Here is a 288,358-nt window from a genome sequence, read left to right on the forward strand (position 1 = left end):
ATATGTGGAGTAATAAAGAATCTAATTGGAGTTTTCCACTCAAATTCCCTCTACCTTTTAGAACTAGTTGATGTTTGTTGTGTGGTATACATTGAGAGCCAATCACACTCTGACAGTCCAATTTTCAACTTGTTGTTGCCATTTTGTTGTTATAGTCCTTTGTAGAGTTAGACACGGTTTTGGTGGGCAGACATTTGTAGGCATTTGTAAAATGCCTACAAATTTCTGGGGAGGAGGCGCCCTTTATTTCTGTATTGTAAAAATGATGTCCAGATCCATATTTTCCAGATTAAATTCTGTTTTAAATTTTTTAAATGATTTAAGAGAGCAAGGTTCATCACAGTTCACTGTTAAATCCAAAGCTTAAAAGTTCACTTCACATTGATCCACTGTCTCAGAATGTCAGCTGTAGTGCAGTTTGGCCAGCTGTAGACCTGACTCGTCATTAGCATGCAATTTTGAACACTTTCCTTTGCAAAACGTGCCGAAATAGCTCAGCTGGGAGAGCGTTAGACTGAAGATCTAAAGGACCCTAGTTCGATCCTGGGTTTCGGCAAAGCTCTTTTGGTCACCATCTAGGGCTTGGTAGGTTTGTTGGTAGGACTTCATTATACGGCCTACAACTATGTGGATCATTGCCATCAAATGAGAAAACAAACACAGATGGTGCAGCTTACAAACGTCCATCAAGTGGAGGTGGAATTTGAATAAGGTCCTTCTCCAGAAGCTTCCAGGCCTCACCTATTATACCATTGACTTACCTAGTGCTTGGTAGGTTGGGTGATTACGTGTCATAATACAGCTTAGCGATCTTTCCCTTAGAATTAAATCTTTGCGTTGGCTGTTTTCTGAAATGATGATTCAACAGCATCACGGCAGGTTCGAATATATTTCCATGCATTTTAGCATAATCTTTATTAACTCACACTCGGTTGCTGTTCACAGTCACACGGCTGCAGCTTTCCAGCTCAGCCACACATATCACCAACAACAAGAACAGACACAGGCAATCACAGATCTCCTTGCTCAGCGTGTTTACGAGAAAGGTTTTTTCAGAGTGACACCTCAAATGTCGGGCGCTGTGTGTTGTACTTGAGCGTCACATCGCAGATTCAACAGGAATCTCAACGTTCTTCTGGCATTCTGCCTGGTGATGATCTCTCCATGTTGTTTTCGGAGTCCTTTTTGGAAACATTTATGGATGAACAAGAAGATTTCCCGAATGGGAAAATGTGGTATTTTGGATCTTCCTCATTTTTGTCGTATTAAAGCTATTCTTTTTTTGCTTCTGTTTTTCTGGGGTTTTTTTACATTTTCCAGGTAAAACAACCTGTTGCCTACTAATCAGACTGAAGTGTTTGCTTCACTTTGCAAATGAAGTGCGAGCCTCTTCCTGCAGAGCTGCTTTAATTTCATTCATGTTTGCCATCAGTTCTATTTGCATTTTTTTCATGATGAGACATATTTTGCTGGCTAAAACAAAGATGTGTGAAGATAACACCTTTCACTCTTAATCCCACAGATTGACCTTTATGCTGTTTCACTAGTGGGATACAGTGAGTTTGAAGTCAGATACGTTTGTATTGTTGGACAAATTGCAGGGATTAATTCAGAGTCTGGAGTCAGATTAGAAAAAGCCCACCAAGACTCACTGGCTGAACTCTGAGTCAGTGATGAACACTTTCATTATTCCATTCACTTTTTGCAATACAGTATACCAACACCACTGGCATCAAATCAGCAACAGAGCATAATGCTACCACCACTATGTTTGACAAACATACCTCTTTTTGTCAGATAGCTTAATCTTTCTCTCATGTCACCATAAAACATTTTTTCCAAATGGTATTTGAGTTGTCCATGTGGACAACTACAAGTTTCAGACAAGGTTAAAGGTGTCAGTTTTGGTTAGCATCCTCTCAGTTCACGGAGATGTAAAACTCACTTCACTGTGGACAGTAACGCTCGTGTTCAAGCAGTTTCCAGTTCATCGCAGGGTTGAGCCTTCATGATTCCTGGGTTCTTCAAAACATCCTAACCAATTTCCTTTCAACTGAGCGTGTGTCATGGCTCACCGGCCCAGGAAGAGAGATGGACACAGGCGCAGAACTGCAGGGCAAGACAATCATGAGCACTATGAAGTCGCTGTGACAGCGGGGTGCGTGAACTGAGCCAGGGGAGACTATGGCTGACTATGGGCACTGGAATAAAAGGAGAATACAGTCAGAGTGGTTCAGAGGAAATCTGAATGAATTCCAAGAGTCAAAGTAAGACGCCTTACTTGCTTGCAGGTGGAGAAAGGCAGGAGGGGGCAGGGGCGAGCACGGAGCATGACGCTGGAACGCAGGGAGGCAGGCAGGTGAGAATGGCAATTAGACTGAGAGGTTTTACCAGCAGCTGGAGACCTGGATCCAGGTAAGCAAATATGGCAACGGGTGAAAAGTGAGCTCTGGGAACAGGCTATGAAACAGGTGAGGAAGGTAAGTACAGACACTACAGTTTAATTGAAAGAATGTGAGGCCACAGACTAACATTGGTTAGCAGATAATCTGGCGAGGACTAATTGAGTGCGTCAATCCTATATACTGCTGGAATAATTGCCCAAAGGTGGGCAGCCAGGGAGGAGCAACAAGTCTCTACCCAGAGGAGGAGAGCTGCTGCTGGAGAAAATACTGTGACTCACCCAGACCGTGACAGTTTGGGTCATCTTCCAGACATCTTCCAGCCTGCATGCATACGTTTAACCCTGTGTAGATTAGAGAAAAAAAACAAATCAAACATATGCACCCAGTTATAGTTGTCTTAAAGTCAATAAAGATGTATTCCGTACAATCATTTCACCCTGGAGAAAGAACAAAATTACCAAGACATTTATGCCCATGATGAGTGTATGTAAACTTCTGAACACAACTGTAATGGGATCATTTCTGTTGCTAAGTAAGTTACAGGCTATTGTTTCCTTCCTGTGGCCTTTGATTACCCCAAAACACATATCATTATGCGTTTTGATCACTTTGTAATGTAAATTTGTAATGCTGTTATCCTTCAAAAGTAAACTCAGTAAACTCTGTCATAAACTTAACTCGTGTAGGCCAATGTTGTGTTGTTGCAGAATTGTTTTTGCATTAGTTTTGTATGATATGAATCCATTAATAAAGCATTTAGGGAATTAGCACCTGCTCTCTTAAACCACATACTACAACTCAGTGACTGACACAAAAACTCAGTTCATTCACTGTTGTCTTCAGACTGCATTCAGTTTTTACAGTTTAAGGAAGCACTTAAAGATTGATTTGTTCTAAATGTTTCATATAAATCTACTATACTTGCATACACACACATATATACTCTCTTTAACAGTTTGAATGAATAAAGTTTCGCTACTCCTATTTTTTCAGTTGTTGGTGGTTAGTATTTGTTAATGACGTGTGGATAGGGATGAGTTTTTGTTCTCATAAGCCACATGCTGATCACGGGCTTGGGTGGTCCCCTGCTCCTTGCATGTCTACTGTAGCTTGCAAATAGAAATGAAATAAATAAAAGGTGAATAAGACTGATTTGAGGAGTTAACTCTTTAATGATTATTGACTAAGGTGTGCGAAGTGTGCGTTGCTTTTAATTGCTTTTAATAATGGTAGGCATGCGGCAGCTATAAGCCACGACCTCTTTAATGTTGCCTTCACGTGCTCACCGCAAACTCATACTTTCACCAAATAAAGTAGTTACCAGATAGTATGATCCGATTTTGTAATTTATTTCTTTAAAATAATTTAGTACTGTAAAAGTTTCTGTATTTACTGTAAGTTTGCAGGGAAAATTCTTTTATTTATTTATTTTATTTAAATGCTAAATGTAGTTAACTAAAGGTTAGTCACCAGGCTAAATGGGTTATTATAATTTATTGTCACATATTATCGTATCGATATCGATATGAAAAGAAATTTCTATGATTTCTGGTTTTATTAAAGTGCGCATTTTCCTTGTGAAATGTAAATACGTGTGATAGTTCCTAATTCCGGCAACCTTGAAAGCGGCACAAAAACCGCTGGTACGGCTGGGACTGTTACGGCTTGACAGTGAGCTCCCAAGCAAAAATCAGCAGCGGTGTGGTTTGAGGAAATTTCGTTTTGCAATGTAAGTCTATCCTATACCACACACTTTTATTTGTCAGTCAGATGTTGACGATTTCGCTTCCGTTTTTTTTCTGGTAATACTTCAAGACGCGGGCGCAAAAACAACGCCCAGAACTTTTGTTACTAGCCTGCAACAAGTGCTAGTGCCCGTCTTCGAGATGTGAGCTAGCTAAACTTAGCTTAGCCACAGCAGCAACGCTGCATTAAAGTTGTCTAACGTTGCTCACTCCTCATCATATCAACTTATCTTTGCTAGTTATGTAGGTAGTCAAGAAAGAGTGTACACAATCGGTTTGTATACAGGCCACAGCCGTTGCTGTTACTGTTACACGAATCTTACTGTTAGACAACGATATGTGCTAGCGTTTTAGTCTATGCTTAGAAACTACCGTTTCCTGTGTCGTTGGCCTATCTACAAACTACTGCTGTATACTTTTATTTAACAATCTTAAAATGTTTGTGTATGTCCGTCCCTTTGTGATTTCTAATTATTGTAGCTCTAATTTGGATATGACTAAAATAATATCAAGACACAATCAAAGGCAACGCAAAGTTGTAAACAGGAAATATATTTATGGCCGAAGTGTTTCTGTTTTAATAGGTCGTAATCATGTTGATGACTGGGTAATTAAAATAAGTTTTAAACTATATCTAAGCTGAATACTTTCCACTCCAGTAATAACTTACACCCCGTTGTCGGTAATGCCGTTATCTAACGTTATTTCCATCCCATCAGCATCTACCGTTTTTTTTTTCTTTGTTGACACAGTTAGGAACTGTACTCTGATATGTTTCTCGGTCAATATGTGTATTAGTAGGCGCTTTGAAGCTTAGGGGTAATGAAAGAACAAGGTAAAAGACGTGTTTCGTGAGTGTTTACTTTCTGGGAAGGTGTATTGCCTTACAACATCAAGAGAGGAAACTTTTTTTTTCCTTTTAAACTAATAAATATAAATAAATAAATAAAAAGATATATATATATATATATATATATATATATATATATATATATATATATATATATATATATATATATACATACACATACATACAGTGCACATAGAGGCACTGTACTCAGCGTTTTCGTAATGAATCACAGACAGATTTCTACAACTATTTTTGTCCATATTAAAAAATCCTTGACAGAGAATTTGCATGTCTTTCTGAAATTGAGTGATGATTTGATTAAACCATAAAAGTCATTCTTTCATGATGTTATAGTCATTTCTGTTCATTGTAGTGATGGTAGTGGATCAGTAGTATAGATACAACAGTGACGATAATGTAAAATTAGGTCCCGGAATGTATGGATAGTAGATTTAGATTTGAAATAAAATAAATCTATTAATGCAAGAGGGTTAACAAGAATATTCAATTAACCACGATCACAGTTTCTGGACTAAGTCCTTTATTTGAAGTGGTCCAAATGTAACTGGACAATTTACTCCAAAGTTGTTTTACCGTATTTACCGCACTATAAGGCGCACGTAAAATCCTTAAATCTTCATAAAAATCGACAGTGCGCCTTATAATCTGGTGCGCCTTATGTATGAATTTTGGTTTGTGCTTACTGACCTCGAACCGGTTTTATGTGGCACACTATGCTCAAAAATCTGTCAAAAAAATTTTTAGTGCCACTTTTTGGAGCATTACGGTTACCATTGCCAGGAGCCTCGCGGAGTAATACGTACTGTGCTTCAACACAACATTACCGTGTTGTGTGTGTATAACGACTCCAAAATGGCACCCGCGAAGAGACACGCTTACGAAGCTGATTTTAAACTTCGAGCAATTAGTTATGCAGAAGAGAATGGAAATAGAGCAGCTGCGAGACAATTCGGCATTAATGAGTCCATGGTGCGCAAGTGGAGGAAGCAAAAAGATGACCTAAAACAAGTAAAGAAGACCAAAAGGAGTTTCCGAGGGAACAAGGCGCGATGGCCGCAGTTAGAGGACAAAATTGAACAGTGGGTTATTGAACAGAGAACAGCAGGTAGAAGTGTCTCTACAGTCTCTATTCGACTCAAGGCAACAGCGGTAGCACGTGACATGCAGATCAACGACTTTCGAGGGGGACCTTCTTGGTGCTTCCGTTTTATGAAAAGGCATAATCTCTCAATCCGCACAAGAACTACTGTCTCACAGCAACTGCCAAACGATTACAAAGAAAAGTTGGCCATTTTCCGCACCTACTGCCAGAATAAGATCACTGAAAAGAAGATCCGGCCAGAACACATCACTAACATGGATGAGGTCCCCCTCACCTTTGACATCCCCGTGAACCGTACTGTCGAGAAAACAGGGACCAGTACGGTATCTATACGCACCACAGGGAACGAGAAGTCATCCTTCACTGTAGTTCTGGGCTGCCAAGCTAATGGCCAGAAACTACCACCCATGGTCATTTTCAAGAGGAAGACTTTGCCAAAAGAAAAGTTTCCGGCCGGCGTCATCGTCAAGGCTAACTCAAAGGGCTGGATGGACGAAGAGAAAATGAGCGAGTGGCTGAGGGAAGTTTATGTCAAGAGACCGGATGGCTTTTTCCACAAATCTCCGTCTCTTTTGATCTACGACTCCATGCGCGCCCATCTCACCGAGGCTGTCAAAACCCAAGTGAAGCAAACTAATTCGGAGCTTGCCGTCATTCCGGGTGGATTAACCAAAGAACTCCAACCACTAGATATTGGTATCAACAGGTCGTTCAAAGTTAAATTACGAGCTGCGTGGGAGCATTGGATGACAGAAGGCGAACACACATTCACCAAGACAGGGAGGCAACGCCGAGCGAGTTACGCCACTATCTGCCAATGGATCGTGGATGCTTGGGCTAAGGTATCAGTCTCAAGTGTCGTCCGAGCTTTCACGAAGGCTGGAATAATCACTGAACAGCTAAGTAACAGCAACGAGACTGATTCAGATAATGATGAGAGGGATCCGGGCATGCTTGATGCCGAAATTGCCCAGCTGTTTACCGTAACTCAGACACGGAAGGTGAAGAGTTTGATGGATTTGTGGAAGTTGAATGTACTGGAAATGTAAGTGTATTGTTAAATATTTGATGTTTAACAGCTTAACAATGTTAATAGTTACTGTGAATGAGTTGGTTAAATTTTAACTCATCTGATTGTTTTATTCTGCTGAATGCACTTTAAGCGCCTTTTAATCTGGCGTGAGAAGGATCCGGGCATGCTTGATGCCGAAATTGCCCAGCTGTTTACCGTAACTTAGACACGGAAGGTGAAGAGTTTGAGGGAATTGTGGAAGTTGAATGTACCGTACTGGAAAAAGTGTATTTTTCAATATTTAATGTGTTACAGCTTAACAGTGTTAAGAGTTACTGTGAATGAGCTTAATAAAGGTCGAGTTATCTTTTGTTTGTCTTAATGCGCCTTATAATATGATGCGCCTTATGTATGAAAACAGAGCCAGTCTTCAACAGTGCGCCTTATAATCTGATGAGCCTTATAGTGCGGTAAATACGGTAAATTTGTCTCCATCACTTAATTAGCAGTAAGGTTGGTAGTTGATTGCTTGCAACTGTAGCCTTTGCATTAGGGCTGCCACAAACGATTATTTTGATAGTCGACTAGTCACCGATTATTTTTGTGATTAGTCGACTAATCAGATCATGCATCCATTGGACGTAAAACGTACAGCTTATTGCACCAGCATGCATCTGCTCTTATATAACTATCATTAGCTTATAGCTTTAAGTGTTTAAGGTATGTGCTAACTAAAAATAAAGACAAGATGATAGTTTGTTAAATTTTAATGAAATTTGCAGATTGTTTCGGTGAAGTTTAATAAACTCCTTGCTATCTAAAATATAACGGGACACCGGAGTATATTCTCGAGCATCTCATGCTTCTGATAATCAGCTGTCTGCTTGACGTTTATTCAGCTGTGTAAAAACTATAACTTTAATCTCAGCCAAACCGATTTACTCAGGAACAAATAAAATACTAAAAAAAAAGCCAAACAATAACATTTTTAAGTTATCTAAGTGACTTATATATCATGTTTAACCTGAGTAGCGAAAGACGGCGGTGGGTTTGAAAACGATTTGCCGGAAGTCCGGTGTGCTCACCGGCTCTAGTGAGTCTTGCCCCCGGCTAGCTATCGAGCTAGAGGGTAACAGACGTCTCCGAAAACGTCGGAGCACTTTTGAAAGTATGTGGTGTCTTGATAAATTGAGCAGATATTTGAGGTTTACGCAGTTACATTCTCGCCTGAAAATATGTTAAACGTTTATTTTGTGACCCAGAAAGAATAATAAGAGTAATATTAAAACTAACTAGCTGCCGCCATTGTTGGAAAATGAGCTGGGCTGCGCTGGGCCGCGCTATGAATTCTGGGACAGAGCTACTTCTTCTTCTTCGGGGTTTAACGGCAGCTGGCATCCTTGTACATGCAGTGCTGCCATCTTCTGTTTCAGTCCGTTATTACACTCTTAAATCCTACTACTTATTCCTGCGTCTTTTGTGATCTTACAAAGCTTCAAATGACGCGTCGACTATTAAATCAGTCGTCGACGATTTTGATAGTCGACGTAATCGTGACTAGTCGACTAATCGTGGCAGCCCTACTTTGCATTTGGAAACTGTGGCTGTGAGTCCATAACATATGGTCAAATGGAAACTTAATTAAAATGAAGCAATAAAGCAAAAATAAAATTTATCTGCAATTTTTGTTCAGTGAGTTAAATTGAGGCTGAAAGGCGGGACTTAAATTGCATCTTGATGCCTTTCTTTTTATTTTAATGCAGTGGTGAGCCAGCTCTTCCTTGGTGCCTTATGAGAACCATTGCACATTACAACAGAACTGAGAACTTGTAGCTAGGGCTGCCACAAACTATTATTTTGATAGTCGACTAGTCACCAATTATTTTTGCCATTAGTCAACTAATCAGATCATGCGTCCATTGGATGTAAAACGTACAGCTTATTGCACCAGCATGCATGTGCTCTTATATAACTATCATTAGCTTACAGCTTTAAATGTTTAAGGTATGTGCTAACTAAAAATAAAGACAAGATGATAGTTTATTAAATTTTAATGAAATTTACAGATTGTTTCGGTGGAGTTTAATAAACTCAGCCGCTATCTAAAATACCTAATTTCCCGGAGGAACCCACCCTAGGGATTAATAAAGTTTTATCTAATCTAATATAATATAACAGGACACCGGAGTATATTCTTGAGCATCTCACACTTCTGATAATCGGTTGTCTGCTTGACGTTTATTCAGCGGTGTAAAAACTATAACTTTAATCTCAGCCAAACCGATTTACTCAGGAACAAATAAAATACTGAAAAAAGCCAAACAATAACATTTTTAAGTTATCTAAGTGATTTATATACAGTGTTGGGGAGTAACGGAATACATGTACCGCCGTTACGTATTTAAAATACAAAATATGAGTAACTGTATTCCGTTACAGTTACCGTTTAAAAAGGTGGTATTTAGAATACAGTTACTTTGTTGAAATAAATGGATTACACGGTGGTACTTTCCTGTTTCATATTGTGGTGGGTCAGGACTGTTTGGGTTTTGTTTGACAGCTGTTCTGTTGTTCCAGGTGGCAGCGTTACGGTTGCTATGGTTACAGGGTGACGCTCTCTCTCTGCGTGTTTCCTGGGTGAGAGAGCGCCTTTTTGTTGTTGTTATGCTAAGCTAATAGGCAGAATGCTACAGGTACATGCTCTAAAGAATGTAGCCTCATAGGCAGTGTAGTCCGTGCTGCTGGGAGAATGGACTGCCATACTCGTTATGTGTCTGTGAGCGCGAGGAGGGAGAAAAAGGCGAGTGGAAAAGTACCAGTTGTCATCGAGCAAAAACGGGAGCTGGAAGCATGTAAATATAATAATAACCACTGCAGCCAAGAAGAGTGCCTGACGAGCCCAGTTGTAAGTAAGCTATTAAGACTCGACTGTACGCTGTGTTCGTGTTTTCCTCCGAAACAATAAGTTCCGTTGGAGCAGCCTTTCAACGCCTCTCTCTGTCTCTCGTAAGCAAAGTTGACCCAGACAACAAAGTAAAGCTATTTTTCGGCTATGAGCCCGATACAGAACCCGCCATATTAGTCAGAGGTCCCTTTACTACGGGTTCGGAGCTGCGGACCTTCAGTAACAGTAATAAATCACAGCAATAGTACATTCACGTAGTTGTAAAAAGCATGATAATATATTAAGTAATCCAAAGTATTCAGAATATGTTACTCTCATTGAGTAACCTAACGGAATACGTTACAGAATACATTTTGGGGCATGTATTCTGTAATCTGTAATGGAATACATTTTAAAAGTAACCTTCCCAACACTGCTTATATATCATGTTTAACCTGAGTAGCGAAAGACTGCGGTGGGTTTGAAAATGATTTGCCGGGAGTCCGGTATTCTCACCGGAACTAGTGAGCCTAGCTATCGAGCTGGTGGGTAACAGATGTCTCCGAAAACGTCGGAGCGCTTTTGAAAATATGTGGTGTCTTGATAAACTGAACAGATATTTGAAGTTTACACAGCTACGTTCTCGCCTGAAAATATGTTAAACGTTTATTTTGTGACCAGAAAGGATAATAAGAGTAACATTAAAACTAACTAGCTGCCCCCATTGTTGGAAACTGAGCAGGGCCACGCTATGAATTCTGGGATAGGTTGGACCACAAAGTATACACCCAACCCATCCTTCATATCTGGGGAAATGAAGGCCGCGTTTGTTGAATGCATTTGTCGGAGTCTTTGAATTTGGACAGTCTTTGTCGTGTCGCTGTAACGTAATCGGCCTACAAATGCGGGCACAAGAGGATGCGGTTCCTGAATTTGGACACAGCTACGATACCGGACACTGCTTCTTCTTCTTCGAGGTTTAAAGGCAGCTGGCATCCTTGTACATGCAGTGCTGCCATCTTCTGTTTCAGTCCGTTATTACACTCTTAAATCCTACTACTTATTCCTGCATCTTTTGGGATCTTACAAAGCTTCAAACGACGCGTCGACTATTAAATTAGTCGTCAACAATTTTAATAGTCGACGTAATCGTGACTAGTCGACTAATCGTGGCAGCCCCACTTGTAGCCTTATTTATCTTAAATTGGTTTCACTGAAATGGAAAGGAAAATCATAATGGACAAAAGATCCTAGGCTGCATCTGGTTAATTTTTTAGGTACACCTTCAAAAGCCACTGTCATCACTTGTTCCCAATTTGGGACCAGCAAAGTGGTGACATTCGAGTGTCAGCTTTTTGGCCCTGCACCTATATTTATTTCTGTGGTTGTAGATTAGGCACATGCACAGCATTAGTAGAAAAGAGGTGTGTGTGTAGACATGGTATCAGACCTACATAGTTCAACTAAAGAGTCTTCATGTGAACTCTGGCGCAATGGCAAAGGTTGCTATCTTTGCACAAGTAATGCCTAAACACAAATGTGAAACTACATAAACCTACACATAGACACACCAATGCACATTGCTAAACTAATTAATGAATAAAAATCGATTATTGTTATTTACAGCTTTTCCAAAAAAGTCAAAGATAGAAACTCATAGAATTGAATACATAAAAATGAGTTTGATTAAAAGTATTGACCAAATTCTTTTTCTTTTTTTAACCTAACACATATTTAGTAATCCACTCTTTACCCACTTGCTCTTCACTAATACAAAGACCAAACAAAACAAAAGAGAAAAAGCGTTTACTGCATTTGTTTATTAAACCTACCTTCATTGTATCCTAGTTAGACATCAATTTGTTTTTAACCGAGCCACACATTCCCCAAGGGATCCAGCATTTTTATTTTATTTTGTTTTTTTTTCCAGTTGCATAAATTAGATGCTCATTTAAAAAAAAAAAAAAAAAAAAAAAAAAAAATGGCAATCACAGCTCTTGCCATGACCCTCGTTGAGAAAAATGTGTTTTCATTTAAAGGAAAGTGGGCTGTATGTATATGGCAACCATCAATTTAAAATTATTATGAAACAGTCATATGCACAATGGTACAAACACAATTGGTTACGGTGAATATTACATGAATCTGAGGCTAATTTTATGTGTGTACTTGTGGTAAGTTCCAGCCATTTTACATATTAGAGAATGAAGCCCACCACTGATGCTGTAGTGTAGTTTTGATACTAGCAGCAGCTGCAGGAAATGTATATCTACAGTTTGTTTGTAATAGTTTGCTTGTTTTTTGTGTTTATTTGTATCAAATTCATGCAATCAAAATTCAAAATAGTTTATCTTTTTAAATATACGTGAATTAGACGTGGCTGTAAAGTTGTTATCTTGGGGGCATAGAGGAGAAGCACTTAATCCACCCATTTCACATAGACTTCCTTTTGGAATAACTTGCATCATTGATTGTTTTTCTTCAGGAAACTGGGTACCTTTGGCTTCCAGACAGATGCTGTTTCTGTTGAGTTAACTGTGGCTTGTTCCTGTGTTTTGTTTTGGGGATTGTTTGTTTTTTAAATATAAACACATGTAGTTTTAGCAAGCTCTTGGCATCAACTATATTTTAGCAAACATGGGTGTGCCTGCTTATTAGGGCCAGACAGATGTTTAAGATATTTAAGACTGATATTGATATTTGTTGATTTAAAAAAACAAATATCAATACCAACATGCCCTTGCGTTGACAAATCCTGTAACATTAACACTTATAACATATTTTAAGGGTGTTTCTCCCATCTATTCTTTACTTTTATTTTTAAAGACTGCTACAATGCATTGGCAAATCAGTAATATCAGCCAGCAGACTGCTTATATCTGCCTAAACTGTTTTACATTTAAACTAATATTGTAATTTGGCCTGAGTCAGAATTTATGTAATTAATGGCCACATTTGACTTAGACTGAATCGTAATAATCTTTGTATAGCCCTGGTGTAAATAACAACCCAACTTTCAAGTTTCAGTGTTACGAGAAGTCATTGCAAAGCAATGCTCTTTCAGGTCAGGTGGTGGCAGTAAATAACTACTGTTAAAAAGCTGTTGGGACAATGAATGCATATCATATTTAGGAATCTAAATAAATAATTACTTAAATTAAATTAATGGGAACCAGAAGGAAACAACCTTTTGCTTTGTCACCGGTTTATATTTTTGTTATTGTTTTTAACAGTTTCTTCGAGTTAAAAAAAAAAAAAAATGCATCAGATAATAATAAATGTGATGCTTGCTATTTTAGCAGGATTGTGTGGGACATCATCTTATTTGAATAGCTTTTCATGCTATCTGATGTCAGCTTTTTAACTGTTAAGAATATACTTAAACCATTATTTTGGGCAAGCATTTACTTAAGCCACATCACTGTCAAGTCTATTGTTGTATGAAAAATAATCTCCTGCCACTTATTGTCTATCCTCAGTTGATACAATGGAGCATGAGTTGAGGAACATCAGTGAGGTGTTTTTAATTAATTGTATTAATTTTTTTTGTGCGTGCATGGCTGGCTGTTGTGTACAATCAGAGACACTGAATTGTTCTGTTTTAGCTCACTATGAACTGTTACTCCTGTTGACCTTTAGCTATCCCACAGATTGGGTGCTATATCAAGCAATTTCCTCTGAGAGGACTGTTTTTCTTTTTCTTTTTTCTTGTACCTAAAACTGACTGGTTTCCTTTAAGGTTTTAGTGGGAGATTGTGCTGTTATGTAACAGACGTTTCTAAGAGATTTCACAGGGGGCTAAGATTTACACTGTTTTTTTTGTTTTGGTTTTTTTTTTTGTAAATTTCTTCAGGTCAGCAGTTGGTCCAGAAGGTTCTGCCGCAGCGGCCGGCAATAAGCGCTTGCAGCAGACGCAGGCCCAGGTGGATGAGGTATGAAATATGTGAAAACTGGCTTCTATTTAATTTCAGAATTTAATTTGAGGCCAACAGTTCTATTCTCTTATGGCTTATTGATAGGGATCCCTCAAATATGTTAAAATCTTAATTCATGAGTGCTTTAGTGTTACAAATGCACCAGATCTTTTCCTCTCAAGCTAAGAAATTTGAAACCACCTCTCCAAAGATGACTGCCCTTAATGCTGCTTCATCTCCAACTTTAGGTTCATTTCTCAGTTATATGGTTAATTAAATGCTTATGTACCAGTCCAGCTGTACACAAATAAAGGAGAAGATACAAGTAGAGAAAGATTCAATCAACAATTTGTATTTATTTATTTTTTAATAATGGCATAGCAGCACAGCCGTAATCCAGGAGTGAATAGTTAAATAATGAAAAGATAGTGGGTGGACTCACAGTGTCAAATAATAAAAAATCTTTTCAAGCATTAAAAATCCTTAAATAACCTCATCTTGTTCACTTTGCATCATTTTTCTCACCTAGCCCATGGCCTCGAACTCCACCCCTGTCTGTCTTCACTTGCTTTGTGTCACTCCCTCTTTTCCTTGATGTTGGTCTCACACAGAACCTTGCATAACTCTTGGCAGCAGTGTTACAATTCACCATAATGTGGAATAATTTGCTCTCTAATACTCCAAAAGACTGCCAAAGGACATTCAGTGAAAGGCAGTCCTCATCCAGTTTTGAGAAATAGCATTCAGAACCATGTCAGTGAGGCCACTAAGAAAATAGGCTGCCAAGTCTCACTCTTAATTCCCTTTACATCTTGCTCTCTCTCGCTCTCTCGGTTGTAGCCCCTCTCGGGATAAGCCACTCCCTCATAGATCTTTAACCTCAGCACGTCACAGAAAGTGTCCAATTGGCTGCCAAACGTTTACATAATCACTGTCTCCATGGTTATGTAAGGCATGCACGGGCCTACACCCTCCCCTCCAACCTGCAGCTCTGTCTGAGAGGAGGGGCAGTAGTTGGGTTTGTGGATCAGTGGAACATATGGGTTACGTGTAATCTGTGTTTATGCACATGCATGTGTGTCTGACTAAAAGTGGAGTCTGTAGGAGTTATTTTACCCTGTTGATTTATTTATTTGGCATTTTTCTTCTTCCTCTTATGATTCTTTCCTATGCCCTCCAGAGAAAAACAAATTAGGGCAGATTTATTTACAGTGAGGGCTCAAGATTGCCTAACACCCATGTACATCAAGAAACAGATTGCAAAAAATGTATATTATGTTTATGTTTTGAGTAGGTGGTGGACATTATGCGTGTTAATGTGGACAAAGTGCTGGAACGTGATCAGAAGCTGTCTGAACTGGATGACCGAGCCGATGCACTCCAGGCTGGAGCCTCCCAGTTTGAGACCAGTGCAGCTAAGCTGAAAAGGAAGTACTGGTGGAAGAACTGCAAGGTGCTTAAACAAAGTTTGGTTCAAAAGTCACACACTTTCCACCACTTTAAATAACAATTACTCTAACTGATATGATGCACTCTATTTTTTTTAAGTCTTCAAAGACTGAGGTTTACTAAATTAATTGTTTTTATTTAACTACACAACTTACGTATATATTTGCATGGCTTATGGTGAAGACTTCCTGTTTTTATTCAACAAAATGAGGCGGTATTACAGATATAGTTCTTGTGTAATAGCGTAGAAATTATCTTTAATTGTTTCAGATGTGGGCGATCCTGATAGCTGTCATTGTGATCATCATCGTCATCATTATTAGTGAGTATTAAGGATGTGCTCATCAACAGTGTTGTTACAGTTTGTGTTACTTCAAACATAAAACCAAGCATTAAGAACTCTCTACAGTGTTGTAGTTTCGCAAACTGTGTTAGGTGTACTACTACATTGGTGCTCTTTTAAGAGGCAAACACACATCAACTGTTCAAGATCATGTGATGTGTCATTTGATGACTTATCTGATAGAAAAGAGTTTTAAAGTTTACGGACTTTGCCCCCAAACATTCAAAAAGCTTTATTTACTTAAATTTTTACATCTACTATCCATACTATTCCCCCATCATTATTCATGCTAGTTCATGTTATGGATGCAGTAAGCCAAGAAGAAGTACACCCAATTACATAATGCAGCCTCTGTCTTTTGCCTTTATGGAATCCCCCCACAGTTCCTTTAGTGTCATATCTCTCTTTTATGTCTTATATAAAACATTTGGTTTAAACAAACTTGTTAATTCATTCACAGTCTGGAATTACTCGTAAGTAAGCAACAGGAGGAGGAGGGGTAGAAGACACGATAAAGAAGAGAAGTGGAGCTATGTGACTCGTGTCTCAGAGTAGCTCCACATTTTCCACCTCTACAGGGGTCTTCATTCTTTGTCCTGGATTGCCCTGTGTGTGCGTGTGTGATTGCTTATGTGCCTTAGTCACAGTTTTAACCTATAACATTACAAAATTCCAGACATTACTAGGATATACACATACCAAAGAAAATAAACATATGTACAGAAATGGGTTTATAACTTGACTAAAGCCCAGTTATAAATATGAGTCTAAACAGACTTTGGCAGAACACACACACACACACACACACACATACTCAAACCTTAAGACTAGAATTGAAGAACATTGTAAACTCTCCTCAACTTGTATTTTTATATTTTATTAACAATTGTTTGATTGCGTGTGCCAGGCTAAGAGAAGTGCCTTTAAGGATTAGCTGTTCAGTGGTATAGTTTAGATTGTAACAGTAATCCTGCGTATGGTGGAAGAGATGCCCCTTCCCAGATTTAAAATATTTCTGCTCTTGATAGTGTAACACCAGTATTTTTTTTCCTCTCTCATGCTTTTTCTTACTTAATTGGTCAGCTTTGCAAATATTAGTGAAATCTAATTACTCATTTTATTTCTGCACATGGTTAAGTGCTGATCAGGTCCAATGTTTAAGATGTTAATGTTAGATCTGAATGAAGAGGAAAGTCATTCTGACAACACAAAGCTTACTGGTAATGGGTAACGTACTGTTGAACCACCTCACTGTGTCCATTCCTGTTCATGTCATTTTCAGGCAGTAATTGGGATGCAGTAAAAGTTTGCATGAGCTTGTGTTTAGATTAAGTGCTGGTCATGTTTACTATAAGTAGCATCCACATTGCCTGACAGATTTGCCATAAAATGTAAAAGGAACAAAAAATTACACACACAGAAGTGCCATCATGAGGTATCAAGAGATTAATTATCTCAATTAGTTGCTCTTAAATGTGGCAGAAAAATGGCCTTTATGTAATAATAGTGATCAACAATTAAGAGGAAAGAAAATCTGCAGTTTAGCTTTAGACTTTGATAGGCGTCTCCAATGGAGAACAGCCAAAAATGCAGCCATACCTTCTGAACACATGTACCAGCCAGCCAGAGAACGAGTAGTGCCTTGTGAGCTCCCTGTCCAGCAGATACTGTGCAGCTAACCTTTAATAAAGACCTTTGGATCAGCGCCAGTGTGAAGAAACATTCTTGTTGATGCACAATGCTTCTAACACAAAACAATTAAAAATTCTAACATGCCATATTTGTCATACAGTTATTTGCATTCTGTTAAATGTAGAGTTGATCATAGTTAGGCTATAGTATGTTTTTTTGTGATGTTCAGGTCAGTACTGCTGAGCATCATGGGTGATATAGAGTGGAAATATTTTGTTGGTCCATGGCATTGTGATACATGTGACACTAACACTGGATTTGGGATTGCTTTGTATATTATTTTCACTCTGTTTGGTATTTAAAGCTCCTGTTTTAGGTTACAGTTTCAGGATTTTTTTTTTTTTCTTGACTTCTAGCAATCATTAGCTTTTTTTCCCTCATACTTCTTGCGTGTTTCTGATAGAGAAATAAACACTAACACAAATATGTACTCACCCGCACCCCTTTTTTTTTTTTTTTTTTTTTTTTTTTTTTTGTTAAGCATGTAGATTTAATCAGACTGCAGCCACAACTAAAATTTGTAGGCATGGAAATGCTTTTATGGGCCAGCTTTTTATTAACCATACATGGAATTGTCAACCTCATCCTTTTTTTTTTTTTTTTTTTTTTTTTTTTTTTTTCTTTTTTTCCACAGAATTTAAGATCTTATAACTTCCAAGCCTTGCTTCACTTTTGGGAATGTACGTGGAAATATGTGCAATTCTGCTCTGTGGGCCCTAAATTTATTTTTGCTTGAATAAAACTGATGTTAAATCAAAGTGTCCTCTGATTTTTCTCGTCTGTGACGTAACAAACGCCAGCTATTGCTTTTTCCAAAAGGAGCCATGATGGCAAAATCATTTTTATTGGAGTGATTTAAAGATAAATTCCTTCAGTGTGACATACAATGGTGTACAGTCCAGCAGCTTTTACACCAGCACTGTTGAGTTCTTTTTTTTTTTTTTTTTTTTTTTTTTCCCCCCATGTTTCCTTCCTCTTTTTTCCATCTCAATTCCACTCACTTGTAGGTCTTTAGGATAACCCCATCAGTTCTAATGATTATATATTTTATTATTATTTTGTTTTGGTTTTACAGAATTGGGAAATTTTCAGTTCAGGTTTAATTTAAATGCAAATTAAATTGCAATAAAGATGTGGTAAAAGAATATATAACGGCTGCTCAAGTGTTGTTTGTGCTTTCAAACAAATGTCATTGTATCATAAAGAAAATCAACATGACAACTGAGGATAATTAGATTGCATATTATTGTTGCAAAATTTTAAAATATAATGTAAAATAATATTATTTAAAATTAATGAATAAGGATATACAAGTATGTGGCATTCTTTGCCTTCCTTTTCATTTGCTTAATGACAAAATCTATTAAAATTACTGATAGCTCCCATTTTCTTGTAATTTTTATGTTTTATTTTTTTACGTAAGAGACTTAATTAAGATGATGTTCAATAACTGACAATTTAACCAAACAAAAATAAGTCAAATGTCCAAACTCCCTGCTACGTGCACTGCAGCAGCTGGACCATGCAACGACTCTGTTCATTCATTTAGCGGTAGGGGCGAGGACGCAGCGGGCTGGTGTTGTCAGTGCTCGCTCAGTCTGCTTCAGGCTTGTTGTTTCTCGGTTGTGTAACATGGGAATCCACGTGAATCGCCAGCAAGCCAAACAACAGACATGCCGCGGCAGACACGCCTACATCTGGTTTGCTATCCAATCCAATAATACATGTAAAACCCACCTGCCCAATCATCGCTTAATGGGCGTGGTTATGCTATGCCGGGCTCACGTTGCACAAATGTGTCCACCGCTCTGGGATGGATGACGACGTAGCTACGTGACTGAGATATAACTGAAACAAAATACTTTCTGATGCGGTCCGGTGATCAATTAAGGAGACTCGTAACTTTTTAATCTTGAGCCAAGACACGCGTGGAGCGGGAAAGGTAAATATTCCACCAAAAGACGAAAAATTGGGGGCGTCATTGGTGAGTTAGCTTTCTCGATAAACTAGCTAACCACCTGACGCACGGCTTCAGCTAGACACAACAGTGGATGTAAACATGTGAAATTGAATCATTGCCTTTTTTGTGTGCTCTAAAGTCGTTGCGAATGTGTATTATTGTGGTTTGGGCTTTTTGCTTCTCCAAGGAGTGAATGCTGACTTGACTGTAAGCAGTGGTGTAAGCAGTGTGTGTTGCTCATGTTAGCTGTATAACGTCTGCCGTAAGTCAGGGGGCTGGAGCTCACGGGTTGTGCTGTGTTGGCTGGCAAGTTGGTAACAAACTAAAGCTTTTGTTGCTCAGATTTGCATACGGTGCATTACTTAAAAAGCAACCTATTATACTTGCTAATACAGTAGCTAACAGGCTATCAGTTTATTACGTTATTGCGACCTTCGTATCCAGTTACTGTAGGGGGCGCTGTTTTCACCAAGCAACCCGAACTCTCACGGCGGTTAAAAGGTCTTAACACTAAACTACATTAAGTTTTAGCTTTTTCGCTTTGTCCAGATGTGCTTACACAGCAGGCATGATGAGGCATGGGTGCATATGATTATTGAGATTGGCATGATTACATGAGTGGGAGTTAATTGCCCTCACTAAATGCTGTGTTTGTATTTTACTGTCTGAACCTTTCTGATACTTCCATAGACAGTGCAGGTTTTATACACACTGCGGATATTGCCCCTGATAAATACCCAGTATATTACAGCAACCCAGCTAAACCTGGCACACAAAAAAACCCCAAACAAACTGAAAATAAACTAATGGGAAATTATTGAAAAAGAACTAAATAAAAATAAAATAGAAATTTTAAAAATGTACATGAGAGGTCTTGATAGATAAAGCGCTATGTAATAACTCTGGGTAGGGGACTTCACTGAAACTAGAAGCTGCCCAGTGGCAAGTCAGGTGTGGTGCTATAGCTTCCACCGGAGTGGAGTTGCTGTCACTCCTTCAAGCATTGTGAGGTGGCCTCTGGACTTACTTGGGTCACTGGGTTCATATGGTGAGGGGGAGTAAGTTGTAGGCTTCTGCTGAACGTTAACAATAAATTAAAAAAAAAAAAAGCCTGTAAAACAGGTAATAATGTTGACTTTCAGTTTTGCTTGTGCAATAGCTTATCTTAGCTTTTTAGGTGACTTCTGGAAGCAGTCTGTGATGGTGTTGAGCTGTGTTGCAGTGTGCATGCAGGTTCAAGTACAGAGCAACAGCCTAGGTCAAGTGTGTTGTTGTGCTGCATAAGTGAGAAAGGACCACAGCATCCTATGTATGCAACTACAATCACGCATTGTGTGTTGTGCACGTCAGTACATGTATAATATCTCAATAGCATAATGTTTTATGCATTCTGAATTGAGCAAATCAGTTATGTAATCCTCCTATGAAGACCTGATGAACGATGCAGGGTATTTTCACTCCCTCCTGCTTTTGCTTCTCAGTTTCTGTCCCTCTGTCTTTATTCTCAGTGTCTGGTCTCAGTGCCATATGGATGTGGTGGCAGCTGGAGTTTGTTTAATTATACCAATACCATAGAGAAAAAAACTCGCCCAAGATGGCTGGAAGACAAGCGATTTCCTCTGATGACTCTGATGAAAATATTGGATAAAACAGCCTATAGAATCACAGGGTTTGATTTTTTTTAAAAACCTGCGTTTGCAGGGATTGCAAAAAATGTAAATGCATAATTAGTAACAGCTATTATGTAACCCAGTATCACATTATTATATCTGGCAGAGCCTTACCTGGTCTTGGCAGTATTGATGGATGAGATGTGCATAAATCGCAGATGCTGGGAGAGAGTCAGAAAGCAGTGAGTCAGTTTTATGGCCAGACAGCTGAGTAGTATTAAATAACATGGCAGATTGTGTTTGTTCACATTTGCACAGAACATTTTTTACTTGTTTATGTTTGGCAATAACATGCTCGTACTTTCAAAAGAAGACAAGTGTTTGCTTCCAATTTTAAAGCCTTTGGCACATCACCCATGCCCCAAGTTTAAAGTGGACATGTGAATATATTTCTAGCTCTATATTTTTATTCTAGGACTGTAGGCTAGTAGTAGCTTTCTAAAATTTGTAATTCACCATAATCCTCAGGCCCTCAGTTTATTCTCCTTGACTCATGCTGTTTTACCTCTCATTGGAGGAAACCCTCCCTTTAAAGCAACTTGCTTATGATTGGATGATCCTACAAGCAGAGGAATTGAATGTGAGGTGGATGGGGATTCCAACTGGGGATGATTCTCTGCATATGCTGTTAATATCTTTGGAAATACATTTTGCCACTTATTTGAGAAAAAGTTCACTGGCAAGATTCCCAACTTTCATGATTGCCAACCGTGAATTTTGCCATGCTGAAGATTATCTGTTTCCAGGTCGCATTGGCCTTTAAGGTGTCATGCATGATCTGTCTGTAGGAGTATGAGCAGTTGCTTATTAGGTAGGTTGACTTAATGATTACCTACAGAAGTGTTAAAGTTTTTCCAAAAAGTCACACTTTAACAAGAAGTGCTGTTGAAAAATGTAAGAGAAAAGATCTGTCACTGCACAACACTTTATTAAAAAATATGTTTTCACTGGCTAAATCTGAAATGAAATACTAACACAAGGATGTGTTTGTGGGAGTAATGCAAGAACAGGATCCTCAGTGTCATTGGTGGTCAGAGACCAAGCCAGCTGAGATCTGCAACAATAACGCTTTAGTTTCGCTGTTTAAACATGAATGTTTTCAATTTGTAAGGTGTAAGATACAGTTTTAGAGTTGGCTCCTCATAAATGAGATTAAGTTTACTACAGTTTACTTAAACTAAGCTACAAACTGAAACTAGATGTGGAAAAAAACATGTACCAAAAAGAAAATAACAACAAGACTTTTGAAAATAAAAAACTAAGTGAACTTGGAAAACTTATATATATATATTTGGCGTTTATTTTAGTTTGGTAAAAATGTTATCACGTCTTGCCTGATGAGACATTGATGGACGTGTTTATTGAGAGTCTACACGACTGAGAGTAGAGCAGGGCGATATGACCAAAAATATTTATCACGATATATATTTGAAAATTTGTGATAACGATATAACTGACGATATAATTGACACTAGACAAAATGCTTTACAACTCCTCAACTTTATTAGTGCAAAAAACCCCATCAATGTATTTTCACTTAAACAAGCAGCTTTTTTAAGTGCATTAAAGTTATATAAAAAATTAACAGTGCAAATGCAAATTCCTTGCTGACAGTTTAACCAAAAGGCATTTCCAGGGGAAATTGGCTGACATATCCTGAGCATAACCATGTATAATATCCACAAAACTTAAAAAGAGGTTATACACACACAGTACGGTAATATTGTGCTGAAGCACAGTACGTATCACTCCGCGAGGCACCTGCCTACGATAGCCGTAATGCTCCGACAATCCATCAAGCGGTGCGGGTTCGTAGCTTAGCAAAGTCGTACTGAAACATTTGTACCACATAAAATCAATTAGAGGTCAGTAAACACAACCAGAATTCATACATAAGGCCCACGGGATTATAAGGGACACTGTCGATTTTCAGAAAAATCAAAGGATTGATTTTAAGTGTGCCGTGTTTTCCAAAAAACACGGTAATAACGACGGCCCGCTAGCATGCGCTACCAAAAATAGTGCTTTGTTGTGTATCTGACGGATGAAAGCCAAACCAGTTCCACACCACTGAAGTTGCAGCATTTTTACAAACCAATTCTGGTTCATCCGTTTCAGTTAACGATCCGCTTTCACTCTTCTCATTCTGCGTCACCGCCATGTGCGTATGTAAACAAAGGCACTGCGCATGCGCGTTTTACCCATATTCTATCGCGATATTTCATTTTCTTATCGTTGCTCAACATTACACCGGTATTACCGTGAACGGTATGATATAGCCCAGCCCTAACTGAGAGACAGCTGCTTTGATATAGTTCAGTGTTTCTGTTGTACTACCTGTTAGGGCTGTTCGATATAACGATATATATCGGATGACAATATAAAAACGTCTATCGTTTCATTTTACGCTATTGTTTGTTTCGTGGTGTCGCAAAATAAACTGTTTATGGCAATATTTTTTTCATCGTTTTGATGGTCACTGTAGTGGCTATATTAATTTCGTAAAGTTCTCTCTTTCTCTTATATTTTATATAACCACACTACGGACGGACAAGAGCCTGTTTTTATGCGTTGTGGTTAGCAACAATGACGGTAACAGCATCGCGTGTCCGCTTGTTTATGTTCCACATAAACCTTTCACAATAAAGCTCAAGATCCTGTTGAGACTTTTCAAAATAAACTGAATCACGTGAAAGAGTATGCAGAGTATTTACGGATGAGAAGTAAAAAAGAGCCGCCAGGTGCTAAAAAATAGACCTTAGACTCAAACGTTAGAACAGGCTTTTCCCGGCAGCACGCCGTGTAATAAATACTCACAAAGAAAACGGCGGCCTTTACAACTTATGTCTAAAAATGTATAGTTTCATGCATCGGTTAAAACACTCGACTCCAGCTACATGACGCGCAGCTGGAAACACTTCCCGCAAGACGAGCTGCCCGAGATTCACAGAATTTACAGAAAATGTTAAATTTTTGTGATTTATATCGTTATCGGGACGATAGAATTCTTATATCGGGATATGAGATTTTGGTCATATCGCAGAGCCCTACTACCTGTACTGATTTTCCTAAATCTTGCCTCTGGCATAACATAAAACTTGATTAGTCCCACACGTGGGAAATTTGTTCCATATGCCTTCTATGCAATAATAACTAAACTCAGGCTTTTTGTTTATTTTCTTCTGTTTGCAGTGGAAAAAACAGACCACTTCATCCAACATTCAGCACTGACTGAATGAAAGTCAATTCATTGTTACCACATGGAACCCATTCCCTTTGGTTGAACATATGAAGACCCTTACCGACTATTGTAACTGGAAAGAAAAATAATTGATGTGTGACCAAAGTGTGGTGATGCCAGGAGGTGACAGCGGACTACATGGGGAGGAGCCTGCATTGCCGTCAGCCACAGCGAACGGTGGAGAGGTGGAGCAGGAGTTGTCCGGGAAGCAGAACGGCAGGGAAACGTCCAAGCACCTCGGGGGTGAAGAAAGTGGAGTTTCAGGTGGAGAGGTGGGACAGGAAGATGAAGAAATGGCGAGTGGTTCACACGACCTGTGTTCATCAACCAATCACAGCCCTGGGAGCGCTTCGGGATCCACCTCAGTTTCAGCTAAGAGGTATTTAACTCCATGTGCTCTCACCATTTAGCCTTTTTTGGGGACTTTCTATGGTGCCTTTCTGACCCTAATTTCTGCAAAGATCCACAACAGCACGTGAGAGCTTTTTATCTATTACTATTGCTACACTGTTAGCATGTGGCTCTGACAAGTGGAGTACAGCACACTGTGACAACAGCCAGGGTTTTAACTTTCTTGCAGCATTGCAAGAATTTTGGCATAGAAGAAAACAAGCCAGAGTTTCCCAAAATAAACTGGAAAGATGCTTTTTACCAACTGATCCTGAAGTTCTGCGTCTGTGCTATGATCTATTCATGGTATAATGGTGACAAAAATGCTAACTATGTCCGACAGAGTGAATCTTAACTACTTAAGTAACTGTGAGAAATACTTATCTTTTTATGCTGTTTCTGTGCGTATGTAGCAGCGAGCATGCAGAGGCTGGCAAAGGGCAGGACCACAGAGAGGTGATGAATGCAGTGGCTGAGATGAAAAAGAGGCTTCCATCAGACAAACGCAGCCGCAGCAAAGCCAGCACTGTGGAGGCCTTACATTACGCGCTCAACTGTGTCAAACAAGTGCAAGGTAACCTGACTAAATGCAGAAGAGTCCATGTAGAATCTTAAGAAAACACTATTTATTTTTCTCCAAATACTGATACTGTTTGTGTGCCTTGGTTTGTCACCTGTAGCTAATAGTGAATACTATAAACTGCTCATGCAAAATGGGCAGGACGAGCGGAGAAATGCCACTGTTTGCACCCTGGAAGAGCTGGAGAGAGTCACCTCAGAACACACCCTTAAAAATACGGTATGCACATCAAACTTAGATGCACAGGTCACAGGTTCTGATGGTATTGTCCCTTTTTTAATGCATCACTGAAGATGTCTTAGGACCCACTAAGCATTTGTTTAGAGCTGTTTTGAAATCCTGTTTTGAGGCAGTCTTAAAGATGCAAATACACATGCATATGTACATTTATTTTGCCTCACTCCTGAGCGGGTGTGTGAGTGTATGTGTGTTTATTGCTTTTGTGTGTGTCTGTGACTTTGCTTGCTTGTGCATGTTTTTCTGGGTGCGTACATCTCTTTACCTGTTTGTAGGATTCCTTCGTGGTGGTTTTCTCCCTGGCCAGCGGCCGCGTCCTCTACGCGTCTGAGCAGGCTCCCAGCATCCTGTGCTGCAAGAGGAAGTTTCTGGAGTCCGCCAAATTTGTGGAGCTGCTCTTCCACCAAGATGTCAACGTCTTCTATTCACACACTGCGCAACCCCATTTGCCACCTTGGAGCAACTCGCACACAGGTGCTGTATTTTATTTATTTATTTAGATTAAATAAATAAAATACGGCACAGGGACGGCACAGTTTTGTTTTTGTTTTTTAAGTTAGTTTGCACATGCTAGTGTCTCAGTGGGTATTTAACAGAAATAATGAAAGAGAATATGGCTAACTGACTTCTCTCACTTCTTTTTCTCTGTAGCCGGCGTTTTGTTTGATTGTGCCCAGGTCAAGTCCTTCTTCTGCCGAATCAGGTCAGTACTTTTTTTTTTCTTCATATCCCTTAATTCCTTAAACAATAATTATTTTTTTTAAATGCACATTTAATAAAATATATGAGCTAAATTCCATTAAACCCTACATCTGATGTTGCCCTTGTGTATCCAGACTATAAACTGCAGTAATTTCAGGGTTTTTAAATTATGATTGTTGTTTTTTTATTATTAGAATTGTGTAACTTCTACAAGCTTATGCAACTGTTACAAAATTTCCTGCAGGGTGTAATGAAGTTTCGTTCTGATTGTAAACTCTTCCTCTATAAGGAATTCCATCAATACATGCTTTTTAATGAATGTGTCTGTAGAAACTGTGCTCGGTCCACGGTGTAGTGGTTAACACATTCATTTTATGTGCAAAAGATTCCCAGTCTGAGACCAGGAGGAGACACGCCTGGATAAATATGAGGGTTGTGTTAGGAGGGGCTTCTGGTGTAAAATGTGTGCCAAATCAAACATGATTATCCATCAGCTCTTGTGACTGAAAGTACCTCCATAGCCATAGAAAATATTCATTTCACACATTCTTACAAGAATTAAATTAGCTGTCATCAACTTGTACCAATAGATATTGAAATTTGAAGTAATTGTTTTCATTTTTCATTAGATCTTTATTTTAGGGTTTGAAACTGGTGCAGGTAACATTTCCTGTTTTCATCTTTGATCACAATAAATTTGGATATGATTTTTGTGTTTTGTGTGTTTTAGGGGTGGGAAGGATCGTGAGGGCGAGATGCGTTACAACCCATTTCGGATAACACCCTACCAGCTGAAGGTGCAGGGATCTGGGAGCAGTGGGGAGGAGGAGGAGCCGTGCTGCCTGGCACTGGCTGAACGCATCATCTCTGGATATGAAGGTATGATACCATGTTTGTCTTTTAACATGCAGCTTTGATGCTCTGATAGGTCAATGCAGTTTTATCTATAATAACCCCAAACACTTTCTGAGAAACTCTTCTGGTTATAACTTATAACCACTGTTTATTCATGTTTTGCACTGGTGTTTATATGATTTGTGTATGCAGCACCTCGGATTCCCATGGACAAGCGCATTTTTACCACAACACACTCCCCTGGTTGTGTGTTTCTGGAAGTTGATGACAGGTCAATACACACAAATTTCCAGTCCCAAGCTTTGAAAATTAATGGCAGTGTATGAAAAGAGCTGATTTTTATGGTGACTGTTCACAGGGCCGTGCCTTTGCTTGGATACCTTCCTCAGGATCTGATAGGCACGTCGTTGCTGACTTGCATTCACCCAGAGGACCGCCCCCTCATGCTAGCCATGCACCGGAAAGGTGAGTTTGTGGGGAGGATGAGTGCAAAAGTTTAGTCTGCTGATAAGAAAACTCTGCATTTCAATGAGCTGACTCAAATTGTATATTTAAATGGATAGATATTCTCTTTTTCATTATACTGTACAACATGCCAGACAAATAATAAAATAGCTTGTAGTAGTAAATTAATCAACCAAAGCAAGGTGTTTATCCTAAGCATTTACACACGCTTTGAAATTATAAGATTTTACCTTTCATCACATAATAAAAATTAATTAATTAATTAGACAAAGATCAACCTGAGGTGATCAACAGCAAGTTAAATAATACACTATGTCATAATTAACAAAAATTAGGGAAAAATGCAAAAGCAGTGTTTGAAAAACTAAGTGCTCTTACTTCTTCCATAGTACTGTAGTTGAGAGAATAAGTAGAAACCAGGGTGCTGCTCTTGATCAAGTGATCATCAGCAAATGTGAGCACCTCTATGGAAGCAGATATTTGGGCAGTTTGGTGGTCTGGATTGTTAACATATCTGTTAACATAATGCAGAGGAGAAATGACATCAGCAGTGATCTTAAAGAAGGATTATTAGCCTTTTTCCAAGCAATTGGAATTCCATCATTCTGCAGTGTGAAATACTATTCACATTCAAGTGGAAAACATTCCAAACATTTGCCAGTCTTTCCAGGAGTGAACTTCCCAGACTCCACAGGCCTCAGTTAGCATTTTAAATGTTAAAGTTCATGACAGGACAATTAGAAAAAGACTGAACAAGTATGGCTTTTTTAGTTGGGTTGCCAGGAGAATGCTTCTTCCCTCTAAAAAGAACAACGTAGCACAGTTTAGGTTTGAAGAATAGAACAAACCACAGGACTCCTTGGGACAAATGAGACCAAAAATTGAGGTGTTTGGCCATAATGCACAACGCCATGTTTGGATGGCATGAACAGAGCATATCAGCACAAACGCCTCATACAAACTGTAAAGCACGGTAATGGGGCCGGGTGGGGGTGATCACTTAAGCTTGTGTTGCAGCCACAGGACCTGGACACTTCGGTATGCAGAGGAGTTAATGGACTGCAATGTATTCTACAGTCATTTGTGAGGGCACGTGTAAGCAGAATAACTACAACAGCCTGTCTGAAAAAGAAAAGAATCAGTGTGTTGCAATTGTCCAGACCTCAACCTGACTGAAATGCTTTCCCTTGGTTAAGAGTTATACATAAACAAATACCACAAACCTCAACGAAGTGAAGCAACACTGGAAAGAGGAGTGGGTCAGAATTCCTCCACAATGATTTGAGAGACTGATAAAGTTTCTCACATCATACAGAAAATTATTACTTCAAGTTATTGTTGCTAAAGGTGGCTCTAAAAGCTATTGAATCATGGGATATATTTAGTTTTTAACACACTGCTTCAGCGTTTTTGGCTTATTTTAGTACTAAATAAATAATGAAACAGTTTAAATATTATAATATTTTTATTATTATGTCCTAATACAAATCTTTAGAATTGACAGTAATTTCTTTTTACCGTGACTGTATTTTTGTCATACATTTTATTTATTTATTTATTTATTTATTCTTCATGCCTTGCTTAGTCTTGAAGCATGCGGGCCAGCCTCCATTTGAACATTCTCCCGTGCGTCTGCACTGTCAGAATGGAGACTACATCACCTTGGACACCAGCTGGTCCAGCTTCATCAACCCATGGAGCCGGAAGGTGGCCTTCATCATCGGGCGCCACAAAGTCAGGACGTAAGTTCCATAAGCATAAAATCTAAACCCCAAGACGACAAAAATGTGTGCTGAGGTGTAGAGTTTGGTGTCTGTTGTGTAATCCCCCTGGGTTTCTGTGAAAACAGTGTGCGATTACATGAATGACGCAGTAACAAAGATAACATCACTCTGTTTACTGCCTTTGCCTACAGGAGTCCTCTGAATGAGGATGTGTTTGCTGCTAAAGCAAAGGAGTTTGTTCCAGTAACTCACGAGGAAATAAAAGATCTTCAGGCAAAGATCTATAAGCTTTTCCTACAGGTGAATATGTCATTGCTGAATAAATGAATTCCAGAAAGCACTCACTTTAAATCCTTTGTTGCTGTAATGCAACAAAGGTGCTGGTATCATGCTGGTATCAGCGTAATAACATATAAAAGCTGATCATGTTTCAGTCCTGTCAGAAAAAGGAAAAAATAAAAAATGATTCATACTAAATGGGTTGGAGTTGTAGTATGTGTGGTTTTTGCTTTTTGGTTGCTGTACACAGGCTGAAAAAAGAAGCATTTATATCTGTTTAATCTGTTAAAGAGCAGCATTAATCTGTTCTTCCTTGTGTCTCTTCTTTACAGCCCGTTCACAACAATGGCTCCAGTGGTTACGGTAGTTTAGGCAGCAACGGCTCTCACGAGCACTACATCAGCATTGCATCTTCAAGTGACAGCAATGGTAACGTATGGGAGGACTCACACCGGGAACCGGTAAGACATCACAGTGAGGTCATCATCCAGGAATTCACATGTCACCCAGTTGCCTAACTATCTATTGCCATGGTTACTCATGCACTTTTTTTGGGGGGTGCTGTGTTCGTCTGTTTGTGTTTTCCAGATGACTTTACAGCAGATCTGTGCTGATGTAAACAGAGTGAAGAGTTGGGGCCAGCAGGCTTATCTGGATTCCAACCACAAAATTGCTTTCCTTGGAAAACGTGTCACAGGTATCGCAGTTTCACATCCACTGAGTACAAAACAGTTAAAATGTGTTTTTTAAAATTGGCAGATATTTTAAATGTTGGCTGTTTATTTTGCCAGCTCCTCTACCCCCTGCAGCCTCCAATGCCGAGGTCAGAGAGCACAAAGCGAGCAGGAAGCAAACACACATTCCCTCCTATCAGCAAATCAACTGTGTGGATAACATCATCAGGTGTGTGGCGATAAACATGACTTTTTTTTTTCTGCAGCACTCAGTCCTTGTCATAATATTGACTCCTGCTTTCCCTATTGGTTTGCGCACGTTTCTTGTGTGTAACCAGATATTTAGAGAGCTGTACAGGTCCAGCCCTCAAGCGGAAGAGTGAATCTCATTCCTTGGTTACCTCTTCTTCCTCATCCTCTACCTCAGAAGATGACAAGCCTGCAGGAGCCACTGACACAGCTCAGGAGAGTTCAGATGGTATAAACCCACACACAGCACATGGCTTAGCATTCTGTTACTTTTAGGGTGAAAGTCTGTAATGTTTCTGTCATATAAACTCGTTTTGCTCCTGGCATTTGTTTTTTCTCACTTTTCAGCAGTCGTGGTGGAGACTGAGGTGTCAGTGAGCCCTCCAACTCCAGCTGTAGTCGGGGCACCTCTTACAGACATCACCATGTCTACTAAAGCCATGAGTGTTGTCTCGGTCACCAGCCAGTGTTCATACAGCAGTACCATAGTGCACGTGCCACAGCCTGAGTCAGGTATATAAACATAGTCTTATATCATGAGTGAGACCTGCTCAGATGCTTCTTCTTTTTTTTCTCTTAATGGTAAAATTTCAAAATTCTCTCAGGAGTTTTGCACACAGAGAAACATTTAGTGCTTTCTTTTGACACTGCCCCCCCCATGTTTTTCTGTTAGAAGCCACAGCACTGGAGGATGCCCCGATGGGCAGTGAGCCTGCTGATCCTGCCCCAACCCCTGTCCGTCCAGCTCCAAGCCCTGCCGCAGAGGAAAGAAGGTTTGTTGGTCTCACCAAGGAGGTGCTGTCAGCTCACACCCAGAAGGAGGAGCAAGAATATGTGGATCGATTCCGCCATCGCATCCTTCAGAGCCCTTACAGCTCATATCTGCAGCTGGACAACAGCTCTTTGGCTCACTCCCACCACCCAGGTTTGTTGAATATTTCTTTAGCAATGCAGCTGATGTTTTGAAATCTGACAAAGTGTTGGTGCAAATTTTTGTGCAACTTTAATTAGATTCTATGATCTCTATACATTCACTGCAGGAGACTACCTGCGTCCACTGAGTGCCGGAGGTTGGAATCGTTCTCGAAAAGGGAAGCCAAGACACAAGCGTCCCAAACCCCAGGGTTCGTCAGACAGCTATGCCTCCCCTCCTGAACCCGCTCGCCGTGTCCCTGACTCCTCATGGCCCTCCTCAGAGTCCTCCCAGCCCCAGGTGGGAGCACCCTACAGCCAAACATCTCCAGTCCAGGTGCCATTCTTTCCTGTAATGGGGAAGCCTGGCCCGGAGCAATCACCCAGGACACAACAGCTCCCTGGAGCAGCTCCTACGGGGCTCCAGCCTCCTGACCAGCTCAGCTACAACTTCAACATAATGCAACCTACTCAGAGCCTGCCAGGCATGCAGCAAATCCAAATGGAGACCATTCAGAATGTTCAGAATACCCAAAACTTTCACAACCTGCAACCCATAGCTCCAACACAGACCTTCAACCCTTCTTTCATGGCTCCAGTCATGGCTGTCATCCTGCCCAACTACCCCACTTTTACCCCAGGTTACCCATCCATTTATCCACAGTCAGCTCAGTCTATACTTCCCCAAATACCCATCACTATGACAGGGTATGCCCCTGTCAGTGCACCTTTCCCTCAGCCTCAGTTCCAGGCCCAGCCTGGTCCCCATTCTCAAACATCCCCAGGCCTTTTACTTTGCTCACCCAGAGCGAGTTCATCTGTCGGCGAAGAAGAGGAAGCGGCTGGGCCTACAGCTTTGTTCTCTAGTTCTCGCTCAAGTTCTCCACTGCAGCTCAATCTGCTGCAGGAAGAACTGCCCAAACCGAGTGAAGGGCAGAGCAGCACCGGGCACAACCACGCCGAGAAACTCCATGAACAACATGCCAATGAGGTGAGTCAGTCTACCACCTTTTATAACAGGTATGGGTTGAGTATAGGTCTGATAGTTTTCTCACTCTAAATTGCTGACTGATTTCTGACCATCTTTTTTATGATTAGCGTGATGTCGCAGGAGAGTCTGGCAACCATGATGCCCAGTCAACATCCAGCGAGCTCCTTGACTTACTGCTTCAGGAGGACGCCAGGTCAGGGACTGGCTCCAATGCCTCAGGGTCTGGATCAGGGGAGTCTGGAGGCTCACTGGGGTCTGGATCTGGCTCCAATGGAACCTCTACTTCACACACTGGTAAGAAAGGCAATATGCATGCATGCAATTCATGCAAAAACTGCCTTTTTTGCACCATATTTGTAAAGCATAAGTCTAGTTGTTATAGTTTTGACTTTCAGTTTCCAATGTCCGTGTACACCAAGCTTCTAAATGTTGCTGCATGATGCAAACAAGTAAAAGAATGCCATGCAAATGCAAAACAGAGTAACAACATTTTCAGTTAAGAGTAGGATGGAAGGATGTGAATGAATTTTTCCCTGAGTTACAGGCAGCAGCAACAGCAGTAAATACTTTGCCAGCAACGATTCATCGGACACGTCACGCAAAGCTCGTAAGAGTCAGGAGGCCCTGGCAGAGCACAAACACACCTTCGAGAATCAGTCGGAAAACTCCCTGTGGAGCATGATCCAGCACACGCCCGAGCATGTCATGATGACATACCAGATCCACACCAGGTACACCAATACACTTAATTAATAATGGATAAAAGGGAAACGCATTCTTGAGAAAAGCTATTTTGGCATTACAGATTTGTGTGTGGAATTACTTTTGTGTCTTTCTTGTCATTTTCAGAGCGAACTCTGAACACCGCGCTCTTTTTTTTTTTTAAACAATTTTTAATGCAAGATGACTTTCTGATGAAAATGTAAATCCAGTTCCAGTTAAAGATTAACAGACACGTGTATTTGTTTAACCCATCACCCATCTCGTTTATAAACTGTAGATATTTCCAAGCTGTCCCTCCAATCGAGTCTGGCCAACAGAGAGTACATCTTTCAGCGTGGGTCCCGCCTACTTTTCAAACAAGTTTCTAAGCTTTAGGATTCACAAATCACATTTTAGAGCCAGATTTGAAGTCAGTGTAATCCACTTGCGATCGAGCTCTCAAGTTTGATTTACAATTGCAAATGCGTTCTGTTTTATAGTAACAGAGGCACAAAAGTAACTAATGCAAGCATGGCCAGAAATAATGTCAGCCTGTTCAGTGCTTTTTTTCCCCCTGTGACACTTTCACAGTGGCCTTTGAAACCTGGTGCTTTGTACTAGAAATCATTTATCTTCAATATAAAGTGAGGATTATACTCACTAGTTGACTGAGTAAGCGCAGTAAGGTTAAAGGTGAGGCTTTTATGAGGCTCATAAAGTAAAAACATGTGCAAGTGTTGTTTCTTTTGTTCTTTTTAGCAGTCATTTTCATGATTCTCAAACACTGTCATCTTATCTAAATGTCTCACCTTGTTTAATGTGGCAAGGTATTTAGTCTTTTTGTCTGATGGCTTTGCTTATTCAAAGCCAAATGGTACAGCAAAAGGGCTACCTGCTGATTTGATTATGTAATGATATTATCTAATCCGGGAGTACAATAAACACCAAAGCCGTCTTCACAGTACTGTGCTTATTTATATTTATACCAGTTAGATGCACTTCTTATGCCTTATACATGTTTTCTTTTTTATTATTTAACTTTTTTACAAAAGCACAAACAAGAAGACAAGCAATGGGTGAAAAGATGTAAACCAAAAGCATACCACAGAGCAGCATGAATCAGCCTCAGAGACTATGAACCGCCTTTTCTACACTGAATCCCTTCAGTTTAGCAGGAAGTGGTATCTCTTTAATCCACCTTTAAAAGCAGAAAGATCATGTTGGTTTCCATTCTGATAAACTTAGGTCACTTCTTTGCATTCCCTCAAAGCCCATTTTGATTGGACAGGAGCAGCCAAATTATGTCCAGGTTACATTTCAGGTGTGTCGACGTGCCATACTGTTTAGAAACCCAAACAAATATGCCCCTCACAGGTGTGAGAATCACCCCTGTGCAATACCACTTTTGTCACACATGGGGGAGACGGTTCATCTTCATGCCCTTTACCTTTTCTTCATCATCCTATATCATCTCATGCTTTCTCTCCCCGCAGGGACCAGAACAAGGTTTTGGCGGAGGACAGGGAGAAGCTTCGAGTGCTTCAGCCCCTCCAGCCCTGGTTCAGCCAAGAGCAGAGAGAGGAGCTGGCTGAAGTCCATCCATGGATCAAACAGCACGCCATCCCACAGGAAATAGACACACAGGTATCGCCAGGAATCACTCACTGTGAACATTTTTGTTTTCGTTTCCTGTGACCGTGTGTTTAATGCGTTGCTGTCTCTCTCAGGGTTGTGTGAGCTGCAGCTCAGGTGCAGGCATGTCCCACCCCACTCACCCGACTGCACCTGACAGTTCCTCACCTCTGGAGAGCCCTCAGCACGACCCGATCGGACTCGTGGTTGACACTTGAGAACTCTGACCAGAAATCACCCACCATCAGGTTTACAGTGTGCCAGCCCTGTCAGGAACCTCAACAACTCTCACCGTGCATCTCTTTTGACCAGTCTGAAGGAGTGGATCCCTGTGCTTTAGTGTAAAATCTAATATGTTTAATAAAGGTAGCAGAGGCTGGACCAGGCCCTAGGGAACAGAGGAGGCGAGAGATGGGCATTTTCTTTCACTCTGCTTAATGTGGCTGTTCTTATTGGACCATGAATATTACATTTTTCTTTTTATGTGTTAATAGAGCCCCTAATGAGGGGGGGTTTAGGCTGTATTTAAGACTGTTCAGATCTATGAACCATATATGGAAAGTGCCCTGGGATAAACATGAGCACTGTGTGTACACCTGGTCTGTAGAACAGGAGTGACTGGCTGGGAAGATGAAGACGGTGCTGGCCCAGAGTATCAGAACATACGTCAAACTCTTCTCCAGTAACACTGAGTCCAGGATGTACAGTATGTGTACTACATCAGCTCCTTCGGTGACATAATTAAGACGTGATTTTTTTTTTTTTTTTTTTTTTTTTTATTAATTCCCCCCCCCACCGAGGGACACTAAGATAAAAACACATTTGCTGCTTTTCTGTTTTAGGACACCCAGATTTGAATATGGTGTTGTTACTGGAATTTACACTCTTGTTCCGTAGGCTTGTTTCCTTCAAAGCGTTCTCATCCCAGGGTATCATATACTGTTGTTCTGGCAATACGGACATAAACACAAGATGTTCTTTGTGTAACTTGTACAGAGTAATAATATCTGCTTTAGAAGGCTGTGGTTTGTGTCCTATTTGAAAGCTTTGGAAACCAAAAGGTTCTTGGTGAAGTTTAGGTAAAGATTGTGCTTTTGGGTTCTCAGCGTTAGCCCTACATTGCCATCAAGCATGTATGATGTCCTGGGAATAAGAATGGGCCGTTTTCCGCATTTTGATCATTTCAAATTGAACTTGGTGCTAGAAGACACATCTAGCCCGTTACTCAAAACTTCCTGTAGCAAGTCCTTTCTCCACCGACCTATCCTGCCCGGTCATCGCCCTGTAATACCTGTAGCTTACCTCTTAATTGTAAACAAACAGTGTGGCCCCAAATTTCCGCTCATCTTGTGTTTACTAAGTAAATGAATTTCCTTCTATACCCTGCAGCTGTCTGCCTGATTGGATGTATGTTTGTATGAAAGGGAGACCGGGAAGAACTAACTAGCCTGTTGTAGTTCTGTGAATGTTTCTTTTCTTCTTCCTGTACTGAATTTAAATCACAGGTGAGCTTGTGGATGTGTAAAAGTGTGCGTGCCGGCCGACTGCGAGCTGCTTCTTTCGATACACTTGTCCAACAGTGCAAGACAACGTGGTTTTCTACCGTTTTTAGATTGAAAGTATATAACAGTATCATGTATTTTATAGGAAATGTACACAAAATGAACTTCACAAAGTGTATAAAAAGCCATTTGTCTTGAATTCAGGGACTGTTTGTGACACAAAGGAATGAATAAATGAGATAAAACCTAAATTGCAGTTCGACATGAGTGTCAGTCAAGTTTTTACGTAACATTAAACTCATGCTTCTGGATTTTATTTTATTTATTTTTTTGACTAAAGAAGACCTTCCTCCTAAATTTCATGTTTGAATTTTTAAAGTTGAATTTGATATTTTGTCATTTGAGGAGACTCCTGGGCAGAGCAGGAAATGCTGGAGAGATCATATCTACTGGCTTAGAAATGCCGCCTCCCCCCCCCACTGGACCTGGAAATTATGTTATAGGTAAAACAAACTAATGAAACTACACAGCAACACACAGTCTGTCTTTTGTTTTTCATTTTTACTGGATTAGCAGTACAGTACAACACAACAATGGGTAGTTAAATTAGTATCAAGCATGGCAAACTGAGTAACTGAGAAAAGCAAAAGCCACAGCAGATGTAACAGCAATCTTTTTTTCTTTAAGAGTGGAGTGTTATTCACACCCAGTACTGCAAGTAGGATGGTGTCCTCCTTTATGTCTTAGACACTGTAATGCTGGGATTTTACTTTGTAGTAGTTAATGCAGACTAAGCTAGGGGGCGCACAACACACGAGAGAAATCAAGTTGATGCCGTCAAATACAAATACAGCAAGCAACATCAGAATATTACAATAATAATAATAAAACCGGGGTACAAGATCTGCTCAGACGAGTGAAAGCAGAAACCCAGGAGTTTTTAAATGGCTAAGAACTTCTGCTCTCTAACTTCCTTTTCCATAATGGGCACTACTTGTGGGATGAACGAAGATGAAGCCCAAAAATAGAAAGTGAGGTAAACATCTATTCTCACACAGAGTGGAAACAATAAAATTTCACCTTCCAGATTTTTTTGTGGTTTTAACTGTAATAAAAACGCCTGCCTGTAAGTACCAGGAGCCACTTGGCTGAATGCAATATTTTGATTTCACACAGTAACAGAGCAGCAGTGACAGCAGAGAATTTACAACAGCGTTGTTTAAGCAGCTGGTTTGTATTTTGATTTAACTGCGTTGTTTGAAGTTGTGTGAGACGGTTGCTATACTAGTTATAACATGACTAAATCTTCATTAACTAGTCCAACAAAGGGTAAGAGAAACTGCTGTGAAACACGCCTCCTACATTCACAGAGGAAAAAAGCAGGGTGATGTCCACTAAGCAAGTGTACAATAAAAAATATCTGCATCAGAGCGTGGATACAAAACAGAACGTTTCACATATTCTGCTTGGTGGTGAGTGAGCATACAGTTAGTCAGCAGCTACTGGACGCAGTGCAGAGTTATGGTAACACTTCAGTGGTGCTTTTGGGAGGAAAAGAAAAAGAGCAAAATCAGCATAAAAACTTTCTAACTAAAGGAATAATGATTCAGGCTGGAACTTTATCTTCACCAACTCAGAAGTGAGTCAGTTCTGTGCGATCTGTGCACACATTTCTCCTTCCTTTCGCAGTCAGGTCAATCTTAGTGCAGTGAAAAAGAATTTGCCCTCTTCCTCATTTCTTAGGGTTTTTTTGCATATTTGTCACAGCTATATGTTTCAGATCATCAAACAAAGATAACCTGAATTTTTAAATGATGATTTTATTTATTAAGGGGAAAAAAGTGATCCAAACCAAGCCGGCCCTGTGTGAAAAAGTATTCACCCTCAATGTGGCACAACCAGTTATTAGGCAATCAAGTTTCACAATCAAGTGTTTGTGATCATTGTCGATGAGTCTTTGACACCAGTGTGGAGGAATTTTGGCCCACGCATCTCAATCCGATTCAAGTCCCGACTTTGACTAGGCCACTCCAAAACACTTTTTTAAACATTTCAGAGGTGGCCTTGCTGGTGTGTTTTGGACCATTGTCCTGTTGCGAAAACATGAACTGACGATCAGACGGGATTTTTAGGTAGAGAGCAGAATTAATGGTTCCATTGATTAGCCAACACTGCCACCACCATGTTCTCTTTATGAAATGCTGTTTTAGATTTACACAACATGTAACGGGACTGAAACCTTCCAAAAAGTTCAGCCTTTGTCCACAGAATATTTTCCAAATGTGAGATGAGACTTTTTGTTGTGTTCAGTCAGCTGTGGTTTTCTCCTTGGAGCTCTCCCATGGATGCCATTTTTGCTCAGTCTTATTATTTTTTTTCCCAACTGTTGAATCATGAACTCTGACCTTAACTAAGAAAAGTGAGGTCTGCAGCTCTTTAAATGTTGTTCTGGGTTCTTTTGTGAACTCCTGGAGTTGCCCTGAGTTGTCGATGCGCTCTTGGAGCAATTTTAGTGGGCCAGCCACTCCTAGTAAGGTTCAGCACTGGTCCAAGTTTTCTCCGTTTGTGGATAATGGCTCTCACTCTGGCTCACTGGAATCCCAGAGCATTTTTGGATATTTCTTTTTTAAACCAATTAATAAATGAAATCACCATGTGAAAACTGGATTTTGTATTTACTCTGATTATCTTTGTCTAATAGTAAAATTTGTTTGATGATCTAAAACATGTAAGTGTGACAAATACACAAACAAACTAAGAAATGAGGAAGGGGGCATATACTTTTTCACAGTCCTGTTTGTATCTAATATCTACAATTTGGCAACACAAAACCTCAGTGTTCTTTTTCTGAATGTCACAACACAGATTTTTGCAACACTGCGTTTCTCTCTGCGGCATCTCTCCTGACAGGACAGAAGACGGTATGGAGGTGTTTAGCTTGGAGAGCAGCCTCTGGACCAGCCAGTGACTCCAGTTCCATTTCTTTTATTTCACTTAGAGAACTTCTGCATCTCTGCAAGAAAGAAAGATGGATTGAGTTTGAGGAAGAGAGTGTCAGGTGATTCATGATAGATGTTCGCATGTGTCTGCGTACCTTTGTCGAGATCAATGAATTTTGGCTGAGTTTTCACGTGGGCTTTTTCTTTCAGCAGGTTGTTCTTGTAGTCTAAACACAGAAAGACCACATATAATCCCATCTGAGAGATGAACCAATATTTTTTCACACTCCACTCTTTTCTTTCTCTTAACTCACCGAATCTTCTTTCCTCCGGGCTGCACACATTCACCTCAGTAACGTCCATCTCAAACTCATCTGAGCAGCTCTGACTTCTGCTGGACCTATCACAGTGAGGAGGACACACGTGGGTGAAGAAAGCGGTTATATGTGTGTGTGTGTCTGTGTGTATTGTCAGCACTCACCCCATATACGACTGAGGATACATTTCTGCAAACACAAGAACATTTAATGAGATTCAAAAGAAGGGGGGGGGAAGCAGATTTTGAGTGATTTATCTGAAATCAGCCATCAGCTTCACACCTTTGGTCGTGCGTCGTCGTACGATGACGACGATGATGAGGACAACAAATGCCAGGAGCAGGAAGGAGGTGAGGACGTAGCCCAAAGGCAGGAGAAAGTGGTGCCTTTGTTCAGGCAGGATGACGGTGATGACTCGCGGTGATTCAGCCTTAGCTGTCTCTGAGCAATAGAAGAGTGACAGCAGTCAGCATTTCTTTTTCATCTGTTCTTCATCTTTTCCCTCACAAACAAACCGGTGTGTCATTACGTGGTTTACAGATGTAGTAAACAAGACCGGAGCTTCCATTAGAACAGACATTACTCCTGTCGTGAGTGTCACATTGTTTTTTGTTTTGGACAGTGTACCGGCTAAAGACTTGGAGGAAAAAGAAAAAAAACCCCACAGATTTCTGCTGAGACTCGTCTTGTTGTTAGTATTTTGTGTTTACACCATAAAGACACGCGGAGAGCAAGGAGATTGCTGGTACATCTGGTGGCATGGCTCACATGAGACCTGCTTTTTTTTTTTTTTTCTTCCTACACATGTTGTACTAGATTTCCTGCTGTACGACATGCAAAACACGTTATGGAAGTGAGAAATAATTAGTCGTCTTTTTTCTATCTCAGCACGGTTCTGCTGAGTGTTCACAAAGACAGGATCAAGGCGAGTCTGGTTTCATTTAGCTTCATAAGGAAAAAAAAAAAAAAAGAGTTAAAAAAGTGCAAGGCAGGAGGCAGCTGCGGACCTCAGACTCAACATATTAAAGCCAAAATGAGATCCAGACTGTCATGCTCTGATTTACTTTTCCTGGCAGTAAAACACAGAAAAGCGACAAGCGCGAGAGAAGTGAAGGAAGCAGTGAGAGCCGAGGGAGAGGAAGGAGACGATGAGATGTTTCTCCAGAGGTATGCCTCACAGAATAAAGCTAGAAATGATTTCTAGCAGACATCCCAAACACAGCGCATGGCCACAAAAAAGAAAACATAAAAACAAAACACATCGACGTTAGAAATCCTCTGATTGTTTTATAAAGACTTTTTTCCTCCCCTGACATGAGAACATGTGTGTTTGTATTCAAACTGGCTGCAATGACGGTGCTAAAACTCCACGGATAAATAACTCTAATGGGAGGGAGGGAGGGAGGGAAAGGGTGACCTACATCTCATCGACCCCATTTCATCAACAAATTCCTCGCTCCCTTCTTGTTCTTCTTTCCTCTCTTTCTCCCTCTGTCTACCTTTCAGTTTGACTTTCTTCTTGTGTGACCAGCTGTTTTGCAGATGAGGCACGCTTCCTGTTCTTGTCCAAAAGCTGCAGAAAATGGCTCCTTTCTTTATATGTGAAGGGAAAAAGTCAGGCAAGCTCATCAAAGCAGAAAAATAAGAATGACCCGGCAGAAGGCAAACAAAAGTGGGGTAATGAGTGAGACAAATTCTTGCTGAATGCGTGGAGAGAGCCAAAGTCAACACGGCAGCAGACAGCCAGAGGGGGCGAAACGAGAGAGATAAGAAGACATAATAATGCAGTAGACTACTGTAATGTCTGAGAGTGCAGAGGAGCAGGCAACAAAACAGATAAACCAGCACCATTCCCGTGGATAAAATCCTACTTTATTATTACAGCTCTGGGAGCGAAGGATTAATTGAGTGGGCAGATCTGGACTTCAGTCCTGTGACTGTATGCAAGAGATTCCACTGAAATGAGATCAGTCTTCTTGGCATGAACTTTAGGCACACACACATACTTACACACACAGATGGACTCAGCCACAGGCATTTCTAAAGCCGTCTCAATGATTTTCCCACATTGATACATGTGCCATTAGCAACTTTGCTTCAGTTACCTTCTGGAAAAACAAACCCATGCACCAGAAACTCTCTCATTTTCGAAGAATTTGAGGTAGGCTGCTGGCAAGCCATCATGCCAAACACCCCTCCTCCTCCTCTCCACTGTGTCTTTTCTCTTTTACTGATGTCCACCCAACGAAAGAACTTTTCAGACCAGGCAAAGAGTTGAGAAATTTGTGTGGACAAAGCAATCCCTACAAACCTTAAATGTGCAACTACACACATACGTGAAATTTAGACAAAGGTGAAAAGTGGCGAGGGTGAGGCTTAGAGGGTTTTGGCGGAGGTTAAAAGGCCTGGCATCAAAGAAGCTGACAGTGCAAGAAAGAAGAGGGTCTCTTCACCCACACCCTTTCTTTTTTTCTTCCTCTGCTGCTACTTCTTTTGTAGAGTGTGAGTCAGTGAATGAGGACAAAACAAGACGGGATGAGTGAAGGAAAGAGCAGATGTGTATGTTTCCCCTTCTCCTAATCGTACACATGATAGTTCAAATCCACCAGGTCATAAAACATTCTCTCTGCTAAGATACTCATGCTGACAAGAGCAGGAAGAAAGAGACTGTGTGTTTGTGCGTTACCCTTGTCTTCGCTGGGCAGTGATTTAGCCGGCATTGTTGGCTTAACCAGCGAAGGCTCCACTGTGACCTGAAATACTCTTCTCTCGTGGAGACCGCAGTAATGATGGTGGAGGTGGCAGGAATACAGCCCCTGGTCTGCTGGCTGTCAGAACACAAATACACATTAAACTATATGTATATAAAGTCAAAACCCTAAAATGGGTTGTTGTTAGCAGACAGACAAATGGAAGAAAATATCAAAGAAGAGTGAAAAATAGGACAGAGATTGTACAAAGGGCATCAGTACAAACTGTATTAATATTAACAATATGAACTATACAAATATAATGAATTTAATAGAAATTAAATCCAAGTTTATTAAAAGATTGAATTCTCTTTAAAGATTTTTTTCACATCAATATTTTATTTTCACTGTGTAATGAATCGTGGCTAGAAAATAAGCCCGGAATCAAATGTAGCTAGATTGTTTGATAACAGCCACCCCACCTAAGCCCATCCCAGTGGCTGATCTGATCTAAAAAAAAGATTTTGGTCTTAGATTGTGAGATTAAATGTGTTTTAGCTATCCTCTGTATTCAACAAGGGATCGATACAGGCTCAAAACTGCTGGAAAAAAATATTACATGACTTACAAGCTGCAAATCCTCAATCTGGCAGTAAAATTTTGCGTGGCATCATTAACACTAGTAAAATTACAGTAGAAAAGAAATCAGCTGGTTCTGAGAAGATTAGATTGGAGGTCCTCACTCATTTTTCATGGAATGACCCTTTAGATTTTTTTTACAACAAGACTTTCTTGAATAAGAGTAAAGCTCTGTGATTATACAGTACTGTGCAAAAGTCTTAAGCAATTCCTCATTTCTTCATATTTTGCTAGGAAAAGAGCTGAACTCTGAAAGCTCAAGAGTTGGGAGTTCGCCTTATAATCCGAAGGTTGCCGGTTCGAGCCCCGGCTTGGACAGTCTCGGTCGTTGTGTCCTTGGGCAAGACACTTCACCCGTTGCCTACTGGTGGTGGTCAAAGGGCCCGGTGGCGCCAGTGTCCGGCAGCCTCGCCTTCGTCAGTGCGCCCCAGGGAGGCTGTGGCTACAATGTAGCTTGCCATCACCAGTGAATGTGTGTGTGGGTGGATGACTGGTTGTGTAAAGTGCTTTGGGGTCCTTAGGGACTAGTAAAGCGCTATACAAATACAGGCCATTTACCATAAGACAAAAACAGTTTGTACATAATAATAAGCTTGAAAGTTAATACTTAGTATGACCACCATTAATCTTCGACACAGCCTGAACTCTCTAAAGAAAGCTTTTTTTTTGGGTCATTTTTTAAAGTAGTTCTCAGGAATAGCTCTCCAGAATTTTGTTCTATTCTCGGCCACAATGATCCAACACTGCTTCAATAATGTTGAGGTCTGGGCCATGACTGATAGTGTTGCATTGGGCATTTTTCTATCCAGGTATGTTTTTACTGCATCGTCAGTGTGTTTAGGATAATTGTCATGCTTTCCAGATGTATTGCATCATGGATCCGTCCAATAACATCTGTGGGTCTTTGACAAGATTCCCAACACCACTGGCTGAAATGCAGCAGGAAACCATGACAGAGGCTGTACCATGTTTTACAGATGGCTGTAGATACTCACTGTTGTGCCCCTCTCCTGACCCTGTTCTTTTATAATTTGGAATACCTTAGCCTTTTCTCCCTGCGCCACCTCCTTAAAAATTGTTTCCTGACACAAATTTGGCCATGAATTAAAAGCGTTACCTGACAATGATCATGACGGTCATTACATCAGATCCAAAGTGCAATCGAAACACTGGGGTAGTCAGCTAATGATCTTTGGGCTTTATAATGGTGAGAATAACAGCTGAACCATGCTACTAACTACAAATCACCAGAAAGGGAAAAAAATGTATGACATAATCATAACTTATTAATATCCATCAATTCCTTGGGTCCTACATGTGCAAGACTAAAAAAAAACAATATTGCTCAATAGACTAACAGGCAAACCTGTTTACTTTCACCACAGAGTTGAACAGCAGAATTTAGCAACATCTGGGATTTGTCAAAAATACATTTGTGCAAGAGTCAGCAGTGAATTGTTGATACTAATTTTTTCAAACACCCCCTCAGTTCATGCTCTGTATGAAACAAGCTGTTTTAGCTCCTTTAAGGGCACTCTGTGAATTCAAGAAAATCCGAAATAAATTTAAACTTGTGCATCAAAATCTTATTTTTTTAAAAGTTATTGAAGATTTTACATGTTGCACAGTCATTAAATGCTGGAAACACAGGACAGTTTAAAGAAAGCATTAAAAGCATTCATGAGTGCATGTAAACGCCTGACCACAGCTGTATGTAAGACAGAGAAAAGAAAGAAATTAGGCCCATGTTAAACACATCTGTTTTCATGCATCAGAGAAGTTGTGCCGTTACACAACAACTGATATCTGAGAAAAAAAATTGTGTTAATTTTGAAAATATCTGCCTATTGTTTTTTGTAGCTGACCAGAAAACGGCTCCCTAAAGTTTCCCGAGCCTGTATATAAATGAAATGTTATGATTTATGAGATCTGCTTGCTATTATAACAAATGGCAATAACTGTTGCTGTTGGGGTTTTTTTAAAACTGCATTGGTTGCCCAACATATTGTGGTTTAAAACCTCATTTTCCCCAATGGAGCAATAAAGTTTGACTTGAAAAGAGATGCATTACTAATGAAAGTTTCATCTGTTCTGGAAACACTGCTTACATGTATACACACAAATACACGCTTTTGCAGACGCTTTTATGCCAAGAGCATTGGACCACAGATTTGTTAAAGCACAGATGAACCTCATGAGAAGTGAGCCTATACCACTTTTGTTTAAGTAGCTCTCTTTTAAAAAGCTCACACATACGCACCTGCAGGTCAGATATGGTGAGTGAGAAGTCTCCTTCGGAGAAGGCGTGATTGCTGATATTCATTTTCCTCTGAAGGAACAGAGGTCCATAGCTCCGCTGCTCCCCAGAGGCGTACAGGTCCACAAGCCGGTCAGCTCGGTCATGGGAAATTCCTGGAGCCTGACGGTCCCAGTGAACCACCTAAAGAGCCAGATATATCAGTTAATGTACAGTTGTAGTCAAACATTTACACATTAATTATGAGCATGAATGCAATCATAATTTTGGACTTTTAATGATTTCTTTTCCAGGGTGGAATGATTGTACAGCATACATCTTTAAGGATTAAAACAAAAAACAAAAAACAAAAAACAAAACAAAACAACAAGAACAGGGTGCACAAGTTCTGAATTTATTTAGGATTTTCTCAAATCCTCGAGTCAACACACACTTAATTCAATCTTTTAATAAGTAGTGCTGAAAGTTCTACAATGTCTTTTAACAATGCCAAGGCCTATTAACCCCTTGCTTAACTTTTTGTTTGTGATCATGATTGATGACAACTGATAGTTTATCTTTGGCAACATAAAAAGGATTTGTTTGGCAGCATCCATTGGACTGACCAATACTCAGAACAACAGGAAACTCCAAGGAACTCAGTGAAAATCTAACAAGGAGAACTGTAGATTCACACAAGTAAGGTCTCTTGGAGCCATTTCTAAAACAACTGCTTAATCCAAAATCATCACTTAAAACAACTTTATGTATGTACAAGTTATTTGGATGCATTATTAATTTGCCAAGATGTGGGCAAAGACCCAAACTGTCTTGACAAAGGCAATTTGGGTCAGTTTGGGCAAAGACAGTTTCCCTCTGATGAGAGGAAATTGGTGAAGATGTTCTGGAACAACCCAGGAATCACCAAGCATCAAGCCTGACATTAACTGGAAACTGCTGGAAGACCAGCATCACTGTCCATGGTGAAGTGAGTTTTAAATCACCATGTACAGAGAGGGTGCCGACCAAGAAGGAAGCTCCTGCTCCAAAATAAACTCTTTTTTGCAGCTGTCCATATGGACCAGTCAAATGCCTTCTGGAGAAAAATAAGACAGTCAGATGAGACAAACATTAAACTCTTTGGATATAATGAGAAGCGGGATGGTTGAAGAGTTAAAGGTAAGGCTTTCAAACCTAAGAACATTGTACCAACTGTCAAGCACGGTGGTGGCCATCATGCTCTGGGGCTGTGTTGCTGCTAGTGGTACTGGTACATTGTACAAAGTAGATGGAATAAGAAAGAAGGAGGATTGCCTCCAAATTCTTCAAATTCACCTCAAATCATCAGCTAAATGGTTGAAACTTGGACACAGTTCGGTGTTTCAACAGGAAAATGATCCCAAACACGTCAAAACTGGTTTTGGAATAAATAAAGTAGATTAACATTAAGCAACTGGAATGGCCTTCCCAAATTCCCGAACTCACCTCATTGAAATTTGAGGACTATGCTTAAAAGATGTCTCAATCAACCAATTAAATAACCTCTACCATTTCTGCCAAAAAGAGTGATTTGCACTCAGTTCTTGTTTTTTGTTTTTTTAAAAAGTCATTAAACATGTATGCTGTACAATTGTTACACCCTGGAAAAACAGTTCAAAGAAATAATCCAAAGCAGATTAACCAGGACATGTACATGTCAATTGTAATATTACAAACAAATGTTAGCTCTTGATCTGTCTCGGGAAACAAGTAGAAACACCTGCTGATCCTCCTCCTCGTCGCTCCAGTCTGTCCACACACTACGTCGGTTGATGCACGGCAGCACCGCAGTGCTCCCAAGCAGCACCACGTACACAGCCTTATGCCCATCCCAGTATCGCTGTTCTTTACGGCCTTTGTGGCAAAAACAAGTCAAAGGGGTTTGTGGATTAATACTAATGTACTTCAGCTCACATGCTGATAGCTGATAGAGTGTGATACATACGTGATTTAGTGACATTGAGCTGGACTCTGACTGTCTCGTAGAGATTGCAGTAGAGATGGTGGAGGTTGCAGGAGTACAGACCTCGGTCATTCATCGTCACATCTGTCATCACATGTAGAAGTACAGCAAATCAAGCATGGCCACTTAGGAAACAGAAGTGCAAACTTCATATTAAAGCAAACCTTTTTCCAAAACCTTTTAGATTTAATGGCATTTTTTTTTCATTATCAAGTAATGTAGTTTATAGAGGCTTCATATTTATTCCTTTGTGTGGCATTTAGGTATCTGTGAAACCCTTGTTGACTCTGTGTTTGAGATTTGGTATTGGATGGTAATCTATGTAAACTGGGCATTTTAGTTTTTGGTAATGGGGTGGCAATGGGGACCAGTTGCGCACTGACGGGAAATCAGAGACAAATACCGAACTAAATCACTTGAAAAAATTCCACACAGAGCTTTAATGATTTTAATCATAGCCAGACCGACTGCCTCTATTAGAAGACATGGTTGCCCTGTAACAGTATAGTGGTCACACTGATGCAATTTAGGCATACCTCTGCATGGAAGAGAGGTGATAAGGGGATGATATCTGATTGTGAGGGGAGTGTTTCAGGATGCATTTGGCTTTCTACCCTAACAAATATCTAGATGGTCTTTGATTTTAACTGCATTTCAGTGGCAATGATTCACCTTTCTTTTAAAATATTTGTCTACATACTTAATATGTGATCTGAAATATTTGTTATAAGAACATAACAAGCAAAGCCACAGTGAGACACACCAACAAAGTAATGTTGGCCAGTTACAGTTACACATGAAAGACAAAAACAGAATGTGTCTGTATGTGTGTGTGACCTTTGATAACCAGGGAGAAGTTTCCATCTTTGAAGGCTGTCGGGTTGAGACCAACCCTGCCCAGATTGTAGGAGTTGTACATCCTTTGTTCTCCTGCCGAGAACATGTCCACTACCCTTTCCATGGCGTAGTCCGGATAAGCCCGGTACATATCCCAGTGGATCACCCTCTGCCTATCTCTCACCCTGTCCCTGGTCCACACCATCCGGCTGCTCACACACTGCAGCACCAGCTTTGAACCAGCGCGGGAGCTCACATTATAACCTGCCACAACCACGCTGCTGCTCTCAGCCTGACATGACACTGACAAAGGACAGACAGGGTGTAAGATTTTTAGTACTCATGGACACATAGATCACATGTGCACACACACAAGGAGAAACCTACCTGCAGTGAAGAAGCAGGCCACAGGGACTGAAAAAACAAAACAAAACAAACAAACAAACAAAAAACAGTAGAAATAAGCAAATGGGTTAATCACTTAAACAGGTATTCAGACCAAATCTGTAGGTCCCTGCATCTGAAAATGCATGTATGTGTGTGCGTGTGTGTGTAGGCAATTTACTGCCGGTGTAAACTAATATATATTGCTATCTGGAAACCCTTTTGGGCTTTGTTTTTGTACTGTGCAGTTAGGCCTGATTGAAATTAACCCTCCCTCAGTAGTTCTCATCTCCGAAGAATGTATCTGCGTTGTAAGTGTGGACGGAAGTCTGGTTTTAAAATCAGCCCAGAAAGGTCAAATACATCAATATACCTTAACGACACTAGAAACAAACAAACAAGTCTTTAACAAATCTTTCAAACTTTCTTTCACCTCAGGAAAAAAAGGAAAAACGAGGAAAAGTTACTTAGTAAAATATATTTTTAATTTCTTTAGAGTGTTCTCCACTGCTGAGTCCAACTTCTAAAATACTTTAACTCACGAATGCAAAGTCTATCCACGCTTGCAACAAAAGCAAAACAGTGCTTCACTCCAGCCTACTTACTGTGGATCAAGAGGAGAGTCTGAAAAATGATGTCGTCCCTCTTGGTTTTCATCTTTTCAGTTTTAAGCCGATAAGTCAGTGTTCTGCACCTGGCAGTCCGCCCTGAGAATGAGAAAATATGTCCAGCCTGTCTGTTCGCAACAACAACCCGTCAAGGTTAGTCACATTTCAGAGTTTGGAGAGACCTTCGCTGCCACAGCATTAAGTTAGAGCTTCACCACAGAACCAAAACAGAACCGAGCGGAACTGAAATCAGCCGGGAAATGAAACCCGACACCGCCAAGTAAACCTCCTCTCACAAAACCCCCGACTAATTAGCCTACAATAAAAAATCTCAAGAGAGACATTTGTTTTTACACTTAAAGATTTCATTCTCTTACTTTTCCACTAAGTTGTGTTAATAGCTGTACATCATTACTTTTGCATTGGTGGCATATTGGTATTCGTATTAGAGCACATTTCAAAAGCCATACTATTTTTCCAGTAGCACTCAGCATAGTAAGCCAAACAATCATTTCCAAGAGCATAGCAGATAACTTAACGACGACTAATCTCGATAGGCGCAAAATATTTTATATTTTGGGGTATTTAACCTGATGAAGAAATCAGACACATCAACAGGTCATCGTCTCTTCTAATTCAGCTCAATGACGACATCCAGCGGTTGGTTCCGCTCACAAGCGGCCACAATAATTTGGTAAATTATACCGTGTCTTGGAGCCCATTGTGCCTTTTTGTCACTACGAAGGCCAAGTTCGACATTCACGTGAAAGACATTAAAATCCCATCGTCACAAAAGAGCCGTTCCCATACCGGGAGTCGAACCCGGGCCGCCTGGGTGAAAACCAGGAATCCTAACCGCTAGACCATATGGGACACTGTACATGCCAGCCGTATAATGTTGCATAATACATGTACGCAAACGCATGGCCCCCAACGATCATTACCTTTGTCTGTTTTTGTTAAGTTGTATTCTTGTTATTCTGATTTGCACGAATTGGAACAATTATTTGTCTTCAGTAAATTTCATTAACAATTTGTCTTCAGACAAAAAGAAAAATTATGATTGTAGGAAACAACATCGTGTTTTCAGGCAACATTACCCAGCTATATTTTTCCTAATTTTTCACAAATACCAGTATTACAATGTGCTTTCTTGTTTTTGAATTTTACAAGTAAAAACACATAATAACAACCACAAAATCAAAAGCTTTTAAATTCAGAGTACATAAATAAAGTTAATTTAATGAAGTATATTTTGACTTGGAGACGCGGAACGTTAGTTAGGGAATTGCTAACAACCGGCGCGTTTGGATGTAACACACCAAACGCTTCCTCTGAAACAAGCGAACTCATTGAAGGGTTTTTGGCTGAAGGTAAACGAGCCGAGCAAGTGAAGTTATTTTGAATAATACTGGGAAATTGTACACATATATTTCCCCGGACATTGTTAAACTGATGGAATTTTGATGTTTGATGTATATTTGTGTCTAATATGCAGTTAATTGTGTAATTGGTTGCGCTGTTAGCTAGCACGCCTGCTCGGTATCACCGCTAACTGCAGCTAGCAGATAACCCGGTGTCACAGCAAACTTGAAACCAAAAACTAGAATCAGCTCTCAATATTTGCTTTAACTTGTTGGTACTGTACAGAAATCTTACACAAATAACGCATCTATCTTTTTCTAGATCCTGCGTTTAACGTTATAAGATGTTTTTGACCAGATCGGAATATGACAGGTAGGTGCAGCACAAACTGCTTTGTCATTTATTGAGCGCTTAACAGAGGGAAATGAACAAACGAACGAGAGCACACAGGTGTTTTATTGTCTACCCGAGAAAGAAAGCCCGGTTAAACGCCGAAAGAAAATACAGAAAATACTGATTTCGTTAAACCCTTATTGTAACAGTGTCTCTACAGCTTGTATCAGCTAGCAGCTAATAATCAATGTTAGGAAAAAGTTGGTTTGCTTTCACTTTCGGTGTGCCATCTTTTTCAAGCTGAGCGTTTATTTACTTTACTGTTATGAGGGAATAGACGTGCAAATAATAATAGTGAAAAATAACGTTTACAGCTATCTTTAATATATTAATCGTTGTTAAAATTTCTAAACATTAATTTCTGTTTTCCAGAGGTGTGAACACATTTTCTCCTGAGGGAAGATTGTTCCAGGTTGAATATGCCATAGAGGCAATAAAAGTGAGTACTTCACAGGAATCTTTAACCATTTCTGCACGGTTATTAAACAAAGTGATTATATTCAAGCTCATCTATTTTCTTTGGCCTGGCTTTGCTCTTCTAGTTGGGCTCCACAGCCATCGGTATCCAGACATCAGAAGGGGTATGTCTGGCTGTGGAGAAGAGGATCACCTCTCCTCTGATGGAGCCCAACAGCATTGAGAAGATTGTGGAGATTGATAGTCACATTGGTAAGTGGAAATGGACCATGACAAAGGATTAAGGCTTTTATTGACATAATATTACTGGCTGTTTTTTGTAATGAGAAAAGATATCCAGTCAGCTAAACCAGTTAATTGATTCTTTGATTAAAATTGGACTTGAAATGCATGTTATTGTTTTTGTTTTTTACACAGAAATCCAGTGCAATATTGTTAAAGAAAAAGAAAAGCAAAAATATTTATTATTTTCTTTTTAGCCCAGAAAATATTATTATTAATTGAATGTACACTTCAATTTTCAAAAACTTTTATTCCCTTACAAAAAGAGAAATGTGGACAAAAGCAACTGAAACCATCTAGATCAATAGATTGAAACAACCTAAAGAGTCATTCCATGTGAATTCATTAAATCTTAAAAAAGATTCCAGCCAGACCCTCTCTGATTTACTTCAGAGCACTGATTTTAAATATTTTTGCAATTAAATCAGAGCCATTTAAACCAAGCATTGCTTAAACCAAATATTATTAGATTTAGTTTTTTGGCTGATATAGTTTGTGTGACAATATAGACCAAATTAAAGCTGTTAATGAAATTATTTTTGAAAGCATCATCTCTTTATTATTTGGTCCTTTTGCAAGACTGTAAAGCAGAAAATAGATAAATAAACATTTTAAGTAAACAAATTGCCATTAATAGTACTTTAAACCAGAGAATATCACTGGGCTACTCCATGTAAAGATTGGTGAAAATATCTTAAAGTTCTCTTTTCTTTTTTTCCCCCAAATATTTTGTGATTGTCAGTGTGTTGTTTTTTTGTTTTGTTTTGTTTTGGGGTTTGTTTGTTTTTTGCAGCCCTCTGTTTAAGGGAGAGTATTCATCTTTAAAAAAAACACCTCGAGAAGTGATTCTCTTTCCTTTGCTTCAGCAAAAACTCTTTGGTATAAGTGGCTTAAATTAGTCAGAACATTGTCTCGCAAAGCTAAGCAAATCAAGTCCTCAACTTTAATTTTCACACTGTTGTTGTAGCTGTTTCAGACAAATTTTAATCAGTGCATTGGTCACATCCACATTCTTGCACAGTAAAGCTTTCCTTCGGATTACACGAAATTTCATCTCGTTTGTCTCACTTTGATGGTGAAGAGTCTTGCTTTAGGCCACAGCTTGTGAAAGATAAATGCAGGTTTTTAGTTTTCTTTCTTTTCACGTCTTAGGCTGTGCCATGAGCGGCTTGATAGCTGATGCCAAGACTCTTATCGACAAAGCAAGAGTGGAAACACAGGTATGATTTCAGAGCACAGCGCTGTATAAGGCATATTTAGAGTGCTGTGTTTATCTGCGGTTAACCTGTATGTGCTCTGTTTCAGAACCACTGGTTCACTTACAATGAGACGATGACAGTGGAGAGTGTGACTCAGGCTGTGTCCAACCTGGCGCTGCAGTTTGGTGAGGAAGATGCAGACCCTGGTGCCATGGTGAGTCACTCAGCCAGTGTTTGTGTTTTAATTTTGAGATGCACACCTAAAAAGTTTGATGTTTAACTTCTATTTGTGTCTTTGCTTTGTTTTAAACAGAGTCGACCTTTCGGTGTAGCGCTTCTGTTTGGGGGAGTTGATGAAAAAGGACCTCAGCTGTATGTCAAGATAATTGTTTATTATTTTAAAATTTAAGGGATATTTGCTTGCTTTGCTTAAACACACGTATTGTTTTTTGTGTGTGTGTAATACAGGTATCACATGGACCCATCAGGAACTTTTGTGCAGTGTGATGCTCGGGCCATCGGTTCTGCATCTGAGGGAGCACAGAGCTCTCTGCAAGAGGTCTACCACAAGGTAATAACAGCCATGATACCATAGCATTGTACCAACCATATGCCTGCATTACACACTGTGTAATTCACTCATGTTATCCAGTTAAGTACGGTACTCCTGTGCTTTCCTCACACTCCCATGTCATGCTGGAACACAGCCTGCTTCAGCGGTCAGATTGAGTCCACTTAGCTGGTACAAGACAAGTTACAGCTGATGAGGATATTTCAATATCAGTGTCTCAACTTCCATCACTCTGTTGCTACAAACATACAAATAGTTTTCTTGGACATTTGTCCAAGATGGGAAACCAGAAGTTCTTAAAAAAAAAAAAAAAGGTAAAAAAAAAAGCACACTCTTAAGCTACTTTGGCCACAGCACCCAAGAAATGTAGAAAAAAAACCTGTCTCAGCTTCCCAAAGCTTCAGCTGAAATATTTAAAACAAAATTTCTGGAGATGCCACATCTGTCTGTCTGCGCTCATCCACTAAACAGTGATGCAGTTCCTGGTTTGTGGAATAACCATAAACTTGTGGCTGGGATGAATGATCGCTGTGCTGACTAATTTAGGTTTTGGTTAAGCGACGTTTAAGGAACATGAAATAAATCAGTCAGCACAGAGAAATATTGAAAAACGTTGACAGACATATTTTAGACATTTATGTCTGGTATTAAATGGTCATAAATGGCGAGAACATACATTTTGTGTGTTCTACTTTTGTATACTACACTCACAGGCATTTATAATTTAATATATGGCTTAGCTGGCAAGGGACAATTTAAAATATGTCCCACGCCTTAAAGAGTTACAGGGAAGGTTTGACTCAGATCATTTAACATTTTGAATATAGTAGGGCTGCCACGATTAGTCGACTAGTCACGATTACGTCGACTATCAAAATTGTCGACGACTGATTTAATAGTCGACGCGTCGTTTGAAGCTTTGTAAGATCACAAAAGACGCAGGAATAAGTAGTAGGATTTAAGAGTGTAATAACTGAAACAGAAGATGGCAGCACTGCATGTACAAGGATGCCAGCTGCCGTTAAACCCTGAAGAAGAAGTAGTAGCTCTGTCCCAGAATTCATAGCACAGTTTCCAACAATAGACCCTGTGCACAAGAAAATGCTAACTTCCTGGTTTGAGACTGGATGTGGGGTTGTACATTTCCGGTAGCTTTACTTTGCGGTAAATCGCTACTGCGAAGATATACTCCAAAATCAAGTCCAAAACTCGAAAACGGAAAGATCGCGTTAAGTTACAAAGAGCAGAAGGTGGGAACATTCACCACTGTTGTGTCATAAAAAATCTAATGATCAATTTTGACGTTTAAAGAGTTTAGATCGATCAGTTGTTTACATCACTCAACACAAGCAGAACTGCATCACTGCAGCAGAAGACACATCGTCCACATTCAGAAGCACATCTCTGTATAGTGACAGTTATTATGATTTAAACAGGCAAATGTTCAGCATTCAAACTACAGGTGAAGAATAGTCAAGCCAGATGTTTCCCGTTATGTCGATATCAGCTAGTGAAGTACACACCTACACAGCATGTTAACAAACCGTGAAAAAAAGCAAAAAATGAAAAATTGCTGAACGATTGCTGGTAACGGTTTCTATACATTAGTATTTACGAAGGGTATGTTGTGACTTACCTTCAAAATTACAGCGGTCCCTCGCTATAACGCGGTTCACCTTTCACCTCGCTGTTTTGCGGATTTTTTAGTGCAAGTTTGCATGCTTTTTTTTACGTCACATTGTGTCCTGCGTCCTGATCGCTGCAGACGATCTCCTCCGTGACGTCTCTCCTGTACAGTACAGAATCGCTGCATCGATCGCTAGCAGTGTGACTCTGAAGTGCAGTACTGTATGTCCACGAAACGTTTTGCACCGTCAAAAAATAAAATTGGCTACTTGATTTCACCTATCGCTGGTTATTTTTAGAACATAACACCCGCGATAAACGAGGGACAGCTGAGAAATATAACATTTGAATCCCTTTTCTCTTTTGCTCTGAGGCACGGGGAAAAAATATCGACAAGTCGATGAACATCATTTACAGATATATTGGGTAAATGCCCAAGACATCTATAGAAATGTAAATCGCCGCTTGATTCATTCATTTGCTTAACTTGTTTTGGACCGTAAACAGGGCACGAATAGGACACCGGAAACAAAGCTCCCCACAGGAGTTTCCGCACCGGAAGTAGCATATGCTAACGTGCACGTAGTCTATGGCGGCAGCTAGTTAGTTTTAATATTACTCTTATTATTCTTTCTGGGTCACAAAATTAAACGTTTAACATATTTTCAGGCGAGAATGTAACTGTATAAACCTCAAATATCTGCTCAGTTTTTCAAGACACCACATATTTTCAAAAGCGCTCCGACGTTTTCGGAGACGTCTGTTACCCACTAGCTCGATAGCTAGCCGGGGGCGAGGCTCACTAGAGCCCATGAGAACACCGGACTCCCAGCAAATCGTTTTCAAACCCACCGCCGTCTTTCGCTACTCAGGTTAAACATGATATATAAGTCACTTAGATAACTTAAAAATGTTATTGTTTGGCTTTTTTTTAGTATTTTATTTGTTCCTGAGTAAATTGGTTTGGCTGAGGTTAAAGTTATAGTTTTTACACAGCTGAATAAACGTCAAGCAGACAACTGGTTATCACAAGTGTGAGATGCTCGAGAATATACTCCAGTGTCCCGTTATATTTTAGATAGCAAGGAGCAGATGCTGCTGGTGCAATAATCTATATGTTTTACGTCCAATGGATGCATGATCTGATTAGTCGACTAATCGCAAAAATAATCGGTGACTAGTCGACTATCAAAATAATCGTGGCAGCCCTAGAATATAGGCAGAATTTCTCCATGATGGACGGGTGTATGTTGTCAAAACTATGGACACGCAAATTTGCAGATTTGAATAGTTTTGTCTTTTTGTCTTTCCCTGTCTCTGGAAATCTGACAGTCCATGACATTAAAAGAAGCCATCAAGTCATCTCTCACCATTCTGAAGCAGGTGATGGAGGAGAAGCTCAACGCCACCAACATTGAGGTTTGTCCCACTCTGATACTTGATGCCAGAAGGTTGTATCTGTCCATTTCCAACCAAATCAGCTGTGTTATTTGGACTTAAGTTGCAAAGACCTGCTGGTGTCTAAATGGTTGTTTTTCACACATACTTTCTTAATCTGTCTCCTCTACAGCTGGCAACAGTAGAGCCTGGTAAGACCTTCCACATGTATTCCAAAGAGGAGCTGGAGGAGGTAATCAAGGACATCTAGAGCAGGAAAGACTTGGTCTCGGTTTCAGTTCTGGGCACGAGGGAAGAGGGTGTGAAAGCACACCTGGGCCGAATGTCACAAAGCAGCCACAACTTTCTATCCGTACATTCTCATTATTTGCTGCATTCAAAATTGCAGTGCAGAAGCAGTTTCTATATACGATCCAATAATTTTTCTTTACGTCTCTCAGTATCTGTACGTGTCTGTACAGGAGTCTGACCGGGACTTCTAACTGAGTGGCAAGGGGGAAAAATGTGGGGGAGGAGTGGGAGGGGTATTTTTGTTACGAATCAGTACAATTAAACTGTTGTATTCAGAAAGTTGCCGACTCTTTGCAGTTTTTGTTTTTCTTGTCTTTCAACTATGGTATTTCAATAATATCTAATTAGTATTAGTAAACTGTATTGCAAACGCAGCGTAACTGGTTTAGTTTTGTGCTCATGATACCATACACATGTTAGCAAAAACTAAATTGAAGGCGTCATCCTTTGTCAAAAAGGCCTGTTTATATACACAGTCTCCCATTTTCAGAGGCTCAGAATTAACTAAACAATTGACAAGTGCTTTCATGACCAGGTTAGGCCTGCTCCCTTATTTGATGAGAAGTAATGCAGATGTAATGTCTTAAATTTATTCAATGTATTGAGTTTGTGTTTCATAACTTTTCACTAATATAAGTGAGGGATTCCATGACTAGGCTGAAAATCTAAAATAAACTGATCAGAGAGAGCAAAAAACCTTCGGAGCAGCCAAATTGGCAATCTGTTTCATTATTTAGAAGAAGGAATCCACTGATCAGTTCAGCAGGAACAGAAGGATTGAAAGACCACAGGAGACAGCTAAAGTGGATAATTATAGAATTATTTCCATTGTTTAAGAAAAATAACTTTACGAGTCAAGGACAGGCACATCACTGTCAAGATCTGCAATCATGTCTTTATGATTGGAGAAAGAGTTTACAACAAGATGCAAAATGCTGATTATAAAAACAGGAAGGCTGGAGAAGACTTTTCTAGAAAGAGCCTGCACAGTTCTGGAAAAAAGTCTTTGGACAGATGACTTTACCAGAATAATGGAAAGAGAAAAGTATGGAGGACAGAAACGGGTCATTATTTGAAGCATACTACATTATCTGACAAACATGGTGGAGGCAGTATTATGGCTTGGGTATATGTGGCTGCTGATGGAAGCAGCAGGATGAATTCTCAAGTATACAGGCCTATACACTCTGCTTATACTCCACCAAATGTTGAAAAACTGATTGGACGGTGCTTCACAACTGAATCGAAGAATAATGCAAAAGAAAGGTGGCTGATGTAAAAGCCTGCAGAGCATCTCGACCAGGAAGATACATGATACATGATGTCCATGGTTTCAAGACTTTACACCACGGGTGTCGAACTCCAGGCCTTGAGGGCCGGTGTCCTGCAGGTTTTAGATCTCACCCTGGGTCAACACACCTGAATCAAATGATTAGTTCATTACCAGGCCTGTGGAGAACTTCAAGACATGTTGAGGAGGTCATTTAGATATTTAAATCAGCTGTGTTGGATCAAGGACACATCTAAAACCTGCAGGACACTGGCCCTCGAGGCCTGGAGTTCGACACCTGTGCTTTACACAGTCACTGACTGCAAAAGTTTGGCTAATTAATTTTAAACCTCAGAAACAGGGTCTAAGTATAAAATGGCTGTAATTCCTCAACTGTTGATGCATTTTTTTTGTCAACTAATACAAAAAAGAAACCAAACAAATTTAAAGTATATTTTTTTATTAAAAAAACATAAGTTTTATTTTCAGGGATCTGTATGTAAGAACCTTCACTAGCTGTTTCACAATAAAAAGTGAAACTACCGCTGCTGTGCAAAAAAAAAAAGAGAGAGGGAGAGAGAAGGAAGCCGTGCTGTAGATTATTTGTTCTGCTTTTCTATTTGCTTCTTGGAATCCCAAACAAATTCAGAGAAAATAATTCAACAACACTTAAAAGCGCTAGTAAGTTTTGCGCGGTCCTTCCACCAGGGGGCAGTTCAACCCCAGAAAAGGTGTGACACTCAGTCGAGAAAGATCGACGCCGTCCAATTATATCACAGGTTATTCTGGTCCCGACCAATCCGGTGCCGCGGTGGATGGGCCGCTGTGGAAGATGCTTTGGGTGATGAGGGGGGCATGTGCGGCCAACTGGTGGTGGGACAGTGAAGTTTCTCGCAGGAGTCTCGAGTTGGACACCGCTGGTTTCATAATGATCTCCGCATCTTGCATTTTGGCGCTCGGGCTGTTTTCGTCTGCGCTGGGCAAACATCAGTACGAAGGGGGAAAGTTTTCACATTTGAGGAGGCTGCAGGGGGAGTTGGGTGGTGATGAGGAGCGACTTATTCCAGAGAGGAAGGAGCTGCCGAAGCGCAGCGCAGGACTGAATGAACAGACATGTACAGCTTTGCCCGGAGTAGAGTCAGCCCTGCTGAACGACACCAGCACTGTAAGTGACTTCACACCCACAGTGACAGGATTACACGTGAGCTTATTCCTCACATGATGGAGTTGCTCGTAACATTTCCAAACATTTTCCTAACAGATGCAAACAAGGAAAGATGTGAATCCTGCATATTAAACTGCTTCTAATTACTGAAGGGGTTTGTAGATTAGTCGATCAACCGATGGAAAGAAATTTTGATAGTCATTCAATCAAATAAAATTAACTCAATACGTTTAACTAACTCAAATGCTCATTAATTAATGTTGAGTATGTGAGTTCAGGACAGTTTGGGATAAAAAGAAAAAAAAAGACTAATACGATTATGTCAAAGATTTATTTAATAGAAAAACAAATAAAAATAGAGGACTATTAAATTTTTCTGTTATTAGTTAATCTGATATTGTTTAATCAATTATTATTTGATTTATAAATGTTTTTACAGGGATCTCCAGTTTGTTTGCTTTGAGCACCTGTATAAAACTTTAAGATGTACTTTTTACTGGCACACGGGACAATCAGTCCTTAAAAAGATTCCAAAGACTTACTGAATATCAAAATATTTGATATTTTGTATAATATTTATTTGTAACTAGTCAATAAACAAACAAAGAAAACGTGGAGAAGGTGAAAGTGGTTTAGTTAAGTAATCTGCCAGTTTCAGCCAGTTCTCCTATTTTTCTAGTTCTTTCTGTTGCAACCTTTTTTTTAATTGATCTGGATTAATGTAGGTCAGCGCTCCACATGTGTGGTGCTTGCTGACTCTGTGTTTTCATGCTCTGATGGACTAATGGTGCTGGGTGAATGGAGAATGTAACAGCATACAGTCATACGCATTTGACTGTGTTCCTCGTGTCTGGTGGGATCTTGGAAGAGCCAGCTGATAACATACCTTTACTACCTCTTTGGGATCGCCATGAGATAGTGGAATGGTGGTAGGCATGAAGTACAGTTTTTTTCTTTTTTTTTTATTCTCAGACAAACAACAACTGAGCATCCAACCAGAAGCACAATAAAAACAAACTCATAAGAAGTTACAACAAAGCTCCACAGGATCATTTTCATGTTGTGTGTGTGTGTCTTAGTTGTGCATGTATTACTAATGCTGTGGGGTCTTGAATCTCTTTATACATTGCGGGGACTTATCTTCCTTATGGGGACAAAAACACATCCATAATGTCAGCCACATGTTTTAAAGTTAGGGGTAGATTGTAAACCAGTGTATTGTCCTCTGAAATCATGGATACACCACTTTGGTGTGTGTAAAGGTAATAGGTGGTGTTACATCATTTCACTGAATGAAACACCTGGTCTTCTATCGACCGTGAAAATAATTCAGCGTGTTTTCAGAGAGCAGACTCCTCCCTTCTCCTCCGGGCCTTTCTCCCTGACAAACATTCCCCACGTTCTTCTGCTAAACTTCATCTGATCTCCACTGTGGGCTGATGTCTGAGTTCTCAGACCTGCATGCTAGATCAGGAGCGGAAAAAGGATTTAGATCCGTATTATGCGCTCCTTATTTTCCAGATGGCTGTGTAAATTATCAGATCAGACACAGCTGACCTCCTTCTCTCTGTGCTCCTTTTTGTGGTTTTTGTAGACCTGGTAGACTACACAGGATGTGTTCTGTCAGCCAGCCCAAGCCTTAACGTATTTTCCCCGTTTGTGCGAGGTTCATTTAGCTGACTCAGGTTAACAAACTAGCTTGTTTTGTTTTTCTTTTCTTCCCCCCCCCTTCTTCAGACTCTATCCTGTCTCCCGTTCCCTCAGGCCAAAAAGAACAAAACAAACAGGAAAAAAGTGCTCTGTCCTCAGGGTAGCTGGGGTGCAGCCAGCTGCTGGAGCACCAAGGAAAGCAGCAGAGCTGGTGTACCACATGGTGTGTGTCAGAAAGAAATCTGGCCTTGTTGATACACAGGGAACATACAAGAACGACAAAGTATAAATGAAGGAGGCACTGGTAGAACCCATGATCAACTTTCCCGTGTTTACCATCCTCTCTGCACAGCCTGCAGCACATGTGGCAGAGTCCAGCTGTGTCTTCACATTAATCCGTTATTCAGTGAACTACGTTGTTAATGTAACAATGAAACTGATGCTACTTTATGTATATACTATATACAGTAAGCCCTTATTTAAAGACAGATATGTCAATATCTTATAGTTTTTACTTCCTTTGTTTCTACCAGCAAAAATGTGAAGGTTTAGCTGGATTTGGGCAGTTGATTAGTTTTTCATTATTCAGTTTATTATGGATACATAAATTATCAGAAGATCTAACAGTCTAGTCCACTGCTATCTATTTCATAGATCAGGCTGCCGTATCCATTTAAAGCCCAAATGATGAAATAATTGCCAGAAAATTGTAATTTCTTTTGAAAAAACAAAAGACTCTTTGAAGCTTTTGACAGAAAAAAAAACACATTAATTTGACTATATGAACTTCAGTTTGCATTTTATTTGCCACATCCAGCATTTTTTATTTTATTTTTATTTTGTTTTAATTCTGCAGTTTAGGTTTTTTGGTGAGGAAAACAAACACTGGTGATGCAGAAGTCTCAAAAACTCAAGTATCAAATATGATATGATAGGTCTTCCATTTTTTTTAGCATGCTAACATTTAGCGTTGGAGCCAACAGATGACAGATTGGCATTGCCATCTGACGAGCCATGCTGCTAGCCTGGAAAGAAAAACATGAAAAAGACCAAACAAAAAGATTTTGCTGTGCTGCCCAAGCAGCTAATTATTTGAGAGATTAAAATTTTGCTCATAGACTTAAAACGGGCAATAATCATGATTTTTTTAATCACTTTGTAAATGTATTAATTAAAAATTAATTAGCATTAATTTTTTCTTCTTTTCTGGTATTCCTGGAGAATAAGAATCTCAAATCGTAGTCGAACAGCAGAGGCTTGCATTGCTGCTTCATGTGTGAGATCAGAGCCTCAGCATTTGACCTCCTTCTGAAGTTTTATGCGTGTAAACATTGCTGAAGCAGAGAGAATAAGGAGCTCATTGTGTTGCCTTTTCTGTGAGAGGACTTTACTGTGCTCCCACCCACAGACTGTGTGTTATTGAGTCTGCTTGTATAGATGTTTGTATGTGTCTATTTGTGATGCACACTCCAGAAGTTTTGTTGTTTATGACTGAACTAAATGCCAGATTCGGGAGGTTAGAGAAGCCTTTACAGAGCAGCTCTGGACCCTTAAATCCAACATGAGACACAGCATGAGGTCATGTCTGGTATGTGAGGCCATGTCCAACTGGGTCAGGCTTATCTTCATTTTTACATACATGATGTTAATTTACATTCCTACATTTAGATGTCTATCTTGGCCCGTGATAATCTTATAGAGGAGATTATAAATCTGAGGAGTTTTCACTTCCTGGTTAAATACTAGGTAAAAAACAAAAAAAGACAACCTATGATATAAATGCAATGTTTGATCGTTTAGGTGTGTGTCCTGCAGCTGGGCAAGTCAGCTTTAGTCCATATAGAGTTTCAGAGAAACCGATGTGGAAAGTGTCCCACTGGTTTAAATTTAACACAGGTGTGATAGCAACTGGTAGAAACATTTGCAAAGACTTAGTATTAGGACAAGACATGACTTAAATTTCATATTGTTTAGTTTGAAATTATCATAATATTTTACATTTTATGATATGACTCCTCTGCTTACCTTGTATTCTCATGCTCTGCTGTGATTGTACAGTCATTTATGTCCTCCTCAGGATGAATTATATTAACTTTGTTGATTTTAGCATTGGTAGTCATCCCGCATTTCAGTTTCTACAATTATGTTGATTTTGAGCAAGATACCAGCATAGCTAATGACATTCCCATCAGCCTCAGCTCTACTTGTATTTGCATGGTTTGAAAACTCTGCTTGTTATTAGTGCCATTGCTGGCATTTTTAGCATGTTCACACAAGCATTTATCTCAAAGCATTACTTTGCTATAAGCTCCTGTAGCCTCTTCAGTAGTTTTTACATGACTCAGTGCAGTGATAAGTCCAACCTTACTGCTTCCACAGGAATTAAGAGGGTAAGTAGCAGTAGCCAGGTGCTGCTAATCCAATGCCCTTGATTAGATGATCATCAGCAAGTGTGAACACCTTGATAAAAACACAAGTTTTTGCAGCTGGTCTGGAGCATGCAAGTGTGTATTAAAGCAACCCCACAGTCTTCACAGGAGTGGACTTCCAAGTAAATTTAGACTCTCCATGTTATGATCCATGAACTACTCTTTATACCAGAGTATTCTAGAGTGAAACGTGAGGCCATCTGTCCAACAGCTTGGCCAAAACTGGGTCATGCAACAGGACAATTATCCAAGGCACAGGGGCGAATGTACAACCAAATGGCTGAAAAAGAAAAGAATCAAGGTGTTGCAATGGTCCAGTCAAAGTCCTTAAGAGAGCTGTGCTTCAGTTCAAACCTCAATAAACTGAAGCAACACTATAACGAAGACTGGGAAGTGGGAGGAGTACTTTTCATAGAGTCCTCTGAAAAGTTTGCCTTGGTTGTCTGGGAAAGTTTAAGTATGTGTGTGTACTCTATATGTACATATTTATATTCATATCTGCTTATTTAATCCTTATTCACATTATCTAATAGTATCATAAATTGTGTTAAGGTGATTAAAAAACTAAAGATATACTTAGAATGCTAATACTTGTAGCTGTGTAGTCTCATTAAAACATGTCTAGTGGAGCATATGCTAATAGTTTTGCTTTCTTATATCTTGTAAAAATCTTTAAAGTCTTGACATTTAACCTGTATGTTCAAGCTAGAGAGTGAGTTTTGGGGAGGACAACACATATGACTTTTTTAAAAAAAACTGACCAATAGGATGAAAAGAGGATTGCAAACGGGGTTGAAGTTGTAAAATAGTTATACGATCAAAATAGGAACAGATGGATGCAGGAGGCATACGGTAGACGTGACCATCTTCTGTGGCTTTATGGACACAGACGCTTTTGGGCTGTACTCACCTTGAAAACATCTTTGTCCCTCCAGCTAAAGAGAGGAGGGGAGTAACCTGCTCCCTCAGACTCCAAACATTGTGGGCTGTGGCTAGAGACCAAACACTTGAGCTTCAGTCGGGATGAATGAAGAGGAATGTTGTTTTTCTGTCAGAGTTGGGAAATAGTAGTTCTGCTCCCTCCGTGCCTCTAATATTATGTCACACCTGTTCCTTTTATTTTGAACTTTGAGGCTTGAGGAATGTATTAGTAAGTGTCTGTTAAGGTAAACACCGGAAAAATTGGCTACATTCAGCCTTAATGTCTGTCATGTGTTTGAGAGAGTGTTCTTGCTGCGTTCGAGACATTAGCAAAGTGTGTTGTTCTCTGGCTTCGTCTTTGTGATTTACACAGGAATGTAGGTCACACAGGCAGAGTGCATCCAAATGACCGAGCTGCTTTGGACAGTATGGAAAATTCAAGCTGTGCTCTCCGTTCATGTGTCTAGTTTTTAGTAAACGGCAGTGTTTTCTGTATTTTCACTAAAATGTCTTCTTTCTTTCCCTCCCTTTCAGTTCACGTTCAAGGTGCAGACATTGGGTTCACTGTCTTTAGCCTGGGTGGGCGATGGATCAGGGGTGAGTTCATGTGTATGACAATATATAACTCCAAGATGATGTTTGATTTCTGTGTAACTCCATTCATCTCTCACCCCAGGTGCTGCTGGTGTTGACAACCTTTCAGGTGCCTTTGTTCATGATCCGCTTCGGCCAGTCTAACCTCTACAGGAGGTGAGAAGTGCCTCGCTGCTGGTTTGGTTTAGTGGCTTTATTAAACTTTTACTAATTACAGTGGTCTGAGGGTCTAACTGCAACCTTGTCTGTGTGTCAGTGAAGACTATGGGAAGACGTTCAAAGACGTGACTCATCTGATTAACCACACCTTCATCCAGACAGAGTTCGGCATCGCTATCAGTCCAGACCACTCAGGGAAGGTGAGTGATTCTTTAAAAGAGTCAGTACATGCAGTGCAATACGATGAAATATCCTCAAAGGTTTTTGCAGTTGTGGATCATTTCTCATCTACTTGTGATTTCAGTAAAAGGGCACAATTTCCTCAGTTCTTCTGTTGTTTACATCTAAAGAAAACAGTAAATAAATGTCAGTTGTAATCCTCTGATTCACAGGTGGCATCTCCAAAATGTTTATTTGATCTGATAATCCACTGACATAAAATTAAGAAAAGTAACGAATCCCCACCTGAATAATGTTCAGTGTTTTGGTTTGATTTAAATGTGTTTTCTCTCTCATCAGCTACGTGACCGATTGATTTAACTCTGGCTCTTTTGTTTGGCTTCAGGTGATCCTGAGCGGTGATGTGTCCGACGTCGGGGGTTTTCGGCTGTTTCGCTCACAGGACTTTGGACTGACCTTTGTTTCCACCGACCTGCCATTTGAGCCCCTCATTCAGATCCTGTACAACCCCGGGGACTGCAACAAACTTCTGACACTCAGTATCATGGTATATAGTCAGGGATTTGGAGTTTCAATAAAAGAAAACCTCTCTTCTCCTGAAGTGAACGATTTCCTAATTTCCCAATTAGGAATGGGTAAATACTAAAAATAAACATGTACTCCCTTTTTACTGACAAAGCTTTTTTCTTTTAAGATGGACCTGTGGTTGTCTGAGGACTTTGGCGCCACCTGGAGGAAGATCCACGACAGTGTGTGTTTGGTCAGATGGTAAGAACTGACCTCCCCATCAGATTGATGTTAAAGTATAATTAAGGACAGGGGAGACAATCAGGACAGGTGAGGGGTGTGAACCTTACCTTTGGCCTTTTTTTTTTCTTAGAGACTTTCCCTCAACTTTAATGAAAGTGACATATAAACATAAAGCAGTGCGCGCTTCCTTTAGACAGGATTCCTGCTCTCTGTTTCTGAGCCAGGAGTGAATTTCGGGCCCAGGTTAAAGGCCACTGGTGCTTACACAGAAAATAAATGTTTCTCATAAAACACAAGTTTCCATCACTGACAGGCACATTTGTCCGTGTGGGTTTACAAACAGTCAACATGTACGTCTTTGCTTTTGGTAAAAATAGAAGTGTGTGTGTTCTTTGTCCATTGTTGTTTTTCCAGCTGCTTTCCTCACCACAGTCTGTATCCCCCATCCTGACTCTGGTTTTATTTGAACACCAGAGTTCACATGAGGTTGCGGTGTCAGCCTGCGGTTGTTAGCGCTGCATTGTGGGAACATTGTGATAGCTCTGTGCGACCACAGCTGTCATTTAGGCCTCAACCCAAATTGACTGCAGAGCCAGGGAGCTGAGGTTGCTGTCAGACTGAATCATGAGTCAGCAGTGGCATTCTTATTCAGCCCGCAGTCCTTGAACCAGAATCTGTGCAGTGTGAAAACCTTCATCTTGTTTGGCAGCGAACAAAACCCGACAGAACTTGTGGGGTGTGTGTGTGTGTGTGTGTGTGTGTGTGTGTGGGGGGTAACCAAGGTAACCAGGGTTGATGTCTGCCTTGCTCACACCAGCACTTTAAAACCATAACCATAATCTGCAATTTATACAAATTCCAAAAGTGGATCTACATTTGATTTACAGATGTTAAACAATGTTAGTGCAATTAGATCTTTCCCTCCGCCGTCTGATTCTACCCAATTATGGTTTGTTTTTCTCACACACAGGGGTCCAAAGAATAGCATCTACTTTACCACAAACAACAACGGATCATGCAGTAAGTGAAGATAACACCATCCCTCCACAGAAGCCCTTTCAGACATGCACTCCTTTTATGAATCCACACCACCTGAATGTGTCGTATCCGAACGCGGACCCAGGTTTATCGTTCCTTAAAAGTTGTGCCTTGTTGTTGACAGTCATGAGTTACTTTCAACTTGGCAGTCTAAACCAAATGGATTCTTACACACGAATAGATCCACACAGTATTAAAAGTTTCTCGTGCGCCTTGGCCCGTGGCTGAGCTGACTAGGGAGCGCATTAAACAGCCGGAATGTATTTTGTCTTAACTCTGCTGCTGATTTTCAGTATTTATTTCATGATTTATTTCCAATCAAGAAATTCCATCTATGTGCAACTCAATCCATTCCTTTAACAGACTTATTAAAGCAGCAGAGATATGTATCCCCACTTTATGTGGGTAAAGTGCTATATTAACACGTTCAATGATACTTCCACTAACTTCACCTTTTTTTTTTCTGTCAGACGACAAAGGCATGTTACATCTACGAAAGACATTCGACTACGGTAAAAGTTTCCACACCATTGCAACGAGAGTTTACTCATTTGTACTTGGAGGAAGATTTGTTTTCGCTTCCATCATGACTGGCACGGTACGTCTGTGTGTGTGTGTGCGCGCGCCTTTGTACCTTTATTCTTTAAGAGCAGAGTGTGTTTGTTTTGTGAACAGACATTGCATTTTTGCAGTCTGTGTATTTAGTGGCATTGGGTGTAGTTGTTTATTTGTACACCCATTTTCTTCTTCTTCTTCTTCTTCTTCTTTCTATGCTTTCTTTACTCAGTTTGCAAAACAAAAATATATCTTCTCACTTAAAGCGTTCAAATAGTTTGTGACATCTGGCATTAATGTTCAGTCTGTATCTGGATATCCTATCTGGGTAACTAAACACAGATACAGGAAATCTTTCATACCTCATGCAATAACTATTTGTTATACAATACATCTGTCTGGCAAAGAGTCATCTGCTCTTTAATTTTATAGCATAGCATAGCATCTTTATTTATAACGCACTTTACATTATGACTTTATTGTCTTTTAAAACTATCTTTTTTCTGCATGGATATTAAAATATTTGATTTTACTTGCTATATATTATTATTATTAGTTGTCTTATAAATATTATTTATAGCTTGTCTCTACTCAAAATCGCATGCTTGTAGTGTAAATGCTTGCATTGTGACTGGAATGCAGTTTGTTTTGTGTGACTGTATCTGGAGTTGGCCTGGCCCACATTCATAAGATGATAATCTGCTCACACAAAGTTGAAAGGCCATCTACATCTTCCTCTTGGCTTAGCTTACAAGATAAAAGCATAGTTTTATAAACGTATTACCAACAATGCTTTCCTTGACTGGGAATACAGTATAAGCCATGCATGCAGAGGAATTTACTCACACTCCTTGAACTCACATATTTCATGTAGAATTTAATGTTTTAATGTCTGGTGTAAAGGCAAATAAAAGAGACAGACTGGGTGTCTTTAATAATACGGGGTGTAGGCGATGAGCATATACTGTATAACCAACAGTGTCATACAGGTGCCTGGATTTTGGTGTAATGATTCCCACTAAAAGTAGCATAAATACACCTTCTGTGCAGTAATTGTGTCTGTGAATGTGTGTGTGACAGAGTACAGAACGTATGATCCACGTCTCAGTAGATGGCGGCGAGACGTGGAACATGGCTCAGCTTCCTACAGTCACCCACGAGCAGTTTTATTCCATCCTGGCAGCCAATCAGGACGTGATCTTCATGCACGTGGATGACCCCGGTGGTAAGAACTGGTGCTGATGATGATTTCTCTTCTGCTATCAGTTAACATATCCAAGTGTATAATCCAGACGTGTGTTCTGTGCGGAGCAGACTCTGGTGTTGGAACCATCTATGTGTCAGATGACAGAGGAACTGTGTTCTCCAAGTCTCTGGAGCGCCACCTCTACACAACCACAGGAAGTGACACTGACTTCACTGTCATCCATTCACTCAGGGGCGTCTACATGACCAGTGTGCTCGCAGACGGTCAGTTAACACACTAGTTAAATGTAGTAAATGTGAAAATTATCTTCTGCTAGGAATTTAAGTGAATTTTGAATCCGTCATGTTTGTTTTGCAGATGGCACAGTGGAGACTGTAATCACCTATGACCAAGGAGCAAAGTGGCAGAGGCTGCGCAGACCAGAGAACAGCCACTGTAACACTGACACCTCTACCAACAGACCTAACAGAGTGAGACACACAGACACAAGTATTGGAGTATATTTTTATTAGGATGTGGTCGCATGTGACCTCTTGTAACACACCAAAATGAACTATTTCAAACAGATTTAATTTCTCAGTACGAGCCAGTGTGTAAACATTGTTTTCATCACTGTGTCTTTACAGTGCAGGCTACACATCCACGCCTCCTACAGCACCACCATGAAGATGAACGTCCCCATGCTTCCTCTCTCACAGCCCAGTGCAGTGGGCCTCATTCTGGCCCACGGTAAGACACACAAAGCCACCAAATTCTTTCAGTGCAATCAGTTTTACTGAATGTTTCTTGATAGTCTCCCTCCCTTTTCTCCAGGCAGTGTTGAAGATGCAGAGTCAGTTCTCTTCCCTGATGTGTATGTGTCTGATGATGGGGGCTACTCATGGATGTTGGCCCTCAAGGGACCCCATCATTATGCTATACTGGACTCAGGAGGCCTGCTGGTGGCTGTGGAGCACACTAATTTACCTGTCAGCCAGATAAAGTGCGAACAACTGTTAAACTCTGTCTAGCATTTTGTGACATATATGTAAGTGTTTGTGTGTGTCACTTTTGCAGCTAATGTTTTTTTTAAACACCCGTCAGGTTTTCCACAGATGAAGGACAGTGCTGGCATACATATAACTTCACCAATGACCCACTTCACTTCAGTGGCATGGACAGTGAGCCTGGCTCTCGCTCCATGAACGTCAGCCTGTGGGGCTACAGGAAGGACTTCAGTAAATGGGTGGTGATCACTATAGACTTCAGGAAGCTCCTCACCAGAGACTGTGAGTAAGGCACAGAGGATGGCGATGTTTGTGCAGCATTACAGCAAGTGTGTTTTCACTATGATAATGTGCGTGTTTGCTTTTGCAGGCACAGAAGGAGACTACGTGCAGTGGCTGGCTCACTCTTCAGACACCACTGGTTCTAATGATGGCTGTTTGCTGGGCTATAAAGAGACCTTCTTACGCCTGAGGAAAGGCTCTGTTTGCTGGAACGGGAGGGACTATGCAGTCACCAAGAGGCTGTCCCCCTGTCCATGTACACTGGATGATTATCACTGGTATCTCCTTGTTCACTTCATCTCCTTTTGTACAAGTGATTGGTGTAATAGATGAACTTGTGACTTTATTATGGTATTCTTGAAAGTGGGTTTTGATTTTTACATAAGAAGATTGTGGGGTATACATTATATTTGTAGAAATGCTCTTTATGCATGACTTTTTCTTTCAACATATTATTTATTCTGCTATTCCGTCTCTCTACTAGTTCAAAATACACTATGTGGGCAAAAGTATTGGAACACGTACACATCAAACCCACAGGAACCTTTATGACATCCATTTCTAATTCCAAAGGCATTAATATGAAGTTGGGCTATAGCTATAACAGCTTCAACTCTTCTGGGAAGGCTTTCTACAGCATTTTTGGAATGTGTGTGGGAATTTTTGCCCATTCATCCAGAATGGCATTTATAAGCTCAGATGTTGGTAAAGAGGACCTGGCTTTTAATCTCTTTTCTAGTTCAACCCAAAGGTGGTGTTCAATGGGTTTGAGGTCAGGGCTCTGTCTGGACCAGTCAAATTCTTCCACACCAAACTCATCCAGCCATGTCTTTATGGACCTTGCTTTGTGCACAGGCGCGCAGTCATCCTGGAAAGAAGGGGGTTTTCCATAACTGTTCCCACAAAGCTGTAAGGAGAGAATTTTCAAAAATATCTTGGTAAGCTGAAGCATTTAGATTTATCTTCACTGAACATGTTTCTACTGATCCAGAGTCCAGTGACAACGTGCTCCATCCAATGCTTTGAATTGCTCCTGGGGATGTAAAGCTTGCATGTAGCTGCTGATCAGCTGCCATGAAGCTCCCAGCGCACAGCTTTTGTGCTGATGTTAATGACAGAAGAGGTTTGGACCTGTGCAGTTATTTAGTCAGTAGAACACTGGTGACTTTTACACCTCAACATCCAGTCTGTAACTGTACCTGTGACTTGCTGTGGTTCCTAATTGCTTCCACTTTGCAATAATATCACTTACATGTGATCGTGGAATGTCCTGACTGACTATTACAGTACCACTCTCAAATACAGTGAGATCACTTTTCCACAAATGTGTAAAGGCAGACTGCATGGCTAGGTGTTTGATTTTCTACACCAGAGGGACTGAATAAAATACTGGAATACAGTGATAAACAAGTGTGACCCAATATTTTTGTCCATATAGTCTAAATTTGATCTATCTTATCTTATTTGCATATTTGACAGTTCAATGAATCTTCAGCTTTTTGCATTCAACAGTGCATTAGTGTAGAAATGACACAGCTTTGTGTTGCAGTGATTTTGGGTATTACCGACCAGAGAACAGCTCAGAGTGTGTGGAGCAGGAAGAGTTGAAGGACCGTCCTTTGGAGTTCTGTTTAAATGGGACCACTGAACAGCTGCAGACCAGTGGGTGAGGACATTTGACATTTTTACCAAACCCCCCCAAAAAAACAAAACCTCTTACTAACTAGAGGTGGGAATCATACATCCCACGATACGATATTATCACAATACTTAACACACGATACGATATTATTGCAATTTTTTAAAATATTTTGCGATATTCAGATTCTGTACATAAAGGTAAACTTTATCAATATTCATTTTATCTAATATCAAAGTCTCACACTCAGTCTTTCTCTCATTTCAGTCAGTTTTATTGTTGACAAACTGAACGGTTTGTATTACAGTCTAGTCCAACTTAACTGAATGCAACCATCTGGTACAATTATAGCTATTCTGAACTATGCAATTTATGAAAACTATGCAGCCCATTCAGCAACTGAAGAATTTGAAAGTAAATTAAAACAAAATATAATTTTACATTAAATAAAAAGTTTTAAACTTAATTAAAATAAAATGTCTTAAATTAAAATAAGTAAACTGTCATGTTTATTTCTGCCAAAAAAAAAAGTTAAACACATTTGGACAGTGAAGGGATGTCAGGATTCTTGCTCAGAAAAAGGATCAACATGCTCTGAAGTCAGAGCATGTTCCAGTCCACAAAAACTTTTTTTGTAACAAAATATCGATTTCTGCTGTCCCTGTATCGATACATTATTAGCAAACAAAATATCACGATACTACACAGTATCGATTTTTTCCCCCACCCCTATTACTAACCAAGATACATTATGCATTATAATTATAATACACATTTTGCATATTACACATACTATCCCTGTGCCTGAGATGCACAAACCATTTTTACACATCCACAACACCCCTGAACTCTTCTTGGACTCACCTGGCATGTGTGAAATGCAATGTCCAAGGCAATCAGATCATTTTTTGGGGGGTTAGGCTATGTACTGATATTTTTGTTTTTGTGGTACAGCTTGTGATCTTTGCTCAATCCAGCATGAAAGTTAAAAGAAAATAGCATTTTCTTCATTTCTGTGATTATGAATTTAACGTTAAAAAGTATTGTGTTTTATTTTAGCAATGGGGAGGAATATAATTATATACCGTATTTACTAATCAGAAACACACACTCTCGATTATATACTCCCTTGGTTCTGCTTGTTTGTCTGTCTGTGAGCAGTCTAGCATCCACTTTTCAAGATATCATGTTTTTTGTGATCCTAGATAGAAATAAGAGCTTGAGCTTATTTAATTTAAATAATTTAACATTTAAAATTAAAATAAAAGTCAAAGCTTAACTGGTGAGAAAAATGTCAGGAAACCATATCAAGTGATATATCAGATGAAAGGGCATGGAGAGAGCTGTACAACACACTAATAAAAACATCATAAAACATCAGTTTTTAGAATAGCCAACTGTCTCTGATTTCAGTCTGCTAGAAAAATGGCATGAAAGTGGGTCAATGGGCCTGCAAATCTTAGATGGAGAAGCAGAAAATATTCTAAAAATTTGATGATTTGAGTTGTTGAAAACACATATTTAACTAAATTATTTTCGGAGTTATTAGTTGTGTTTTTTTAGACAGGACAATCTATCTATCTAATATCTTAAAGCAGCATGAAAACTGAATGAAAACGCAATTTTCTTCATTTCTGTGTTCAGATATCGTCACTAGGTGTCATTTGCACCTTGAAGTTTTTTTATTAATGTGTCAGAAAGGACAGCTGGGAAAAAAAATCCAGACCTCGTTCTTCCAGAATTGTAACAAAGTTCTTGTGCAAAAGCAGGTACATTTACAAACAGACACTTCAGGAACTGTTGGTGTCCATGCTTCAAGACAGGATTTTCTAAATGGCCATTCTTTTTCCCATTTTTTTTCTGTTTGTTAATCTCCCTCCACTGTTGTCAGGAATAATATTTTGAGTTGTTCTGCTGTAACTGATGTCCTTTTCTTTGAATTTTGTCTTGCCTTACATATATCTCTCCCTCCTTTTCAAGCTACCGGAAGATTCCCAGCAGCCAGTGCGAGGGAGGTTTCCAACCAGTTAGGAAGGAGACGGACTTGAGGAGGATGTGCACCAGCAACGCTCTTCTTCCTTATTCCCTAGTGAGTTCTGCTTATTCTGAAATACAGGCTGTGCAGGTTAGTATATAGACTTATTGGGACAAAATGAAAGTTAAGGAAGGGTCTGATCTTCAGCATGGTCAGCACTGGAGGTGTGAAATGGCTAATCACGTAGCAGCTTGAGTCGAGCTTTTGAAATGTAGTAATGTAGTAAAAATGTGAAAATTTTAACATCTGTTAACAGAAAGTGTAAATTGATGTTTGTCTTCACTATTGAAACACACATATTTAGAGTTTAGAGGTAAATGGAGATACAGACTGATGAAGAGCAGAACATTTTTTGATGAGACGTAACAGCCATAAACTTTACCACTTCCCCCAAAAGTCTGTTTAATCTTTTATTAGTACATGCAAGCATTCTAAAGTGATTCCTCTGCCAGTTTGACCTACAAGAGTCACTTTTTCATGCTTTCTTTTGGTGACTCTTATCGAATGAATGGCATTAAACTGCAGGCTTGTTAACTAACTGAAAAGGAAAGAAGGGGAAAAACAGCACAGGGGAAAAAAAGTTAAGTCTTGTGGTATCACAGAATCATTTTTGCAAACAGTGCAGCATGATGGCATTGTAAAAGGACTTACTCAGTGATTTCAGACTCCAGTGTTGGTGTCATTTCCAAAGCAAGATGTCGTCAAGCCAGTGTAACAGAAAATGAGGCGGTGCAGTGGGCAAAATCATTTGTGTTTGCTTTTTGAATGAGTATAAGGAGCATTATTGCTCATCATTGTTCTACACAGATCTAATTGAGTTTCATGCTTTGTGAATGTTTTGAATCTATAAAACGGATGTGTGTATTTTCCTTTTTTGTTTTGATCCCTTACCTTTTCCTTACTAAAAAGTTACAGTTTTTTCTTTTTTGTTTGTTTTTGTTTACTTTTTAAAATTTCATTTAGATATATTTAATGCATAAATTGCAAATTAAAATGCATGAAAAGACACTTCGGAAGCCCAAATAACATATAAACTGTAGGCCGAGGAACCTAGTGCACTGCGTTGCATATTTAAACTTTTCCCGTCTCTTGAACAGATTGAAAACAGTTCAACGAATACTGCTCTCATAGTCTTGGTCGTCATAGCGATCCTCCTGACAAGCGCTGTCGCAGGTGTTTGGCTGGTTAAGAAATATGTCTGTGGAGGACGGTGGGTTACTTTCTTTTCTTTTTTCACCCTTTGCAGCCGCAGTAATAAATGATGCACTCACATCTCTTCAGTTTCTTCCTAATATGGACTTTTGTCCTCATCAGGTTCCTTGTGCACCGTTACTCTGTTATGAGGGAACATGCTGAAGCTAACAAAATAGAAGGAGTGGATGATGTGGACCCCCACTACATGGAGACAGGAAAAGCACAGTACAATGAGGACTCAGATCAGGTAGATGTTGTGTAAAGGGCCCCTTATATTTATTAGTTTTACCTAAAACGCTGTGATTATCTATAAACACTGTTATACTGTTTGTGTCTCCCCATAGGACCTTTTAGAATAAGATTTCTTCCCACTCAAAGGCTCTTCAGACTAAATCTAAAGCAGTCTTTCATGATGCCTGGGCATTCCTGTTGCTCCCACATGCTGATTAACATCTGCTTCTCACTTCTCGCTATCCCCTGGAGGCCGGAGGACTCAGCAGCGGGGCGACTTCCTATATTGCTTCCTTGTACCGGCTGAGACTCCCAGCAAATAGGCGCACTGGTGATTTTGGGAGGGGACAGAAGAAAGCCTCTGGGATCCCCGGAGAGCTTTTGTTCTCTCTGTCACAGAAAATTCTGTAAAGACCTTTGAGTGTGAAAATGTGCTCCATTGTGCTCTGTATGTTTCCTTTCATGATGACCTGAGAAGAGACTGCGTTGCACTGCACAAGCACCATGCAGCTGCTACAGCTTGCACATGTGGGTGCACAGAATGTTTTATTAAGTGCTGGGAAACATGGGAGAAACAGGACACAGAAAATAATCAGTATTTTAGCTCAGAGTTTTCATCTGCTGTCAGTTAAGTAGTTTTTGTACTCTGTACATTTAAAACTTTAGGATCCAGTCCTTGTGTTCATGGTGGGCCACTTTATATGTTTCGCTAATCGCTAAAATGAAGCAACAACATCATTTTTTTGTTCCTCATTTTGTCACAGGTTTTGGGAAATTGAGGTTTTGTATTTGATACTAACTCCTGTGAACAGTGGTACCTCTTTTTAATAGTCTTCTTCTTTCAACCATACTGTCTGGATCTTTGAAAGTAAAAACTGGCCAGAATCGCTTAATGCACTAGAAATTGTAAGACTCAAATTGGTGATTGGAATTGGCTTTTTTTAAGGAGAACCTTTCATCTTTTGTTAGGTACCAGATAATGTGTCGAAGTTAATGTAGTTCTTGCTTTCAAAACATGTTCTCCTAGTTCAGTGTGCAAATAATGGATATTAAAAATCAGAAGCTGCTGTGCTACTGGGATTTTCCTGCACAACCATCCCTTCACAGAGAATGGTCTGAAAAAGAGAAAATATGCAGTTAGTAAGTTTTCTGGGTGGAGATTTCTTGTTGATGTCAGAGGAGCTTTGAGCTGACAGGATTCCAACAGTAACTCAAATAACCATTCGTTACAACCAAGGTATGCGGAAGAGCATCTCTGAAAGTACCACCCACCACACAGCAGATGGGCTACAGCAGCGGAAGACCAGACTGCTGTCAGCTAAGAACAGGAAGTGGAGGGTATATCTGCATAGGATCACAGGTATTAGACAACAGCAGATTGTTGCAGACCAGGTATCAACAATCTGCTGTTGCCTGGACTGATGAGTCTCAGTTTCTGTTGTGACAATCAGATAGGGTCAGAAACAACAGGAAACCATGGATCCATCCTGCCTTTTATCACCAGTTTGGGATGGTGGTGGTGTAATGGTGTGGTGGATATTTTTCTTGGCACACTTGTTGACCACACCCTAGTGCATTCTTCCCATAGCTGCTTCCAGCTCGATAACATCACTTACAAAGCTCAAATCTTCCCAAACTGGTTTCTTGAACACGAGAGAGAGTCCACTGTACTCAAATGGCCTCCACAGACGCTAGATTACAATCCAATAGAGCACCTCTTACACAATTTAAACAATCTATTACGTATATAAACTGTAGTAAACAAGAGTAAACGATTTTAGTCCTTCATTTTTAGTGCCTAGTGAAACCCAGCCCAACACAGTCATTATTTTTCACTCTCCTGCGAGTGTGGTGAAAATGAAAGACTTGAATTATTGCCAAAGCACTTTTAATGGTTATTTTTCAAACGTTAGCCCAGCATTATAAAAACTTATGCTCATCCAAACCCTTTACTTGAACTTCTATGATATTTTTGTTTAACAGGATGCGCCAGTACATTGCTGTTTGTTTGTTTGTTTATTTGTTTGTTTGTATTTCACTGACATTTCAGCCAGGCATAATCAGCAAATAAATAACAATAGTGGTTTTAAAAAGAAGTGCAAACATTTCTATAATCATCTGATATCAGCGCAACACAAAACATAACCTCACTTTTTGTTCACAATAACAGTGTATTAAGATTAATGGTGCCTGGTGACCGTAAAGAGCGCTTGCTTTATAAAATTAACTACACCTGTGTCCCAGTACGCATGTCTGTGTAATATCAATTGTTTTAGCTGGTATGTTGGCTGGCTGCCGTTTTTATTATCTGCGGTGTAAGAAGTATAACATTTGACACACATGTAGGGCTTATGGCTAATGCTTGTATTCTCCAGCAGATGCAATACCACCCCAGCAAATAAGCTATTGCAATAAGCTGGCCTAATACTGAGGCATAACTCAAGGATCGTTAGGTGGACTTTGTCAGATATGAAAGCAGGTTTTTAATGCTTGATCCTTCTTGATTTACTTAACTGTCAGTAAGAACAAGCCCAGCTGTCTCCTGTATTTAATGATTTATTATTGCACTACGTCTACAGATGTGTGATGTTGCGTGTGTTCTAGTCCTTGTGTGTTTTGTAAAATATCAGGGGCCAAGATGGGTGACATTCTTTCCATCTCGTTTTCTCCGCTGTCTGTTTGCTGGGATGAGTAACTCTGGATTCAATATTCTGTCGAGCAGATGTTTTTATAACAATGTTTGCATTTATAGACTGAAATAATACTCTCTTTTACATCTGTGCTCTTGTGCTGGAGTTTTCTTCAACACAACACAAAGTACATAGAAAAAATTACAGTACTTTAGCAGCAATTATTTTAATAGTATTTTTGTGTCAAAATACACCCTAAAAGGAACATAAAGTCAGTTTTTTTCCTTTTTGAGGAGATTAGTTTTTTTTACTGTTATCTATATCAGTTTACTTTACTGCTCAGTATACAACAAAATATATTGTAATATTGAAGGGGACATATCAACGACCTCTATCAACTGTTCTTGTAAGTTACTGAAAGCACTTAAAATAAGGTGCTGTTTTATAAGTGGTTCATTCATAAAGTTAATATTTTATGAATAGGTAACGCCATATAGAAACAAACCAGTTAAAGTGGTGTTTTTAATGCAAAGTGGTCTAAACTGAGTTTCAAATTTCATGATATGACATGTAGCATTACTCACGCAGACAGATATTTAAAATAAAAACTATAGGAGAAAAGGTAATATCTCCACTGGAGTTTATTAAGAAGAAATGCTGGATTTTATAATGTGTAGGTAAATGAAAGCTACACTTACTTAGCTGCGCTTTTTGTTGAGTGCCAGCTGCCTGCTAAAGAAGGACAGCGCTCAAAAAGAATTAAGGGGTTGCTCAGTCATCACAGCATAACACAAAGTCCTTTTAACTTCAGAGCTATGAGCCTGTGCAGTTAGGAGGCAGAAAACACTCTGTGTCCAATTCATCTGTGTTGGTGCAAATGAAAGTGACAACAGACGCACTGGAGAGGCAACAACAAGACAATTCTCATGAAGTGAATGGCTTTGCAGGTGCTGACTCCTTGTTAGTCACTGCTTGTAGCACGGGATGATTCCTGTAGTCCAGGATTGTCCAGCTCCAGGCCTCAAGGGCCGGTGTCCTGCAGGTTTTAGATATCACCCTGGGTCAGCACACCTGAATCAAATGAATAGTTCATTACCAGAAGACCACAAATGTATGTGTCATCACCATGGAGCTGGACCTATGCAGGCTGAATGGGCTACAGCAAGGGCGTCCAACTTCAGGCCTCAAGGGCTGGTGTCCTACAGGTTTTTAGATGTGTCCTCGATCCAACACAGCTGATTTAAATAGCTAAATGGCTCGATATGCCTTGAAGTTCTCCAGAGGCCTGGTATTGAACTAATTGTTTGATTCACCACTCCTGCACTACAGCCTCCTACTTGAGGGGAGTGCAATAAATGTGTGCAGGGTGAGTAGCGTCTTCCAAGCATCTGCTGGTGTAGTGCAGTGATGATGCTGCCAACAGTCGTCTTTGCAGATTTCAATACACTCAACAGAGCCTTCTTCTTCTAAGGCAGGGGTGAGGGGGAACTCCAGGTTTAAGGGCCAGTGTCATGCAGGTTTTGTGTCCTTGATCCAACACAGCTGATTTAAATGGCTAAATGACCTCCTCAATAGTTAGCTATATGGCTCCATATGTCTTGAAGCTCTCCAGAGGTCTAATAATGAATTAATCATTTGATTCAGGTGTGTTGACCCAGGGTGATATTTAAAACCTGCGGCCTGGAGAGGTCTGTGGCCACAACCAGCAAAACCATTCCTTTCTTGGGATGGCGTGTTGTCACCGTTCGAAGTGGACTCCGTGGTTTATGCTTCATAAACGCTTCCTAAACTGAACAGGGTATTTTCGCTGAAGGTTTTTTTTTTTTTTTTTTTTTTAATCACTGTATTTTATAACATGCTTTTAATCTGAAAAGACTGTTTTAAAAAGGGCAAAATGCTTCTGTAAGTAATATTTTTAAAAAGTAGGGGGAGCCATATTCTGGCTTCTCATGCGGAAGTTGAGTAGCCACAGTCATCATTTTGAATCTGTAGTTCAGCTAACTGTCTCCTGGTTGCTAGCGTTAGCTAGTGTTAAAAAGACAGCATTTCAGTTTTCCATACGTCTTTACGATGCGGACCAGCTGTTAAGCCAATACTGCGCCCGGAGCAATGTACTGGCTGTGAAGTAATGTCAGCTCCTCACGGTGAGTTAATATTAGGAGCGAATTGTTGAGTAACTGGCTAGCTTCCAAAGTTAGCCATCGTTAGCGCTGCTGCTATGTTAGCTAACACGTTTGCCTGTAGCGATAGCAGCCTTGCCACCTGCTAGAGATGTCTAGAGAGGCTGCAGCTCACGTGTGTGTGTGTGTGTGTGTGTGTGTGTGTGTGTGTGTGTGTGTGTGTGTGCACAGCAATACCTATACTTTTACATTTTTGTGCCATATGTTCGGCGTTGGCTCGCCTGGTTTAGTTTTGCTGTGTGAGGGCGCCAAAGGGAAAGTAATAGTGTGAGAAGTGACAGGCCATGACGGTTTCAGATTGGGAAGTTAACTCGGCCTAGTTGGCACTGACTATAAACGTTGTCAGAATTTTTTAGTCTGTCAATAACTTGACATTGTTAAGCTGCGTTTGGCGCCGTAGGCGCTGGTGTTGCGTGGGATGTGCAAAGTCAGTGACTATAGCAAGCTGTGGAATGCTGCTGAATGGGTGAGTGTGGTGAGTCGTTTATAATGCGTGTTGTAATTTTTGCTTTGCAGCTTTCGTTCGTTTACTATGAGCTCCCTACCAGCCCAGACTCCGGCATCAAGCTCGTCATGCAGGACGCTACCGGGAGAAGGGAATCAGGTGCAGTTAAGACGCAACTACAAGCATTCAGTTACCTCATATATAACATGTGATGCTAAGCGGCGGTGCTGTTGTCCATTTAGGTGCAACCAAAAGCCCCTCTCCTGCAAATACTGCGTGTGGCTGGAGCCCAGGAGGATGTCTTTACGCTCAAAGAGGTGAGCTGTCTAGTATGACTTTGAAAAAGACCTGTGACAAAGAGCTATCGGTCACGTGGTCATTCCAAAGGTACAAATGTAGCCTGTACATATGAAATTTTCTGCTTTGTGTAGGTGATGCACTACTTGGGCCAATACATCATGGGGAAGCAACTGTATGACAAACAGAGGCAGCACATAGTCCACTGCCAGGATGATCCTTTGGGAGAGCTGCTGGAAGTGGAGAGCTTCTCTGTTAAAAACCCGAGGTAATTACCTTAACCAAAACCTGTGCTCACTGTTGGTTCTGCTTTGTGTATCTGGACTATACATTTTTAAAAAAGAAGAAAAATCTTAATTTTAAATGCTTGTATTCCCATTTTACAGCCCAGTGTATGAAATGCTGAAGAAGTATTTGGTTGTTATTGACTGTGCTGGTAAGTGATTCTTTCATTTATTGATTTAAGTCCTTTGCACATTTTTTTTTTTTTTCCGTGAAATTATATTTTTGTTAGGTGGAATCAACAAAAAACAAAACAATCTGTGGATTCATTTGTGGGTGTCTGAAGTCAAAGTATGTCTCTTCCTGTGCTCCTTGTTGAATTCACTGTTATTTGCATCATATTATGGCTTTTTTAAATTGCATGAGAAGATCTGTGGGTATACCAACATTACATGTATATTCAAAGACCATCTTGTTGACTATATTATGAGTGATTGTGAAAGGCTGTCCATCGCTTGGAGGATGTGGGGATCCTGCACAGTCCCAGATGGACCCCTTTCCCCTGCTTAAACTTCATATCTGAAGGGCCTTAGTGAGAGTGTGCAATGCTATAATTAAAGGGGGGGATGTCCTTTTTCTGTTACTGTGTCTCATTTGAAATGCAGACGCTGCAGAGAATCTTTCTGTGGGCCGTGAATGTGTAGATGGCGGAGTGGAGGATCGTGGTCAGGTAAAGCTGAAGCATGGTGCTCAGAAGAAACAGAGACCCTTACCTGCTTTCGCTTCACTACACACAACTTTTTGTAACAATGTCACAAACTAAGTGCACAGCCACTCAGATAATGCCTTTAAATGGAGCCCGACTGATATATCAGACAATTTTAGCTACTTATACATATATTGATATTGGCATTTATAACTGCAGATGAATTAAAAAGTAAAGAGGAGACGGAGAAGTGTGCTTCAACCATGTCTTGAGTGTTGATGTTCCATAGTTTGTCCACCAGAGGGCACTCTGCAACTTCCCTGCTGGCAGCAAACATACCTAGATGGTCAGAGCAGTTATGCAGAGCATGAACTGGTACTTCATGACTTATTGTCATAATAAAACAAGATCATTTTTCAACAGTTTGCTTTTTCACAAATAACTACACATAACAAGTTGTCTTTTTTTCTGACAATAATTTATTTAGAGGTTAAATCCCCAAGTATCAGTCTTAAAAATCTTATTTTGGCTGGGCTCTGTTTTAAAGTGCTTTGCCTAAAGTATAAGTTTAGTTTCTACTGGGTTGTGTGTTCTGGGGAAGGTGGTGTAAGGGCTGCTGTCTTCGTTGGTGTGCAGTTGTACAGAGTGGCACCGTCTCTGTACAACCCCATTCTTGGTTTGGTCTGGTGGCTTTTCATCACTGTTTTATGACCCACCAGTTCCACCCATTGGATGGGGGGGCAGAGTCACTGTCTCTGTCTGTATCAGAGTTCTCTTCTCTGCTCCGAACTGGAGGATCACAGCTCCTGATCACCCACAGGTCTGACTGCCCTAAACCTTTTCACCTAATCCCACGTTCCTGCACCCTTCTTTCCAATCCCTCCCCAAATCCTCTTTGATCTTACTTCGTGGCTTGTATATAATTTGGTTTGCCGCAACATTGAGCTATAGTAAGATATTTGTCCTTTTTATGAAATTAAAGGTTGCTGCATGTGCCACAACAATCTCAGAATGCTATTGAATCAAATTTCAGATGATAATTTAAGTGTTGAATTTGCATATTTCCTAGTTACATTTTAGTGATTAAAATAGATCTGTCTGGTAGGGGTGCAACGATACACAAAATTCACGGTTCGGTTCGATACTTTGGTGTCACGGTTCGATATTTTTTTCGATACAAAAAATGTTCATGCCTTTGTCATTTATTAAAATTATAAATATATATTTTAACTCAAAAGTACAGTTTTTAAATTTAATGTTGCTGAAACAACAAAGTAAGAAAAAAAATAAATCTATCTGATCGAGAAATCACTCATCTTTAGAAAAGAGAGTTTATTACAGAGAAATGGCTCTTTCCAAAATAAAAGCTATACTATACGCTTCTTCTGGGCTATATTCTCAGCAGCATATTAAACATATCAGGTCCCCATAAGGAGACTCACGTGCTAACGGCTGTCTAAATGACTCGGGTAAAGTTTGTAGCATGCGTGCTTGTTGTTTTTGTCTGCTTCCACTTGTCTTTGCACTAGGATGATGTCGGCGTAAATGTGCAGTCATAATCATTGTGTTCCCACTAGTGCTGTCAGCGTTAATCTCGTTGAAATGACGTTAACGCCACAACACGGCAAATCTCCGTTAACGAGCTACCGCGGATCGCCCCGTGCGTGGGGCTGGACGGCCAACACGTTAACGAGCTAACTGCGCTAACGCACTAGTTCCCACCAATGTAATTGAGCATTGCGTGGCACATCCAACATACTGTTTTACTTTTGTCCATGACGCGCTTACCTTCAGGGTCATACGTCACATGAAAACCAAAATAGTTTCAAAGGCCAGATCTGAATGAGGGTGGGGGAGGTTCAATTTGCCATGTTGCAAGGAGAGCTTAACATCTGTCTCGCTAGCTTGCCCTGCGGTCAGTGAATCTGCGTTCGACTACTCTGCCTAGGCTGCACTGTCGAGCGCAGATCCACTGAGCACTCAACACAGACAGCATCGTCAGAAGGAAAGTTGATAAAATAAATTAAAAAATTTGTATTGTTCGATACATATGCGTACCGAACCGAAAGCACTATATCGAACGGTTCAATATCGATACGAGTATTGTTGCACCCCTACTGTCTGGTAGATGTTACTTTAGACTTAAATTCTGTGTGCGTCTGTTTCTTTGCTTTGACAAATGTGCCAAATTGTTCATTTAAGCAAAAAAAATGAGACAACAGTACATACCTTGGAATAAATGTATTAAATCCAACGAATTTAGAGTTGCGGTGGATTGTGTGATCATGCTCTTGTTTGTTCACCTGTCTGTTAGTATACTGGCTTTCCTTGCCTTTGCTTTCTGCTTTGTTTACCCAGCACTCAACATTTCAGTTTGCATTTATATCCTAAATTATTTTGAACTCCCTCCCCACTGGCCCTTACCCAAATTGCCCAGCCCTTTGTCCCTTGTGCCGTCCCACCCCACCTGTAAACAGAGGCCATGTTGAAAAGGAGCTGCGAGTCCTCCAAGTACCCAGTCACGGCTCTGTGTTCTAATTTCTTGCATTTGCATTTTCTTCCTTTACAGATGTGTGGAGGTGTGGTCAAAGCAGGTTTGGAGGCTGGTAGTGATGGGCCTCTCCTGCAGACTCCCTCCCAGAGACGACCTCGGGAACCAGATGATGGTAATCAAATAGTCCATTGCACACTTAACAGCCTCGTTACAAGACACTGTTTAAATGTTCAAAACCTCCTTAGACTCTCTTGAAGGTTTGCAACGCTCAGCCTGCAAGCGACCCAAGCTGGATGTTACTCTGGATGAGTGGGACCTCTCTGGCTTGCCCTGGTGGTTTCTGGGTAATCTCCGTAATAACTACAGCCGCAGGAGCAATGGCTCCACTGACATCCACACAAACCAAGTAAGACACCTCACGTGCTGCTAGAAAGTCCACCCAGTATCGTTAAAATGGGCAATAAGGTTCATTTTAGAGGTTTCAAGCTTAGGAAAACTAACAGACATTATTTGTTGACAAATGGCAAAAATCGGATCATAACAGTGGTGGTCTGACTGATGTGTCAGCTGTCTCTTGCACAGGAAGAGGATACGGCCATTGTGTCGGACACCACTGACGATCTCTGGTTCCTCACCGAGGGCGAGAGTGAACAGGTGAGTGTGGAGATGAAAGAGGCTGCTCTGGAAGAAGGCAGCAGAGAAGGAGAGCCTCCACTGGAGGATGATGATGGGGGAATGAAGGAGGACAAAGCAGACAGAGAAGTATGTCCTTTTTCTTTTCTTTTTTTTAAATTTTGTAATATATTTCTTTCCTGCCAATAAAATGTTTTTCACTAAGAAATGTGGAGAGGTGATGTGATCTGATGTGTATTTATTAGATGCAGGAGGAGCCAGATGAAGACTCTCAGTGTCTGAGTGATGATACTGATACAGAGATCTCCACACAGGTCAGTATCTCCTGAGCCTCAGTTTATTCATTTACAGCCATTGTTTAAAACTATATCAGCCTTGTGAATGCTGTGTTTATATCTTAGGATGCATGGCAGTGCACAGAGTGCCGAAAATACAACATACCTCTCCAGAGGTACTGTGTTCGGTGCTGGGCTCTAAGGAAGAACTGGTATAAAGATGTCCCTCGGCTTGCCCATTCCCTTTCTGTTCCTGACATCCCAGCATGCAGCTCACTCATTACCCACGATGAGGAAGATGACAGCGACACGGGCATTGATGTCCCAGATTGCAGCAGGACGGTTTCTGATCCTGTCATCCTCCCTTCACATTCCACTGCCGATCGACCGTTGCCAACAATGGTAAAGGGAAAAGGCAAAGGTCCGAGGCCCTCTGTCTTCCACAAAGATGAGCAGCTCTCTGAAGGAGACAGTCAAGAGAATCTGGGCATGGAGGTTGAGGACGTTAGGCCTGAGGCGCTGCTGGAGCCTTGCAAGCTCTGTCGAGTGCGGCCACGTAATGGAAATATTATACACGGACGCACTGCTCACCTGCTTACCTGTTTTCCATGTGCAAGGAGGCTACATAAGTTCCAGGCTCCTTGTCCAGGATGTGGGAAGATAATCCAGAAGGTTATTAAAATATTCATCCTGTGAAGGGCACACAACCCATCTGTAAAGTCCTGGGGACCTGACCAAAAAAATCACAATACAAACTTTTCAACAACATTCAACCATACAGCTGCATAGCTCCTAGTACCAGTCTTTGCTTGTGGACTCATAAAATCTCTGCACCTTACTGTCAAATTTATAAAGAGACAAAATATAGCACTTGGTGAATCTTGCTCTGTTGCATGGTTTATTTGAGTCACACTGCCTCTGAAGTATTGTTAGACGAAACCTCAGTCTTAACAGTTCACTATACGAAATGCTTGTTTTGGTGCCACATTTAAATAAGGGACATACAAATCCAGAAGTATGTATTTATTTATTTATTAAAACTATCACATAGGCACACACAGTTTGAGTTTTTATTTTATGTTATGAAGGGTTTTTTTTGTTTGTTTTTTGTGTGTTGTTGTTGTTGTTTTTTTCCCTCTAAAAGTTTATGGCTTTTTTTTTTTTTCTTCATTATTTCTTAAAATTCATAGTGCTGATTTTTATTTCTGGAAATTTTAGGATGTGCTTCCTTAAGTTTTTCATTAATTTACTTTGTCCATCTGGACAGAAACCGAATAGAATAATAAATGCAGGTATGCAAGTACAGGTCTCTTTGAGCTGTCCCTTTATTTGTGGGTTTTGTTTTTTTTGTCTTAAGCCCTCCTGCATCTCTTTACATAACAGCTTTAAAATGTAAGTTTTAAAGCAGCTGAAGGAAGAAACAAAGTCTAAATCTGTTTTTAGATGTTTCAGGCTTGAAAGTTTCCTCCCAAAATCAATGTACTCTCAGCACATGTGAATGTATTGTGAAATACAATGGTGACTTAAGTCTAGTTTCTTGCAGCCAGAAATGTAAACGTAGACCGTAATGCACAGCTGAAGTATTAACCGTAATTGTTGAACCTTGGTAATTTGATGTTAACGTGTTCAGTATGTACAATTGTCAAACCTCTGACAGCTATGCCTGCAGTAAGTTATGTCATAATGTTGTTGGTTCATGTTTAAATATTATAATTCGGAGTACTTTAGATTCTTATCTGGAACCTGTTTAAAATGTAGGTATTGTATTTAATTTATTTATTCAGTTTTACTTGTGGTCAGCTCCTAGCAAACAGAAAATGGTGCACTTGTTAAAAAAAAAAAAAAAAAATCTAATTTGCATTTGTAATTTAAGAATAGAGAGAAGAAACCGGCTGAGTTACCAGGTGTACCCTCAGTGAAAATGGCTGCACAGGGGTTATTTTAAGCGTTACACTGCCATGTAATGACTTTATACAGAAATGTGTATTATAGATTTTATTTGGATTGTTCAGCTTTATTTGAAGATGGTGGACCACATAGATGCTACTTTTTGAGTGTGTGTGAACGGTCTTGAATAAATACATTGTTCATTATTATTCAGTGACTTTTAGGCATTTAACTTTGGCTCTGCGTAACACAGTGTGTATATTAAGTGTTTGAGCTGATGTTTACTTGTGCTTAGTCTTTCCGCCAGGAGGTGGAGAGAGGTTTCAGTCTTGTAACCGTTGCCTACAGAAACTGTACAGTCCCTGTAATAACATGTAATGGATATATAGAGCATGCCTCTTAATCAGATCCAGCGCCAAGCTGGTGTCAGAGCTATATTAGTAATGTAAATGCAATAAAAGATGAATTATAGATTGTAACAAGTATTAGCATTGTACATCAAGGGGAAAAAGGCTCCCATTAAATACAGACCTCATGTAAATGAAACACTTAATACCAGTGATACTGGTTGATTAACACATCCCAATTTGTCACATTAAGACCATAATGTTCTAAAACATGGTGCAGTTATAGGGTTTTGTTTTTTTTTTTTTTTTTCCTATCTGTTATGGAATAAACATGTTTTGTTAAGCGAGAAAGAGTTGGGAATTGTCTGCTTTGTTCACTACTTCACCAGAGAGACAGTTGGTGTACAGTACCCACTGGTGAACTGTGTGTGTGTGTGTGTTTTAGTTGAATAAGTCATTGTGTGTGACAGGCCAGCTGTCATGTATCCTCTCCTCCTTGACTGGGCTCCAGCACCTGCGACTCTCCTCTGCTTACTCACTGTTCATCTCCTGCTTACTCGTGCTTGCCTTATTTTTGTCCTGTTCTTGAGAATTGGGGCATACGCCCTGCCTTCGACTGTGTATGCCTCTGTAACACCACTGCTATCCAACTTCTGTATAAACACTGCAGCTACTTTACACCTGGGTTATTTACCAATTACTCATTGGGGTGTATTTCCTGTTCATGGAAAGTCCCCTGTTAAACTGTTCTCCAGTCCCAAATATGCAGTCATAACGCAACAGCTTGTTATTCAAATTATAAGTTATTTGTTAACTTTCAGATTCTTCATTATTACATTATTGTTTATCTATGTAAGCAACCTTTAATTCTTATATTGAACAAACTGTTGGTAATAATTATCAAAGTATTTCCACTTGGAATGGCTATGTTTCTTTTTTTTCTTTTTTTTAATCCACATTTTTTTTATTCACATAATTGTAAAAAAAATTTAACTAAAAGGTGGCTTACGTCTCTCTTCTGGTGCCTTATCCTCGGAATATTTCTGAATCTCGGTAGCAGCAGTTTACATGGATGTGCAGTACTTGGGAAAAGTCTTTATATAAGACTATATAAGTTATTAGGAAAATGGAAAATAGGTGCAGCAATATATTGAAACATACATAAAGCAAAAACAATTTGTAGAATTGCAATGAGCTTGAAAATCAGTATTTGGTATCACCACCTTTATTCTGCAACGACTCTGAACTCTCTTAGGGAAAATCTCTTGTCATTTTTAAAGCAGTCTTCAGGAATAGTTCTCCGGGCTTTTTGGAAAGCATTCAAAGCTCCCACACTGCCTCAATAATGTTGAGGTCCAGGCTCTGGGGAGGCCAATCCATGACTGTCCAGGTCTTGTGTAATTTGGTATTCCTCAGTCTTTTCTCCCTGTTTCCCTTCATTAAGAATGTCTTCTTGGCTTGGCAGCCATCCACAGTAGATGGATCAACTGAAGATCCAAATATGTTTCTCAGATCTTTGCTGTAATTTTTTCTGTTTCTTACGAATATTGAGATACTGCTGTAGATAGTTTTTAGGAATGTCACTTCTTCTTTGGTCCTCCACTTGTCCAGTTTCCTAAAATGTTTTAAGGACACACTGCACACCATACTGAGATGTCACCTCATTGGTGCAAAAATGCTATTTGATGCCTGTTAAACTATTTTCTTTGGCATTTTTGTAAATTTAGCTAACAAAAACTGTCTAAAGATACAATTAAAATGTTCTTCCTTGCTTGTTTGTCTCTTATATATAGATCCAACACTGATTCATCCCTTTAGTTACTCATAAATGGCTTCTTGGATAGCAAAGGTTACCAACCTCTGGTCAAAACTGTAGTGGGGTAAAACAAAAAAGAAAGACAACAATACTGATGGACATTTTTTTTTCTCCAATTTCCACTCATGCGCTTTATTTAAAGAATTTCTTTTCCAGTGGTTTACCACTGAAGACCTCACATGCGAGTTGGTAGGTAGGTGTTGATGTTTTGTGAAATGCTTCCCTTTACTCTGTAGCTAATTCAAGAACGGTCTAGGCCTGCTGCTTTGTATGTGGCATCTGGTGCGTCACCGAGAGTAGAGACGAAGAATGGCATAACACCCCTGGTGACATGGCACCCGGAGCTTGGCAGCTCTAGAATGACAAGACCCAGGGAGTGGTGAAGGATCTGCATGTTTCCATGGCGACAGTGCTCCCATCTCAACATCCCAGAATAACTTAACACATTCTTTCTTTATCCTCGGTGGCGTATGCAATAATTCCTGAAGGGAAAATAGTTATTGCTTCCATTCTTATGCCTATTTTTATTGTTTTATTGCAGTCACTGCCATTAATCGGTTTATTTGTTGATGTCATAAATGCAAAACTCATTTTAAGATATAGATTTTTGTGATACCTTCCTCTGGTGTCCTTTGTCTCATACCCCGAGGATAGTACATGTCTGGATATCTATAACTGTATCTGTGGGGCTAGGGCCTTTCTTTCCTTTCTAATTTCCATGCAGATATACAAACACACACACAAATACACACATTCCCTCTGTTGTGTCCGACTATTTGGTCGCTCCAGAAACTAGGCCGCTAAATTTGTCCCTCTGATGACATGGGAGAAGGTCACTGGAACCAGAGAAAAACAAAGACAGGAATACGGAAGAAGGCCTGAAGATAGTGTAGATTAAAAATAAGGATATTGATGGGTAGCGAGGAGCATGATTGAAATGTAGCAGAGTAAGATAACAGAGCTGGACTGAAAAACTGGAAATAGTTTAAAACATAGCCATCCAACAGTATATACTATATACATACCTGGCTTCAGAGGGATTCAGAATTTCCCAGAGGAACTATGCTAATGGTGCTTTATACTTGGAAAGTGTCAGGGTGTAAATGTCACTTTGTTTTCCTGCCTGTGATACCTGCTTTGATTATCATAAGTCCTCTGAATATATGTCATTGAAATAATCTGGTTGTTTGTAGCAATGGGGCACAAGTTATTTACAGGGAATAACTTTTGGGCTGCCATGTGCTGCAAAGTATGTTAGTGGGAAGTGGGTTATGCACATAGGCATGAGTATGTATGTGTATTTGTCTCTGTGTGCTGGAGCCTTTCAGTAAGTGGGATGCCAGCGAAGGGAAGGGCAGCGGATGGTGCAGGGGCTCAGTCCATTCCTGTGATTTAACATGACACCACTTGCACTAAGACTGCGACAGCTGCGTATGCACATGCCGGCCATTCTGTTTGTTGTAGGGGATTACTCTGCAATAAAAGCCCCAGTGACCAGCAGCACGGCTGGGCTACAGAACTACTGTTCCCCCTACCCTGACTTAGAAGGCTTTCTCCAGGCCTCCAGAGCCCTGTGCAAACACAGGTGGGGCACTTCATTCTGAGTATAAATGAATGGGAGTATTCTCCTGATGATTAGCCAGGCCATAGTAGTGTCACATCACCTTTGGGGGGGTCGTCAAACTGTATCGCTTATGTAAGGGTCATTACTCAACAGAAATAGTGGGACACAGCAGGGTAGTAATCAGATCTGACCGTGAATATTTTAATTTGCTCTCATTGTGTTTTATGCACTGATGATTGTCGAGGAGGAGTCGGCTGCCTTGTCACATCTCCATATAATGATCCTATACAACATTAATGTTCTATAGTAAGTATAACCTCATCGTAATCTGGAAGAGAAGCTCTGATATCAAAGCGTTTAGGAATGGATGTGCAGTTTTCATGGCGACAGTCTCTGAGACGACAGACTTGGACATGTGTTGCTGTCACTATGGTGACAATGCTCTCTCCCAAAGGCATGAAACTAGTACATAATAATGCTGCATGAGTCTGGATTTCAGACTGAATATTGCTTTCCAGGAGTACAGAAAGGCCAGGAATGAGACTTTATTTTTTGCATGTGGAAAACAATAATTAATAATTTCCTGTGTCTTTTTCCTTTAAAATGTTAAACTTTCTGACTCGTTCTGAATGATCTAAATAAATATTTAGACATCCGAGCAGGTCACCAGATTTTTTACACAAATCCTAAAAGTGTAAAACACAGAACTCAGTTATTCAAGCAGAACATAACTGTTATTTATAGAGTGAGAAAAATACACCAGCAAGTCTATGAACATATTGAGGATTAGAAGTTAATTAAAAAAAAAAAAGAAGTCATCTGTCTTCAGTCCTTTTTATTTAAAGAAAAAAAAAAATCCATTGTCATGTTTGAGGGACTGTATCTTACCATGCACAAATGAGATTTCTAAGGTCCTTTAGAAAAAAGGCTTATTGAAGCCCACCAGGCTGGAAAAGGTTACAGAACTATTGCTACACTTTCTACTCCAACAATAGAAAGTCAGACAGATAGCGTAAATTGAGAAAAATTGAAGATCATTGTTACACTGCCCAGGAGTGCTTGATCAAAAAAAAAAAAAAAAGATCTCTCCAGTAGCAAGAGGGGTCATAGCCTGGCAGGTAACAAAGAAGCCAAAAAAGGTCGTTTCTAAAGTGTTCACAAAATTTCAAGCAAAAGTCAAAATTGAGTGATTCTGCTTCCTTCCGATTCTCAGTATCTACTAGTCAAAATAATAGGTTAGCGCTCATGCTGGACACTAAAGCACATAAAGCTGTTAGAATACAAATAAACTCATGGGAATTATTATGAGTTTTATGAGTTTAACATCCAAATAAAGTAGAAACAAAAGCATGTATTTTATTTGTTTAAACAACTTGTGTATCCTGTTTTGCGTCTTATATCGTAATGTATCTCACTGGATGGAAGACCTGGTTTAGCCACCTCTAATAAACAGTTCCTTGCTGTTGTTATGTTATTCTCCTCTTACATATCTGAGATTTCCCGACTGCACTCAGATGACAGCTCTCCAGGTCACTGGAAAACTTGAGGCTAACCTGGGGTGAGGAGGACTGATCCCTCCCTCCTCCCCCAGAGCTCAGCTGTCCCACAATGTGCTGTTGCTTGTCACTGAGGAGAAGTGGAACAGTGTTGCCAGTGACAGGGCAACCCCCCCCCCCCCCCCCCCCCCCCACCCCCCGCGCTGCACACAAGGGGACCCTTACACACTATGGACAAGAAATACATTATTATATTATATTATATTATTCATATTTATTTAGTAATTTAATCAATAGCTCTGATACTTAGAATAAATCCAAATGTCACAATAGGTATTAATTTGTATATTTTTTGCATTATTTCTTACATGGGGCCAATCAATCATAATTAAATTAGAGCCAGCCTATTTTTCACTGGTTTGGCCTATTTTAAGATGGAAAATAAAGTACAGTATTAGCAAACCACAGGTAAACAAACTGTTCTGTATCTTAAGTGTTCACTTCAAATACTGAGGGACACGGACACACACACACACACACACACACACACACACACACACACACACACACACACACACACACACACACACACACACATCTAGTTCTGCTGACAATGGGTTAAGATGACAGAGGGTTATGAGTGATTCTGACACACTGCAAACCCCCTCCTTGCTGTACCCCTGAGTCCAACACAGGCTTCTTTGTACTCACTCCACCATCAGTGACGATCCATCACAGACTAACCTGACAGCCGACCCAGCCCCGTGCCAAGCTAAGACTGTGCACTCTGCCTCAAACCCAAGCCCAAACCCCAGGAGGATACCACAAGCCACCAGACGGGCCTGCCAAACCTCTGCCTGGCACCTAATCCCAGGACTGAAATCTCCCTGTAGATAATTCACTGACTTGTAAGATTTTTTTGTTTTGATTGTGTCTAACTGAAACTTTGTGTTTGTTACCTTCAAAAGGATATAAAACACAGGTAAAGAGTAATAAACAGTAAGAAATTAGAGGCTCTGTTCCATTGTGTGTCATTAACCCTTTGAAAACAAAACAACCCTGGAACGCTTAAATGGAAATTATTGGTTGCACCTGTGCTTTCTCTTACACGAAATATCAAAATATCTGCCACAAGCCAGGCCTATAAATATGTTCTTTTAAACAAGCTGCTGTTTAGGCAACGCTGATCCACAATAAAAATAAATACATAGAGGCTTTAAGGGGCAGTTATAATGAGGAAATTGCAACATCCTGAGTTCTCTCATCCGAAATCCAGTCTGTGTGAGATTGTCACTGCTTGTGGAAAAAAGTCAGAAATAAAAAATTAATCTGAGCAATAAAAATATGTATTTTTTAAGGCCTTTTCACCCAGATTTTCATCTGGGTGAAAAGGCCTTGTTGACACCAGACATTAGAGGAGAATAGACAGACTGGTTTGAGCTGATAGGAACACAACAGAAACTTAAACAACTACTTGTTGCAACCAAGGTATGCAGGAGAGCATCTCATCAAACCTTATAATATGCAAGGGCTCACCAACATTGGACAATAGAAAACTGGATGGTAGAGGTCTAGAGAGAGAACTAAATTCCATAATAGTGTTAACTTGCAAGCTAACATGTAAGAAGGTTTTACAATGCTGTAGTTGAAATATTAAAAGCAGCTTCAGGGAGCTAGCTGGAAAGGCTCCCTGGTATGTCGAACTTTCAAAATTTTCACATAAGACCGGAATTAATAATGCGTTCTTTAATTTTATAAGCAGGGACTCCAGCAACACTTAAAAGTAAAGAGGAACAACTTTATTAAATGACCAACGCGTTTCGGCTTGTGGCCTTCATCAGGGTCATACTCTTAAGTGTTGCTCGAGTCCCTGCATTGTGAGTTTCTCATCCTCTCCATGCACCTTGGAAGTAGGTGAAGTTGTGCCAGAATTTTTGCTGTTCTTTGATTTTATAAGCAGGAAAAGTATAAAACCTAGCTTTTCACGTCTTATCGTAACACTATAAAGTCCTTAGTTCTTCTTTATTTTCTCTATTTTAAATATTGAACTCATGGTATCCGCTGATATAGTATTGTTTACTTTTGTTTCAAAAAACTTGTATTTACTCTTTCATTGGTTGGAGAATAACTTAAAGGGTCATTGGCAGTGGTATTCACCAGACCTTGCAACCCTCTAAGTTTAATGAACTGTGGTTATTAGGAAACTGCTAGCAATTTGTCTCTTCCAAACATCTCATGAGAGGTAGTGTATTACTGTGATAAACTTATTGTAAAGAAATTGAATACAGACTCATGTAACACTCCTCATGATTTGCCTGTCACTCCAGGCCACTTCTCTGCTGACAGAAGTGTGTGTTTTGGCTGTGCTGCAATGTTAGCGGAAGCTAGTCAGAATTAGCTGATGAGCTATGAGGTGAGACATGTCCTGGAAGGATTAACACCCAGTGGCTAGGCTAATGCTATGACTTGCTGGAAGAGGTCAGGACAACCAAGGCCATTCCCTCTGTGTGGCTGACTCATTACTGTCCCTTAAATTCTGGGGGTAATGTGAGCCAGTGTCAGCCTAGCAGCTCACTCTGCTGATGGTTCCTGCACAGACCTGCCTGGTTCTGAGGCTAGTATAACTCAGAAGGTCACTTGCATCACATAGTGCAATCATCTCAGGATGAAAGTCAGTGGATATGAATGCAGTTACATAAACCACAGGAACAATGTCACCTAAGCTTTTTTTGGTATTGACCAAGTTGATCGCATTATGAGTCTGACAGTGCTTCACAGCAGTCCAGAGTAAGCAACAGTCTCTTGCCTCATTGACTTCCCATCAAAAACCTGAAGTCAAACAATGTATTGTCACTGTGTGCCACTGGCTCCCAGCAGAAGTGACAGCTGTTTCCAGAATGTCCCTTCTGCCTCCCCACTTAATGATGGAACTCTTCATGTTCGGAAGGGGACGCAAGTCTGGGATTAACTTACTAAGATGGACACCTTTGATCTGAGGCTGTCTCTCCCATTTCAACCTGATCATGTCCTGGCCTCTTAAGAAATACATGAGCACACAAACCCACAGAAAAACACGCACGCGTACAACTGGGCCTTAAAGCCCTAGAGAGCAGGGCCAAACAGAGATGTGATGTGTAGATGTGCAGCAACAGCTAAACGTCGTGTCAGGTTTCTGGGGGCTCGTGCTAAATTTAACCCTGTGATCCAGCAGAAGGCAGAGGGGTTTAAATGCCAGTCTACAGTTGCTCCACACCAGTTGCTCTCCACACGTCTTCCACTCATCACAAACTCAGGCCGGGAAGAAGATAGGTGCACACACGTACACTCCAACACAAACTCCAGACACAGGACAGAAGAGCGCATACTGAAGACTAGTTCCTAGGAAAGCTGGGATCTTTGTTCCCTTGTATCCAGACCACAACTGTCCAGTATGGAGCTTTTTGAGACCAACCCTTATTTTTTCCCTGACCAGCGCTTCTATGAAGGAGGGGACAGCTACTTCCCCTCTCGCCTGCCCGGGGCGTATGACCAAGCTGGCTACCAGGACAGGAACTCCATGATGGGCTTGTGTGGGAACCTGTCTGGGGGTGTCGGAGTTGGAGTGACAGGTACCGAGGACAAAGCCTCTCCATCCAGCATGTCGCCTCACTCCGAGCCCCACTGCCCAGGTCAGTGTCTTCCCTGGGCCTGTAAGCTGTGTAAAAGGAAGACGGTGACCATGGACCGCCGGCGAGCAGCCACACTGAGGGAGAAGAGACGCCTAAAGAAGGTGAACGAGGCCTTCGATGCTTTGAAGAGGAGCACGCTGATGAACCCCAACCAGAGGCTGCCCAAGGTTGAGATCTTGCGGAGCGCCATCCAGTATATTGAAAGGCTCCAAGCCCTGGTGTCCTCCCTCAACCAGCAGGACACTGAGACAGGACAGCAGGGTTTGCTCTACCGGCCCAGTCCAACTCAACCCAGAGTAAGTAGGACAGAGACAGGACGAGGGAAGGGAGAAATTCAAAATAACAGAGAAATCAGCCAAGAGGGAAACAGAGTTGGGAACAGCACTAGTTGGAAAGTGGCAGAAGATATGGGAGAAAAATGAGCGGTACAGTAAAGAGAAAGATAAATACTACATTAAAAAATGACTGGGGTAAAATGTCAAATCAAAAATGTGTAAATTTGATTATCTGTTCATGTTCCTTTTGATTTATTCATTCTGGATAAGGTTTGAGGTTATTGTGAGGGAAATATGTCAGCATATGTATTCAGCCATATAATGAGCAAAAATGTTGTGTTTTAAAAGGTTTTTAAAAACATGATCCAGTGTAGCTCATTAGTGTTTTTAAAGACACTGACAAGAACTCCTGTGACAGGCGTCATAGTAATGGAAAGTCTTTTTCACCGTGTACATTTGCCTCTGAGTGGGGTCACGGGATGCATTAACTATATGTGCATTCGTGGTAGTACACTGCACTTTAGTGTGTGTTGTTTTTCTGTGTGGGGTGGTATGGCGTGCTGTATCATAACAGAGTGACTGACAGCAACTTGTGTGTGTGCATCGCCATGGCAACAGGTGTCGTCGTCAAGCGAGCCCAGTTCAGGCAGCACCTGCTGCAGCAGCCCGGAGTGGAGCAGCACTCCAGAGCAGTGCACGCAGAGCTACAGCAGCGAGGGTAAGCACAGTTCACTTAGTCCCATTAAACTAGGTAGACTAGGTAGCACCTTCACAGGTACTCAGTGTGTAACTGGGTCTTTTTGCAGATCTCCTGAGCGTTGCAGACTCTCCAGAGCAGGGGAACATGCGGGCCTTGACCTCCATTGTGGACAGCATCTCTGCAGCAGATGGACCTGTGGCCTTTCCTGTGGACATTCCCAAATAGACCCTTAGACCAGCCGGCCAGTAGGTGCACAGCGAGCAAACAAAAAGCAGTGACCTTTAATCCTAAATTATGTCTATTTTGTGCTTCTGCTGATTAAATTATTTTGTCTTATGCCAAATTAAAAAATGTTTCCATTTGACGAGTATTGCAGCTCTGTTGATCCACGGGCCAGCTAGCCAAACTGACTTTTCCTGTTCACATTGAGGCTTTGTTCCCTTTTTTTCCTGCCTTATGCGATGTTCCAGACCTGTTTGTCAAAGCTACAGGAGATTCAAAGACTTTGCTGCATGAACCCAACACATATTTACTACACGTGATCCCTGTTAGGCTTGCCTCCAGATTTATAGAGCCACAGAGGAATGACAGATCCAGTTTTCTTTCCTTACTTAATTTAAGATTTCCTCTTCAAAAGCTTTCCCTAATCTTTCATTCATTTTTTTGTGTGTGTGAGTTTTAATGCTTAAAAAACAAGAGTTTATTCATGGGGCCAATATGTACCATGGCAGTTTTGACCAAGATCTGCTTAATTTAAACTGATTATGAATGCTAGTGATGTAAATACGTTCCCTTTTTCTACAGAGTGGATTTGCCATTTTTATTTTTTTTTGCTAACTTATTTTGGACTTTTATAACTAAGATTGTTGTGTATTTGTAGATGTTCTGAAAAGTGATATTTTCTGTTTAATTCTTACAATAAAGACCATTTTCAATACGCTGTCCAGTGTTGTTTTTAGCCTATAATACAATACGCTGGCACATATAACTTAACAAGGAACACAGGATACCAAATCTTTAAAAAACAGCTTTACTTATGTCTATATAGTGTCATAAATACATTACACTTCTTTTTAAATAGCCAAATAATAAAATCTTGATTTGTCAGCATTGTTTCACACCTGGAATAAAGACACAGTACTCATAGCTGCCACATAGCACGTTACACCTTTTAGACACCTTGGAAAAACTTTAAAAAAAAAAAAAGAAAAAGAAAAAGATTGTACACCCATCCAGCACTTCACTGGTTCATTTGCTGTGTTCTTATTGGATGAGGAGTTGGTGAGCCAAGAGTACTGACTGCTCAATCAGAGCAACATTAGACAAGTCTGTCACGTGGAGCAGTTTCATGTGGATTTCATTGGCTGATGTTGAGCAGCAGTTTACAGTTTGATTTTGAGAGAATGTAAGGAATCAACAGAGAAGAGCTACAGTGGTCACACTACCATCCACAGAGAAAGTCATGGTCGCATGGCTGGGGCCGGCCTTTTCACACGAAATCTACTAGTCTCAAGCACAGAGACTCATTTAGTCATACACTCTCTCTCTCACACACACTTCATATTAAAGGATTCTCTCTATTCTAGGCTACATAGTGTCATACAGAAGGCGAGAGAGGCAGAGAAAGGAGAGGCAACAGCTACATTGTGTTAAAAGAGAAGGAAGAGAAGGAAAAAAGAAGGAATGGGAGAAGAGGCAAAGAGAGAAGTCTGATATTGGACCCATGAACCTGTGAAGAGTCCTTGTGGAAACACACACCTCCCTTAGTGAGTCCCTCCCACCAACGATTCACACACGTACAGCATACAGCAAAAGACACACGAAGGTCCGACACAGAGAGAAAGAGAAAGAAAGAGAAAGAGAGAGAGAACAGTCACTATTGAATACAGGGCATTGGGTTTCATACAGCAATATTATATTGTTTTCCATATATATTCCCAATATATATATATTTATATATATATATTTATATATAATATTTCTATAAAAAACATAAGTCATCCATTTTATGTACAGAGATAAATGAGTAATACCTTGCATAACCGGTAGAGGGGTAACGTGTGGTGGGATCTGCCATTTATACAAGTATTCATCATTCTCAAATCCAAACCAACACCTGCTCACCATCTCCTTTAATCTTTTTGACGCTGTTTTCTTGTAAAGGACATGATGACGCAGGAAGATTGGTTTGGGCTTGGCCATGTTGAGACTATTACAACCAGGAAAAAATTCCACAGCTGAGATCAGAGGAGCAGGAGCACAACAACCACAACAACAAGGCTACTGGGAGCACGGGGGTAAACTGGGAGAGACCAGGATGAGCCTCCATTACAGCAGCGAGCGCAGCCAATGTGCACTCTCAAGAGTTCAAAGGTCAGAGTTGGCCTCTGTATTGCACGTGTCCGAAGAAGAGGTGAGAGGTGAAAGTTGGAAGGTGAGGCTGGGCAACAAAGGGACGAAGCCTTCCCTGTGAGGTACCCAGGTCTCCCTCTCCAGATTTGGCATATCACTCTCAAAAGGCCGCAAGCATATGTCCATATAGGTAATGAGAATGCACTAGAAGAGAGAAAAGAAGATGAGGAAAGTGGAATAGAAAAAAAAAGAAAAATTAAGTTGCACCTGCTTCTTGATTCATCAAAGTTATTAAAAATAAGTTATTAAAAATACTGGCGGTTGCCAGAGCTACCTCTCAGTCTCCTAGCAGATCCAACTATGGCATCAATTTCAAAATCCCAAATGACATCTTACTTGATTTATTGTGTTCAAAGATTTTCAGAAAACTTGACTTCTGACCTTGACCTTGAGTTCAAGGTCACCAAGATTCAAACTCATCCAAGATTTTTGGTAACTGCAACTATGGTATGAATTAGAAAATCCTACTTTCTCGAGCCGTCGTATTTCTCTACTTGGGTGTTAACGCCACCCACCAGCTCAGGTAGGTGATGACAACATGCTGCCAGTCTTTAGCTCTCTTCCACAGTGTCTCTTTTGTCCTGTCTCCCTGAGCCTGGTTCTGCAGGAGGGTTCTTCCTGTTAAAAGGGAGTTTTTCCTTCCCACTATCACCAAGTGCTTGCTCATAGAAGGCATCTTTACCTTAGAATATACAGCGCCTTCAGGCAACTCTTATTGTGATTGAGCTCTCTCTCTATATAAAAAAGAACAGAATTGAATGATGATGATTAAAATTTTGGATACAGCTTCTGCTTTGATTGATCTATTGTATATGCAGTAGTAAACTCTCAGGCTTAGCCTGCACACCTTTTGTTAATTGCCTCTTGAAAGTTAGAGTCACAGTCCTACAATGCTAGCTGTGACCACAGTATCCTGTCCAGCTTCTGTTCGCTTACCTGTCAGCATTAACGCTCCTGTTAGTAAGTAGAGAGTAGTTAACATGAATAGGTCCGCACAGCCGAGGGATCAAGTCTCGGGGTTGCTGGGGGAGGAGCTTGAGAGCATTGCACGCAATTGATTTTGAGCACAGCAAGACAGAGAGGACACGACATGCAGTTAGTCAAGGCAACCACAGTGAGGCTCATAGCTATATACAGAAAATGAACTAGGTATTGCTTAGTATTGTAACATACCTTCAGGTTGAAGCTGTTTCTTGGATGCCAAATTCATAGAAGGCGGCATGGACATGGACGGCATGCGGAAGCCAGCTGGCAGCGTTTCCATGGAGCCTGCCATCATCCCCAGCCCAGTCCCTCCTTCACGTGCCCGAAACCTCTTGCGCCATGATGGAGAGCGTCGAAAGGACTTGTCATCTCCACTCTTCAAAGACAGAAAAGCAAGGTGAGGAAATTTGCCTTCTTCAAACAACACTGTATTTGATTTATATAGCAGCTTGAGAGGTACCTCCTCGAGTCTGCGGTCAGTCCCTAAAGCTAACAGGTTGTTGAATTCCCTCTCCAGAACCTGTCGTGCCTGAAAAACAAAAACCCGTTGAATACAGTAAAACAACCTCTAAATAAAGAAACATTTTTTGGTTGAACATCCATCAATCAGTACATCCCTTTTCTTCTGCATATCCAATTCAGGGTCGCAGGCAGGCTGGAGCCTATGACTTTTAAATATAGACAACTGGGCCAGATTGCTAATGTGTACTGAAACCTGGCCAGAAAATAGTTGAATTCTGGGTAATGATACCTGTTCACTATACAAAAATCGAATGGGTGAAATGTGTGAGATATTGCAATTTGAAATTAAACACAACTTACTGGTTTATTTTAGGTTTAAGTCAATATTCTGCACAGAGACTTTGTACTTTTTTCATAATTCCTTCTAAAATGGACAAAACTAAACTTTAAATTTTGTTATACAAAAATCCAACTTTTCTTCCGCTAAAAATCAGTTCAGTCATTCCATGTCGAGTGTCAGGAGTCATTAAATCTATTTTCTTTTATAACTACCTGTGTGTTCTGCATAGGAATCTGCAGGATGAGTGCTAGGCTGCTGTAGTCGAAAGTTTCATCCAGAGCGACGAGCGCTCCATGAACGCCACTCTCCAGCAAGTTGCCGCTATACTCCCTTAGACCAATGGACTGGACCCAGTGGATCACCTGCTCATTGGTCCACACCAAAACATCTACAATAAAGGAAGAATAAATCCGATACATGGTACATACCAATGCTGACAGACTGTCAACATTAATCTCCCAAAAAAGCTGTGACACTGTGTAAAATTTTATGTATTATTAACATTATTATATATACCAGAAAATTGCACAAAAATTGTGAAATATTGAGACTGACAAATGTTATTACTTTTTAATATACTGTATATGATTACTGTGAATGATTAATATATCCAAACATTTTTTTAAACAGACCACCCTGAAGTAAAATAAATGTCATTTGTAGAAAAGTTCAGAGAAAGCAATAGAGAGATAATGTGCAGGTCCACATAGTGTCAACTCACGGGCACACTCCCTTTGTTCATTTAAAGCACAGCTGTCAGCCAGCTTTCGAAGTTGGAACAGGCGGGGTGTGTGCATGTGTGTGTGTGTTTATGCGTGTGTAAACAGGGCAGGATTCTGATCTGACACGACAGCTGAGTCAAGTTCATGTGCTGAACTCAAGGTCAGAAGAGCGAGAGGTCTGGCTAGGTCTAAGTGTGTGCATGTGTCTGTGTGTGGAGCACTTTTGGCAAGTGAGGTTTTAGATCATAAGATTGGCTTTTTGACAGTTGAAGGAGCAGCTGTTTGAATGCTCAGTCCAACCTGACGCTATCAGATAAAACCACTAGGTGGTACTCTGGCCTGACGAGACTCTCGATGTGTCGATGCGTGCTTGCTTATGAATCTGTGTTATGTTTTTTTTTTTTTTATCACTATGTGTGTATCAGGGTGTGTGTAAACTCTACCTTTCATGTCATGTTGGCTATCCTCTCTCCGCCGCTCTAGGTCTTTCCTGTCATAATTGAGTCTTTTCAAGCACATAATCCCATACTGCAGACTAGCCCTAATACACAGACCGACACAAACACAGAGCAGCACATATACACCATTAGCCTTCTCATCACCCAGTTAGCAGATGAAAGAGAAAGCGGATCAAACAGAAGCTAAGCTAATGGCCACAGCTACAGACCTGTGGAAGCTGTCCACCATTTTGAGGTGGCTCCTTAGGTCCTTCTTGGTCAGATGGTCCAGCATTCTTGCGTCCACCAGACACTCCATGAAGTAGGAGCGGTACTGAGGCAGACCAAGGCTGGGCAGCCATTCATTTCCTATCCACTCATGATTCATGTCTCCATATGCCAAAGTCTGTAAGGGAGAACAGCATCCAATGATGAGTGTAACAGAAAGATGAAAGACTAGAAAAACTGCCTGAGATATTTTTCACAGGGAATAATTTGGACTGAACAATGTTTATGGCTTCTATTACTTCTATATATCACGTGTATATATTATCGCTTCCACTGCATTTTATGTACATATATTTAAAAAAATCTGTCTTCTAGTGTATTTTACTTTATACGGTACCACTTTTACATAGTACAAATCTATCTTTCTCTATCTTTCTCTATCTATCTATCCCTGAGGCAGTCTGGTTTATGCTAATATCTTAGTGGTACACTGAGACAAATAAGTAGCACTCATGTTTTTCTTAGCCAGAAATGTTTTCAGTGCTTTTTATACCCCTGTTAACAGACGCAAGAATGCTAACAACAGACTTAATATTTTGTTTACATTCAACAACAGCTGCTGGTTAAGCTATATAACCCACCTATTAATAGGTAGAAAATAATTATCACTTCATATCATTGTTATATATTTACGTCATACGCTATTATTATTTATATATAATCTGAAAACAAAGTTGACGTAAAGGTACAGTCATTCATTTTTGAGTGTTTATTTTATTTATATATACACACTGATAATTACATCTTCCAACAAACTGATGGCTCCTCATAAACTTCGAATTACTCCATTAACAAATACATAGAAATAACTGCTGGTTTGTGTTACCCCTCCATCTTGTATACAGTGGTGGAGATGGAGATCGCCATTTTTCCTAATCGAGTTTTATGCATGAGGCCAGAGACCGGCCACAGACGTAGAACGCCAGTTTTATATCCTCCATCAGAATGAATAGATATGGACACCTGGCATATCGACAGCTACAGATCGCCCACAGATGATCGGCAGCCAGAGTTTTTTGTCCTATAGCAGCCACCGTAACTGAAGCGGAAGGGTGAGTGCAATTTTCTATCTACTGTTATCTATTGGTTTTATCTATTTTACACACTGTAACTTGAATTGTAACTTTATTTAAGTGTGTACCTGTCCAGCTATCTACATGGGGACCACTTTGAGTTTTTGATCATCAAAGTGAGGACATATCAAACAGTGAGGACCCGAATGCTAGTCCTTAGAGTCCTCACACCCTTTCACACCAAGGCCTGTTTGAGGTTTATAACCTTTTTAGGTTTAATATCAGATAACAGATAACAATAGCACTGAGAAAGTGATAAGGAAGGGGCAAAAGAATGCATTATGTTGTCGCATGTCCTCACAAGAGTAGCCACACAATTGTGGCAATATCTATGTGTGAGCCTTTGTACACTTTCACTCTGTATGTAGACAGATTTTTGCAGATCAGCAGCCTCACCTGTGCCCAGCTGCCTTCCTCATTCTCCTGAGTAGCAGCATGGTAAAGATAATGTTTGAGTTAGAGAGACAGGAGTTAATCAAGCACACACATACTAAACATTCAGAAACATACGCACGCAAGATCTTTGCAGTAATTACATATCAGCACTCATAGTATTAATTGACCTTTGCATGAAGACGCAGATCACATGACCACAGTTTACATCAGTTAGCATCCAATCCACATACAAATACCAGCAGAAGCATTAATGCATATTAGTGTATGGTTTAGTCGACATTTGAAAGGGGTCTTCCAGGAGAGGACATATGTGTGTCACGGTGGGGACAGTGTGAGCGTGAGAGGGTGTCAGGTGGGGGTAATGGGGAAGGGAGCACCCAGATGGTACTAACCGCTTTAGTGGAGGAAGCCAGGTTCTCCATCTCTTCATGAGTCACCCACACATTTCCGGAGGACTGCTCAGAGGACGAGAACACACCCAAACACACACACACAGACATGAAAAAAAAAAAATCATGCATACACGCAGGCGCACACAAACACACCCAAGAATGCACTCATGTATATTTTCACACATTTCAACCCCCACGCACCCACACACACAGACAAAAAGACACACACACACAGAGACAAACATTGTGTTGAGTGATGCCAAGGGAGGGAGTGTATTTCAGGCAGGTAGCTTGTAGCTTTATCTGGCACTAGTTGTGTGTTGTTTCCCCACGGTAACCCATGCAATTTATGGCAGCTGAAAAGGACAAGTCAGCCTAGTTGAAGGCATGAATCAAGCCTCTACTGCAGTCTGAACAGAAGCACAAAAAAAGTGTGAGGAGGCATCACTTGAGAGTGCAGAGTGAAGCTTAAGACGAAAAGTGGATCAGCTTTTGAAAAACTGTTCATGTCACATTCCTGGATTTTTTTTTCTTTGCTCGAGGAGCTTATTTACTCATGTATTAAGTATTTATGTTTGCATAATTACGTGCCTGTAAGAAACATTTAGTTGTGTTATCTGAGGTGCAGTGGGTGTTTTTGTTTACCGTTCTGGAAGTGAGCGGCGCAGAGGGGCTGGTGAGAGAGACCATCTCCTGGATGGCCAAGCGGAGTTTGAGCCTGTGCAGAGGGTTGCTGATGCCAATCTCCCGCTGGATCTCTGTGTCTGACAGAGCTGACATGATGGCTCCGCTCTTCACGTTGGCACGACAAGCTGCCACATACCAGGCTGGCATACCCACCCACAGCTGGTGAGAGTGATCAAGACATTCAACGTCATTACCACTCTCCCCATAAATGGTCATAATTATAGAAGAAGTTAGTGCAGATCAGGCCACGTGTCAGCTCGGTAACTGATAATACTGCATTCCCCTCCTACAGATGGCAGCCTGGCATAAATAGAGGTCACTTTTATGGAAACTGGGGAGGGTTTGCAGATTAGTGGAATACCTCTAGCCATGAGACAACAGTAGGCCCATCCCACTGAGCAAATGGCAGGCCTTTTTTTCTTGCATCTTCCAGAAGTTCATGCCTAAGGAGGGTATTAAAAGTAAAGGCAGACGTGTAAGTAAGTAATAAAAAAAGATGGCTCTCTAAATCATTTTAGCAACAACTGAAAAACAAATTGATCATTACTTTTTCTTCAGTCTTCGGTCCCTCTCAGCCTGCGTGCCCAGTTTTCCCAGAGTCATAGTGTCACCGATCCCCATCTCAAAGTCTGAAATATGACACCCTCAAAATATTGATTCTTCATACTTGATAAACATAAAGCACAGATTTTGAGTAAAATGCAACTGAAACATATAAAATCAAAGATTTATTTATCAGTCAAATAATTAATCATTCATGTAACATTTTATATGGTACTTGTGTAACAAAATGACATGGAAGATTTACATGTAATTAAATTAGTTTAAATAAGTATATGTGTCTCTTTCTCTGTAAATGCACAATCACTCATACAGTGTGGATGAACGTGGGCAGTTATGTGGTTTGTAGTCTGCAATGTACCTGATAAAGCTGGTAGAGGCTGTCCTTCCCTGCTAACAGTTTGGTCCATTCGTCCCTTCTCTTTTTTTCCAAACAATCGCCCAATGGATGATTTGATTCCTTTCTTCTGTTTGCTGCAGCAAAGAGTAGCCAAAATAGTATTAATATGGCATTTACATTACCATCAACAATAATTTGGTGCCCACAGAGGACATAGTAGTATGTTTTTGTGAAATCTGGTACTTAGACCTTTGCCTTTGTCCTCTCTAGTGAGACACAGTTTGTCTTCATTTACTCGCTGTGTGTTACTGCTAGTGTGAGCGTGTGAATGTGTGTATTTACCCTCGTCCATCCTCCAAACTGCCAGTGAACTGGGCAAAATTGGTTTCCAGCCGTAAACTGCGGGGGGAAGAAGGAGGTGATGTCTCACACTTGATAGTTGCTTTGTCCACTTCCACTGGGGACTGAAAAAAACAAAGGTAACTCAGCTTAGATGGAAAAGTAGACAGTGAGACAAACAGTCAAAAAACCCAGACTGTTGGATATAAGATACATTTGCAAACTTACTGCTACTTTCCTTCTGTGTTTTCTCAAGTCGCTTGGCTAAAAGAAACAAAACAGCACATGGTAAGATCACTTTTGTTTAACTTCCACATACTGCTGTCTGTGTGTATATGACAGGCTTAGCGCGTGTGTGCTTTCTGACCAGAGTCATTATGCCTAGATGGTGGCTGGTATTGCGCCCGTGATGTTTGGGTGTAGAGTGGCCGCTGGTGGGTGGGGAGGAGGATGATGCCAGGGACTGAGCAGTGGCGGAAGTGGGCAGGGCCCGTGGTCGTAGCGTCACATTGAGTCCGTCCATGCTGCCGCTGTTCACGCGAGACTCAATCTCGTCGGAGCGCAGGTCTGCAGACTCCCTCTCTACCTGAATCATCCTGGACACACGAACACGCACAGATACCCGGTAAAGTCGAGCACTTGGCCTGCTGTCTCTAAACTAACTCGTACGTTACAGATAATATATTTGCAGTGATCGATAAAGTAATTTAAAATCCATAATAATTACTTTCCTATTTACTTTGAATTTTTTTTTCATCTTTAGTTCTTGTTCTGCACGCAGTGATAAAATGTTTCTTGTTTTCAGTAAATCTAGGAAACGGTAATATATGATATTAAATAAACTGGTTAAAGTGTGATGAAAAAGAGCAATAATCCCAAAATAATGGATATAAAATACCATTAGTGTAACTACGATTTTATTGCTTTGAGGGAGTGTGGCTCTTTTGCAGCATAATCAGCAGCTACTTTGCAATTTCTTTCCTGCAGCATATTGTGAGGTGTCAAAAAGAGGACCTTGTTTAGTATAAACTGTTAAAAAAAGAAAAAGAAAATAGCATCCTGTTTCAGCAGGAAAAATAAGTGAAAGGTTCTATCAACCTGAAATCATCTCTGTGTCTATTTTTTGTATACAGTAATTGGATTTTGTTTCTGCCTTCCACTTGATGATTTACTCACAACTATGCTTCTCACTTTTTTCTTTTTTGCATTTATCCGTTGACTCTTTAAAAGCTCTTTTAATCAGGAAGTTGAATTCACAAAGTCCTGAATGATCAGGTTTCATCGCATCTTAAAAGCCTCACAGTACCATATTATTACAATAGAGCAGCCTTACTTGTGGTTCATAGAGGTTCCAAAAGTAGAGGCCGAGCCTTCAGCTATCCTCTTGCATGGAACCAGTGTCCAGACCTTTTTTTTTTCAGAGCTAAACCTTCCCCAATGCTTTTAATATTAAGATTAAAAGACGTCTTTTTGATCAAACTTTCCATTATGTGTGTATTAGATGACCTTGAAACACCAGTCAGTTATGCTGCTATAGAGTCAGCCTTCTGGAGACCTCCCATGATACACTGAGCACCTCCTCTCCTCTGCTTTCCTCTCTTTCACTGTCAATGCATTTATTATATGCCAGTAGCTTTGTGCCTTCTCTCTGGTGTAGTTTGTGCTTTGTCCTTTATGCTTTTTGTTATCTTTTTGTGCCCTCCTTTCTCTCTTTGGTTACTCGTCTACACAACTGGTTACAGCAGACGGCCTCTATTCCTGAGCCTGGAGGTGTCTTTTTGTTATAATGAAGTTTTTTTGTTTCCACTACTGCTTGCCCATAGGGGATCAGTGGATCATTAGTTTTCTATCTGTATTATTATAGGGTCTTTACGTTACAGTATGGGGACCTTGAGATGACTCTAAATAAAATGTCTCTATCGGTCATGGTGCATTCTGTCTGACTCCGGGCCTTTTTTTTCAGCACCTTTATTTAGTTGCACAGTCGTCATCATGTTCCTTTTCATGTACCTGGTTTGGTATTGTATTTGGTATTGTGAACTTTTCCTATCTGTATCTTTTTTCTTGGTGTTGCACTGATCCCAACTTCCCCACGGGGACTGAAGCTGCAATGTAATGTGCCTGTAATACGCCACCTTATCTCTTCATTGATAGCATCAAGCTGCTCCTGCAGCATGAGGGCCAGAGTCTGAGCATCTGATTGACCGCTGGGGGAAAGCATGGCTGAGCTAACATCATCATCCAGGTCTGACTCTGCTTCGATGTCGCTGCCAAGGAGGTGGCTGACGCTCCCACGCAGAGATGGGTAGTCCTGTTCAAACACCGCACACACCTAAAGAGAGCATATACACATTGGCATACGCACACCAACAATGGTTATTTTTTAATACAACACAAATACAACACATCCTTGAAAAAAACACATATAAATATACATAAAGAACGTGTTGCATGGATGAGTCCTGATTAAATGCAATACACTTAAAAATCACTATATGACACTTGTGGCCAGCTATGAGAATAAATGGATGAACAGGAAACTTACATCACACAGCATGTCCATGGCAGCAAGTGAGAGAGACAGGAAGACACAGAGGTTAGTAGAAAATGGGAAGTTAGGCATGAGGATCATCACACATCAGCCAAGCACTGACACTTACTAGCAAAGCAGATATGAACCTGGATTAAGCACCCGTAAGCAGCTGCATGTGGTTAGAAGAGCAGTTGAAATGAGATCTCGATCTCTGCAATCATGTTTGTGTGTGTACGCAAGGAGCTGTGGGGTTTCTTTGGGGATATGAAAAAAAAACAAAAAACACAATAACCACCTTGTTTGGGTCGTCTCGCAGCGCTGAAAGTCTGCCCTTTTGTGCCCGCCTGATCACAGTTGTGCTGTAGTGGCCATCCTGGCCCTCAACCACGGAGAAGCGAAGATCGCTGGAGCTACCCAAGTGAGATCTGCAATTTTATACGTGGAACAGATCAGAAAAAATGACAGATAGTACGGTAAAGTATAAATGGTGGTATGAGGGAGGACAGAGGAACGAGGAGGAACGCAGAGGAACAGCTATATGTACCGAGGGTGAGTTCCATCTCCAAAAGCCCCACTGCGGCGTTTCAAATGGTCAATCTCATTTCTTAGCTTGTCAATCTCTCCAATCAGACGTTCCTAAAGGAAAAATGGAGGCATTATGGACAATAGATTTTTTTTCTTAAGCAAAAAATAGCAAGACTAAGGCTAAGTAAAAGTCCAAGTAAAAAGTCTAGCTTACAAAAATATTTTATTAAGGATGAATATTCTATTAAGTATTAAAGAAAAATGTGTGCTCAGCCTTAGAACAACTAAAGTACTAAATGGATATTGGTTGTTTGTGCACTAAGTATAAGAAAAATAGAGACATATTGACCTGACTCTGTGTGAAAGTAACAAAATCTTCCAGGTCACTGTGCCATGCCAAAATTAGCCTTGCTTATAGCAAATATTCCCAATAGGTTTGACTAACTCTTGAAGGTGGTTAGCTAGTTTTTAAAGTGGAGGTCATTTCAGCTACTTTTTGAATGGTTGTGGGAAATTTAATCCATAACGTGACTTGATTCATATCACCTCCTAAAATTTGTATGAAATTAAAAGAGTCAAGACACATGGACAAGAAAACTGTATTTTTGTAAAAAGTCACCAGTTATTATGAGGCAGGAACGTTGAAAGCAAGAAGACAATTGTGTTTTTTTAATGGTTTTTAGGTGATTCACCAAAGCCATACTAACCCTGGTGTGGTGAAATTCTTCAAGTTGTTTCTGGCAGTTCTCGAGGTCCTGAATGAGAGCGTTCTGAGAAAAAACAAAACAAAACAAAAGAAACCAGACATGACCCTGCATCTGAACAAATCTGTCCTCTAAGAAGAACATGTCTTGTACTGCGCATTAATTTGGTTTGTGAACCATAAACAACAACAATATGAGATGATGCTGTTGCTTTGATGAGCGCGTGTGCACAGGCCTTGCCTTGTCCTCCAGGGCAGCCATGCGTTCTTTCAAATGTAGCTGCAGCCTTTCATTGGACTCGGTGAGCAGACGATCCACAGTGTCAGATAAACGCTTGTTGTGCTCCTCGTTCATTTTCTCCCTCTGACGAGCCTGATGAGCAGAGACGGGGAAACCAGATGAGGGAATGACATCATCAAATTTTCTCTTTGATACAGACTCAACGTGGGTGTATTTATGCAGCTAATCAAGCATCTCTACACGGATTAAAGGATGAAGTGTGTATTTAGCCCTAGATCACCAGCTGCCAGATATAGGTCTTCTTGGCCAACAATGGATCTAACAGTCTGAATGATTTAATTACAGTCATTTACATCATGATAAAAAAGGGGGGTTAAATGGCTTCTCTTAAACGTGAAGCGCTCTGCTTAATATGTACTCTGCAGTAATTTAATTCACCTAAATTGACATGGGGAAACACAAACACCCATCTGCATCCTCAGAAAGCTCTTTTTACTAAATATAGTCATGAGATCGCATGGAGAGAGAGAGAAATTAGCCTTGCGTGAATTATTCAGAGTCTAAAGATAGCAGCCAATCAGTCTTATAGGGGAGAGGGGTGTGTGTGCATGTGTTGCAGCAAGATATGTGAATTTGGTTTGAATTCATGCAACAGTGCACCGGGAAAATAAAGAACTCTTCTTGAATGTGTGTTTCCTGTGTGTTTGCGTATGTACACGTATGCATGAGGGAGCACACAGCCAAGAGTCAAGGCATCCAGCTAATGTGGGGCATCAGTCCGCACGTGCACGCATTATCGTGAGAGGTCAGAGAGAACCTGCAGGGCTGCTGCACACATACACACAGGCACACACACCCTTCCAAGCTCCTGGTTCTTCTCCTCCAGTTGTGACTCCAGCTGTCTGAGCCGCTCCTCCACGTTGCCATGGCGCTCCTCGGCCTGCAGGGGGAGACACGCACATGTCTGTACAACTGCCTCAAGAAGAACACTGCTCTCCTGCAATCTTATCTATGTTTTTTATTTGTAAGCCATGTGAATCTTGTTATATCAGTAACATTTGCAAAAGCTTCTACAGCTTTGTGTGTGTGTGTGTGTGTGTGTGTTACCTTGGAGAGCGCTGCCACTCTCTGTGCCAGTTCAGCCTCTACCTCTGGCAGTGTCTCAGCCTTCCTCATGGTCTGAGCCAGCCTCTGCTCTGCCATCTCCAGCATCTCCTGCAGCTGGCGCACCTTCTCCTCACTCTGACAGACAGACAGACACACACACGCACACACACACACGCACACACACGAGTGATATTATTGCAATCACAAGAGAGGTGTAATCAGTCTACTGCAGCCAGCGAGTGGCAAGGACATAACATATGGTCATTCACAGAGGATGTTGCTGGTGTTTCCCATGTGGAGCTGAACTTAGATTCACCCTGAACTACACATGAACCTTGGAGCAGCGTGTTTCAATTGCTCACTAACTGATGATAATACTCTCCTAAACTTTAAATGTATTTTTGCAGATGGTCGAGGCATGAAATATTAAAAAGAAATAAAAACAGCACACATAAGCCTGGATGCACAATTAATACACTTATGTCACAGTGTATCAAAATAAATGTGATATTTCTGGTATCCCTTAACAACACATTAACATTATAAAACAGTCAAGGATGCCTGAATACAGCAGAGGAATGAAAACATTCTTAAAAACGGACTGAATGGCTGTTTATGACAGAAATGCCTACCTTGTTTGTTTCGGAAGGTGACATTAAGCAGGTCAACCATCATCTATTTCCACTTAACTTTTGTTTTAAAAACAATTATCTACAAATGCATGTTTCTGAATGACAATTATGCACTCAGCCTGTAATAAAGCTCATTATGCAGACTGTTGGGTTTTTAACTGTGTGTGCCTAATGCTGCCGAGTGTTACCTGTCGGTGCAGAGAGTCCTTGGTGGCCAGTTCGTTTTCCAACTTGTCGTTGAGGTCGTGGATGTGTGTCGTCTCTCGCTGAGCAGCCAGATAGCGTTTCTCCAATGTCGTTATCCTCTCCTCCATATCTTCTCTCTGCAGGTGGAGAAACACAACATTAACAATCAAGTCATATAGTAACAGTCGATCATGTCTACTACACTTGCAGGGAGCAAATGTTTTTAGCTAAGCTTTAGTTTTTATCCATCTCCAGGTTTTCATCAGTGCGTTTTTAAACATTCAAGCAAATTTAAACTGTACACTGATCAAAATGCCTACGCTGCTACGGTGGACCAAGATGGAAGCGACTGCTAAGTGATCCTTGTTTACTGCTTATACTGTACTTCTCCCCTGTGTATAACCAGATAGATAGTATACCGATTTATTTTTCAGTATTCAGTTAATGTTTGCCACGGTTCCTAAATTAAAGGAACACACTTTATCCAGGAGATGTTTGGGAACTCTGTCAGTCATTTTAAAGAAAAAAGACTCCATCGCTGGATTCATCATCTCTGGGAATGAGGAAAACTCATTCATGTATGTCCAACACTTAGTTGGAATATGGGCTGACAACAAACGCTACCTTTTCTCCTGAATCACAGACGGGAAGTAAGCAACTGCTCCATCCTCATGTCACAGCCCTGCCCTGAGCAAAGCTTGTGGCAAACTGTGTGCTAAAACTGCCTGTTGTGTCTGATTAGCTTTAAGTTGTTTCCAGTTGTTTCTGGTCCCTGTACAGCTGCAGCGAGAGCTTGGGTCGCATTGCCAGCGGTAAGTCACACTGAGCAGGCAGGCCTGCACTTTGTCACCAATTCTGTTCATAATATTTATGGACAGAATTTCTATGGGCAGCCGGAGGTGGAGGGTAGAGGGTTTGGTGGTCTTTGAATATTGTCTCTGCTTTTTGCAGATGATGTGGTTCTGGTAGCTTCATCAGACAGTGACCTCCGGCTTGCACTGTGGCTGTTTTCAGCTGAGTGTGAAACACTGGATGAGAAGTAACACTTCTGACTATTAGGTCATGACTCTCAGATGGATAAGGGCGGTGTGAACACTCCAGGTCTAGCATGAGTTGCTACACCATATGGAAGAATTTAAGCATCTTAGGGTCCTGTTCACGTGATGGTGGAGTGGAAGACCAACAGGCAGGTTGGTGCTGATGTCAATTTATAGGTCAATTGTGTTTACATTCCACCTTCACCTATGGTCATGGGTGACTAAAATAATAAGACCAGGGATACAAGTGGGAGAAATGAAGGCTGAGGAGGTTGGTTATTTCAGCAGGACTCAGACTAAAGCCACTACTCCACACTAATAGGAGACAATTTAGTTGGTTTGGCATCTTATCAGGATGCCTCCGGGATGTGTCTCGGTGAGTGGTTGTGGTACAGGACATGCTGAAGAGGACTGGCTGGTTATTGGTTTCAATATGACCCAGACCCAGAGTTTTTTCATTTAATACAAATACAACAAAAACAATGTTTACTCAAAATTACTGAAAATGAACGGATACTAGAGTCAAAGGAAGCTTTAAAATAATAGTATGGATTACACTTGGAATAAAAGTTTTTTGTTTTGCATAATATGCTAACTAATAGTAACTTTGCAATAATTATAATATTTCTTTCTTGATATTAATATTAATTGCATAACTAATGTTGCTTTGAAAAGAAATCTATTAAATATTAAAGAAGTATATTAAATATATTGGTGGAATAAGGGTCACTAATATTATATATATTATATATACATATTTTATATATATTTTCCCAAAATGTAATGAACTTTAAAAAGTTCCTTCTAATTAAATAGCTACATCCACAGTACACAAATCTATCTGCCTTTATGCAATGTGGTCTTTTTGAAGGACTGAGACCTCAATGGCATAAGAAAAATCTTGTTACTTTGTGAAATAACAAGATAGGGAGTAATAGAGGTCCACGACATTTCCTCATAAATCAGCAAAATGTTATTTAAATTTTTCTTCCTTGCAAAGTTGAACATTTTTGCTGCCCACTGCTTGCTCCCAGAACCAAAGCACATTTTTTGACTCCATCCTTTACTGTCACCTCTCTCTGTTCCCTCTGTTGTTTGATTGACAGCTCCTCGCTGCGGCTCAGTTCTCTGCGTGCATTCGCAAGCTCTGCCTCGAGCTCAGTGACGCGGTGGTTAAGAGTGGCACAGTGCTCGCGGCTTTGAGCCAGCTCTTTATTGGTCCGATCCAGCAGCTCCTGAAGCTCAGACGCCCTGCTGCCGTCATCGTGGGCATCTATAGAGCCATTGGGAAGTCTCTGTAAGGCAGACACATACAATTAGCAGATCCATCATTATATACACTTTTCACATAAAATGCATCTCATGTGATACACAGATGCAAATCTACATGCTGTGTTTGTAGGGTATCTGATAAAGCTCTTGTTTTAGAGTTTTAGAGCTGATAAAGTTCTTGAGTGACCTAGATAAGAGTGGTGGGTTTTATGCATACAGGGTTGGGTTATGTGAGGGTAGGCTGCTATGTTGTTGTTTTGATGTTGTTTCTCTTCTTTCCCAAGCTCAGAGTGCAGTTAATTCCAGGCTCTTAATTAAACAAATCTTCAGGGACACATTCAGACAGCAACGCAGTGGGCAGCCAAAGTTAGTAGGACCCCCTCTGCTCCGTTGTGTTTCCATTTTGCCTGTGCATGACTTCCTTACAGAAACGTAAAGATTCACACAAATGCCCGGGGAGATAGGGCTAAATAGTGTGAAACTGTGTAATATGGCACACCTGGGAATCCATGAGTGGCTCCCTGTGACTGTAAAACAGCGTGGTACGAGCTCACGAACTGAGAGTGTGTCACTATCACTGTGTAGGACCCTGTAATGTTCTTGGATAGAGTAAATGCTGACAACAGCATTTTAATTTTGCGCTTTCTTGAATAAAAATATTCCTCACTGAGGGCTGGTTGCAACATCAGTCCGTTCTCACTCTCAACTTGTCAGGACTCGTCGGCTTTAGCGGCGTTTTTCACAGTGCAGGGTGGGCTAGCAGAGGTCACACAGAAGTCCCAGATGTGATAAGGCCAAAGGCATGTGGTGATGTTGTCATTGTCGGGGGACATGCAGTGATGACACTAGGAGCAGGTAACTGCTGTAGCCAAGAAAATGTCAGAGGTGCTTGACAGAAAAAGAGATTTTTGCCTTATATTGAATCTTTTATGTTGTGAAATGGCATATTTTAAAGCTAAAATAAACCTAGCTGCGCAATCTAATGCCTAAACCTAACCAAAAAAAAGGCATAAAAATGAAAAAAACTGTACCAGGCAGACAAACTTTTCTGGTTTGGCTTTTGTTCTTCCTCATGTGGAAAATTGACACTATAGGTGGTCCTGTGCAATGGAAAACGCTCTCATGGGGGTACCCCTTGTGTAGCAAGAAATGGTTCCTGACAAAGCATCTGCATGTAATGAGTTGGGAGTGAGAACTTGTGGCAAAACACTGCAGGGCAGTGGCTGTCAGCAGTGCAGCGGGTGTCATCGATAAATGTCCTAACAGAGTGTGTGTTTGCACACTTCACACTTTGTGACATCTAAACGGCACTCACCCCACTAATGGCCACACTCTAGCCAGTTCTCTCTTCTTTTCTCCCCCACTGCCTATCCTCCATGCTTTTGTTTTTTCTTAATAAAAAGTTGATACATTTCTTTTTAGATGTAAATCTTTGGTTTTTCTATCTGATCCACTCACAGTCACACGTGTTTGTTTCAGCCCCAGCCTCAAACCAGGCTTGAATGAAGGGCAAGAGTTAGTAATCCTTTTTCGCGATCAGAAAGGTAAAGGAAGATTTATGCTACCTTAGGCTCCTTTGTGTATAGATATGTGTGGGTCACTGTGTAGGAGGAAGACAGAAAGGAGATACAAAAGCAGACGGGCAGACAAATACTATCAGCAGGCACAAAATAAAACACATAGCACAAAAACAATCACACAGCCAGGAAGACCTTCCATGTAGGTTTGGATCCATCTGTTCGCTCCACTGAGTCACCATCCTTCCTCTGTCTCACCATGTTCAACTGCAATGTAGATTAAAAAGACCAAAAAAAGAACACTGAATAAACGTACTTACTTTTCTTGTCACTTAGTCGATCCAAGAACAGAACCCAGCCTCCCAAAGGGAAGCATGGCTGCCAGACAACAAGATCTCTCATGTTTTACATATCTGCAAATATGAATAATGCTCAAAAAAAAAAGAAAAGAGGTGCGAAGGAGGATTCGCTTTAGTCAAATAAGACTCTTTGATCAGTGCAATTTACAGTAACAAGGTTTGATTTTGAATCAAATTAAGAATTTGTTCTTTGTTTACCTTTTAATGTATAAATCAGGAATGTCAAACCCATTTTACATCGGTGTAAAGACATTTAGCTACACATTTAATCCCCGATAAGTATTAATTTCAACGACATGTCTCAGTTTGTCTACATGATAAATGTGTAAAATTACATTAAAAGATCTGTTTGCTGAAGACAAATTTTTCGGTAGATATTTGTATAGTAGGTAGTGAAAAACAACGGGGGAGGTCTTTATCAATAGAAAAGGCTGGAAACGTATTAAAATAGAGTTAAAAGTTCTAAATCTATGCGCTCCTTCACCTTTCCCAAAGCCTAATTGGGCCGAATTGGAGTCTTTGCGAGGACAAGTCTTGCCCCTGAGCCCTATGTTTCACACATCTATACATAGATGTTTTATGTATATGAACAGAGGATTGAGAAGACAGAGACTCTCACACAGCGTGATACGCAAATTGTATATCCGATCACACTCGAGGCATTACCAGATGTCAACTAGGGATTGAGCAGATGTTTTACTTACCATCAACGACACACACACACACACACACACACACACACACACACACACACACACACACACACACACACACACACACACACACACACACACACAAAAACTCTGCACATAGATATGCATTACTCACCTCTTGCGTGGTAGTTGCTAGCTGCCCCTCCAGGGTGGCAACCCTCTCCAGAGCCACCCGAAGCCTCTCTCGCACCTGCCAAACACACCGTCCACACGTTTAATCAGTTATTTTTAGCTTTCAAGGCAAAGCAATCTAAACTACATGATTTTTAGTTTTCACTTTTATATTAATATAGAGTCAGATTATTTTTTCATCTGCATCCATTTGCTGTCCAATTCTGCTGCCAATGCTGTTTTCTCTTAATAAAGTCTCATGACTTCAGCCACTGTCTGTTTTTGTCCTAAACAGAGGTTCATCAATAACAAAGAAACAGTGAAAAAGGGCAAAAATTCTGTTAAAAGACACATTTGAAGCAAGAAACTGTTAAGATATTGTGTCCTCAAGTTTCTAGATTTGTCATTTACTTGTCAGAACTAACCTCAATCATGCACTATGTGTATGTGTGTGTGTGTGTGTGTGTGTGTGTGTGTGTGTGTGAGAACGAGCGAGAGAGTCCACCTTTTCATCCAGAGCCTTGTGGTGTTCAAAGAGCGACTTCAGAGCTTTGAGGACCTCCACCTCGCTGGAGACTCCAGATGGTGGGGGTGCCTGTCTTTTCACCACTGTCATTCTCAGACTACGTTCGTGACGAGACACCAGACACTCCAGGTGCTCCAACAGCAGCTACAGCACGAACAGACACACACCAATGTATGCATGACCAAAGAGAATTCTAATTCCAGAAACATTTTTGTTTTCATCAGCGTCAAACACACGCACGCCCTCAAAGACACACACGCACACACATAGACACACATACCCTGGTGTTGTTCCTTTCTGCTTTCAGCTCAGATATTTCCTCCTCTTTCTCCAGCAGCTGCTCGCGGCATATGTTCAGCTCCTTTGTGAGGGTGGCAAACTCCTACACAACAAATACACACACAACACCCATACAGAGGTTAATACTGTATCACTGATCGAGGTAATGGCTGAGTGCGTTTGTTTAACTGAGCACGAATCCAGCTGCAGTCTCGTAGTTAAAGAGTGTATGCATGTGGCCGAGCTGTTTGGTGGCCAGACACAAGCACAAACAAGAGGAACACATTATCAGCAGGGGATGTCAGGGCACACTTAAATAATGGGCAGTCTAGGGTGGCTTCTCCAAAAAGAAAAGTGTTCTTGTGTGAGAGATGATGTCTGGGAAAATTTTTTCTGTGCATCTGCGATAAGAGGTTGTCTAAGAGGCTGGAAATTCCATGACTCACTAGGTACAAAAACAGCACTATCTGAGCTGAATAAACAAAATGTGAGCTGTGCCACTCTGCCTACCTCAGTGTCTGGGTAATTTTCTGGCCCTTACATTGCTGTATTGTTGGTGGGGTCACGTCAGTGCTACTACAGATAAGATTACGAACTTCTCATGAAACAACAAGTTTGTTCCACGGTGAAAAAGTCTCTCAGTTCTTGCAAGTGTCATTTCTATAAATTATAGAACTGACAATGATGAGAACACCGCCAGGTGTCATTTATAATACACCAACCTCAGTTACTGACAGAAGGCTATACACTTCACTGAAGCTTTTACGTACTTGCAAGTAGGGCTGGGCTATATCATACCGTTCACGGTAATACCGGTGTAATGTTGGGCAACGATAAGAAAATAAAATATCGCGATAGATATGGGTAAAACATGCGCAGTGCCTTTGTTTACATACGCACATGGCAGCGACACAGAATGAGAAGAGCGAAAGCGGGTCATTGAATGAAACAGATGAACCAGAATTGGTTTGTAAAAATGCTGCAACTTCAGTGGTGTGGAACTGGTTTGGCTTTCATCCGTCAGATACACAACAAAGCACTATTTTTGGTAGCGGGCCGTCGTTATTACGCACACTTAAAATCAATCCTTTGATTTTTCTGAAAATTGACAGTGCCCCTTATAATCCCGTGTGCCTTATTTATGAATTCTGGTTGTGTTTACTGACCTCGAAACGATTTTATGTCGTACACGAAAATCTGTCAAATGTTTCAGTACGACACGTCTCGCGGAGTGATACGTACTGTGCTTCAACATAATATTTGCGTATTGTGTGTGTATAACCTCTTTTTAAGTTTTGTGGATATTATACATGGTTATGCTGAGGATATGTCGGCCAATTTCCACTGGAAATGCCTTTTGGTTAAACTGTCAGCAAGGATTTGCATTTGCACTGTTAATTTTTTATATAACTTTAATGCACTTAAAAAAGCTGCTTGTTTAAGTGAAAATACATCGATGTGTTTTTTTTGCACTAATAAAGTTGTGGAGTTGTAAAGTATTTTGTCTAGTGTCAATTATATCGTCAGTTATATCGTTATCGCAAATTTTCAAATGTATATCGTGATAAATATTTTTGGTCATATCGCCCTGCTCTACTTGCAAGCACTGAATGTCCTTTAATGCTGCATTTGAAAACCTTGAACAATGAGTGCCTTGATGCTTGGTTTCTGGGCGATCCACTCAGTTTCTTTAAGACTTCTTATATTCAGCCATTTTGTACATTTAGGCCGCTTGTACTATGTGTAACATAGTACAGACAATAACACAGTTGCTATGAGGAGGAGTGATGCATAAAATAGGCTGAAACATAGTTTCGAACAATCATTAGGAATTTTGGGAAACATGCTTTTCATTTCTTGTCAAGCAAAGCCTGATATGATAGCTTTAAAAAGTTACACCTAACAGTCATAGAGGAAGAAAGCCGTAGCGATAGATGTAGCTTCTTCCTGTATCAGGAAGAAGGAACACAAGAAGCTCAAGAATGACCAAGGGCTGGGAGTGGCTCCAGCAGATCCCAGGACTGACATCTGAAATCTCCAGAAGAGCGGAGTCCAAGGAACAGCAAAGATACTATACAGGACCCTCAGGCTAGCAGGCCACTGGTAGAGGACCCGAGCTTAAAGGATAAAGATTTAAATTTTTAAAAAATGTTTTATTGCTCTTAATTTTGGATAGAGCATGGCTTTTTAAAACAATTTTCAGTCTTTATTGTTTAGCTAAGCTAACTGGCTAAGCTTACTGGCTTGTTAACATGTTAGCGTGTGTATGCACATTTGAAAGTTAAAATTTTAATACAAAAAGTGTTCTTCTCTGTTCCTACTGCCACAGAAGTCTCCAAATCTACTAGAGATATCAGCGCTCCCTTTCTAAGCAACCGCAAATGTCCCACACATTATAAATTTGATGGACATTTTATGCTCTTTTGGCGCCGTAAATAGATGGCTCCATTACCTTTAATAGTTTGGGAGATGGCTGTCATAGAACTGCGGTTTTCTGCCGTAAGTTTGATTCTTTTATAGTACATAAACTTTAATGGAGTTTCACCTGACCATACAATGCTTCATTTTGGGGGCAAACTAGTGCTTTAAATGACAGCAGTAAAAAGGTTTGTGTAGACGTTACACAAAAGTAGTTGTTGGCCTATCTGTACCTCACAATGTACTTTACGAGTATATGAATCTGAATATGAGTTAACACAATGCAGCTCATCCTACCTCCTTACAACCATAATACATAATAATAACATATACATAATACATACAACATCCATGCTAATTCTGATACTGTCACGTCTTCACATGCACTGGTTTGAGAGATAATGGTCCACATCCTGTTAAACTCAGATAAATCAAGAAAGGCTTTAACAGGTTCTCACTGTAATCTTTTGATCAGTGGAAGGAAAGGTGATGTGTCACCACATGGCTTTTTATGCACTAGTGGTGAATGGTAATGGACTGGTTCTTATATAATGCTTTTCTACTCTAACTGGGCACTCAAAGCACTTTACACAACTTGCCTCATTCACACAAGCATTTATTTCTATGCTCTATGTAAATGCTTCTATCTACCATTCACAGACATTTCATTCACACAGACCAATCTTCCGATTAGTAGCTGACCTGCTCTACCACTTGAGCTATAGCCACCCACCCCACTAGTGTTATTAATGGTTAATGTAACCTATGTGAAGTCAATCCTTATGTCAGAGGGTGCTTCCTGGTCTCACAGCCCCACATCTAATCCACTTTCCTATGTGATTTTCTGTTATTCTGTCTGCAATCGATTAGATGTACTCGATTAGATGAGGTACTAAAAGTGCTGCTGCTACACTCTACATCAGAGACCCAGTCGGTGGCACACACATCTCCTGCTGGAAGTTGATTTTTAATATTTTTCCCCAATCGATCACACTGGAACAAAAATTGGATAGCTGTTTGTTCACCGAAGTCTGTGCATCTGTGTGTGCTCGAGTGTGTGTGCGTTTGTTTTGTCCATGTTGTCTGAATGTCACTTGGTGCTTTGTTGGCATTTCCTGTGAGCTCGGCTGTAGTCCAAACCAATACCCAGCGGCTTACGGTCTCTCTGCTTGTCCAACACACACACACATCCACTTACAAACATATGCTTTTTCCTGAAGCTTGCTGCAGCTACGACACCGCACTCCTGATCTCACGTTTTGCACAGATGACCTAAACACCAGCCCTGACTAGGAGATGTGTTTTTTAAAGTTAGAATGGAAATGTTCCACAACTGCAGCCCTACATGAAACTGGCACCACAGTGGCAATACACTGACAGGTGTGAAAATATGTTCCAAGACATGCCCCATTTGCACTGGCCTTCACCAGCAAAGCAGATGTGCTGATAAATTATCACTACTGAAGAATCTCTAGAGACCCTCTGCAATATTATACTAGCATTATAAGATAAAAACGCACATTTATATGAGAGAGGATGAACTACTAAATATAAATAAAGATATCATGCATTGCATTTGTAAGTTTGATTTAAATTTTAATCAAGAGGTTAATGCATCTTAGTGGGGAAATGAAATTTTATCCGAGTTCTGTTACTGTAAACTTTGAAGAGGCTAATGATGTCAGTAGCTGATGTAGGGGGATGACCCACACTGCTCTCAGTACTTTTAATTAGCCCCACATTTCAGTCTTACCTTTAGCTTTACACTAATGATGCTGCTCTTTCTGCCAGTGTCTACCACTGTGCCACACGTTTGTGATATTTAACACGTCTGCATGGATTAGTAATTTGAATGTCATGAGAAAAAAAAGATATGCGTCTCTTAATTTTGCTTGGTGCTTTTAATATTTATTCTGTCATCTGACTCCAGCATACAGATGAGATATAAAAACTTTTTTTTAATAAAAAAACAACATTACATCCAGCAGGAAAGGCAGATTCTCTTCTATAATGACCCAGCTGCAACTCAGCTGGGTCATTATTATCTAAATAATACATTAAAACAAACCCACACACCATATATAAATAAACATATTGATCTCTGCATTTCTATTTATCCTCTCTGGTGTGCTGCAAGCAAAAAAAATATATATATAAAAAAATTATAATAATAATAAAAAAAATGACTTTGGAGCAGAGGGGAGGAATGAATAGGATCGAGAGAGGAAACGAGTGACAAGAGGAAAGGGGAAAATGGGTCAGCTTGTTCATTTTACTTTCCCTTATTCCACAGGGTCCACAGGGGTGCATCAATAGACGTGCTCGGCCCAAATCCGCCAACAGATGTTAGAACTCGCTCTCTCTTTCAATCATGACAAAAAAGGCTCAACAGGCAACCTCTTGCGTTTTCTAGTTCATCTCTTCATCCCTTCATCTCTCTCCCAATCGCAACATGTAAAAAAGACAACAGCAAACACACACAGAGAAAATGCAAATGGGGGAAACATGCACCGTCATGAAGGAAAGATACGGATGCATGATTTGGAGTATTTATAAAGTATATAAAAAACACCTGTAACATATAACACATTATCTGCTGAATGACTTCCTTTTAACTGCCGTTACTGCCTTTGACTTTGTGCTCTTTTTCAAAACCAAACGCACTATATAACCTTCACCACTCAAAACACAAAGAAAAAAGAAAAGGTTAACGTTTCCGAAACAACGGCACAATACATGCTGACGAAAACTTTGACATCTGTCAGGGTGCATATTGTACAGAGCCGAGAGAGAAGACTCCGGGTGTCTGGAGGAACACGGCTGCCTCCAACCACAATGTAAGATAGCAAGTGGTTACCAAACACTGCTGAGCCCAGACATTGTAAAGGGATTTCTCCCTTTCCCTTCCTTAAGCAGTTTGGGATTAAAGGATGAAAAAAATGCTGTGTGTATATGTGTGTGTGTGTGTGTGTGTGTGTGTGTATGTGTGTGTGTGTGTGCAGAGAAGGAGAAGGCAAAAGATTGGAGTGGAGTCAGATAAAAAAAAAGGGCTAAAAGAGCCCCCACCACACACACACACACACACACACATGCAATTCAAAAAAGCTGTATAAGATTTATTGTGGCTGCGGTTATCCTTTTCTACTTGTGTGTGAGTGTATTTTTGTGTTTTCGTTGTATGTGTGCAGCGTGCATAGAGGTCGGTACTATGGGGACTCGACCTACACCACACACCTGAACCATATCTGAGGCCGCCCCCTCAGCTGCTCATTCACATCTCTCGCATCCATGATAACAGATATGGAGGATACAGTCAATGTCAAAATAACAGTAGAGCTCACTTTGCTGGATGGTCATTGTCTCAGCATCAAAGGTAAAGCGTTGTGAGATTGTGGAATTTATTGGTGAATTATGTGTGTGTGTGTGTGTGTGTGTGTGTGTGTGTGTGTGTGTGTGTGTGTGTATGGGAGAGGGGTTAGGAGGTGGTCATCAGAACTGACGTGGTTATATTTCACCTTGCCAGTTATTTTCTGTTGTGTGAGAAAACTGACTGAGTTCAGAGGACCTGATCATGACAGATACTGGCCCTTCGCACCTTAACACCTTGTCAACACTACATCACACTACTCTTCATTCCAGATGCAGCAGTAGAAAGAGCCCTTCCTTCTTCTTTTGTTATTTAATTCCTCTAAATGTATCCCAGTGAACTATGCAGTATTTCATTTCTGCTCTTAAAGTTAAAAGTACTGCTCATCAGACCAAATCCCAGCACTGACTATAACTCTTTATACACTCAACACCAGGGGAATACTGCTTTCTAGTATTCTGCACCACATAAAGGGAATCCAAGACTTTCTCCACTGGCTGATCTTTGGCTTTTAAATTTCCCAGTTACTTGTATAAGAGATTGGAAAGTAATGAAATAGACCTTTTAATTTCTATTCTTATTGATGTAATCACTGTGAAAATACCCAGCGTGGCACCTTCTCTGACTGTGATCCTTAATAAATTAATACATCAATCATATTCAATCCATCCATCTGTCCATTTTCTTATGCTTATCCAATTAAGGGTCGCAGAGGGCCTGGAGCAAATCCCAGCTGTCAAAGGGAAAGAGGCAGGGTACAGCCTGTCACAGGGCTAACACAGAAAACCACTCACACCTACGGCCAATTCAGAATCAGCAATTAAGTTAACATGCATGTCTTTGGACTTTGGGAGGAAGCCAGAGTGTCTAAAGGGAACCCAAGAAGAGACAGGGAAAACATGCAAACACCACACAGAGAGGCTCCAGTCAGACAGTGGATTCAGACCTCGGACCTTTTTGCTGTGAGATGACAGTGCACCATCATGTACCACACTATCATACTGCCACAGTCAATCATAGTCAAAGAAAACACAGAATTTCCTCTTAATCTGCTTTGACAGTGTTATGTCCTTATATAACTTCATTCAAGATTTAAGAGATTTAAATTGAATTTATACATCTTAGAATCTACTGAAACAGTATCAACATGTCCTGGACTACAGTAGGAGTAATTCATTTATCTTCTGGTAATATCACTTAACAGTATGCTTGTTGATATAGGAGCACACAAACATAAATGGACCACGATGATGCTAACAGTGAAAATCTGGCAATTTGGCACTAACCCACTACACTGTGACTTTTCCAACTCTTTTTTTACGTGCAGAAATTCTCATCAGTGTCTCCACAGCTCGTTGGCAAACTGGGATTTGTTAACGAGAGTCAAAAATTCACAGAAATGTAAACTATCTCACTTGATACTCCTGGACGTTGTGTCCTTAGAATGAATTTATAAACTGATCAGTTGTACTTCTAAAATGTGTGACAGGATTTACAAGACAGAGAGTGAAGCCAAAGCAAACATGAATGGACGCTTGCCAGAGCTTGAACGCGCTGAGGTCAAGCAGTTCCTCTCTGAGCATCAGCAGGTGGAAGGAAAGGAAACAAGGGACACTTGTGACTAAGCAAGACAGGAAAGCGAGTGAAGCTGTAAACATTCGCACATCACATCATATTCACATGATTCACAGGACAGGGTTGTGTTACATGATATCATTTATGCTAATTTATGATCTCGCACATCAGCAGCTTGAATATATTTTACATCTCTACAAAACAGATACACATTCTAAACATCAATTTGGACACTGTTTATCATTATGTCATTAGGTTTATTCTATGGTGATGTTTATTGTACTCATCACGGCATCTTATATGAAAAAGTTGCATGGTCTCTGTGGCCAAGGGATTTGACAGACACATGCTACGGTTTCTATATAAGGCCATCATTGGCGAACTGCCAATGTACATCACTTCTATGCTACACTAGTGCTATGGGTAATATTAAACTTGGTCCAGTGCGTTTTACTGCACGTTCATACTGCACTTAGATGACTGGTGGTTAGTTTTTCTTTTTCTCCAACCACCCCGATTTCTACACAGTGCACCCTAACAATGAATTCCTCGATAAATTCGTTTTTGCAAATTATTTAGCTTCTGTTTTCAGTTGCTTTAATTAATTTGCTTCTTGTATCTTCTATAATCTTGAATCCTAAATTAATTGTATTTTTATGTTGTTTTTCATATTTTCTTTTATTTTATTGTTTGCAATCTTTTAAATGGTATGATGTAAGCTGACCAGCTATATCAAGAAGAGTTGTTAAAGCTAGGGTAAAGACAAAAGCGACAATAAGTGAGCAGCAGTATTCAGCTCTCTGTCACAATTATGACTATAAATAGTTTTGGTTTACCCACTTTTCTGTCTGTGGATGAGCAATAGCAGTGAAAAAGTTCAGTTCTGCCTATAGAGTTCACTAAAGTCTAGCTGAACAGCTGTTGCAAATACACCAAGATATCAAGTGTTTTTTCTGCATAAAGTTATACAATGCACACTCATGATAATGCACTGGTGAGGCTAAATCTTTTCAGATTTAAACCACAGAACTGTTCATTTGCTGTGGAGAGGCAAAGAAAAGCAAGCTACAATACAATATCAGAGATTATGTCTACTGACTAAATTCCTTTCACATGCACACATCAAAAGACAACTGTCTACACCAACTGTGATGTAAATCTTGGTAATTCACCAAGGGATGCCACAGCAAAGATGAATGCAGGGTCAGAGACTGGAGAATGAGTGAGTCCCTGGAGAGATTCAGATATCACAGCTCTGTAACTCTTCACCACTGCAGAGAGAGGAAGAGCGAGGTGGCAAACAGCCGAAAGGTGGACTCGACCTTCCTCTGGCAAATCTTAATCAGCACGCACACACACAGACACACACACAGACACACATATAGACACAAAAGCGCGAACCTACACAAGAGCCATGACGAAACAACACCTAGCTGGGGTGTTGGCCCTAAAGTAGCCAGTGAGTAATCTGTTGCCATGACGCCACCTCTCACACTGCTGCCAACGCCATGGCAACAGCTCATTAGGAAAGTGTTTGAGCAGCAGACAAACTTTGCATAAAACATTTCATCAAATGAATGCAGATACATTCTGTTGCACACACTACAACACAAACATGCACAAAGCCGCTGAGAGGTTTTCCTTCTGTATGATGGCGTGACAGCACTTGAGACTGGGGAAGGATGCAGCAGCAGCAGCTGACTGCAGCACTTGACAGATCCCAGCTCAGACTGATGCTCTGGAGGCACGAGTATAACCAAAAACTTTTCCGAAAGTTTTCCTACAGAAGGCACAGTGTGGAAACTAAACAACAATACGAACCCTGATGGCTGGGACAGATGTGTTTTAATACATCTGTCCCAGCCATGTATTAAAATACATCTGTCCCACTGCACCAGCGTAGGCTGAATTGCTCATAATTCAGCCTACGCTGTTTTCCCTGTTAAAGTACTGGCGAATAAGTTTGACAAAGTTAAATTGTTGTTTTACAGTTTCTAACTCTAAGAAATGAATGAATTAATGTCTGGCTCTCTTCCACATTGTGTCTTTGGTCCTGTCTTCCTCTGAACACCCCCAACCAGTCACGGCAGATGGCTGCTCCTCCCTGAGCCTGGTTCTGAGCCGGAGGTTTCTTCCTGTTAAAAGGGAGTTTTTTCTCTCATTATCGGCAAGTGCTTGGTCAAAGGGGGTCTTTTGACTGTTGGGGTTTTCTCTCTATTATTGTAGAATACAAGCTTTGAAGCTTAATACTGTTAACTGTTTGGCTGCCATCACACTATTTTAATGCTCTGATGGTGATCTAGATAATGAGCTTATTAGTTTATGCTCCTGTCCATGTATTTGTAGTTGAATTGTACAATTACAGAAATGTTGTAGTTTTTTTCCCACCATATTAAATCTAGCCAGAGGTCTACAGGAGTCTTGGTCCTTTTCGTTGACCAGTATTAAACCTTAGTATAAGTTGCCAGATTCCATATTACACGTCCACTCCAATCAAAGTTTAATGAACTGAAATAACAAAAACTTCTAAATTAACATTTTGATCTTAAACATTTACATTCCCATACGTCCTTGCACCTACCTAGCTTTCTGTTGATATTATTGTCTTCAAAGGCATCACCACTTACACCATTTATAGTATTCAGGACTACTCTTAAAGAATTCATGTACAAGCTTACCTGGATTTTTACAGAAATATGTTAAAGTGCAGGCAAAGCACCTTAGAAATAAAAGGACAAAACTTCCCCAGATATGTAGTTTTCTAAAACACTGATAAAAATCAAAGTGAAAATAGTTTAAATTATTTTTTGAGGGTTTTAAATAAAACCTAGGAGAAAGTCTGCTGTAAAAATATGCATATCAAAAGTTTTAAAACAGCGAGATTTCAGAGCACAAAAATGGCACGGTGTATTGTATTGCACAAGATGGCATAGCTGGCACATCGGGCATGTCTCCGTGTTTCAGAATATCACATTCAGCGTGCAAATAGGTGTCAAATCCCTCCAAGTTTCCCAACTTTCTTTCCTCCTCCTCCGTGCCATTGAAGGCCTAAACCCAGAATAGCATCCATTCGTGTATCAGAGTTTTCTTCATCAAAGCAAAACAAAACCTGTGCCAGAAAAGGGGACAAAAGAAAGAGAGGAAGGATGAGAGGGGAATACTTCCTCTGCTCGGTTGAAAGGAGAAGCACAAAGAGTTTTTGTTGCGCATCAGTAGAGTCTGTCTCTTGCACGCGTGCCGTAACAAGCATAAGGCAAGTCAAGCATGCACAGCAGTCACAGAAAAAGAGAGAGTTCATAATCAGTGTATGACAGATATCTATCTCTATTATATTCACAAACAATGGAAGTTGAAAACGTGCTACTAACCACATGAACCAGTGAAAAGCTCTGTTGGTGACGGTGTACCCACATTTCTAAATGAATATGCAATTTGCTTTACTGCGAGGCATTAATCATTCTTTGCAGAGTGATTGAGGCATAGTGGTGAAAAGGAAGGAGGAGGAGGGAGGAAGAGGAGGTGGAGAGAAGGCCATATCTCAGACCTAGAAAAGAGCCATCAGCACTGAAATCAATACTCAGGCAAGGACATGTGGAGACCGCAGAGTGAGCTATTTGAGCTGAAGGCAATCCTTCACTGGAAATATCCAAACACTGCATGAATGCCGAGTCCCTACCTGGTACATGTAGGTGTTAAAGTGGGTCCCATTCTGAAGGTGGATCTTGACTGTAGGGTTCATGGTGAATGCTAAACATATCAGAGCCTTCAAATGGACCCCCCTTAAAATGAGAGACAGGAAGAGGATGAGGAGTAGTAGGTAAAGGGGGTGAGGATGGTGGAACGGAGGGATAATTCCTCAGAATCCTGGTCCACAAAGAGTGCAGCAGGGCTAGATAAAACTCCTGTACTGCTCCCTCTGCCAGTCGCTCGGACAACAGCACTCCACTAGTCAGTCTGATATTATTACAGCCTGGGATGAGACACGGCAGGAAAGAAGAATACAAAAACAGGGAGCGGGAGAGCAATAGAAAAAGTGAGGGTAGAGAGATGGATAAACAGGGGCAGGCTGAGGAAAAGAAAGTATGATATTTGGTCAGCGATAAAGACAGAATGAGACAAGAAAGATGAGGATGAAGGAGGGAGGAGAGAGAGCAGCTCGTAGCGCATCAGCTGACAGAGGAAGGAAGGGGCAGGGTTTAGACGAGGACTTGGGGCTCTGGCCACCTGTTCTGTGTTGCTTACTCACACACATATACACTTGCTCGCAGACATGAAAGTTCTGGCACTTAGTGCAGAGGGAGTTTTTAAATCACATTTGGCTGTAATGCTGAGAATTAGCATGAAATTAAACGCTCTATTTCCTCCTAATAAAAAAAAAAAAACTCCAGTCACTGCTTACTCAACATAAATTCAACAGACCCATTTTCCTCCAGCGTGACATTGCGTGTGCCGAATCTTTCTACTTATAAATGATAGCCTGCTTTGTCCCTTCTCTCCCGGTATAATAGCACAGTGCATGCACTTGGCTGGTCTGAAAGCCCCTCTGGTGATTTATACAGATTGTTAAATCTGCTTTATGATCACAAAGCTAGTTTGTTTTTATTTTTCTGTGGATAAACTGAGTCGTGATAATAATTTTACAATTCCAATAATCACTAAAACTTACCAAATTAAACAGATCACGTGACCCCTAATTAGTGGAGCCACATGATTCTTGGCAGTTGAACACAGCTAACAGCTTGGGACGCTATGGTTACGACTATACCACTATTACTGGAAATGTTCGCAGTGCCAATATGAAGATGTCACGTCAAAACACAATTCACTGTGTAGAAAACATAGACATAACCAGCATCAATTGGTTTCTAAAAAGACCAGTTTTGAAGCATAGCTGCCGCAAGGTTAGGAAATACTATTATGTAATTTATTTATACGCAATTCCTAAACTCATTTCCCTCCTTTATTACTGCTTGAGGGTCTCTCTGCCTTCAGTTTTGTATTTAATAGATGAAACGCACGCTGTAATGGCTTGAGATCAGGGGACTGACCTTGACACTGAGGATTTAAAAGCTACAGTACAACTGATCTCCAGTCAGTTTTGCAGCATTTTGAGGGATCTGTCATTCACACTTTCTGCCATGTTATCAATAACAGTGCCACTGCCATGTTTGACAGATGATGTGAGTGTAACCGGTGGTTTGTGCCTTTTTTTAAAAAAAAAAGTCCTCTGTATTTCCATTCATGAACACATGACGATAGCATACAATAGTATGGCTACCTCCTCAAGAGTATTCTTGACTTGGTCTGATATTGTGAAGATTTTCTTATGCATGGAAATAATTCATGCACTCTTCTGTGGTCTTTCAGGGCTTTTGTTGTGAATTTCTTCTTCTTAAGAATGAACCAGTCTGTTGATTGGGCAATGTTGGTGGTTTTAAGTGTAATGGTCTTACTCATTTGCACTGACATCTAACCCTGAAATGTTATAAAAAAACATATTCAAGGCTTTGAATCAACTTATTACATCTGCTTCATTTGTCATTAAATACCAAGGAAACAGGCCTCACCTGGCCATGAAACTGCTTGTTAGTCAACTCTCCGATTATCTTTTGAGCCTCTGGAAATGGTGGATTGTGTATGAAAGTAGATGTAATTCTTACAAAACTTATTCAAAACTTGTGTAAAACTCACTGAATTAAAGCTAAAGACAAATCAAGTATTGATTTGAAATCCCTGTGGAGGTGTACTGGAGAAGAAGAGAAATCCCTTTTGTTGCATCAGGAGGGGCATCCAGTGTAAAACTCTGACAAAGCAAACATACAGAGCAACACACTGTGGTAAGTCCTAGTGACAAGGGAGCAGGCAAAAGCAGCTTCTTTTTTACCTAAATGTTGGATATTTAAGACTTTATGTGTTAGGAAAAGTTGTGTCACAGACTGTACAACCAAAGAAATACAAACTTGTATTTTACAGTTTACACTGTGCAAAATTGTACAGTGTAAACTGACAGGAGAGTGCCACACGATGATCGCTGACACAGCTGATAGCTGCTAGCTGTCTGCTAACTGCCACCTGGGCTAGTTTGAGTCATTCTATAATGACTATTTTTGTGCCTTTTGAAGATTTTTTTTTTATGATATTTTTAGACAAATGATATAGCTTACTATACTAAGACTGTCCCCATTGTCTCCTTAGTTTTATTTTAGGGGTGAGTGAAATCTTAGTATTGTTTCAGTGCTAGCAGTGTGTTTGTAATGCAAACCTTCGGTTCTTGGCTTCACCTCGCTAACCAAGGTAGTTCAGGTTAGCTGATAGCACTCCACACTCTTCTGACCGTCACTTCTGACTCCACAAAACAAACCTAGAGCCATAACTCCAAACTTAGGCCTTCAGTACAGATGTCCATAAGCCAACAGGTGACATCACAGCAGCTACCTCCAAATTCTTTCTTTATCTCTTGTAAGTTATACAACTTTGCTAAAGTTGCTTAGAATTAACTGACTAGCATAAAACCTAGCAGGCAAGGTTTTATAAAACTCAGTCTTACATTTTATCTACAGTGTTCTCAGATAACACATAACGTGTCAGTTCTCCCCAAATGCTTGATTGCAGTTCTCGCTACAAAGTGCAGCCCAACCAGTTTTTAGGTTTAGGGGGTAAATACTTTTTCACTTAGAGCTAGCTAGAGTTTTCAGGATAGTTTTTTTTCCATTGATAAATGAAATTATCATTTAAAAACTGCATTTCTGTATTTACTTGGGTTGTCTGATGATTTAAAAAAAAGAAGAAATCAGGAACTGGGTAAATACTTTTTTCACAGAACTGTATGTACATTAAGCATCTGTGAATAATGTTTTTGTTTTGTTTTTTTTCTTCTTTAGCTTTTATTATGACAGTTAATTCTGGAGAGGAAAGGTGGGAGAGTGAGCAAGAGGAAGGCATGCAGCAAATGGCCCTGAGCTGTAATAACCCTGCAGCGCATGGGTTGCCTGCTCAACCCAGCGAGCTATAACAGCGCCCCAGAGTAACATGTTTAAGCTTATCGAACCATTAAATTCATATCTTAACCTTTATGTATGTATCTGTATTGCTTTGTAAACAGGTAAGCTACAAGCATATTCACTGCTACTGTGGACTGGAGTCAGTTTCTTTGTATATAGAAAAATAAACTGTCCACTTAAGGTAATTCTGTTTCAAATTATACAGTCATTCACAGTTGCTAAAACTGGTTCACACAAGCATTGCAGCTGAGTGGTACTATGGTTACGTTGTATGTAATGACTATTTAGTTACAACTCCTGTTGCTATTTTCATTTAAATTTCATTACACTTTGTGTGCTCATTAATTCTCATCTTCTCCTCTTGTTCTTCATCTCTCACATTCATGTTTAGTCACTAAAAATGTATAATAAAACTCATTTAAAATCCCAATCCCTGGGAGTGGCATCGCATAAATGTAGAAGAAGATGTGAAAATGGTTCCTGTCTACAGGTCTACTTGCTTGCACCTGGTTGTCAAGGAAACAGGGGTTTGCAGAAGAGAAAGAGAGAACAGAAGATGACTCAGTGAGACAGACAAGTCTCCACACATCAAAACATCCTTTAATGATTTTTGGTGACTTCCGACGGTAACTGACAAGAGCTTACTGCAGGCTTGTGCCTCAGCCTCTTTGAGTAGCCAAACGCAGCGGACGCCACTGGTGGCCGGGTGAGTGACGTGGAGAGGCAGAGACCCCTACTGGCATCACAAGGTATTCAGACAAACTAGTAGCAAACCAAACACGTACAAACTTTCACACAGAAACAGGTCAAATGGGTATTTCAGGATTCCATAAACAGCTTTGGAGCAGCCAAAAGTTTTCAAAGAGGGAAAAAAAAGTTACCATGTGCACATGTAGTTCTTTTGCAGAAGTGAGAAGAAGGAGATGCAGGAAAACAAGAGTTCCAACAACCAGTAAAATCTGCTGCATGTTGATAACTACTCCTTGACATCAGTGGGAGCCAGTATTGGCAGAACCTGGGATTTATTGTCAGAGACAAAAACACAGAAACAACTCGACACACAAACATCAGCAAGCAGCACAGTCAAAAACACTCGAAACCCAACACATTTGAAAGCATATTTTCTGCAGCAGAATCCACAGAAGTGCTAGACCTCTGACTTTTTTTTTTTATCTGACAGCCTCTCACAGCTTTTTCTCTCCTTCGTTTCTTCTCCTTCACCCTTTCTTGTTTTGCGGCTGTCTAACTGCACCTGATTGCTTCTTTCACACTCAATCCACTCTAGCTTCTCTCTGCACAGGATCTCATCCTCTTTTTTTTCTTCTGCACTTCTCTCTTTCTCTCCTCTTTCCAGTCTTCCCTGTTTTTTCCCCCCTCAACCGTAGCTAATCTCAGCTGAAACTTCCCTCGATGGAGAGCGGCCATTTTACACCCTAACATTCAGTAACATGGAGCAGAAGGCACCACCTCTATGCACAATCATGAATAACAAATGAACACATGTATTATCTATACAAAGGTTATGGGTTTGGTGTGTAGGGTGGATTTAAGCCTTCCCAGTGTATACAGACACCAAAAAAAGAACATTACAATGATAGTTGTCGTTTCGTCCACAAGTCTAACAAAACAATGGTAAATGCAGACTTAGCCTTTATTTTGTTACTGCAATCAATTCCAATTAAAATTTCAATTTATACCACTAATAAAGCACATGATAACAAAGCATTAACAAACACATGGAAAGACTTGTGCAAACCAAACAAAGCATTAAACATAAAATAATACAACTGCGTTCTGGTGCCTAGCAAAATATACTTGTTTGTTGACAGTTAAATGACATGATCAGTACCACTCTCATACTGGTTTATGCCAGCAGCTGGCACATTTAGCTTGCCCTAAAAACAGGAAAACAACAAAGCTTCCTGGGCAATGCTCAAAACAATTAAAGGAACACTTTTTAATCAGAGTATTGCATCAAGTCAGTTCAACTTCTGCAATATTGCTCTGGTTAGTTAAGTAGCAGATGGGGTTGTTTATCAGTTTTAGCTGCTTTGGTGTTAATTAAATTAACTAGAGGGGCAACAATGAGAAAACCACCAAAACAGGAAGGGTTTTACAAGTGGAGGCCACTGACATTTTCCCCCCATCATCTTTTCTGACTGTTTATTTTCTCTAGTTTTGCATTTGGTTATGCAAAGTGTCACTACTGATAGCAAAAGTGTCAGGATCCTGGGCCATGTTGGCCCAGCATTCTTAGTTTTCGTGTGTTTTGTATTTTGTTCTTTATTTATGCCGTGGTTCCTAGGTTGTTCTGTTAAGATGTTCCTTATTTGATTACCCCCTGTGTGCCCCTCTGTGTATCTGTGAGCCCCCTCCTTGTGTTTCATTCAATGTTTTCCCCAGCCCGTTATGTCTGTTCTCTCTCTCTCCTCCTGTCTGCACCTCTGTGTACTTCCTGTTTTACTTTGACAGTCTCCCGTCAGTGTTGTGTTACTCCTGCCGTGTCTCGTTATGATATCTGTATCAGCTGTGTTCCCCGTGTGCTCCCACTTCCCTCGTTAACCCTCCGTGTATTTATGTGCATGTCTCCTCCCCAAACCTGTGTGCCTTTCTGTGTTCCCTCGGACCTCAGTTAGCATTCCCAGTTTAGTTCTGTTTCTTTGTGAAGCCTGCAATAAAGCAGTGATTTTGAGTTCAGCTTTTTGTCTCCGTGAGTTTTGCGTTTGGGTCCTCATCTGCCTCCACACAGCCCGTTTATGACAAAAAGGCAATACCTGGACCCTACAGAGGTTGCACAGGTAGTCCAAGTCCTCCAGGATGGCACATCAGTACATGCCATTGCCAGAAGATTTGCTGATTCTCCCAGCACAATCTCAAGCACATGGAGGAGATTCCAGAAAACAGGCAGTTACTGTAGCAGAGCTGGACAGGGCCGTGGAAGTTCCTTAATCCATCAGTAGGACCTTTGTGCAAGGACAAACAGGATGAGCTTTGCCAGAGCACTGCAAAATGACCTCCAGCAGGTCACTGACGTGAATGTCTCTAACAGAACAATCAAAAACAGGGCTCCTGGGCACTGTGGAGCCCAACTGGAATTTGCCATAGAATACCAAATTTGTCATGTCCAACACTAGCTCTCTGTGATTTTCACAGATGAGAGCAGGTTCACCCTGAGCACATGTGAAAAGGGTCTGGAGAAGCCGTGGACAACGTTCAGTTGCCTATTACATTGTGCAGCCCGATCAGTTTGGTGATGGGTCATCTCTTCAACAGGCTATGCAACGACACCCTGACTGCCATTAGTTATTAGTATCCTTGGACTCATTGTCAGACCCTATGCTGGTCCTGTGAGAGCATGCAGGCATTTCCTGGAGGATGAAGGAATTGATACCATTGATTGGCCCCCACGATCATCTGACTGATTATATTTTGGTCCATTTGACGCCACCAAGTTGGACCTCAGACTGTTCAGGAGCTGGTCCCACAGAACACCATCCATCATCTGTTTGGTACAAACTACACAGTACCATTTTGTGTTGCTGCAATGAAATCTTGGCAAAATGAACTAGGCTGCTGCATCATTGTTTTTTGAGTTGTTTTTGAATTCAGCCTTCTGCAGGGTGATTGTTTTAATTTCCACCAAATGATGCAGTGCCCTTTTGTTCCTAACACATCACCCGGTCCACATCAGTACAGATATCCAGCATGATGTGTTTTTCCCATTGAGAGCTGATGTGTTTTCTAAGTGTTCCTTTACATTTTTGAGCAATATGTAAAAATGTGAGCTTTCTGTTTTTAACCACAAAAGCACCAATCCAGTATGATCAGTTGTATATCTGTCCAACAAACTGAAACAATCAGATGGAGTAACCCTGTCTGTCGCCTAGAGAAAATACATTTGTACACAGTAAACTTGAATCAGCAAACATTTTTCTGGGTTATAACAGCTTAATGCAGGATGCTGTTATATCATTTCACGCAGAAATTAAGCACTTGTATTCACATTGCTCTTCCCCATTTGTTATACAGATATCAGGCACAAACTCACTCTGGGAAGATTCATCCATCCTTTTTCATCACCACCTTCCTCATCACTATTCTCTTCCTCCTCCTCCTCCTATCCTCATTTTTTCTGCCACCTCCTCTCTTCTGCCTCTGTTTAAAGCACTTGTGTCAGCTCTGTCTCGCTCTCCTGCTGTCCTCATCATTCAGTCATAGTGCGTGGCTTGAGTCTTTCCATCTTCACCTTCACCCTGCCCCCCTTAAGCTCTTGGCTTGCCCAGAAGGAAGCCTCTTACTTACACAATGCACAATATCACTGCAAACAACGGACACGGGTTGTAAATACATCTACACAGATTCTGCATAGAGTACATTACTTACCAGTCTGTCCCGCAAAGGGAAAGGACAATTTACATCACAATTTTATCACATTTATAAAACAAAAATTAACATTAACCCTATTTTTTAAATTCAAATTCTAAAGAAAGTAATTCCTAACCAGCCAGTGCGTTACACTAAGACTGACTGATTATTTTTATTTATGCACTCCTACTATACACTGAGTCTTTTCCTGAAAAACACACAAACTAGCACACTGATACTCCAGAGACCACACACACACACACACACACACACACACACACACACACACACACACACACACACACACACAATCTGTCCCAGCTGCTCTGTTTTTGCAGATGAAAGTGTATAACGGTTCTAGAGGAAAGCATCAAACACAGCTGTATTAATATTAATCTTCATACTCAGAGTAAATAAACTGCTCCAGAGGAGTGTCCGGCATAATTTTAAATAATCTGTGCTCTTCCCAGTGGTTCATGTAGTTAAAAATCTCAAGGAGTAATGAGTAGTGTGTGTGTTTGTGCATGTTTGTGGAGTTCACGAAGGCTGCTCTTGCCCTTCACAGAGTGCAAACTGCAGTGGCAGGATGTAACTCTACACCGGTGAGAGAATGTGTGTGTGTGTGCGTGTGTGTGTGTGTAAGTTTACGATAACTGTAACTATAATGACAGAGCCACAACAAGCACCTCTCATGGTGCCTGAAAGTGAGGCATCACACTGCTGTCCCGTCCTTCTCACACAGCCTCTGTCCTTGAAAGCACATGGATGGGAGCATAGACTGTGGGGCTCGTGTTGGCAACGAGCCGGCATTATGGCTGTAAAATCACACTGCAACATTTTTCATGTTCTTTCGAATTTTAGTGACATTTATGCAAACTAGCTTGTTGCTTTGTTTGCATATTTCAAATGTAACAATTTCAAGCAGCTCGTAATCCACACAATAATTGCTTTAATGTCAAGCGGAATTTCATGGTGACAGCTCTATCCCGAAAATTGTGTTTTACACTGAGAGAGTTTGCAGTTTTACAACACAGTATATTTAAGGGCAGTTTGGCTTACAGCAGTTTGTCTGCTATAAGGCTTCAACCAGCATTTCCACATTATAATATGTATCTATATTATCTGTATTTATACTTTATTTACAGTATATTTTTACTGTGAGTTTTGTTCATTCATCAGAACATAGTAATTCAAACATTTTATTCCAAAAGACATGGTGAAAAGAAAATCTCTTTCTGAGTGTCGTCAGAATTTTATGATTTATGGTTTGATGACAAGATCATGTTAAGTGAGGGCTTAAAATGAAGAAGTATTGTCCAACAATGGCTCTAGTGTAATCCACTAATGACATGTAGGAATAAAGAGACACATAGCTGCAAGATAGGTGGAACTATACTATATCTGGCCATTTATTTCTTCATTTTGTGCATTTTGCCTGACTGATAAATCGATCTGTCAGACCGATACCGATATTTAGTGATTTAAGAATCAGACATTCTGATATCTCGGTACTTTCTCTTTCACACACGTGAAACATAAATAATTTTTGCTAACATTTGTTAAAGTTGTTGTCTTTGTTCCAAACACCTTGAGGGAAGCTGCAGTGTGCCCTCTGGAGGATAAACTATGCAACATCAACACGCATAACATTGCTTCATCGTTTTTAACTGTCATTGTCTTCTGTTATGAATGCTGATAAATCAGAAAATAGCTCATATCCAAGGATAATATTAGCCTGCTAACAAATTGGTAGGGCTTGAGTTTGCAAATATCTGAGTGGGTATCTTATAAGCATCCAGTATAACACTGTTTGATATTAAAGTGCTCCGGCTAAATTGTATGTTAGAGACTGAATTCCTCAGAGGTTGTTATTCCTGGTTCACAGAGCTCTGGACTGCAGGACATGAAAGGCTCTGCCACCAGCTTAGGAATGTGAACACACACACACACACACACACACACACACACACACACACACACACACACACACACACACACACACAGACAGCTCTTTAAAAAATGATTCGTCTCTAATCTGGTCTGTATTATGATGGCCATGGTATGAAGCATTACAGAATTGTGCACATGTGTGTGTTTGTGCGCACATCTATCACAAGGCTCTGGATGATTTATTTATGAAATGTGATTTTTCTTTCTGGAGCTCTTCAGCCTTGTAACGCAAGCTCACGCACTCATTCACTCAGTCACTTACTCAAACACACACGCATGCATGGACACACACACAGAGTGGTCACTCTCAATCATACTTTACTGTTACATTGATCTACAGTATTTGCTCTACCAAAAAATGATTGTTTATTTTGGGATATGAGGATTTAAATCCTGTGCGTGTGTGTGTGTGTGTGTGTGTGTGTGTGTGTGTAATATTTAGTGTGTTTCTTCCTGCATTTGTGCCTATATTGTGTTTATGTCTGAAGTTACTATAACAGTTTCTTTTTCGCCCGCTGGTTTAATCCCACACAAAGTACCATTCCCTTTCCTTATGACTCACACTGTGACAGCTCATTCCCACTGAACAGCCGGATGCTTTTTATGTCACAGTGTGTGTGTGTGTGTGTGTGCATTCAGATATTTTAAATTAACAGTTATACTGAGTCCTTAAAACTTTAGTTGAATAATCTTTTTAATTATGTATTGCGATGCCTTTTTTGTTGTAGCTCTATGAAACAGAGTCTTCAAAAGTGGTGGGTGGAAAAATGGAGGAGAAAGAAGAAAATATTCATGGGAGTGGGTGTGGCACAGATTGCGTGAGTAACTTCTCTGCGACTTCTTTGCTCTCTGTGTGTGTATGTGTGTGAAGTGAAGCCAGTCACACTGAGTGACTGAGTGAGCTCATCTGTTCTGGGGGCCTATAAATATTGTAGATGCCATGCGCCTGCAGTAGACCTTCTCAGCAAGCTACTGTATGATGTCATCCTGGCACACCTCTAACTAATACACACACACACACACGCACACACACACACAGCTGTGCTGCCAAGTCCTAACATCCATGGCAAAGCTAGGGTGTGGTACGTAGGTAGACAGGGATGCAGAGCCCATGGATGTTGACTAAATCAAAGAAAGCTTAAACTATAGCCTTTCTTTGCTCGTTTTTCATCTTTCATCTTCAGTTAAAGTTAATATTAGTTTTATTTATATATCACCATTTCAGAACCACTCATCTGCAGAGACTCTACAGCAGCGGTCCCCAACCACCGGGCCTCGGATCGGTACCGGTCCGTGAGTCGTTTGGTACCGGGCCGCGAGAGTTGAGGCTCAGGTGTGAAATATATGGTTTTCAGGGTTTTTATCGGTTTTCAGTGTTATTTTGTTATCGTTTTTATCGTTAACTCGGTTTTCCTGGGTCTTTTCACGTGTGTTATGAATAAATCTTCTTTTTTTCGGTACCGGTACTAGTTTTATTTCGTTGTATTTATCCGCGACACCTTAAAGGCTGGTCCGTGAAAATATTGTTGGGCATAAACCGGTCCGTGGCGCAAAAAAGGTTGGGGACCGCTGCTCTACAGTATTAAAGAGAAAGAGTCCCAGTGATCACGTGAAGCTCCAATGAGCAATCACTTGGCAATGGTGAGAGGGATGAATTCTCTTTAAAAAAAGAAGACACCTCCAGCAGTATCAGGCTAATCAGTTAACTTGTGTACCCACCATCACTTTCTGATCTGTACTAACTAATCCAGCCAGTGTTGATTTCTTTTGAAATTACCCCATGCACAGAAGGCAATAATTGTTTGTGTAAGCTGTGCATGAGTATGATGTCACTAGACACCTAAAGTACTGGCAAGTGCAGACTCTGTGAGGGCAGTTCATCACTAACACCATCTTCTTATACAAGCTTCCAATATTTGTAGTTGTATACACTCACTTAACATCTGACTGAGTACTTCTACACAAAGAACTGGCCACATTTTAAAGGTACAGTGTTTAAAATCTCACCACTAGATATCAGACTGCAGTCAACTGAGCTCTTTTTTTATTAATCCAAATGAGTGGGTGTAAAACTTTGTGAAAGGAGTCCAATATGAGTCGATGAGTCAGTGAAGCTCACTTCTGTTCGACGACAGCGATACAGAGGTGAGTTCATGAGGATATCCTGAACTTCTCTGTCAGTAAGTGCTGCTGTTGGCTAGTGTTAGCTGCTGTTAGCTGCTGTTAGCTGCTGTTAATGAAGTGTTTGAAATGGACCTAGCATTGCTGGACTCAGACACTTAGCAAACAAACTCATACAATGTGAGAATGTCCAAACATAAGCTGTCATAATGTTAGCTTATAACCAACTGTACTTGTTGTTAGCCTTCTCATTGTCAGCTGTCTGGCAACGGGAAGATGGCATGTCTAATCTGCTGACTATAAGTAATTGCGACAATATCGAGAATAAATAAATAAGTATGTTTATGCACATTTGCATGTGTTAGAGCCCTGACTTCAGTTCAGGAGATGAAGCTTGAGGTGAGGAGGAAGAGGATGACATTTTATCCAGATGCCAGTCGTGTTGTCTCCTTAGCGTTTTTGCTTCTTTGTGAAGAGAAATCCTTCTATACAGGTATGATCCTTTATATCTTGAGTCTGAATGTGCAGACATTAATTAAAATTTGCCTTGAGCACAGTCTGAGTGAATACCCATTAGGTGATTACTGTGTGCAAGTTTGAGTCTGACCAATCCTGTGTCAAGTTTGGCGATTCTTAGAGCTTCATTGCATCTCTTTCCATACTGTATATGAGATAAAGTATCTACAATCGGTTCTTCCCGGTTGTTCTTCCCTGGCCAAGCATTTACCTTCCTTTCCCAGTGAACAGAGGATTCCCCCACACAGTCCTTCAGCCAAACCCACTAACACACTGAGCTACTCTGCTTTGGCAGTCGATCATCGGCAGCAATCAAGGTTTAGGCTACACACGCCAGAGAATAAACATGCACACACACACATACACACAAAAAACCTTCACACATTAAAGACACAGACACAACAGATTGTTGATCTTGTGCAGGAGGAATTCTGTTTGTACATCATACCAATCAGATGAGAAAATATGCATGCATACACATACAGTGCAGCTGATAGCTCATGCCCTATGGGATAGAGGGTGTGAGGAAGTAAACACCATAGCCCCTCCTCCGTATTTCCCCGGAGATTGAATTTGCAGGGCTTTGAGAGATGAGGAGGAAAAAGAAAAACCCTGAGCCTGCACGTGAACATAAGCACCCAAAGTACTGCATGTAGAGTCCAACTGACCTGACGACTGACAGATAGAGATGTTCATGGGGCACAAGGACAGAAAGCAAGACTGAAGCCTCTATATCAGGAATGCTATATTGTACGTGTAGCAGTATGTGGGTGACTGTGGGACTCTTTGGCGCCGTGTCGTTAGGGTGAGGGGAAAACTGGAGGGACGGACGTATATTCTGTTGGGTCAGCATTAAACAAGTGCCAGCTAGATGTGGTGTATTCCCACTGGGTAGTTGTGCGGAGTCTATATGTTTGCGTATGTGTGTAAAAGTGCATATGTGAACATATGTGTGTGATAACAGTGATGCACTGCAGGGGTGATCAGGAAGGGGAGGAGAAGGGATTTTTTTCACTGCCAAAAATGACAGGAATAAAAATAACTTGAACAAGATGACTAGGATAAAATAAACATGCTGACCTGGAGCACACACACTCACACACATTTAGCTGATCCTGCAGTTTTAACAAATGCCCGGCTACAGTATCAGTCAACTCAAAAGGTTTTTCCACTTGTATTATTTGCAAATTCCTGGCTACAAGTAGTAATGATTAGCTATAAATAAAGAATAATGCCACAGCCTTAAAAAGAATTCCCTAGAGTGTGCTGGGTCAAATTCTCTAAATCTAACAGCCTGGAAGGATTAACAAATTAATAAATAAATAAAAGTGGGAATATTACATAAATTGAAAAGATGAATTAAAATGGTAAAAATGCCTTGAACTCTTATAGAGTAACTTTAAGAGTAGGAACTATAGAAGCTATGGAAATGGTATAAAGAGATAGAAGAACAGCAGCCAACACGAAAAAATGTTTCTGAAGACATACAGCAGGGAAAAAAAGTACTGCAAAAGAGAATGTTTTCTTTTTCTTTTTCCTTACGCTGTGTGGGAATGCTACGATGCACCCACTGCCCTGGCAGAAAGTCTACAGTCAATCTGGACCAATTAGAGCACAGATATGTGGGTGCAAGAGTGTGTGTTTGTGTGTGTGTTTGAGTGTGTTCACCCTCCAGGGTGCTCCAACCCCCCATAACACAGCTCACGCAAGATAACAGGGAGAAGAGAAGAGAAGAGAAGAGAAGAGAAGAGAAGAGAAGAGAAGAGAAGATTTTGTCATTTGGGACACAAGATGCTGGCTGAGAGCGAGCTGAGAGAATAAGATACAGAGAGAGGAAACACAGGATCAGATGGAGAAGGCAAAAAATGAACCGGTCACAATGACAAAAGGATGTGACTGAAACTGGAGAAGTAGAAGGGTGGAGAGGAATATCCAAGGATAGCAGCAGAAGTGGGGGGGGGGGGGGGGGGGGGGGGGGGCATTGCCTAATGCAGGCTACAGAGCTTTACATGATCTTTATGTAACTCAGCTACAGGCACTTCCTCTCTGTCTCAGTGTTTCTCCACCTCTCATTCACACTTGCCCTCATTGCCATGCTCTCTGTCTCATTTACAAGAGGACTGCTTCAAAATTTAAACGCCTTTCTGTGGAGTGATTTTAGTCACCTTCACTAAACTTGAGCTGAGCAGATGAGTGTGTACGCCTACTCCACTCACTACAGCACCATTTTACACAGGGCTTGCAATTAAAATTGGAAATTATATTCTTATGGTACCCCTGCGATGATGTAAGGGGTATTAGCTCACCCTTTACACCTGACCTGGAAATTGCAAGATTATAAAGTCACAATGTTTTTCTAAGGTAATGCAATCAGTGTTTGTTATGCTGCACTTGTCCACCTAATTCCAGAAATAACATGCTGTTCTGGTGTCATATTACGGATGGAAACTGTCCCCATTACATACTGTAGACTGCAAGCTAACAGTGAACATATGAATCATTCTAAACTGCTAAAAGTGTAGGGGGATAACGATTAATGGTAGGTGACTGTTTTAGGAGTGACTTATAGGTTTGTGAAGTAGGAGGATTTACCACTGATGTTAACTAAGGACAGCACAGTTCTACTCAAATAAGAGTTCAGTTTTGCATACATTTGGAAAAATGTGACTGGGATTTTTTGTTTTTAAAACAACAAAGCATTCTGAATCTGCTAAAGCTCTGACTGACTTCTTATCCTCGAGAAACAGCAGCTAGGGCTTAGAGGTATCAGAAGCATCCAACTGCACCAAAGTGACAGGAAGAAAAACAAAGAAAGTTGAAATAAACAAACTAAACAGACCACTTGACACGTTGAATTAATCAGGAACTTCTGTGTTTCTCTGTTAAGGAACGGTGATGACAACACGCATACCAGAATAATCAAGGAAAGCTCCTCCTACCTTAAAAACCTTTTGGAAAATTGGACAGTAGCAACTTGTAGTGGACACTTTCTCTTCTAATACTGTTACTGTGCGTCGAGCCTATCCTTGATCAATTTAAGTCTGATTGTGTTAGGGACAGACTGAGAGTCAGTGTGAGTGAATGAAAAGTGCTACTGACATGTGGAATTTAGGGCAAGAAGAGACGTTGTGAGGCATATGGCGGAGAAAAGAGAGGAAGGCAGCTAAGTGTGAATGATGCTTTTCTTGCACTGGGGCAGACCACGTCACAGGCCTCATTATTATAATGGGCCACCACAATGCTTACTGACCTTCATCATCAACAGATAAAGTTGGCCATGGAGAAAAAGTGTGTGTGTGTTCTTCTGTCAGTTATTCAGGCAATTACAATATGAGGGGGAAGATGGTCTAGGCTATTAGCATTGTAATTAAATGTACCACAGGGGCTTTACAATGCATTTAGCAAACAAAAGATACCATACAGGCAATCTTAACAAATGGACACACACATACACCCATAATGTAATGATTTCAGGCTACTACAAAGGCTCACTGGACTTCCTGGTTTGGGTCAAGTCAGTGCACACATGCACTTCAACTTGCATGTTAATAAAACCCTCATAAAAAAAGCAAAATTGTGACTTTTATCTAGTTTTGCTTTATCACGGTAACACGAGATGGTAAAATCAATCGCACGCTCGGTCCAGAAACACTGTGCGAGGAGAGTGTGGAGGTTTGTGCCGAAGTACAACATCCTAGCAGCAGTGCTCCCATCTAGTGCTCTCAGAGCAAAGCTGTAAGTACAGTGAGCTAGCTGAGAGATATGAAGAATTATGTGGCAGAACGATAGCTAACTAATAGACCTCTCAGCGCACACACTTAAAGCCATCACAACTGATAAGACAGAAGAGTGAGGGAGCGAAGGAGAACCATTCCTTGAAGAGAGAACAGATCAGTCTTTTACCAATGTGTTAATACGGGTATTGAATCTTCACTGACTCATAAGTATTCATAGATTTCTGGTTTCATACAATGTGTGCATTATGGAAAACAAGCAGACACAAAAAACAATTTAACCAAAGATGATGACGAGAGGTGCTGGAACAAGTTCGGCTCAAAGAAACAGCGACAGAACTTGTATTTGTGCATGCACGTGCGCGTGTTCGTGTGTGTGTGCACATAAAACTCCGCACAGTGTCTGAGTTGAGTGTCTACACCAACCCACGTGTCTGTGAATGGAGCTGGAAGTAAATGAATAAGAGACTGCAGCTGAGAACTGAGGCATGTTGTAGGTGGTGCTGAATAACTGGCTCTTGATTTAATACAGAGACTAGATGATCTAAAGAGCTATCTGTGAATGTACATGCACCAAAAATATCTTATTAGTTCCTCCAGTATGTACTCCGTGAACTCCTGCTGTTTAAATCAGCCTTGCTCTGTGTCTGTTCTGCACGGAAAAGTCAATGTACTGTGGGTGTCATCATGTGTACTTTGATGTCTGGCCAGACATGATGGTGCTCTGAGCTGTTTAACATCTCACATCAGTAGATACATCTTTGTGTGAAACACTGTAACTGTTTATACATTGATGTGTGCGTAGCTGTGCATGAGTGTGATGTATCAGCCCAGTTGGACACTTACGTACTAGGAACTGCTGACTGTGTACAGGCAATTCATCACTGGAACTGTTTTCTTATGCAAGATTTCAGTACGTAGTTATATGTTCGTGGCCACTTTATAGAATAGAATAGAATAGAACAGCCCTTTACTGTCACTGTGCATGTACAACAAAATTGTAGAAGGATCATGCCAATTAAATACACCATTCAACTGCTTGTTAATGCAAATGTCATATAAGTCAATCGCATGCATTAGCTATTTAGATCTGGTCATGATGCCCTGCTGAACTTAACAGCGAGCTTAAAAATGTGGAAGAAAGACAATTTAAGGGACTTTGAATGTGGCATGGTTGTTGGTGCCAGATGGGCTAGCATTTCATAAACTGCTGATCTGCTGGGATTCTCCCACACAAACATCTCTAGAGTTTACAGAGAATGTTTTGAATAAGAGAAAAAAGAGAAATCCAGTGAGCTGCAGTTCTCTGATAGAAAATGAGTCTTCGATGCCAGAAGTCAGAGAAGAGCGGTTAGACTGCTTCGAGCTGATGGGAAAGAAACAGTAACTGAAATAATCGGTTATTATAAACAAGGTATGAGGAAGAGCATATCTGAACACACAACACATCAAACCTTAAAGCAGATGGTTATGAAGCAGCAGAAACCCACGCTGAGTGCCACTCCTGTCAACTAAGAACAGGAAAATCGAGACTACAATTCCTACTGGCTTAACAAAATTGGCTAACAGAGGATTTGAAAAACATTGCATTTTCGGATCAGTCTTGGTATCTGCTGCAAAATTCGAATGGTAGGGTCAGAATTTGGTCTAAACAACATGAAAGCACAGATTTGTTCTGCCTTGTAGCAGTAATTCAAGTTGTGATGGTGGTGTGATGATGTGGGAGATATTTTCTTGGAACATTATGAGTCTCTTAGTGCCAAATTGTTTCTGACCATGTTTACAGTGTACCCATCTTCTGATGACTGTTTCCAGCAGGATAATGTGCTCACAAAGCTCAAATCATCACATCAAGTGGGTTTTTTGAAAATAACAATACATTGACTGTACTCAAATAGCCTCCAAAGTCAGGAGATTTCAATCTAATAGAGCACCTTTGTGATCTAGTAGAACCAGAGAGTTACATCATGGACGTGCAGCCAACAAGTCTGCAGCAACTGTGTGATGCTATCACATCAATATGGACTAAATCCTCTGAGAAATGTTTCCAGCACCTTGTTGGATCTGTACAAAAAGGGGTGTCCAGCCCAGTACTAGGAAGATCTATCCTGTTAGGTTGACTAATTTTGTAAAATACAAATAAAAACTCATATTTTATTTTTCACAGCTCTTGCCCCTTTTTAGGCATGAAGTAAATAAATGGATGCAAAAAACAAAGCAGAGAAGCTTTTGTGTACATATACATTTAAAAACTTCCAGTATTACTTAAACAAGCTTATGGTTTTATGTTTGTTAAGCATTTTACTCCCTTACAAATATTTTTTTTAAACTGTTAACGAGCTAGTTCATTAGTGCTGGGACATTAGGTAGTGCAGCGCCCATTTCATTTCAAGCAATCAAGATAAAAGATGGAGACACAAGATCTAAAATTTACAGACTAATGGATCTTACTCTCGACAAAATCATGTTTAGCTAAATCTGAAGAAGATAGAACAGACTAATTTAACTTCAAGCGCATTAAAGCCATGTTTTCAAAAATAATTTTCTAGATTCAGCATTTACACATTTATATATTAACAACTGGTCAATTAAATGAGTAATTCTAGAAAATTTAGCAAGTTGTTTTAGCTTTATGCTAAGCAACAGTCAAATCAGTTGATTATCTATTCACTTGACTATGCCTTTTGCACTGTCTATAATGTTCGACCAATATGATTACAAGTAGAAAAAAAAGTCTAGTATCCAGTATTTGTCTTGGCCTGTTTATACTATATCAATGTTTTCCACAGAAAGGCCTATTTAGAGTGAAGTTTGTCCTAGCAGTGTCAGAGAGTGGGCGTCTAATGCCAGAAGCATTAGAGCCGGCAATCGCTTGTACCTGTCCAGGAACAGGACGGAAATACAATCAATTAATGCTAATGCTGATCTGATAAATGTGCAAAGAGGCAAAGGTTTGCAGAGATGTTAGCCATAGCAACTTTGATGTTATCACGAGTGTCACTAAGCTAAACTTCGCTCTGTTACTCAGCAGTTTCCATGTCACTCAAATTACTTAATAACTCCAGTTCATGAAGTCCAATGATATTTTCATTTTTCGGGGGTAAATATCACTAATACGTGCTCATTTATGATCCTGAAATTGATGCAACATAAATAATTAAACAAGTACAAATAAACACATGTTAATGTATGCCTGTGGCCAGTTCATTTCATACGAATGCATGAAATACTTCAAATAAGCCATTAGCTATTTACAGCAACATTTGCCTTACTGTGTCCTCATCCCAAATCCTGCTTTTCACTTGCACTGCTATGCTCTTGCAGATCTGTGTGTGTGTGTGTGTGTGTGTGTATGTGTGTGTTGGTGAGTGTGCGTGGTATTGACAGTCAACAGTGGGGGGTGGGTGCTATGTTGTGAGACACTGACAAGCTCTATTTCATGGAGGCAAAGATGCATTTTGAAGTTCTTTAAATCCTTTTAAGGGTCCAGCAGGAGACTTAGCTTCTGAAGCTGCTGCCGCCTTTGCTGCTGTTTATGTCTCTTGCTGGGGAAAAGAAGATGTCCCGAACCCAATATGTGTGTATGTGCCCATACAAACACATTTTCAGAAAAGTTTTTATGTACATTTGGGAAATGTACATAAAAACTAACCACAATATTGAAACCATTTTAGCCCTATATCTTACCTATATTAGCCCTATATCTTACCTACATTATGTATTATTTAGAAATTTTTTTTTTTGGAAATTAAAACATGCCAGTAACCAAGTAGGTTTTAGTGCCTTAATGTATCCAGCAGGTAAAAAGTGAGAGTAAACTGCAACAACTTATCAAAAAAGTACAAAATAAAAATGTTCCAATCGGATGTAAACTGAACCAATGCCACCAGCACCAATCCAACCTCCTCATGAAGCCTTTGTAGGACTCTAAAATAGGACTTTTGAGAAAAATGCATTATATATTGTCCTGGGATAACAAATCCACAGAGTCTTCCTGATACGATGGAGGTGTCCACCACTCTATGTGGTCTAGACCATAGGTGTCAAACTCTGGCCCGCAGCCTACTTACATTTGGCCCACGAAGCCATACAAAATTACTATTAGAGCTGGCCTGCCAGTATTATACAGTGCATGTACTGCTAATACTACAATTCCCAGAATGCTCTGTTGGTGTTTTGGCATGTCAGTCATGACAGGACCCATTAGCACCATAGTCATAGCAACCATGCAAATACTGCCATGCTACCTATCCCAAAATGGAAAAAGAAAGGCAGAAAACAGGAGTTTTCTGAACAGGTGGGAGAATATGATGAAAATTTGATAAATGATAAAATGATAAAATTTAATTCAGAAGGCTGCAAATACATTTTTTATTTAAGAAATGAATTCCACTGATGTGTTATTTAATTGGAATTTTGATTTTGCATGTGTGCAATATTAAGTTATATATAAGTTTATATAAGTTATATATATTGTTTATGTGACAGGTGAGACCTGGAGACTTGGGACCGCCCCTGGTGGGCGGAGCTGGTCTTTGCTCCTTTCATAAGCGCAGGTGTGGGCAATTGGGTATTCCTCTGCAAACCTGAAGCTGCGAGTGCTTGGCACAAGTTGGGCAAGTTGGTGTTTCTTAACTTCTGTCTATGGAAGTCTGATACGGGTCCTCCCCTAAACTTCTGTTAGAACGGTAGGTTACACAAAAATGTACCACTTGAGCTCTGGCTGTTGGCAGAGGTTTACAGTTATTTTCACCCTTGTAGGTGGGAAACATTGCTCCCGTGAGAACGGTATAGTGGACTTCATCGCCACTGACCCACATTTGTTAGGGTGTGACACGAACTTGTGGACAGGTAACAAAACCAATTCAGTTGAGGAATATTCCTGTGTTTTACTGTCCAGCTAAGTGATCTCCTGCCTTTTATTCACAGAGTACAGAGCTGCTGCTTTGCCAGGTGGATTTCTGGCTGCGGGCAAAGGACCCGACACATCAGTGTGTTTTAATTTGTTTTAAACTGGTGTAAGTCGACAGACTGACTGCTGCGGCTGTCGATTGTTTTGTTTTTTGTTTTAATTTTTTCTGTATCAGTAGGCACCACAGATTGATTCTTTTAGTATTTTAACCCCTTTTTTATATATCTATATTGTCGCGGACGGTGAAGGCGCTGCAGGGAAAACAAATCCTTTTTTTGTCTTGCCGCTTTTGCATGCACAGCGGTGGGCCTGAGTGAAGACGGCACTGAAGATTGTGTGGTGTGTGTGTTGTTGTTGTTGTTTTTTTTTTCTCTATAGTGTTTTGCCCATTTGGGGTCATGTGTGAGTTGCCGTCCCCTTTTTAACCTGTGTGCTATGTCGATTTGTTCTTAAACGGTTCCCCGCAGCGCTTGTCCTGTCTCACGGGCAATTATACGGTTTTATCGTTTTTAATAAGGTAAAGCTTTTTAATTGTTTTTAGGTGCCGCTGTTACACTGTTACTTTTATTTTGTATTAAAGATTAAACTCTTAACTGACTGTGCGCCTACGGCTCTGTCCTATTTTAAATAGGTACCTACCACGGGTCACAAACTGGCGTTGTCGGACAGGACGAGCCTCTAGGTGTGCACAGCGATTAGTCAGTTGGTTTGTGTAAAATTCTTTTTTTATTTTTATGGGTGTGTGTTTTAAACTGTTTTATATTTGTATTTATTTATTTTTTTTAGGCAAAGCAGCAGCTGGTAATTCCTGGTGGTAACAAAGTGTAATCTGCATTTAAACACAGTAGGCACACTTACTGTTGAGGGTTTTTATTTTATTATTATGGAGTCCCAATCAGGCATTTCTAGCCCCTGTAGACCTCATGACTCCACCCCTATGGAGGGCTCTCCCCGAGAGAGGTTGGTTTATATCCCTAGAGAGAGGTCGTGCCCCCTGTTTAGTGGAACTGGGGAAATTAGTGTCCAAAGTTGGGTGGAGGAAATAAAATCTGCGATGCGCACTCGTAGACTTGCCCTGTTGATAGAGCCCATTATATTGATGATCATTTGACTGGTGATGCTCGTGAGGAAATAAAATATAGGTCCCAGCAAGTAAGAGAAGATCCAGACCGCATTTTTGATATTCTCCTTAGCCAGTATGGTTGCCCCATGTCCTTTATTGCTGTTAAGGAAGCTTTTTATGCAAGAAGGCAGCAAGAAGGAGAGTCACTGAGGGAATTCTCCCATGCATTGTTTTCTCTCATGGACAAAATGATTCAAAGTTGTCCAGAGAGGCGAATTCCTGAGGCTGCTAGACTGCTTTCTGATCAGTTTGTAGAGGGTGTCCGGGATGGAAATTTGAGCCGTGAGCTTAAAAGGATTGTTCGTGAACATCCAGATTATGACCTCCATACTTTAAGAGATGAAGCCCTCAGGTGGGAGCGGGAAGGCAGAGTAGGAGTAGAACCTGGCCGGTTCAGGACTTATTCTGTCCCAGCAGTCTACAGCATACAGGACAAACAAGGGTGCCAAGGGATACTATTGGGTCAGAATTAGCAGAGGTTAAGGAAATGTTAAAACGGCAGCAGGCCCAGATTGATCAGCTTACACATGAGTTGAGAGTTGGCCATACATCAAGTAAACCTAGGTTCACGCAGAGAGGAAGGCAGGTTATTTGCAGACGGTGTCAGAAACCTGGCCATTTTGCTAAAGACTGTGATAATGAGAGGGTAGTAGCCTTTGAATCTACAGCCCCTAGCAGGAGCTCATCTGGTCAGGGCACGTTTTCCATGCAGACGGAAAACTAGCACCCTCTGTTATGCTGAGCCACATATCAGATGGGGACATAACTGGCTCCAACAGTTGTAATGCTCAAATGTCTGGTCCCCCACCCAAGTTGGTAGGCTCCTGTCCAAAGGTTACCATTAATATGGGAGGGGTAGATGTCTCCTGTTTATTAGACACTGGGTCCATGGTCACTACAATCACGGAGAGGTTTTTTTGCCAAACATTTTAAGAACTGGGGTCCAGAGAAACTGAAAGCATGCCATTGGCTGCGGTTACGGGCAGCTAATGGGCTAGATATTCCCCATGTTGGTTACCTGGAGCTTGATTGCCAGGTGTTAGGGAGGCAAATACCGAAACGTGGTGTGTTAGTTGTTAGAGATCCTTTGGAGCCCAGCCCCAACTCAGAAATATGTGGAGTACTCGGCATGAATGTGATCCGTGAGTGCTATAGGGAGCTGTTTTTGGAACATGGCTCTGCTCTTTTTGACCTTCCTTTAGTGCAGGAGGATCCTTGGCAGCAGGCTTTGCAGCGTTGCCATACAGCGCAGCTACAGCCCGAAGCACAGGTTAGTGGCCCAGTGAGAGTTAAGGGTAGAAGGAAAATTTGCATCCCCGCAGGCACAATGAAGTTTGTACCAACTACATGTCGGAAAGCCCCTTCAGCACACACTGGAACCGCGCTTTTTGAACCATTAGATGCCGGTTTGCCTCATGGTCTCCTTTCTTCTCCAGCTTTGGTCCAAGTGGTCAGTGGCACTGCATTTATCCCAGTTACCAATGTGGGATTAACTGAGGCCATTTTGCCACCTCGCAGTCAGCTTGGCACCTTGTGCCAAGTTGAAATTGTCAGCCAATCGGATGGCTTGACCAGGCTCTTGGAAGATTTGGGAGAGGAAAAATGTGTTACCATGGCAACTCAGAGTGTGGAACCCAACCCTCTGAAAACTGCAATTGATGCAATTGATCTCTCAGCCCTCACTGTACAGGATCAGGACAGGGTAAGAGCCCTTTTGCGTGACTACCAATCTGTTTTTTCTTCTCATGATGGTGATTTAGGGTGTACCAATTTAATGACTCATGAGATCCCACTTTTAGATGAGACTCCGGTCCGCCAGCGGTATCGACGGATTCCACCTTCAGAGTATGAGAGCGTTAAGGCCTATATTCAACACCTGTTGGAAAGTCAGGTGATCAGAGAAAGTTGTAGCCCTTTTGCATCCCCAATCGTGGTAGTACGAAAGAAGGACTCCAGTATCAGGCTTTGTGTGGATTACCGTCTGCTGAACTCAAGGACTAGGAAGGATGCTTTTCCCTTGCCCCGAATTGAGGAGTCCTTGGACGTGTTGTCAGGTGCATGTTGGTTCTCTACCTTGGACTTGGCTAGTGGCTACAATCAGGTCCCTGTTGCTGAGCCAGACAAAAAGAAAACTGCTTCCTGCACTCCTTTTGGGTTATTTGAGTTCAACCGCATGCCATTTGGCCTCTGTAATGCACCAAGCACCTTTCAGAGATTGATGGAGCGAATGTTTGGTTCCCAGAATCACCAGTCTTTGTTGTTGTATCTGGATGATGTGATTGTCTTCTCTACTACAGTAGACGAGCATATTCAGCGCCTAGGAGCAGTACTGGAGACCTTGCGGGTACAAAACTTGAAGGCCAAGTTGGAAAAATGCTGTTTTCTGCAGACAGAGGTAAAGTACCTTGGGCATGTGATCTCCAAGGATGGGGTAGCCACAGACCCAGATAAAATATCTGCTGTGTCTAATTGGCAAACTCCTAGCTCTGTTGCTGAATTGAGGTCATTTTTAGGGTTTGCTAGTTACTATCGCCGCTTTGTTCCAGGTTTTGCATCCCTAGCCGCTCCGCTTCACCAGTTGGTGGCCAAGCTGGCTGGGACTAAGCACAAACGCCCCTCCAAGCGTACACTGCAGGACGTTTGGACAGAGCAGTGTGAAAATAGCTTTCAAGAGTTGAAAGCTCGGTTGGTGCATTCCCCCGTATTGGCTTATGCTAATTTTTCACAACCTTTTATCTTGGAGGTTGATGCCAGCCACTGGGGTCTGGGGGCAGTGCTTTCGCAACAGCAAGCTGATGGCAAGGTGCGTCCTATAGCTTATGCTAGTCGAGGGCTAAAGCCCACAGAACGTAACATGTCCAATTACAGCTCCATGAAACTTGAATTCCTAGCCTTGAAATGGGCTATGACTGAAAAATTTAGAGAATATTTGCTGGGTAACAAGTGTGTTGTCTATACAGACAACAACCCCTTGAGCCATCTGACTACAGCAAAGCTTGGAGCTTTGGAACAGCGCTGGGCTGCACAGCTCTGTTCTTTTGATTTTTCGATTAAGTATCGTCCGGGTCGTACAAATGGCAATGCAGATGCTTTGTCCCGACAGTGTCAGCCATCCGATCAAACTGTCTTTAGAAACACTGCTTCCTGGTACTTCCCTTCCAGACTCTTTAGTCCAAACAGTTTTACCACCCCAGCAAGTAATCCAATCTATGATTTCGGTTTTACCCTCTCATTCACTTGCAGACCTTGCTACTTTGCAGAGGGAGGACCCCACGATTAGTGGCTTTTTGAAGTTTTGGCGCAGAGGAACTGGCCCTACTCGCCAGGAGAGAAGAGATTTGCCAGCAGCAGTGCGGGAAATGTTGCGCCAGTGGAGGAAACTGGTAGAAAAGGAGGGCGTCCTTTATCGGCAGATTTTTCAGCCAGATGGGGGGGGGAACCAGTGTGCCAATTAGTGGTCCCTCAGAGTCTCAAGAATGAGGTTTTACATGGCTTGCATAATGACCATGGTCACCAGGGAATAGACAGGACTGCAGACTTGATACGCAAGAGGTGTTATTGGCCAGGTATGTTTAAGGAGGTTCAGGATTACTGTCAGCAATGTGAACGTTGTGCACAGGCTAAAGCAGTTTACCCGAAACCTAAAACAACCATGGGTCACCTCATGGCTGCGAGGCCCAATCAGATTCTGGCAATTGATTTCTCATGCCTTGAACCCTCCGTTGATGGCCGTGAAAATGTATTGATTCTAACTGATGTGTTTTCAAAGTTCACTCAGGCCATTTGTACTAAGGATCAAAAGGCAACTACTGTGGCCAGTGTTTTGGTTTATGAGTGGTTTTATCGCTTTGGTGTTCCCTCTAGGATCCACTCTGATCAGGGGAGGAGTTTTGAAGGAGCAGTAGTTCAGCAGCTGTGCCAGTTATATGGTGTGGAAAAGACTCGCACCACTCCTTACCACCCACAAGGTAATGGCCAGTGTGAGCATTTTAATCGGACTCTGCATGACCTGTTGAGAACCCTGCCCCCTGAGCAAAAGCGTCATTGGCCCATGTATTTGCAGCAGCTCACCTTTGATGGATTGTGGTATTGTAAGCAAACTACGGGTGAGTCGCCCTATTTTCTTATGTTTGGCCAAGAGCCCCAGCTCCCAATTGACTTCCTGTTAGGCAGAGTGGAGGAACCCACCCACGGCCCGGTGCACACTTGGGTCCAAGAGCATCAGAAACGTCTAGATGTAGCTTATACAGGGAGTGCAGAATTATTAGGCAAGTTGTATTTTTGAGGAATAATTTTATTATTGAACAACAACCATGTTCTCAATGAACCCAAAAAACTCATTAATATCAAAGCTGAATGTTTTTGGAAGTAGTTTTTAGTTTGTTTTTAGTTTTAGCTATTTTAGGGGGATATCTGTGTGTGCAGGTGACTATTACTGTGCATAATTATTAGGCAACTTAACAAAAAACAAATATATACCCATTTCAATTATTTATTTTTACCAGTGACACCAATATAACATCTCCACATTCACAAATATACATTTCTGACATTCAAAAACAAAACAAAAACAAATCAGCGACCAATATAGCCACCTTTCTTTGCAAGGACACTCAAAAGCCTGCCATCCATGGATTCTGTCAGTGTTTTGATCTGTTCACCATCAACATTGCGTGCAGCAGCAACCACATCCTCCAGACACTGTTCAGAGGTGTGTACTGTTTTCCCTCCTTGTAAATCTCACATTTGATGATGGACCACAGGTTCTCAATGGGGTTCAGATCAGGTGAACAAGGAGGCCATGTCATTAGTTTTTCTTCTTTTATACCCTTTCTTGCCAGCCACGCTGTGGAGTACTTGGACGCGTGTGATGGAGCATTGTCCTGCATGGAAAATCATGTTTTTCTTGAAGGATGCAGACTTCTTCCTGTACCACTGCTTGAAGAAGGTGTCTTCCAGAAACTGGCAGTAGGACTGGGAGTTGAGCTTGACTCCATCCTCAACCCGAAAAGGCCCCACAAGTTCATCTTTGATACCAGCCCAAACCAGTACTCCACCTCCACCTTGCTGGCGTCTGAGTCGGACTGGAGCTCTCTGCCCTTTACCAATCCAGCCACGGGCCCATCCATGTGGCCCATCAAGACTCACTCTCATTTCATCAGTCCATAAAACCTTAGAAAAATCAGTCTTGAGATTTCTTGGCCCAGTCTTGACGTTTCAGCTTGTGTCTTGTTCAGTGGTGGTCGTCTTTCAGCCTTTCTTACCTTGGCCATGTCTCTGAGTATTGCACACCTTGTGCTTTTGGGCACTCCAGTGATGTTGCAGCTCTGAAATATGGCCAAACTGGTGGCAAGTGGCATCTTGGCAGCTGCACGCTTGACTTTTCTCAGTTCATGGGAAGTTATTTTGCGCCTTGGTTTTTCCACACGCTTCTTGCGACCCTGTTGACTATTTTGAATGAAACGCTTGATTGTTCGATGATCACGCTTCAGAAGCTTTGCAATTTTGAGACTGCTGCATCCCTCTGCAAGATATCTCACTATTTTTGACTTTTCTGAGCCTGTCAAGTCCTTCTTTTGACTCATTTTGCCAAAGGAAAGGAAGTTGCCTAATAATTATGCACACTTGATATAGGGTGTTGATGTCATTAGACCACACCCCTTCTCATTACAGAGATGCACATCACCTAATATGCTTAATTGGTAGTAGGCTTTCGAGCCTATACAGCTTGGAGTAAGACAACATGCATGAAGAGGATGATGTGGACAAAATGCTCATTTGCCTAATAATTCTGCACTCCCTGTAAAGGTGTGAGTAACCACACCAAAGCAGCAGCGACGCTGCGTGCAGATCGTCAACCTGCCCCAGCTTCTGACCCCTTGCCATTGCATCAGTTAGTGTATTTGAGAGATCATACCATTCGGGGCCGGAATAAAATCCAAGATTTTTGGGGCGTTACACCGTATTGTATTGTCCGTGCCCCTGCTGATGCTGGTCCTGTGTATACAGTGGCCCCACTCCATGATCCAGAACAGAAAAGACAGGTTAATAGACAATTGATTAAGCCGATCCCTGCTGATATTTGTGAGAAAATAAGGGCAGAGCTCCAGCAAACTCCTAACCCTAGAAGTTCACCTGACCGGTTACCCCTGTCTGAGGATGAGGGAGACTTTTATGTGTGGCAACAAAGGGAGTCCCCTAGAGGTGACCCCCAACGTGTACGAACGGATTCTGCACCTTGTCCCCAACAACCCCCAGAGGACCTGGCTATAGTAATGAGGCCGCAGTCCAGAGGGACTGAGCCTGGTACCCTGACTCCACAGTGTAGTGTCCCCATTCCATTAGCTGAAAGTGGTACAGTTAGAAGAACGACACGCTCAACAGCTGGCCACCATTCCAATCCACACCATCTGCCCCAATCAGCTGAAGCCAGGCCACCTAGTGTACATTCAGTTACAGCTTTTTACAGACCGTGGCTTTAAAGTTTCATTGTCGGGTCGCCAATGCAAAAGCCAGGGGGGAGAATGTGACAGGTGAGACCTGGAGACTTGGGACCGCCCCTGGTGGGCGGAGCTGGTCTTTGCTCCTTTCATAAGCGCAGGTGTGGGCAATTGGGTATTCCTCTGCAAACCTGAAGCTGCGAGTGCTTGGCGCAAGTTGGTGTTTCTTAACTTCTGTCTATGGAAGTCTGATACGGGTCCTCCCCTAAACTTCTGTTAGAACGGTAGGTTACACAAAAATGTACCACTTGAGCTCTGGCTGTTGGCAGAGGTTTACAGTTATTTTCACCCTTGTAGGTGGGAAACATTGCTCCCGTGAGAACGGTATAGTGGACTTCATCGCCACTGACCCACATTTGTTAGGGTGTGACACGAACTTGTGGACAGGTAACAAAACCAATTCAGTTGAGGAATATTCCTGTTTTACTGTCCAGCTAAGTGATCTCCTGCCTTTTATTCACAGAGTACAGAGCTGCTGCTTTGCCAGGTGGATTTCTGGCTGCGGGCAAAGGACCCGACACATCAGTGTGTTTTAATTTGTTTTAAACTGGTGTAAGTCGACAGACTGACTGCTGCGGCTGTCGATTGTTTTGTTTTTTTGTTTTAATTTTTTCTGTATCAGTAGGCACCACAGATTGATTCTTTTAGTATTTTAACCCCTTTTTTATATATCTATATTGTCGCGGACGGTGAAGGCGCTGCAGGGAAAACAAATCCTTTTTTTGTCTTGCCGCTTTTGCATGCACAGCGGTGGGCCTGAGTGAAGACGGCACTGAAGATTGTGTGGTGTGTGTGTTGTTGTTGTTGTTGTTGTTTTTTGTTTTTTTTTTTTTTCTCTATAGTGTTTTGCCCATTTGGGGTCATGTGTGAGTTGCCGTCCCCTTTTTAACCTGTGTGCTATGTCGATTTGTTCTTAAACGGTTCCCCGCAGCGCTTGTCCTGTCTCACGGGCAATTATACGGTTTTATCGTTTTTAATAAGGTAAAGCTTTTTAATTGTTTTTAGGTGCCGCTGTTACACTGTTACTTTTATTTTGTATTAAAGATTAAACTCTTCTTAACTGACTGTGCGCCTACGGCTCTGTCCTATTTTAAATAGGTACCTACCACGGGTCACATTTAGTATTAAGCTTTGCTTGTTCCATATTCAGTTTTTCAGCAAAACTTGTTTGAGTCCATAAGAAAAGATTCCTTGTTATATTTGGAGGAAGACTTTTTTTTTTTTTTTTTTTTTTTTTTTTTCTTTTTTTTTCCAAAGAATATTAATGTTAGCCCGCAACTTTGATCCAGTTTTGAATTTTGGCCCACTGTGTATTTGAGTTTGACACCCCTGGTCTAGAGTAAGCTTCTTTCAGCGATTCCCTTACTCACAATGGGTCGCCACAGCAGATGAATATACATATTTGATACTGCACAGACTTTCACACCGGATGCACTTTCTGACACAACCCTCCCCCAACATTTGTGTCACCTCCTGGTCTCATTCACGTGTTAGCCAAATGTGTTAACCACCACACTATGGAGCCACTACTACTCTGTTCAAGACTGTGGAGAGGACTGGTTAATAATCAAAGGATGTTTTTCAAAATAAACTGTAGCCAAAAAAGGATTTTGGCTACAGTAGATATTATCAAAAGATATTGTAGGTAACAATAGACAGTTCTATATGTACAAAAGTATGGGTCTACTTACTTATACAGGAGCTTCTAGTTTTAAAAGGTGGTGCAAGTGTCATAAACCTGCATTCTTTATAGTAGCCACCAGATTTGGTATCCGGTCGTTAAGTGATGACGTGACGAATCCTACTTCCGGGCCTAAAGTAGTCTGCGTTTAATATGGCTTTTGTGTTGTTAACATGTTTAATGTTATGTATTTTCTTCTATTTAATCTCAAAAAGCTCCTAAAACAGTCAGTGATCACTGTTGACCTCCCTCGGCTTTTATTACCGCTAATCATTTAAGCTCAGTTTTTAAAACCTTAGGATGTAACTACAGCCCAGCCCATGCAACAGTATATGAATGACTAACCTCGTTTTGTGGATGGATTATCTCAGTTGTTCTCCTGGCTGAAGTTTGGTCCTTTTACAGCATCCTGCCATGCGATTACATTTGTTCCTGACCACCGAGAATACTCACGGTAACTTTTGAGTGGAAAAAAAGTTAGCTTGTTTATATTATGCTAACATAGCTGTGTCGCTAGCGGTCACGTAGCACATCAGTATATACCAGCTAGCCAAACTTCAGTAACCCTACAAACGTCACTGCTGTTTAGTTTTGTCTTCATTTATGTTGGAAGTGATAACAGAGCTGTACATTTTAATTTGTTTCCAAAACCCTGCAGTCAGGACATGCTATATTGTATTTAGATAGAAGCTAGCGAGCTAACTTCTAACTCCGTTAAATGTCATAAATTTCGTTTTCATGGATGCCTGGATGTTAAACTCAATTGTTACACCTGGTAGAGCAGAACGCTGATCATTTTATTAAAGATGAAAGACTTTAGACAGTTTTTCAACTCTCAGTAATGCCATAGTGATCGTTTGATATATGGACCTGCAGCGGAGTTTAGGCCCAGACACGGCTAGTGACGTCAGACTTAACGACCGGATAGGTTGCAAAAACACTTCCGGTTCTATAGAACTCCATGGGAAAATGGCCATCCACAGCAACCTCTCTCCTGTCTCCTTTGCTGATTTTGGCTCATACTGTATTAAACTTTGAGTCACTTTCATACGTTTTAGCAATTCTAGCTGTTGGAGAAGAAGATAACTCACATTGGCTACTGACAGGTGATTGTCCAGTTGGTAGCCAATGAGAGGGACCATCTGATTAGCTTTGTTGTCCTTATACATTTTTCAGTTATAGACTTATAGATTAAAGATTATTTGCAAAATTGCATGCTGTTTTCATACAGTGTCCCAGGATTTTTTGGAAGCGGGATTGTTAGTGCAGTTGGGTGTTTTTTAAAAATGTCTTTGGGAGCAGAGTTGATGCATGTTTTTTTCTCTCCCATATCTCTGAACATGTGGGTGCATACAGATGTAGAGGATACATGATAACCTTGAAGTGTATAACCATGGGTTACTCCAACATTTCTTTTAAATATACTTACTTTCCGACTTCCACATCCCAATAGTACAATATTAACACCTCTCCCCACCCACTGATGCCTTATCTTCTATTCTGAGGGAGTAGCTGTAGAGAAAGTGAACTGACAGAGTTCCAATAGTGTAGTTGTTAGACATGGCAGGGCCACTGTGGGCTTAACTGCTGGCTGGAAAACTTCATCTCACATCCCCCTGCCCTTCCTCCCTTTCTCTCATTCTGTCCTTTCCTGCCTCCCTCCTTCATTACTCTCGCCTTCCCCCTCTGGTGGTCCTGCAACTCCAATCACTCTGCTCTTATTACCAGAGAGAAGGAACTTACACACACTCATAGACATATAGTGGCTTTCCGTTCTTCCTATTACCAGAGCATGTCCCATGCTGCTGGGACCTGTCAGGTATGCTTGATTCAGCTTTTTTCCTGACTTTCTGCCTCTCGTTGCTAAATCTTACACTGTCTTTGTAATTGCGACTCTCTTTACCACCTTTCTTCCTCCTTACCTCACCTTCCTTTGCTAACCCAGGCAGCCAGGGGAACAAATTGGCGCCCGGCTGAGCTAAATGTGCCTGGTGCTGAGAGCCAGATGGTACTGGCACGGAGAAGGAGGGAGCAAAGGATGGCTCCTTCTGAGAGATGGAGCGTCTAAGCCATGGCACAGCAGAGCAGCATGGGGGAGCTAGCTTTGCACACTAATAATCTATTAGTGTTCAGGGTCCCCAAAAGCTGTGCAAAGGCCCTTGCCAGGGTCCACTGTGACCTGCTCACAGCTTTGGTGAATAGGAGGCTTAAATGAAGACTGGACATCATACAGGAGGGAGGATTATGGAATAACATGCTGAGGAGTGGAAGGAGAGAAGAAGAGAGGATAAGAAAGAGGCTCAGAATGAGAGGTGTGATGTCAGCTGCTAGAAGATGAATATGTTGTTAGTCTCACTTCTGATTTCTCGTTTGTGTCTCTTTGTCTGTCTCAAAATTAAAAATGCAACCACAGTAATGAACACAGCAGTAGTCGGATGATAGCCATGTCTTTAAAAGGGCCCAAGACAATCAAAAGAAACAGACTTTTTTAGATTTCAGTGAATAGTTATAATGTAGATGGGATATCCATCTCAGTTGAGTCTGTAAGAACTTTGCCCTCTCTGTCTTTCAGTGTCATACCTTCTCTCTCAAAATCTCCCTCACTCTCTTATTTGTTCCTCTTTCAGGGTTTCTTGGCAAATTTCAGCTGCTCACTTCATGCTCCACTTTCCCCTATATCAACCCAAATTCCTCTATTTGGCGCTTACATAACACATAGCATAGGATTTGGGCTTCGATAGCAGACCAATCAAATGCAATAATTTTTCATCTGACTTTGGCCTATCCTCCTCAATATTCTCCTATCGTGGCACACAAAGCCGCCTAGGCCATCCATGCATAAGCAACACTATCCGCAGGCATATTCGTTCACACGTACCGATGCACAGACTCAAGTCGACATGCAGACTGTGCATGCTGACATTTAAGGAAATACAGACGGTGTGTGCATCATTGTTCGTCTGTGGGTGGTGCAAATCAGAATGGCTAAAATAAATGATTATTCTTGTCACTGATTCATCTTTGGGTCGTTTTCTCAATTAATAAGCGGATTGGTTAGTGTGTAAAACATCTAAGATGTCACTCTCAATAGAACTCGGGGTACTGTCTTCAGATGTATTGTTTAATTTTTCCAACACTCCATGGATGAAACACAACCATCACATTTTTTTTCTGCAAAATTACTTATTAAACCAATAAATGATCAAAACACTTGACCTTTTTTATTCGGATTAACTCATCGATCAATTGGTCTATAAATGTGAAGTTGTGTGTTTATGCCTTGCTGAAAGGTTGCTTGTCTTGTGATAAGGTCAGGCCATCTCCAAATACTGTGCAAGAGCACCTCAGAGCACTCCTTGTTTCTTATGCGATCTAATGTATATTAACTCTGACACCCCTTCCCACTCACACCTACAAGTAAAATACTAGTACAGTAAAAGTGGCTGAGTACCAAGCCTGTGAGGCTTAGCTCTGTTGGCCTTGGTTCAAGTAGTGTGGAATAACTCTATCTGTGTTAGCCAGCACAACACTTACCCCAGCACTAAGGATATATGTTTATTCATCGCAACACAGACATTAATTAAAGCTGATTAGCTTCTTTCTCCTTTCCTTTGCCCACATTGATACATAAATAGTGGAAAAATCATTTTCCAGGCTATCGTTTTCAAAAAGTTAGTAAACTGTATTTCTAGGCAATATTAGAATTAAGCTATCTTAAAGATTAAAGTGATTTATATGCTGGTGATTTATATGCAGCACCAGCAAGCTATAATAGAAACAAATAAAATGCAGGGACTGTTTTTCCCTTTTGTGTCTCTACTCTTTGTTGCGCTCATTATTTAAATCATTATTGTTTTATGGAGCTAAATATTTTTTTTTAAATATATATTTCTAAGTTTTTCTGCTTCTTTGTACATTCCCTCACATACCAGGTATTTGCTAACATCCGTGAGTCCTTATACTGAGGTGATGATTGTTATTCTCTCACTGATCCATTTAGAAACAGTCACATAAAAGTGTTCAGAAATGCACAGGAGTAACTGATGGTACTGAGCAGGCCAATCACAGTGCTCAGTGCTCAGAAATGAATGAACACTCTGTGGGGTCACTGCTTAAACATTATAAATTAAACTGTTGTGTGACAACAAAAGCAATATGTTAGCTGATGTTACGTTTTTGACGTATCTTCGTACAAAAATATTCAGAGGAGTCATGTTCTCCATAGAACATATTATTTGACACACACACAGTCTAAATTTATCTGAATGCAGAAAGATTTAAGAAGAGTACAAATTTAAGAACTTGGAAGTTTTCAGGGCACCCCCCCCCCCCCCCCCACACACACACACACACACACACACACTCAAACAACAAAAAAACTTTGAAACTGATTACATTTGAAAGCACCAGGATTCCTCTAGAGTTTAGTCAAACTAAATAACCAGGTAAAAACGGCCAAGATCAGGGAGGTAAAAAACCCCAACAAACACCGCCAATCTTCAGTGATCTGCAGTGTTATAAGAAGCCGAGAGGTGGACTACCATATTATCAGTACTCTGTCTGTCAGGCTTTTAGAAAACCACTGTTGGGTAAAAGATATACAACAACCTGTTTGGAGATGGAAAATATCAGGCACTGCAGGTCACCTGGTTAATACCATTGCCACAATCAAGCATGGGAGTGGCAGGATTATTCTGTGGGGATGTTTTTAGCTGCAGGGACAAGGAGGCCAGTCAGAGCTGGCTGGAGTATAAATACAGCCAAATACAGAGAGGACCTTGAGACTTAGAGGAAATATACTTGGAGTGCATGAGACCGGGGTAAAGGTTCATCTTTCAGCATAACAATGACAGGAAGCATATTGTGAATGAGTAGCCTAGAAAAGCCGAGGTTGTCTCTACAGAACATCTGTAGAGACATCTAAAGACCCTTCATGTGTAGGTTTCCACACACACACAAAATACATGAGAAATTAATAGTTTCAATACTATTAGAATGGGAGCTTTACATTTTGAGTTTGATAAATTAAAAAAGAAATCTAAAAGCATGCATTCTCTTTGTCGAGGGTTATTGGAGGTAGATATGGAATGTGTCCTTTTCACACAAAAACTTAATTTTCAAAATTAAAATATGTAAAAAGGAAAAGTGCCTGAACACTTTGTGAGTTGCCATACAGAAGCAGCGTGGTTTGAAAAGCACACCTCTGCCTCATCTCCCCTCTGATAATAGACTGTGTTGAGCTATGGACAAAGGTCATTTGCAAGAGTAGGAGGAGACAAAAACTGTCTGAGGGAGCAGTTAATGGACTAGTGGGTTATTGAGGTGTCAGATCAACAGAGAAAATGTGAAAGAGGGAGGGAAACGGGACAAGAGAAAGAACCAAAAACTAAAGCCAGATAGGTGCAGTAAAAAAAAAAGATGCACCAAAGTCAGCTGTTTTCAAATCTAGCCTTCGGAGAAGACACACCAACCCCGAAACAGTAATACCTGAAGCAAGGCAAGGTTGGAGACATATGCAAAACAGTCAGATTGCATATGGTTTTTCGTGGAGACACAAAGCTATGTGTGTTTATGAGTCTGAACAACAGTAAGGCAGCAATCATTGCTGTGAGAAGTCAAAGAAAAGGTCATTAATGTGTGTGAGCTCAAGTAAACAACAAAAATACTTGTGTATATGCGTGCATGGAGGAGCATATCAGTGGGGACGGGGAGGGTGGAAATAGAGACAGTTGTTTTGGAAGGGCAATGAGATCCGTGTCTGTGTCTGTGTCCGTGTCTGTCTGTGTGTGTGAGTTTGTGTCCCTTCATCTCTGTGTACTTGTATGCTGGCAAAAATAGACAGTGTTGTGTCTGACTGAAACAGGTGTCCAAACATCACAACACACACTCTCACAAACACACAGACTATGAAACTCACATGCCCGAATAAAGAGACATCCCGCTCTTTATTCATCAAAAAGTTTTCAAAATGATGTCGACCAGTTACATTTTAGAAACAATGATTAATCATGAAATAATCATTTGATTCTTTGAACTTCATAAACTTGTGGAGCTCTCCAAAAAGCTGGATTGTGCTTCTCAAGCACCTAATGCTTTGAGCTCTGCAGGGTTGACATTTGGTGACTGAACACCAGTTTCTTTACTCTGTAAATAGTTCTTGCATGTTTGGACCTGCACGTTGGGTCAGTGTCCTGTTGTATAAGGAAAATGGTTCTAATGGAGCCCCTATACACAGGGTATGGCATGGACCGAGTGTTCCTTGTTGTAGATCCCTTTCATTCTGAACCAGTTTTCCACCTTCTAAACTAAACTGTCAAATTTCTTCACCATGCTTGGAAGATGGTATCAATCAATACGCCAAGCATCTTTTAATTTTTATGCCTTGTTTCACAAATCTTTCTGAAACAGCCCGGATAGTTCTCAAGACTTTCCCCCCCCAATCTTCTACTGAAAAAAAAGTCTGTTCTCTTAGGTTCTCCTTTCACTGGCCAGTCTAGGTTTTGTCTTTGCAACTCTGCTCAGATAGAACAACACAAACAGTTGTTCTCTGTACTGCTGATAATGAGAGTGGCATTTTGTGGTTACCATTTAGATATGAAGCACCTGTCTCCCAGATTTGAGACTTTTAACATGATAAAACTTGTACAAGGTAAGAGAGATGGCTACTGAAATTGGGTCTCTGTTCGCCTCTATTGGTATTCTATTAGAAATCCATTAATCAATTTTTTTTTATAAAATGTGCTTTTCCATCACAAAGAAGGAGATTTCCAAGGGACCTGCAACTTTTGAGTGACAGAGGATTCACTGGATATATATATAAAATCTTACAAATTTAACAAATCTATCGCTCACTATCTATTCTCTACGTTACACACACATGTATACATATGTGGCATATGGAGAAAGCAGGCATATGATATGCCTGCTTTCTCCTCTAAAGGTCGGAACTGTTTTCTTCACTCAGCAAAGTAACAGTGTGTGTGTGTGTGTGTGTGTGTGTGTGTATAACATGAGCTTTTGTGCGCATGCTTGTGTGTTTAAAACCTAATTTGTCTATGGGCAAACCCATCTCTGAGGGCTGTATTAGAGGCATTATGCACTGTAATGGGCTGACATGTTAATCTGAAACTCTATTCTCTGTAGCTAATGAACATATCCATCCTAGTCTGTGTGTGTGTCTGTGTGACTGTGCATGTGTGGCAAAATGGCAACGTCCCACTTTTATGATGTTAGCGAGGCAAACACAAATGCCAAGGTGATGGAGGTTTGTGTCTTTTGAACAATGACAATGTTGAAGAGCGCTGAATTTTGAATTGCTCCAACAGTGCATTTTTACATGTGTGCATGTTTGAGTGTGCATCTTTGGAGGAGAGACATAGATCTGACAGATTTGGGTCAAACCAGTCCCGTAGAGTCAGGAAACCTACAGAAGACATAACAAAACACTACACACAAATGCACATGCCTAGTAGGTTAAGATAACAAATGTTTTTTAGGCAAAAGGACAAAAAGAGTGCTCAGATTTGGGAAAAAAGACTGTATTGCCATGCCAATGCATATACATCAGAGGAGTAAACGCACACATACAGAGAAAACCTGACATACCACACACATGTAGGCACTCATAACTAGAGGGCTACACAGCAGAGGCGGCAAGCGCAAATGCAAAACTGTCACATTGTAATGTAGTTGAGGGCATAAACACACCAGCTTTGGTCATTTTGAGAGCAGCAGCAAATCACCCTAATTACCACCAACACATATAGGAAAGTGGGGTCAGGATCATTGCCAACTGCTACAACATTGCTCTTACACACAGTATTCATCACATCCAAACCTGAGATTTCAGAAGTCATATGTTATTCTTTTTCCTCACACTTCCCCCTCATCATTGCAAAATGCACACTGCAATTTCTAATAATGCATAGAGGCCAGACAATCCTCATTCCTCAGCTGTGCAGAACAAAACTGAGTCAAAATCAATTGCAACTAAGACTTTTTTTCTTTTTTTTTTTTGGTTTCTCCGTCTCACTGCCTGCACTGTCCGTTGCATCATCTCTCCATTCTGTGGATGCTGTGGAAATGACCACAGGTTTGTTTGGATGTGTGCATGCACAAGTTGAGCGTGGTGCTTTGAGAGAGAAAGCGAGAGACAGCTTATGCATGTGCTCGCCAGCTATAATGTCTGCATAATGTCCCCGAGGTCTCTGACTGTATAACTAATACTTGTATTATTGCTAGAATAAAACATTACGTTGAACCCAGCAGGATTAGAAAACAAGCATGACAGCCTCTACCCACTCTCTCCCTCACTGACACACACACACACAAACACACATATATGCATGCATGTGTAGAAGCAAGCAGCCCAGGGCCATGTACACTAGCAAGCAGCCATGTTTCTTTCACAAGAGGCTGCAGCGAGCTTGTCATCGTCAGCATGATTCTCTCTCTCGCTCTCTCTGTCTGATACACACACATGCACACCGTAATGTGTACTGTGCCACGCATTTAGACGGGGGGGGGGGAGGTCAGAGGCTAACATAGCTTTATGTGCTGAGGCTTCATTGTCGTCATGCTCTGTGACTTTAACAGCCCTTATTCAGCTCTCCTTTCTCTTAAAGACACACATAAGGGTGACAGATGTCAAAGATGGCCTACAATACAATCAAGTCCTTTTGCTCCAATTGCCACTGACAGGCCGGTCACCACATGCAGAGGTGTTTCCACTCAGTTAATTACTGTTAGGCTCTGCCCTCCCTTCTCACAGGGAGGGCTCTCAACGCCAAGCTCAGACCTCTACATGCAGAGTCAAGCATCTCTTAGTGAGCCAAAATCTTCCATTTATTTTTGACCCACCTTTCAACCCACTACATTACCTTTCTGCCTACTAGACATTTAGATCTTCCTTTCTGGCATGCTGCCACTTATGAGCTTTTGATGTGATATGGGCCTGCATATCCCCATCATCTTCACAGATATCCCAGGACATGAAGGAGTGTTAGATGGGATCCCCAGAAGATATAGTCTATAAATATTAAATTACATTTTAACAGGGGTGCTATCCCAGGGTCTCAAATTCTGGCAAAAGAGCAAGATCTACCTTGCTCACTGAGCTATTACCACCAGACCTATGCCATTCATTCATTCATTCACATTTTTATTTAAATCAGCACAACTCTCTTGATCGTAAGCCTCTATGATTATGGTGCCAAAGACTTTTGGGGCCCAAGATAGCTGACTCTGATTGGCTAGTGATCCCCATGACCAACCTATAACCTCTCATCACATAACTCGGCAAATCATAGCAACAAACCGAACAGGAAGGATGCTTCTCCCTCTTGGAAAATAAAAAAACAAAAAACCCCAAGGCCATCTAATCCCACACCCAAACCTGACTCTCCCCCTCCTTCAAAGGCCGGCTGCTCCTCACCTGAGGCAGCGCGGCGTTGATCTGCCGCTGGAGCACATCCCTCTCGTGCAGCGCCCCCTGCAGCTTGGTTTGAGACTGAATGAGAGTCTCCTGAGTCTCCCTGAGGGACTCCAGCAGCTTGTCCCTCTCGTCCAGCATGTTGACCATGAGTTGTTCGAAGTTGGCCTCCTGGTCCGAGCCGTTCGGGACGCCGCCGGTGCCTCTCGGAGGACCAGCCGAGTCTCCTTCGCTGATGGTCGGCATCACCTCACACATCATCTTTCCTGCTCTGTGGTCTGGGCAACGCTATAGGACAGTGTCGCTGTCGGGATTAAGAAGGAATATGTGTATGCGTGGGGGTTATAACCCTGATAAACAGACTTACAGTAACTGATAAATAGGGCCCATTAACGCCCCGTAGCAACGCACATTCAAGGCAATCGCAGTTACGCACCTTACTCCCAGCACGCTGGAGCTCTATTTTTCATGCATCAAACGTGCGATCTTACGCTTTATATCGCCATACCTAATCAGAGTGACTGAAACGATGAGACGACCGCTGACGTTTCATCCATATTAACCGGCGTTTTTTCACCCAGTGAGCCGATCCGCCCTGCCCGGCGCGCCATGCACTCACATGTACAAATCCCGGCGTGATGTGATTGACAGCTCAGCTCAGAGATAGACGGGTACGTTTAGAGGGGTGGTGCCCGCGAGCGCGACGGAGATCATAGTAGGTACACTGACAGGGAAATTTAAAAAAGCAGCAGAAAATATCGGGGAGAAGGTCGGCGTCCTTATTCCCGTGGATAGTGAGAGCGACTCTTATCTGCATCCGCCTTCTCCGCTTCCATCTCTTCACACCGCCGCCGAACCGATGTTCACTCCTCCTCCCAGTCCCTCTGTCACAGAAACACACACTCGCTGGCGCGCGCCCCCACAAACCCACGCGCACACATACACACACTGCAGTTGTCACCACCAGTCTATAGAGCTTTGGGAATACTGGGACCTAGTCCCCAGGATTACCCTATAAACGACTGCGCCATGTGTGCATAATACAGGAGTGAAGTGATCATTTATGTCCCCTCGAATCAGCATTCTACATTTAGACTATACTGCAAGTTATGGCTCAGAATTCAACCTTAATTGCTGAAGTGTAATTAACTTCTCACATCAGCACCACTAAGCACGTTGCTGACCTGACAGCTCCTGGGACTCGATGCCCATTCTAGTGGCATCAATTCAACCAAGCTGAACACAGTGTATCTAGTGTGGAGCACACCCTGGAGGACTTGAAATGAACCCGAAGATTGCAAGCGTTAGGCAAATTGGAGATGTAAACTTGAAACAGAAATCGCCTGGGTATAGCATTTTGGCCAGTCTGTCATTTTTGATGTTGACCTATGTCAACTGCACACTGTGTCAGAGATCAAGAGATTTTTAATGTTTATTTCTCGTGACTTTTTATGAGTCATTGTGGGTTTGATGTATTGCTTTGAGATTTCTTTTATAAATATATCATTCCAGACACATAAACAAGCACCAATTTAAAAAAATATAAAAAAAAATCCCACTCATCTTGATCTGTGTTCAAGTAGCAGTGGCAATGCTATTATAAATATCTTTAAAAACAGGAACTATATACAGTATTTCCAGGTTCTCCAGTGCAGCTCTCCATAACAGTCCCAGTTTCTCAGGTTCTGAGATGCAACCCTCCACAGCAATCCCAATTTCAGTTGTGCAGCCCTCCACAATAGTCCCAGTTTCTGCAGTGCAGCTCTTCACAACAGTCCCAGTTTCTCAGGTGGCCCTTTAGGAAAATGAATTGTTGATTTAGATTGTTGTTTGAAGGCATTCTGTGTGTTGCAGTTTTGTGATTCTTACTTTTAGTGGTTCTCTCAAAACTTTCAAATGCATTAAAAGAATATGTAGCAACATTTTCTCATGTAACACACTAGAGCTCTCCCACAAAACTAAGCCACTGCATTTCCAAAAATCAACTGTAATTGCTGTTATCATTTGAAAAAACAAACAAACTGTGAAATATGGTGAAAAAGCTATTTATATAAAAGTGATGAGCAAAGAGAAGACAGTTATGACTGATTATACCATGATCAGATCTGTAACGATATGTGCAGATGGGCCTTTGCGGCCAGTAAAGGCAAAACTGGATGTCACTGAGATATTGCATGTGAGAATGTATAAATTCTTCCTGAAAGACAGAGAAAAATTAATTGAAGCTGGAGATTTTTGAATGAGATGTGTGACAACGTCTGAATGATATGTCACAGCTCATGCCAACCAGATGTTGTAAGTTTAATAACCCCACAACCACTACTTCATTATGTTTAGCTTTCATAGCCCTGAAAAGGGTGCTAATGTAATGTCAGGCATGCTCTATATGTATTAATGCTGGGTTGCTAAATAATAATTTTCAGTCTAAATAATATCACAACTGCAACTGTCCAAGCTTTTGAGTTTTTAGAAGCAATGTTGGTTATTTAACACCACCACCTAGTGGTAGAACAGATTATCTGCAGCAGTGCTTCAAACCAACATTTATAATGCTGACCTTGATGCGTTCTTTTCAACAGAAGCATGTTTACTTTAAGTGAATGAAACTTTTTCTGAATTCGGTCTTTATTCCTCTCTCACAGAAAATTCAGCATGCTGCCTTGAGTGGCTGGCAATTTAAACTCCATGGTCAGAAGTTACTTTTGATTATGTATTTTAATAGTATTTTAAACGTAATGTTTTTTTCTGTATTTATACAGTCTTTGTTTTAGTTCTAAATTGTTTTTTGAATGGTAGGTTATAATTATAATCATTATTGTTGTTATTATCAATATTACTGTTAATAATAATAATAAGAAGAAGAAGAAGAAGAAGAAGAAGAAGAAGAAGAAGAAGAAGGAAAGAAGAATTTATTAATCAATTAGTTTATTTTTTTCATTACATTTCTCACTATCTACAAACATGTTATTTGGGGTGGGCATTTCAAATACTATTGTGTATTTACTAGGAACTATTTAACTCATGCTCAAAGATCACACATCCCACTCAACTCCCAAATGACAAGGAGTACTTGTGGTACACATTGTGTCATACTAGCTTTACTTCATTATTATTAATTTATTAATTTATTTAAGTTTATTCCAAGTTTTGAGCAATATTACTGTACGGATAAATGAGATTTCCCCAATCTTAATCATGAAGCAAGTGGTTGGCACTGTTGCTTTAAAGAAAGAGGGTTCTCAATGTGACATTCTTGGTTGTCTAGGCTTTTCTGTGTGAGATTTGCAGTTCTTTGTGTGCAGATGACAATCTGGTAATCAGGGTGCACTTTAGAATTGATTTTATTATTGCTGTTGTTATCCCAGTTGCTTTCTTGTTAAATAAAGATGCTGTGTTGCAAAAAAGAAATCTCTTTTGAAATGAAGAGAGGTCGTAATGTGTTTGACAGCACTGCAGTTATGGATCTGAGACCTCTAAGGGGTTGATAACAGCTCTGACTGCAGCGAAGATTATTTTATTCTTATCTCCTCTGACTCTGAGTCTAACGTCTGAGGAGCTGAGAGAGATGCTTTGATGTTACTTAGTTGTTAAAGGGTAATTTGCAATGGCCAGATATTTGAGGACAACCTCTGGTTTTTGATCTCTAAAATGCAGCAGGACTTTCTGTGGAAAAATAAAAATATTGTCACAGTTTAACAACAGTGCTGCCTGAGAAAGTTTTGGTATGCTCAGGTTCTTTGTGACACTATTACAAAATCACTGAATACAGTACAGAATTCATAATGAACTCTTTTCCCTCTCCTACTAATGGTAAGTCTGCGTGGCTCAGTGACGTCTTGGCAGCTTTAATGGTACATTAGCGGCAGAGTGACACAGTACCTCTTCTTTTATGTCATCAGTGTGATAACACTTCAGCCAGGCAGCACTCGCTGGAGAATCAAGCAATCAAAAACGTGAGTAATCTGTCTGGCATCCATATTTACATGCAGTCATCCTCAAAAAGTAAAAACATATATAATTCACCTTAAAGCTATTTTATAATTAAAAAAAAAAAACAAACAATTAACAGGTTTTAAATGGCATACAAGCTGTGGTCCCGATAGACTGAAATCTTAACAAACGCCTACAGATGGCAGTAGTGCACGGCAAGGAAAAGAGTGAAAACGGTACTCTCGCGTTATTTGCAACGTCACGTCAGTCCATGATGGCTGAAGATCCTGGCGGAACATTTTTCAATTTCTCTGTGATTTTTCTTTCTTTCTCTTTACCTCAGCTTGCCATAGAGACATGGCAGGACTCACAGCCACGTTAAGCGTCCACAGATCTTTGGTATCGTCATGCCCAAGAAAGGGAACCGAAAACGGCTGAAATTTAAGGCCGGGGACGTTTGTTCGGAATCAGGTAGGATATGATTTGCCAGAAAGCTAGCCCGCCTTCTGCTGCCTTCTCACATTCTGCTGAAGTTTCTGTCATGTTCCCCCAACTTCATAAAGCCAAAAGGCAATCTGCGGTTTTACAGGTGACCAATGCGATTTGCAGTGTTTGTGTTATTCTTTTAAGACGGCAAGTTCATTTGAAATCACGTGACAGGTCAGCAGGGTGCGCCGGTGTTCCAGATTAACTGGCTTTGGTCGAACAGATGTGTGGCAGTCTTGCGTTTCAGGAGCTGCTACCGACAAACCAGCAAAAAAAACGCCAAATGTGTCATCTGTGACACTTGTGAGGTTATCTCAAACACACTCCGCCAGTCTTGATGCTGTTGAACAACAAAATGTTTAAAAATGTCGCGAGTTTACCTGGTGATATTCTCATGCGCGACGCGATCGCGAAAACGGCAAACAATTAACACCACGCCGATGTTGTTCACATGCATTTCAAAGGTTTATTTGCATGACGCACAAACAGACACAATTGACAGGTACACATGTATTGTGCATGAAACGAATTCAAACGTGGTGCAGATGTGTGTCACAAGTTGATCTGGCTGTAGGCTGTGGCACTTGGCCAGAGGTGGCGCTGGTTGATTCGAGTCCATGTTAGTGCACACAAAGTAAACTGTACGCTTTAGTTGTGAAGCAAAAACGCTGAAATCGGAGAAATAAAACGTACGAGGGGGACGATAACGACAACTAGATTCTCCCGATCGTTTACTCTTGCTGTCCTGTGAACAACATCGGCGTGGTGTTAATTGTTTGCTTTTTTCGCGATCGCGTCGCACATGAGAATATCACCAGGTAAACTCGCGACATTTTTAAACATTTTGTTGTTCAACAGCATCAAGACTGACGGAGTGTGTTTGAGATAACCTCACAGATGACACATTTGGCGTTTTTTTTTTTTTTTTTGTTTTGTTTTTTGCTGGTTTGTCGGTAGCAGCTCCTGAAACGCAAGTCTGCCACACATCTGTTCGACCAAATCCAGTTAATCTAAGCGCCAGTTAATCTGGAACACCGGTAAGCTTCAAAACTGTGAAAAGTTAAGCTAATGATCTGCTGTTCTTTTCCTTAGTCACTGTAGCTGATTATGCTGATGCCGACCCAGCCGTTGTGAAGTCGGGGAGGGTTAAAAAGGCTGTTGTAAATGCGATTGAAAAAGAAGGTAACCTTTGATGACTGAAGTTATACTGTGGTTGATTCCTGTCCTGGTGCTTTACTTATAATCTTCTGTTTCAGTGAAATTACTCTGTGGCCTGGAAGCATCGCAGGGTGCTGTAGAGGAAGTCCTCTCCTCCGCAGTAAGCGTCAAAGCAGACGCTTTGGGCAGTAGCGACGAGCAGGACCCTGAAGAAGATGGAGAAAACGAAACTAAAGTGTCCCGCAAAAAGAAGAACAAGAGGAGAAAGGGTATCATTTCACTTAAGCATTAATGTTACACCATGACAGTTTACTAGCATTAAGAAAAAGTGAAATTTCCATTCAATAAAGATAAAAAAAAACAAGTCTCACAACAGTCAACTCATTTTGGGGTAAGCTGTTGCTCATTCATCTGGCAACTAGAAGGTCAGTGGTTTGATCCCTCCCACCTCCAAAGCTTATAGACGGATTCTTAGCAAGATGCTGAATCCTGACTTACTCTGGTGGATCCAATGGAGTTTGATGGGGTGTGAACATTAGGATAAGGATGCACAGACAAAAGCACCTGTACACATGAATGTGTGTAAATGAGGTTTGTAGTGTGAAGCGCTTTAAGTGCTTAGATTGAGTAGAAAAGGACTATATACCAGTCCGTTTACCATTACTGTTAATACAAGACCCAGTCTCAACATCAGGTCGGGAACAGTTTTGCTCCACTTCAGAAAACACTGCAGTCAATCAAAAGCACACCAATTGAACAAACACCCTCTGAATTCCATACCCGATTAGTTTCATTGCAGCCCATGACAAACGTACACATTCATATAAAAGCCTGTGCAGTCTGGCTGACTGGGGAGTGACCTGAGTGAAGTCAACTTGTATTGTAATGGGGAGGCAAGCAAATGCAGCCAAACAGACATGAAAAAAAGAAACTAGTCCTGCAGCAATGGATCACTGGTACTCTGCCTAGAAACAAATTCTTACTTACTTACAAATTCTCAATATTAAAGCTTTATTAGAGAGACATTTCAAAGCATAGCACTACAGCATTAGTATTAAAATACCTGGTACATCAATCTATCCTCACTGACCAGCAGCTGCTTCCACTCTCAAAGGGGCCCAGGTTTAAAATATAAAAAACTAGATATGAAAAAAAAATTGCAGAAAAGAAATACTTAAAACACTATAAAGCAATAGTCATTCCTGCACTCTAATATTCTGTGACACCAACAGGGAGAGAGGTGTGCACTTTCCTCACTCCACTAGTCTGATAGCAACTCACAACATCTGTTCCACCTATAATTGATTTTATATACACAACACAGCTAAGTAAGACGTGTGGCTTTTTTACTTCAATGCTAACGGCCACATTAAGTATATAAATATAATCACAAAAATTTGTGGACCATTGTGCAAAATACATTTTGAAACTAGTATGTTTAACTTGGTACTGATTGTGTTTTCTTTGGTTGTTTTCTTCACAGAAAACAGTGAGAGCAGTGATGGTGTAGATTATCCGGTGGACATTTGGTTGGTGCTCTCCTCCTATATTCGGCCTGAGGATGTGTGCAGATTTGCTCTAATCTGTAGGAATGCCTGGACGGTCACTTGCACTGCAGCTTTTTGGACTAGGCTCTACAGGAGGTGAGGTGGTTTTGTGATCACTTGCGTACTGGCACTGATAAAAATATTGACACAGAGTAGTTGAGTGTTTGTGATTTCCACTGTTGAAGGCACAGTATACGTTTATGATCTGCTGCTTACTGGATTCATGCATTTGAATGGTGCTATGTGATTCACTTACAGCAGTAGTTCATGTGGAATACAAGGAAAGTGTACAGTTTTCATGCTCCCACCTCTGAGATTTGTATATATTGCCAGCATAGGGGGAAATTATTAAATGTGTCATCCTACAGATAATAGTCCTTGTTAAAACATAGTAGCACATCGTTAATGTTGTGATAGAAGCGGTGAATGCAGTGAAAACGGTGTAATTATTCCTAGTTAACATCACCTCACATCATTCCTCCTTCTCTGCTCTCTCTTTTTAAAGACACTACAGGATTGATGTTGAGCTGCCACTTCGCCTGCAGCCTGTCTCTATTGAGAAGATGCGTTTCTTACGGGCTTGTGTGATTCGCTCCCTTTTCCATTTATATGAGCCGTTCACCTTGCGTGTGTCAAAGATTCCTCCACTGCCAGAATCCACACCCACTACCTTACTCAACTCCAAGGTAAAGCTCCTCAAAGACCTTTTTATTATAGTTGAGGTGGAGCTGTTTGATTTACCTGCAGTCATATGCAAGCAGATGGATCTGTTTGCGTATGGCTGATATTCGTGTGTGACCTCTGCTTTGTAGTTGGATAGAAAAGAAATTCAGTGTTTATCACGACTATTATCAACACTGATATGATTTTAGACTTGAGGATGCAAGTTAGTACTAGACCAAACTTTCTATCATGTGAAGGAATTTCAGTGTGGCTTTACTGAAAACTCTGATCTCAGTTTTTCCACATGCAAAATGCATATTTCTCAGTTTGCTTAACTTCCTTTCCAAGAAATGATTACAAACATCTGCAAAGAGGAGCACTCCCAGCTAGAATTTCATTGTGTAAATGTCTGCCTTTTTCCTTTTACAGTGTTTACTTTTCTGGGTCAAAAAGGTGTCGGGGACTCGGTCTGAAACGTTGTGGGAGTTCAACTTTAAATTTTTAAAGCAGGTAACATCATTTGCCATCATTTTATTTGGGGTGGGCATTTCTAATACTATAATGTATTCTCTGGGAACTATTCGACTCATCTTTAAAAGATCACCCACCCACCTCTACTCACAAATGACAAGGCGTACTTGTGGTGCACCAGTGTCATGGCAGAGTTTGCACTGGAGCTCATTTTGGTTTAGTTTTCCGAACCTTTTCTCAGCTGTAGTAGTCATCAGCTTCACTTCTTTCTCCTGTTTGTGCATTGCTCCACACAATTTTCTTCTCCAAGCTGGAAACCCGTACTTCTATTTTTGTTGTTTAATGCTGGTTGGCAAACAACTTCTAGGTGCATTATTGCCACCATCTGGCTGTAGAGGTGCATTACATTCTGTGAAGCACTGGAAGAAGTAATTTTAAGAGACGTAGACAATACAGAAACTTTTTTGTGTAATTAAACTAATATTTTAATAATTGAAAATAAATCATAACCATCCTTTTATATCCCCACATATATGTGGAGACTAAGATACAGCGGTTGAGTTTGATGATGTATCTTATTAGCCTCAGATAAAAGGAACTGCTTTAAAAAGGTGTTTCTCCATCCATTTAGGTTCACTGCTTAATGTAGACTGACTCATTCATCACTAGCAACATTTCTGACAAACACTCTGTTGACTCTGGCTTATTGTGAGTTCTGCTTTCATGTTTTCTGTTTTAAATGTGTCTCTCTGGTGTCTTTGTCTCAGCAGGGAAACGGTAGGAATGGTTGTGCCAAGTCCTTGCGTATGCCTAGACAGTACGAAGATGTTCACATGAATCCAGACTCTGACTGCTATGTGCTTCAGGTCACCACCCTCAACTTCATCTTCACCCCAGTAGTCATGGGCATGACGCTGAGCCTGGTAAGTAACTCACCTTGTTTTTTTGCCTGCCTTAATGTTCCTTTGAGTACTGGTGTGTGTTATTCTGCAGCTGATCTTTACAAGGTAGCAGTGTCAAGTGCTGCCTATAAAGTTTTTAAATGTGTATATAAAGAGTTTCAATCAGTGAAAGCAACTGTCTCGTGGCAGTAAGTTGTTGTGGTAACTCTTGTTTGAATTGATTGATGCTTAAAATAAATGTAATACTCCTCACTAGTATATTTTATTAGACAATTGACATTAAATAGCATTAAGATTAAAGAACAAAGATCTGGATGAAGATTGCAACTATTAATTCAGCTGATGTGACCCATTAGTATGCTTTACCAGTTAATTATTTTTACTGTGTTAAACGGCTTGAAATAAGTTAAAGTTAAAAAAGGAAATGTGATCAAAATGCAGTTCGGTGTCAGTGATCAATCACACAGGAAGGCTTCAGAGAGCTCTTATGTACTGTTCTGTTGAGTTTTACTAAACACCAGCTTTAGTCTTAACGTCATTCATTGACATACTTGGAAATACAAAATTTTAACCCTGTGTGTTGTTGATAATATAAGACATTTTTACTTTTCTTTTTCCAAAAATCTTCTGTTAAATAAAGTGACTGTATATGTTTCCTCACATGACAAAGGGTTGATTCTTCTTCTGAGCTACAGACTAGAAACTCATGGACTTTTCCTCTTGTTTTGCCTCCTAGTTTACAATAAATGTAAGCACAGACATGCGCCACCACCGCGTTCGGCTTGTGTTCCAAGACTCGCCACTCCAACGGGGGAAGAAAAGAGCGGATCAAGGTGGGACCCAGGTGGTGTTGGATCCTGTACACAGTGTGAAGCTCATGGACTGGTGGCATCCACAGTACCCCTCCTTAATCTACTCATGAGTCTCTCTTCTCAGCCCCTACTACAGCAGGCATTGCATCAGGAACCTCATTATTATCTCGCTACACTCATAAAAGACGATACTTGATGATCTGTATATCATGTTCAGTGAAGGTTTTTTGCAAATACACATTTTGATTGTTAGATGTTTAGTAAAAACCAACACTGAATTGAAGTGTGACGGTCTGGTCATAGACACATGGGAGAGGGGACCCTGTAGTATAATTGTTGCGATTTTTCACAGACTACATTGCTGCATGTTGAATGTACATGTATAACACATTTTCTACTCTGGATAAAAAAAAAATCAGAAAGCTCATAAAGGGGTTAAAAGGGTGGGAAGATTGTACTTTGTTAGATATTTGATTTTATAGTCGCTTGACAATTCTTAAAATACTTTGGCATGTTACTGCAACAACCTTTCGGTTGATTTTAGTTTGAAGCGTCCTCACTTAGTATTATGTGAAAAAGATTGAATCAGCTCTGCACTGAAGGGGCCAAAGAGATGATTTACCTCAGACATCATCTGCTGATGCAGGCAGTGTTTTGTTTTTGCTTTTTCTTGGTTAATAAGATCTTGATTGCCTTGCTGACTCTGTGAGCTGTGTTCTGTACTGCCACCCTTGCAGTGTTTCTTCACCCTCAACTTTGAACGTGTTCAGTGTCTTCATGTGTGTTGAATGTGTGTACAGTTTTACCAGTCACATGATGATCGTGGGGGGAGCTACCACTCATACCGATTTATCCATCCATGTGTTTGACAGAGTCACAGTAGACTTTTTTTGTCCCCCCACAGCAGACAGTTTGACTTTGGGAACAGTTTGTGAAAGCACAGGTGGAGTTATTGATGATGTAATTTTGCTGTGTTTCCCAGTAAGCTACTACAGCATGCAAAAGAGTAAGACCTCCCCCAGGTGGAACATAACAATCATTCATCAACCTGTGCTTTCCTTGCTGTGACAAATTAAAAAGTCTGTTTAACCTGAGCTTATTTGCACATCTGTTGTGGGGTAAGAAGTCATTAGATTTAACCATATGCAGTTGCCATAATGACTTTTTGGTGGCATTACCCAGTAGCAGAGGACGGCTGGTTTTTCTGGTTGGCAGCTGCTGATTGCTTTTGAGTCGGGGACTAGTTTTAACAAATGAGTTTCATTGATAAATCACTGTAGTGAAATAAAAACTGAAACTGCCCTATCAGAGTTCTCTGGGTTGCCTTTGAACCATGTATTTTTTTTTTTTTTATTTCCCTCTTATAGTCATTGTAGGTATTAACAAAGACTTTATAAGGTACTATTTTACCAGTGTAAAACCAGTCACAGATGATCCACATAACTGAGATGAGAATTTTCGGCTCCAACGTGCACCGGATAATCCTCCTTCACATCTCATATGTGTGAAGGTTTTCTCATGCTGCTTCTAGAATTAAAGTAAAAGAGTTTGTTCTGTATTGAGAAATATGACACTGGGATCCATTCAAAGTAAATATACTGCTCAAAAAACAAAACAAACGTCAGATCTCAGTGGGGGGAAAATGCAGATCTTCTTACAGATATTTGTGATATCTGGAAATGTGTCGGGAACAAAAAGATGCCACATTGAGATTAAAATGATCAACCTACAGAGGGCTGAATTCAAAGTCTCCCTGAAAATCAAAGTGATTAAATGATGCAGCATGCAGTCCATTTTGCTGAAATGTAATTGCAGCCACTCAAAACAGTACTCGGTCGTTTGTATAGTCTCCATGACCTTGTGTGCATGCCTGATGATGTTGGGGCATGCCTCTAATGAGATGACAGTGTCAGCTCTGGACATCAGTGAGCTCCTGGACAGTTTTAGGTGCAACCTTGCAGCATCACAGAGGTGTTTTATTGGATTTAGGTCAGGTGAGTGTGGGGGACAGTCGATGGTATTATTTCATTAATCCTCCAGGAACGTCCTGCATCCTGATACTTAATGGCAGTCAGGATAATGTTGCCTAGCCTGTAGAGGTATGTGGGTTCTTCCATTGATACGCCTCCTCAGACCATCACTGACCCAAAAGTATTTACGGGGCTTCACTTATTCCACATTTTGTCGTGTTACAGCCTTATTCCAAAATGGATTAAATTTGTTTCACCTCAAAATTCTACACACAATACCCCCATAATGACAAAGTGAAGAAAAAAACTTCTTGCAAATGTATTAAAAATAAATAACATCCACATAGGTATTCACAGCCTTTGCCATGACACACAGGTACAACTGAGCTCAGCTGCGTCCTGTTTCCACTAATTGTCTGTCACACCTTTATACAACTTGATTGGAATCCACCTGTGGTAAATTCAGTTGATTGGACATGATTTGGAAAGGCACGCACCTGTTTATATAAGGTCCCATAGCTGACCGATTATGTCACAGTACAAGCCAAGCCATGAAGTCCAGGGAGATGGAACGAGGCACAGATCTGAGCCGCAATACAGAAGTGTTTTTACAGCATTGAAGGTTCCAGTTAGCACAGTGGCCTTCATCATCTGTAAATGGATGAAATTTGGAACCAGTAGGACTCTTCCTGGAGTTGGCAGCCTGGCCAATTTAAGTGATCTGGGTACAAGAACCTTAGTCAGGAAGGTTCACTCTGTCAGAGCTCTGGCATTGCTTTGAGGAGAGAGGAGACCCTTTTAGAAGGACAACCATTTCTGCAGCATTCCACCAATCAGGCCTGTATAATAGAGCGGCCAGATGGAAGACAACCCTCAGTAAAAGGCATATGACAGCACACCTGGAGTTTACCAAAAGAACTGATGAAATAAAGGTAATATATTATAAAGAAGACCCCCTTTTTTTTTTTTTTCTTCTTCTTCTTTTTTTAAATCAAGATTGAAGTCTCTGGTTTAAATGCCAAGTGTCATGTCTGGAGGAAACCAGGTACTGCTCATCACTTGGCCAATACCATCCCTACAGAGAATCATGGTGGTGGCAACATCATGCTGGGGATCTTTTTGGCAGCAGGAAATGGGAGGCTATTCAGGGTCAAGGGAAAGATGAATGCAGCAACGTAAAGAGACATCACTGATGATATCCTGCTCCAGAGTGCTCAGGACCTTTGGCCTAGGGTGACTATTCATCTTGCAGCAGGACAAAACTCCTAAGCACACAGCCAAGATGACAAAGGACTGACTTCAAGACAACTCTGTAAATGTCTTTGAGCGGCCCAGCCAGAACCCAGACTTGAACCTGATTGCACTTCTCTGGAGAGAAGTGAAAATTGCTGTACAGCAAAAAAAAAATTGCATCCAATCTGAGCTTAAGAAGTTCAAAGTGCAAAGAAGAATAAGAGCCCCAAAACAGGTGTGCCAAGCTTGTAGTATCATGCTCAAAAAGACCTGAGGCATTAATTGCACTTTGAATAAAGAATTGAGCAAAGGCTGTAAATACTTGCCTACTTCCCCCCCCCCCCCCCCCTTATGGATTATTGTGTGGAGAATTTTGAGGTGAAAAATGAATTTGAATGTGTTTTGAATAAGGCTGTAACATGACAACATGTGGAAAAAGTGAAGCTGTGAAGAAGATGGAATACTTTCTAGATACACTGTATCGCCTCGTGCTACCTGTAGTGACACTGACCCCAGCCACATGCAAAACTAGTTTAAATGAAAGGGCAAAAGATTTGGGAGGGGTGGTGACCTCCACCTGGAAAAACCATTACTGTTGTGGGCGGTTCTCATAGTTGCCTTTTTAGTGCACTGGTGAATTTCATTAACACTAAAGCAGCTGAACTTGATTAACAACCCCCTCTCCTACCTGTCTAACCAGATCAACATCCCAGAAGTTTAACTGAAGCTATGCTGTCTTTCAAAAGTGTTTAATTTTGAGCAGTGTGCCACAAAGACTGACATTTGTTAACGGAAGATCATCAACAGGCTGCACAATGAAACAGTCATAACAGATTTTCCTTTCGTTTAGTTCTTTGAGTGCTTTTGTTTAACGACTCGGAACTAACTTTGCAGTCAACAGGCATCACGTCACTACCTCAAAATAGCGCATCTTCTGGTTTACGCGATGTAAAAACTACATTTCCCACAAGGCCGTTTTGCGCTTTGCCATTGGCAGTGGCACAGGTGACCGCGGACGCTCTGAGTTGTGACAACTTGACCGTCAAAACGAAAACAAATTGGCTAAGTGTCATCGGTTACACACGCGCTGTCGGTGTGTGGAAATACGGGGAAAGTCAAACCTTTTAAACCTTGGTTTAAAACTCAGCTTGTGATAGTTTCTGACGGACTTGGTGCCAGAATATATAGACGTGGCCACGCACTTTTTTTTCTTCTCCTGAGCTTGACTCTTATTTTGTACTGTCTGACCTTCAGAGCGGGTAAGTTAGATTTCACCAACGCTACTGAAACTGTTAGCCTCTGCTGAACCGCTGCTGCCTCTGGAAACCCCGTGAAAAGAAAAGACAAGTGCGCGTTTCTCTCTTTCAACGCAAACTTAGGCGATTTATCGACTTAAAATGGAATGGATTAGATTGAACTAACTGATTATGTAGCCCTTTTGGCGAAATAAAAGGCATAATTTCATCAAATTAATACAAAAATGAATTGTGCATACAGGCTACAAACAGAAATTATACAGGACATTTGTTCTACTCATGTATTTTGCCGCCTTGAATATATTTGTAGAAAGATTTGAGGTGTTCATGACACACTTCAGAATTTATTGCGTTAAATATTTTTGTACGTGTAGTTTTAACCATAATTTAAATATAAAGACACATTTGCCATTGTGATGAAGACCCTGGAACCACTGGTTTACAGTGCGCTGCACCACTTTTTCCCTTTTACTGTCCTCTGCGAGTCTGCTGGGAGTTGCCCCTCTTGCCATTTATAAGCTGCAGCCAGACCGGTATCAGTAACAACACCTCAGCCTTGGGGTATGCTGCTATGTATAAGTCTGTGACTGTACAGACTGTATTACTGCTCTGCTTGTTAAAGTACTTACCTTTAAAGTTATGTAAGGTGCCAACGTGATGAAGGCATCCCTGATTTATGCAGCCTTTCCTCTCAGCACAGAGCGCTATTCCTATTTCCATGTGTGTGCGCGCATGTGCTGTATGTATGTTAAGTGAAAAGTAGAGTTTAGCATGACAGTTGCTGTCTGGTAATGCAGTGATAATAGTTGACTCTAAAGGCGCATGCGTGGTTGGGTTTAACAGTCGTTTCACCGTGAAGTGCAAGTTTTAGCTTGCTTTTTCTGGACTGTGGTTAAACTGTTTGACCAACAATTTACTTAGATATGACGTTCCCCAACTAAAGGTGAAATAAATTTAGATGAAGCAACTTATTTAAAAAAGCAGATTCACATCAGCAGAATAATGTTTAGCATCAGCAACCCCTTATTTATTTACCCAACACCTTGGCTTCACATACTCCCCCTCCCCCCCATCCAGACCATGGGTACAGTGGCTCAATGCCCCCCTCCTGCCTGAGAACATGTGTGCGACTCTATATTACACCATCAACGTTTGGCATAAGACTCTCTTCTCTGACCCTTGGTCTCTGCAATCATACATACTGTTCCCCAGAGAGCAAAGTCACAGTGGAAATATAAGCAATCTGTTTGTATCATCTTTTGGGTTACTGCTTAAATTCATTTGTCTTTCCAGCTTCCATCCTTTCTGCACGTCTAACAGATCTGTGAGGCTTGGGTTTTGGGGAACTGCAGTGGGTTCCTTTTATTTGCGCTTGCCTTGAATCACTTCCAGTAAAATGAGTTTTGCACGAAGGCATCAATGAGGTCAGGGTTCATCGTGATACGTGAATATATGCACATGGGTTTTGATATAGAAGACAGGGAGAGCTGTGAGGCAAGAGGATGTCTGTCTACATGTTACTGAAACACAAAAACACCCACAGATAAGTATGCATGTGACTGGATTTAGATCCGACTATGGGAATAATGTATAATTTGAAATATGCATGATTAGAAACTTTATTTTTTCCTTCTGCCTCTGTCTAGTTTACCTCTGACTCTCTTTGTTTCTCTCTCATGACTGTGACCATGACTCTGTAACCAGTCAGAAATGATGAAAAAACTGGGCATCAGCATGGGCAGATAGCATAGCTGTAACTAATCCAGTCTGCATGCCAATGAACCATTTTAATTGAATTATTGCCTTGTAATTTTATCATGTGCCTTTCGGCATGTTTACATAACGGAGATTATACTGCTTATTAGCTAAACTTTCAAATAAATGATGGATTGCTGGAGATATATCTACATAGAGTCAATTGATATTGAAACTAAATTTATAAGATTAAATGTATTCATGTGCAAGGTGTCTGTGTAGCTGTTTAGACTCCTTTTGAACAAGCGTGAACAAGTGTAGGCACACAGATAAGAATGGGACTGAAGGTCATCGTGAAACCAGCAGGGTTATGTAGTGCACACAATACGAGAGGGGCCAGGGTTATTAAACGCACAGAGCTGTGAGGTCACTGTCAGCAAGGTCAGAGGTCACTGGTCACAGTATGCAGAGCAGCAGTGACGCCTGATAGACTGACTGCACTCTAATTCTCTCCAATAGCACAGCTGCCACCTGTTCAGACAGAGCAGCAGATGAACCCAAAGTTGAGTTAAAGATGGAAACATCACAGGAAATGTGACCACATCAAGTATTCTAATTAAGATTTCATTTTAGTATTTCTGTTCCCTGATTTGTGTTCAACTTGGCACAGAAAGGCACAAATTAGTACAAGCATTGCATCCTGTGGGTGTGTGTGTGAGAGGGAGAGAGAGATAGATGTTTTCAGCCTCATTGGGTATGTGTCTGCAGTCCGTTGGTGATGGGATTAATTTTCTTCAGGTAAACATAGGCAGGCAAGGTGTATTCGCACACGCACACACACACACACCCTTGCACTTGCACACTGAGACACACAAGCACAGTGGCTCGGTTCAATAGATGTACTCTAGTGTGAAAGAGCATCAGGTGTGTGTAAACACAGCTTCATCCGTTTGCCATATGGACAGTTCTCCCATGACCTACACAGCTTTCTCAGCTCTTGTCCTTAGACCAGGACCTATCCTGGTGGTTTGTTGGGTTTTCCTTAGAGATAATAATTTAAAAAAGGCAGACAGAAATATAACACAAACTACTGCATAAGCTTTTCACTGAAGCTCGGAGTTTTTCTAGAAAACCACGGGAATGACAGCGTGGCATGTGCTATATGACAACATGACCCATGATCTCCCAGAGGTAAGTGTGGGTGGGGCGTTTTAGGGCATGTGCAAAATGTGTGACTCCACTTCCTCATCTTATCTTCATTCCACAGTTTCACATCCTCTTTTTTTTTAACTGAGAGACAGTAGTGACAGGCTTGCTCAGTCTCATTTCTCTCTGTAAGAATCGCTGCTCATCTGCATCTGTGAGTTATACACAACTGGGCAGCTGCAGTGTGTGATTCTACAGTTTTCTTATCATTGTGAACTGCAGTGATCAGTTGTAGTTGTGTCTCTCTTAAACCTCATCTCTTACAGTGGCCCACAGAAAATGTTACAGTTACCTTTTGTCTCCTTATTAAGATGTTTTTCAGAAATATTAAACATAATGTTGCTGCACACTTAACACACAATATGTGTGACATTTGAAAGTTGTTCACACAAATGGGAATGAATCAGTTATTGTGTTAAAAGCTTTTCTTAATAAAGTAAGGTATGTGTAGTAAGTGTGTATAATGAATATGAAAGAGTGTCCTTGGTAGTTTCACTTCTTTCAGGAAGCTAACAGTTGAAGTGCATTGTGAAATTAACACAAAAAATATAGATTTCAAGGTTCAGTGAAGCACTGATGATAAAAGATAGGTGTTGTATCTGCTACTATTTAAGTTGTGCACAAACTCTTTCCATTTATAATCGTCTTCAGTGCTGTGAAAAGTGGTTCCAGCTGAACAGTTCAGTTCTTTACTAGGAACTTTCACATGTACTCCACAGACTGCTTCCTTAATGTTATGCCCTGTGGGCTCCTCAAACAGGTTTTCATAATGTGATTCCAAGTGTTGTTGCTATTGACTGTACTTTGAAACCACTGGTGATTTGAAAACACAAATCTGCTTTCTCAAGATTATCTCACCAGCATTTTTTAGCTTAGATTTCAGGCTAGTTTTAAGGCATAAAAAAAGATCCAGGGAGAGTATTTATTGACTCATGATGACATATTTATCCATATTGGATGCATAATCTTCTGCCTTTGACTAATTGTCGTTCGGAAATGGCTGATATCCCAAATTCCTGGAACTTATTATCCTCTTGTGTTGACCTTACTTTTTCATCTAGGCTCAGAAATGTTCAATCCTCCTCAGCTTGTACCTTTTTGGGGTCGGGGTGGTCATACTGAGCTCCACAGTGGCGTCACATTGCTTTTCATGTTTGTACTTGAAGATTTAAAACAACAATATTTTACTCCCTCAACAGCATATCTGATTTAAATTTTCCCACTATCCCCTTCGAGGTCAGCTCATTGTGAAGTGCTGTAAGTGTTCCAGCACTCCAGCTAAGCTTGGATCGCTCCTTGGAAGTCCCATTTTGACCATTTCTAGGCATGCATTTGCAGTGCCCGATAACAACTGTTCAACTTGAATATCATTTTAAGGAAGAATATGGAGTCAAACGGAGTAGTTCTGATTGTAAACAGCTCAAAATGAGCTGAGCCTGCTCTCTAAGTTCAGGTAATTTGAGCCAAATTTTCACTCACAGACATTTGACCTTCAGGGACAAATTTACAGTGACAACTTGTGAATTAAATAAAATGACATGGACCTGGTAGCGCTACTCACCTCATGATCTCCCTTCCGCTCTCCCATTTAAGACCACTGTTCGGTCTTTGTGTCAAAAAAGAGAGGCCAGTGTCCCAGTTACCCATGATGATTAGCAAAATGATAGCTGGGTCCGTCTGACTCAGAGGTTGATGTTTGCTGTTCACGAAAGTTTGAGGTTCATGATGAAACTGCAGACAAGCATGGTACTTCCAGAAAGTGATTTAAAAATAGCAGGACTGCTGGAAATGGTGCAGGTCTTCACAAGGAGCCAAAATTAAATCTGGTATATTTTATATGCCTTATGGATTGAGTTCAAGAACTTTCTTTGAATTGTACCTTGTGCAGCTTTCAGTTATGAATTGAATACAAAAAGATACTCAAATTCCAAGTGATTATAACTTGATTCTTTAGATATTTTCTTTCCCCTTGCATAATGCTGTATGTTATATAACCTGAAGGTGGTTGGCTTCTCGCTGTCATTCCCAAAACACTGAATATGCCAGTGTTTTGGGAATGACCAGGGAAAAATCCTGAGTGAAACAAGCATGTATAAATTAATCCTAGTAATTTAATAGCTGCATTTTTGTTGTTGTTGTTGTTTTTGTCTTTCTTTCTTAGGGCTGGTAATAGTCTATGGAAAAATCTTTAGATTATTCTATGATAAAGTTATATCAAGCTGTGTGTGGGTGTCTTTGTATAGATAACATTCCTTTGTCTATACTGTTTAAGTAAAACCTGTCTCATATTTGATCAGAGGACAAGAAATGCATTCTGATCGGAAACGCACTCTTGTGCACATGTACAGGCACGTTCTGTTACTTTCCATCACTAATACTAACAAGTTTTTCAAGAGTTTTCTAGATTGCATTACAGCGATTTGATTTTTTTTTTGTACTCAAGGTGGTGGGAGTCATTAAGTTTGTGTGTGATAGCCAAAGTCAAATTAAGTTCGTGTGTGTGTGTGTGTGTGTGCGCGCGTGCGTGCGTGTGTGTGTGCACGCGCGTGCGCGTGTGTGCCTGCCTTATCTCTCATCTCTAGATTGTCTTCCATTCCATTTTCCCCGCATATGATGATGTTCACCCATGCAAAAAGAAATGTAGTGTAGCTGGTTGCTGGTTGGTTAGTTACTGTACTACCCACTCTTAAATTCACAAACAGAGACCACTACTTTTGTTTTGTCTATATTATTAGTGTATATTTTTAAATTCTCCAACAAGAAATGGGATTGATTTAAAAATAAACAGCTATTTGCTTCATACACGGTGACTGGAATATCATGACGTCGTTGCCTGTAAACTGTAAACATGTATATTTCTTCAAATTAGAGTTGTAATATCCCACATAATTTATAGCATGTGACAAGTATCATTAAACCACAACAACACTCCTATTAGTCATACACACAGCATGGGGTCACCTCGGGCCAAATGATGTTATGTGCATAGTCGGGAAGTGCTGTGGGTTCTGTTTTTTCTTTTGTTTTCTTTTTCAAAGAGTTTCAGTTATTTAGTCTTTTTAATGTAAAGCAACTCTTACATAAGTGAATATTGGTTTCGTCAGATGCTGTGGTCTGCAGAATCTTGCAAACATCACTTTGGTTACCAAAAATATCATGTGTCATGCTGGTATAGTGGTGTGGCGCCACCTTCTCCCTTCCAAAAGAGATTTTAATCACAGCAGACTTCCTGGTTAAATAAAGTTTAAATGGATTTAAAAAAGAAAAAAAAACCCCAAAAGAATGCATTTTAAAGTTCTAAAATAGTTATATTTTATTATTTCTTGATACATCATACACAAAAGCACACACTCGTGCAGTTACAGGCTACATCCAGCTTCTCTGACTTTCCTGGCATATTTACGGCCCTGTTTTATCCTACATCAATAGCACACAGTATAGGTATAAGTGAGCATAGCCAGGTCAGACTTGATTCAAACATATCAAAACACATGTTTTAGACTTTCAGCAGAGCCGCAGTACTGGTCTTTATAGAGTAGATGGTATCTGGCCCCAACTGTAGTGACTGAGGCACTAAAAAATGGGAAACTTGCGTATCGACAATGGAGAGGGCCTTGATTGGCGTATGTATGTTTGCGTCAATGTATGTGCATCCTTGAAAGGCCGTTGTAAAAGGGTACAAAGCTGTCATGGACAGAGATCCCCCCCCCCCCCCCCCCCCCTACTCCTACTGAAATTAGTTACCATTGGTAGCCTAGACAGGAATGCAGTTTCTCTGGCCAATAAGCTGAGGACCCTCATGGGTCCTGCCCCTGGACGAAAATAACCCAGTAAATACACTGTGGGCACTATGAGAACTGGAGCTGGCCTACTGTTTAAAGCTTTGTGTACAAACAAGGGATTCTTGTCAGCTGGGTGCTGCTGAACCATGCTGGCCTGTGTCCTCCTCTGTTGTGTTAGGAACAACTAGCATAGTGGCCTGTTTTTCCTTATTGAGGCATACAGGGTGTGGAGAGGTTGGAAGTGTTTGCATGGAGGGATGTAAATAACTGGGTTAGATACAGTGTTATTAATTGCAATAGTCCTTAACATAAGAGATTTTCAGATGAGTACTGCCTCTTTACAATAGTTTTATGGGAACATCTATGTGAATATCAATGGGGAATATCTTTAAAAACATGATACTGTTAGCCAGATCTGTACACGATACTGTTGTTTAGTATGCTATGCCATGAATTTATCCTAATATTAGTTCAGGCGATGATGCTTGAACTCATCACTCAGAGTCTGTTAAAAATCCTATCCATAAGTCTTGATGCATGCTCAAGCATCAAGGTAGGGAAATCCCGGAAAGTTGATTCTGTTCATCTGGATGTAGCGTTTTCAGTAAGAGGAACATTTCGTCACTCATTCACAGGACTTCTTCAGTCAGCTGACTGCAAGAAACTGATAGCACGGCCCATTGGTAATCAGTGATGCTAGTTTTGGTCATTATGCAAATGTACTGTTTTTAAGATTGGTGAAACCTGCAGTCAGCTGACTGAAGAAGTCCCTCGGATGAGTGACAAAACGTTTCTCCCACTAAAAAAAGCTACGTCCAAATAAACAGAATAAACTTTCTGGCATATCCATAAGTATTCTGTTTCCTTATTTTTTTGTCTGTCTGGTTGTTGATGGATACAACGTACTTGTGTATATGCATTTTATTGAACGTGAGATTTTGATGTTCTTTACTGTCTTATAGAGAGCCGCCTTCAGGAGCCATTCATCCATAATATCTCATTAATGACAGAAATACATCGATATTCCATATAGGTTTAAGTTTGCAATACTCTGCTGCACTACTTCAGAAAACGTAAACCCTCATTGGAGGCAGTTTTTTGCTGGTCAGATCTTATGCCTGTAAAGCTACCACTAGTGTTTCAGATGTTTATTTGGATCACATTTTAGCTATGTGTGATGTAGCCAGTGTGGGGTTTTTTTCTAAACATAAATTAAATCATACCTGAATAATGCAGAGATCACAGCTTTAGAAATCCATGGCTGTGAAATGTTTCATTTATTAGAAAAAGTCAGAAAGCTGTGGAAACAACACTGAAAAAATGCAGATCATCAATGTTAATGTTTTTGTGTGCTTTGTGTGGTGTGGTTATAGTGTGTGGGTGTTCAATTTAAGAAGTAAATGTGCTGATTCATTGCCCCATAGGTCATAAAAACACAGTGACCTGGTAGATAAAATAAGGAATTGCATTCAAATTGCGCACGCATATGTGTAGGTGTTGCTGTATGCAAATGTTGTGCACTGAATTAAGAAGAGAGGCTGGACTGAGGAGGAGCTGCCCAATAGAGACAGAGAGAGAGAGAGAAAGAAGAAACTAAAAGAGTTAGCTAGACACAGGGATCTCCTTGTTGTTGGCCCAGACGATTGCATTCAGGGTAATTTAGGGGAAGAGGAGGGAAACAGCAGGAGGAGGAGGACGTCTAGGAAGCTGAGCTGGTGGTTAGAAAGGGGGCAGAAGGTGACTAATAGTGACTGACACTGTACATTAAGCAGTCCTGTTGAGGAAGGGGTGGCATCACAATCAGTGGAGCAGCACATGTAAGCTCTGGTTGGCTGAGCAAGCAAACAGCTCATGGTCTCTGTCAGTGTGTTTACTAACACGTGGAGGAGCTCATTTCACCTGGATACACTATGCTGTCTTTGGAGTAGTTGGAGAGTTTCTGGTAAGAACCTGAAGTTTAACTATACTGAACTATATCCATTGTTGTGTGTGTTTCGTGGTGCCTGGCTGTTGACAGCTGTCAGCCTGAGCTCTGTTCGTGCTTACTATGAAACATTTCTGAACATATTATGTGCAAAGTATTTTAGTAAGAGGCAGAGGAACAGAAACACTTACAGCAACAGAAACCACTTTAGATCTGGTCTATTATGACCCAATTTTAACGTACTGTCTGTGACTTTTAAAAAAGAAAAATTAAAAATATGATTGAGCAGCTTTGAAGCGTTGTTTAGCATTGTGATCGATTATGGCAGAGGGCAGTTAATCTTAGCTGAACTGCAAGCATAAAAAGAAAAAATGATCAGTGGAGGCCAGACTTTCAGAAGGTTTTCTGTGTTTGGGTTATCCTCTAGCTTATAAGTTAGACTGCACTACACCTGCTCTTAGAGATGCTGGATAAAAGTATTATAATTTGCCCTATAGTGCTCTACAGTCTGTGTTTCACTTACATAATCTAGAGATTATGTAAGTGAAACACAGACTGTAGAGCACTATAGGGCAAATGGCTTGTGTATAATTCAGGTCTCGTGTCTGTTTAACCAGTTTGGTTAGATGAAATAGCTTAACTGATTTTAGATTAGACAGCGTTTATTTTATTGTAGGTTTTTTCTTCCCTTCCTTCTAGGAGTTCAAGTGCTGTATGAGAGCGGCTGTCAGTGTCAAACAATTGCAAAGTTTTTGGTGTAAACTGTTCCTTACTCCTAATAAAAAAAAAAAAAAAAAAAAAAGTCATGGCTTAAAAAGTTTTAGTTTTTTCCATGGCTTGCCTGGCAAGGAAGTTGCTTCACCGCCGACAGAACTAGGAGTTGTGAAAACTCATGGAAGGAAAGGGGAAGTAATGCGTTGTGGTTTTTATTGATGATGCTGGCTCATTGTCCTTCCCATATCTCTGTGTTGTACAATAGATACTGCGGAGAGCCTGCTGTTGTTCTTTCCGTGCTTTTTTTCACAGTACTCTCTGCTCGGTGATCACTGTAGCTGAGATTCGCTCTGCTCAGGGTCTCTCTTGAGCGACTATAAATAGGCTGTTGAATGTGACAGGCATTGTGATTCAGGCACAGTGTTGATGAGTTATGGTGATTCATTTAGATGACCTTCTGAAAGTTAGCCACTGAGTAGAATCACTCAACCTTAGCACTTCATCTTGGTGAGGAGATGGTAATAAATTACACAGATGTTTCTATCCATGTTACATTTATAGTCTTAAGACTACTGACTATGTTTGAGTGGTTATTTTGCATCATATATACTCTTTGTGTGTGTGTGTACCATGTTTAGATATCTTTGTGATGACCAAAATTGGAACGCTACTATACTTGTGGGGACCACCAGTCCCTTATGGCAACAAAATGCCCGTCCCCACGAGTTTGAAGACATTTTTGAGACTCAGAATGTGGTTTTGGTGTCAGGGTTACTATTAGGTTTAGGCTAAGGGTTCAGGGATTCATTTTTGATGGTTAGCGTTAGGGTAAGCGGCTAGGGAAAGCAGTATGTCACTTAGATGTCCTCACTAAGATATTAAAAGTGTGCGTTGTGTATATGTGTGTATATTAGATCCCTTTTAAATCTAACCATGATATTGTGCAATGTTTTGATATTTCCCTGGGTGTGCATTACTTTTCATAAAAACCTTTACATCCTTGACGCTCTTACTTTAATGATTAAGGTGTCAAAATGACTGGAAACCAGGTATAGGAAATGCAGTGCCTGAAGAATGAGCTGAGGGGAAAAAAACAACAACTTTCAAATCAGTTATTGAGAATATCTTCCTGTCGCATGTGTTTATACTTAAGCCTCACCATGGTCTGTTGCTTCACTTGCTTTCGCTATGGAAATTCTGCTTTAAGTGTGTGTTGCACACCTGCAGCTCCCCCTTCTTAAATACTTCACTGCTTCCTCAGCTGTTTTTTCACAACTGCCAAATTTATACGCTTTATTTATAGCTGTTCATTTTATCTGTCAGTTCTCTGTTCAGTTTTACATTTTATAACCAATCATTTCTTCTTTTTCTTTTTGATTGTTGTTGTCTCTTTGTTCTTTCATCCCTTCATCCCATTGGCCATCGGCTCTCTCCATCATCCAGACATGTAGTCAGCAGCATAAGCAAGCACACACTACTTTGTGAACTCTTATTTACTCTCAAACAGGTAATTGTATTTTGTGTGTGCGTCTGTCTGCGTGCTGTTAAGATATCTTTTCATATTCTACCGTCAAAATCATCATGCCAAGTGTTTGTAGCACTGTGCTTCATTCAGAACTAGAAATAAAATCACTGTGCCTATATAACCCCTGTATACTCTAACCATATATATTTATGTCACAGATATGTTGTGGTAACCGATGAAAATGATCTGCCTGTTTGCCAGTGTGTTATATATATATATATATATATATATATATATATATATATATATATATATATATATATATATATATACTGAATCCCATACTTCCAGTGCGAGTTTTATCCCGTAATCATGGTATCCTTAAGCTGATGGTGGTGGTGGAAATTGTGATTTTGACATATTCAAAACAGAGGTCTGTTTACATGTTTTCAAGGGGTCTTCATGAAAACTGGCAAACACCGTAGAGCACTAATGCACATTCAGGCTTACTCTTCATGTGCATGCCCTCCTCTCACCTGTACCCGCACCTACACACAAACACATGCACAAATGCATGAGGCTACGCACACAAACACATGAACAAAACAACAAAAAAACACACCGTAGTTCAGGGGAACATGGTGTTCCTGAAAAGGAGAACAGAGAGCAGGGGTTATTTTAGCCATTAGCACAGGAAGACAGATAACTTAATGAGAAATCCAGCATTTGTGTTTTGACTTGAAATTATATTCTTTGGTTTTCCAAGTTTGGTCTGTGAAAACTTTAATATCTTGTCTTGTCATGAGGAAGGTTAAGCAGCTTTTGCACTACATTGTTGACGTGTTGGTGTTCAGAGCAGGGCTAGCCATGTTGCACTTCTTGTCTCTATGCTCACTAACTGTGCAGAACTGATTTGCACAGGTCCTACACTTGCTTTAAATAAAGTTTTACATGCTGTTATTTATATGCAGGTTTGACAACATACATGTGCACCATGCATGCATAGAGGTAGGTGTGTGTGTATGTACACACCCCACATATAACTGCCTGTTGCCAAAAAGGCCCTTCTTGGCTTTGCACAGCCACTTCTAAAAATAAACACTCCACAAATTAACACGCTGTCTCCGAGCACAGGTGCTATAGCCCCACACTGCCCCCACATTAGTGTGTACTTCTGTGTGTACCTGCTATGCTTCTGCCTGGAAGAAAAGCTGTCATCACTCTCTAAGTTGAATATATTACACACGTCTTGGATATCTTGGTTAGCTGTCATTACCTAGCCATGTTGCCTCCTCACAGATGTATCTGATCAGCCTTTACTTTGACGTGATCTGAAAATGTTTTCATTCACACAAAGTACTGCAGTAACACATGCTTACGCTAGTTTAGACATGGAAGCTGGACTTTGGTTGAGATATATTTGTGTGACTAACGTGGCAGTGTTGGCCTCTGACCCGGGCTTCCTCCGCTCTGCATCCTACTACTGGCTGTCAGTGTTTGAAGTGAAAGGGTTGTGACATTACAGTGTCGGACACACAATAGCTGCTCTGTGCTTCTACTGCGTCACAAATGCCCCCAGTTGATGTCAGGCAATGGGAAGGCCCGTGTGGGGGATCACACTGCCTGGTAGCAGTGTGTCACCATATGATATCAGGAAGTGACATCCTATATGATGAAAATAAGTGTGCAACATTTACAGGACATGTAGGTCATGGATCATGGCTTTGTTACAGTGGGTGGATGTATGATACATACTTTGCATGATGAAAATGGAGGAAGTGAAATGTAAACATTGCAGCAAACGCATCTGCCACTGTCAGCAGCTTTACAAACAAGGTAGATTTGGAATCCTTTCACTCGTGCATCGGGGATTCAAATGTGTGTCTTTGGGCCATTATTTGTGCCACGTAGCCTGGTTTCTCTACAAAGTAGACCATTAGGTTAAAGGCAAATCTAATATGTTTTTATAAGTAAAGCTTGTGTCTGCAAAGAGCTTTTATGGTCAACAACAACATTCCCCTGTGCAACTAGCCCTTGTTGTGCACAAGTACACACCTTGAAGACATTTACTACTGTCGCTGCAGGAAGGCTCCTTCTGTTGCAGCATTGCATCAACAGCTGCAAATCTTGCAGATTAAAGCAAGCTGGCCTTTAAGATCTGCCGGTTGGCCTGCCCTAAAGTCCAAGTTCTGGCACAAGTGTGTTTTGGAAACTGTATGTGTTTGAATGTGTATCTCTGCATGGGTGTGTGTTTTTCATGTGGGCCATCTAATAGGCACAAAGCAGGCAGTGTGTGCCCCCTCGGTTGCTGAAATGTACACTGTGGACAACAGGCGGCTTCAGTCCTTCTCAATAGGAGCTGCCCTTCTTATTGTACCTCGTGCACAATGAGCTTTTCTCTCTCTCTCGCTCTGTCTTTCTCTCTTTATGAGCATATACAGAGAATGGAGCAATCACATTCTGACTGATGCTGTGCTATTCCATCCCACATCACCGCAAGCACAAGATATTTGACTAAACACTGAGATCTAGCACTGATTTCATCACACCTTTATAAGGGCCAGAGAAGCTTAGTCACGCAGGGGCTAAACGCAAGTCACTGCAGAAGGGGAACTATCAGCCCAGGAACTCCCCAATCTATGTTAACTTGTATGTGAGAGAAAAAAAGCAGATGTTGAAAGGGGTGACGGGTGTTCCCCTCATCTTTTTGCTCACATGATCACTTAAGAACAACAAGACCACATGACTTTGACATGACTTCCATGACTGGAAATCATCCTCTATGTGGGGGAGAAAAAAAAAATTATTTCTTGTCTTTTTTTTCATCATAACAAAACTAAAAGGGTCAAGTCAGGGTGACACCAGGAGTGTGCAAGTGATCCTTGTTTTTGCATTAGCTGCTAATGTTATGTGATTGATGCACATTAGGTGTGAAAGTCAAAAGGTCATTGTAGTTGAGGAATTTTGATTCAAAAGATACAGCATGAAATGTGGATTTTTAAGTGACATTTCAATTTGGGAACAGTCATGAGATGAATGTTTTTGGGGGGTTGTTTATTTTTTATTTCTTTGAAAACGTTGCACAACAGGCAGACAATGAATGGATGGTTAGATGAATAGATTTGAGAGGCTTGGCTGATTCTGGTGATGTGTCAGATTGTTCACTGATCCAGCTTTGCTTACTTGAGGCCTGATCAGAGACTGAATCAGCGAATGCTGTGTCAACTTGGTAAACAGTTTTTATGAGTATTCACCCTGCGTTTAAACATCTTTTAGAAATTGGATTTAGTACAGTTGATTCAGTGGGAACACAGAAATCTGGATTATTTATTTTTTTGAATGTTATAAATGAGATATTGCATTGGTGTGACTACTACCTTGATTTAACTTAACTGAACAGAGGATTTAATCAACTTGGTTCTGGACTTCTTTTATAAGTTTAAATAGCTGTTTATCAATAGTTAGTAAAGGTTTGGACAATCTTGCATACATATACTAGCATAAATAAGACAAACTAAGGTAAGACTTTTGTTTGTTATTTGAAACAAGAAATGAATGCTTAAACTAAAGTTGAGAATCTGCTTCACTGTTAAATAAACAAAGCCAAAAAAATTGTAACATCACAAAGCCACAGGTCTGTACACACGAAAGTATTGCACACATCTCCTCTTGTCTCACACCTCCCTTCTTACCACCGATGTTGCCATTAAACATAAAATAATTAGTTTAATTAGGCTTTCCTTCAGAGGTTAGATGTGTTTTCATAGTCTAGTTCTTTGCAAATGATCTGTAATAGCGAGGTTACATTTTATGTTAATCAGATCATTTCTAGCTTCTTTCTATGTTACTACAATTTTTTCATTTCCCCCCCTCGTTGTCTCTTTTACAGCTTCCACTACCTCTCGGGCTGGACTGTGGTGCATTAACGTCAGCTCGCCCTCCCCTGCCCCCCCGCCCCTCAGCCATGGCCTCACGCATTGGCTTGCGGATGCAGGTACAACATAACCTTCCACCGTTCAGTAAACAACATGCGGGAGTTTTGCTGGCTATTTATATCACTTTATATTTGTAATGTTGTGCAATGAATTTGAAACTTGAACGTTTTTTTCCTTTTAAATGTCTCATAGCATTTTGATTGATAGATGGGCGTGTCACCTATCTAGGTTTCATTAGGGCCTGATTTTCACTGCCATGTATAAAGTATAACACCGAGCCAAAAAATAAAAGGAAGAAAACAAATTCTTGTTTTTTCTTTTAACTATGTCATTGTTTTTACATAGATGGATATAAATAGACGCTATTAATCCCACAGTGGTGTAAATGCCTTGTTGCAGCAGCACAAGGGTCAGAAAGAAAAACAATGAATTAGAGGTACATTAGAAAACAAGAGAAATAGAAAAAATAAAAAAAGTAAAAATACATTTAAAAAATATGTGAAAAAGCTACTAAAAATGCAGAATCAATAAAATATTATACAAGAATTATTGGTACTATGTACAAGTGGTGCTATACACACTAAAATATACTAAAAGGCAGGTCAGAGCTGTTGTTGTTGCTTTTTAATGGACATTGAAGCTTTTAAAATAAAGTAAATTTTAAAATACACGGCTGATTATAAACTTTTACATACAAATCTTACAGTTTTCACAAGACCTCACCGTGTCCCTTTCGGACACTTTGCACATGTACATTTGATAGTCAAACAATAGTCACGAGCATAGTTGGAGTCACTGCAGCCACTGTTGTTGTTACGTTACCTACCGGTAGCAGCATGAAACTCACAAATCCCCTCTTTCTAACATTGCGTGCTTCGATTGTTACCAGTGAACGGCTGTGGGATTAAAGCACTTTGAAATCAGATGATGATTGGAAAATATTTATTTTATGTGCATATTTTAAAGTCTGATTGCTGACTACTATTTTTTGGAAAATTCCACCTGGAAAAATGCCGTCCCCTCAAATTCAATTATAGCTCAGAAAAACTTTATGAAGTGAGTCAGTAAAAAATAAAGATGCCCTTGAACTATAAGCAAAAAAAAAAAAAAGAAAATCAAATTTGTTGTAACTATTGAAGCTTGTCATATGCTCCATTTGTTTCTATCATAGGCGATTCTGGTCAGCAACCTTCCAAAAATGTTGCCGGTTTCATTTTAATAACAGATACAAGCTGGTGTTGGTTACACTGTCTTTCTGGGTGGAGGATAAACGCTAATGTGTGTGTGCATGTTTGTTTCCAGCTGATGCGAGACCAGCTGCAGCAGGAGGAGCAGCGTGAGCGGCAGCAGCTACAGCAGCAGCAGAATGCAGCCCTGCAGTACATGCAGAACCACATGGCTGGGCCACCTGCACCCACCCCAGCCATTAGCACTCCACAACATTACCAAAGCATGCAGGTCCCCATGGAGGTTCTGAAGGTCAGATATTCTTAAGATGGAAATGGCTTATTGTGATAGATATGTTTTGCTGGATTTACTCCCCACACAGCTTCTTTTTGACAGGACCGCTGCACATTATGCTCAAACAGAGTGTAGTAAAATGTCTGCGGCTCCCAGTCCACATGCAAACATGCCAAGAGAAAGCACTAAACGGATTTATGGGACTGTAAAATAAAGAAAACATGTTGGTCGAGTGTTTGAAAAATATGCCTCTATTTATCTAATTACATGTTATAGCAATAAAGCAATGGCAGGAGCATGCAGCTGGAGGTGGTCAGGTCTTCACTGAGCATTGTGGCTTCCCAAACAAGCAGCACTGACACACAGGCAAAAGTCAGGTTTAAAAAGAAAAAAAAACTAAAAGAGAACAATGCAGAGGCGCGCCAAGCAGGTAGGAAGACACAAAGGGGAGATAAGAGTGGTTTGACACGTTGTGCGATAGGGCAGACAGGAGCGATAGATAGCCTGAGTCAGTCAGGGAGAGATAAAGCCGAAGTGACATTTTGCCCGATTCCGGAGATGCTTATTGTGTGCGTTGTTATCTTACATAATGTGTGTTTGCAAGTTTATGGGTTTGTGGAATACTCCATTATATGACATTGTGCATTTTGCAGTGAGAATTCATACATTGTGTAACTCGTATTGAATTCTCGACTTGCTGCATTGACAGTTTACTCTGTGCACATGTGTGCATATGTGGGAGAGGGGAATGGTGTTTATGAAATCACCACAGAGTTTAAAGGTGTCATTGTTCTTTCTGTAGATAAGGTAAGCTTCTCTATCACTCCCTCTGAACCATACATGTAAATGCATACATGTAAAGAATTGTTGTTGGACCAGGTATTTACAAGGTAAACACAGTACAAATATCTATTGACTGAAAAGTTCACAGTTCATTTAATATAACCCTACCATGGTTATATAACAGAGAGCTGAGGGGGGGCTGAGGAGTCAAGTCTTTCTTTGTAGTAATGGCGAGCAAGCTTGCTCTCTCCTTTATTCTTTGATCTGAAGGAATGAGGCCAGTCTAATGCTCTGTGTAGCCACATCAGAGGATTCAGTGAGGCTTTACTCCTGTAGGCTTTACCACTGACTTAAACATACTATGTCCTAGTGCCATAACTGAGATAATGAGGTCTGAATCGCATATTCTGTGTTATCTTTTTAAATATTATTATAATAAGCTTATATTGTACATTAAATGTATGTTTTTATAATATCCCTGTGTGGTAACTGAAATAAGCGAACTTGCTGTTAGTCTTGCTTTTTGTTGCCACATATGTTGTGACAAAATAGAAAGAAGTACCCAAAAATGATACTTTGAGTATCCAGCTGAATTAATAATAGAAAAAGAGTTGATTGCATCTTGTTTGTCCCTACTATAGGTACAGACTCACCTTGAAAATCCTACAGACTACCACATCCGTCAGTCTCGAAGACAGCAAGTGAAAGAATACCTGTCAACCACCTACGCTACCAAACAGGTATACGTTTTTCATTTTCTTCAGTCCGTCCATGTAGTATTGAAATACATCTGCCTATAGTATGTCAGATCTCTGTTCACTAATGCTGTAACACTCTCTTTCTCTGTGTGTTCCTAGGCGGTCAATGCAGTAGCGGGGCTAATACCACCCTCACCTCCCACAAACATGGGCCCTGCAGGGGGTTCATCATCTGCACCCCCACCTCTCCAGTCCCCACACATGCGCACCGAGCAGCTTATGTCTGGCAACAGTGCCCCCAACAGCCCGATGGCCATGCTCAACATTGGTTCCAGCCACGAGAAAGAGGTAGATGTGTGGGCCGACAGTAGCATAAGCATAAACCCATAAACATTCATTCCTGGGCAGGTCATAAAGTACCATTTACAGGATCCAGACTGAACAAATATCCCTAAAATATGACTTAATTACACTCGTATATAAAATTATGAGGGTTGACTATTACCCCCAAAGTAACATCATCTCCACATTTTATGAAAGCACCATAATGATTTAATTGGTCTTTTGAAGGGTTAGAGGAGCATTTTGTGACTGTGCTGATGTTAATGTGTTGTGCACACAGTAGGGACATGGATGAATGTGTTGACTAACTGGCAATAACTGAGAATGGTAATCAGTGGGATTTAAATGCTCCATAATGGCCTTGCACCAGTAATTACAGCTTAAAAAGTGAAGTGACAGGGAAGCAGCAGAATGGATGGCCCTTTGAACCTGTAAGACTTTGACCTGCTGTGTGCTTTTAGCATAACCACCTCTCTTCTGTCTCTCTCTAATCCTTTTAGATAGATAAGTAGTGTAACATGCATGTCCGGGGAGGTTGCAATCAAGTTTCTGAGGCTTTAATCAATTTAGGAGGAGGGACAGCATTTTGTTTTTAGTTTAGTGTTTTCTAAGCATTCAAATGGTGGTTTTGGTTTGCTTCCCTCTCTTAACTTTAGATAAAAACAGGTCACAAAAACATAATTAACACTTCTTTTTTTCCCCCAGATGGATGAGGTCATTGATAACATCATCAGTATGCAGTCCAATGATGAGTATTTTCAAAGTTTCACTGATGCTGTCCAAATGTCAAACACAGTAAGTAGGAACAATACATATAACTAAGCTACATTGCATCCAAACGTATGATTTTATTTACACATTGTGTAAGTGCACGCAGTTTGTTTTAAAGGACTCTTTGCATATTTAAACTCAGGGTTTAAATGGGTCATTGACTGTAAAGGCCACAAAACCTTTACGGGCAAATTTGTCTCTGCTGATTTTATGCTGTGACATTACAGTGGTATTGTGGTAACAAAAACAAACAAGTGATGTATCTATGAAATGGTGCAGCAAAAGAGGTTTGGCCGCTCTGCAACAGTCAGAATTACTTTTAAAATAGATTTTTGCACTGAAAACATTACTGCGTCGTGTTATTCTGAAAATTGAAACCAAGCGTTACATATATTTGTTCTCTGTATTACCACATGATTCTATAGCTTGAATGCATATCCTTAAATAGAATAGGGAATTCCCAAGTGTTTTAATTAAGTATGATGTTCTCTGAAACCTGCGACCACTTCAATTCCAGCTCTGTCTGTACTACATGAGTCACAGAGCTGGATATGCCAGGTCATCAGTACTCAGACTTGTGCTTCCTATAATCATTGTTCTTGTGTGTGAAAAATGGCTCTCTTTATGGCAGTTGTTAATGTTCTTAGTTATTCTTAAAGTTATCGGGTATTGCTTTGTGGTCACTGTAACATTAGTGTTTCTAAGTAGAGTTTTCTCTAGATTTGATTCTGTATATTCTCATACACTAACAATGTTTAATTGACTTAGTCGCAAAACATTCTGGCCCTGAATGATGTTGGGCATAATTAGAAACTGTAGGGCGGACATACCAGTTGGAAGACTGTACAGCACTTTGTGTTTGAGGGAGCAAACTCAGAAAATTAACAATTAAACTGGCAGCAGTTAGAGTTCAACTTGTTTACAAGACATTTGGAAGGGAGGGGGGAGGAGAAGGGGGGAGGAATAGAAAGGAGGAGGGAAAGGGGGGCGAGGGCAATTTGTGTAAGGGGAAAACAGGCTGAAAGTCCAGTTAGGGGAAAGTTCACTCCTGTTTGGTTGGGAGCAGAGGTAGAAGAAAGAAAGGAGCGGAGCTGCCGAGGTCATTCTGGCAGCACAGGAGCGGCAGTGCCATTCAGAGCTGCATGTGCTGCTTGTGCCTTTAGAGGGAAGAAAGGAGCGCCTTGGCACTGTAGGAGAAGGAGTTAGAGGATGAAGGAGATGAGTAAGACGTATGCAATTGTGGAAGTTATTGAAGGAGAACAGATTCAACTGGTAAGACGATGAAGCACTCTTGTTTATAATTCTTTGAGTTTTGGTTGGGAGTTGTCGGATTCTTTTCTTTGTCTGAATGAGTTATTTGAACCACAGTGACTCTTAAGTCCCAGCCTTGAGTGCCTGATTATCAAAAAGAGGAATAGCAGGGGTGGTGGCGTGGTTTTGTGTGTGTGTGTGCGTGCATGTTTGTTAGCATGTGATGGCTGTTTTCTGCTGGACATTAATCAAAACTGTTGCACATTTAAGCTAATTTAAGATCATTGTACTCCTGCAGGGTGCACTCAAACATAAAGGTTGGCGGGACTTAGCTTCTGCATTCTCAGACATATTGTGTAGTTGTCCAACTTTTTCCCTGCTCCTGCAGCAGGTAGACAGGGAAACCTACAAAGTCTCCTGTTGCTTTATCTGATACTCATGTCAAACACTGATACAAGCAGCCAATACTGTCTTTTTCCTTCTCTTCTGTGAAACAGTTAAGCTGTTACTAATTCATTCTGTACAAATACATCTGACCATCTGCGTGCAGTGTCTGAGTTAACTGTGAGAATCCTGCATGATGTGTTTAATTGCTCAAATCACTTTAAATGTGTTTACATATCACACTGATAAGGTGAACCGTGCTGATCAGGTTTAGATTGATTAAGTGAGAAGCCAGCACAATAAACTACCACAGGCAGAAACTCAGTGAAAATCAAAATGTTAAAAAAATAAAAATAAAAAAATCCAGCTTTATGCCCAGCTGTCAGAACAGTGTGAGTGGAAGTCACCTGCTAATCCTGATGGGGATTAAAGCAGCAAACTCCATGGAATTCTTGGAATCTCAAAGTTTAGCAAAAGTCTGGAACACCCCTGAATGCCAGGCTCAAGTGAACAGTTTGACTTGTGCATTGCTCCACTGAGCCATACTGAGTTCAAGTAGAATTTAGTCTTCAAATTGAATTAAATGGGCCTTTACTGGAGTGGAGAATGAAGGTGGTGTTCCCAGTCAGAATGTGGTCGCTGCAGAGGGACGAGGCAGGGAATTTGGGCTTATTAGAGTTGTGTGTTTTTGATTCAATAACTCAGTCAGCCCAGATTTGTAATTGTGACAAGGTTTCAAATGGGCTTCTGTCTTCTTCTTAATATGATGTAGAAATTTTTTAAAAAATGTTACCTCTAGAAAATGGTTAATGTTTGAGATCCTACAAATTAAAAGTCTTTGGTATTTAACAGTGTGGGTAAACTTCAGTTCGGTCTCATGATAATGTTATCATTTAAGTTAAAGTTTTACATTTCATATATTCTTTAGATCTTTTGTAAGAATTGTAAAAAAAAATCTAACTTAAATACATAGGTTTGCGTTTATATTAGTGAGTGAATATGTTTGATCTCACAGCTCAGACAGTAGCCAGCAGATTAAGCTATCTCATCCTTTGAGTTCTTTATCTTTCAGGCCTCATTAGCAGCGTCATATTTGCCCTTGCTTCAGGGAGTACAACACGGTTGCTTACAAGGCATAAAAAGTTCATCACGCTAACTAGATTGTACAATTAAAAGGAAATCACGTCTTTTTAGAAGTCCATAGCAAACTAAATCACCATTGTTATACAATGTATAAAGTGCAATAGTGTGGAAACCACTGCATGAGTGTGAGTTCAGGAGCTGGTGAAAGCAGAGGAGAGAAATGAGCCATAAAGACAGATAAGATAGATGAGGTGATAGTCAATCATTTCTGTACTTGGCAGGCTGTTCTCAGGTGTGATATTACTGCATTATCTGCTGCTATCTGCTCTTTACATCACAATAAACATGAACAGTAACTTTATAAAGGTACTTACTGAGATGTTAGAAAGGCAGGTTTACTTAGTTTTCATTTTGATTCGTTTTTTTTTTAATTCAGAAAATTGAAACCTTTGCTCATCTCCTATTTTTACTTTGCAAAGTATTTGTAAGATACTATGCATTTTCTAAATGCATGTGTGTGTGTGTGTGTGTCGTGTGTTTCCTTTGCAGCTCCCTCTTTCAAGCAGTCACCTAGATGTGTATGCAGGTCCTGGCATGAAGGGTCCAGCCATTGCTATGACCAGCAACTCCTGTCCTGCCAATCTGACCATCAAGCGAGAACTCTCAGGTGCGAAAGATGTTACTAAGTGATGCAGATTCTGTTGATCAGTGAAAACGTAGCGCGCGTTTATTGGCACTCTTGATAAGCTGTCTTTTCTGAGACGTGGCGCTTTCTCAGCCATTAGTTAATCACTTTTTGTTATTGCAAAGACACAGAAGCCCGTGCGCTGGCCAAGGAGAGACAGAAAAAAGACAACCACAATCTGAGTAAGTCTTTCCCTCAGAATGCTATTTCCCTAAATCCTTTTTCCCTTTTTATTTTCTCACACTGATAATGTGCAGGCCTTCAGAAGAATTTGCACGTAGCACATACATGCACACAAAGCATAATCTTTCCGATGCAGAAACAGTGTTATATGGCCCATGTGCTGATTTAGCTGACATAGTCCAACTACTGGGTGGATGGTTAACCTGGTAATTTCTGCTGTCCTTGCACTTAGGTGTAATTGCCTGTGACTGTGTGTGTGTGTGTGTGTGTGTGTGTGTGTGTGTGTGTGTGTGCTTAAATGTTTGCTTCTCTTTACACTCTTTGTATATTTCCAGTATGTGCTGATCTATGCTATACATACTTAAAAAGTAGCATCTGTACAATTTCCTGTTCCTTATTTTAATGCCTTTGATTCACCTGCACAGTGATATTATCTTCAGTGTGTTTTTTCCTTTGTGCTAATTTCCATTGGTCTTATCATTCTTCTGCAATAGTTGAAAGGAGGAGGAGATTCAACATTAATGATCGCATTAAAGAGCTGGGCACCATGATCCCCAAAACCAATGACCTGTGAGTTTCTCTTAGTGCACCATGTTTTTAAAGTAAATACAGATGTTGAGTAGTTACTGACATGAACTTACATGTGAAAATTGCCTGTCTCCTCCCCTGTTTGCTTAGTGATGTGCGCTGGAACAAAGGCACTATATTGCGGGCATCTGTAGAGTACATCAAACGTATGCAAAAGGATGCACAGAGGACAAGAGAAGTAGAGAACAACTTCAAAAGGATGGAGATGGCCAACAAGCAGCTGTTGCTGCGCATCCAGGTAACACATTTGTACAGCACATGTCCAGAATCATAGAAAATGAATAATAATATTAATAGTAATACAATTGATGTTGTTCTTTCCCAACTGTCTAAAGGAGTTGGAGATGCAGGCTCGTCTGCATGGCCTGCCCAGCAACTCTCCCTCTGGCCTGAATACGGGTGACATTATGGGTTCTTATATAAAACAAGAGACCAGCCTAGAGGAGAACCATTCTCACCCCCAGGCACAAGCACATCACCAGCCCCAGCATCTACCCCATAACCAGGCTCATCCCCAGGCCCAGCAGCACCAGTTCCTCTCCCACACACACTTCCACCCTCAGGGCCAGGCCCAGCCCGAACCCAGGCAGCTGCCACCACTCCCACAGCATCTCCAGCCTCAGCCTCCCATTCAGTACCCAGCTGTGGGCAGCTCCCAGCACTTTGACTTTGCCCAGTCGCTGGACTTGTGCGATGGGATATCAGGGTTTTCAGATGGCATGTCTGGGCTGGGTGACCTGGGTGGACTTGACGTCCATGCGAGGAGAGGCGACCTAGGTTTCCTTATGATGGACGAGCCTTTGTCCCCTATGGGTGGAGACCCGCTGCTCTCAGCGATGTCCCCTGAAGCGTCTGTCGACTCCAGCCGCAGATCCAGCTTCAGCATAGAGGACGGAGACATAATGTAGACAAGCATGCATTCGCTCAGTCAAACACACGAGGTTTCGCATAGATTGTAGTAAACATAAATATCACGTTTGCAAAACACAAAATGCGTACATTACATACACAGAAATGAATCAGCCCCCAGACATGACATCATTTATATCACACAGTTTCAGGAAACACCAGTGACACTCCTTTGTGGTATATTTAACTTCCCCTCGGTGTCATTAGAAACAGTACACATTCATCACAAACATTCACGAGCGCATAAACAGACACGCACACATACACCTACACACATAAGTGCATGTGAGTTTAACTGAGCAGCTTAAAACTTTGCCCAACACACTGAGCATTTACAAGGTGTGAACCAGCACTGCCAGGTCAGGAGTTATATGGCACAATTGGCCTTGCTTCCATAAAGGTGGCCCTGAATCATAATTGCACAAGGGACAAAACACCCAGTTAATTAGACTGCCGTTATCAGATACAAGAACAAACCAAGTGCATCATCACACACGAAGAGGACAAGTTATTTGCCCCTAACATCAGATCCTTTTAGTAATCATAAACGATTGAATGAACGATAGAGAACAAAATGGAAATGGCTTTATGGCCCTGCATGCATAATTTATCTTGAGGGGATGCAGTGCAGTCACATTGTTCCCTTCCTCAGGCTGTTAGTTGGCCTCAGGTTTTAGCCGTTTGGTGTTGGACAAAACTTTGTGTTAGCCTGCTCAAGTGTCTATATGTATCCATATCTTGGGGAATATTGCCCAAAAAACCCCCCTGAAGTTTGCTGCAAAAGGTGGATAATTCAGCTTTTAGCAAAGGCCTTTATATTTACTTGTCGAGCTGAAATTGTTGTCTTCTGAAAAAATGCATGCACAGGCAGTCATGTAGCGTTGCCCACCTTTATTTTTTAGCACCTCCAGCACTGTCGCAATCTTTACTCAACACTGTAAAGTCTGTTGACTTTGGAGTGGGGGTAGAGAAAACGCACTGGATGGCCATCAAAAATCTGAGGGCCATCCATTTCTGTGAGGTGTCAAAACACTCAGGTACTGTAACAGAATACACAAGCAGGCTTTTAAATAGAAGTGGATGTTAACCTGAAATATGTCAGGGCTGTAACCCCTGTCTGTTTGTGCCTTTTTACTTTTGCTGCTCCTCTTCAAAGGCATGTGTTATGGGTCGGAGGTCTTCAGCTTTGACTCTGTATCACATTCATTTATACCTGTAAATGCTTTAGAAGTTGCTTCTGCATCAGTGTGACCTTGTAAGCACAGGAGATACAGTGATTTCCTCCCACTAAGTGACCTTTTAAGGTTTATATATAGGGCGAGGTGAAAGAAAGAATTGACATGTTTAAATAGTTTAATAGTTTCAGACACAGGATATGCAAAATTGCTGGCTTCGTCTGTCTGTTGGTGTCGCCATTCCGGTCATTCAGGCATTGGTAATTTATTCATGTTCCACGCTGTTTCATCCAAGCGTCACCCAAAGCAAACCTGTGTATTCATTCAGACATGAAGCCAAAATGTTAAGGACCTGTCAAATTAATGGAACAGAGTGCATGTCTGAAGGAACTAGAAGTGTTAGTTCTGTCTGTCAGCAGCCGTAGGCTTGTCTTTATGACATTAGAACACACTTGCATGTATTTGCGGTCACACTCACTTCACAGACATGCACACTTTCAACACAAACGATCACTTGGGTATTACAGTACTCACAGGCAGGTGTGTCCATTTTTTTTTTTTTTTGTTTCATTTTGGTTTTTTGGACACTGACGTGATTTTTATTATTTTTAGCTGTGTACCAAAACATATTCAAGTTACAGTTATAAGGGGTTAAGGTGCAGATTGTCAACTTTATTTTGAGGGGTTGAACAAAAATATTGCATTTACCTTCAAGAAATTACTGCCTTTTTTTATACACTGACCCCTATTTTCAGGGAGGCAAATTGATGTAACTGTAAATTCAGTTCTTTAATATCTTGTTGAGGTTCCTTTGCAGGCAATGACTGCCTTAAGTCTTGAACTCGTGGACTAAAGCAGGGATTCTTCCTGTATTTTCTTTCAAAACTGTTCGTCATCTGCTTTTTCTTGCCAAACTTCCCCGGTGCATTTTTCTCTTTTTTTTTATCAGAATGTACCGAGCTTCCACTGCCTCTCTCAAGGTTTGTTTTGTTTGTGTAGCCTAAGGCCGATCCGTTTGACTTTTTGAGCAACAAATTCCAAATGCAAATGCCACAGTTGAAATCATCTCCAAGACTTTTTACCTGCTTATACAATGAAGAAATGACTGTGTGAAATGGCTGTAATTCCTCACCGGCTGATGCAATATTTCTGTTTAGAGTCTGCACTGTGATAGTGTCTTTTCTTCGAATCATTTGTTGTGACTCGCAGAGGCAAGATTGTGAAAAATGTGCCACTGTCCACATATGCCTGGAGGTAACTGTAAATGAACACAAAGTGGAGTGAGGCTGTTTTTCAGAAGAGCCCACTGCTTCACTCTCTTGCCTCGAGATTCACATGAAGCTGCCAGCTGCAGAGGTAAAGCTCAGGTCTGCTGTTCAAACTGTCACCCAATGGTGATTCATTGCTCCAGCTGTCAAAGTGACGACTGGAGCAGGTTGTGCTCAACCTGTGTCGTATCTCTGCTGTGGTAGACCTGGGGCTTACCTTTGATTGATATAGTTTATGATCAGAACAGAAATCTATTTAGTGAACATACTTTCAAGGGGATTTGTTTTTGATTAAAAGAAGTGTCTGTTTTCTTTATTATTTAGTTTGTTTATTGTATTTCCCAAAGCACTGAAAAAAATGACATTATTGTTTTTACTTTGTACATGGAAGAAATATGGAATAAGATTTACTTCAGATGTTTTATGCCATTTAAATGTATTTTATTTGTATTTGATATTTTAGTTCTATTTCAATTTTATTCCGAAACAACCCTTTCTTCTCAGAGCCATATTCAGGAGGTGTACTGTACAGGCATTTAAACAATGTTTTAACTGGAGTTGGGGAACCATTTATAAACTTCAAGATTTCAGCTGATTTTAAAAGAGATTGTGTATATTTCTGATGCCATTTTTGTATGATTGGGATTTTATTTATCTCTCTTTTCACTTTGAAATTTGGATCCAGACATAGATGAAGGGTGATTTTTATCATTGGACTGAAATCAAGTTGCTCATTTGATGAATGTAAAGGCTTACCAGTAGTTCTTGTCAGACTGAAGAACATTGTTTTTATAGTTTATTTTTTTTGCCCTACCTGCTTCCTGATTTTCTGTCTTTGGTTTCCATGGAGACTGGAAGCTGATTGACTTCAGTTAAACTAGGCCAGGGATTTGTGACTCTCCTGACGTTGTACCACTTTTTGTCATTATCCGGGGTCGAGCCTTTTCCCGTCAGCTACAGTTTGACTGTTGTTGTTCAGTCATCCAACTAGAACTCCAAAGAGCTTCTCAGGCTCCCTTTATTTTTCCACTAGAGGGCGCTCTGCAGAACAAAGGGGGAAGGTGGTTGTGAATTTAATGACGTTATAAAAAAATATTTTAGAACCCATACACTGGCTGAAAGTTTTATTTTCCTTTTGTTTTTTTCTGACATGAGAAATGTGTGTGAGTGTTACTCACAAAAAATATTTCTACACAGCCCTTATTTTAGATAAAAATTAAAATACCCCTTCATTCCAAAACAGACACCACAGGTTTTGCCTTCACTGTGACGAATGAAAGTGTCTCTAAATTTGATGCTTGCGTGTGCCATTAGAAATATTCTATGTGCAACTTTTGAGTAAGGTGGAAACTTGAAGCATGCAATGCAAATCCACTGATAATGGACTTCAGCCTTTAGCAAAGTCAGTAGCATATTGTATTTAGCAGTTATTTTGAAATGAATATATGGCGTATTCACACATTGTGGATTTGTCAGTGGGCAGGAGGAGAGATTTTGTTTGTATACTCTGTCACTGGGTTATTTATTAAAAAATAATCATTCAAAGCAGTATTTTTATATCATCTTACAAAAAATATTTTAAATTGACATGGTAAATGGGGGAAGAAATATATGTACACTTTGTATCCCTGCTGAATTTTGGCCAAAAAACAAAGACACAGCTGACTGAGAAAAAATGGATATTTGTTGGTACAGTGTCATTGAAGCATGGTTATGTAACCTACTGACCAATACCAATGTAAGACAATGACTACAAGTGAATTATAGTTTTATGTGCATAAATTCAACTGTCTGTGCCTCGTTTTTATTTGTGTGACTATCGGAGGCTGATTAGAGAAGCAAATTTCATCATGTGTCCACCAGGGAGCACCAGAGATCTACAGTACCACCCCCACCCACCCCCCCAGACCACAATCCAGGAGTCTCCTTCAACTCTGCTCTCCTGTAACGCTGTCACAGCGGTCACAGAAAGGACTGGGCTGCCGTGCAATTAACCTTTTTAAATGCTACTTGAATAACTAATCAAAAATGTTGCTTCTTCACAAATACCAAGCAGAATTATTTTTCTCTTTTCAAAAGAACAGCAGCAACTGTTAAGGATACTGATTGGATATTTTGGCCCCTTTAAAGGGAAATCCAAAATGTTTATTAAATGAAAGAACTGCATTGCAACTATCCCAGCAAACATCTTTAGTAAGAAAGTATAAAGGGTCTAATAATTACATTTATTGTTGTCTCTTACCTGCCTCCTTTTTAAAAAATAATTCTCCTCTTCTACTGCTCATTCCGTCATCTCCTGATGTATTAGTTCAGAGCTGCTTCAGGATGATCCATAAACCGTTTAACAGCCTTTTCTTAAGTTAATTCAGAGTAATCTTATCCCTTATCCACACACACACACATATACACACACGCACGCACACACACCCGCTTATGCCGCAGAGCATGTTAAAGTGTGGCGATAGTGTCTGCAGCCCATCCACAGGCCCATTCTCCTGGGTCTTTATGATGCTAATGTACTTCCCGGTCTAATAAATCCCTGTAGAGCTGCAAAGAGTAGATCTTATGGCTCACTCAGATCACCACCTTTTCGCCCGTCTCCCCCACAACACACATACACGCACTGCTATTACTGCTGCAGAAACGCCTGCCTTGCACTTCCACTGATACTTGGGTGGCTGTTTAGCGAGTGGGAGCGAGGGAAAGGGTCGAGACAAATCAAACACGAAGGTGCAATTTAAGAGATGCTGGCACGGAAATGCAGAGTCTGGCCCTGGCATAGTGTGCTCGTGGGTGGGCGAACGAAAGGAGGCACTTTGAGAAAATACTCATGACTTCTTTTACTGATGGATCGACCATCTTGAATGGGTTAAGGCATTGCACCTAAGGGATCACCTTATCCTTCTTGAAGAAGAAGAAAAAGCAGCATGTTCAACAAGCAGGGGACAAAGAGCTCCACCCAGAGCTCAGGGTAGAAACCTCTGTTGGACTGGGACAGAATGAAGCATCATTCTCTCCTCCAACCAATCCTCTCATTTATCCTCCCTCGTCCTCACCCCAACTTCTGCCCCTACATGCAGCCCCCTCCCTCCATAGTCTTCTTCATCTTCTAGCTGCTGACTTGGTGTGTGTGTGTGTGTGTGTGTGTGTGTGTATGTGTGTGTGTTAGTCCCACCTACATCCCTGGGGAGCAGTGTGTCACTCAGCTTGAAGCCCGCGGAAGAGGGGTGAAAGGGGGCTGATTGAGCTAATTTAGCCCCTGGATGGGAGAGCAGAAAAGGCCTCACCCTCTGCTAATAGACAGACATCAAAATGGAGATGAGGGGGAGGGGTGGTGGGAAAAGGGAGTGGGAGGAGAGTGGAGGGAGGGGGGACGATAAAACTGAGGCGACTTTTTGATGGATTTATCTCTTTTTGTCCGAGGCGATGTGGAGGGGAAAAAAAAAAACTTTTATGAACACCGAGTGACATTGCGAAGTTGGTAAAGGTTTATGTGTGTTGCCTGGAATTAAAACCTGCTGATATTACTTATTGATCCATCCTCCTCCATTAAGATACCCTCAATCACAGCCTTCTTTATGATCTCTTCTGCCCGGGCCACTCACCGCACATTCTCCTTTTGACAGGCAGGCTGCAACTCACCCCAAAACTACTGGCTTTTACTGCTATGGATGGAAATTGGAGACACTTTTTATAGCCTTTGTAGGCATGAATAGTCCTGTAGGCTCTGATGGCCCACTATCAAAAAGCCTCTAATGAAGATGGCACAATGACACAACATTGATTTCCCCCCCCTTTTCCTTTAGATTCATAATTCATCAGCACCGAAGTTTGCCCTAAAGTTTTGGGGCATCTCTGAAGTGCTGATGTCCACGTATTTCTCCCCACCCACCCCTGAAAAAAGTTCTTCCCCTCTGTAAGGTAAGACCCAAGCTCCTTCAAACCATCAAACAGGCTAAAACCAACGCTCCTTCCTCGCACACTGTCTCTAACTAACTAGGTCTCAACACTATCGCCGCGCACCTCCCTGTCCTTCTTCATTCCCTCTTCTCCTGCCCCTCTTTATTCTGCCGCTCCTTTGTCCATCTTCCTCTACATATTTAATACTCTCCACTGACTCCTCTCAACCCCTCGTGCCTCTATTCCTGAAAGAAAAAGGGGCTCAAATTGGCTGGAGAGATGAATAATGTCCCCGCCATTAACAGTGGCGCGGACGAATCAGTCTTTGCATGTGTGCAGAGGTGACGAGATCAGCTGCGGGAGAGTTGAGGGCCAGTTGCAGCGGTACTCTTTTCGTTCTCGAACTTTTGCTCAGACTGCGGCAGAGGCAGAGAAGAAATGAGGAGTAAGATGAAGCTTTGCAAAGACGCATAGTAAGGGTTCGTGAGCTGAGATTGCAGCAATTTCAAATATCTGCTTAAATTTAAAAAAAAAAAAGAGTTTGAAAGGACTGTCAGCTGAGGCTTAGACTTTTAGATATTTTGAAACAGGTGTATAAGAAAAAAACCCGCACATTTTGTGAAAGCTGTTATTCAGTTTTTGTGTTTGCCTAACATCACAAGTAGCATCGCGCTTTCTTATTTATTCTATTATCACAATCAAGTCTTAAAGTAGCCTAATTTCTCCTCATATGCTGCAAATGGTTACTTTTTCTTCTGCATGGCCAGTAGGGGGAGTTAGTGGTCCACACCTTGGTTGAGCCCAGTGAAAATGGAAGTCAAACACGGCCTGACAGTTCTCAGCGCTGAGAATTAATATGTTGTTTTGAATCGCTTGAATGTCATTCGCTGACAGAAAGAACATCTGGTGCAACCTTTGTCAAATTAAGACATGGTGTCCCTCTCTAAATTCCTCCAGAAGGCTTCTCGGGAACATAATAGGCAAACTGTTGTTCGGCTCCTAGTGAGAGATCAGAGCTGGAACACAAATATTTTAACATCTTTTTTTCCCCTCTTTTTTTTTTTTTGATTGAAGAGGCGCTAAAGTAAGCTTATCATTATTAAGACAAATAATGTGCCTGACACCGATTTGACACATTTTGAAGGTTAACTGCTCCATCCCTTTCTCCTGCGGTTGATGGTGTGCCCGTGAAAGTGGTGACTCTATCATATCTATTGGAAGTTTTGTCAGACTCTATCATGCACAGTATCCGTGACCTTGACCACCAAATCATCACTCTAAGAAAAACATTTTTTTAAAAACCCAAATTGAAAAACATGAAGATTACAAAATAGCTAATGGTCTGGCACACAGGTGCTATTCTTTGCTAAGCTCCTGAGATCTATTTGTTCTTTTGCTGTGTTTGTTTTTCTATCTGCCAACCTGTCCAGCCATCCACTCATCCATTCATCCGTCCATCTTGCAAATCCTCGTCTGTTTCGTTCTGTGTTGTTGTTGAGCGAGAGGCTGTTTCCATGAACTTACAATCTGAAGGTTGCAAATATTTGACTCCTTTTTTTTCATACCTCCCTGAAAAGCAGCGTAGATTATACAGCCTACAGCTTTTATCACATGTATGCCCTTCTTCAAGCTTCTTTTTTATTCTCGTCCTCTCGTCTCCCGCCTTTCAGAGACCTGAAGATAACGGCGCGGCACATGACGCCATTGTCCTCCCTCTCTCGTTCGTAGGTGGAGATTTAAAGTTCTGCTTTAAAACTGCCACTTCTCCAATCCTACTTAACCCCCCCTCGTCTTCCTCCTCTTGTCTCCCCCCTTCCTCCTGAGTATACTACCTAACCCTTCTGAACTTCAGTCGGAGTTACTGAAGACCCGGAGTACACTGGGGAGTCAGCTACACCACTGAGAGAGAGACAGAGATAGACAGAGACTTAGCTGCCTGCTATTCTACCACTCTCTCCGGTAATAAGAAAAGTTTCTGTTCTTTTCTGTGTTACAGCAGGGAGATAAAACTAGGGATCACTCACACTCACATGCACTTTTTTTTTTTTTTTGCACAGACACGCACATAAAACACAAATCTGTGAAGATACGCGCACACTCACACACAAAAAGAGGCACGTTATGGACAAAGGTGCTCTCTCACGCACACCCTGTAGTATGAGGCTTTTTGCTCAAACTCCTGCAGACAGAGAGAATCCCCCCTCCAAAAAAAAGAATAAAAAATAGATGGGAGTAGAGGAAAAAGAAACAAGTTTAGTCTGTAAACGACTCAAAAAAACCCTGATTCAAATTAGAGGGCGATTTCCACAAAGGTCAATGTATTCAGCTGATATCCTGAGAGGGAGGAAATTTAATACCCCTTTTTGGTTGAATTAATTAATTATAATATTAGGCTAGCTCTGGGGGCCCTTTTCTTCAGTGATTAAGTGAGCACATATCTTTAAAAGACTGCGTCGGTCTCTGGGGCCCTGGGCTTCTGAACCTTGGGGTGAAACAGAGAGAGATGTATTATACATGAGAGGACCGAGAAACACAGACCAGTCCACTCGCCTCCGCAGCAAGACACACCTTGTTCCTTCTTTAGACCTTCAGGAGCACTTGGCTTTCTTTGCAGAGTCGCTTTCTGCCGCCCCTCTGCCCTCCTCTGGTCATCTGAACGTTCAGCTCAGCGTGGCTTAAGCTTCACAGATTAGCACTCCTCTTTACTTGCCGTGCATTGTGACGTGCGTTCCTATTTTAAAAAAGCAAAAAGAGCAACAAATCCTAGGATCAAAATCAGCAACAAAATATATTCAACCATCAGAAGTGAACGGAGTCATTATGCAGAGTGGTCCCCTTTAGACAGCTAAATTATTGATGTATGAAACCTGCAAGAAGCATTTTGAGGTTACAGGTCACCAAGGTGGTGCTGAGATGAAACTACAGCCTTTATACAGTGTGTCGTTTCCAAATTCCTGCATTTTTGGTGTATATTAGTGCATCATTGTTCCAGTTTCACCTCAGTACTACTTTAAAATGCTAAAATGTTACAATATTTATATATTCTGCACAGAAAATTATCAATTAATTGCACATCTGACATAAACCAAATGAAGTGAAAAGCATAAAGAATGGACAAAATTTAAATGACTTATAAATGAAGTGTAAGGATTTTACAGTAGGGGATTTGATTAACTCACAGTTGGTAGATCTCCAGTTCCGTATAGTACGTATATACGTCTCTGTGGATATGCTAACCCCACCGCTGACTCAGTTGAGGAGCCTCCCAGTAGTTAATCATGTCAGGCGTGTGTGTGTCAGCGTGAGTGACAGGTTTGACATAAAGTCTAAATCATGGTTACTTAATTGTTGCTCCCTTCCTAGGAGAGGTCGACAATGGAGACAAAGAGGAAGGGCAGCGACGACACGAAGGTGATGACAAGGTGGGAGAAGAGAGAAAATGATAGGGTGTGTGTCATAACAGAACAAATACATGTGGAATAAAGTTGCCGTCTGCAGACTGCATTGACCTTCGTGCAACGGTGTCATGGTCCAGAGCCAATGAGCGCTAAGAGTGCTTCTGACTAACACCCTCCATTCTCCATCTCACTACACACATGTATACACACACACACACACACACACACGCACAACCGTAGGCATCCTGCCCCCACTGCCTGACCCCGCTAAACATTCAGGTACAATTAATTATTCCTTCCTGATCTAAGGAACGCGGTGCACTGATTGGACACCCTGAGGGTGTAAGGGCACTATTTTAAAAACACTTTCTGTTCATGAATTTTAATCACTTCAAATGTATTGATAAATTATTAATTAAGTGACTTTAAGTGATGCCAGGTGGGCATAATTTCAGAAGGAGCAATAAAATGCTTTTTTTGGGGGGGATTGAAAATCCTGTGATGTGAAAGCAGAGCCAGGGAGCTTGTTATTTTTCCTCTTAAAGCAGCTGTTTTATTTAAAAGGGGATTTCTCTCAAAGTGTTCAACAGTCTACGGGGCTTATTTGGTCAGGCGGAAAACAGCCACCATTTTGCAAAAATTAAGGCCATTTTTCATTCTTTACTTTACTCCAGCTGGAGGGCTCTAACAGCACGAGCAGTCATCCAGACTGAATAGGATGTCTTCCTCTTTCTTTTTCATTTATTTGCTATGTGGTTAGTTTGCCATTGATCCTTAAGAGGTCATACCAAACATATTTTCTCTCAATATTTTTGCTCATGTGTTTAAAGTTTCAGAAAGAGCAAATACACATTTGGTTGAGAGACACAAGTGTCACACACCCCAGGTCTTGCTCTCTGAGGTGCCAATATTGCCAATATTAGGTTAATGTTTAAAAACTGGGACTGAATATCTCCGTGACTCCTCGTGGCAGGTTCGGAGTAAAAATACAGCGTGTTTAAGTGTGGGTTCGCGTGCGTGTGCGCTGCTGGTGTCTGTTCTCAGCGTTCTATAGGTTAACCTGCCGAACAAGACCCGAGCGGGAACAGCGCAAATTACAAATTACCTCCCTTATTAGGCCTGACCCCAAATTTCCTTTCATGAATATTCATTATAGTAGCCGCTCTGCATGCCAAGAAATGAATTTGCCCTCTTCACAGAGTGGACTGTGAATAAGGAATGATTAATGAAATTCAGCATGGTATGAATCCATCATTTCTGGGATGGAGGCTGGCCTGGTAATAAGGATCCAATTAGAGCCACAGTGGGTGGGACACAGCAGGAACCATGGTAAGACAGAGCTTGTAACACCTACACACACACTGGTACGTACCCACTAACACACTCAGTGTTTTGCTTTTTTTTAATATCCAAAATTCATTAGAAGAAATCTAAAAGCATCAATTTGTTGCAGGCAGAGCAAACTTTAGTAGCATCTTCCTGCCTTCGTACTCCCTCTTCTCACCTGGCTTGCAGCTGAGGTTTGGGTGGCACAGGCCAGCTTCCCACTCCACCTCGTTTTAGCTCTGCTGACACCTCCACCTCTCCTGGTTAATTTCATGTTCCGGTGCGTCCTGAGACAGCTCATCCTGCTCCCAAATATTTGTGCTGGGAAGACCAGTTTAATCTGGAGCTGGCTGCCCGTTCCCATCCGTGTGTTCACCCCACACAAACTCGGGCACCATCACACACTTATCGGCGCACAGGTAGGTTTTGTGTGCCCACAGATGCAATTTGTGTATAGGAACTGATGTGGAGCTTCTGATAGCAGCATGTAGCTTCTGCCCTCTTGGCGAGCTTGTCAACCATTTGGCCAAGTTACAGAAGGTTAATGGTGCGTCAGTGTTTACTGCTCAAGTGCGACTGCCGTGTTTACAGGTGGACGCATCAGTGAAAATCTTCTCGCTTTTTACCTAGCTCTGGAAAAAGGAAATGGCTGAGATCTCCCTCACTTCCTCTGAGTTTGTGTAGAGGCTCAGTGCAAAGGGAAATATATTGTTCTACTAAGTCCATGTTAATTGAAAATAACCCATGTTTCACCTGTGGCCAATGTAAATTCCACTTCCCAGAACATCTTTATTGTCCATTCATCTATTTTCCCCGTGTCCTCTCTCCTCTCCCTGGCTTTAACGAGGTGTTCGGTTCGTCTTCCTCATAAACTAAAACCTTTTAGATGAATTACATCTCCTTAAGATTCATCTCCAGCGCCGTGGCTTCTTTTCCCCCTTTTATGATTGTATTTAATCCACATCACATCTTTATTCAGAACAAATACCCCCCCACACACAACCCTCCGCATGACACCTTGCGGAGCGCAGGCAGAGGAAGAAGGAATGTTTCAGCGAAAGTAGAAAGAGAGGGGGGAGACGTGAAGATGTGCCAGCACAGCCGGCTCAGCCTGTTCTCTGATGATATCCTCGATAAGACTTTTAGCTAATTACTGACTGCTGCCTGTGAATGCAGCCTCACTGAAGAGAAAGGCAATGAACCTGCCTGCTAGCTCAATAGAGAGGCAGCAGGAAAAAAGAAAGGGGACGCGGCTGTTGAAAGAGAGACAGATTAACATTTGTTCTTTTACATGCCTCCCTCTGCCACACACACAATAATTTTGCTTATACTAATTAACAATTAGCAAAGACTGGTTGGCTAATTGTGTTATTGCTCCTAATCAAGAGGCTAATTACCAGAATGTCAATTCAGATTTAATTACTAAGTGCTTTGTTAATTCCCACCGAGCATAAGTTACCCTTTCTTTCTCTCCCGCTCTCTCTCCCCCTTTTTCTTTCGCCACCTTCTCCGCCTCTCTTTCCTTCTTTCCCCCTTCCTTTTCTCCCTTGTTCCAAGTTGAACCTTGAGTGTGTTCTGAGGTCCTGTGTTGGGACTGGGAGGAGCGGGTAAATACAGAGATAAATGAGGCAAGGTGTTTGAGCGGGGGGACCTGGAGGCAGAGGCATTAATGAACAAGTTTTTACCACCGGGCCTCCAATTAGCTAACTCTCTCCCACCAACATCACAGAGAGGACAGATCCACAAAGATCCACTCAGCCCCAGCCTCCCTCCTCCTCTTCCTCGCCACCTCCTCACAGCTGTCCCTGACACTCCAGCTGCACCGAGCTCCTCCGACCTGATTGTGAATCAGCAGGTGCACTTAAGCAGTTTTGATAATTGTATATTTTAGCAGATTCTAAGCTCATTTCTTTCATAAATGAAAGATATTTTATTTTAATTTCTTGCAGTCCTGCTTTCCCCCCCTTCTTCTTCTTCTCTGACTTTTTTTTTAAATCATCTTAGCCATATGCATGCTGAACCTTCACATAAAGGTGCTGATAGGGTATTTTTCAATGACAGACTCTTTAGTATTTTTTTTTAAATGGTTACAGTTATAATAATAGCAATAATCCTTATTTTTATTTTTCACACTAGCGTTTCCACTCTTGGTTCAGTGGCTTAACTGTTTTTTTTTTACCTGCCTAATTCTCTCTGCTGATCTATGAGGCTCCGCATCACGGTTTGAGGGATTTAAACATGGAATTAAATGGTCATTACTTGTCTCCCCGCCTCACAGGAGGCACGCAAAGCACAATATATCATACACACGTGCATACTTAATCACACGTGTGCTACATTTGTTCAGTCGGAGAAAGCCATTTGTCTCTCTCTCCCTGTGTTTTTCTATTTTACTCGGTTAAAACACTAAATGATCAGTGTCTGTGGAACAGAACGTTTAAACACAGAGCTTGCTGTAAACGTTGCTTATCTGTTACCTGCCTCTGTATGCAGGCATTTTCTCCAACCACAGTTTGGTGCTGTTGTCTTACTATTATTCATCCCCTGGACCACTGCTGAAGATGGGGGGTGGTGGGGGGTGAATGCCTGCATGCGTGTGTGCACACACAAACACACGCGCGCACATCTCTGTCTCAAAAAGAGCAAGCGCTTTCACTCTCCTCTCTAACTGCCTGGCTCCTCATACTCCTGCCAAAATACCATAAGACAGGGTATAATATATATAATTATCCCCACTTACATTAGCCATTATGCCAGTGGAGCATTGCCTGCAGAATGACACACGACCTGTCAAGACTTCATTCACGCCATTAATAAGCGTCATTAGTGTCTGCTTTGAATACCCCTCTTGCACACTGCAGTCATTTCAACATGTCATAGATTTTAATTTGAGGGTAAAAATAGCTGTGAGGATATTATGCACTCTCCCAGCCAGTCTTTGTGGTCTTCTGATGGGGAGGAAGTTCACAGTGTGACCTTGGATTTTCTCTTTATTGGAATTAGAACCATTACTGTTCTTTAGTGCTGGAGGCCAGCTACTAGCACCAAAGCTGCTATGCTTAGTGTGCGCCTTCTTTTGTGATGTCCATCAACAGCATTTGAAATCAGAATTTCAAACCATTAGTTTGTCACAAAGGATGTTGAGGAAAGTGACCAACTTGCGCAGGGTTATACAAAGTGGGTTTACTGTGCTAAATTATTTTAAAAACAGAATGTAAAGGACATAATGTCATGGTGACCTGCTGAGAAATGCTAGCTGCTCATCAGCTGTTTCAACCACCATGTAATGAGCGCCGTAGAAAAGAAGGGGGTTGTGATCTAATGGTAAGTCTTTACCAATAATTATAAACTTTAACATTTAAAACGTATACATCTCTATGAAATAACAAATGCTATATATTTCTGAGCAATCGCTCATTTTTTAAGTACTTAAATGTTTCTGTCAAGATCATCCCCCACAGGTTCAATAATTTTATGGCTGATGGTGTTCCGCTCTCTGTTTTTTTCTATTCATGCTTTCACTCATGGTATTCAGTTAATGCCCTTCACAATTCCATCAAGATCCCCAACACCAATGGCTGAAAGGCAGCCTCAAACCATGACAGAGCCTCCACTCTGTTTTGCAGATGGCTACAAATAATCACTTTAGTGATGACAATTTCAACCAAAAATTTCAAATTTGGATTCATCACTCCATCAGACTAGTTGCCCCTGATTTTCAATTTGGCGTACGTCAGGCTTTTCTCCCCGTGTCCTTCTTTAAGAATAGCTAGTTTAAAGCCACCTTTCCTCTGAAACCATTTCTGATGAGGCTTTAGTGATGATTTAGTAGATGGACCAGCTGTAAGGCCAGATTCATCTCTCAGGTCTTGTGTCAGCTCTTTGCTGGATTTTTTCCTGTTTCCTAAAGACATGGCAATCAGATGCTTTTCATCTGCGGTAGATTTTTTTAGGCCTGTCACGGCTTTTTTTATCCCCCACTTATACACTTTCCTCATATCCGTTAAGGACAAACTATGCAGTGTGCTGAGATATGCCAGGTTTTCAGGGAAAAGCAAAACTATATATTTTTGCTACAGGTTGCTGGTAACAACATCCCTAAAGATACAATTTAAAGTGGCTTTTTTGCTAAGTTGTACATTATGTGTAGAAACAACCCTCATCCATTCCATGAGTTAGGTGTCATTTTTTAATGTTAAATAAAGTTAGGGTTAAGTAGCTTTAAAAAAAAACATTTGAAAATGGTCAGGTACAAGGACTGGACAAAAAAGGAGTGAAAGTCACCAGTGTCCAAAGGAAAACCTTGAAAGACCTTCGGAAAGCCCGAAGAATTATTGGTGCTATTCTTACTTAATTTATAATAATTTCGTGACCGCAATAATTAGCAATATAGTAATATCCTTATTTAATATAGGCTAGTGTTTGTTTTGTAAAACAGTGTGCCATTTAGAGTAGAAAATATGATTCAGCAGAATGTTTGTGGCATGGTTTGATCCACCCCTCACTTGTGATGCTTGGTTTCACCAGCAGGAAGTAGTTGGACAAAAAAAGCAAACTTCACCAGCTTCTAAGCAGGAGTTCACAAAAGTTGAGTGACTTCATATTGACTATGTTAACTAATCAGACAGTGAGTGGTTTGAGCATGGCTCCATTTTTATGTTAAGTGTATTGGATCAGACACTGAACCTCAAATTGCATTATAGCCATCAGTTTTGTGTTTGAATGGGTAAATGTGGTAAAAAACAACAACAAAAAAACAAAACAAAAAAAACCTAACTATACATATGCCAGTCTGTTTATATTTTATATAAGATTGCAAGACACTAACCCCCTGCCATCTAGAAACACATACACCATGCAGGCTAAATATATTATCCAGTTTAACTAACATATAGAAATGTAGTTATACATAAATGGTAAGTTTAAGGTTTACCTTGATAAAAGGCTTTGAGGATTTTCCTTAGCAGGCCTTTAAATCTACAAGGTGTTGGTTAGCCATAAGCTAGCTGTCTTGTCTGCTTTTAGTTCCAATGCTAAGCTAAATACCAGCTAGCTAGATGTAATTTCAAGCAACATTTCTTTAAATAACAAACGCTTATCAATATATTTTGTACAAATAGCTAATCTGAGATGCAAAACTCACAATCTAAACAAATTATATATATATATATATATATATATATATATATATATATATATATATATGTATATATATACAACAACAACAAAAAAAAATATATATATATATATATATTTTTTTTAATTGATAAATTAAATTGAAAAAAAGAGAAGCCTACAGCTAAATTTATCATACAAATCAACAATTAATACAATTTGTTTTTAAATATCTTTCCAGCCCAGCTAAATTTACAAAAGAAATGCCTATATAGTATTTTTTTCAACTCAAAAGTGGAATTGCTCAGACATTGGGTGCTGATGGTAATTTTAAATAGTATTAAGGCTACAAATTATCACAGCTTTATCATTATAATCTTATTTTACTTGTTTGCTCTCATCCATGATGCTTCAGTTGATGCAGGCCAGCAACTTTTTCTCATATCAAGACCTAAATCTGCCATCGCAGCTCAAGATAAGTCACCCACAACAGTGTAACATATCTTTAGAAAATCTGCATTATCTCGAGGAGACACTGTAGGATAACAGAATGCTTACTCTGTTACTCTTACCCTCATTTCAGTGCTGATTAAGTGTTTAGCCAAAGTGTGTCTGTGTGCGTGCACTCATCTGTGCCAGTATCTCAGAGTATTTCAGAGTGCGCTCTTATAAAAATGGGTCTCTCTTTCCCTCTGTGTGTATGTGTGGCACATCACCTCAGGAATTAGAGACACCGGGGAATCTCCCACAGGTACAAGACTTGATGAGCGCATACGCCTGTGTGTGCGTGAGACAGAGAGAGAAAGACTGTCCCACAGGTATGATCGTGTGTGCGTGCCTCTGTGTGACTGTCCCACAGGTACACAGAGTGTTTGAGCCTCCTGACAGGCTGTGTCTTTGATCGTTTGGTGAGTCAGTCCTTGCTTGCCTCGCCTGTGTGCAACTGCTGTAGGGGCTAATTAACCAATGAAAGGACTTAATCACTAGAGCCTGCTGTCAACTGTACACCTTGGCTTGCTTTCAGAAAAAAAGGGAGGTTGGAGCGTGGGGGTGCCGGTGCAAAGGAGGGAATTAAAAAAAAAAGAGGTGTTTATTTCATTTTTCATTTGAAAAGTGGCTGTGTGTTCAAATCAAGTTATTATACTGATCAGCTCTGCAATTAACCACATGGTATCTTCAATTTCCTTCTACAGTGAGAATTATCTGAGGGATTTTTTTATATAAAATACTGGGAGAAAAACTAAAAAAAAAAGAGAGATAACCATTAATCCTGATCAGTGACCCATCACAGCTTTCTTCCGAAAAAGACAGAAGGGGGAAAAGAAGAGGAGAGGAGAGGAGAGAATGGGTATGGACGACTGACTCACCATGAACCTCTCCTCCATGTAAAGAGCCAATTAAAGCCAGGAGAAGCCTCTCTTGTTGTCACAGTCACCTGCAACACGGTGACCTCTTCTCCTCTGACACTCCCCTTCTCTTTACTCCCATCAGCAAACTGCCAGTCTGGCATTCACGCTGTCATGGCTGTTTTACCTTTGCCACCCCCACCCCGACACCAGTAAACATACATTACATAACACAAACTCGCATGTGTGTGTTTGTATATGTGTGTAGTGCTGAAGATGATGACCTGCAAGTGGCCACTAAATATACTTTGTATTCACAAGCTCCTGTAATTAGAGAAACAACGTCAAGCACAGAGCTGAGTATTTTCGCTCTGGGTTGAACCCTGCTGTTCAGCTGTGAGAGGATGTGTGTGTGTGTGTGTGTGTCTGTGTGTGTGTGTGTTAGAGGGTGTTGTGCTCGTGTGTTTTAATTGATTTTTGTTGTCACAGGCAGTACGATGTTGTCAGCGTCTCTTCATGCAGATATCTCTGCCCTTTGCAGGCTTCTCTGACTTATTATACTGAAAGTATCATATGTTATTTATGTGCTATGAGTCACAACCCAGTAAATTAGTTTACAAGTAGTTTGCAAACTTAAAAAGAGTTTATATAAAATGTTTTATAATTAAAAAAACAGACACTTTAATAACATAGTAAATGTGTAAGGAAACTAATAGAATATTATGTATCATTCTGCACACACAGGTGCAGAAATAATAGTTATGGTTTGGTAATTACCTTCTTAAAAAGACCACAAATCCAGTGAAACATAAAAAAAAATCTTCAAATAAAACCAGCTTTACTGAACAAGCAATTACACACATTTGGGAATTAAAGTAATCTCATTACACATGAAAAAATGCTTTTAAGAAGCAGCAAAAATGGATCTTTTTATTAAAATATTCCTAACATATTTAAATGACATGGATAGTTTTTTTTTTCTTTCCAGAAGAGCAGGAACACAGAGACATTTCAGTCAACTTCCTGTAACTCGGAGACTCAACTCCGGCAACTTCTATTAAAGATACCAAGGACCATCAGGACAATGCAAGGTCCAACCAAATTATATGCAGCATAAATTTCTTTACAAAAACACACACAGACAGACCTATTTGAAAGAAACGACTGTAATACTTTAATTTGAATAGTTATTAGGCCAGTAAAATACAGTTACACAATAGCTCAAGTGGACAAAAAAGCTTACAAAAACCTTGACAATATACGGGCTGAATATAGTCAGGCCATTGAAACGGGCAGACAAAGGCAAACCTGGCAACCAACAGAAAAGAAGCTCAGGATTTAATCTGCATTTGGGTGATACAGACTTCATGTCCTTGCAGAATACCCCGGTTATAAAGAACTACAAGAACAACATCATAGAGTGGTAGCATTATACAAAAAAACAACAAAAATACCACTTATTGTTTTTTTTTTAGTGTGGTTGCTTTTAGGATTCCAGTATGACACATCTGTTTCTACACATCATTCATTTTAAAAATAATAAGTTTTAGTATTTTAGGTATCAAAAATAAAGGAAATTACTATTTAACACATATATTAAATACATTCATATCGAAGATATCTAAAACGATTTGAATGTGAAAATAATTTTGCATGAATGTAACGTGGCCATTATTTCTGTCCTTTGGTATTAGCCTTGTGGGTGATACTTCTCTAAAGAGAAAATCTTGTTTTTTCTACACTAAAAAAATATGAATCTTCATAAGATGGAGAGAAAATGGGGCATTTTTATGAAATTTGTCACATCAGGAAGATCACAGATGCTGCAAGAAGCATCAGTGAGAGCCCTGTTCCGCTTTCATAAGCATACTAGTGAAATGAGTCAGCAGACAAAGCATAAAGACCTTGGATTTTTTATTAGTTACTGGTGCCACAAATGCAGAAAAAAACAGATTGCCTTTACGTATGAACAGGGAGCGACTCCACAAGCCTCTGTCCCCTGGCTGATACACTCATGATTTTTGAAGAGTAAACTTTTCTTCGCCAAAAGAACTAGTTCATCCTGAAACTTGGAAATAAAGAAGAGATGGAAGGGGGTGATGGGATTTGAGAAGAGAAGCAGGGAAGCCATTTAAGAAGGCAGACAGATAAGAACAGATGGTACAGGAGAGAGGACTAAGTGGAGAACTAATAGACGGTGTGGGAAAGTGATGAGAAATGAGTTGCAGGCTAAATACCCCCCGCCCCATTTCCCTTCTCTCATTCTCTCCTTCAGCTCTCCTCTGAATATGAGTGACTGACAGGGATGTTAAGTGCCGTTTGACACCAAAGATGGAGGTGACTGTGTGAAGGTAGCTATCTGACTGAGAGGTCTTCAGTGTGTTGGTGTGTGTGAGTGCACGCGCACGTGTCAGAGTGGGGTTGTGTAATGAATTAGAGACATGGGTCCGATTAAAATGACTGGTAATTTCTCTGGGGAGATGAGAGCCTGGAGCAGCATGAATCAAACGACTGCTTGGATGACTCACCAACACCATCTCCTGTAGCCTCAGGCAGAGAGACGAGGTTTGGACAGAGAGGGCTGCAGAAAAGTGGACAGCGGACTGAGAGGAGAGTTGGTGAGGCAAAAAATAATGGGGAGGAGGGGGTGCATAGATGGACAGCATGCAGGGGGGGGGGATGATTTCAGTCTGTTCTTCCCAGTCCCCCTTGTATCCCTGGCCTCATTGCATGTGACAGCAGCATGGCTAAATTACCTCATGCTAACACTCAAATTAAACAGGGCATATAGTGAGTGAGAGACAGTGAGAAAGAAAGGAGCAGAAAGAGAGCGAGCGACAGTGTGAGCGTGTGTGCGGTGAGTGGAGATGCCTCTGAAAAGAGTGTCCATGGTCACATTAATGCAATTTCTCTCTCAATCCCTCCATTCCCTGAGCCCAGCCCTGGATAATGAGCTAGCGAATGCTCTCCCGTCACCTCCCCCCCACTGGGCCTACCTGCTGTGCACAAAAGGCTCCGAACGCTATTTTTGGAGCCCCTCTTCTCATTTATTTCCTTGATTTGGTGATGATAATAATCATTGTGGCTTCAGGTGCCATATTCAAATTAACTGCCATTCCTCCAGTGCTATCGGCCCAGCATCACCCTGCCTTGCAAAAAGTGTCCCTGCGCCTCCCTCCGTCTGCTTCTCCCACCCCTCCCCTCCCTCACCTCTCCTGGAAGCAATACAAAAAGCATTGAAGCAGCGCGGCTTGATATGTTTCCTTGTTGAGCTTATTCAAATCAGGTGTTTGAAAACTAACCTTGTTTGCATTGTACCGTCGTGTGGCAGAGCATCTACAATTGACAATTTACTGATACAGGCCTGTAAGAGGGCTGGGTGCAGCAGTGCTGTGAATATGAAATGAATTAGATTCCCGCCTGTAGTTATTCAGATCAGAGTGTAACATGATAGCTTACATGAGTGGGTTTGAATGGAGGTCTAACTAAATAAATTTGATTTGGAAAAGGGTGTGTTTGGCAGATTGTGCCACTCACCAGGTGCTGCCACGGATAAAGCAAGCAGTTTATTGTACATAATAGGATGCAAGAGTCTTTACATATACATGAATTCTATTAAGCATCGCCGGCACTGGGGGGAGGCACAAAAGGCAGCAGCGCTCGCCGAGAGGAGGTGAGGGAGCTGCTCACATCCATCAGTCTGATAAAGAGATCTGTATGCGTAATTCTCTCTCACACAGACACACGCGCTCTGTGTTTGCGTGCGTGTGTGTGTTCTATTAAAAAAAAAAAGGCCATTGTGCTGTCACTGTCACTTTGCACTTTGTTTTAGGAACAAAGAAAATAAAGTGTTTCTGTGAAACAAAACACCTGGGGGATAGCTGTCACTGCAGAGCTTCTTCACAGTATATGTGTGTGTCTGTACATGCATGGTGTCACGTCGATGTGTGTAGGTTTAACCTAGGGCTGGTTGAAATCTTGGCTGATGTGAAAACTTTTTTTTTTTGTCAAAATATTTGTGCAAGCTGCTACAGTACCAGTGGAGTCTTACTTTTTTTTTTTTTTTTCAAACAGGTGAAGTTTTCAAGAAGTAGAACAGGAGTGATTTCTCCACTCTGTGACACTTCCATATGTGGGTATGTTGTGTGTTTTATCTGCTTTAGCTTAGCAGCTGCTGTGGGTGATCTGGGCTGGTCGGGGCTAATGGCTGACTTGTTTTCTGGTCCAGCTGAGCTCTTAATTACACGACTGAGCTTGTTATAGCCTAATTAAAATGGTAAAACACAGGGCAGAGGGAGAGACTGAGTGAGTGAGTGAAAGAGCAGTGAGAGAGAGGGGAGCGAGTTAGACTAGCAGCACTCACTCCCTCTCTCTCTCTCTTTGCCTCCCCCTTTATTAAACTGTTAACCCACAAGGCCCCAATCCCCCCCTTACCCCCACCCCATCTGCCCCTGGCTATTTGGAACGGGCCGCGAACTGCAGCCGTAATCAGCAGGCCTACATTTCAATAACACATTTTATCATTTAACCTCTAGTTATACACATTAAGGTGGCAGAGCATGTGCCATTTGGGGAATTGAAGTAGGGAATTTGTGTCGATAAGAAAGTTAAACACAAAAACAAAATTACCAGCCAGTTATTACAGGAGCCCGAGGACAGAAAAAAAGAAGTTCACCGAGTTTGTATCAGAAACTAAGACACGAGAGGGAGGGGACGGCAGGAGAATAAGGACGAACAGTGTTTTTGTTGTTCAGTTTTCAAGAGTATACTTTTGGGTCAATTAACAATAAAGATCAATTGATATCGCTTTATCCTTTCTTCTGTGAGTTTTAGCCCGCAGTAACGAGATAAATATTTATGAAGGCAGAAAGTCCCCTGCCTCTCCTCCTTGTGTCAAATGCTGAGCATGATCAAAGGCTCAGTCCCCCCCAAAACACACGACACACTAAAAGCATCAAGGCTCTGTTGGCATTGTTTTTCTGCTGTCCCACAGCTCAAACACAGAAAACTATTCTTAACCCCCCCCGTACCGTCCATGAGAGAGAGAGAGAGAGAAAAAAAAGCTGCAGATGGGTTTGGGACCAGAACACTGTCGCTTTAAGATAAAATATTCTATCTTCTACATCATAATTATCTCCTTAAGGTAGAAATATTAGCATATCCACCAATCTTATTATCTGAGAAATTGGCTCATTAAGTCAGCTCGCTCCCCTTGCGCCCACCTTGTTCTCCATTGTCCGTACTTCATCAGCGAGGGAGGGTGCCGAGTGGCATTCTGACTGACAGGAGGCGCACGGCACTCTGAGGAGGCCTCTGTGGGGACTGGCCGGGGCCGGCGCGGGGATGATGGCACAGAGATCCAATGTTCGAGGGAAAAAAGAGGAAGGAAGCATCCTCACTGGTGCTGAAGTCAGATCCCAGAGCGAGCTCTCCCTTGAGACGGGAGGAGAGTGCTTTGACCGACACAGCTTCGCAATCCTTTTGTGATTAGTGAATCTCTAAGGTTGTAATTTTAGGTAGTGATTTAGGCAAAAACTGATCAGCGTTGCTTTCTGCAAAATAAAAGTTGCAGAACGTGATTTAACTCTCCTGAGTCGTGCTTGAGTCAGGCTGCCTGTGAGGGAGACCATCAGCGCAACCCCGCCTGGGGATGAGGGCTAAACCCTGGACGGAGACAGTGTTCAAAGCCCAATTTATGGTCTTAAAGAGCAGAGCATACATTTGCTTAGTAATCAGAAAGACAGGCTTTCCAAATTACATTTCCCGTGCTATTAGATATTAATGACGTGCTGGAGAATAGCCCTGGTCTCTAATCTGCAGGATTTAATCCCTCGAATGAAACCTGACACCCATGGAGGCTAATGAAATCATTCTTTTAATCCAGGGAAATGTCGCCCATAAGCCCGCAGCTTTAGGAAACCACAGGAAGCATAGCAGACTGCGCAGTCTGGACAACACAGTGCTGGATGAGGTCAGGTAGAGGCAGCTGATTGGAAGGTAAGGTAAACATGGAAGAGCTTAGAATATAATAGAAAGGACAGAAATAGAGAAAGGATGCAAAATTACAATGTGTGATTAAAGATGAGCCAATCTTTGTGATGTTTCTCCAGACCACAGAGATGCTTCCACGCACTATAGGAGCTCCCTCCCTGCCAGCCTCTCCCTGGCTCTCTCTCCATGGCTGTGTGGGATTGAGTTGTTAATTAGAATCGTGGCCAGGCCAAATGAATTCAGACCTTCTTCCCGTCTTCTTCTGTAATGGTGCTGCAGACCCCAAGCTGTGGGCTTTAATTCTCCTCTCATCAGTAAGATGGAAAAATCACCTCGCTGCCATTCAGCTTTGCCACTCATTAACCAAGCCAAGAAAAGGTGATTGGCACAATGGAGAAATTTTTATTATGGTCTTTTTCCCCGCTGTCATTTTTTTTGATGGCCCACATATGCATAGAAATCATTCTTTAACAAAAACGTGTGAATATGTGCAAGACTTAGAAAAAAAAATCCCATATGTATAAATCCTGCAGGCAATCCCTCTTTTTTTACATCAAGAGAGTTTGAATAAACCATTATCTGACTAATTTTACACTAAACGATCCACGGTACGAAATCACATCCACCGTCTCAAGAAAAACAAGCGCGCGCGCGTCTCTGCTGTGCAAGTGTGACTCCAAGTGCCTAAATACTTATGAGGGTGCAGCCGCTCAGCTTGTGTGTATTAACAGGCCATGTGTGAGGCATGAGGGTCGAGTTGTGATATGCTTAACAGCCAATTTACAAAGGTCAGGTGAGTGGGATCAAACGGGTGGGAAGATCACACCTCACACTCCTAAATGAGAAACAATCATCCCTCCAAAGGTCACTCAGACACAACTAAGGATTAGAATAATAGAGCAGGCCTTCTGCTCCTCTTTCTCCCTCTCTTTCAGCTCCTCATCTTCCTCCTCCTCCTCCTCCTCTCCACGGGGAGTATGAAGAAAAAAGAATGAGACACCTCTCTTCATTTATATCTGCTATTCTTCTTCTTCTTTTTCAATCATATATTGCTCTGTGTTTGAAGATGACCACCATCAAGCAGGAAAATACATTTTCTCTCTGGGGTCTTCACGTGTGCATATATAGAATGTATTTATTTATTTTAATAAAGAAAGCTTATATGGGTTTTGCAATTATCTTTTTTGGAAAAAAAACACAACAATTATCATTTTGAACAACTAAGCTCTTTAAAATTAATCTGCAGTGTAAGACCGAATTCCATTTTCCAGACCAGCCCTGGCTGTGCAGATGTGTTTATTCCTTTTTTATAAATTCACGATTATCACTAGAGGTCAGGGAAAATAAAAAAAAGTCCCTGTCAGTGTCCACACTGCAAAATAAAGATTATTTATTTTTGTGTAAATAAAATGAGAAGCAGGAGCAATATTGTCCAGCCTACAGAGACCAACAGCCACAAAGTGAAGTAACAACAGGGGGCAGTGTTGGGTCATACTAAACAACGCCCAACTGTCTGTCCACCACACTTTCTTTCTCTCTCTCTCTCTGGCCACAGTCCAGTCTCACCACCTTTCTGGATTAATTACACTTTTTCAATTAATGTTCTAATGAGAGCTGCTGGTGCAGAAGTCTGATAAGGCAGTTAGGGAGTGAATGAGAAACACACACACGCGCGCACACACACTGAGCAGAAATAGACACAGCCTACAATGACAGACTGGACATAACAGAGGCTAACGGAGCTGACACAGTGCAGTGTGTGTCAGAGGTCAGGTTTGCTAGAAAAAACAGACCGATGTGAGGAAACAAACACGCACGTTTGTTAGACACGTGCTGGGATATTAGATTAGAAAAAAATGAAAAACAAACAATCAGCAAGTTGCGATGACACAGTCCCGCACCCCAATCTGGGTTTCCATGGTAATGAGCTCAACTGGTTCAAGCTGAGCTTCGCACACTCGCGTGAACTTTGCCGGCACGCACCAGGGGACCTGTCAAGTATAAATTAGTGCCGTTGATTTGTCACAAGATGCCCCCGAAGGTCATTAATTGGTCAGTGATTGGAGGTTGGCATGTCATTTATATGAAGATAATTTGCATAAGGCAGTAGACTGCACTCCCTCCTCCCAAAAGCATTCTATAGGGTGAAACCTACTAACTGTCTTCAACCAGGAAGAGTAGTGTGCAGCTTCCACACATCACCGCAGAGCATCCTATAAGAAACCATAGCCCTCTTTACCTTTTATCTGCATACAAAGCTTCAAGGCTGCATATCCAGTAGTCCAATAAACAGGAATAATTAAAGTAAAAAAAAAATAGTTTCATCTCAGTAACAATATCTGCCGGTTCAAAAGGGCTTGCGTTATGAGCACTATGCCTTTAAATACGAATAGGAATATGCTATCTTGCCAAATACAGAACATTCATATCATTTTAAAATACAGTAATTCACAGAAAGAATAAATACATTTTCAAAGGGCGATAATGAAAATCAACGCAGATATGATGAATCTTAAAGAGGCCCCATTGTTCAAGAACCAGACCCAGATTGAAGGTCAAAGAGAGAGAGAAGGGGGAAAAAAGGGAAAATCCCTCACTTTTTCCTGTGACATCCTTTTGAAAGTGTGGAGGCCGACTGGACTGGGAGGACAAAGGAGGAGGTGTGTGTGTGTGTGTGTGTGTGTGTGTGTGAGGGAGAGAGAGAGCACTGAGAGAGACGAGCGCAGAAATATAGTTTTTTAATTTTAAATAAAGCACTGGATGTGATTCGTACTCTGACTAATCAGAGCAAACCATTACATTACATTTTGCTCTTTTAAAGATAATACGAATTAATAGTGTCTTGTCTGTATATGCATTAGTCCGTATATGCATTAGTTAAGAGTTTGTTAAATTAGAATTCCATTTTCTCTCATGTACTTACACAGTCTTCACCAAAGGAGAATATGAAAGTGCGAGTGTGAGATTACTTTTCCCTCCGATGCTGCTGCTGCTGCTGCTCTCGCTGCCCCAACCACACAGACACCAAAACACACACTTATTCACTCACTTTCGTTCCCCCGTTTCATTTTCTTTCTCTCTTTTTTCCTCTCTCCCTCTCTCTCTTCGTCTCATTGCACCATAACCACAGAGAGATGAGTTCAAGCCACCATTAAAGCGTTAAAAATTTAAATATCAAAAAAAAAAAAAAAATCTTAACGCTCTTTTTAATTAAAAAGGATCCTAATAATCCACATCATATTATACGTCGCAGATTCATCGGTCAATTTAATAACAGTGAGGCTTTTGGATCTTAATATCTCTGCTACCAGGTTTCCTTCATAACTGAGAGCCCGTGTTAATTACAGCAGAGCCTAATGGTGGGGAATATTCAGGGCCTCTCCATGTTTTGATAAATGGCTTTCCACTAAGATTTATTCCTAATTATCTCATTTGTCTTTCTCCATTACTTTTTATAGCTTAAATTTATGAAGTCATTAAGACGTTAGTGGGCCTGATAATGATTAGGAGAAGGAATTGTATGAAAGTGAATTATATGAAAATGATTATGGCTAAAGGAGTGTTTAAAATGAGAGCTGCGGAAGCCCGGACGTGTGTGTTAGTGTGAACGTGAGTGTGTGCATGAGGTACACGGGGCTTTGTTTGAAGGTGGCACACGCTAACCCCCCCACCAACCCTTCATTCCCCCCCCATCCCAGTTAATGCTACCACCTTGCACCAGTGGAAATAACCATGATGAAACATCTTTGTCACTTCCCTCATTCCTCTGTGTCTCTCCTCCCTGCTGGCCTGCTTCAGCTCATATCTGTGCTCCATCTATCTGTCTGGTCCGACTGTGTTAACGTGGGGCAATGTTCTCTCCGAGTAATGAGAGATAATCTCTTTCTCTAACACACTTCTACAGATACAAAGAGGGTTTTTTTTCTCTCTTTTGCACACTGCAACTGACTGGTTTTTAATTTCATTTGCCTCAGAACATAATGAAACGTATAAAATACGGAGGCCCAAGTCTACGTTTGGGCTGCCTAACACCGTCACTGCACACGGGGAATGGGAGTCCTCTCCTTTAGTGCGAGACACCACAGTTTGCCTAAAATTGTACGTGAGTGTCAGAGTTTTAAAACACACTTTTCTCAAACATACCGTATCTCAGCTTTTCTGCCTCCACCCTCTTGTACCGCTTCTTCTTCTTCTTTTTTTTTTTTTACCAGGCTTTGTGCCAGAGATCATAGCAGGCAGTGCAAGCCCCTGCTTAATAAATTAATTATTTGATTATTTAATCATCCTGATGAAGAGCATCTTTAACATTGGTGTTAATTAGCCAACATCTGGGCCAGTCAGCGGGCCAGCCACACAGAAACAGGGAGGAATACCAAAACGCTCTCTGACGCTCCCTCTCCTGCATGTCACGATCTGCATGCTTTTGGGATTTTGTGGCAGAAAAGAGGGCATCCAACTGTCTTCGTGCAAGCAGTGTAGAATAATAACCACACATGAAATACATCTTCCTTTCTCTTTTATGCTAATATCATTTAGAGACAAACTAAAATATCTATGCCGTCTCCATTGCCGTGTGTCTCTGTATTAATTTTGCCTCTCACCTTTACTCGCCTCACTCTCATGCAATTCTGTCTCCCACCAGTCGGAGGAGCAATGCCATTCCTTTTGACCCGATAAGACGCAGACCTTCATTTCAATTCTCAATGTCCACAATATGATCGTGATAACACATGCCGGTGTTGTGCAATCTTGCACTTTCAAGCGATAACATGTGGCATGTAACCAGCAAAAACAGAAACTTGCTACATAATATTGTATTTTTTAATGGGGAAAAAAGTATCCTATTTGGACTTTGATCACTGGAATCTATATGTAAAGCATCTCTCTGTCTCTACTTTTCAGTCATCTATATTTAGAAAGTGAGGCTCGGTCTATTGAAAGCAGCAGTCAGTGGAAGGATGGATGGAGAAAGTATATTTGTGACTCTCCAGTCTGATTAAGCCTACTTGAGTCTGGCTGGTGCTACTTCACACCGCCGTCAGTGGACGAGGGAGGACTAGAAAGGTGTGTGTTCATGTGTAGAGTGAAGTGGTGGAGGGGGGATGGAAGAGGGATTCCCTTTAATTGCAATCATTCTGGCAGCACTGTAGGGATCTACATGCCATGCATACAATTAAAGAGGTGAGGGGAGGAGAGGAGATTTCCTTCCAACTTAAACACAAACTGAAAAGCACATCAAACTCCTCTGAATGCAGTGTTTGTTTGGCCTCATCTCTAGCGATCCCTAAAAAGCTGACAGAGCAGTATTAGCAGCAGCATCTTGATTTCTGTATGTCCATGTTTATATGTATGCTTTCTCTGTGTTGCTGAGGTTAATTGAGACACACAACTCATCTCTACCCTGATGAGGGTCAGAGCACAGAGGCAGATCTGCATCCCATTAATCTAACCCCAATTTATGCTGCCACACACTGTCAGTCGCAGCACTGCCTCATCCGCCCCTCCCACCCCGCACTCGCACACATACACACAATGCTCCCCCCATTAATTTAACCCCAATTTGTGTTGTCCTCCGCCGCTGTGATGCATAGCATACATTTGGACTCGCAATCACAAGTGCTTAATAGTAAGAACTCACACGCTAAGCACTTCTGCTTTCTAACACACCCTCAGCAAGACAACAGTAGCTCATGAAGAGTTTATATAATTTACTTCTGACTCCAGGACCGTGTTAAAATCGACCCACAGTAGAATCTGAAAACGGCTAACCGCCCAACACACGCTTTCCTCAGCAGCACACACATGCAATATCTGACATCTGTGTTGCCTCTATTATTCCTGCACAAGTTCCTCACACAACAATGGCCCGACAGAAAGCTAAACCCTGCAGCACCCAGAAAAAGGAAAGGCAAATTAACCAGCTTCACTCTAACACTGAGGGACCATTAAAGTCGAAACGCCTGATCTCCCTGGCTGGTTTTTCCTCTGCGTCCTCTCCCTCGTTCCTCTCTCGTTTTCTCACTCTCCAGCAGGAAAGGTTAACCGTGAGAGGCTCTCAGAGACACTCCAGCAGACACACAAGTGATCTTTCCTTTAATTGGCTTTTCCACTCCCCTTCTCCTCCTCTCTTCTGCCTAGCAGGTCAGCACCGTCCACTGCCGGGCCTGACAGAGGAAACACGAGCACACACACGCTCAGCACCACAATAAGGCAGCTGGGCTTAACTGAGGATTTGATGCACAGGGCGAGGTGTGTGCGCGCGCGTGTGTGTGTGTGTGTGTGTGTGTGTCTGTGCACCTTTAAATATCTCCATCTGACCAGTCAATCTGTCGTTAGTAATACAGAATAGCAGTACTGTGTAATTGAGCTATCTGGCTCTTGGGCCTCCATGATGTCCTCATCCATGAAGCAGCTGACACTGTGGCTCTGCTCCTCACTGTCACAGGGAGAGGGCATACAGGAAATTTATAAGGAGAGCACTGACAGACGTGAGGCTATTACCAGCCATTGTGCAGTCTAGGTTTTTTTTTTTTATCAGCAGTGAATCATACAACCTTATTCTTCCTCCCCAAGGAGAATTTCACAAAATAAAATGTTTTTGAGTAGGAGCATGCACCTTGCAAATGCTGCTTTCAGGCAGCCTTTAGACTCTGTCAGAAGGATGAAACAGATGCATATATTCTGGCTGAAAAGTTGCTATTATTACACGGTTGGAAAAGAGGCCAAGCTGAGCTGTGCAATTGAAAACATCATTGAGAAAAGTTATCCAATTCTATAACTTTTTTTCACATCTGGAAGAAAAATGCTTAATTGTGTTCTTCTTAACTGAATCTGGCAGGCAGCAGATCTAGATAGGAGAAAGAGAATCACAGTGTGAAATGAGCTATACGCTAGACTGACTTACCCACGGTAGCCTAGAATCGGAGCAAGACGACTAGACAAGGCAGTTCACTCAATTGCACCCTGGACTCGGTTATGCCGGCTATTCTGCTTCATCTCGCTCTGTGCGCCAGGCCTCGACACAGCCATTATCCACAGGGTGCAGTGTGTGAGAGGACATCATTACCAGCTGTCTGTGGAGCTGCCTCTTTCCCCCTATCTCTGCAGATGCCATCCTATCTAACGGCTCAGCCCAAGGAGAACCAGGGCAAGGCAGGCAACTGAGAATAGCCTCATTCCCACCTTCCCCAGAAACAGATAGGACACCAAGATAGCTGTAGCCTGCTGGTCACTTTCTAGCTCCGTTAGGCTGATAATGGAGTGAGGCTTATGACTCATCGAGACAGAAGTTCAGATGTTCAGTCCTTAGGTGCAAGACTTACTGAACAATAGAACAAAAGAAGGAAAATGAAATTTTGTTTGGGATCATTACAGCGCCACAAAATTTCATTTAGAATAAGACACGAAGAAATTAGTTGACTGGTTGTTTATGTGTGTGCAAGTAGCTGCAGTTCCCACCATGTAAAACAGACTAAGCAGCAGATTAAAACCAAGCATAAAGAAATTTACACGTTTTCTGAATAATACATGTGCATTGTGATACACACTTTGCATGCTTTCACCGGTTTTGGTAAGGTATGGCTTAAAATGTGCACATATAAAACATAAACCCCAGCAGAGACTCTATGTTGTACTTAAAACATGCTCAGAATACAAGAAAATAAGTGAATTTAGTGCTTTTTAAACCATTTTAAACCAAAACTGCCGGCCAGGTAATGTGTTCGACGACATCAGTAAGCAGTGACTTAGCCAGGTAAAGAAAGACACTATCATGACATATGGAACTCTGACTTAATAATTAAGTGTAATTATTGGACAAACACGGTTTGATGTGCAGTTAATTTCCCTAACAACAGTATACAGACTTCTTGGATGGCAGGTGAAATTCTATTTTATTAGTATGTTAGAAATAATTAGCACCCACACTAATTAGTACACCAACCTCTCATTCAGATCTCCTCTGGTTCCAGAAAACAAGATGGCAAGAGACAAAAGGGACAACTAGAAGCTTTAAAAATTAGTCCAGAAACTATTTCATAACATCATGATGGCTACACTGAACAATCACTATTCCATGTATGCTCCGAGCTAGGTGCTAATGTCAACATGCTAACATGCTTACAATAACATCAGTTAGCAATGTCCTGTATGAATAAATACAAAGCACAGATTACACTGATTCTGAGGAAAAAAAACACATTTAATTTAGATCCGATGAGATATTCTGTCTTGAAACACAAATGATCACAATAGTGCCAGAGGAACAAGGACCAACACAATCATGTAGTCATGTGTATATCACTTCATTGCGCTGCTAACAGTAATTTACCACATGTTACGGTAAGCACGATATAAGCATGGTTTAAATTTCTGCAGTAAATGAAGTGACAGCTAGATTTCAAGTCTTTCCTTTCACATGTGAATAAAAAAATAACACGCTTTGAGATCCTGCCTTGCTTGTAATTGTGCGTTTTTGGTGGGGCTCTCTGATGTGCTGCAGTTTGACTGAGTCTGGAAGCTGTCTTTTCCCCAAGCCGGACAGCAGGTGGGTAACTAAACCAAAGCAACAAGCAGTGAAGGGAAATGGGCTTTGAGGTTGTCATGGTAATAAGAGCGTTATGACCCAAACAGTCTCTGGGATATTACCCTAACCCGTGCTGCTGCCCGTCGGTTGACCCCCCCAATTGCCTTTACACTTGCTGAGGGCTAGGTCTGGTGTTTAAGTCAACTGGACCATTTCTGTTTGAATTTCTGCCATCACAACACACCCACACTGCTGTTACTGTGTCCGGCCTCTTTTCTTTTAGTCAGTAATGCACATATACACAGACAATAGTCCAATAGCAGCTCTTGCTGACGAAGGACAGGAAATAAGTGTTTATGCAGACAAGGCGCCCCTTCCTGTGTGTTCCCACAAGGTGGTATGAGTCTATATGTGTTTCTGGATGTCACCTCCCCTTTAAAATGTTAAATTTGGATATAATTCTTTCTGAAAGCTATTTTTCTCATATTTGATTTTCCTATTTCTGTCCTATTTCCTATTTGTGTCACCCCCTCCTTATTTCTCACTGCTTTTACTGGCTATGGACAACAATGGAGTTTTGTTCATGGATCTACCTTCACGAGAGTTTTTTTCCCCCCAGATGAGTAAATGTCCTCATATTGGGTTTTTCAATCATGAGCCCAGTGCTCCAGTTGTGCAGTATAGGTCACTGGTGAAGTGCTGTAGACGGTAATGTGGTGAAGCCAAACAGAGACATAGCAGAAAGCAGAGAGGTTGTTTAGACCTGTAAGATGTTGACGTGTTACCATTGCATTCTGCGTGTGTGAAAGTGTGTGTGCATGCATGCGTGTCTGTGCATAAGGACAAGGCTCTGGTCTGTGCTCTCTGTTTGCTTAAGGTGGCATGACTCAGCTTGACTCAAAAACAGAAGCCTGTTTTCGCTTGGCCAGCCAACGGCCTGTCTGACACACACTTTCACACTTGAACACATACTCACTTGGCAGCAAGTCAGCATCACCGCCCGGAGCCAAACTGCCCCTCTTGACTCTCTCCGTCTGCCCAGTCTTCACCTTTCATCTCCTTTTCTGAGCTCAAATGTCCACCAGAAGTTATAAGAAGCATTTTTTTTCTAACATTTTTCATATAGAATGAAAAGAAATTGTAAAGAAAAGAAACTGAAGAGATAGGATAAGTTGGATGCTGAGAAACAGTCATGATGGTTCTGGGCACATCTAATGCCTCAGGCAGGATGGGAGAGAGCTGGGACCTTGGGTTGGTGTTAGGGGGTGAGAGGATATGGATTTCTTATGGTGAGTCTCCATGTCTCTTGAAGTAATGCTCCTTTGAAGTAATGCTTCTGCGATTATGAAGCTCTATGTAAAAGGGTTTGGATGAGAAGTTCTGTAATCGTGCCCTTGAACCAATGGGGTGCCATTCCTCTTCACCCCTCGCTGTCTTTCTCTTCTTTTTAGTTTTGTCACTTTGCTTTTTATGTTTTCATTCTTGATACGTTTTCCAGTGACTTTTAATCTGTTTATATTTTTATATATGACAGTCATTCCTCTGTCAGATGAAGAGTCCCTGTTCAGTCATCAGTTATTATTTTGAACTGTTTCATTACGACATTATGTCATTACACAAGAAAAGTAATGTATTACATCTTACTCATTACATATAGAGTATAGGAATTCCCAGGTCCCTCAGGGAATCAGCAGTACTGAGAATAGTGGGTGCATTAGTGGGAGGTGTTGAGGTAACAAAAGGGTTTGCACCAGGTGTGGCAGGCCTTTGTCTTGCTCAGTGAACAGGGTTGATTCAGCACAGTCCTCCAAGCTATGTGCAGTCAATGTACTATTGGTAAGGGATATTTTGATGTTTGGTCAGTTCTCAATGCTTTTAGCCTTGCTGTACTAGGAGCTGGTGTGTTATAGGAACACTATGCAAAATTATCTCCTCCAGGCTAAATGAGTCACTATAGGTGATTAACTGATACCTTGGGGGCTGGATGTTTTCTTTCGGGGTATGACATAAACTTAGTTTAAAAAATAAAATAAAATAAAATACAAACTGGTGTTAGTGAAGTACCCTTTGACTGTGCTGCAACCTCCGTCTGTTACCTTGTTTCTTAACTGAATTCCTAGCAGAACCAGTGGATGTGTTTCTTTGTTAATTGATTTACATTTTTCTTGTGCTGGACATTTCGACTGCAGTTTAAAAAGTAAAAAATAAATAGTGGGCAACTGTCTACATGACCAGAATTACTTTCTTATTAGTCTGTAAAATCATCTGAAACAACCTACAGGTCTTAGCTCCACACAACAACACAACTTCGACGTATAATTGTTCTTCTAGTGTTTGCATATGAACACAAAGCCAAAAACACAAAAGCTCAAAGGGACTTCAAAGTGATCACCAGAGTACTTAGCCACTACTTTAGAAAGTAGAAACAAGTAGGAAAAGAGGCTACATGCCTGACTGCTCATCGCTGTCTTTGTTACCTGTTTAAGTTAAGGGTTTGGCTGCTGGGCTGTGCTTGGCATTCACTCAGCTTTAAAAAAAAATCACTCTGAGTTTTTGGCTAGGTTTGTGTTAGCACACTGGCTCTGCTGATGCTTGTAAGGAATAAATCTTGGATTAGCAGAATAATCTGGTTGTTTCTGTCTTGGATGTAGTTTCCCCTTTACCATTATGCTCATGTCCTTTTTTTCAATAAAAATTACATTTATGTCCATATCTCAACTCCTTCCACCATTTTTCTCCTCCGGCACACAAATTAAAGTCAAGACCGGTAAATAAATCCCAAGAGGTTGATTCTGTTCATCTGGACGTAGAGTTTTCAGTGGGAGAAATGTTTCGTCACTCATCCAAGTGACTTCTTCAGTCTCAGCTGACTGCAGGTTTCCCCAGCCTTATAAACAGTACATTGCACAATGATTGAGACCACCATAGAAGGAGCAATGGGCTGGGAAGTTCCTTGATCCTGTTGTTGACCAACCTGAGCAACAGAACCACTCTCAGCACCGACCAAGTGTGTTTGCTTTTGGAACTGTGTTTTCATTCCACCTACTTCAGATACAAGGGTCAGTTCTACAGGCCCTTATTTTTGGGGGACATCTAAAAGCTGATGTGTACCGTAAACCTACACATAGAGATCAGTATTTAAGGTTTGACTCTCATCATCCACTGGAGCATAAACTGGGTGTCATTAGGATGCTACAACACAGAGCGAACACCACAGACACAGCGGCCAGGGAAGCAGAAGAACAGCACATCAAGAAGGCCCTGAGTAAATGTGGTTATCCCAGCTGGACTTTTGTCAAATCGGGAAAGGCACCTAAAGAAAGCTCCAGCCGATCCAGGAGAGAAGGACAACTACTTCCTAAACTAAAACCTGTAGTGATCCCGTATGTGTCAGGAGTATCGGAACAGTTGAGATGCATTTTTTCTAAACACCGGGTCTCTGTGGCTTTTAAACCCCAAAACACGCTGCGCCAAATATTGGTCCACCCCAAGGATCGGGTCCCCCGACACAAACAGAGTAACATACTGTACGCTGTTGAGTGCCAGGATGATTGCCAGGATTTATACATCGGGGAAACCAAACAACTCCTCAGCTAACTCGTCAGGCCAGGACTCTGCAGTCTATTTGCACCTACAGGCCAGTGGACACTCTTTCACTGATGAGGATGTACACATCCTGGACAGGGAGGAACGCTGGTTTGAGCGCGGAGTAAAGGAGGCCGTTTACGTGAAAAGGGAAAGACCATCTCTGGATCAAGGAGGGGACCCAAGGGTACATCTTTCACCATCTTACAATGCTGTGATTGCAGCCATTCCCCAACTCTCTGTGATACTCATGGCCATTAATCAGTGGTCTTTGATCAATAGACTTTCATCAGTAGTTGTTGATCAATGGTCATGAGAATTTGCATTTTAATGATCAAGGAACTGACCTCCCAGCCCATTGTACCGTCAGTGGTGCTAGTTTCAGTCATTGTTCAATGTACTTTTTATAAGTCAACAAAAGTTGATTCTGTTCATCTGGACGTAGCATTTTCAGTGGGAGAAACATTTCGTCACTTGATTGGCATAAAATTATTTTTTTGCAGTAGTAATAATATTGCCCATTGAGAATGCATCAAGACGATGCTGTTTATAAGGCTGGGGAAACCTGCAGTCAGCTGAGACTGAAGAAGTCACTTGGATGAGTGACGAAACGTTTCTCCCACTAAAAACGCTACGTCCAGATGAACAGAATCAACTTTGTGGGATGAAAAATGTTTGTTTCCTTCTATCCGCCCAGCATTCAGATAACTGAAGATCCTTTGTAGTGCAAGTAATAGCACAATTGAAACTGTAATGTAATTAAACAGAAATGCAATACATTACTTTGATCTATGAAACATTCAAGGATGAAAAGGCACCTTAATCAAGGGATGAACCAATGTTGTGTCTACACATAAAAAACAACTTAGTAAAGAACCAATATTAAATTACATCTTTACACACTTAATTATAAGTAGCCTATTTCAAAACTGCATCATTTCTTTCTCATTTCTTTAATTGAAGCCACAATATTTCAAGGATAATATAACTTGATTGGCATAAAAACATTTTTGCAGTAGTAATAATATTGCCCCAGAATTGGACAATGGCTAGCTGGATAATGCCCACAGTGCTATTAGCTGAAAATGTGGCATACCTATGTGTGGTGTGCAATGTGTTCTACAAAAACTGTGAGGAAACTAGAAATGTAAAGAACAAAAGTGTCAGGCCTAAAAATTCATATCTGCAGCAGATTAACAGTGTCTAAAAGTCACGTTCTTAGGAAAACGAAAAAAAAATCCACTCACTAGAAATGCTCTCGATGGAAGGGTGGCTGTCAAGAAGTCATTCTTAAGGAAGGGTAACGTGGGAAAAAGGCTGACATGTGCCAAATTACTCAAGATTTAGACTTAAAGTCAATAACAACAGGTCTGATGGAGCCATCTGTAAAACATGGTGGAGGCACTGTCGTGGTTGCATGTTAGTGGTGTTGGGAATCTTGTCAAACTGAACGAATTTGAACACAGAAAACTACAGTCAGATATTGATCTACCATGCAGTACCACCTGAAAAGCATTAATTGGGAATATCTTCATTTGTCATACGCAAAAATGCATATGATCACAGCACACTCTAATGGTTGAGCATGTTCACCAAAGAATAAATTAATATGAATAAACAAATTAATAAATGCCACAGGTGAAACCAGCAGGAGTTGACTGGAATTGCTTTCCAGTCAAGGCAGATGGATACAACATGACAACCAAACTGCAACTCGTTAAAAATAAACATATAGAAAAAAAATATTTGAGCAAATACATCAAGTGAAAACAGTGACACATTTGAAGTGGCTTATTTGAAGAGTTTCAGTCAAGTTTCAGAGCTCATCGCAGTATAGAAACTGCTTCAGTGAAGGTTACAAATGATCTTTTTATGACTTCTGACAGTGGACTCTCTGCTTCTGCTGTTGACCATAATATCCTATTAGATTGATTAGAGCATGCTGTAGCTATTACAGGTACTGCAGTGGTTTGTATCAAATCTATCTAATAGACTCCAATTTGTTCATGTAAATGTCGAGTCCTCTTCTCACACCAAGGCTAATTATGGTGTTCCACAGGGTTCAGTGCTAGGACCAATTCTGTTTACATTATACATGCTTCCCTTAGGCAGTATCATTAGAAGACATAGTATACATTTTCACTGTTATGCAGACGACACCCAGCTCTATCTGTCCATGAAGCCAGATAACACACACCAATTAGTTAAACTGCAGGAATGTCTTAAAGACATAAAGACCTAAATGACCTCTAATTTTCTGCTTCTAAATTCAGAAAAACTGAAGTTATTGTACTGTATTGGAACTGGAAATATTCTGTCTCAAAGTGATGCTGAAAAACTAGTTCACGCATTTATTATTTCTAGGCTGGACTACTGTAATGAATTACTGTATTTAAAAGTAGAATGGGAGGCAAAGCCTTCAGTTTTCAGGCCCCTCTTCTGAACCAGCTTCCAGTTTCGATTCGGGAGACAGACGCCATCTCTGCTTTTAAGATTAGGCTTAAAACTTTGCTTTTCGGTAAAGCGTATAGTTAGGGCTGGATCAGGTGAGCCTGAACCCTCCCTTATTAAGTTTGCAAGAGGTGTAAGCTGCTGGGGGATTCCCATGATGCACTGAATATTTCTTCTTCAGTCACCTTTCTCACTCACTATGTGTTACAGTTTTTCTCAAATGCTAAAACACATGTCACAAATGTTACCACCAGGTCCCCCAATGTCCAAACACAACACCCTTCTCTAAAGCTACATAAACACAACCACACCTTCCTACTGCAAAACTCAAACTCCCACACCAAGAGAGCAGCTCGAAGCTGTCAAAACTGTAAACACTATACACAGCATTACACACTACAGCAAAACAATTGAAAACACAATGCTCAATTTGTGAGAAGGTTCTTTGGTTCATAACTGCCAATGCATATTTTTATAAACTGTACAGTGACGGATCGTCATAGAACCCTGCAGAGGATTAGGCATTTAGATTTGTGAGTTTCACATGAAGACTATAAATCTATAAAAACATCCTGCATGTACGTACACTACTGTAACACAACTCAATGCAAAAACAGAATCTATCGCACACAACAGTACTCTCGGAAACATGATCAGGGTGTGAAGTCTTTTTTTATTGTCTACACGGTCTTTTTACAGTATTACACACAGTCACTGTGCGGCATCATGTCGCCGAGCTGCATTGGGCCACATCACCTCATCCACATCACAGGCTATGTTGTCCCTTGCTAGGCACCGCGGGAAAAAAAACGCCCTGGAATGGCGAATCCATCCCTGGAAGGCCTCCACTGGGATGTCAGCACAGGCCAGCTCCATTGCCCGTACGAGGTTCTCTCTTGTGTATGGCTGTCTGTCATACACCTTCCATCTCCATGATGAGAAGAACTCCTCTATAGGGTTCAGGAAAGGGGAGTAGGGTGGCAGACAGACGTTTAAAAAGTGGTCACTGTTGGTGGTGAACCACTCTCTGATTTGGTGTGTTTTGTGGAAGCGGACGTTGTCCCAAATGATCACATACATGTGATGTGCTAGCCTAGGATGGTGTTGTTGACGGTCCAGGAGGATGTCTTTTAGCTCCTCTAGGAAGGTGAGGAGACGTTGGGTGTTGTAAGACCCAAGGACAGCATGCCGGTGGACAAGCCCCTCCGTACCCATAGCTGCACAAAGAGTAATATTACCCCCCCGTTGGCCAGGAACCTCAGTGATGGCTCTTTGGCCAATGATGTTACGGCCTCTTCGCCTTTGTTTCTGGAGGTTGAAGCCAGCCTCATCCAGGAAGAGGTACTCATGGGGTCTGGCCATCGCGTCCAACTGCATTATCCTCTGTGAACATGGAAAAGCGTACAGGTGTTCAGAACGGTCAATCAGGTAGCACAGTATTGTCCAGAAGTAATGTAGGCCACTAAGCAACACAGTATGTCCACTAACTGTACTGTGGACATGGATGTATACGTACTTGCACATACTCGTAACGTTGTTCTATGTGTCGCGCAGAGTTGCGCTCAAAGGGAACCCTGTAGACCTGTTTCATCCTCATCTGTTGGCGCCGGAGAACTCTGTCTATTGTGGACACGCTGACAGCATCAATGTTCTCAAAGTTTACATTATCTGCAATGACTTTGTCTCTGATCTCTCGGAGTCTAATGCAGTTGTTCTCACAGACCATATCTGCAATGAGGGTTTCTTGTGCCGCTGTGAATATGGCAACCCTCCCACCTCTATGTGGCATCCTTTCAGCTCTAAAGAAAGAAACATGTGTTGTCAATTGACTGATTTATATGTAAAACTACATGTAAAGTAACAGACCACTTTCACAGGCCTGCAAAACTGTAGTGTGACAAAGAAAGCAATAGCGTACTATACCTGTTGTGTTGTCTAAATGCCTTGATAATGGTGGCCACGGTGAACCTACTCAGGTTTGGATGTACTCTTCGTCCCGCTTCAGCCATTGTTATGCCATGGCCAATGACATGATCAATTACTGTTGCTCGCATATCATCTGTTATGATGGTGCGAGGTTGTCTTCTTCTCCCACCTGGACCTTCTCCTCTCTCTTGTTGGCCTCCTTCTCTTCCTCCTCTACTCCGAACTCCTCTTCTTCTTAGGCCTTCACCTCTTCCTCCTCTGATCTCAACCCCTCTTCCTCTTTGGCCTGCAGCTCTTCTCCTTCCGCACGCTCGAATGCCTTCATCCATTGTGATTGTTTGGCATCTTCACCAAACTATGCTTTTATAGGTGGGGTCACATCATTAGCAACAGGTGTCTTCAATTTTGAGTCGTTGTGTGTAGTGACTGACGCCAGGTGTGTTCCCTGTGTTCAAAGATTGGTGACTGTGGCAAGCATTTTGCATCACATGGGCTTTCATTTGAGAATATGAGCAGAGTTGTTTTGCAACATGTGTTTTAGCAAGGAAAAATGTGTTTAGATTTATGAGTACAGAGGGTTGTGTTTTGTGAATTGTGTCTTCATGTGACATGTGTTTATGGTACTGGAATATGGTGGCTACATTTAGTAAATGTGTTTAGACTACTGGTCATTTGGGTTACAGGATTGGCTTTTGTGTTTTAACATTTGAGAAAAACTGTAATATTTATTCTGATCAGTGCAAATCTTCTCAGCTTGTTTTCATATTCAGCCAAATAGCCTAGATTGCCCAAGCCAAATGGCTTCAGTGACATACTGTTGCAAGAGGGAGTCATGTGCTTACAGTGAGTAATGAAATATTCTGTATTATTTTTTTCTGTGCTGTTCTACTAGTGTGATCACATAAAAATTGTATTTATACAGCGTCAAATCACAGGATACATAAAAAGAAAAACCCAACAATCAAATGACCCCCTATGAGCAAGCACTTGGGTGACAGTGGGAAGGTAAAACTTCCTTTTAACTGGAAAAAACCTCTGACAGAGCCAGGCGTAGTATGAATTAATGCAGAGAGGTCTATTACAGTTTTTCTCAAATGTTAAAACACAAAAGCCAATCCTGTAACCCAAATGACCAGTAGTCTAAACACATTTACTAAATGTAGCCACCATATTCCAGTACCATAAACACATGTCACATGAAGACACAATTCACAAAACACAACCCTCTGTACTCATAAATCTAAACACATTTTTCCTTGCTAAAACACATGTTGCAAAACAACTCTGCTCATATTCTCAAATGAAAGCCCATGTGATGCAAAATGCTTGCCACAGTCACCAATCTTTGAACACAGGGAACACACCTGGCGTCAGTCACTACACACAACGACTCAAAATTGAAGACACCTGTTGCTAATGATGTGACCCCACCTATAAAAGCATAGTTTGGTGAAGATGCCAAACAATCACAATGGATGAAGGCATTCGAGCGTGCGGAAGGAGAAGAGCTGCAGGTCAAAGAGGAAGAGGGGTTGAGATCAGAGGAGGAAGAGGTGAAGGCCTAAGAAGAAGAGGAGTTCGGAGTAGAGGAGGAAGAGAAGGAGGCCAACAAGAGAGAGGAGAAGGTCCAGGTGGGAGAAGAAGACAACCTCGCACCATCATAACAGATGATATGCGAGCAACAGTAATTGATCATGTCATTGGCCATGGCATAACAATGGCTGAAGCGGGACGAAGAGTACATCCAAACCTGAGTAGGTTCACCGTGGCCACCATTATCAAGGCATTTAGACAACACAACAGGTATAGTACGCTATTGCTTTCTTTGTCACACTACAGTTTTGCAGGCCTGTGAAAGTGGTCTGTTACTTTACATGTAGTTTTACATATAAATCAGTCAATTGACAACACATGTTTCTTTCTTTAGAGCTGAAAGGATGCCACATAGAGGTGGGAGGGTTGCCATATTCACAGCGGCACAAGAAACCCTCATTGCAGATATGGTCTATGAGAACAACTGCATTAGACTCCGAGAGATCAGAGACAAAGTCATTGCAGATAATGTAAACTTTGAGAACATTGATGCTGTCAGCGTGTCCACAATAGACAGAGTTCTCCGGCGCCAACAGATGAGGATGAAACAGGTCTACAGGGTTCCCTTTGAGCGCAACTCTGCGCGACACATAGAACAACGTTACGAGTATGTGCAAGTACGTATACATCCATGTCCACAGTACAGTTAGTGGACATACTGTGTTGCTTAGTGGCCTACATTACTTCTGGACAATACTGTGCTACCTGATTGACCGTTCTGAACACCTGTACGCTTTTCCATGTTCACAGAGGATAATGCAGTTGGACGCGATGGCCAGACCCCATGAGTACCTCTTCCTGGATGAGGCTGGCTTCAACCTCCAGAAACAAAGGCGAAGAGGCCGTAACATCATTGGCCAAAGAGCCATCACTGAGGTTCCTGGCCAACGGGGGGGTAATATTACTCTTTGTGCAGCTATGGGTACGGAGGGGCTTGTCCACCGGCATGCTGTCCTTGGGTCTTACAACACCCAACGTCTCCTCACCTTCCTAGAGGAGCTAAAAGACATCCTCCTGGACCGTCAACAACACCATCCTAGGCTAGCACATCACATGTATGTGATCATTTGGGACAACGTCCGCTTCCACAAAACACACCAAATCAGAGAGTGGTTCACCACCAACAGTGACCACTTTTTAAACGTCTGTCTGCCACCCTACTCCCCTTTCCTGAACCCTATAGAGGAGTTCTTCTCATCATGGAGATGGAAGGTGTATGACAGACAGCCATACACAAGAGAGAACCTCGTACGGGCAATGGAGCTGGCCTGTGCTGACATCCCAGTGGAGGCCTTCCAGGGATGGATTCGCCATTCCAGGGCGTTTTTTTTCCCGCGGTGCCTAGCAAGGGACAATATAGCCTGTGATGTGGATGAGGTGATGTGGCCCAATGCAGCTCGGCGACATGATGCCGCACAGTGACTGTGTGTAATACTGTAAAAAGACCGTGTAGACAATAAAAAAAGACTTCACACCCTGATCATGTTTCCGAGAGTACTGTTGTGTGCGATAGATTCTGTTTTTGCATTGAGTTGTGTTACAGTAGTGTACGTACATGCAGGATGTTTTTATAGATTTATAGTCTTCATGTGAAACTCACAAATCTAAATGCCTAATCCTCTGCAGGGTTCTATGACGATCCGTTACTGTACAGTTTATAAAAATATGCATTGGCAGTTATGAACCAAAGAACCTTCTCACAAATTGAGCATTGTGTTTTCAATTGTTTTGCTGTAGTGTGTAATGCTGTGTATAGTGTTTACAGTTTTGACAGCTTCGAGCTGCTCTCTTGGTGTGGGAGTTTGAGTTTTGCAGTAGGAAGGTGTGGTTGTGTTTATGTAGCTTTAGAGAAGGGTGTTGTGTTTGGACATTGGGGGACCTGGTGGTAACGTTTGTGACATGTGTTTTAGCATTTGAGAAAAACTGTAATATCAGCTACATGAGTTTTACTGTTTTGTTTTTTTTTAAGACTATAAGTGTGCCATCAGTCCAACTGCACAGGACTAAGAAGCAGCCAAACAGGAGGAGCACTCCTTGGTAACCGAGAGCCAACATGTAAGCAGTCTTTTACTGTATAGTACTGCCAGCGCTAGGTATCTGGCATCTCCCACCCACACAGATGAAAGCCAATTCCTAAGTGGCAATGTCTGCTCTGAATGCACCTCCCATGTCTGACATAGGAGCCCTGCTCTCAGGGAAAGAGAGAGGGAGAGAGAAGAATGCCAAAACTGTGAGGGAGCTAATATGTGTGCAGATATGTGTTTGATAACATGGCATTCATTATGTATTCAGTTAGGAGTTATGTCTCCCCCTACTCTCAATTTCACCCTATTTATAGTTCGCTTTTCTCTCCTTTTATGCTGAATTCACAAGCAGCTGGGGTGGATAAAGCATTTTAATCATCCCCAACTGATTTCAGCATTTGCTCCTAAACCCGACTTCAAGTTGAGACGAGTAAAGTTACAGTTGTGGTTGAAATTTCCACGAGCAGTTGGTGGAGTGGGGATAGGTTTCTACTTCAAATCCTGGAGATTAGTTTTTGCCCATGCCCTACACTGTGGATTATACCCAATACAACTTTATGCTGATTATATTTATAAACAGATAAATAGATAACCATTTATTTAATAAAAATGGTTTGATGAAGCAAATAGTTTGGGCTCAGGTGACACTGAAACCTACCTTAGTTATGCTGCAATAGGCTTAGTGAGTATTTCTTCCTCACTCACCTCTTTTCACTGGCTGTGTGTTTATACACCACTTTGCATTTAATAATTAGTTATTATTAAACTCGGTGTGTCTTTTGTCTTGTCACCCTCTACTGTCTTTTTTGCACCTGGTTCTGCCAGAGGGTTTCTTCCTGTTAAAAGGGAGTTTTTCTTTCCCACTCTCACCAAGTGTTTTCTCATAGGGGGGGTTGTCTGATTGTTGGGATTCTCTCTCTCTCTACAGTATAAAGCACCTTTAGGCAACCGTTGTGATTTGGTGCTATATAAATTAATAAATAATTTTTCATAAGTCTTGCAAGAAAATGACCAAACTGACCACAGAGCAGCATATCAGATTGATCAGAGACTTCCTGCTGCACTATAAAGGCATACATAACCATTAAACCAAATGACTTTACCCTGTCTTAGTGCAAAATCTTTCAGGTGATTCATCAGTGATTCATTATCTAAAGGATGTTCTCATGGCAGAGGGATCTAGCTCACTAGATTAATCTATCTGTCACCTTCTTATAAGAATGATAGATGGTCATTGTTCATCAGAGTACGGATGAAGTAAGGAGGAGGGTTTGTATCAGAAGCAGACAGATATTTTGTAACGAGAACATCACTCCAAGCTCATACTGGAAGTCAGGGGCTCTTTTACCTGTGGACTATAATAAAATGTTTCTTTTGAATATTTTGTTTTTTTCTAAAGGGATGCTGTTGCTTTCTTTTTGGTCTTGCCTTCTTCACACTAACTGACGTCAAAACACATATCAGATATCCTGGGATAGCTTTTAAAGCACACATGTGAATGGTCATCACGGCTGCCCAGGCTGTGTTCCACCCACTCTAACTGCACAAGCCTGCTGCTCTGCTGCTGCTTCCGTGACACTGAAGTAGAAACAAATGTCTCAATCCTGCCAGCTCTGTGTGAACGTGCATTTGTATGAGTGTGCATATGTTTGAGTGTGTATTCCATGAAAGCCCACTGAGCTGAGGCTCGCTCAGCCGTCCTGCAGCGGCGGTAACTCGATACAGTACACACACATTTTTGTTGCTGATCCAAGCTTGTCTGCCTGCCACGATTTTGGTTTAGTTCAACTTGTTGTAAAAGCCTGCTGAGCGCTGTTAAAGAGGAGAACGTGTAATCAGCATCTAATGAACACAGTATGCTATGTTTTGGAAGATGATTATATGCCCTTTAATGAAATTGATTTGTTACTGTGGACTTGTATTTAATTTAGCATTTTAATGGCCTTAAATCATATTTTATTGCAGTGTTTTTTCTCACTGTTTCAGAAGAGCTGAACTGAAAATCTCTATAACCCTGTTCTAAATGTTGCATTATAGAGTCCTCTCTTTAATACCCTCTGTCTTTCTGTGCGTCTGCCGCCCACCCCCTGTCTCCCATGTAAGAAGAAAAGATTTTGTTTTGAAGGAACTTACTGGCAAAAGTTTAACTGACTCACACAGCTGCCTCCAAAGAGCCCCCTCTCCCCCTGATTTACAACCAGTTGTGGTATTACAGATTTCTGCTTGATATTTACTTTTAGTTGATCTGTATTTCTACAGAGTGTTCAGAGGTGCTCTTTAAAAGTACAATGTGATGACCTATTTTGTTCAATTACTAAAGCCACATGGTTTTGTAATCAACCAGTGGTCATGTTGTTTGATGAGAAGTAGCAATGAACTGAAGGTAGTTTTGCAATTTTTTTTTTGGAGTTTCAGACATTTAAAATACAGCTGAACTGCACCCCATGACCATGTATCATATCTGCTGCTTTTGCAAGCATTTTTAAAGCAATCTCAGATTAATCTTACATAAAAAAAATTTTAAGGCCATGGAATGAAATCTGAGAACCCAGATGAAACCCATATCTGCACAGGTAGAACATGAAAGAACCAAAGGCCTCAGTCATTAAGGAGGTGATCAGCTAAGGCCGTCCGTGTCATTTATCTGACAAATAATGTTGCTTGCTGTGCAGTTCATTGCACACTTGCACAAGAAGTTTATGTTCAACTTTTGGTGACTAAAACTCTGTTTTATCTGCATATTCTTAGCTGAAAAATCTAAAGTTTGTCAATTCTGGCATCAAACCCCTCAGTATTTTTGGGGTTTTATTTTTTTTGCATGCCTCAAAAAAAAATTGGAACACTCAGTCATCATAGTACAACACAAAGTCAGTTAAAACTTCAGGGATATCAATCTGTCCATTTAGGAAGCGGAAACAACTGTAAATCAGTTTCATCTGCTTTGGTGCAAATAAAAGTGACAACAGGTGCACTCGAGAGGCAACAACAAGACAGCTCTCCAAAAAGAGTTTTGCAGCTGGTGACTGCAGAGCTTTGCTCTCTTTTCATCTCTCTTGACTAATTTCCCTCCCAGGTTTGGTCCTCCAGGATGGCACATCCATACTTACCTTCTGAAGAAGTTTTGCTGTCTCGAGGAGATACCAGGAGGTTTGGTATTTAACATGAGGAGCTAGACAGGGCCATAGAAGGGTACCAAACCAGCACGAGGACCACTATCTGCTCCTCTGTGCAAGAGTGAACAGGATGAGCGCTGCCAGAGCGCTATGAAATGACCTCCAGTGGGCTGCTAATGTGCATACTTTAACCCACTAGTTAAAAACAGATTCCATGAGGGTGTGAAGTCCTTTAGCTAGTGCCGTGAAGTTCGATTAGCATTAACCCAGAGAACACGGGAACTGTTTTTTCCATCACTGGTGCCACATTTTCTTCACAGATTAGAACAGAGAATGTGTTAAATAATCTGGAGATGCCGGTGCTGTGATGCCCACGACATCAGTTTGGCAGTGGATCGCAGATTCTCCAAGGTGCATCCTTGGACAATCACACCAGCTGTACCTGCTGTACCCTACAGTCACACCTAACAGGGAGGCACTTTACCCAGGGCCCCTCCTCATTTGTGGCCTCATGTGACCAGATTGTGTAGGCATTTTTTCCATGACAAAAGCATTGAAGCCACTGACTGGCCCTCACATTCCTTATAATGCAAGATTAACTTTGATTTTGAATCCACCCCTCAAAGGGTTGATGATTTTGGTTTCTGCCATTGCTGCTTCATTTTTGTTCTCAAAAAATTCTTTCATCAGTCTGTCCTTTTTTTGAGTCTATGGTTAAACTTCACATAATAAAATTTCACCAACATTCACCAAAATATTGTGAGACTGTCTTATGAGCTCACACACATTGATGCACAAAGAAACAGTCAGTCTTTCAGAGGGAAAGGATTTTGTCAGGTGATCTTGTTTATGCTTCTTTGCTCTTTGTGAAGACTACAGAAAGAAAAATGTCAGAAAAACAGAAAAACATCTCTCTCCCCACTAATTTTTTTCTGGTTGGACGATTATAAAAGATCTAAACTGTATTCACAATGACTTTAAATGCATTGGGAGACATTTAGAGCAAAAGTATTTGGTCCAAAACATAGTCTCTCTGGTACAATGAATAAAGTCTATTGTTTCATAGCTTTAGTTGTATAAATGCTCACTCCTTCATGTGTTGTGACCCCTGTGGGCTGAGCACTTATTTGCATGACAAACAAGAAAGAACAAAGTACTCATACTCAGGTTTGCAACATGATGTAGCATTTTTGTAGCTGTGTCCATCAATTTTAAACTCGCCATCCATGCCAGAAGGTGCATTTGAACCAGAATTGTAGTTTTGAACCATTGTAAGATATGTTGCCAAAGCACCCATGAAAGGTACAAAATTGAATAAGCTACAAAGGATGCATAATAGCTGACAGTGTAATAGAGGTCCTGTTCGAACAATAACCCTTACAAACGTAGCCACACATGAAGGTTACATAGTTGCCATTTCATACAATAATCACATCAGAAAAGGATCAGGCATATTGTATGAGTTCTGTCTCTGTTGTGGCTTTCCTTTGACCCACTATTAATAATAAATCGAGTATTTCCTTCTCTAGGTGTCTTTCTGACTTTAGTGGAGGAAGGGAGAGCTGTGTTTGCTGGGAGCCAAGGGCGAGTGCCTTGTCATGTCAGGGGTATTAATTTATGATTTCCATCCCAGCTTCTGACCTCATCACCTCCATTAGAATGCAGCCTTTGTAATTTCATGGTTAATATTCAATAGCCACTTGTCCCTGGTGCCTGCTTTGTGCATGTGAAATTTCTGGTTTGGGGTGGGGCGTGTTGGTAGGGGGGGAATCATTTTCGATCTGTTCAGTTTGTGTATGTGTTTGTGCATGTGTGTGTTCATGCAAAAAGGAAGCAAGGGTTGACTGCAGAATAGCTTTCTGCAAAACAGTTGCAGATGTCCAGAGATGTCCTCTGTGTCTCTACTCCCACCGAGGAGCTTGAATTGCGTCTCTGTCTGACCCGAGACATTTGAAACGCCTCCCTCATACACTCACACGCATACGCACACACGTACACACACTAATGTGCACATAACTTACAGTAGCTGACCACTTGCATTAGAAGCCAAATTTGGAGGCTCTTGCCATGGCACTCTGCACAAGAAACAGAGGTTGGCCAGCATCTCACACCCAGTGGACAGCACACACTTAAGTATGCATAGACGCGTAAGTGCTGAAGACAGAAGTTGCTTTCATGAGAAAACACTACTGATCACAAAAGACAAAACAAGGGGAGACATGAAAGAGGACGAAGGGCAGAAAAAGAATACAATTTCAAACAGTAAACGTCTGCATTTCTCCACACATTGGCTTGAATACACATTCCTACTGAACAACTTTGGCAAACTATTAAAAAAGAACAGATTAAGGAGCTCTGTTATGCATGAGTCCCAGTGTTGCTCTGTTTTCTTCCTCCTCTTAGCAGAGAACTCAGAATCTGTTAGGGTTACATTTATAATGCTGCAAAATCTGACAATGTTAAGTGATGATTGTAACAGTATCAAAATTCCACAAACAAAAAGAAACAGTATTAAAATGGTCAAAATTGCCATAACCCAACCCTTCTACCATGCAATCAGTTTATTAACCACAGTATGTGTTCGATCTTTGGTAGTAAAAAAGATTTCATGACTCTTTGCAGTCAGTACATCCCATGAAACAAGTACAGGTGGTACAGTTAGCTTTATCAGCAATAACATGAAGTGATTGTTTCCTCTATGTCCTCATCAGGTTGTTCTATTGTTGTGCAGGAATTCTGGTCAACTCCTCTACACACTGTTGCTTCAGTTCATTGAGGTTAGCATGAACTGTTTATGCACAGCTCTCTTAAAGTCTTGCAGCAGCAGTTGGGTTGAGGTCTAGCCTTTGACTGGACCATTGCAACACCTTGATTCTTTTCTTTTTCAGCCATTCTGTTGTAAATGTGTCCCATTTCCCAGGCTTCAGCTGTCTAACAAATAGCCTCACCATTCACTCTAGAGTATTTTTATATACAAGACAAGACGGACTGACTGCAAGGTGCCAGGTCCCTTGGCTGCAAAACAAACCCAAGTCATCACACCTCCACCACCATGCTTGACAGTTGGTATGCGGTGTTTGTGCTGATACGCTGTATCAGTGGCAGCCCGTCCAAACAAGCCATATTTAGAAAGTCTTAGAAAACGACTAAATAAGTGGCTTATTTGGAAGAGGACTGTAGAGTCTGAGATGTTACTCTTGGGTTTCTTGCAATTTCTCTGAACTTTGCATGGTTTAAACATTAGGATGTCTAGTCCTGGGAACATTGTGGCATTATGTTATCAGACACCTGAATGCCCCAGACAAGCAAAATGCCAGAAATCTTCTGGTATTAGAGAGGTGCCCACATTTGCTGATGATTAGTTAATCAAGTGCTTCTGATTCACCCTCTTCATTTTTATGGAAGCAGTAAGGGTGTACTGAGATTTTCATGGGACTGCACAAAGTCCTGTGAAAATGTTCTTTTTCACAGGACTGTAAGCTGAATGGAATCTGAACACAAATGAACAGCTGGACACCGTCAAGTATAATGTAGGCTGATGAGGGAAACTAGTGTGCCTTGCAGTGCGAATGGGAAGAATACAGCTTGACTGGATATTGAATTTTTGTTTTTCAAAACTACTCAGATTATGAACCAGCATTTTTTTAATGTTAACATAACAAACACACCCAGGCTGCAAGCAGGTTTGAAACCAGAACCTTCTTGCTGTGAGGCAACAGTGCAAATCATCACCCTTATAATCCCACAGTGTGTTCACATGAAGAATGAATGGCAGATGTGTGGAGTTCACATTGTTTATTCAGTATTAAACAAAAAGTTAAGGCAACGTTCAGAATAGCAACTCAAATAGACATTACATGGGAAAAATGTAAACAAAACAACATTATAGTGGACTACAGTCTACTAACATTTAAGCTGGGATATGGATAACTTTCATACTATTAACAGAGATGGCCAGCCCTTAAATTCAATTTGGAAATTCAATTCTATTCCATTCCCATAATAAGATAAAAAAGCCATAAAAGCCAACAGACATTTCTTTGGTCAATGTGAGTAAAAAAAACAACCCAAAACAATAATACTGAGCATGAAAATCACTGAAAGCAAACTTGTTTTCTTCCAGTATTACCATAATAGCTTCTCTGAATACAAGGGAAATATTCGAAACGAGATGATGAACTGTTTGATATAAACACATCAGATCCACATCTCAAAACCATCTCTATGTTCTAGAGATTGATCTAAGTGCAAAACTGGCGCTCATCTAGGAACTTTCAACGTCCAGACAGAGAGTGCTCTCCATCACCAGACCAAGTAAACAGCATTTTCAGTACCTCCAGACCATATCCATTTTCTATAAGCTGGGAAACAAAACATAAAATAATATGAAATGACTGAATCATAAAATATATTTAAAGAAATTTAACTGAACTGTACAATTTTTTTTTGTTTTTCAACGCAGACATTAACCTGATTTTTTCTGCATAGTACAACCTGGATTCAAACAAGCTGCACCTTCTTCCTGAGCATTTATAGTTCACAATTATGTTTTATCTTCTGAAAAGCTTAGGTGAAGCTACTTTTGGAAAAATGTAGAACTCACAAGATAGTGTCAAATGTTAACAGAGTAAAAAAGCCTTTGTTGGAGAATTTAAGTTACATAAAATAAGTTAAACGCAACAAGCAAGTTCAGTGAGTTTCCCACACTGAATCAATCCTGGTTTTAAAGGCCTAAAAGATTGCCTGCTTTACACTGGAGTCTGAGCTCAGGGAGAAACTGCAGCAGAGTGCTAAGAGCCTTGAAACTTATAGTCTGGGATTTTGACAAACCATAAATGATTAGAAAAAGCATTTCAAATGGGTTGTCTTTGTTCAAGGCATAAAATTTGATGGTAGGAAACATGAAACTACGTATTCATAATTTTACACATCTTAGCCAAGTAGATTGCATGATAGTAAGGTAAACTAACTGGCAGAATGGATATTACTTGCCAGTAATAGTGATTTGCTAACCTATGGCTATTGTCATTTATAGCAGTTGATAAATGATAATTAAAAAAAACTAAACAAGACATGGGAGAAACACCCTTAAATCATGGGTGTTGACGATGTCCACTAGAGGGCACTCTGCAACTTATGTGTTTGCAACACGTGTTTGGAACAAACACAACAACCAGCAGAGTCGGGAAAATCGTAAACGAGCGAATAAATAGCTACATATAACAGATGTTAAGGAAATCCTGTTTTGTGTGCATGGAAGAAAAAACAATATGGGCCGATATATCGGAATATCAGCTTTTTACGTCACGAAATATCAATATCGAGCTTTAAAATCTCATACTGGCTAGGCTCTACGTAGAATAGCCCTTCACTTTTAACAATAGAGTCTGGTGGTACTATTATATTTGTTGACTCTGTAGCAATGCAGGCACATAAATGAAATCTATTCCAGTGGTACAAAACTATTTTTATTATTTATTCTCCATTGTTAACGAACCAGTGTTGTTAAGGAAATGTTAACCTTGCACACACCAGAGATATTTGGTTTAGTCTGGTGACACAGAAGTAGATCCCTAGATGAAGCACCATTATATGAATATCCACTTGGAATATTTTGTAAATAAAAAGAAATAATATTGTTATCACTTCTACACATGCTATAACCTTGGATAATTAGTTCTCCCTTCATAAACCTCTCTGTACTTTAATAATGGCATGTTTTCCAGAGCTCTTTGCGTCAGTTAATCAGAATGTCCCTAAATTTGAATGATATGTCCAGTCAGGTATTAATTAGAGATGCACCAATTGCATCTCTAATTCTCTAATTCTAATTCTGCAATTCTGGGTGGCTGCTGATGCTATTAAAGATTTTTTGTTTTGTTTTAGTTGTTATATATGCCCCCATTTTCTTCCATGGAACAACAGAAATCTTCATCACAAAAAGTATATGTACTACTTGAACAGTATAAAAGCAACATTTAAAGACCTCCCATATACCCTTAATGACAAGTTTTGACACCTTAGTATATATCAATAAAGACGTAGTTTGATGACCATTAGAATAGTTTCTGGGTTTTTCCAAGGGTAGCTACACAGGCAGAGACCACCCTCACTACGATATGATGCGAACGCAGTCATCTTGTTCTACAAGCAGACCTGAAATATGAGAGAAGCTGCTCAGTTAAGAAAAGAGCTTCAAAGATTACTACTAGTAAGGTTTCAAGGGGTAAGGAGTTAAAACATTTCAGCCCTTCTTCACAATGTCACTGAAAATTTAGTCAGCTGAACACTGATGTGAAAATCAGGCAACTCTTCTTGAGTAATATTTGCTGGCTTCAGAATTTTTTACTTTGCTGTCAGGAAGTTGATTTAAACTGTAGTGTGTTTTCATCATCAGTGTGAGATTGCAACCCTTAAAATAGGGTTTAATCAAACACAGCCACATTAGCCAGGCACATTAGCACTTCTATTTACATGTAATTATAGGTCAAGAAACTGAGTTCCAGTAACAGTAAACTATTAAAAAAAAGGATTTCTCTAACAGTATTTCATCAGAGAAAAGAGAGATTTGTATCAAGTAATTATAAAATGCACAACAGATCTAGATGACATCTCAAGAGGTATTGAGTTGAAGAAGGTATGCGCCGGAGCGCACGAGAGTGCAGGCCTGCTATCAAAAGTGTACCATTCATACTACGAGCACATGGATCCAACTTAGCATAATGTCTTGAGATTTTCACTCAAGGAATTAAATTAGATGTTGAGCAATGTCTGCCTTACAGAGAGCCCGGCAAAACCCGATAACACAGAAATGTGATTTTCACATTAGAGGATAGATGCAAATATCTTAACTAAAATCTACAAAACAAGGATTAATAGAGATTTGGTAAAGGCAAAGAAACTACTTGAAAATTCAGGCCTTAAGCTAAGCCGAGGCCTTTTGTTCACATAGCATGAACGACGGAGGAAAAATGAAACGTATTAAAAAGGAGATGATGCCTTCCAGTCCTTCACCAGATGAGCGAGAATTCATTGAATACAGTCAAAGCCCCTAAAATAAAATGTAAAAGTAAACAAGATGCAAAATATTAAATGAATTTTCACATATTAAAAAATAAAGACTCTACTGCAAATGCTATCAACCATTCGCTCTGTGATGTCTGTTCCGTACAGTACTGATTTAACAGGACTCAAATCTAGGCTGAAGCACAACAATCTCATGATGATCTCTTTTCACAATAGGTCAGTCAGAGAAAGATGCATATTAACAAAAAAAAAGTCACTAATATTGCCACAAGCCACCATTTATGTTTTCTCTGTTTTGGACAATGTAACAAGGACAAAGGCAGGGCTGGATTCAACGTTTGACTGTGTGTGTGTGTCACAAAGGCCAATGTACGCAATCAAACTACCAGACTTTAACCTTGGAAAGGACAGAAGGACAGACTGCATTTCTACTGAGATCTGAGCATCCATTTTCCCATTATGCTGCTGCTCTTATCTACAGAAACACTAAAATCCGGTTAAATTGAGCCATTTTCTCATTTGCCTTTAGAGGTCATTTTTCATGCTTGGAGAACTCCAGTCATTCAGACGGCACAAGGGGCTCCATTGTAATAATGGCTTGTTCCATGAGGGTCCAGAGTCTGCATAGCCTGGCATACGCTCATAGACCACAACTACAATTCAGTCCACACCATTCACCCAGCTGTGTAGCAATGACCCAACAGCAAAGACAACGAAGTGAAGTTTACTGTGTCATTGCGTGATCAGTAAAGGAAAGAATAAATCACCGGTGACCGATTTCAGCATTAGGTCACAATCTTTCGCCTGTAGGAAACATTGGACATTTTGCGGAGCCTACAAGACCAGCCAATACAGTATGAACTGCAATGTCCAGGGAACAGCAACTGGGTGTAGCACTTCTTATATCTGACAAGACGCTGCTCGAACTTGCTCCTGGGCTTTGCAAAAATGCATAGCAGATATGTTGCGTTGGCTAAGGGCCTCAGGAAGAGAAGCAAAGGCTGCAGCACTCCATGCAGATCTCCAGGCAGTCTGCAGACTCACAGCAGGCGTCGATGATCCCACAGTCCATATCACAGGGCAGGTCACAGTCGCCACATTCCTCGGTGATGCAGCAGCAGCAGAAACACGAGTCCTCTCCCACACAGGAGCCGCATGTGGCACAGTCCAGCATAATGTTGCACAGGGTTAGAAACTCACAAAAGAGACACGCCAAAATACAGTGAACACAGCAGTCTGGAGGGAAAGAGACACACAGAAAGAGTTTCGTCAGCTAAGCCAACTTCAAAAACCGAAGTGATGTGCGATAAACCTGGATTTTAATGGAGGACTGCCGATTGGGAGTTATTAGAGTGACAAGGTTAACAAATTCCGACATTTTCCAGCCTGAAGTTCGTTCTCCTTTTGATTTTGATTAATCCATTTTCAGTTGCCATATGCAGCAGGTTAACATTTATACATGCAATTTACATTACAGATTATAATAGGTGAGAAGTACTGAACTCAATCAATTACCTTTTTTGATGACTTTTTTAGTTAAAATGTATTGCCACAGGGAAAATATGCTAGGGGAAAACACAAGTCTGCTCTTCTATTATGAACAGCCAATTGGGGGAACAAACAAAGCAAAAGTGAACTTTGCTATCACTCCCTCCCTCTCCTCTGCTCCAGTCTCTGTGTCAGCATCGGTATCTCACCGTCCTGTGCCTCTGTGGGAATCTGGGAGCTGTTGCTCTTGGAGCTGCTCTTGCTTCTCTTGCTGCTCTGTGAGTTGATGGAAGGGTTGGACTGCAATTTCTTGGTGTGTTTGGGTCCCGCTGAAGAAGATGAGGAGGTGGATGAGCCGCCTCTCGGTAGGGAGCCCAGCTTAGGATTCCTGACCCCGTTGGACTGGAGTACATGCGTGTGAGGTGTGTGCGTGTGATTCGGACAGTGCGTGTGAGGGGAGCGTGTGTGTGCGTGGTTCTTGGCTTCACTGCGTATCTGGCTGCTGGGCTGTGACCGACATGGCTGGGTGTGGTGGATGGGCGTGGATCTGGCTGCCGGTTGAGCTAGGGATTAACAAAAGTATATCCATTAACAGCAGGCTCACATAAACTTTATTTTAAATGAATATCATTTCAAATCAGTGCAGTTCAGTAAAGATCAGTGTTGCTGTACTTATGATTTTATGTGCTCAATCATTTGGCTGGACAAAGAAACATTGATCTTCATTTCATACTTCACCTAACAAGGATCAAATCTAAAAACTTTAGAAAAAAATACATAAAATTTTACAGCATTTATACAAACGGGATGGAACTATTTATGTTATTTGTTGGTTGTGAGGAGTCTTTTGTGTGTAATGAACCTGTTCTGTGTGAAGCTCTGAGACTTGTCTTAATGTCCGGGCAGATGCGGAGTCATCGAGAGGGAGGTTTCGGGAAATTGAGTCCAATTACAGAGTCCACCCTAAAGGAAACTGCTCATGGGAAGCACTATGTATTTACTGAGCTGAACCCTGAACTTACTTGTCTAGACTCTTTCACAACTAGAAAGAAAGAATGTAGAGTTTGAGGGACAAAGAGAGGAGTTTGTCTCTAGGTAGAAACACCTCCAAAACTTCAGCATGTGATATTTTCTGCAAACATACTTTTGTTCCAAGATATACCGTACCTAAAACGCTCAAGCATTATTCACAAGTGTTAAATTTTGCTCAGTAATTTGTATATTTTACCACCAAGTGTTATGGAGTATTAACAATTCAGCTAGAAAGTAGAGGGGCAGAAAAGCTCAGTTTCACTGCCAAAGCAAGCACACATACTCTGAAAATGAGATTATGGAAGCCTGTTTAAAAAAAGAATAAATCATGTTAGTATTTAATACGATTCTATAGATATAGCTCTACATTTCTTCCTTACCTAAAACCATGTGCAGTGAAAAGGTGTGGTAAGAATGAATGTGGCGTAAAAGACCAAAGAAAAGTCTAACACACACACACAGGCAAACAGAGTGATCTGTAACTATGAGACATGTCTGGAACATGGAAACTGTGTGTTCGATAAGCACTCAGAGACAGATAACCCAACTAGGCATGTTATGATTGGCTGGTGGCTGTGGTCACAAAACCAATCTGTGTTATTAAAGATTCTTTCATTCAGCGTTTTTATAACTTTGCTCCAGATGTTTGGCAGACTGCAGGCCCAGAGTATGTGAATATGTACGTGCACAAGTCTGTTGACATGATCGCATGTGCAGGGCCAGTATGAGGAAGCCATACTTTCTTCTCTAAAGTATGTCAAAAGTCTTCCATGTAATTCTCTTTTTTTCCCCTCTTTTCCCTTTTGTGTGAGAAATTCGTACTGCCCTCTGTGTTCACCCTTTCTCTCTCTGCGTATTGTCACTCACTTTTAGCCTTTTTGCACAATACTCTATTGTAACATTCTGACCCTAGCAGAATTTATGTTGGAAAGCGAAGAAGGGGGTTAGTCAAACTGTAGCGGTACTGTGCACAGTTTTTCACTTTCCTCTTTAGTTTCTGAGAAAATCATATGTCCTGTGAGTTTGTGGTGCGTGAGTGTGCCTGTGCGAACAAAGTACATAGGTGGATTTGGCAGACGGGCAGGCAGAGAGAGGGACGTGGAGTGAGGACTGTCTCCAAACAGAGCTTGAGGTTAGGCTCATACACACATATATGCATACAAGAACACGTGTGAACACACACTCATGAACACACACAGAAAAAAAACAAGGTCTCTTTGTCTGTGATCAAGACAGTTAGTTAGAAAGATGAAGTGAAAATAAAATAGGTCGCTGCTTGTACATTTTTGGACCAGGAGGATGCATGGGTGTGACACATAAACACAATGATTCAACTTTAGAGGGAGCTGGGAGCTGGTTAAAAATAACAGCAAATAAAGAGCCAAATGATTGCGGGATTAACATGATGACACTGGGAAACCACAGTGTGTGCATGTATGGCACGTACACAGCCGCGTTGGCCACTGGGGGTCCTGCAACCTCTAGTATGATATGTGCATGCGCGGGTCTATCGGTGCCGAGTATGAGTCACCCTCGGATGAATGCAGCAGCACGCTGCCATTTACACACCCTCCACCTCTTCCTCCTCTCCTGGCGGTTCTCAGCTACCCTGTACTTACACACCTCCCTCCTAGAGCGTTGAGAGTTGCTCTCTCTCTACTTATCCTTTGCTGGAATGAGTCAACGGAGCGACTGTGAATTCTGTCTGTCTCTGTTCTAGCTGTTCCCACTGTGTCCTGTAAAACTATAACATTTCTAATCAAACTAAATACTTAACCCGAATACAGCCTTAACAGCACGTGAAGAAAAGATGCATGCAGGATGAGCCTCCTGACTCCTAAATCTATATGCAAGCTTTTGTGCACTATTAAGCCAACAAGCTTAGCAGAGTAATCTAGATGTCAGAGTATTTTCTGATAACTGTGAACGTTAAACTTTATATTCTAAATGAAAACAGTAAATTTGGATTGCTTCAGGTTTTTCCCCAGTAAACATCTATATGTATGCAGTTAATTATGAAAATCCAGAATGATCTGGACTGCATAACATACATGGAAACAAATCAGTTTCTCATCATCTGTGTCTGTGCATTTGAAAACGAAGTGCATGTAATGTCCCCCGCTCCCATATTCCCTCCCTTCTGAGTTTTTTTTCCTGCATAGTTTGATTGTTTTAAAAAGCTGGCCAATAAGTGCGAAGTACTAAAACTATGAGAATTGGATAAGCGAGTGTTGTAAAGTGCTATTTAAAACAGTTTTCAATGAGACTTCCCCACATTTTTGGCTGCTATACAGAGCTGTAACCAGCATTACAGTGTTAATGAGGCTTGTTTAGTTGCACCCACTCACTATGGTGAAAAGTAATGTGAGAGCAGAGTTCAGTCAGAGGCACAAGACTGGTGACTCAACATGAGGTGTGTGCAGGATAAAAGTGTGACCCAGTTTTGGCCACAAGGTTCAAACTGCTGTCATTTTAAATAAAAAAATATTTGTTCTTAAGAATCTTGAAACTTATCATTTTATCCTTGTTTCCATGCAGTTTTAAAATATTGTCACTAAATTCACCCATAACTGGAATATACTGTACAAACCATTCTGAGGCGTTGTCGCTGTTACTATAAGTATGGTTGTTTAAATTAGTGTGGATAAGCCTGAAAACTTTGATGGATTTCTTATAGTGTTGTTGCTACTATTCATAAAATTAGATTTGAACACAGCATCACAGAAACCAAATTTCTGCAAGAGACAGATTTAAAGATTTCTTGCAGTTATGTTAAAACCAGTGTTGAAAAAACAATTCTGAAAATATACTTTTGCAAGCAACCAATTACTTCTTACTGTAAGTGCTAGCTAAGCTATCAAATGGAGGAGTCTGGTTTGCTTAACTTAGCTTCTTACAATCATTTGAAAAACACAGCATTCTATGAAATCATGTGAAAAACTAAGTACACTCTTACTATTAGGAATATATGAAGAGATTAAGAGTGTAAGTAGCAACCGTGTGCTAAATGATCATCTGCAAAAAGTGAGCGCCTCTCTGAAAGTTTTGGCAGCTGTTGAAGTCAATGACAGTGCAATTAGAAGAAGACTGAACAAGTTTGGTTTTTTATTAAAAGGTTGTCAGGGTAAAAGAAGATTCAAGGGCAGAGAAAAACCAAAGTGAAAATGTTTGGCCATAATGCACAGCACCACATTTGGTGAAAACCAAACACAGCATATCAGTGTAATCACCTCACATCACCCGTCAAGCACGGTGGTGGAGGGGTTATGATTTGGGCTGTTCTGCAGCCACAGGATCTGGACATTTTGACTCATTGAGTTGACCATAAAATCGTCTGTTTATCAAAATAATGTAGAGTCAAATGTGAGGTCAAATTTCAGAAAGCTAAAGCTTGGCTTAAATCGGGTCATGTAGCAGGACAATGATCCCAAGCACATCAACAAAACTACAGCAAAATGGCTGAAAAAGAAAAGAATCAAGGTGTTACAATTGCCTCGTCAAAGTCCAGACTTAAACCCAAGAGAGATGTGCATAAATGAATGCCCGGAAATCTCACTGAACTGTAGCAACGTTGTAAAGAGTGTTCCAAAATTCCTCCACAACAATGTGAGACACTGGTAGTCACACAGAAGATGATTACTTCAAGTTATTGTTGTTGGCGGTGGTTGTACAAGCTGCTGAATTATGGGGTGCAATTTTCACAAAACGCACACTGTGGCAACTAATTAAAACGCTCTACACCTCTAAGTATTTAGGAAAGCCAGCGCAAGATCAAAACAATCTCTCACAAAGCTAAATGATTACAAGTTGACTTTGTGTCTGCACATATTTGCAGAAGCTTTTCTATACCACAAAAAACAACAACAAAGTCTGACTTGCAACTTGCCAAGTACAGTTCTATATTGCGTTTTTTGCACTGAAAGATGAAATATGACATTTGGAAACAAAAAAAGAACAAAATAACAACTCTGACATGCAGGAACTTTACTCATATAAAAAAATATTTTGTTGCAACATTTGACTCATTTGTGTGTTTTTCAACAGACAACACAGTGTGCAAATCACAAATTCAAGAAGGAGGCTAGGTCTGAATTTGAAACCAAGCAACCATGCAAGTATAATATAATACACAACAGCATTAATTACTTGACCTGAGTTACCAGCCAAACACTTTGTTGACACATGACCCCTGTGACATCTCATAACTGAATCGCCATCCTTCACCTTGTCACCATGCTATCTGACTGGCTGTAAACATAAAATATGTAGGTGCATATTTACAAATGACTAAAAAGAGATGGCAAAGAAAGGGTAAGGTGAAAGAGAATCTAGTCACGAAAACAGAGAGGGAAAACAGTTTGAGCCCAGTGACTGGTCTTTAATTAAAAGCAACGTCACAGCACTGTTAGATTTCCCGACAACAACACGTTGCACACTCCTCCCCTTTGATGACAAGATAATAACAAACAGCTCTGCTCTGGGTCGCCTTTTTTCTCATATACATTCATCTCACACAGTGAAGATACTGCAAAATAATAAAGATAAGGAAATGGAAGTATGAGAAATATTTCTTCAATCGTGTCGCTGATTAGGCTACGCATTTTATTGTTTCCAGTACCAGTGAGTGTAAGCAAGAACAGCTGTGAACACATGTGTCCTGCTGTGACCGTGACGTCAAAGACAGTGGTGTTTCATGACATCACTGACTGTGTGTCTGAGGGAGCTTGGGAACATGTGTGTGTGTGTGTGTGTGTGTGTGTGTGTGTGTGTGTGTGTGTCTGTTCCACTTAAACCATAACACACTCAGATATGTCTGCAGATCTCTTGGCACTTTGTTCTCAGCCGGCTTGCCCAGGGCCAGACACATAATGAAACTGTGATGTCATCACCGGGAGACAGAACATACGAGCTGTGGATTTTTCTGTTTATGCTTCTGTTTCTTCACGCCGTCGCTCCCAAACACTCTGATGCACACGCAGATGTATACGCAGATGTCACACAGCCATGATCTCACCACAGACCTGAGTCACAGCTACTTTATGAGGTCTACATGCTCATTATGAAGCCAGATACACAGATGATTGATTGACTGTTTGCAGACCATATTTAAACTGCATTCATACTGATAGAGGCCCTCAGACGTATAATTATGCAGACAAGCAGACATAAGCTGTCAGTATTCACCTGAGTGAGGGATAAAGTTTAGAAACTAGTATTGTTTCCTTTGTGGTCATTGTGTGATTGTGTAAGTTTTAAATGGAGAAAGCTATGGATGAAGGCAATGAGGACGAGTCCATGGAAGCAGATTTTGTTTAAGCCCACTATAGTTACATAACTCACTCTGTGCAGCAAATGGAGCTGGTGGGTTTCACGGTTTTTACTGGCAAATAAAGCAGAAGGAAAGAGACAGGGAAAGGCAGACAAACTTCTAGGGCTTCCAGTTCAGGTCTGAAAATAGACGCACACAGCAGACAGGACAGGTAGAGGCAAAAAATAGTCCAAGACAGCAGACATTCACACACCTACTCAGTTCAAAACAAACTCTGTTAACCTACTTATAGGTTTCCTGCCTGAAATCTGAAATACTCTTTATATAGTTAGAAAAGTAGGATGAGACAGCATTGTGTGTTCATGTTTGTCACAGATATTGGCCCTGAATTCCAGGAAATGCGCTCAGAGTTTTCTGACTATGCTCAACCCCCACCTTCTCACCCCCGAATTCCTCCTTTCATTCATCACGCTTTCACTCATCACCATTCTTTTCTTTAGACAAATTGAGACTCATGCTTTTTAGGTACGTTTGGGAGTGTTTTTACTGTGAAATTTGACCTAATAACATATAACATATTAGAAATAGTTTAGAAGTTAAGCCGAGAATGTTGTAATTTCAAAACAGAGTAAAGGCAATAAAAATAAATGCCATTTGGTAATGACAGCAAAATTGTGCAATCTTTGGCTTTGACACAGAGAGTTTGAGCTACTGCACAGCATGGAAAGTAAAAGAAGCTCCTTTGTGCAGACAGAAAATCACTAGACTAGTAATAGGAGGGAGGAAAATGGGTTTTGGTGCTAACTGTGTAACTTTGTATAGAGAATTGTTAGGTGTTGTGCTACTAGTCACCAGCAAATGAGCAAATTGATACTGAGGGCTGTGCATACACCCAGTGTAGAATGTGATGACTGGACAGCTGGAGAGGTTAAATAAAGCAAACACAATAACCTCTCCTCTTGCAATTTTCTTTCTTCAGTGCTATTGCCAAATAGCTATTTTATTTTACAGCAGTGAAAAATGTTACTGGTTTCACGGGTCGAATTAAACAGCAGCATCAAAGACATTAAAACTGAAATCTGGATTTGCGTTGCAGCAATAATAAAACAGACAAATAAATCACACTGACTTTTTTGAAAATGATTCAAATCTACCATAATCCCAAACAGTATGTTGTGTTGTTAAATCTATTTTCCTGGATGAGAACTGATATAGGAATATGAGAATATTTATTTTGTTTAATATTTCAATTTTATGTACCCTCCAACTTAAATCCTGTCCCACAAGCCTAAACTAAAGACGATGAGGATGACAGCTCGAGCAAGCAAATGGATAAATGGTGGAAGTTGAATTGCCACATTTCATTAACTTTGCATGCAGTTGCACCTACTCTTAAATGTGTGTTTGTTGACCAAGTTATAAATCCAAAGAAGCCAAAACACTGGCTTCTTTTAATCTCATCCAAGTACGCTTAACTCAAACAGGCTCAGGTGACTCATTTCAAAACTTAAGTGTGATTCATGAAGAAATGCAACCTGTAGCACAGTGAGATGTTTCCTCAAAATACAACAAAAGAGATGAGTCATTGCCAGGATCATTTTGATGCCTTGGGTGAGATCAGGATAGTTGTTAAAGAAGGGTCTTTGCATGCCATCTTGCATTTGTTGTCTCTCTCAAACCAGCATAGCAAGCAGCATGACATTATCTGATCATTCCCTATCATTACGCACACACACCACAACAATCATTGCAAGCAATTTTAAGCTATTAGTGCAGACTATTGCGACAAGACAAATAAAAAAATAAAGAAAAAGAAATTTAAATCAATCCACCAGCTTAGAATTTAAGTGAAAAGTGAAGAGATGCATTAAGTTGGGGGAAAAAAAGAAATTTGTAGGACACTGAGGTGGTAACAAAACATAATCCGTCGCATTACCTTTTAATTTTGTGTATATATATTTAGCTTGTTGTGTACTATAGTAATATATGTGCTTTTATAATGTATTTGAATTGCTGCTAGAACTGTGTAATTTCCAATATCCACCTTCACTATATAATGATCTCTATGCCATGGGCCTGCTCTGTGCATCATGGATGAGTTTAGTGGGGTGAGGCAACAAATAAGCTGTACCTATAGAGGGAATATGAAAGATTAAGTCAGCTTCTGCTACCAAAAACTTGGGATAATGCAGATGTACTTGCCCTCTTTCTAATGGCCAGTAGCAGAGTCTCTTCTGTTTAGAAGAAGTCTTACTGCATAGATGTCTTTGAGAAAATTAGTTTGCTGCTAACTTGATTTATGACCTCTGTAAACACTTTCTTGAAATGTTTATTGTGTTTAACATCATCTGTAACAAAACATGATTTTCATTTTGTTTATTATAATTCCCCTTTTGAGCAAACCAGATGCAGGGCTTGTTCGTAATGCAGTGTAGCTAGATTACGATTCACAAGATGCTACTAAACATGTGGATTTGACCATGTGGATCAGTCAAATTCCCTCCTTGCTTTTTAGGCCTTTTAAAAAAAACAAAGATGGTGATAGCTGGGGCTACAGAGCAGGTGATTACAGAATTACATGAAATCTAAGTCATTTGACTCATCTTGTTTTGACTAACTCAAAGTTGAATATTAATAATAATAAAAACCTAAAAAAAGAAGAAGAAGAAAAACTAGCTTAAGAAAAGTTGCTGTCATGCCTCTATTTTTATTACGGTGATATTCTAACAAACCTGGGGAAGGATTAAAATGTAGGAAAGTGAAAGAAAAGAGTAAAAGGTGTTTCATTTTGAGTGTTCAGACTTGGGTGCACACTTGGTTGTATTGGGAAAAAAAAATCAGAAAGCTAACCTACTTAGCTGACAGATGTGGATGTAGATATTTCTGTCTGCGTGTATGATTACCTGACCTATTTCTTGAGGGTGTGCAAATGTGTTTGTTAAAGGTCAGGACAATGTGACTCATCAAACCAGTGATCAGTAATGGAAAAAAAGTCTCACTGGTCTCTCAAGTGTGCGAGTGTGTCCCGATGTGTGAATGTGTATGCATGTGTGTTTGTGAGGGTGCTTTACTCACATGTAATACTCTTGTAAGGTGCTGTAAGCACCAAATCTGGATGGCTGGTGCCGGAGCTGCAGTTGTCGCCATCATCGCCTTGCAACCGTTCCGGGGTGCCATTTAACCTCAATATGAGGGGCTCAGTGTAGGTGTGGGCCACATCTGCAAAACACACAGGTACACAGACACACACACGAACAAGTTAAAGAAAACGTCTAAAAACAGATCTCAGTGTTTTATATTTACTGTATGTTATGTGCTGAGTAGCTGGGGGTGGACTTTTATGAATGTATGAATGTTTATGCTTGAACAGATTCCCAGTTTTGTTTCCTATTATCAAAAATAACCAGCAAGCTGTTTCTCCACTTGTGGTAAACTTGCCTACTCTGTTGTCATTTCCCATCCACCAGCACCTAATTAATTTTAACAGAGTAGTTCTGCTGACTTCAACAAAGCAAAAGATTTTGTCTATGTGTTGGTGTGTGCTCTCTCTGTCCTAAACTTGCATCTGGAAGTAGTTAAATCCAAACCCTTGTGACTGTTTAGGGGTCCATGTGTATGCTTGTGAAACCTGAAATCTTTGTGGGTCTATATGTGTGTGCATGTCTCTTTTTGCAAGCCAGTGTCTGTTGAACACATAAGAGTGCATGCACACAATATATATGCAGTAAATACATGTCTGGGTGTTTTATATGTTCAAAGGTACCATGCAGTCCTCTAATGAAGCTGTTATTATACAAACACACACATGCACTCATATGCACACCACACACACACAAAACACAGAGGCCTTCAAAGCGAGGCAGGCCTCTGAGAGGTGAAGACTCATTCCTGGGCAAATGGGAGCCAGCTGGGCTTGATAAACACACACATACACGTACACACATACATACCAAACCACGTCCTGTGCATGGACTCAACACTTCCCGGCTCTGTTTATTTACTCTATCCACTCTCCCTCACTCCTCTATCTGTCCTCTCTTTCCTGTCCCCAGCCTCTCGGGTTCACATTCCCTTTTGACGCAGATACATTCCTGTGCATTTCTGGCATAATTCTATGGATCCATTCCCATTTTTATGGCTGAACTTTTATACAGTCTGTCCAGTAAAGACCGTATAAATGTAATATTAAAATAAATAAGCAAGCCACAGGCTTTAAGCAAACTGAGAGTAATTATACAAAACAAGAAAGACAACCCAAACAAACAAAAAAATAATTTTTAGCAAGAGCTGCGTAATTTTTTAGAGTATACATAGATGGTCGTGAGATTTTTGTCGTCGTGAGGTTTTTCCAATATATGCTGCAATTTACTGATAGCTGTGCAGTAGGACGAGAAGGAGAGAAGATATAGTTATCAAGGTGAAGTCATAAACAGCAGCAAGCAAAACATTGGGTGATTTAGCTAAATGAAAAAAAAATCAAAATACAAATCAATGCACATGACAGTAAATGTAATTACTAAACTAAGAAGCAATGACATTTGCATTTCTTAAGATGTCATTTCTAGTAACATGCATGATTAAAATTAGGTCTAGGCTACGATACTGTTAGCTGTTCCACCTAAACATATGAAAACAACATGATGGGATTTCACAACTTGAATAAATATGTTTATTCGTTTGAAAAAATGTTGTAGAGTTGCACAATAATTGCATTTTAATGACAATCTTAAGGTCAAATGTCTTTTGGTTTTCACACACACTAATTTGTCTTTCAGTCCTATTATTTATTACTGTTAACACAGTTTTTGGGGGTTCTGCATTGTCGGTCAGATAAAATATCAGACTGTTATTTTTCTTAAATAGGTTTTAAAAATTTTATATAAAAGAAAAACTTTCTGCAATAATCATTCTAATTCCACGTTTAAAGCTACTAAACTTTGAAATATATAAATTGTAATATTAACTACAGACATCTATATAGCTTGATCACTATGAGCACTGCTATGTCTGTCACATCTGACAAAAATAAAACTAAGTCCATATAATATACACGACGAAAAAGAGGCCATCAAAAGTATTATGATTTATTTTATGTTAGAATTTATTTATTTATTTATTTTTTACATTGATCTGTTGGTGATTAGTCTTTTGGAAATATTGCAATGGCAAACCTATTGATCAGCCACAACTTTAAAACCATGAAATGTCCTGTGGTTCTGGCACTTTCAGGACATTGGCAGCAGATCCTTTGGGTCCTGTGGGTTGTGGCCTCAGCGGCCTGTTCTGCAACCCGTGGATGTTGATGGGTCTGGGATCTGGGGAACGTCAGTATTTGGGCTCTTTGTTGTGTTCCTCACTCCATTCCTATGTAGTTTTTAGACGCTTTGCCCTGAGGCCATTGGGCTCTTTAGCATGCAGCATGAAAATATGTTACTTGAGCTAACCTTGATGAAAAGGCCTAGTGTTTTAAGCCTTGGGTGATTTGCTTGCAAAGGTTTGCGTGTGTTTGTATACCTGTGCATATGTATATATTTGTGTCTCTCAAGGGCGTTTTGTATGTGTGGGTATTTTTGTGTGGGAGACCATGTGAACAGAGGCTGAGGAGACGGGAAATACTTCCTGCTTTTCTCTTCTATTTGATAGCGGTACACAAAGCTCACATCCATACAAACACACTTAAAACACTTACCGTACACTCCAATAATACCTTCCTGCATCTCACACTCGCTCTCATCACACATACTTTTATCTCTGCCATGTGGAAGTGATTTTTCCAAGACCCATATTTTGTCCATTAGACTCAATCAGTCTGCTCAGATATGAAAACCACTAGTTAGAACAGTTGTCCTGACACCAAATGTCTGATTTAGAGGTAACTGTGTGTTGTAGTCGACATGTATCACTGGCAAGCAGTACATGTCTATGTACTATGCATGCAATAACCCACCTTTATATATTTATCAAATACCTTAAATAACACTAAGTGCTGAAACTCAGTAAATAGTAAATTAGAAGCAAATAAAAAAAAACAGTATGTGTAACTTCAGGAGGCTAATCATAAAGTCATTGAACATTGTGTTTCATATTCCTATAATCAATGATAACGCTATCACTTAAAATTGCCAGTAACATATAATCATCTATTGTTCTACACAACTGGTATCAATTTTATAAAATGTTTGAGAATGGATTGTAAAAAAATAATAAGACACCATATGCTGGTAGGCAACAACTGAGTCTGATAACTTTAGACAGCTGGCCAGTTTTTAAAAATATTGAGATCAGTATTATAGTTTATTTTTTAAAAAGGGCATTTATCAGTTCAAGTCGTGTTTCTCGTTTTTTCTCATTCTTTGGAAATTGCTTTTGGGGCCAATTACCACAGTCGCACAAAGCACAGAAAAAAACCCTTCTGAAAACTAAAAGTCAGTCTTATTTGAGTCCCCAGTAAGAATCCAATTGAAATACAGAATTTGCTAAAACCAAAACAACTTTGCAGCAAAAGTCTACAGAATACCGCAGACACTGTTGGAAAAACCCCATAATGGCTTAAAAACAAAAACAAAAAAAACAATAAAAGTGGGATAGGCTCCATTCGTGAGTTGCAGATGGGGCACACACAAACAGTGTGAATATGAAACTATGGTTAATAAATATAATTTTTTGAAAAATAAATAAAGAGTTTGCTGATGCTATCGTTCAAACTTTTATCAAAATAAATTCCAATCGTTATTGTTAATGATCGACTTTAAAACAATATCGGGTTTGAACTCTGAAGCAGGGCACGTCAGAAAAAGGGAGCACCCCAAGCTGTTTGATCATATGATTTTATGTACTCTTGAATCCTTCACTACAGTTTGTCTTTGTTTTTTGACTGTGGGGTAGCAAGGGTTAAAAGTGTATGGGACTTTTGACTTAGCTAGTCAAAGCGTTCCCTTTGTAAATGTTCGAAACCCACGATTGTTGGATCGAAACACATTCCCACAAACCCTCAGTGCCATCCAAGCAGGCCATCAACCAATTTTGCGTTGGCATAAGGATCAAAACACCTAACCGCTCGACCTCAGAGCCAGTTCTGAGAACCATCAAAGATGAGCCTCTAATTAAAATCAGACCAGACCAATCAAGAGCCGGTGAGGAGATACGACTATGTGTTTACACTTGTGGGTATTTGTTTGTGAAAGCTTGACTATATACCTGTGTATATTTCTGTATTTGCAAGTTCATGTGGGTTTGTAGTTTGGTATATGTACACGTGTCGGTGGCCCTGAAGGGGCGATTCAGAGGAATTTTAGTCTCCTTGTAAACAGTTAACCATTAAACCAAAAACATATGGATCCCATAGGGTAATGATTAGCATAAACACAACACACACAGACACTATTTACATGAACTTGAAAATGATGTGACATATCCTGAATTACCTGAAGGGAAGCATTTCCTGCTGTTCCTCCTGGGGATGGAGTGTGTTGGTTTATAGAGAACAGAGGGCTGAGCTGAGTTTACCTGCTTCCTTTCAAACTATCTCAACACCGTTTCTACAGCTCCACTATGACATCTTTAAAAACGCAAATGTCTAATGTGTATGCAAAAGGAGGTCTCTTAGGCTTATACATCCCTGTGGCAAAGACAGTGTGCCTGGAATGTTTTCAGACACTTTCAAGGTTTCCATTTTATGCTATATTCCAGACACCTTTTTAAAATGGATTTCATTTATTCATCCATGTAAACCCACAAAGACAAAACAAGAACAAATCTGAAATGTTTTGTTAATTCATTTTCAGCAAAAGACCAAAATCGTTGATAAACACCTGGTGTATCCTACCATAATCAATTGTCTTTGAGATGCTTCTACAACTTGACTTGAATCCAGTGCTTAATTAAAATAATCTACACACACACACAGCTATGAGTATTAGGGCTCACTGTTGATGGTGTGTCAGAGTGAAAACCAAGCCATGAGGTTAAAAAATGAGAACCACCAACAGGATGAGTTTAACAGTCTTCTATAATCTGACCAAAGTGAGTTACTGGGGATGGGCAGCCTTGGTCAGGCAGGCTCAAACAAACACTGTGGTCTTTTTCTGGAGTTGGCAGAACCTTAGAGAAGAACACGGCGCAGTACTCCAACAGCAAAGGCCTGACAGAAGCGGTTACTCACTAGCAGGCACATGACAGCATGCTGGGAGTTTGACATTTTAACCACATTTAGACCAAGAACTCTGGTCTGATGAGACATAAATTAAACCATGCTACAAAACAGATACTTGGCATCACTTCATTAATACCATCTGCACAGTAAAATGTGGTGATTGCAGTATCAGGAACTGGGAGGTTAATATAGATAGAGAAAAAATCCTGAGCTGAAAACCTTTTCGAGTGTGGTCATGACTCCAGGATTGGAGCTATTTCTCTAGCAGCTCCATTCCCACAGGGGCAGATACAGGAAATCTTTCATACCTTATGTAACAACTCTCTACAATGCAACGAAGGTTATCTTATTTTGTATCAGACTGAGGCAAAAGCTACTTTTCAACAAGACAAAGACCTGAAGCATGCTACTACAAAACATATGAGTGATTCTGCAAAAGGCCTAGAGTGTCCTAACCTGGCCACAGTAGAGTATCTAAGAAGAGACCTAAAAAAGGGTGTGGGCAAGCTTTCCCTATCTAAACATTAAGGAGCCTTGAAAAGAAAGAAGTAGCAGCAAGCTTAAAGGATAATGCCAAAGAAGACTCAAGCCTGTAATAGCTACCAAAGGTGCAATAAGTATAGGTCAAGGGTCTTAAAATTGTGTGAATGGTATAAGTTAGTCTCTTAGTTTTAGTACATGAATTAAATATTCAAAATGTTTTGTCATAGTAAAGTACTGTGAGTGCAACTCAGAAAATAAATAAAAAGAGTCAAGTTTAGGATGAGTGTGCAGCATGAAATATTGAAGTCTTAAATGGATGCAAAAACTTTCTGTGAAAGCTTTATTTAAACTTTTGTGCATTTACTGACAGAAAGAAAGAAACAAACGTGTGCTGAAATAAAGCAAAACCTTCACTGTGTGATGACAGCTAAAACTCTAAAAACTAAAGCTGTTTAATAAAGTCAAAATATCCCCACCACTGACTATTTTTTGCACTAATTTTCCTTCTTTTATAGAAATATTATTTGGATGTTTTGAAATATTTGAATTTGTGTTCATAAAACAAAAAATACATTTGTAAACGACTTTCTTTTTAATATTTTGTGACAATATTGACACAAATGAGTGTTGCAGTTGTGTTCCTGTGTTCATACAGCATTTTAAAACACTTCATTCAGGCCCACTAGCAGAGAAAATAGCATAGAAGAAGACATGCCGAAGAGCAGCCGAGCAGTTATCTGAGCAGCAGTAATGACTGGAACTGATTGAAAACACACACACTATCAGTGGGGTGCTGACCAAGATGGAGTAAAATATAAAGACAAGAACACAGATCTACAGTATAGGTGAATTGTTGTAGTCTTAATCACTCTCCCTCAGTAAATACACACATACACACACACACACACACACACACACACACACACACACACACACACACACACACACACACAAATTAAAAGGAAAGAAGAAGCAATGTTTAAACTGCAATCCTAGCCAATGGGAAAATCCCACACCAAGACACTGACATAAGCATACACTCACAGAATAAGTCGAAAATCAGAGATTATGCTTGCTGTGAGAGAATGGAGTAGTGTAAGCTCATTAAAGACAAAAAATGTCTGCTGCTGAACAGGCTTAAGGGGAATTTAATTGTGCCACTCTGTCTGTGGGATCCTTCTGGTTCGTGGGAAAAGACTGGCTCTTTGCTAACAGATGCTACACGGCTGTGTCTGTTAGCAAAGCAGCTAACAGAACTCTATTTGTATTAGAATGTAAACACACCTGATGTAAAACAAGGACACTGTGCTTCAGTCTTAGTATCATAAACAGAGTAATGTATCCAAAATTCACTAAGATTTGACATTAGAAAAACACTGTTTAAAACAGTTTTTATTTTGATTTTTTTTTAGTTTTTAGGTCTTTATAATAGTGTACAGTAACACTTTCCTCTTATTGCTTTCATATATTTACTGTAACTGTATTTATTACAGAGGTACTGATTGATCAGCCAGATATCGAAACTGGACGATTTTGAGCGTTATGAGCCTTGAATGGTGACCACTCTGTCAGCTTCACGTCAGATTATGAGTGACTTACCGGTCAAGTCAGATGCGGCAGCATGAGCCAACAGTCGCACAGACACTCACAGGCATACGCTAACATGTTGTTAGCATGGAAACTCTTTGCTGTAAGTGAAGACGAAAATGTTGGGGACTGTGGGGGGGCCATCATGGAAATGTTTGAAACAAAAATCTTAATCAGACATTGACCAAACTTATGAACACACTGGAAAATGATGGGAGTAACTGAGATTTGTTTTGTTATATAAATCTGGTAAAGATTGGCGTACAGCAGCTAATTTTCAGTTAATTATTTCTACTTCAGCAGTTCCAAGTGAGACTTACTGCAGCTGTAACTTACCATAATTTGGGGAAAATTGCAAACTTTGATCATTTCTTTTTTATTATGAAAACAATATGTTGCATTGAAGAAAATTCTATTTTTGTATGTGTTGACAGGTAAAAGTTCGTAGGAAAAAAATCTGAATTGGCGAAAATTTGTATCATCTTAGTAGAGATCCAAGTGGAGGGGGAGAGGGAGAAACACGAGGAGAGGGGAGTTGAGACAACAGGCATTTTATAAAATCCAGCAAAATCCCTGCTTTGGAGCTGTCATTTCAAAGTGATGTCATTAAATATGACGTCTGACATACACACATATATATATATATATATGTGTGTGTATGTATGTATGTATGTATGTATGTATGTATGTATGTATGTATGTGTATATATATATATATATATATATATACATAAAATAAAATAAAAAGCCCCTTGTTCAAATTTGAAATTTGTAATCTCATACCACAATGGCATTATCTGTACAACAGCAATGATTACGATTTAAAGAAAGTGCTATAGCAAATCATTAGTGTGAGAAACAGAAAGAGCGCAGGCCACCAGAGCAGCAGCAATGAGCCATTCTCAAATGTTTGTGAGGTAGTAAAGTAAAATAAAGCACGCTCATTTTCGTTGGTCAAAAACGCCATAAAAATGCCTCAAACTGCTCTGAGTTTATTTCAATCTCTGTGAGAAACCAAATTAGACACAAGCCTCAACAAACCTCAAGGACTAAAAAAGGACAAGCAGGAAAATAGCGGCATCTACACACGCGGGCAAAGAGAATGAGTTAGTGTATGAGATAGAGAGAGATGAAATAATAGGTAGAAACAGGTTAGACTGTGACATAGAAGGTGCATTTTACAGAAGAGAGCACCAGGCTGATCACACAAAGGCTGAAGAGGCATAGGATGTAGAAGGTGGACACTTGCTTGCTTTCATCAAGCTTTTTTGATGTGCAGATGTTGACAAAAAAATGTATCTGCAGGCACCCCACCCCCCAAGAAATAAATTAATAAATGAAGCAGTGGCTTGTTATTACGTGTAGCAACAGTCAACAACAGGCACGATTTAATACTTCAGTCTTCAGTTCATTTGCAAATTGCTGGGACTGCACGTTTGTCATGTCTGGACAGAGTCAGGCTAGCTGTTACACTCTTGTTCCTGTCTTTATGCAAAGGTAGCCACTTGCTGGATGTTGATCCATAGTAAACATTCGGTTAAATTAGAATTTTATCAATCATGTTACCTAACAAACTAAAAAAATAAAATACAGAAAAAGAAACAGTAAATCATTTTAGTAAAAATCTAATCTGTTTGCTGTAATATAGCCTCATGTGGCTTTTTTAAAGGTATTCAAATTTATTGTTGCATTTATAAGCATTGGACTAAGCACTGTAGTTATATACCCAGATGATGACAGCAAACTCTATGACAACTCACAGGCTGACACAAGAAGTACCTCACACTTTGAAATCCTGAAGGTCAAAATTCAAAGCAACTGCCAGAGTAGAATAAGGTTAGAACTATGATATTCTGCTGTTTATATGGGAATGACACAATAAGGTAAGCACTGGTGTTTTCTTATTTTGCTTTTCAACATAAAAAAACACACAAGTTGTTTTTCTCTTATACCCATTCACCAATCTTGAGTGAGCTTAAACTCTGTCCCACAGAGATCAATGCAGCCAAATAAATGCCAAGATTTTCATTTTGCTTGGTCATAACGTCAAACATTAACTAACTACAGCTGATTGAAATTGCTTTCCATTGTTTCCATCAGTGCTGGAAAAACAATGGAAGTCATCTTAAACTGTAAATTCCAGCATCTTAAGACGCTGATAGCTATTTGAAATCTCAAATAACATTTGTTAAAATTAAAAAAGGGTGCAGTTCATCCTTCATGCAGGCAGGGAACAAAGAGAAAGAACCAAGAAAACAATGGCAGAGAATCGGGTAAAGATTACAGAAGAAAGGAAGAAAAAATAGAGTGCAAGAACTCCTAGTGGTTCAAAAGCGTCAGATGTGGTAAGAAAAGGCTGCTTCACTGCATCTTCATGCCTGAGATCGAGCCTTACTCACAACAAGAAGAAGAACATGTCTTTTAACACGCACATAACGCAAGTTTATGGACAAGTGATGACTGAGCAGAGCTTCATTCAGCTTCAGAAAATCTGACTATTTTAATATGGGAAGACTGGAGTGCTAAATCTTTCTCTGAACTTTTCCAGCACACTGTCTTATTCAATTCAGCATGATGTTCATTTTGTAAATTATGGCTCCCATTAGTGAAAAAGGAAGATAAAACAGTGTGTGCTTTTAGGTGCAACAGTTACAGGTATAGATTTAAGTCATATAGACTGAAGTGTCCTGGCAGACCACCATGACCACTGTAACAAAGATACCGTTGGGTATCTTTGTTGGCCTTCAGACAACAATTCGGACGGCTAAAGAACCAAACGGGACAGGCAAAAAAAAAAAAAAGGTAAAGAGACTAAAACTCAGATCATCAGTTATGCTGGTTAAGTACTTTTCACAGGAACAGAAGATGCCATCCTAGAAGCTGTTACCCCCATTCTAATTATGGACCAGTGGTCAAATCTTTCTTTGAAGCCTAAATTAAAAATATACATGGCTGATTTTGCACACGATCTCTGGAAAATTGTCTATTCCTGCATGTAACATACAATAGAAGATTGACTGCATGAGACAATCTTACTTCTGGAAATTCTCTGTTTTGTTTAGTCAAGGGAGCTTTCTTAAAAGACCATCCAGCGGACAGGTCACAGGACATCTACTCGCTCACTGTAAATTCCCACGGTCTTTGAAATGGAATGCTGGAAGGTTAAAAACGGTTTGATGTCCAATCATCCGCTTCAGACATTTACTTTCTCGCATGCAACTCTGTTGAGTAATGTCTAGAAAGGCTCAAGGATACAGCGCATGTGTGCAACCGCCCCATGTTTCTGTTGTGGTGTTGCAAAGCAGCCCACTCTTGATGCGAAGGGATAGGTAGAGGTCCAACAGAGCTAAAAGGAGGACCTTGTTGCTCTCAGCGGTAGCCTGAACCCTGTATATAACTTAAACCTGCTCAAACACACAGACCAGACAGCCAAAAGAAGCTTAACTTTAGCAGAAGAAGGATCATTTACACTTTGTGCTGGCTTCCTGACAAACAGAGGTAAAGTCAGCACAGCCAGGAGAACATGTTTGGGCACAAACCTTCAATTTAATAACTCTCAAACTCTCCAAGAGTTATCATTAAAAATGATGCTGTACTTATAGTCATGGTTAACCACAATGTAGCATTGAACGGAGATGTGTGTGTTGATGTTAAACACAGTAATGATAAGAGTTGTGTCTGGACTTGTATTACAAAAAATAGACAGAAAAAATAAAAGGAAATAAAAAATTTTCATCAACTATTAAGCATTTTTGTGGCTGGTTCCCATGGCCACAAGGCACTTAAATCTCTGCACACTACCCTAACTGTTAACCACACCTACCCTAATTACCCCATAGAACCTGCGCTCTGATCTACGTACACTCCGTGCTGTTGTTTTCCCATTGAAGCTTGAGGAGACTGAAGTAATTTTGGCTCATTCTGCATGAGTCATTCACATGAAAACAGCCCGAAGCTGAGTCCACATCTTCCTCTCCCCGCCTCTGAGTCAGTTACCTCTGAGCATGACCGATCTCTCAAAGCCAAAGGGTCACAGGTTCATTCCCAAATTCCCAGGAGCCTAATTGTGCCATTTAAGTGTTCCATAGCGCTGAATCAGTCCTGACCACTCAGATCACCCAAGAGCACGGCCCCTACACGGACCAGTCTCAGCAATTACCTGACTACACAACAGTTGTGTCATTAAGAAGGCTTTTGACCTTATAAATCTCAGTAACATCCAGCAAAAACACACAGTGGTTTTCCCGGGATAAAGTGTGAGTTCCTACAGTGGAGCCCCCTCCTGAGTCTACCATTAGAGATTATTAATTACTCAGTCTCAAACTTTTAAACACCACAGTGACTCAAGACTTTTCCACTTTAGAGAACTCACATCAACCTATATTACACTTTCGCTGGGGTGAATAAATCCATTCTAATGTTGTTTTCAGAAAACTGTATTACAATAGCTCTACTGTACAGTCAAACACACTCTGGATGACCTACTAACATAACAAGCTTCACATGCATGAAAGTAAATGGTGAGGTCTTCCCTCTCAAATAATCGTGCTGCTCCATTGTTTTCGTACCACATGGCTAATCTCTTTAATAACTAACTCACTTTTTCACTACATTCAAACACTGCCTCCACAAAGATGACAACATTGGTTATTGTAAACACTGGGCCTTCGTGGCACGCATGGAGTATGTTTCTTTTTTTTCTCTTTTGTTTTTTTCCCAACAACCTCTTTCTTACCATCACCAGGGCAGGGCTGTGGGCTCGGACAGCTGTTTTCTCTCTCTGCCTTTGAGCTTGTTTGCGAACTTGGTTGCGGAGCTGGCAAACCGGGGTCTCCATCGTCAGGTGGCTCTCGCGAAATGGCAGCGGCACTCCTCTCCTCATCCATGGGCGTAGGCCTGGCTCTTTAGGGAGGAGGTGACTGAGCCTGAAGCAGGGAGACGAGATAGCCCAAAAAAGAATTTCATAGAGATGAGTCATGTGGAAGATTTCTCGTTGTCTTTTTGATATGAGCAAGAAGCTAACAGACTACAGGTACTGCTGAACCACCATCAGCGCCTTTTGGCAGGATCCTCACCACAGGAAGCAGTGCGTGTTCACAAAGGAAACGTCTAATAACAGCCTGCTTTAAATAACGTCTTCAAAGTATGCTTTGACAGTAACAAGTATTTATTTATATATAACACTGTAAGCCACTTCAACACTGCAACGTGGGGTAGAGAGACAGGAAAAGGTCAAGAACAAAAAAAGTCGTATAAGTCAAATAACTTATTCGTGAAAACAGACATAATTTGTATTTTGACAAATACAAATTATCATACTACATGTATACAAATCTTGGAAACCAATAACACCGCACTTACTGCTTACACTTGCTCCTTGTTTAAAGTAAAAGACGTGTTTTTGAGAGCCCTCGACCAGCAAATAAGAGGAGACCATCGGAGCAAGTTTTATAAATCATTATCGGGAAGTTCAGCGTATACCTCACGTGCCAGTTTGGGCACGCGCTTTTCCTGCCAAACTAACTCAGCTGGGCAGCTGTTTGCGCGCTCCCGTAGCTCGCTCGCTCCGCACTCGCTGCCTCCCAAAAAGTTTTGACCACCTTTGCCAAGTTTTACAGCGAAAAAAAAAGTTCGAAGAAGCAGAGTTTGGTAAGCTTCACCATCAACCACCCACCCCCACGGGTGAGTTTCTCAGTGTTTTAAACAGCATGGCTACAAAGTTTGAAGAAGTTTCGGGAAAAGAGAAAAGTCACTGCAGCGCACGCTCACCAAGAGCTAGCTGAAACATGTATACTTGTAGCGAGCTTTTAATAACAATAATAAAGTGTCATTTTTCATAATAAATTCAGACTGAAATATTGAACATGAACGCAAATATGAGTGATAGCTAATAACGGACGTGCTCTGTTTATCTTCATTGCATATCTGCGCTCTGCTTTCTCGACACGAGTCTCTGCATGCTCAGACCAAGCTCCGCTCCAGCGTGAGGATAATTTCTCTGCCTGCGTTAGTGCGGCTGAAAAATCTAAATGCAACTTACTTTGACAACAATAACACCGCAGGAAAAAACTTCTTACCTTCTTTCTGGCTGGAACTCTTTGCAACTGGGCCTTTGAACTAATTCATTTTCTGGTCGCTCCAGGTGGACTTCAAGCCCTCTGAGACCTTGCCAATCCAATCTCCCCCCCAAACTCTTGTCACTTCACACGACCACCAAGTCTGTCAATGGCTCATGCAGGTAAACTAAACTCCAAATTCAGAGCATTTTCGCCAGCGGAGATAATTCTCTCTCCGCCTCTAAACTTTCTCACTCCTGCTCGCCCCGTCCTCCAAACCAGATGTTGGGAGGTTTAACGCTGCAAGGCTGAAATCTCTTTGTCTGCGCTGCAGGTTTCCTCGCTTTCTACTGCGTTTCTGCACCACCTTACCAAACTTATTTACAATCTTAAATTGAGTACCCGCTCCGTGCAAGCCGTTTCGCCTCCTGACTCCTTCTATATCCTACTTGACTCAGACTTCTGCTCCTGCTGTTGGACAGGAAACTACAGTCAGCAGTGATTGTGCTTCCTCCAGGCTAGAAAGTAGTTGGGCTGAGCTGTACTGTCATATAATTACCCCCAAAACCTGAACCAGACGCAGGACTAACTAAGGCAAGCTTTCATCAGGAATTATGAGCCCAGAAATATGTTTTGGCACTAATAATAGTTTGTAAAGATAATCGTTTTTGCCAAATTGCAGCAATGCAGTTAACATTTATGCTCAAAAACACTTACACAATACAGTATGTTTACAGTTACTTTATTGTCTCTATAACATTTTAATGTATCAAACATAAAACAGGCCACTGTATGACATTCTCTAGTTTGCTGTGGAGTCACTGTTGTTTTGTATTCTCAATGAAAGTCAATAAAAGTCCCGTATATGCAGGAAAATATTCATTAGCTGCTGTTTTAAAAACAAAAATATAATTTAGCAGTGATAGTAACTTATTGCGTTTTTTAATTACTAGTGTTTGGTAAGATGCCAAGTCCATGTATAGCGCTTTGACACAATCTGACTAAACCTTTGTTTTTCCTTGCAAGAAACAAACAGTTTTTACAGTTTTTAGTTTATGTCCTGCTGTTAGTCACTTTGGGGATTTTCATCGTTCATTCCGGCGCTCTCAGAGTCTTTTAAGGCCAAGTTAGACACTCAGTGATTCATGTTCACAGTGTGAAGTGTGGACTAAAGAGTTATAACAAGAAATCTTGCGGTGCACATTCCTGCCTTGTACTTACTGTACATACCACTGACATCAATTCAATTCAATTCAATTTTATTTATATAGCGCCAAATCACAACAAAAGTCGCCTCAAGGCGCTTCATAGATACAGAGAAAAACCCAACAATCATATGACCCCCTATGAGCAAGCACTTTGGCGACAGTGGGAAGGAAAAACTCCCTTTTAACAGGAAGAAACCTCCGGCAGAACCAGGCTCATCAGCCACTTGTTTTTCAAATCTGCTACACTGATAACAACAAGTGTCATTATTAAAACTGGCTCTAAATACCGGCTCTTTTGAAAGTAGTTTATCATTATTAGTATTAAGTAGAAATATTGAATAAGACAGATTTTTTATGAAACAAATGCATGTCAGCGTGAATCAACATATCAAAATGTTACACTTCATAGTCATATAAACACACTCAGATGACTTCAGTGATGGTGATGCTGAAACAGTTTGAGATTAAACCATAAATGTATGATACCTCTGTTATATTTATTGTTCTTAGTGTAAGCGACGCCTAATTTGTAGAGATAATGATGATTTATAGTGCTAACTAGCCAATGTGGTGACTGGGTTTGATAGCTTTTAAAAATCCCATTTTCAGTTTTGAAATGAAGGTTGGTAAACAGTTATCTTGAAAAGTATACTAAGTACGTTTTGGCATCAAAAGAACCGATAAAAAAAAATTACAATACTCTAACAAGAAATGAGTCTTGTTGAATTAACATTAGGATGACCAGATGTCACTCTGTAAGTGGGACTGCAAGTGCTTTTTATTCTTATGTTGATTTTCCTTTATTGTACCTTATGCTACATAAATCCTCCACCCATGTTGTAATTTAAGTTCAGACCAGTTAATAGTCAAAATACTTTTTTACACATAATTGAAAAATAAAATATTAGAGAGGCTGTTCATTTATAAATGTTGCTAATGGATGACTTTTAAAAAAGTACTGATATCAGCATTTCAAAGTCTCTGTGAGCTAATTCCTATCAACACATTTTGAGTGGTTGCCCTCCCTGTAGCTTTACATGCATAACTTCGTCATCTACTGCAGGCCATTTTTTAACAGAGTGGGATAAGTGCTCTCCCAAATTTTGTCATATTAAAATTCAGAGTTCATCTTAGGTAATTTGCAGCATCACAATGTGCTAATGAGGAGATTCTTGCGTTTTTATGTGATATCAAACTTTCAGCTAAAAATCATACAGTACAATTAGAGTTAGGTTAACACACACACACACACACACTCACACACACACGTGCCAGATAAATTAACCACATACAAAAAAAACCCCTGGAAAGTGGTTGACACCTGGGTTAGGCTCCCGCCCACCCTGTGACCCTGAAGTGGATAAGCAGTTAAGAAATGGATGTGTGGATGAATGGCTGCCATTAGCCCACAGATCCATTAATGTCTTGTGTGTTTTTAAAAGATCCAGTTTCCCCTTCTACTCTAATTCTGAACAATGGCACCGGGGACATTTTTGTCATCAGCCACAGAAGTTATTCTCTCAATCATCTTGCTTCTGTTTTTTTTTTCACAGTACAGCCTAACTGCTTTAATATCCGTTGCTTCCTTTTTTTTTTAGACAATTATTTATATGCTGCTTCACAGGTGTTGAGTGTTAATTTAATTAGCCTTATTTAACAGGTTTTTCTTCATTATTTAAACATATTTGTCACAGAGTGTGTGGTAGGCGCCGCACACCTTGTCAGTCTTCTGATTGCTTTTGTTCTGGTTCTAATGACAGCATTGTGTAGAGGTGAACAGGTACACTGGATTGTTCAGGCTCTAATGGACTAGCCAAATGAATTTCCCACTGCCCTTCCATATTCCACACCTCCAGCAGTGCCATCAAGTCAGCATACAATAATGGGAGAGAGGTTTTTTTTGTTGATGCACATGCAGACACTTTCTCCTAAACCATTTATTCTGTGCAGAGGAATAGGAAAAGGGTAACAGCTTTATAATTTATGTCAAATGAATAGTTTGACATTCTGGGAAATACAGAAAATCAAGCCAATTCAATGGACAAGGCACTCAAAGCATTAAGTAGAAATTTAAATGTGTGAGAATTTTGCAATAGCATATATGCTGGTAGGAGTATTTTGGGGCAAAGTCGTTAAACTTTTAGGCAGTTTTGAAAAAAATCTGATTAACCAGTTAATGTGGTAGATGCACTGTTTATATCTCTGTGACCACTTCAAGTTAATTTAGTGTCTTTTGTCCCGCCTTTTTTCCCCTCACCCCAAGCAGTTAAAAGGGGAGTTTTTCCTTGCCACTGTTGCCACGTGCTTGCTCACAGGTGGTCATCTGATTGTTGAGGTTTTCTCTGTATTATTGTACGGTCTTTTTACCTTACAATTTAAAACACATTGAGGTAGCTATTGTGATTTGGCATTATATAAATAAAATTGAAGTGAATTGAATAGTGCATTAAAATTACTTGTAAAGTAAGTAAGTGTTTCACGATATCTGCTTTTAGATGGACACCCCCCTCATTGCATGACTTAAATCACACACTTGATACATAGACCAGAAATAAGGGGAACAACTAGTCTGTATTTGTAACAACTTTTAAAGCTTAGTTATTGACACATTTTTGTTCATTTGTTTAATCGAGTCAAAAACTAAATTGTAAAAAGAAATATAAAGAAATATTTATTGGTTTAAAGATGGTCTTGTTGGACTATTTTTCAGTTACCAAGCAACAAGCAGAATCTCAGTAATTCACAGAGATGAGAGTGAGATTGACACTCGCATGTGACTGTTTCTTGTAATGACAGTCTAAAAGTATGCAATAGTTTGTCCATTACCGTTCACTGTAAGCATATGCAACAGTACAGTATATGATTTGCACTG

General features: G+C 40.7%; 13 protein-coding genes, 2 long non-coding RNA genes, 2 other non-coding genes and 1 pseudogene across 28 annotated transcripts; 13 read left to right on the forward strand and 5 right to left on the reverse strand.

The window, feature by feature from the left end:
- The first annotated feature begins 483 nt into the window (after positions 1-483).
- On the forward strand, positions 484-556 carry trnaf-gaa (transfer RNA phenylalanine (anticodon GAA)). Its single transcript has one exon. It is a non-coding gene; the product is annotated as a tRNA-Phe (tRNA).
- Positions 557-4,042: 3,486 nt separating this feature from the next.
- On the forward strand, positions 4,043-18,175 carry vamp3 (vesicle-associated membrane protein 3 (cellubrevin)). The gene is made up of 5 exons (XM_084928063.1): positions 4,043-4,134; positions 13,873-13,951; positions 15,228-15,386; positions 15,653-15,704; positions 16,186-18,175. Coding segments are annotated over exons 1-5 (309 nt in total). The 5' UTR covers positions 4,043-4,132; the 3' UTR covers positions 16,203-18,175.
- A 1,012-nt stretch (positions 18,176-19,187) lies between these two features.
- On the forward strand, positions 19,188-36,438 carry per3 (period circadian clock 3). Of its 2 annotated transcripts, none has more exons than XM_084928060.1 (22): positions 19,188-19,359; positions 24,240-24,667; positions 25,092-25,252; positions 25,359-25,477; positions 25,771-25,969; positions 26,147-26,198; positions 26,928-27,076; positions 27,245-27,323; positions 27,411-27,517; positions 29,103-29,259; positions 29,433-29,541; positions 29,853-29,981; positions 30,109-30,217; positions 30,312-30,423; positions 30,533-30,672; positions 30,795-30,956; positions 31,117-31,368; positions 31,484-32,346; positions 32,454-32,640; positions 32,891-33,077; positions 34,542-34,692; positions 34,776-36,438. In XM_084928060.1, exons 2-22 carry the CDS (start codon positions 24,381-24,383, stop codon positions 34,896-34,898), a joined length of 3,834 nt encoding a protein of 1,277 aa, XP_084784186.1. In that variant the 5' UTR covers positions 19,188-19,359; positions 24,240-24,380; the 3' UTR covers positions 34,899-36,438. The 2 variants fall into 2 exon arrangements, with proteins under 2 accessions (XP_084784186.1, XP_084784185.1); XM_084928059.1 differs by having other exon boundaries at positions 19,189-19,359; positions 30,792-30,956.
- Positions 36,439-36,724: 286 nt separating this feature from the next.
- Positions 36,725-49,416, reverse strand: LOC146386873 (matrix remodeling-associated protein 8-like). Of its 2 annotated transcripts, XM_084928061.1 has the most exons (12): positions 48,832-49,416; positions 48,230-48,256; positions 47,843-48,145; positions 46,988-47,089; positions 46,763-46,896; positions 45,028-45,207; positions 42,125-42,266; positions 39,721-39,879; positions 39,603-39,627; positions 39,436-39,521; positions 39,277-39,348; positions 36,725-39,195 (listed from the first exon to the last, which is right to left on the reverse strand). In XM_084928061.1, exons 1-12 carry the CDS (start codon positions 48,881-48,883, stop codon positions 39,173-39,175), a joined length of 1,305 nt encoding a protein of 434 aa, XP_084784187.1. In that variant the 5' UTR covers positions 48,884-49,416; the 3' UTR covers positions 36,725-39,172. The 2 variants fall into 2 exon arrangements, with proteins under 2 accessions (XP_084784187.1, XP_084784188.1); XM_084928062.1 differs by lacking the exon at positions 47,843-48,145.
- A 219-nt stretch (positions 49,417-49,635) lies between these two features.
- On the reverse strand, positions 49,636-49,707 carry trnae-uuc (transfer RNA glutamic acid (anticodon UUC)). The gene has a single exon. It is a non-coding gene; the product is annotated as a tRNA-Glu (tRNA).
- A 417-nt stretch (positions 49,708-50,124) lies between these two features.
- On the forward strand, positions 50,125-56,655 carry psma5 (proteasome 20S subunit alpha 5). Its single transcript, XM_084928064.1, has 10 exons — positions 50,125-50,207; positions 50,521-50,571; positions 50,965-51,031; positions 51,135-51,261; positions 52,444-52,511; positions 52,597-52,704; positions 52,804-52,862; positions 52,959-53,061; positions 56,020-56,106; positions 56,258-56,655. Exons 2-10 carry the CDS (start codon positions 50,543-50,545, stop codon positions 56,333-56,335), a joined length of 726 nt encoding a protein of 241 aa, XP_084784190.1. The 5' UTR covers positions 50,125-50,207; positions 50,521-50,542; the 3' UTR covers positions 56,336-56,655.
- Positions 56,656-58,486: 1,831 nt separating this feature from the next.
- LOC146386876 (sortilin-like) lies at positions 58,487-77,442 on the forward strand. Its single transcript, XM_084928065.1, has 20 exons — positions 58,487-58,811; positions 64,346-64,408; positions 64,488-64,561; positions 64,662-64,764; positions 65,130-65,291; positions 65,439-65,512; positions 66,465-66,514; positions 67,003-67,130; positions 68,168-68,312; positions 68,402-68,557; positions 68,652-68,764; positions 68,921-69,023; positions 69,108-69,276; positions 69,378-69,562; positions 69,651-69,840; positions 71,112-71,228; positions 73,182-73,290; positions 74,334-74,446; positions 74,551-74,677; positions 74,775-77,442. Exons 1-20 carry the CDS (start codon positions 58,491-58,493, stop codon positions 74,787-74,789), a joined length of 2,517 nt encoding a protein of 838 aa, XP_084784191.1. The 5' UTR covers positions 58,487-58,490; the 3' UTR covers positions 74,790-77,442.
- Positions 77,443-79,221: 1,779 nt separating this feature from the next.
- mdm4 (MDM4 regulator of p53) lies at positions 79,222-87,128 on the forward strand. Of its 3 annotated transcripts, none has more exons than XM_084928066.1 (11): positions 79,222-79,435; positions 79,988-80,075; positions 80,159-80,233; positions 80,348-80,481; positions 80,600-80,649; positions 81,101-81,165; positions 83,711-83,807; positions 83,881-84,041; positions 84,203-84,397; positions 84,514-84,582; positions 84,670-87,128. In XM_084928066.1, exons 2-11 carry the CDS (start codon positions 80,004-80,006, stop codon positions 85,237-85,239), a joined length of 1,488 nt encoding a protein of 495 aa, XP_084784192.1. In that variant the 5' UTR covers positions 79,222-79,435; positions 79,988-80,003; the 3' UTR covers positions 85,240-87,128. The 3 variants fall into 3 exon arrangements, with proteins under 3 accessions (XP_084784192.1, XP_084784195.1, XP_084784193.1); XM_084928069.1 differs by having other exon boundaries at positions 84,218-84,397; XM_084928067.1 differs by lacking the exon at positions 79,222-79,435 and adding an exon at positions 79,621-79,898.
- Positions 87,129-94,838: 7,710 nt separating this feature from the next.
- On the forward strand, positions 94,839-97,214 carry myog (myogenin). The gene is made up of 3 exons (XM_084928076.1): positions 94,839-95,617; positions 96,215-96,314; positions 96,403-97,214. Exons 1-3 carry the CDS (start codon positions 95,084-95,086, stop codon positions 96,519-96,521), a joined length of 753 nt encoding a protein of 250 aa, XP_084784202.1. The 5' UTR covers positions 94,839-95,083; the 3' UTR covers positions 96,522-97,214.
- Positions 97,215-97,310: 96 nt separating this feature from the next.
- Positions 97,311-169,064, reverse strand: ppfia4 (PTPRF interacting protein alpha 4). 5 transcript variants are annotated; one of them, XM_084928071.1, is made up of 31 exons: positions 168,672-169,064; positions 168,167-168,467; positions 117,472-117,573; positions 117,171-117,335; positions 116,670-116,744; positions 115,678-115,749; positions 113,767-113,988; positions 111,659-111,793; positions 110,839-110,973; positions 110,588-110,671; positions 109,732-109,863; positions 109,495-109,557; positions 108,807-108,898; positions 108,558-108,687; positions 107,865-108,061; positions 106,097-106,325; positions 105,958-105,993; positions 105,733-105,854; positions 105,412-105,524; positions 105,037-105,118; positions 104,851-104,932; positions 104,448-104,648; positions 103,803-103,865; positions 103,411-103,437; positions 101,884-102,059; positions 101,660-101,757; positions 100,707-100,882; positions 100,153-100,221; positions 99,882-100,068; positions 99,645-99,742; positions 97,311-98,852 (listed from the first exon to the last, which is right to left on the reverse strand). In XM_084928071.1, the coding sequence occupies exons 2-30, from the start codon at positions 168,422-168,424 to the stop codon at positions 99,684-99,686; spliced, it is 3,582 nt and encodes a 1,193-aa protein (XP_084784197.1). In that variant the 5' UTR covers positions 168,425-168,467; positions 168,672-169,064; the 3' UTR covers positions 97,311-98,852; positions 99,645-99,683. The 5 variants fall into 5 exon arrangements, with proteins under 5 accessions (XP_084784197.1, XP_084784196.1, XP_084784199.1 ...); XM_084928070.1 differs by having other exon boundaries at positions 168,600-169,064; XM_084928073.1 differs by having other exon boundaries at positions 107,865-108,040; positions 168,600-169,063.
- LOC146386880 (uncharacterized) lies at positions 149,007-150,954 on the forward strand. Its single transcript, XR_014800249.1, has 3 exons — positions 149,007-149,205; positions 149,279-149,368; positions 149,447-150,954. It is a non-coding gene; the product is annotated as an uncharacterized LOC146386880 (long non-coding RNA).
- LOC146386881 (uncharacterized) lies at positions 157,206-158,218 on the forward strand. The gene is made up of 3 exons (XR_014800250.1): positions 157,206-157,276; positions 157,350-157,439; positions 157,516-158,218. It is a non-coding gene; the product is annotated as an uncharacterized LOC146386881 (long non-coding RNA).
- A 3,286-nt stretch (positions 169,065-172,350) lies between the features above and the next one.
- tmem183a (transmembrane protein 183A) lies at positions 172,351-179,440 on the forward strand. Of its 2 annotated transcripts, none has more exons than XM_084928077.1 (8): positions 172,351-172,564; positions 173,672-173,761; positions 173,836-174,006; positions 175,221-175,380; positions 175,790-175,970; positions 176,377-176,457; positions 177,186-177,341; positions 178,057-179,440. In XM_084928077.1, exons 1-8 carry the CDS (start codon positions 172,501-172,503, stop codon positions 178,240-178,242), a joined length of 1,089 nt encoding a protein of 362 aa, XP_084784203.1. In that variant the 5' UTR covers positions 172,351-172,500; the 3' UTR covers positions 178,243-179,440. The 2 variants fall into 2 exon arrangements, with proteins under 2 accessions (XP_084784203.1, XP_084784204.1); XM_084928078.1 differs by having other exon boundaries at positions 177,189-177,341.
- A 111-nt stretch (positions 179,441-179,551) lies between these two features.
- On the forward strand, positions 179,552-181,673 carry LOC146386883 (uncharacterized; annotated as a pseudogene).
- Positions 181,674-182,269: 596 nt separating this feature from the next.
- On the forward strand, positions 182,270-210,675 carry tfeb (transcription factor EB). Of its 3 annotated transcripts, none has more exons than XM_084928080.1 (11): positions 182,270-182,594; positions 197,267-197,371; positions 198,615-198,791; positions 200,198-200,296; positions 200,414-200,602; positions 201,302-201,391; positions 204,635-204,752; positions 204,896-204,952; positions 205,448-205,523; positions 205,632-205,779; positions 205,877-210,675. In XM_084928080.1, the coding sequence occupies exons 2-11, from the start codon at positions 197,342-197,344 to the stop codon at positions 206,447-206,449; spliced, it is 1,557 nt and encodes a 518-aa protein (XP_084784206.1). In that variant the 5' UTR covers positions 182,270-182,594; positions 197,267-197,341; the 3' UTR covers positions 206,450-210,675. The 3 variants fall into 3 exon arrangements, with proteins under 3 accessions (XP_084784206.1, XP_084784205.1, XP_084784207.1); XM_084928079.1 differs by lacking the exon at positions 182,270-182,594 and adding an exon at positions 189,209-191,216; XM_084928081.1 differs by lacking the exon at positions 182,270-182,594 and adding an exon at positions 189,209-191,216 and having other exon boundaries at positions 204,902-204,952.
- Positions 210,676-219,240: 8,565 nt separating this feature from the next.
- Positions 219,241-246,933, reverse strand: LOC146386885 (uncharacterized). The gene is made up of 4 exons (XM_084927280.1): positions 246,453-246,933; positions 246,046-246,328; positions 245,286-245,912; positions 219,241-219,354 (listed from the first exon to the last, which is right to left on the reverse strand). Exons 1-4 carry the CDS (start codon positions 246,782-246,784, stop codon positions 219,241-219,243), a joined length of 1,356 nt encoding a protein of 451 aa, XP_084783406.1. The 5' UTR covers positions 246,785-246,933.
- Positions 246,934-247,903: 970 nt separating this feature from the next.
- On the forward strand, positions 247,904-250,055 carry LOC146386886 (uncharacterized). The gene is made up of 3 exons (XM_084927281.1): positions 247,904-248,665; positions 248,799-249,318; positions 250,018-250,055. Exons 1-3 carry the CDS (start codon positions 248,393-248,395, stop codon positions 250,053-250,055), a joined length of 831 nt encoding a protein of 276 aa, XP_084783407.1. The 5' UTR covers positions 247,904-248,392.
- Positions 250,056-256,876: 6,821 nt separating this feature from the next.
- Positions 256,877-284,828, reverse strand: mdfi (MyoD family inhibitor). The gene is made up of 5 exons (XM_084928082.1): positions 284,300-284,828; positions 282,958-283,147; positions 271,076-271,219; positions 261,909-262,262; positions 256,877-261,447 (listed from the first exon to the last, which is right to left on the reverse strand). Exons 2-5 carry the CDS (start codon positions 283,106-283,108, stop codon positions 261,194-261,196), a joined length of 903 nt encoding a protein of 300 aa, XP_084784208.1. The 5' UTR covers positions 283,109-283,147; positions 284,300-284,828; the 3' UTR covers positions 256,877-261,193.
- Positions 284,829-288,358: the final 3,530 nt, after the last annotated feature.

Source organism: Perissodus microlepis, chromosome 5, assembly GCF_051167445.1.
Source record: "Perissodus microlepis isolate ML-2025 ecotype Zambia chromosome 5, ASM5116744v1, whole genome shotgun sequence".
In the NCBI taxonomy this organism is placed as follows: Eukaryota; Metazoa; Chordata; class Actinopteri; order Cichliformes; family Cichlidae; genus Perissodus; species Perissodus microlepis.

Bases quoted from the DNA above. Each gene is read 5' to 3' on its own strand.
- vamp3 (XM_084928063.1), top strand. The intron at 13,952-15,227 runs GTATGAAATATG...TGTTTTGAGTAG, and splicing joins CGCAGGCCCAGGTGGATGAG to GTGGTGGACATTATGCGTGT. The intron at 15,387-15,652 runs GTGCTTAAACAA...TAATTGTTTCAG, and splicing joins ACTGGTGGAAGAACTGCAAG to ATGTGGGCGATCCTGATAGC.
- per3 (XM_084928059.1), top strand. From the start codon at position 24,381: ATGTGTGACCAAAGTGTGGTGATGCCAGGAGGTGACAGCGGACTACAT. The intron at 25,478-25,770 runs GTATGCACATCA...ACCTGTTTGTAG, and splicing joins AACACACCCTTAAAAATACG to GATTCCTTCGTGGTGGTTTT. The intron at 29,260-29,432 runs GTAAGTTCCATA...CTTTGCCTACAG, and splicing joins GGGCGCCACAAAGTCAGGAC to GAGTCCTCTGAATGAGGATG.
- LOC146386873 (XM_084928061.1), bottom strand. From the start codon at position 48,883: ATGAAAACCAAGAGGGACGACATCATTTTTCAGACTCTCCTCTTGATC. The intron at 48,257-48,831 runs GTAAGTAGGCTG...TTGTTTTTTCAG, and splicing joins GACTCTCCTCTTGATCCACA to TCCCTGTGGCCTGCTTCTTC. The intron at 48,146-48,229 runs GTAGGTTTCTCC...GTCCTTTGTCAG, and splicing joins GGCCTGCTTCTTCACTGCAG to TGTCATGTCAGGCTGAGAGC.
- psma5 (XM_084928064.1), top strand. From the start codon at position 50,543: ATGTTTTTGACCAGATCGGAATATGACAG. The intron at 52,512-52,596 runs GTATGATTTCAG...GCTCTGTTTCAG, and splicing joins AAGCAAGAGTGGAAACACAG to AACCACTGGTTCACTTACAA. The intron at 56,107-56,257 runs GTTTGTCCCACT...TCTCCTCTACAG, and splicing joins TCAACGCCACCAACATTGAG to CTGGCAACAGTAGAGCCTGG.
- LOC146386876 (XM_084928065.1), top strand. From the start codon at position 58,491: ATGAGGGGGGCATGTGCGGCCAACTGGTGGTGGGACAGTGAAGTTTCT. The intron at 68,765-68,920 runs GTGAGACACACA...GTGTCTTTACAG, and splicing joins CTACCAACAGACCTAACAGA to TGCAGGCTACACATCCACGC. The intron at 69,277-69,377 runs GTGCGAACAACT...AACACCCGTCAG, and splicing joins TTACCTGTCAGCCAGATAAA to GTTTTCCACAGATGAAGGAC.
- mdm4 (XM_084928066.1), top strand. From the start codon at position 80,004: ATGAGCTCCCTACCAGCCCAGACTCCGGCATCAAGCTCGTCATGCAGG. The intron at 80,076-80,158 runs GTGCAGTTAAGA...TTGTCCATTTAG, and splicing joins TACCGGGAGAAGGGAATCAG to GTGCAACCAAAAGCCCCTCT. The intron at 83,808-83,880 runs GTAATCAAATAG...AAACCTCCTTAG, and splicing joins ACCTCGGGAACCAGATGATG to ACTCTCTTGAAGGTTTGCAA.
- myog (XM_084928076.1), top strand. From the start codon at position 95,084: ATGGAGCTTTTTGAGACCAACCCTTATTTTTTCCCTGACCAGCGCTTC. The intron at 95,618-96,214 runs GTAAGTAGGACA...CCATGGCAACAG, and splicing joins CCAGTCCAACTCAACCCAGA to GTGTCGTCGTCAAGCGAGCC. The intron at 96,315-96,402 runs GTAAGCACAGTT...GTCTTTTTGCAG, and splicing joins GCAGAGCTACAGCAGCGAGG to ATCTCCTGAGCGTTGCAGAC.
- ppfia4 (XM_084928071.1), bottom strand. From the start codon at position 168,424: ATGATGTGTGAGGTGATGCCGACCATCAGCGAAGGAGACTCGGCTGGT. The intron at 108,688-108,806 runs GTACATATAGCT...ATAAAATTGCAG, and splicing joins GGAGATGGAACTCACCCTCG to ATCTCACTTGGGTAGCTCCA. The intron at 105,855-105,957 runs GTAAGTTTGCAA...TGTTTTTTTCAG, and splicing joins AACACAGAAGGAAAGTAGCA to TCCCCAGTGGAAGTGGACAA.
- tmem183a (XM_084928077.1), top strand. From the start codon at position 172,501: ATGCCCAAGAAAGGGAACCGAAAACGGCTGAAATTTAAGGCCGGGGAC. The intron at 172,565-173,671 runs GTAGGATATGAT...TCTTTTCCTTAG, and splicing joins GGACGTTTGTTCGGAATCAG to TCACTGTAGCTGATTATGCT. The intron at 176,458-177,185 runs GTAACATCATTT...TCTTTGTCTCAG, and splicing joins ACTTTAAATTTTTAAAGCAG to CAGGGAAACGGTAGGAATGG.
- tfeb (XM_084928080.1), top strand. From the start codon at position 197,342: ATGGCCTCACGCATTGGCTTGCGGATGCAG. The intron at 201,392-204,634 runs GTAAGTAGGAAC...TTTCCTTTGCAG, and splicing joins CTGTCCAAATGTCAAACACA to CTCCCTCTTTCAAGCAGTCA. The intron at 204,953-205,447 runs GTAAGTCTTTCC...CTTCTGCAATAG, and splicing joins AAAAGACAACCACAATCTGA to TTGAAAGGAGGAGGAGATTC.
- LOC146386885 (XM_084927280.1), bottom strand. From the start codon at position 246,784: ATGGATGAAGGCATTCGAGCGTGCGGAAGGAGAAGAGCTGCAGGCCAA. The intron at 246,329-246,452 runs GTATAGTACGCT...TTCTTTCTTTAG, and splicing joins GCATTTAGACAACACAACAG to AGCTGAAAGGATGCCACATA. The intron at 245,913-246,045 runs GTACGTATACAT...CCATGTTCACAG, and splicing joins AACGTTACGAGTATGTGCAA to AGGATAATGCAGTTGGACGC.
- LOC146386886 (XM_084927281.1), top strand. From the start codon at position 248,393: ATGCCACATAGAGGTGGGAGGGTTGCCATATTCACAGCGGCACAAGAA. The intron at 248,666-248,798 runs GTACGTATACAT...CCATGTTCACAG, and splicing joins AACGTTACGAGTATGTGCAA to AGGATAATGCAGTTGGACGC. The intron at 249,319-250,017 runs GTGCTGACATCC...TTTTTTTTTAAG, and splicing joins ACGGGCAATGGAGCTGGCCT to ACTATAAGTGTGCCATCAGT.
- mdfi (XM_084928082.1), bottom strand. From the start codon at position 283,108: ATGGATGAGGAGAGGAGTGCCGCTGCCATTTCGCGAGAGCCACCTGAC. The intron at 271,220-282,957 runs GTAAGAAAGAGG...TGTGTTTTGCAG, and splicing joins ACAGCCCTGCCCTGGTGATG to ATGTGGCCCACACCTACACT. The intron at 262,263-271,075 runs GTGAGTAAAGCA...GTTAATCCCTAG, and splicing joins ACCTTACAAGAGTATTACAT to CTCAACCGGCAGCCAGATCC.